Here is a 203,183-nt window from a genome sequence, read left to right as displayed (position 1 = left end):
CCAACTTAATATGAAGCAATGTCGCTTTGGAGCCAAGCAACTCGGACACATGGTTTTCAACGACAGCATTTTATGCAATGCTGTGAAACTTCGCGCCGTCACCGATTTCCCGTAACCCACGTCCCTGAAGGACATTTGAAGCTTCATCGGGCTCTGCTCATACTGTCATAGTTTTTTCAATAATGTCGCTTCTATCATTGTTCTTGTTCAGTTGACCCAGCTCCTGCGAGGTGACACTGGCCTTTCTACCTTGTCCCCATCTTGCGACGACGCGTTTACAAATTGCGCCGTCTGCTCACATCTCCGCCCGGACTATGCCATTTCGATGCCATGGCTCCGACGGAACTCCACACGGACGCCAGTGGCCTAGGACTTGATGCTGTGCTCGCACAACGCATAAGTGGACACGGCGAATACGTAGTACCCTGCGTGAGTCGCGACAGTAATCAAGGCTGTATCTAATTACTTCGTCACACAAAAGGGGTGCTTATATATCATTTGGACCCTTAGAAAATTCCGACATAGTTGTGCGGCCGTCCCTATGTTGTTGTTACTGACAATACCGCCCTATGTTGGCTGTCAACATTGAAAGACCCATCAGGCCACCTTGTCCGCTGGGCCCTCAGAATACAAGACTTTGACGTGCGCGTTTTCTATCGGTCTGGCCGTAAACATACCGGCGCGGACGCTCTGTCTCGCACTCCCACATCAACTGACACGACTTGCCTTTCTGTCGGCAACTCAGTGTTTTCGTCACCAGCGCTCGTCGATACTGCGAAGCAGCTCAAAGATCCGTGGATTGCGGATCTCTTGGACAACCTTTCTGACTCAGCGGCGATTCGCCCTTCCCGTGCCCTCCGCCGTCAAGCTTCTCACTTTGCGGTATGCGATAGACTGCTCTACCGTCGCAACTACGGTTCCAACGGTAGCAAGTAGTTTCTCATCATCGCTCGCCACCGCCGCGCAGATGTTTCCTCCGATTTCCATGCAGACCCACAATGCGCCCACGCTGGCCTCTTCAACAGTTACACCAGACTCCTCTTGTGCTTTTATTGGCATTGGATGTACACTTTTCTCCAGAAGTACATCCGCTCATGTTCAGCATGTCAGTACCGCAAGTCTTCCGCCCGCCGCCCTTGTGGTCCCTTGCCGCTAATTCCGTGCCCCTCTAGGTCTTTCGAGCACATCAGCATCGACCTCTATGGTCCTCTACCCTGCACACCTTCTGGAAATTGCTGGATTGTTGTTGCCGTGGATCACCTGACGCAATATGCAGAGGCAGCTGCGATACCAGCTGCCACAGCCCGAGACATTGCGTCTTTCCTCTTGCAACACTTCGTACTTCGCCATCGTGTTCCCCGGGAACTTCTGAGTGACAGAGGACTTGCCTTCCTTTCCAAGGTAGGTAACGTGCTCCTTACTACATTCCGTACTGTCCATAGCACCACTGCTACCTATAAACCGCAGACTAACTGCATGACTGAGAGATTCAATCGCACATTGGGGGACATGTACATTGCATCCGGCCACACCAACTGGGACTTCGTTTTACTATATGTGACCGACGCCTACAACACCGCCTCACAGGTCACGACGGGTTTTTCCCCATTCTTCATCGTATATGGCCGGCAACCTTCCTGTACACTCGACACGATTCTCCATTAGCGACCTGACCCATCCGAGTTCACGCCGCTGTCGGAAACTTCCCGATACGCCGAGGAATGCCGCCAGCACGCCCCCTCTTTTACGACTAAAAACCAATGGCAGCAGAAGCTCCGTCGCGATGACGACCGACCCACCTAGGCCTATCGTCCGGACTCTTCTGGCTCTGGATACTTTCGACCACTCGCGGTATTTCCTCTAAACTCCTCGAGAAATACCAAGGTCCCTACCGCGTCGTGCAACAGACCTTCCCTGTCAATTACCTCGTCGAGCCACTCACGCCGTCTGCTTACTTTAGGCGTCGTGTACGCGAGACGGTGCATGTGCAGCGACTCAAACCTTACTACGACCCGGTCGTTCTCTCCTTCCCTTGAGTCGCGAGGATGGCGCTCTCTTCTCCGGGGGAAGTTGTAGCGAAGAAGACAGCCATGTGCAGCGGGCGCATCGTCAACGCCCCGCTCTAGAAGAAAGCTCGCGCTCTCGGTGCCTTACGCTCGATCAACAAACCTGTCTGTGTATAGTTTTGGCTTGTTAAATAAACCGCGTTACAATTTGTTTATTCCTGTAGCACAGATATGGCGTAAGAAATTGTGGGTTTTTCACAGTGATGAAATGCACTGTTCTGAACTATCGTTGGGAATATAGTGATGTTAATGCCTTGACGCGTCCACTGTGACAAATGTAACCACAATAATTGCTTAAATTAGTTGAAAAGAATAGCCGCGATGCGCGAATATAACCTGCCGTGGTTGCTCAGTGGCTATGGTGTTGGGCTGCTGAGCACGAGGTCGCGGGATCAAATCCCGGCCACGGCGGCCGCATTTCAATGGGGGCGAAATGCGAATACACCCGTGTACTTAGATTTAGGTGCACGTTAAAGAACCCCAGGTGGTCCAAATTTCCGGAGTCCCCCACTTCGGCGTGCCTCATAATCAGATCGCGGTTTTGGCACGTGAAACCTCAGTATTTATTGCGCGAATAGAATTATTTGAGTTTATTGCTTCTTTTATTTGGCTCCAACAGTATAGATTCAGCTATGAACTGTCGATAGCGTGCAACGACGCTCAAGCAGAAGCAGCCACCGAAAAGTTTATTCCAAGCTTTATCTCTAAGATTTCCTACGCGTTTAACGCCACACTGCATTCGTTAAAAATTGACGAGAAGTTTAGAACAGTAAAAGTGGCAACAGTTACTCTCGAAGGCGGAAGCATGAAAATCCATAGAAAGCTATTACTTTGCGCGGAAGCTTCTTGGACAGTGTTCTAACAAGGCGAGGGAATGACAGGTTCGTGCGACGTAGCACGCCGCTTTACTGCTGCTGCACAGCAGAAACAATGCCAAGAGGGGGTATTCTGTAAGAGTCCACCTAGTAGACTTTCCATTTCGGCTGCCGCTGAGTGGCTCCAGCTGCACGAGCGGGAAGGAGACTGGCTGGCTCCTTCTAGCTGGTGCACCTGGAGCCAAGCACGGCAGCTAAAATGGACAGTCCACGAGCGGGGTATGAGCGGGGACAGTCCACGAGTGGGGGGAGGGGGGGGGGAGGAGGTGTACTCTTACAGAGTAACCCCCCCCCCCCCTATGCTCAAACTGCCATACACATGACCGCGTCCTGTGCCATTGCAGCACGCACTTCGATGTAATGCCCTTGCGCACAAAAGAATTCCGAAAGTCGTGTCCGTAGCGGAATCGAACCAGGGACCCCTCGCTTCCGAACGCGCGGCGCTAACCACTACGCCACGAAGCGCACATGGACACACGCACCACGATGGCAATAAATACCCAACATTAACGAAAGACTGCGCGTTTCTAACGCGTTTGTGCTAGCGCGTTACGGCCCGTGTAAGAAGCTGCTGTAAGACGCTGTGGCCTCTCCGCCTTACCCCCGTATTCATAAACGCTGATGGCATCGGCAAACGCGGTGCACGTTCCGGCATGTGTAAACGGCTGCGTAAGACGCTGTGGCCTCTCCCCCTTACTAGAGAGTACTGCACGTTTCTAACGCGTTTGTGCTAGCGTCCCCTTAAGCGGGAGATGGTGCAACTATAATGAAGGGCGCTGTTATAAAATAGGAATGACGTCACATATGGCGCGTGTCATTCGTGGAAGTCAATCGTTCGATTTAGTGCGGCGAGACTGTGCGAATTACACGGAAGATTCATGGTTTACCAATGATTTCCTCCGGAGCTTCGCCCACTCATCATCATTCACCCCGTGGATATGCGGTGTGTTTTTTTAGGTATGTGCATGCTATTTGCTTATCCATGGCATATATGCCGGTTATAATGCTACACTGTTCTATCACTAAGGTTGATACCATGTCTTACGTTCTTTATTAAACAGTTCCTTAGAATTTTGAGAACGGCAGCCCACAAGCAAATGTCATGATACATAACGTTCACAGAGCGTGCATTTTCTCTTAAGTCTTCTCAGGCTAATAAATATTAAATGTGCAAAACAATATCAGTGCTCAAACCTGACAGGGATGTAACTTTACAGGCGCGGCTCTTTACGGGCAGCGTAGTGGAGCCTGTGCAATATACCCGCGTATAGTTAGAACACCATCCGAGAAGTTCGAGCGCCACATGAATCCTTGCTATAGCAGTCAGTGCTTCGCTCTACAGGTGAAACTGCAATTTTTATTGTTGCATGTTAACGAGGACTGGGGTTGGATGTGGTACAATGCTAGAGCTGTCACTTCGATGGATGGCGCCAAATTCGTCGACGCCAAACTCTTGGGTCGAGTTTGGGTCGGAGCGTTATTTCTGGGAAATAGCGTCGCCCACGCAAACGCTAAACTCTCTTTACTGTCTAATGACACCGAAGAGAAAAAATGGAGCCAGTTCCACGAAGTGAAATCTGTTAAAACAGTCGAGCTGTGGTCGTTCTGTTTCTGTGATTGTTGAGTACGTTTCTTTTTTCGTTTTTTTTTTCGTTTTTTCGATTAGCCAAGGTTCCTTAACTATATCCACGTTGAAGTCCCCAACGAGGATGAATTGAGTGCTTCTATAGCACTTCGATTCAAACCAATTTATTTAGAGAGTTTTAGAATTGGGGCCCCAAGACCTTGGGGCCCCAAGCCGCGTTGCGTTGGTTGCTCTTGGGATCGGAGGAGCATCTAAGTTTTAAAATTGGGACAAGAGCAGCGTTCGGTTGCGAGCTCTGGACGCCGCAGTGGTGAAAATAAAAGGTGCTTGAAAGGGAAAAAAACAAACAAGAAGAGTCTTTTTGCAAGGCAAACCTAAAGGAATGCATCTTTAATTTTTAAAAAAGGCTTGGAAATGTGTGCAATAAAAGTAATGACTGTGCTGTTATTTGTGCCACTTGTTTCTGCCATATTTAAGGCAAAGGGAAGGGGGCGGGGGTCAAAAGACGCTCAGCTAGCGTCTTCCTGCGTCGCCCTGAGTCTCTTAATGCCTCTAAGAACGCCGAAAATCACCCAGAACACGGCAAGTTTTCTCTGCAACCAACTTGACTGAGCGATCCGAGCTCTCGATGGCTGCGGCTCGTATGTCTCGCTTGGCCATCACACGACTGCTAATCGCCCGCACGAGCCACCCAAGGCTGCTGGGAACCCGCGCTATTTCTCGAGTTTAGAGTCTTTGGGTTGATCCTAACGCAAAGACCCAAGGCTGCCTTGCGTTCTGCGTATGCTCAGTTGTGGCCCGCTATCTTCTTTGTGCCCCAAGGCGCTTCGGGCCCCAATTCCAAAACTCTCTATACATCAACTAAGAACTCTTTTGCGGTCTTTAACGCTAGACTGGGAGCCAGGCGGACGCCGAGCGGCGTCCATCGTGCAAATTGCGCGCGGCGGAAACAACTGCTATTGAACCCAACACCACCTAGACTAGGTGGCGTTGTTAAACCCCGGCGCCTCTCCTCCTCCACCTCCCCGGCGCGCGTTCCGATTAGTCCGCTACTCTCCTTCCGGCGAGCGGGTCACACACCTCTCAGGCTCACCTCCTGCGTGACGGCGCTGAACGGCGCACGCTCGACTAAGAACAGGTCCACTGATAAAAGCGTCCGCTCTTGCAGCTTGAAGCTTAATCTTCGTCAAGCTCATAGCTCTGTATACCCAACGGTTTGTTAAGCGCACGGCTTCACAGCAGGAACGCGCCAACATATTCAAAACGCTGCTTTGGCTCCACAGTAGAGCCGATTAGAGAGAGCGTAACGGCACCTCCAATTGCCTTCGGCGTTTTTATTGCGATAGAAATTATATGGACACTCAAAAGCAGATTTCTGCCGTCGGCGTCGCCGTCGCCGTCGCCGTGAGGTTCCGTATGACGTCATTTGGAGAAGAAATCGTCGCCGCGCGCCGAACGCTGTATGTGCGAGGGAAAGGGCGCGAGGGGCGCGTCTTTCACGGGGAGTGAACGCACGGCGGAGAACAAACGCGCGTTCTGCGCCGTGCTCGCTTAAGGGCTGCAGAAGTAGGCGTCTCTGTTCTCCTTCACAATCACCATGTATGCAGAGCAAACGCGCCTTCTTCCGACGAGCGAGATGCCGTGGGGGAGGGGGAGGGAAGGGAGGCGACGTTTAGCTGCGGCACGCAGTGCCTATTTATATCAGAGGCTCCGGCAACAGTCACCAACGCCGCACGCATTTTGAGCGAACGCGGGCAAAACGCCGATGGCGTCGACAACAGTTCTGCGTGTTGCCGATGCTGCTGCATGTCCAAGTTTATACAGCTGATAAAGCTAATATCATTACTCCATATAGCTCTCTACAAGTTTGCTATCGCAATTGATGCTTCGCCTTTCAGGTGAAACTGCGACAATTTTTTTGAAGTTAAACGCACTGCGCGTCTGTCGCGTTTCTGGAGACCTAAGGCGCCACTCGCGCGCCGTGCTTGTTCCCGTCGGTCGGTATTACGTGACGGCACGACATTGCCGCCGGGGACAGCGGCAGGAACACGCCTTCAGTTTCGCTGTAGGTGTAGACCTTACAGTGGCACTCGAGGCGTGTTCTGGTAGCCATGAACTGGATAAAAAGAACTCACTTGTTTTCACAGAGCACCAAGCGAACACAGCGAGCGCAGGAATGAGCTTTACTTCTTCTTCTACTACACGGAAAAAACGCGCATCTTGACCGTGAGAAGAACGAACATGGCGATGACAATGTGTTGTTGTAGGTGCCCACCAAAAAGAACACGACAATTATCGGATGACAGGAGGCAGAAGTACTCCTTGAGGGGACGTTTTCCACGGTGGACGGTACAAATTAGCTTGAAACGACGACGCATTGAAGCAATTAAAAAAGAAAGACTGGAAGATAAATATTACAAATGTGGATATTGGTTGTGTTCTGTAAAAAAAAAAGAGCCGCAGTTTTGCTCGAAAGCCGAAGCATCGATTGCGATAGCAAATTAGTAGACAGCTATATATATGAGTAAGGATTGCAGTTTTGTCGGCCGTGTAAACTTGTAAATATTCACTTTCTAACTAAATTAACAAGCAAGGTGTCAGCGCGCAGAGGTAAACATGAACACATCATACTCGATGACTGCGGACACTCGCATTCAAAGCGCTGGAGTGAGGACGCGCGGCAGCAGCAGAGAGCGAAGTGACCTTTGTGCTGTGTATCGCTTGCTGGGACTTGACGTAGCGTTTAGGCCGGTGATCCTTGAGCCATAGGGATAAGTATGTACAGCGGCTCCCAATATCGAAGCTCACATTCCATGTAGAAGCACTTTGACTGTCTGACTCACTACATGTCTCAGCACACATAAGAACACATCTGGACACGTGAGGACACCAAATGTGTCCGCTTATAAAGGAGCCGTCTTGCCTAGTTCCCTACACAAGGGAAGTAACGTCCAGCGGCATCAACACCGCTGGACGCCACTGCGCGTCGCGCTATGTGGATCGCTGAGGCTACAAGTGGCAGCGGATTTGACATTGATCTGGGGACTTGCACGGCCACCAATTTAGGACTATGCCCGCTACCGGATCAACGACCATGGGCCAATGCGGAAGGTTACAGCAGTTTATATAAGGAGCGCAACATCAGTCTCAATTTGGGGCGTGGAACCGACGCTACTATGGCTGCGTCGTTCACGAACTTCTTGCTTATGGTGCAGGTGTTTATCGGTCAAGCATCATGCAGCTCAACACCCGACTGTGTCTTTTCTCGTGGTGCCGCGCGATGAGCCCCGGAGTTCGCAATGGCCGATAATAAACGGCAAAAGGGCCAGAGAAACCGATGGTGTGCTCTATGCATTTCTCGCCCTCCAAATATGTATATAATCCTGCCCTCGGAAAGTCTCTTGGTGTGCCCCAGAGACCAGTCCTTTCTCGAGCAGCTGTTCCCTCAATGTCTCCTTCATCAAATCCCCTATTGGTGCCCCTGCAGCAGTAAACTGAAGGCTCGGTGAGGTCTGAATGTCATTAAAAAAACACGAAAAAACTATACCGAGTCCGCGCGTAACTTTCTACTCTTGTTCTGTCGGGAACATCGTAGGGAACATCGTTGCCTAGCGGACCGGACGCCTCGCCTTCCGTCGACGAAAACGAGGCTGCGCTTTCCGTCGGCGCGTGCGGCGGCTCACCACCATCGCGCGAACACGGAGGATCATTTCGCGCTCAGTTTCACTGAAGTCGCTGAAATACCGCCCTCCTTCCCAGGCAAGCTCTTCGTTGCAAGGTTCAGCGTCAGGAACGGTATCCATCGCGGCCACAGAACACCTAGATAAAAGTCGCAGTGAACGCAAACGCAGCGGCCATGCAGCCTATGATACAGCCAGTGCTATGGCCAGCACCTTGGGCATTTACGCAAGTGGTGACGTATCATGGCGCCTTCTGATTCGCTGAGAGCAATGAAATCCGTGATGACACTGCTTCAGCGCTGAATCTGGGGTGAGAGAAACTGAGGAAGAGATATTTGGTGTTTGTTTACGAATTTCTCCACTAATAACTCATATTTTTGCACTCTACAAAAACTGCATGCAGCTGAATTCCAGCTTTTATTCCAGCTGAAACCCACTAAAAATACGCCGGACTCAAATCTTATCGATTTGATAATAAAGTTTACGTTCTTCTTCATTCCAGCTGAAGTTCCTGTTTCTCTTTAGTGTCCCTTTAAGGCACAAATAGGGAGTATAGTATGGGATAGAATTAACCCTGAGGGTAGCCTTTTGCTCAGGTTGGCGCGTGGTTCTGGTGGGCGGACTGCCAGCATCTTACTTCCATAGTATTTTTTCCTTTCTTCTTAGTTGTGTTGATCTATTTCCTGTCCGTTCAGTGACAGAACAGTTGACATTCCCCTGCTCTCAACAGGTGTCCGTATGTGAAGTACTCATCGTCTAGGCACCTTGTATCTGCATCATGATATTATTTCAATGTATCTTTACTGAGGCAGCCTTGTCGAAATCCAAGTGGGCGACTGGAAGGATTTACGATCACTTTGAAATTTTGAGACAGTCCGTCTGACTTACCTGAAAAGACTGCTGGCGAGCTGCAGCTTCTGCCTTGACCGTAACTGACTCAAAGGCGGAACAGTTGTCAAGGTTATTTTCCGTACACTTACAGCAGAATCGCAAAAAAACTTAGTCTAATATTACAACCTTCTAGAAAGAAGTATCACATTTTGCTTGTAAAATACGTAATTCCGGAACGTCAGTTTATCTTCTAGCGTTCATCATATACAGTCGCTGATCGCGTTTACAAGCACGCTTTTTTATATAAAACAGTAATGCATGTTTCTGTGTAGACTTCCACATTTTTATAAAAATCCCATGTGGCAGATAGCACGACATATAGTGCTTGAATGGATCACTCCAACATGCAGACCTTATTTGAGCGAGAAATCGAAATGCACCGTTGACTAATGACTAAACATAACTTATCGTTTTTAACTAACCACTTGGACGTATTGCAAATTACAAATTGTAGACGGCGAGACCGCAAGGCATATCTACTTGGAAAGAACTCTGTATATGACTGTATTTTCGAGATATCAGTCATCAAGCTTGCGATAAAAATGCACTGTCATTCCACTTATCTTCTAATGAAACACCGTTTCATGCATTGAAGCAAAAACATGACTGGAGTGCCAATGCAGGCGTATTTCTTTGCAGTTTGTGAATTTATACTTCGAAACTGGTGTCATTCTGGGAATTCGTTCCAAGTGTCGCCTTGAAACTTCCCGGCTACAATTTGTAATTTGCATTATATGAGATAAGGTAATTAGGTAAACACGTCATTAACAAATTTTAATAATTAGTGAATTATGCATTTACAAATTTCGTGAAAATATCGTTCACGTCTTTGAGTAATCCAGTTAAAGAAGTAGAATTGTACATCTGCCCCAGGTGGTCGTTACAAATTCGTGGCGCTCTTCACAGAAACACCCACTGTAAAAACTTTACATTGGCGTAACAGGAAGATTGGCTTTGCATAAATGCTGGAATAATAAATGTACACATCCATCTGCCGAGATTGTAAGACAAAAAATTCAATATTTCCTAGCTACATTGCATGATAGCGAGAAGTAATCACAGCAGAATCGACAACACATCAATATTATTAACAGTATGTACAAAAATCATCTTCTTGCTTCTTTTTTCTCATTTCCTATCTACAAAACCATTGTGTCACTATTTAAGCAATCACTACTTTGGAGAAAAGAAACTGAAATCTTGTTTAGAACATGCTACAGAATCAAGAGGGAGTCTTCCCACACAGTTCTGGTGGCTTTGCCCGACTGCCCATGGGAAGGCTCAATGCATATGGTATTTCGGCAATGCACTTAATACTGGCTTCGTTTACGAACATAAATGCGCGGACTTATGCACGCTTGTGTACAATTTTCTATGTTGGCACATAAACAACTCTGAGTAGAAAAAAGCGCATTCTAACATTCAGTTGTGATCATGATGGCAAAGGTGTTTGAATCACACAACGTCTTCGTCACTTAAAAGCGTACGACTGAGCTACTTTCTAAATGTCATGGCTTGCTTAAGAGCAATCTGGCACAGAAGTGCTTCTGCTGTTCGCTTTATAATACAGATACTTGTTAACGCTCTCATGTACGGATAGAAATCCATGCTGCTGTTATTCACAGCAAGCGATTTGTAGCAGGTTCTTGCTAATAAAATTGTCTTAATAGGCATCATAATGAAAAAAAGAACGACTTTTGGTTGCAGAACACTGAAATGCATCGGAACTTTCGACTCTACTGTGTTGCACGTAGTACATGGACGTTCCCTTTTTTTGGAAACTCAGTTTTCATGCCAAGTTTCAGAAAACACATCTGGACCTCGATCACAGCTGTCGACTCTTCGTGGCCAGGCAGGGAAGCGATGCTCGCACCAGTGTGTTTCACGTGCTTTTTTGTGTACTTGCTGAAAGTTTCGTTGGCGGTTGGGAACTTCGTCTAGGTCATGCATTACAAACGTCTTTGACATCTACACTTATGGAACACTCTGTCAAAAATAGTTTATGTCCCTTCTCTTTCTTCACCTCAGAACAGTTCACAGCGCACAGTGCGCCGGCACGCTGGGAAAGTTGATACACAACACACCGCTTGGCTGTACGGTTCTTGCGTATGAGGAAGACCACGATGGCACCGCTGGGCTGTGTGGTGTTGCTTGCAAGGAAGACATAAGTTGTCGTCACATCTCAAGTGGAAGGCACTTGTAGCTTGGTATTTCACAGGCTTATCACAATGACTTGCGCGCATCGCAAGTTTGTGCGTCAGCTCCACAAATTCCTAAACCTGTGGTGACTTTGCTTGCATCCGAGCGGCTTGAGACCAGGTGTGTTTAAAAGACGATTGACCTAGAAGTACACTGTGAGTTCATTGTGGTTCGGAGACTCGTTGCCAGCTGTCAGTGGGGTTACACTGAAGTCCGGATCCAATGCCGTCTGAAAAAGCAAAAGGCAACTTTGAGTTATCTGTAATTTAAGGTGTCAACATCTTTCCGGTATTTATTAGGGCGAAAGCCTTAAGTGGCTCATACCCCGATGACATTGAAATACACGTTGTCCCGTTCAGTGGTGCAAAAATTGTCATCGTCAGAAATGGCTCTTACCCCCCCACCCCCCTATGTGAGCAAAAATTCAATGTCTTAGGATCCTCTCCTAATGGACAGGCAACAAGCGCTCAGTAAAGCGAAGCGCACAGTGCAGACATTCATTGGAATCGCGCATACAACTTCAGGCGAAAGCCTGAAGTGGCTCATAGCCCAATGGTCTGGAAAAAAAACGCATCGTCTGGTTTAGTGGTACAAAATAGTCCCTATCAGTAATGGCTCATACCTCATAAGCAAGCAAAAATCCAATGTCTCATCCCTCTCGTAATGCACAGGCTACAAGCACTCACCAAAGCGAAGTCAACAGGGCATACATTCATTGGAATCCCGCTAACAACGTACTGAAACGCGGCGTGTAATCGAGAGGTACAAAAATTCAGTGCCATTCCACTCTGTGAAGGTGGATGACCAGGGAAGCTGTATATCTGGTGATAAACTATATAGATTTAAATAAAGACTTACCGCATGAATTTTCATTTTCTACGGTCTTTATTATTTTGTCACTAAGGTGACTATAGCTTTGTGGTCGCTATGGCAGACGGCCACGAGTTCTGTAACGACTCTGGAAAAGTTCTTCTCGAACGTCGTCTATGCAGGACCGAGGACGTGTGGTAGTTCCACCGATGTTTGTATAGCACTGAATGCTGACCCTTTCCAACAGATACGCCAAGAACCACTTTCCGTCTGGCTGAGACAGGTCTACGCTGAAATCACACACAATTACGATGGGAGTCGAGTCGGCAGGGGTGATCCAACCAAAGGCGTCAATCATAACGTTCTCCAGGTCTCCTTTGGACGTCCCGGGAAGAACGTAGACTGTTGCGACAACGTCACGCGGCCTACCCATCAGGCGGCCGGAACGCAACTGAGAGAACGTGCCAATGCAGTGCGTGAAGTCACCAGCGAAAGAGATACACCCATTGGGTTTTCAGTATTTTGCACAACAGAGCCAACGAGCGCGCAAGCAGTGGCACAAGTACGTTCGCGCGGTTGGGCGGAGGGGCGCCAACCAGCCAGCTGTGGAAGAAGACGACGACGCTCTACCATTGCTGATGATGATAGTTTTTGGTCATGCGCTCGGTCTACGCACTCAGCAATCCGCTGGAAACTAGCGTATAACAACTCCGCTGTAAAAAAACACGTGACCTTCTCAATGGCTCATACCCCCGAAAGCAAGAGCGCATACCCCCATAAGCCAGCAAGAAATGCAATGGCTCATAGCCCCGTAAGGCTGAAGCGCTCAGCAAAGTGAAGCGAACAGTGCATACTTTCATTGAAATCACCCATACAAACACAGAACAGCATACGTTTCAATTCCCTGCTGAGAGGATGCGACTTAAAATCAAAGAGAAACGTCGCTGGCGCGAGTCTGACCCCGTTATACGAGTGCGCGAAGCCCCAGCTAAGCGTCGAAAATGAACCGAAGAAGCCAAACTGCGAAAGCAGCAACGCGACGATGCAAGACGGCGCATTACCAAGTGTGCAGCAGGCTTTCGCCTTCACGTGTTATAGGAGTATAGCATGCAGCCAAACTTTTTGCTTTTCTACCATTTTGAAAGAAACTCTAGGCAGGTAACTTCAGCAATAGCGGCCTCCTAGCTATAATAAATATTTTTGGGAATAAAAGAGATATCACGTCATCGACAATAAATAAAGTATTGCAAAAATTTTATTTAAAATGCTTGTAGTCGCAATTTGCAGCGTTACAGATGTGCGGTTTGAAAATATTATCATCATCACCAGCCTATTTGTATGTCCACTACAAAACGAAGGCCCCTCCCAGCGATCTACAATTACCCTATCTTGCGCTAGCTGATTCCAACGTGCCCCTGAAAACTTCCTAATTTCATCACCCCACCTAATTTTCTGCGGTCCTCGACTGCACTTCCCTTCCCTTGGCACACACTCTGGAACTCTAGTGGTCCACCGGTTTCTACACTACGCATTACATGGCATGCCAACCTCCATATTTTTTATCTTAGTGTCAACTATCGGCTATCCCCGTTTGCTCTCTGATCCACACCGCTCTATTCATGCCTCTTTAGCGTTACAAATATACGAGACCAATACGCGGAGAAGCAATGCACTGACATTTTAGTAGTAAACGCTGCACATATAAAGAGCTGATAGACGACTTCATAATTATACATTTTCACCATCCACCATCTATCATACTGACATGCATGGTCACAAGTGCAGGAGAATGCACTAGATGGCAGAGTGATCGGTATAACTGCTTTCTTCAAAGTGCATCAGTCTGTACAGCGAGTATGATGACATTTCACGGATAAAGTCAGCTGATCTGAGCATAGTATTTTTCCACGCATCCACTATGTCACAACCTTGTCACCAGCAAAGACAAAAATTTATGGTTAAGAAACAAAAGAGCGCGGGGCATGAGCTCTAGTGAAGTCATTTTTGTTTGCCTATATATCTGCAAAGAAGCTGTTTATGTGTAAAATAATACTACCAGCAGTGCCAGGACAGTATGTAGCGTAGTCAGGCACAGACGCTACCATGATTTAAAGGGCAGTAAGATTTTTCAGAGCTCTGGAAAGGCTACTGCTTTGCTGTAATTTCTCATAGCTATTAGATGCCCTTGAACAATAACCACCACCTGCCCCTTCAAATGTCCATAAATCAGCGCGCAAGAGTACATGTGAGTGCCAGTCGAATATTGGCCTCCAATTGTCGCGTTCAACAAACGCTTATTGTCACTGCTAAACTTGCATACATCCCACAAACTCGCTCCAGTTTCTGCCAGCAGTAGCACCAAACACAGGTGTTAACGGGTGAAGAAGATAGCACAGTACTTTCCGATCGCGAACACAGCAAGGACATAGCGAGGTACTACAGACAAAGGACCGCCCAACAGGCATCATTTAGAGCATCACTTAAAGCGTCGTTTGGACATTAAAAACTAGCGAGTCGTACCTTGTTAGGCTGGTCATCCTCCCAGTTGAGTTCCTTGACTTTCATTGGTATGGAGCCAATGGGCCACTGGACGCTGAGCAGTTTGCCATTGCACCGCAATGAAGGGCCGCCCAGAGGTGCCACCATTCCGTTCCGAAGTGGCTCCAATCTACCGTTGGGCAGCACCCTACCATTTTGCTGCAGTCCGTTATTGTTTTTTATGCTTCCATTTGAGACAGGGGTGTCCAGACAGTCCGGTAGAGTCTCTCGCTCACTCATGTCCTCGGTCATGTCGTCCGACTTGGCATCCGACAGGTTGAAGATGGGATTTTCGACACCCGCAAGTGGCCTTGGCGGGTTGATAAGCCTGCTGGTGGCACTGCGAGGCGCCTTTATTGTCGCCACCTGCATTTAGAATTTACGTTTCGTATGCATTAATGCCATTTAGAAACAAGCGAGTTGTATTGCAGAGAAGGCACAAGGCGACGAGAAGGTACACATAGAATGCACACACGCAGCGCTACTCTATGTGTGCTTTCTCGTGTCCTTGTGTCTGTTCGTCTCAAGATGAACCTCCGAAGAGCCAACATGCCACGCGCATGATTTCAACCTCCTGCCAATATTCTGGAGCAAGGTGCTCCATGAGGGATCTGATAAAACATGTTTCATGCACAGCTGTTTTGTTTGTATGCAAAGTATTCAATAAGCTGGAACTCTAAGCAGGCTGATGTCCTTATAAAAAACAGCTGTAATTGCATTTAGGTCGACGCCTACGACAGGTTAGACATTTCTGCTGTGTTCATTTTTCTTCTATCCTAGAGATGGTTTGAAAGCGATATCTAGAGCCTTTTCCGGGACTAATTTTGCAGCTGTGACGCATTGCGAGTGACACTTGATATGTGGAGACAGATGTCCATCGGGATTGTGAACAAACTAAGTTTTGGCAATAAACTATATTACCAATTCAAGCAATTGTTTAGATTGCACTGTTGAAGCTATCGCTGTCATAAAGCAGCGCCATGTTATATATTATGACTGGAGGAATATTAGCACATCTGCCGTCAAGCCCATTCATCAGCCTATCTCGAGCTTGGAAGTCCCGCTTATAATCGCCTGTCATCTACGTGTCCTCCCAATGTGAATCGAAGTTGTCTGAAGCACCGAAGGTAACGACAGCATACAATTACAGCTCGACAAAATGCAATAAACTCTGGAAAATCATACCGCGGATAGCATCGCTGACACAGAAACTTGGGGCTGGTTTCATGCATTCGTGAAGAATGAGTGCTGAGTGTTCAAGTGTCCAATTGCGATTTGGAAACGCGCTCTTCTTCCAATAATTACACGACAACAGCTAATATAAGCTAGCGCTCAATTAGGGATTTGCAATTTGCCCGAGAGTGAGCCATTAAAGCTTTGTTTAGATTTTAGTTTTTATTGGTTTTGGGAAAATGCCCCACCACTCTTCGTGCTCAAGCCAAACAGCCGCGAAAGCACGCATTTTGCATTAGTTCATTATTTCGTCCCTAAGCCGTCGCCCGCTAACGACCGCTGGTCACTCAGTGAAGCGAAGGAGCTAATGCTCCACGAATAAAATTCATTTCGCATATTCTTGGAACATATCTCTCAAAAATACCATGTAAAAAATTCGCGCACACACGCACTGGTTGGTCGTCAGTGGTGCTCAGAAGTAAAATTATGCAGGAACGTTTTGAAGAAATGAGAAATACAAATGGGAAAAGTAAAGCATCCAGAGAAATACATTACTTTTTCCCATTTGTTCCCCTGGGAGCGGTTCGTCAGTCCAGTGCCCCCATACCACTGCGCTTTCGGTTTGGCCCGACATGGTGAGGCGGTGTAAAGATCGGTTTTCAGGCCGCTCTTGACTTGGTCGCGTTTTCTAATTGTGTCCTGAACATATTCAGCCATGTAGCACTGGTCCTAATGTCTGGAGGCTGTAGTCAGCCACCCCGTATGAGGGGGGGAGGGTAAGTCTGAAAGGAGGAACTAAAGTAATGCGTTTAGCTTGACACGTCCATAGGATGTGTTTGGTGTTTGCATGCCCTCCAGAGTGGAGGCATAGCGGTGGCTTGCACAAGAGGTGAAGTCGCGCCGGGGAGGTAATGTGTTCGCTTGTTCTTGTCGTATGAATTTTCCTTGCCGACTTGTGAGTTTGGGGAGAGGCGAGGGACGAGGGACAACGTGCCAAGACAGCCTGTAGGATTTTACAGTGGGGCAACAGTGCGCTGCAAATATAGTGCGGTTAGGCTCTGACATGCTGGGGTCCCGGAAGAGAGTTTGTCGGCCGATCTGGTCTACTCTTGATTGCCCAGTATCCCAGTATATCTGGGAATCCACAGTACGTCCACGGGAAAGTACAGTGCACCAGCGATTTGAAGGTTATTGCATAGCGAAAGAAATTCAACAAGAGGGGACACTCGGCAAGAACTGGCAACAGGAAATACGTCACGCTATAGTATTGATGCCGAACGTTAGCTGCCGCGACTATAAAAAAAAAGAAAGTAAAATTAAGTTAACAGACATTTCTTTTTTTTTTCGTTCTTTGCCGCGAAAACTAAAACGTTTTGCGTATAAATGAACTTAAACGTTGCGACTTATTTTTGTTGCGTTACCTAGCGACAGGCCAATGACGTACCAGATGCATGCGTCATCCGCCAGACACTCCACCGAAGCTAGCGAGGACGGCGGCGCGCGCGTTTGGGCGCTCGCCCACGGCGACCCGTCTGTCTCCTTTTTATTGCGATAGCAATTATATGGACACTTCAACCGGATTTCTGCCGTCGGCGTCGCCGTCGCCATCGCCGTGAGGTTCCGTATAGATTCCAAGGGCGATAAAATCATCGCCGCGCGCCGTATGCGCAAGCGAAAGCGCGCGGGGTACGCGCGCTATCACGGAGGGCGAACGCACGGCGGAAAGCAAACGCGACCGTCCCGCGAAAGGCCGTCGGGGTATGGGAGGGAGGGAGGCGGGGCAGCGCTGTGCTCCGGCGCCAAAGGCGTATCTTACCACTCAATCTCCCACGCGAAAGCAAGAAACGGGAAGAGGGAGGGAGGGGGGGGGGCAGCTTCTCTTCTGCCAACTACTTCTCTGCCCGGCGGTCGCCCGCACCGTCTCTTATCTCCACACGGCTCTGACCTTTGTATGGGCTGCGCATTTGCCGCTCAGTTTCCGTTGAAGTGATAGACCGCGCGAACTTGCGCTTGCTGCCAGCGTTTTGACAGTCGTTGGCTGCAGTCATTCAGTGTGATCTATTCATGTTTGCTTGTGCGCGCTGACACCACGATTGTTAATTCAGTTAGTAAGCCAATGTGTCCAAGTTTATGCAGCCGATAAAACTACTATCCCTACTCCGAATAGCGCTCTACTAATTTGCTATCGCAATCGATGCTTCGCCTTTCGGGCGAAACTGCGACATGTTTTTTTTTTTTTTTTTAATGTAGACTGGTTTCTTGGGCTCCCGGCGTATTCTTGCGTTCCTTCTGCATTGGGCCAAGACACCACTGCACTATTGGATTACGGCAAGGTGACAAATTTTGTTTCACAGTCTACGACGCAATTATAGGCCTACGGCACGGGACTGAGACTTAAGACGCAGTTAGCGAAAAACAGCTCGGCCGTCCTGGCACAGTTATTTGAGTTAATTAATCGTACTGGGACATGTTTCCGACGCTTCCTAGGGGATTATTGTTACTGATTTCGGTTCTGTTGAGGCAAACTGGCTGCACAGGGCGCTGTGACGCAGTTAGCCAGAACGAACTCGGCCGTGGTGCGTAGTCTAGTGCGTCTTGCTAGGAGAAGTTTGTGCCGCTTTCTCTGACGCCAGACATTACTGAAAAGTAATTTAGTTACTTTTTGGGGTACTATTAAGATACACTGGCCGCACAGGGCGCTGTGATGCAGTTGCTATAAGCAGCTCGACCGTGGTGACAAAGTTAGTTTGGCGTGTAATCAACCTTAGAGGGACAAGTTTGTGAGGTTTTTTTGTGGCCCCGCAACAACATATCCCTTCTTTCCTTACTCACGCCTGTCGAAAACGCGATGGGCGATTGCCAAGAGTGATAACATGGGAGTGTGTTGCCGGCGCCGGCAGAACGCGCAAAAGATAACGCCGAGGAACATATGAGAAACTTGTAATTCGAAAATTCCGTCTTCTAAAGGACTGAAAACAGGCTTTGCACCCACGCATTTGTCTTGAGCACGAGTGGAAGGTATTGGTCCGGCTGGGAGCCTCTCGCGTCGGTCTCTGTATATGTAGCGTACCGTCGCGCCGCCCGAGGCCAAGTTTTGGAAACGCGAAGGCGCCCGTGTACTTGTGCCGCTAAAGTGCATGAAATAATGCCCTGAACTGGAGGGAATTCTTCGAAATCAGATGTTTGCATATTTGATGGCATTGTTCTGGATGAGTCGGGTATTTTCTACGCCATGTAGGTATGTAAAAGCGAATTCCGTTTGTTTATATAATGCCACCCATTCATCGCTCTGGCACGTTTCGCCTCTACACGCAGTATTCCTATGTCGAAATACCAAAATGACACATGCTTGTAACATGCTGTTACATGCTTGTAAATGTAACATGCTTGTGATTTACTTTTTTTCAGCTGATGCCGTCCGGTGGAGCTGCATACGGGAACTACTGCTTACCTGGGGTCACAACGTTGGATGAACGCACAAAAAGCGTGGAACGAGCTTTAATATAGAGCAAAATAAATATTTCCTCATTTCACAAGGAGTCTTGCGTCTACTTTGTGAAATTGCACGTGGCACAGATTCGATGGGACTTAAGATCGTTCGCAATCATTTTTACCAAATAGTAAACCGATTCCGCACGAAGACCGTGCGCGGTCCAGCTGAAAAAAAAGGAGGAGGGAGGGGGGGGGGGTGCACCCGGCGTGCTAGCAAGCGTTCAAAATGCGCGCGCCCAAAACCGAAAACGGCAGTGATTGATGCCGACGGCTTGGCACGCTGCAGTCAATTCGGCCGCTGGGCTCTATGGGAGTGTCCGCTCTTGTTGAATTCCTTTCTCTATGGTTATCGCGCGAGCGTCGACCAAGAACAGCGCCACGGCCCATCCCCTTTTAGGCAGAGAGGGGTATCAGGCCAGCTTCCCTCACTCTTTTCGCTGTTCCGTAAGCTGCGATCACTCCCGTCCGAGGAAGGCGCCTTTTCCTTTTTTTTTTTTCTTCGGTAAACGGGCAGTGATGGTATTGCGCGTAACGTATTCTTCGGTATTATCAGGAATTGGACGCTCCGAATTGCACGCTTTTCTTATCATCCGCGAAGAGGCAGCCAAAAGTCGCTTGAATGCAACGAACGTAAAGCTTAAAATAGAGAGAGAGGGTGGCGGGATCGTCGTCTGAGTGATTGTTGTAACATGGAACAGCCAACGAGGGAGATAAGATTGCGAAATCTTGATTTTCACTGTTCGGAAACGGGCCTCTAGGCTTCCGGGACGCTAGGCCGGTCCACACTCGCGCGATAACCTCAAATTGCACTAGACTGTACAGGTGCGTACATATTTGTGCAGAAATAGAGCTGTGCGGCTCATAGCACAAAATTTCTCAGCACCTGTCCATGCAGTCGGTACAAATAATGGGTGTTTATAAGATATTTTTTTCAGTTCAGCTCTTCAAAACTCGTCTTAGCTATGGACCGAGTATTCCAGGTAAATACTACTCTGACTTTAATCCAGCACGCCATGTCATGTTTTTTTGTGTGTGTATGTGTGTCACCGATTTCTTACAGATTCACCCAATGAAACTTGTCTGGGAACCGGACGTGTTTTCTAAGTGACTGTGGTGTTGGGCTGCTAAATGCGAGGTCGCGGGATCAAATCCCGGCCACGGCGGCCGCATTTCGATAGGGGCGAAATGCGAAAACACTCGTGTGCTTATATTTAGGTACACGTGAAAGATTTAGGGTGCACGAAAGAGGTGCACGTGGTCCAAATTTCTGGAGTCCCCCATTACGGCGTGCCTCATAATCAGATCGTCTTTTCGGCACATAATATCCCATAATTAAATTTTTTAACAAGCATTATAATAGGCATCACACAAACCACAACCAGGAAACGGGCGTTTAAACATCACACTGCCCCTACCAAGGAATTCAGGTCACTGTGTGGAAAATGAAACCTGTAGCTTTTTTATGGAGGGTCAGAAAAAACGCGGAATATCACAGATGGTGTCACCAAAATACCTTATTCAGTGCTGTGTGGCCATTGCCAGTGAAGGAGACCGGCAATCTGTTGCGGAACTTCTTGCTGCAAAAATGAGATAAAGAAGCACACACTAGTTACAAGGCACAGCTATTCGGAGATAAGAGAAAATGGGCGGACTCAACTCCAGTTGCCATCTATGTAAAGCGAAGCATTCTTGGGGTGATTGGCTCATGAACCATGCGTGTGCATATGAAGTGTCATTTCCTAGGAATAACTATGAGCATTGATGAGCAGCACGTTACACAAAGAAATTATTTCATTTGCAGTGAACTATAGATGAGCTGGATATTATATGCACATATTTATATGCAGTAGATCATATATATACATATATATATATATATATATATATATATATATATATATATATATATATTATTTCGCAAAATTGCAGTTGTGATCCATAGTGTGCTGCGCTCGTGGTGTTTTTGGAGCGGCAGTTTCTTATAGTGCAACTGCGGATCGAAACGCGCCAAGCGTCTCAACACGCTGGCTTGCCTGTGAGAAAGGGTGTTCTATGCAGCTTGTCGAAACATGCGTCTATGGCGTTCGCCGTTAGAGGCCAGGTAGGTACGAAAAAGTGCGTAGAACTCAGCAAACCAGCTTCGCTTTAAAACACAGTGCGAGTGGTAGAGCAGTCAGTCAAGAAGAGCAGTAACGCAGGTGAGCTGGATGAGATATTTGGTAGTCATCATGGAACGAACAAAACCAATGACATGCAACAAAAAGCTGGAGACCCGCCGCGGTGGCTCAGTTGTCTAAGGCGTTGCGCTGCCGAGCACGAGGTCGCGGGATCGAATCCCGGCCGAGGTGGCTCAGAGATACAAAGTACATTCTACATTTATTCCAAGTTTACTTTATGTGTAGGTCGGGAAACAATTTATCAAATTCTTTAGTTAACTTGCACTTTTTTATCGGTATTATTCGACGTGCTTCCGCCACCCCAGCGTGACAAGTCAAGAGACATGAAGGCGGACGGCGTGGTCATTGCATTTTGGCGAGGCTACCGATTCGTTATCCAACGCACTCAAGAATAGCTCGTATAACGCGCTATTAAAATGCTTCCGAAAGCGAACCGTTCGCTTTTTCTCGAGTGATTGATCAGAAGGTCACTTTATTCAGAAAAAAAGGGGAACAAAAAACGCCGTTCAGACCAATCTATCAAGGTCAAGCGAACTGTTCGCTTTCCCAACCTTTAAAATATCGCACCGCCGTGCCACACTTTCCGCAGTTCTTCGCTTTTCTGGCTGCCTCTTGAGTGTTTTATAAAGTGGCGCCACCCCACCTGAGAAATTCAGCAGCGGATTCGGTACTATAAGGCTGGCATTTCGGGAAAACTAGACTTCTAGATATGCTAAAGCGGGACAGAACAATGTCCCCTACACAAGCCGTGGGACTGCAAGACCACGGCGGTCAATGCGGAATGTGTCCCGCCTAAATCTGGACGTCTGTTCACTTACGACAAAACATACACGGAGTAAGTAACCCTTTCCGCATACAAATCTAAATGCTTATCAGGAAACACTCGATAAGAAGGAACCACGAAGAAGATATCTGAAAGGGTGCGTCAGAAGTGCAAAGTGTGCCAGATGGCAAGTGTCCGCAAAATTTTGCGTAGTACGGTGCACAACAGCGGCGGAAGTATTATAGCAGACACAAGGAAAACACACTTATGTAGTACTTGTCTTACAGAAAACTTCCTTGCTTTTTCAAATGTGTGTGAAGCATGACACTAATTGTCATAAAAGTACTTGATAGGCTTGCAATTGCTTTTTTGTATCGTGGAGTGTAAGCTGCCAAAACTACAGAGTGGCTTTGAGAGACGCCGTGATGCGAGGCCCTGAATTGATTTTGACTACCTGGTGTTCTTTACCGTGCACCTAAATTTAAGTACAAAGGCGTTCTTTCTGGCTTCATTCGAAGTACTGCCGCTGCGGCCAAACAATCGAACCCACAACATCGGGCTCAGCTGCAAAACGCCATAGCCACTGAGCAACCACCCCATGTCAGAATTTCTTGCAAATGTGCAGGCATTCCGTAGGGGGTTATCTCTAAACATTCGTTTCATGCTTCACAAACCTGCTAAAGAAAGTCTTAATTATTAACCTAGGTTTTCCTACTTAGGCTGCATATAGTCGCTATACTCACTGCTTTTGCGCCAGCCCGTAGAGTAACATGCATAAATAATTAAACGAATGAATAAATAAATGAATAATGTCACAAAATTACCCGCCGTGGTTGCTCAGTGGCTATGGTGTTGGGCTGCTGAGCACGAGGTCGCGGGATCGGATCCCGGCCACGGCGGCCGCATTTCGATGGGGGCGAAATGCAAAAACACCCGTGTACTTAGATTTAGGTGCACGTTAAAGAACCCCAGGTGGTCCAAATTTCCGGAGTCCCCCACTACGGCGTGCCTCATAATCAGAACTGGTTTTGGCACGTAAAACCACATAATTTAATTTTTAATGCCACAAAATTTGATTTGTCGACCACTGCAAATGTAATGCCGAGTTATCACACTCTTTTATGTTCTGCACATGTATCTAGAGATAACTTATACTGCTAGGAATAAACTTTAATGTGTCAATATTACAAATTCCAGCAATGCAAATTTTACTGCAAGTGGACTGTAGGTACATGTGGTAAAAATGGCGCAGATCTTACGCTCTGTAGGAACCCATGTTATGCGAAGCATTGTGCAGGTTGCTGGCTATCGAGAGTTGTTTAAGGTTCCGCAAAGCGCTACCAAGTGAACCAACGGGTTTGTATAAATCGAGCAGCTGTGTGCATGGCGCGAGCACATGCACACATGCAAGTGGTATACGATCGTACGTACATTGTATATGTCATATGGTCTATATGGCCTATGTTAAATGACGACGGCATTTGTACTCCGGAGAATAAATGTTAAAACGTGATCAACCTGGTTCGATCATGAAGGCGGTATAGCATAGCATAGTTTATACAGTGCTGTGCTGCTACGAACTGCTATTTCGAGCTACTACGACAAAACTACTGGGGAAGGTGGGCCGATCCCGAGCACAGTGCAGTCTAACACAGCCTCTCAAAGCGGGAGCTCTCACGAGAAAACATGACGACATAGTGGCACGGGACGCCCTCGCCAAATGAAACACAGAGGTGGCGGGCTTAGGAACGAGAGACGTATGCCTGTAATCAATGGTGAGAGCACTGTGCTGCAGAGGTTTGATTCCACTACGTGGCATAGGTTCTATCCCACCATCGTTTCTACCATTATTCTATTCCACGTTCTATTCCGCCATTATTTGATTCTTAATAAAACTAGGCGAGACAGAAACCTGCCTACCAACTTACCGCAAAGAGCTTAGGCAAACAATGCTTCGCAATAAAAGGGAATTTCACAGCAAATCGACGAATAAGGACTGATGCAGCAATAGTTCACATATCACATATGCGTGAGATGTCAACATCATCATCATACTTTTTATGTTCACTGCAAGAGCTAAGGCCACTCCCAGCTACCTCCAACACCTGTATTGCGCTAGCTGATTCCAACTTACGCCTGCGAATTTCCCCGTTTCATCACACCACCTCAATTTCTGTCGTCCTTTACTGCGCTTCCTTTCCCTTGGCACCTATTTTGTAACTCGAATGGTCTACTGGTTACCTGCCCTACGCATTTCAGTACCTGCCCAGCTCTAATGTTTTATCTTAATGTCAACTAGAATATCAGCTATCCACGTTTGCTCTCTGATCCACACCGCTCTGCCCCTGTCTCTTAACGTTAGGCCTAACATTTTTTCACTCCATCGCTTTTTGCGCGGTCCTTAACCTGTTCTCCTGCGATGTAATGTCTACTAATTAAGGCTATCAGTTTATACGATATTCTATCATTGCAAGAATTCAAAGGAAGCGTTTATGAAGTGATTGGGTTTCTCCAATATTCGCCTGCAGCCACCATCTACGTACGAGCGCAGGAACAAGAATAACATACTTTCTATTCTGAAGAACACTCACTTCTTGAGTATGTACACAGTAAGTGTGATGATGATGAGCAGCAAAGAGCCCAGAAGAGCACCGAAGACGGTCATGAGCACGAAGCTGCCCTCATCCTGCCTCGGTGCCAGGACACCGCTGCGTAGCACGAGGGCCTCGGGGAACTGCACCTCGACCAGCGCCGTGGACTTGCGGGGAGGGACGCCGCTGTCGGTTGCAACCACCACCAGGTGCGACCGCGAGGAGTTCAGGTACTCGAGGTTCCGGATACGCACCTGAGAAGGAACGCGCATGGCTTGCTACTGAGACTAGCATGATACAACATGGACGGGCGTTCAGCCCGTCCTCTACATATTTAGTTAGTGTTTGGCCTTCTTTAGAGCAGCTGTCACCGTGTTTCATATCGCATGGAACGATATCATTTCACGGGAAGGTGCAACGAAACGCAATAATAAAATTAAAGAGAAATACGACAAAGGTGAAACACCTTTCCTCAAGAATCGCAGCACGCCCACCCATTAGAACACGAGGAAAGAAAGGAGAAAAAGATGGAAGAGGAAGGTTCAGAATAACACAATGAATGTCGCAAACAAGACGGACAATACGAGGGCCGAGTTTTGTTGCTTAAATATATTCTGCAACAATGTTAAGAAGTGTAACCGATAGGCGCGGTTTTTTTTTGTCACAACCGTATGAAACCAACAAATAACGAAGCCAAGGAAAGCACGCGACAAATTATTATTTCCTGTAATCGAAGTGTCTAAACGTTATCTATAGGGAAATGAAAGTGGTTGAAAAAGACATTTGCTACCGGTAGGAGCCAAACCTACACGCTATGGTGGGTTTGTATCCTACCGGAAGGAAGTTGTTTTCCATCCACTGTCAATTCCCATTAGCTTATCATCTAAGAATAATTTTCCTTATGCTTTACTTGACTTCATTATTTGTTCGCTTCATATTCATTGTATCTTAAACAGTATTGTCAGCTTAGTGCTGGACCATTTGTGAATCAGAAATGGGAACGCATATTCCTGATACCGCGACACACCAAGTGTACGGTGTACATTTGACATGGGTGGCCTCCGCCAGATACGAAATGGTTCGCAACATACAAGCTGAAAATGAGACAGATAGTTAACAAAAGTAATGTAGATAGGTCGGCCGTAGTAACCAAGGTAATTCCCACTATTCTGCTTTGGCCAAAAGCAGGCGGAAAGAAAAAAGGAAATAAAAGCGATGAAAATGATGATAAGCACAAAGGTACGCGTACTTTGAACACACACCAACATTGCAGCTAGTATTTGCATTATCCGGGCACTCTGTTCATTTCATATAGCACCAATGTACAATAAAAAAAAACATGTTATAGCATAGAGTAAAGGTCACTTATAAACACCACTTTACATGCACATAATGCATTTATGACTCACCGCCTTGCAATGCTGTGGCCGGCACTCACAGAATACTATAAGTCGATTGACGTATTGCCACTTTGCATGTGACTGCGCGTGTTTAGTGTCTAAATCAATATCTGTTTTCGGAAAATTGGCCATCCTTCTACGTTGCAGTGACGTTAACGGGAAATTTGCCGCAACCTGTCTGTAGGCTCTGGACCGTCGGCCAGCCTTTGGTTTGACCTGTGCCTTCTGTCCTGGCACAGCTGCTCCCTCGGGCCTACCGCATCTCCCGAGTACCTGTGCCAGTCTGCGCTCATCAAGGCGCTACTACATGTCTCAAGTTGAGCTACTTGCTAGCCGCCCATGTAACTACTATCTGGCAATTTACGGTTCATAGAGACTCCTGCTGAACACATTAGAAGAGAACAATTTCTATGTATACATTTAAGCTTCTTCGGCTGTTCTGTTTCAAGCCAAGGGGAAAACATTCCCATTAAAAAAAAGGTTGCTGGCACCATTTTCTGTATCTTAAAACACGGCACTCGCCTGTTCAATGACGCATCGACGCTTCATCAAAAAACCACGTCATGCCACCGGCATCTGTGAAAGTTGCAGATGTTAACTCGGCTCTATCTTTTGGGAAGCTATTTAGTCTCGTTTAGGGTTGAGTCAAGTACTGTAACAGATGGCACGACGTGTCTACGTGTCTGTGCCACGCCAGATGTTTTCTGAGACTGCGGCAAGAAGACTGCATGACGACGAGCAGACATCAATGACGATGGCCACGACGCATGATGATTATACGAAGGCGGCAGTGTCATGACGACTACAATTGTACGAAGACGACAACGGCAGAAGACAGCAATGGCGGGATAAAGACGACGGAATGACGGCAGTGGTTTCATGGCAACGATCATTGTCGTTGACAACGGACACGACGACGACAGTGACGTGTTGACAAAACCAACAACGACAGCACAACGACGGCGGTGTGACAACGTAAACGCCGTCTCAGTAAATGTATACCATGTTTAGAGGTGAATAGTGCACGCGTCGGCAAAAAAACCTTGCTTCATTTAGCATCACTTCCTGCAAAGCATATAATTCGCACAATTCGTTTACGCCTATCCAGTTATGGCTCGTCTGTGTCGTGAAACAAGATTGCTTCTATTTGGGTTGTTTGGCGTATAGACCCCGCAACTTACCTCCCCCTGGTTGTTGATGGTGAAGAGGCGCGCTGAGGGCCCGTCAATGGCCAGCTGCACTGAGTCACCGGCGTCCGCGTCCGATGCTTCAACTTGACCCACGAGCGCTCCTTGGCGCACGGCGTCCAGCTCGGTGAGCGCGAACGAGTAGCGCGGCTGACTGAACTGTGGGTCGTTGTCGTTGACGTTCAGTACGCTGATATTGACGTGCGCAACGTCGCTGTGCTTGCCGTCGGTAGCGAGAACCTGCGGGAGAAAATAACACAACAGGAATGACGCACGTTGTAGGCTTTCGCGGTCGGTTTGCGTTGTCGCAAAGCCCGCTATGCATGGCATGGGGCATTTGGAAGACGATAGCCTGTATGAACTATTGTCGACAATAACAAAGAGCTCCGTTTAGCTCAGGGCCGAGAAATCTACCACTGCAATAGAATACCCCGCTACAAACAAACAAACAAATGGCATGGGCCGGATGACTGGTTCTCGTGATTCTAAGAGTTGACTATATAGCACTGAAGACATCGTCAGGAAGCCAGTTACCTCTGTACGCTAAAAGCATATACACAAAATGGCTCCCCGACCAGTGTACGTAGCCAACTCTAGACATAGCAGTGTTTATTGCTGGAGAACCCAGTAAACCAGCAGCAGACACTAGCCGCTCCTCCGACTCTGAACTAATTTGCAGCTGCTGCAACTGGCGCTCACTGCAGATACCACCAACTTCTTATAGACTCCTTGTTTTTCTTTGCGATGCAGAAAACATCGCTCTCGCTCGCCACTATGTCACCTGCCGTGTTATTGAAATAAGTGCAGAGACATCATCATTCTCAGAGGGTTCCTGTCGCACGAGACTCCGCCTATTCTCCCCCACACTGCCATATCCGAGTGGTCAGTGCGTCCGTTTTGAAACTATACACTCATTGCTACCAGAACAACGTTCCAATCGCAGTGGTGCTCGTGGGAATGAATATAGCCTTGTTTTTTGTCGTCCCATGAAAATGCCGAATCTAAGAATGAGAAGTTGGGGTGACGACGACGTCATCCGTCATCGTCATCGCTGGAACGCGAAGAATTGACTGACATACGCAGCAGGGCCGAGCCCAGTTTTCAGCTTTTCACTGCTTCCGCAGGGAAATGGTGCAAGGCGGCAATGGTTTAAAGACACTACGCATCTATGCAAAAATTTAGTAGGCATACATCATGCACAACGTCACCTGCCAAGAGCGAATCCTTTAAGTTCAGCAAGGACCTCCAAAGACAAACTGTATCCTTTGCTTGGGTGCTCAGATAAATTATTCAGCTTCGTCGCGCACCCTCTACGCCAATGTTCGACTCAAGTTTTCTAACTATTTGCGGGCTTTATAATTTCCCCGTATCTGCGAAGCTGTCCGCAATGACAACACTGTCTCCGCTCACAATGTGCAGTTTTACAACAATACCTTTTACGACACTACCGTTTTTACAAAACGTAGCAAGTTTTATTCCAAGCCCAAGTGCTGCGCTGCGACTTTGCGTTCGCTTGCTTCAAATACGAGTCTTGTCGAATCAACGTCTTCGATAGGCAGGTCAGGATTATTCCACTCTGTAACACACTTCGGAAGGCCCGCCATCCTACAAGAGCATCTTGGCAAAGACTCCCAGGCTTCCACATTATGCTACCAGCTGCAATGCCCTAAAAATCCCGAAGTGGTGAATCACACATTTTTTTTTCTTTTTATATTTCGACGGTCGACCGGTGCGCTGTGAACGCATGGCGATGTCGTGGAGAAATGACAGAAGCTCAAAGCTGACACGAGTATGCGCATGCGTGAGAACGGAAAAATCATTTCATTAAAATAAGGCGAGAGCATGTAAACAAATGAGCAAGGCAGAAAGCGTGACAGGAAAAACTAAACAGAAACACTGGTGCCCAAATATACACTCTACACTAGACAAAAAAATATTCTAGGAGTTGGACAACAAATAATTATATGTTATCGCTGAAAAAACATGTGGCGATATAGGCGTCTAAGAACAGTTTATCCACACCACGTGTAGGAAAGCCGGACTACGCCTAACACATTGTTCAGCGTAGCGCCACTCTATTCCAACAGAAATTAAACATGAACAACAAAAAAAAGTTCTGTGCGGACAAATGAACACGGGCCAATTGTGACCAAAAAGTGCAGAACAAAAGTTCATTACATGTTACAACGATAACAACAACTTGCACACAGGAGTCGACTCGATGTTAAAGTGGTCTGGTAACATGGGTCGACGACGACGCTGATAATGCCGATGAAGCGGGTGGCCGCACTCCCTGCGAATACGAACCCGCTCACGTCGCCGCCGCGAACACATACCTCTTCAACGAGCGCGCCGATTTTGTTCAAAAGTAGACAGACTGCCCAACCAAAAACATTCTACATCCGACCGCACTGATGTCACCCACCAGCCTCTCATTGTATTCCCTTTAGGCGCCAGAAAGGAACCACTCATTTACCGCGCCACTGTCGCAGGCAGGAAGTGTCAGGAGAAAAAGTAGGGTGTAACCGACTGCAGCAAATTGGGGAAGAGATGCGTCTGAAAAATGGCCGTCGAACGCGCTTCTTAGCCGAAATGTCAGCCTCCCTGAAACTGGGCAAGTGAGAATGTAAGCTGTTTTTATGACCCATTCACATCAGACAAATGATGTAAGGAACCAACCTTCAGTGTATAAAATTGCTTGGTTTCGTAGTCCAGAGACTGGGCCAGGATCAGTTCCCCTGAGTCGTGGATGGTGAAAGCTGCTGCGTCTTCGTTGCCTTCATTAATGAATTCGAAGCGGATGCCTGCCTTGTCGGCAGCGCTGCGCGTCGTCTGCACCGTCAGTAGCGTCTGGCCAGGAGGGGTGCTCTCCATTACGCGGGCCTCGTACTCGTCCTGTGTTTCATGGGAACAATTGGTAAATAAACGCATGGCTTGCAAGCCTAGTCGCGAGCCCATATGTGCTAGAAATTGTGACCTTATAACGTCATGGCGAAAATAAAGCTTCGGTCGTCAGCAATTTTGACTTATGGGATGGATATTTGTCAGAGCCTGCAGCTGCCTCGCATGGGCTACGAGAAGGAGTTCGCGGATATGCGACCATGTGAATCCTTTATTATGCAGTTCCTGTAATGGCAACTTTTAGCCATCTACATCAGAACTACATACTTTTTTACAGTGCAGGCCCACTATGACCCACATCCCATACCCTCGTCATGTGGTGGCCATAACGTTGACCAGACTGGCCGTTACCTAAGTGATCGGTTGTAAGAGCAACGTTGCAATAGCAAAACATTGCTGGTCGTTTCCATGCGATGCTTCATAAATAGTGCGGCTGCCAGCCTTTGTTTCATATTTGCGGAATTGTCGCGCAAAGTAAAAATCAGTTTATCGGAGAGATTACTGAAGCAGAAGTAACAAAAAAACTCCGAACGTTTCTTGCTTATCTTGACTGCTGACCTGTTGATGTTTCCGTCCACTTGCCAAGCGCTTCTGGAAGGTGTACGTTACCTACGAGTCTTTATCGCTCTTTTATTGCGATAGCAATTATATAAACACCCCAGGCGGATTTCTACCGTTAGCGTCGCCATCACCGTGAGGTTCCGTATAAAGTCCAAGGGCGATAAAATCGTCGCCGCTCGCCGTATCCTGTATGTGCGAGTGAAAGCGTGCGAGCGTCAGCCGGCGATCGCGGCTTAATCTCGCCCACGATGTGAGCGAAGCTGGCAGGAAATGCGCCGTCTTCCGTCCTGCTAAAGACCGTGGGGGTATGGCAGGGAGAGTGGAGGGGGGGGGGGGGGCGTTGTTCACCGACAGCAACTGCGCATTTCGCGACCGTGCGCATGGGGAGCCGCCGATCACGGCTCAGTCTCGCGCGCGCAGGGAGGGAGGCAGCGCGGGGCAGAGGATGGGGCGGCGTTTGACTGCGGCACCAACTGCGTACTTTGCACGGCCGCGAGCCTTATCTTGAAAGCAACCTGCAGGCGGCTCATACCTTTATGCGTGCGGTGTTCTCGTCGCTCAGTTTGCGTTGAAGCGATACACATCATGGAGGTCACTGCGCTCGCTGCTGCTGCCGCGGCACTTCCTGACGCCAGCGCTTTGACAACGAGTGTACGCGGTCATCGAGTGTGATGTGTTCAATGTTTGCCTGTGCGCGCTGACACCATGCTTGTTATTTAGTTAGCAAGCGAATATTTCCAACTATATACGGCCGATAAAACTACTATCCTTACTTCGTATAGCTGTCTACTAATTTACTATCGCCATCGATGCTTCGCCTTTCGGGTGAATCTGCGGCTCTTTTTCTCTCCACGTGAGATATGCCTCACCTGGAGGAAGTGCAGTTCGTGGGGCGGGAACCGGTCGGCAGTAAGCGTGAGCGTGGTGAGCGCGAACCGATCCGGGTTGTCGTGCTGCGTGGCTCGCACCACCAGCGTCACTGGCAGAGCGAATCCCTCGGGCAGTGGCCGCACCAAGGACACGTGGCCCGTCTGAGGATGCAGGTCGAAGTATGAGTACTCGTTTCCGTCTGCAGGAAACGGGAAAAAATAATGAAACCAGTATAAACAGACTGCAAACATCACCAAAGGAAAAAAAAAAGGGGGGGGGGGATGTAGGGCAGGAACACGGGAGGAAATGATAGAAGGCAAGCATGATAACGAGGAAAGCGTTCGATTGGCTCCTCTGCGTTGGTGGACTGTAACGAGGACATATAGAAATGAAAAAGACAGGAAAGAACGCGAAGTATATGCTTATGCTTCTTTATATATTTTTAGGTGCGATTTTTGTAACTTTTGTAAAATATTCTACGGCCTAAATATTCGTCATGAGCCACCAGTCACTAAATTTTGATGATCATTTATAACATGAAATTTTGCAGAACTTCGTTGAGTGGCTACGTAATACGGGCTTTTTTTTGCCTGCCACGTGTACCTGTAAAAAGGGGCGCTTCCTTGCGACCTAAAGCTCCCCTTTTATTATTGTTGCAGTACAATTTGTACGGACACTCTAGGGGCCACGACTGTAGGCGCCGTCGTGCTGTGTAGGTTGTGATGACGCATGTCCAGCCAAGCACGTACACGGCCCCTGTGACATTGGAGGTCACATCATATGCCGTGGGCGCCATTGCGAAGGGCGAGCACAAAAGGCCGGTGGCTTGATTCGCGCTGCATTTTTGTGGGCCTCCTGTTGGAGGTCACGTTATTTCCCAAGTTTGGGACGTGCGACGCTGTACAAGAATGGTGAAGGCAGCGGCAGTACGGAACGGTCACTTTGAGATGAGCACGATTGCTACCCGCAGCCGGTACTCCTTTTCGCGCATGCGTTGCTGTCATTCGAGGGAAATCTTTTCATGTCTGTCGGTGGGCACGTAACACCACATTAGTTTAGTTACTAACCACTACAATATATACTGTTCATTGAAATACGATGCTTACGCTATGTAATGGTTAATTGCATTGCTATCACTGCCAGTGTTTCGGCTTTCGGGCGTAACTGCTACTCTTTAATGCGAAGCATTCTATCGCTCATCACAGGTTTTTTGTGCAAAATAGGTAAGCACGTTCGTGCCTCGCCTCGTTTCGGGCCTCTTCAAAAAATAAAATAAAATAAAATCAAGTGCATGACGGTGGCATCTAACCTCTGACTCCTTGCGCAGTAGCTGTGTGGCCGTAATCGTTATGGCCACAACCACGTTATTTATTTATTTATTTATTTATTTATTTATTTATTTATTTATTTATTTATTTATTTATTTATTTATTTATTTATTTATTTATTTCCTGCTTGTCCTATACATCTAAACAGACGCTCTTCTACGTGGGTTAAACCGCTGTCTTCTCTCTTACTTACTGTCTCGCTTGGCTACTTACGTAGAAGTGACCACCACCTGCTTTGTAGCAGGTCTAAAGTGGTCAGAACGGGGTTACTCCACGCAAAAGGAAGCTAAGGGGAAGAGTCAACGATAGCCAGGGCTCGTAAGTATGCAGTTGGAGTATCACGCCTAGATGGTGCGCAGTGGGTGGCAGGCAGCAGTCGAGATTATGTTCTTTACTCTGCACTTGAGTTGAATCATACAACCTATTTTGCGTCCCGCACTCGTCAAAGTAAGGCCGCGGGCGGTATTCGATCCAGTCACCTCGTCCTCAGCAGCATAACATGGTAGCTACTGGTAAACACTGTGACAGACATTCATTGTACGCAGAAGACGTCTGCGAGGCACTGGACACCTGCTTATTCACACAACTGCAGAGAATGTAAGAGAGAGTTGATACAGTGTATATCATAGCATACAATAAATGCTTATAGAAGTTTACTTCCCCATTTATATATGCGCGCTTTTGCTCTGATAGCCACTGCCTACTGAAAGATTTGCGTCCTTACGGCTTTTTGGTCACTTTACGCTAATCTGAGTTCCTGGGTGACAGTAACGAACATCATCGAGGAGGGTTCTAAATTACCGCTCTTTTGTGCGTATGAGAAGTAAGCGATGTATTTGGCAGCTATTCCACACACCTGACAAAGTTCAGTGTGGTTAACTCAAGAGCAGCCATTGTAATATCAACACCACGCTTGAAACGAAAGTAAAGGAATTCTTTGGTCTTTAAAAGCGTCTTAGAACAAAAGACCCTGTGCTGAGATTGGAAGTAAACAGTCAACTTGATTGGCATTGCATAATTCTGAATAACCGCGATGAATAGGTCATTCATTACCCGCTATCCACCGCTGTAGTTTAATGGCTATGGCGTCACGCTACTGTGTTCGAGGTCGCCGGCGACGTGATCCCGGCCGTGGCGGCTGCATTTCGGTCGGAGCGAAATGCAAAAAAAAAAAAAACACTCCGGTACTTCGATTTAGGTGCACGGTCAAATAATCCTAGACGGTCGTAATTATTCTAGAGTCTGGCACTACGACGTGCCTCATAATGAGATCGTGATTTTAGGACGTAAAACCCAAGAATTTATAGTGAATTTAATTTGGAATGAGCGGCCGGTAAATAAGTATGCTCCATTGAAATGGTTCGTGGTGTCACGCTTTGCGCCAGGACATGGTGACCAACGTTGTCAACGTGCAACCCGTGAAGACCATCTCAAATATGAATATTATCTATATTCGGACAATGTGCAAGTCATTTTCATGTCTTCACTTTTAACGCGACGGCGTTAATGGCCCCGTGTCGCAGAAAATCCGGCATCGGAGTCGGTGTCGGCGTTAAGCATCGGCGTCTGGCGAAAGTAATCATGCCGAACCACATCATACCCGACCATACAGGCCTTCGGCGTGGCGCAAGGCGTTAGCGAACAAAAATTGAATTTCTCAAAGTAAAATTCGTCGGAAGAATCGCAAAGTACGACTTAACCACAACGTACAGACGTGATAGCGTCGGATTGTAATTTGAATATACGAGAAAAAAGCCTGATAAGCAATAAATGCTATCGCGTTCCACTCTTAAAGGCGAAGCTTAAGGGTCCTCCAATTCTCATGGTGTTTCGCTGTACTTTGGTTGAAGGCAACATTGAGGGGAATGTTGAAAACCAAACCTTTCTAAATTTGGGACACGCGCGCGCCTCGGGGCAACAGCAAACAAACAAAGAAAACGAGGTCCTAGGGCCTTCACATTTTGATATATAGGACAGCTTAAATTGCTCTAGCAATGCATTTGTGTTTAAAAGTGAAGCCGACTTTAGGAGATGAGTGTAAGCTTGGTCTTTGTAAGCTGGCTTTCCCTCGTTGTGTGTTCCAGTGAGGCCTACTCATAAATAAAAATGTGATGCGAACGGAGCCCGATAACGCTATCGCGTCCCACTCTTAAAGGCGAAGCTTAAGCGTCCTCCAATTTTTAATGGAAGGCTGCCAGCGAGGTTGCCCTGCATGAACTCCGGCGTGGAGCTTGGAGAAGACAACAAGAGAGGACTAAATATTGCTACGGAACAGTATTTGCCATGATGAAGCGAGCAGTGTGAAGACGACGACGAAGATTAGAGGCTAGTGCGGGCTATTGCCTCTTGGCCAAGTGCGACGCATTTCCTTGTAAATATACTTGTATATAGCTTTTCGTCTGCGTCTTCCTACGTAACATATCTGGTGGAGGTGCTGGGTGGACGGGCAAACAGTTGGTCGATACGTCGGCTTTTAGCGAGTTCCACGCGGCGGCACTCTTTTATAACTGCATCCACCGTCACCACGTTGTTGAAAACGAGCAAGTTGAAGGCGTCATCGGCAATGCCTTTGAGGATGTGGGAAACCTTTTCTGGCTCAGTCATGTGTGCGTCAACTTTCCAGCACAGAGCCAAGACGTCCTGAATGTACGTGACGTAGGGCTCGGTTGACGTCTGCACACGGCCGGATAACGCCCTCTGCGCGGCAAGTTGGTGACCGTAGGGGTTGCCGAACAAGTCTCGGAGCTTTTGCTTATGCGAATCCCAACTGGTGAGCTCGTCTTCGTGTGTCCGAAACCAAACTCGAAGTGTGCCACCGAGGTAAAAGACTACGTTGGCGAGCATGATAGTAAGGTACCACCGGTTATTGCGGCTGACGTGTCCGTACAAGCTGATCCAGTCCTCGACGTCTTCCCCATCTTTGCCCGAGAATACGCCAGGATCACGGGGAGCGGGGTGAGCGATGTAGGTCGTCGAAGTGGCAGCAGGTATCGGAGCCGGCTGAGTCGAGCTGTCGTCGCCGGGAGCCATGACGGAAGGCTCGACGTACCGTCTACTGCGAAGCTCCGTGACGAGGTACAGGGAACGTCCACCTCCACCAGATATGTTACGTAGGAAGACTGCAGACGAAAAGCTATATACAAGTATATGTACAAGGAAATGCGCCGCACTTAGCCAAGAGGCAACAGCCCGCACTAGCCTCTAATCTTCGTCGTCGTCTTCACACTTGCTCGCTTCATTATGGCAAATACTGTTCCGTAGCAATATATTGATACTGCCTGCCTTGGAGGCTACGAAAAAAATATCGCGTTTGGTCTGACCAGCTGCAAACACAGTGTAGTCTCTCTTACAGGAAATGAATTTTTTTAAATAGAGAGTTACAAACATGAGTGTTAAGCTGAAGATTTAGTTTTTCTAATACCCTGGCGTGCTACTGCAGGGTATTGCGACTGAGGATCGAGGACGAGAGACGGACTCATGGAGCAAACGAAGAACAAACGAAAAGCTTTAGTAAACACTATGTACAGATATAGCAGGTAATGACATGCAATAGCTGGTAATAACATACAAGTAGCAGTAAGAGTGCACCAGACCGACGGGGAGGCTGGTGGCGACTCTCTCTCCCAACAATGAGCCGGTTATGCCTTAAATCGCTTTTTCGGTTCTTCGTCGGCACGGACGAGGCGAGGCGGTTGCTGACCCCACCCGGGTCGCATTCTAAATTCGTCGTGGCAGAATTCTTGCGCTGCATGACGTCACCCGTGTCGCATTCCTGTTTCGTCGTGGGATTAGTCTCGGTTCTCAGAAGAACGCAGGTGGGAGCGCTCGTCACCGCGGTGATAGGCACCCGGTGCAGGCACAAGGGGTAGGGTGAATTTATTAATAATCATCGCATTTATTAGCATAGCATCTCATTTAGTTGCATAGCATTTTATTGACCGCTTTACTAAAGCTTCGCGTCACATACAGGTGGCAAGTGGGTGATATTTTTAAAGATAAGTTAATTTAGTTGTATAGCAGTCAAATAACTATTTCATGAAACCTTCGCTTCATATGCATTGCAACGCTTGCGTTGCACCTGCACATATATTTGTTTCTTTTGTACTGATGTATTCACGCGAGGGAGTCCCCGTGAAAGGAAAGGGCGCCGCATAGCGACATCAAGGTTTCGTCAGGTGGCGTGTCACCACAACGCTTACCGAATTTGGACGGAATAATTTGTTTCAAAGCAACAAACGATGCTTTACAGCAATAAAGGGACGACCACCATGACATTGCACGCTGATAGGCTGGGCGGCGGCGCGTGAACTTTCTGTTCGCGGGGCATATTAAAGTAGCTAGCAAGGAACGATGTCATGAATGATCCCCCCTGTGATTATCGCGAGAAATCATCCGTGGGGATGCCCTTAACGCGTCGTGTAGCACAATGACAGGAATTCATTGACAACGTTGTCCAATTGTCGAAGTCGTACCTGAATTAAAGGTGTACTTGATGGGGGCCTTTATCTCTTCGTCAGGATCTTCCGCTTCTATCTTGCTTGGCTTCACGTCCAGCGGTGCGCCCTAGAAGAAAGCACTTCGTTTTGCATTTGACGACGGCAGCTCTAAGGCTGCACCAACTCTTTTTCGAAACATACGGCGAGAGTTTCATACTGCGTGGACCAAATGCAAACTTACCAAGAACTGTTAGCACATATCTACTGGCTACACGATATTATAACACCCAAGCTGGACATTCTAGAGCGACAGTAAAATCACACAAGACCACTGACCTCTCAGCCCTATTCACCCTCCCCCCCCCCCCCCCCAAAAAAAAAGCAACTCATAAATATAGAACTCTTTGACTGCTTGGATGCTTGATTTCAATGTGGTTGCCACATGTTTGGTTTCGCTCTTTTCAATCACCTGCACTTTGCGCGTAATCCAGGCATCCACACGCCAGTGGCTTATATTGGTAGTGAGCGCTGATCCACTTTTTCCTATGTCTCCGTTTCGCGTTGTTTCGCCTTACCCTTGTGTCCTGGAGTTCACGTGAACGTGATCTACCAACTGATTGTTGAAGCCGCCGTCAGTATTCAGAACTTGAAAGTAACGTCAGCTTACCACTCGGGTGTTGTTGTGCAGCTGGACAAAGTAGCTCTCTGCCTTGAACCTGGGGTTCTGGTCGTCAGCGTCGTGTACCACCACCACCAGGGTGGTGTGCGAGCTCTGTGGAGGGATTCCTTGGTCCTATGCATCAAAACAAAATAGGTCAAAACAACGTATGATCACACGCCTTGCTACTTTACCAAATCATTATCATTCAAGCCTGAATGGACTCAGGCGACACACTTTTCTGCCTAATTACGGGACTTCGTTCTTAAGCGAGAAACACCACGAAGCCTCACCTTCAACGGGAGTGCAAGGCACAGCGGTTCTTCGTTATTTTAAGATGCAAGTACAAATCAATCTAGGTGTGTTGTTAGTCTGCGAGTAACCTATGTCTTGCAACGCAGCTATCTAACTTTGCGTTTTCTCCCAATGACACCATCGAGGCCGTAGCTTTCGAAAACATGAGATCTACGGGGTGCGTTTGTCAGAAAGCAAAGAGCGTGCGATAGTGGAGTGCTGCAGTGGTTTTTCTCGAGCCTACGTTCACTGAAGCGCGATGACGCCCATTTGTTTTATTCTCGGGTAGACTTTTTCACATCAAGAGAACAGGGAAACGCAGGCTTCAGTTGTGATGGGGTATCGTTGTGTTCTGATTTCTCTCTCTTTCTCTCTCTCTCTCTCTTTTTTGTAATGCTGCACGCGCTTGTGCTTTCAGTAAAGTAAAAAACAAGATCGCGTATGAGTAGAGATACTGTATATGCTCGCGACGGGAGGAGAGTTGCGCATAGGTCCGCCATCTTGCCCGCCGATGCATCCGCCACTCCTTTTGAATGCAGGTTACGGCGCGGCTCAGCTGCCGAGTGCGCTTGCTCCTTCATTCTGCAAAGGCCAGGTGGCGCGGCAGGCGACAGCGCACATAGGCTCGCAACGAAGGTTGCACGGCAGGCGGCAGTGTACAGGCCATAGGAACTATGGTGCAGGCGCAGCCGTGAAGTTGGCTTTCCCACAAAAGGATGCCTTTTGCGCATGTGACCGGATTTGGCGAATAGGGGCGCGAGCGGCGCGTTCAATGAGATGCGCAACTCAGCTCCCCAAAGCGAGCATATGCAGTAACTCTACGTATGACAGCTCACCTGCGCCCTTAGAGTGATGGTGAACTTTGGCAGGGTCTCATGGTCTAGCTTGTCCATCAGTAGCAGTGAACCTTCCCACCTGTTCTCGAAGGCCAACAGGTGCTGTGCGCGGCGTTGGGAAAAGTTTTGCATCAGACACACTCGCACATGTCACCCCACAGGCAATATTTTCAACGACACGGCAAAATAATGATGTGTTCGAAGCTTAAACATCTGTGGGAACATTTAGGCATGACCTTATCACGAGGTAATCGCAATAAATCAAAGAATCAGTAACAAGGTTAATCGAAGCACTATTTAATTATCGATGGGAAGGAAAGGCCACAATGGAGCGCGTCTGAAACATAAAGACTGACTTCAAATTAAGATATATTGGTGAATTTCATTACATAAGAAAAACAAAGAACTCTGTCGACTCCCCTAACGCGTCGGTCACCTCACGAACAAGTGTTCCTCTCGCAGGCATATATATATACTGTAAAGGGGTGTACTGAACAGTTCAGATGGTAGCGTCTGTTCGTAATGGAAAAGGCAGGTGACGCAGAGCAGGAACAGCTGGTTGCACGAACGGCTCCCACTCGTGCTACGCACTGGCGATCCGGCTGGCCTAGTGGTTGCACTGCAGGCATTGAACAGTCGATCTGGCTGGCCTTGTCCGTGTGCTCTTCTTCTTCATTACAATACATATTTAGTTGCTTCACTACTGATTTTCGTTTAAAGTGGGACTGCCCACCACTTGGTCATTATGTACAAAAAGCAAACCACGCTAACACCGGCTCAGCGTAGCCTGGAAACGTTAGCAGTTTTAGATTTATAAAAAAAAATACTCTCATGATGTAGCGCTAAGCCAGTTGGAGCGTGATTAAATTGCATGAAACAACCCATTAGTATGGCGGTAAGGTGAGCACAGTAAAGAAGCAAAAATACGATAGTACAACCTGTCCCGTCAAAATTCCGAGTCCTTGCTTATAGCATTCACCAATGCTTTCTTCTAATCAATCAAATACTGACATGAAAAGAGCAGATGAAACCAAAGAACAATAAAAACCAGTAAGGAGAAACAAAGCAATTTGAGAAAGCATGACAGTTAGCTGCTGAAAGCAGGGTGCTCAACAAGTGCTGAACACGGATAATGCAAAGTGATTGCCCGTAATGCATGAAATTTGGAAATGCAGTCTTTCAGAATCGTCAGGCACGTTACTCTTCATCTCGCAACGAGTGTTCTGGCTAGGCATGGCCTTTGCAGGGATAGTTATAAAGCTGGTGGACGGGTAAAGTATAAACGATGCACAATTAGGAGGTGGGGTGACATTTCATGTTTACAGAGTACACAGTCTTGTAATCGATACGTGTTTTGCGCTCGATGAATACCGCAACTGCCGGTCGGGTGGGCTGTACAAATCTCGTGCCACTAAGCACTGCGAAGGACGTATAAACTTACAGACTGGAGATGTTAACATAATTACAGAGAAATATTGTTATTCTTGCAATTGGGCTCGACATTGGACTTACCTGCAAACGCCTGCCAGTAAAAAAAAAAAAAATTTGCTGAACGTGCTATAAAGAGGCTTGATATATTTATTTTTAATGTCGCACTCGCGTGTGTATAAAGACGGCGGTGTTTATTTTCTTGTTCTCTCGCGCTCAATGAAGCAAAGCATTCGCACAAGTCTCTGCAGAACTTTACGGCGTTGCAGCTAAGTTATTTAAAGTTAAAACATATAACGAGTACTACTGCCAAAAGAAACAAGTATAAAAAGTAACTAAGTATAAAGTACGCGATGCATGACGAATGCATAATCAGGCCAGGCACTACAGGCCAAGGACACATTGTCACGCTCGCTACATACTTTGGTGTAACTAATACAGCTTTTTGGTTCTTGCTTGCCAAGAAAGGCCTCTTTGTGTGAGGGTTATTATCTTTTTTTTAACAGATTTTCCTGTAGTATCTTATACGACTTCTGGTGTTAACCGCCAATCATATGGTATATGCTGGCGCTTTCTAACAGCCGTCATTCGTAAAACTTTAGACGCAGTTAAACTTCCGTCGATTGTACCAACCTGTTACATTCTCCACTACCGGCTTCCTTCTTTGTTTATGAGTAATAATTTTGGCCCAGTAAGTTTGCTTTACTTGGCACCACTTCGCCATGAACGTCGTTATAATTTGTCTTGATTGCTTCGGTATAAAAGGCGTAAACATTGTTAAAATACCAATTGAAATACAGTATCACAATCACAGTCTGCGACAACAAAACAAAACATGTGCAGCGTACTGAGTGTGGTCCCTCATCGACGAAGTACTCGACAGTGCTGAAGAGACCAGGTTGGTCCTTGTCCACGGCTCGGATGCCTTGCATGACCGTCGTACCGGGCACGGTACTCTGCAGAACGAAAAGATAAAACACATGAATAGATGCAAAAAGCACAAAAATATATATTTTTTATTTATTTATTTATTCAAAATACCTTACAGGCCCATTGAAGGGCATTGAGTAAGGGGGGCAACAGTAATTACAAGTCAAGAAAATAAAAATAAAGATACAGACGAAAAAAAGGTAACAATGCAAAATATTACAAAAAGCAAAGCACAACATCTTTATACAATATTAATACGCAACGAATTCAAGTTATCACGGAATGTTTCGCGATTAGAGATGGATGCAATGTGATCCGGAAGACTATTCCAATGTGCAATAGCTCAAGGTAGTGGTGATGAGTTAAATGCCTTTGTTTGGCCATGAATGCGTGCAAAACTAAGTGCATTGTGAATGCGTCGAGATGTGCGCACAGGTACATGAAGCGGGAAACAGTGAAATTTATTACTATAAATGTACCTGTGAAAAAGACAAAAGAGCGATGACACGGCGATCTTCCAATGACTGAAATGCAAGGTCTTGCTTTATTCGGGTAACACTTGAATGATAGTCGTAGTTGCCAGATATGAATCTGGCTGCCCTATTTTGAACACTTTCCAACATACGGATTAGATAATCTTGATATGGTGACCATATGGATAAAGCGTAATAAAGCGTATTCCAATTGTGGGCGAACATAAGTAAGGTATGCTAATTTACGTACATCATAAGGTGCGTAGCGCAAGTTTCTGCTCAGATAGCCGAGAGACTGAGAAGCTTTCGATGCGACAGCTGCTATATGCGTTGTCCAGGATAAATCCGATGAAAGGTGAACGCCGAGATATTTGTACGATGGGGTAGCCGAAATTATGGTATCATCAATTGAATAGTAAAATACCGAGTTAGTGCGCTTTCTACTAAACGAAATTAGCTTGCATTTTGAGGCGTTAAGGGACATCTGCCAAGTTACGCACCATCTATTGGTTAGGTCAAGGTCATTTTGCAGTTTAGAATGATCGCCGAAACATTTAATATTGCGGTAGATGACGCAGTCGTCAGCGAACAACCTAACGGAGGATGAAAGGTTAGCGGGCAAGTCGTTGATGTATATTAAAAAAATTTATGGACCTAGCACACTGCCTTGGGGGACACCGGACGTGACGTCGCAATGTTAGACGAAATGTTATTGACCACCGTAAATTGTTTACGTGAAGACAGGAAGTTATGAAGCCAAGACAGTGTTAAAGAATCTATACAAAGGGCAGACAACTTGGAGATTAAACGGCAATGAGGTACAGTATCGAACGCCTTAGCGAAATCGAGGAAGAGGCAATCGGTTTGATCGTTAGTGTTCATGTTGAAGTGGAGGTCAGTTGTGAATTCGAATAACTGAGTGTCGCATGCATAGCCTTTTCTGAAGCCATGTTGACTAGGGGAAATAAAGTTATTTGATTCAAGGTGATCGTAGATATGAGAAGCTATAATGTGTTCAAGAAATTTGCAGCATATGCAAGTTAGTGAAATTGGACGATAATTACGGGGTGAGTGTCTGTCACCAGATTTAAGTCGATTCCCTTACCAATTTTCCAATCCACAGGCAGCTCGCCTGATGATAAAGACTGGTTAAATAGAGTATGCAGAAAACGACTGGAAATACCAGTAGTATTCTTGAGTATTTTAGAGTTGATCTTGTCAATGCCAGATGATGTGGAAACTATGACTTGTGATGAGGTTCGCGATACCTTCAGCAGTCAAGCTGATTGGAGCCATGGAAGCGAAGGGTTTATCTGGAACAAATGGCACATTGGAACAGTCTTCCTGTGTGAAAACAAACGCGAAATATGCATTGAAGGCTACCGCAGAATCTTCGTTAGAAAGCGGAGTTTCTTTTGCATCGTGTATTGCAATGGGATCAGAAGACTTACAGGGAGAAATTATTTGTCAGATTTTTTTTTATTATTTATCAGGGGCACGACATCGCACCAGACAAGATGCCTTCATGCTGCTTGATGTTTCAGGCCGCTATCACCTGGACTATCTGGTCATGGCTCATCAATCCAGACCACCTTCCGTCAACGTGCTTGCCGCTGACAATGCCGAATTCGACACATCATGCGTCAGTTCTGGATGGAGCCTGCCCGTCCGTCTGGCAACCCGGATCAAGGACAGCTGCGTTCGAGGCGGCCGGCGCACAGTATAAAAAGCACCCAACAAGCCTACACTTCGGGCACGACATCGCACCAGACAAGATGCCTTCATGCTGCTTGATGCTTCAGGTTAGTTACCTAAACAACGCGGCTTGTGTTAAGAGTAGCAACTGCTGTCTTCTCGCGGTGTCGTGCCCACATGCTCTTGAAGACATATTGAAGCGAACGCATGTTTTTTCAGCTGGCTTTTGTTCTTGCTTGCGTAACCTTTTGCTCTTGATTGCTGGTGATGTCGAGTCAAACCCAGGTCCCATGTCAAAAAGCGAGGCTGACATTTTTGCCGTGGCGCTAGAAACCATCCGAAAGCTTGAGGAAGCACAAGGTTCTTTACTAGAAGAGCTAGAAAGCGTCAGAGAAAAGCAGGAAACCTATGAAAACACTGTTCGAATATTTAATGCTAAAATGGCGACCTTGGAAGCAGCTGTTGCTTCGCGTAGCACAGCAGAGGAAGCCAAAAATAATGAAAATATGTGCGTCTCGGATCAACTGACGGCTATTGCGTCAAGATGTGAGCATGTAGAAAATAGGATGCGGCGCTCGAATCTTCTATTTTTTGGCATAGAAGATGAGTCAGGTGAAGACTGGGCAATGTCCGAACAAAAAATAGGTAAATTCTGCTCGGAACAATTGCAGATGACCGCTAACAGCGTTCAATTTGAGCGCGTTCACCGTTTAGGAAAATATAGCCCAGAAAAGCGAAGGCCAATAATTGCCAAGTTGACCCATTTCAAGGACAAAGCACTCATACTGTCATCGGGGCCTAAACTTAAGGGAACAAATTTTGCGATACGCGAAGATTTCTCGCCTGCAACTCGCAAAGCCAGGGCAAAACTGATAAATTTCGCGAAATCGCAGAAAAAGAAGTATAAGTTGTCAGTTGACAAACTGCGCATCGACTCAAAAACCTATATTTACAATGTGACGACTGATACTGTCATGCAGTTTAATCAATAGCTCATGCGCAGTGAACGTGCGCACATCTTGAAACAGCGAAACCAGTCATCATGTCTTCCCCCTTGTCAATATCATTCACTAATATTCGAAGTATATTATCTAAGTGTGATGAAGCCTCGTCTTTCCTCGAAGACTGTGATCCCAATATCATCGATTTCACTGAAACGTGGCTACACCCAGACATTCTTAATTGCGAAGTTCTTTCAGGCTCCAGCTCATTTAACATATACAGGCGCGATCGCATTCATAGGCGAGGGGGAGGCGTTCTGCTTGGCATTAAGAAATCGCTAACATCATTTGTTATCAATACAGATTCTGATCTGGAAATCATATGGGCGGCCTGCATTACATCTTCCACCAAACTATTGAAAGGCAACTGTTACCGAGCACCGAACTCCGATCACTCCTTCTCAGACAAGCTGCGTGAAAGCATTGCGAGAGCACTTGAGCTCTTCCACGCAGATATCACTTATCTGTTCGGTGACTTCAATTTTCCGCAGATTGACTGGACACTGCTATCATCCCCATGTACTGTTTCATCAGGCCTCATTGATCTTGACTTTAGATTTTAACCTATTTCAAGTAGTTACCCAACCTACCCGCGGTCCGAATATACTAGACCTCATCTTTACAACAGCTCCTGATACAGTCAGTAACATAACTTACTTAGATGGACTGAGCGACGATAAATTACTTCAAATCACCATTAACACTCCGCTTCCTTTCACTGGTGTAACGAGAAAACATATTCGCGACTATAACCGAGCTAATTACGATTGCATTAATGCCGAACTGCAAGTCTTTTAGATAACATCTTGATGCCCCATTTTCATAACAGGTCTGTTGAAAGTAACTGGGTTTTTTTTAGAGACAAGCTCAAAGAATTAGTATCTAAGCACGTACCACTTATCACAATATCTAACGATAAAAATAGCCCGTGGTTTACGAGAAAACATCAGCATATGAGAAAAAAGAAAAGGCGACTGTACGATGCCGCGAAGCGTGAGTGTACGCCAGATGCATGGGTTAATTATAAAAACTACCTGAAATCATACTGTTCTGCCCTTTGTGAAGCCAAAGATAAGTATTTTTCAGAAGACCTGCCCGCACTACTAAAAAATAATCCTAGTAAATTCTGGAAAACGATGGGTCAACGTAGCCTGGGAAACGATATCTCGATACATAATGCTTACAACACCTCATATTCGGATGCTGACATTCCCATTGCTTCAAACACATTTTTAACATCTGTTTTTACCAAAGAAGATAATTCTAGCATCCCTTACGTCAATTATTTTGATTACCACTACATGGCACCTGTCGACGTTACACTTAATGGCATTGTGCACCTGATCAATAACCTTAAAGTGTCTTCGTCCTCCGGTGTCGACGAAATAAATTCAAAAATACTAAAAAATACCACTTCAGTTTCCAGCATCATCCTACTTCACATCTACAAACAGTCATTATCAACAAGTGAACTGCCCACTGATTGGAAAATAGGAAAGGTAGTACCCGTTTTAAAAAGTGGTAATAAACATTCGCACGAAAATTATCGCCCCATCTCACTAACATGCATTTGCTGCAAGATGCTCGAACACATTATCGCATCGCATATCTACGATCACCTAGAATCAAATCATTTCTTCTTCCCAAATCAGCATGGATTTCGAAAAGGCTTCTCCTGTGAGTCACAGTTATTTGAATTCACTACTGACCTTCATTACAACATGAACGATAACTTACAAATAGATTGCATCTTCCTAGACTTTTCTAAAGCATTCGATCGCGTAGCGCATTGCCGACTAATATCAAAACTTTCTGCGCTTAGATTAGATTCGCTAACCTTGTCATGGTTCCGTAACTTTCTTTCTAACCGCCGGCAGTTCACCGTTGTCAATAATTACTTCTCTCCGCTTTCCGATGTTACATCCAGGGTGCCGCAAGGTAGCGTCCTTGGTCCTCTACTATTCTTAATCTACATTAATGACCTGCCAAATAACATATCATCCTGTATACGTATATTTGCTGACGACTGCATTGTTTACCGTTCCATAAAAAGTGCTGATGATCACCAATCCCTCCAAAGTGACCTGGATCGCATTAACAACTGGTGTAAAACATGGCTAATGACTCTTAACATTTCAAAATGTACAATTCTCTCATTTACCCGTAAATCAGTTTGTTCGCTCTTTCATTACAACATCAATAACAACACATTGGCTAGAACCACATGGTATAAATATCTAGGCGTTCACCTCACACAAAATCTTTCCTGGGTCGACCATGTAACTACCATTTCTGCTAATGCTTCTAGATCATTGGGGTATCTTCGTCGCAACCTACAATCCACTACTCCTCACGTACGTAAACAGGCCTACCAAACATTTGTCCGACCCCAGTTAGAGTACGCATCATCCATTTGGTCACCTCACCAAAAATATTTAATACAGAAGTTAGAAGCTATTCAGAACAGGGCTTGTCGTTTTATCACGCGGAATTATAACAACTTGTCCAGTGTAACCCAGCTAAAGCTCGAACTTTCACTCTATCCATTAACATTACGTCGTGACATTGCGCTTTTGTCTCTCTTTCATAAATATGTCACTGGCACTCGATCACCGCTAGCACAATTACAACGTTCCTCTCACTTATCCATGACTTATCCATGATTACACCATGACTTCAGCTACGCCCGTGTCTACGGCACCACTAATGCTTTTAACTACTCGTCACTCCCGCGTGCCATACGACTGTGGAATGATCTTCCAAACAGTATCGCCCTTCAGCGTAATCACAATAAATTTCGCGAGCTTCTGATCAACGATTTCACTGATAATGCTTAGATGGTCCATTTGTTCCCATGTTCCATGCATCCCCCCCCCTTTTTTTTTCAAAGTGATGCTGTTGCATTAGGTTCTGTTTGTTATCCCAACTAGTACCGGTAAACTGCGTAGTCTGTTTCACTACGCTTGATTCGATCTGTCCAACACGCTGTTGAATTTTTGTGTTTATAACTTGCCCATTCATGTGACATACATATCACTAGTTTTTTACTTGGACATTTTTTCTGCTGTTGTTCATTTTGTTCTGCTTGTTCTTACTGGCTTTGATGTTAACTCAATTTGTTCCTACTTGTTCTTACTTTGTATCACCCCCCCTTACACAATGCCTCTGCGAGGCCTGTAAGGTACTTGTAAATAAATAAATAAATAAGTGAGGGTCAGTCTTGTGAATAATATTTCTTTTTGGCTGCTCCTAATGCTTTACAGTACGCTTGTAAGCAGTGCTTGTACTTATCCCAGTAGGACGCGGAATTATTACGTCTCGCAGTATTGTACAAACGTTTCTTTTTATTTCGCAGTGTTCGAAGTTGCTTATTAAACCAAGGGTTGGTTTTGTCGTTCGATATAGAGATTAGCGGCACATACTTATCAACTAACTCTAGTATTTTTTGTTTAAAGAGAATCCAGTTATCATTCACGCTCCGTGAGGCAAACAACGGCAGAAAAAGCTCGTTATAAAAAACTTCTAGTTCGGTGTTGAACCGATCGTAATTACCACGGTTATAATCCCGAATATTTTTAGTCGCTGAACCTGAAAAATCTAAAGGTAGATTAATTTGGAAGTTAAGAAGCCTGTGGTCGCTAAATCCTTCAATGTAAGAAATCGGACCGGTAGTATCTGGTAGTTAGAACCAGGTCCAAAATGTTACTACCACGGGTGCATTGGTTTACAACTTGCGATAAGTTGAAATCAAGAGTTAAATCAAGAAAATCTGATGAGGCGCGACATGTGGAAGATATGGCAGACCAATCAATGAGTGGATAATTAAAATCGCCAAAAATGTATATTACATCCGCTGAAAATAGCATGCTCCTAGAAGTATTCTAGCACAAGACCTGACGCAAGCAGCCCAAGTAATTTCTATAGTAGGGTTAGTATAAAGGGGAAATGATAAGACTGTCTTTTTCACCGCTATTAACACGCCGCCTCCTCTTTTTTCAACACGGTCACACCGATATATGTTATAATAGTCCTTATCTGGGAAGAGTTCATTGGTTGCCCTTAGAAAGCCGTGTAACTCTTAGGGTCAAACTACACGTGAGCTTGCCGGCGCGCGAGAACTCGTGCCCACGCGCCTAGCGTTTGCCGCGCCTCGCGAGGAATGGCCGCTTGAAACTAGAAGACGCGCGCCAGCGAACTCCCACTTAGCCATAGAATTAATACAACCAACTCTAGAGAAAAGCTCCCCATAGCGCCTAAGTATTGAAATCGGGAACGACAAGGGCGTAGCCATGTTGCTACCTTATGCACGCGCGCAGGCGCAGACGACAAGATGCGATTCAGACCGAGCGGCGCAATCAACGCATCCCGAGCCTCCGTCTGTATGTTAGCGCCATCTGCTAAGGCGCCTGCTAACGCAGCCTTTTATACACCGTAAATTTTACATCAGAATTTTCTAAATAGCCATCTGATCTTTCAGAAAAATAAACGGAATGAACTTCAAACGTTGTCCGTGCCTACGTGCTTCGTGTAAGTGCTTGCTTTTGCATAATATTTTGAATATGTTTTAGTGCTACAACAATGAGTCGTAGCAACATGGCGGCGCCTTTGCGATTCCCGCATTTTTCGCCCAGCTTTTCCTCTAGTCCTATAAGAGCGTTGACGGAAAGAGCGACGGCGGCACTGGGGAGGGGGAGACAAATTTCAATGGTGGTGCGAAAGGGCGTTGACGGAATGGGCGACAGTAGCGCTGGGGAGGAGGAGGGAAATGTCAGCGGTGGCTCGGGATGGCGTTGACGGAAAGGCGGCAGCACATTCGCAGCGCGCTCGCGCGCCTTGTATACATCTTCGCGTGGGCTCAGAGCTTCATTCCACATCGTTATGGGTCCAACTATGCTTTCGCCTTCATATTCTTAGAAAGTTCTAGACATCCCCCGTAATTTTTCTGTGAGGCAGCCAGAACACCGATATATGTCTGGAGAAGATATCTGTGTTCGCGCCGCGCTTCGACGGGTACGATCTGTCCCGCACCATCTGCGCATGTGTAGGGCGCGCGGTCGCGAGCTTTCGCACACCGGATTGCGTACGTATAGTTCGGCCTAGTTCGATCCCCACTGCAGTCTCCACAGGGTGGGGATCCAGAAACTGTTTCATTAGCGGCACGCGAGAGCCGAACGCTGAACAGGCAGTCACGCGGCAACGAGCTAACCTTGATTTTTGGCGGAAACTTTTCGGCGCCACTGAGATTGGCGCTGTTCTGTTGTATTTTTTTTTCGTTATATTAGGAAGCGCCTGTATTGCCCAGTGCATTTTCTAAAGCGAATAGCCTTCTTTGGCTCTTTCGCCTACTTTCGAGGTCGGTGGTGGTCGAACTAATTGCACCACTAATACAAAGGGTGCCTTTTCTCTTCTATCCGGTTTGCGGGGCGTGCTCATTGCCGTACGTCAACAGTAAACATATGAGATTTACAAAAAAAAACAAAAGAAAGACGTCTGTACGAACGTTCACTGAAGAGTTCTGGATTTGACATTTGTAGAGGAGCAATAAAGATTTTGTAAAATTTCATTAGAGCTATTGCGGGGATTGTGTGTATATAGGCAATGGGCGACGATGCGAAGCTAGACTTCGGTCGGCTGAAGAAATGCCTTCCTAACATCGCATGTTGACCATAACAGCATTGTGCGTGTAAGCCAATAGTTGGGCCTGCTGGCACGTATACTGTTGCGCGAGAGCTTTTAGGCGTCTGAAAGATTTAGATGCACCGATGGAGTGCTCAGCCCTCCTCGTCTGCCACCATCCTCCCCCCTGTGGCGGATGCAAGAGATGGCTGCGGCACCTCTACAGATGGACTGGTTGACGGTTCTGTTCTCTAGGCAATCACGCAATGAAACAACAAATGGTACCTAAATGTCCTCGTTGGAACTTCAAACGCGTCAATTCATTAATAAAGCGGATAGCTTCCTAAAAGCGATCGGCTGTCTGTCTATCGAGCTATCTATCTCGATTCCTTTCGCCGCGCGTCTATGAAAAATTGAATCATTTAAACTGATTCCGTTGCTGGGAAGAATCCAACCCGCATCACACGGATTCATCCAGCACAGCAGCCAAAATCTCTAGCGCTGCACCGCGAATGCCCACGGGCATCGAGGAAATATTTCCCAGCGTGAGCACGCAGTAGCATCTCACGGATCTCGGAGGCCACACAAAAAGAAAGGAAGGAGGGGAGCTCGCGCGGACGTCACCGGGGCGCCGCCAGACGGCGCAGCGTGTCCAGGGACAAGCGCGAGAGAGGCGCCCGGCTGCACAGTACATGGCTCTTACGTGACGTGTTTCGGCTGTGGCTATATGTTTGTCGCTACAGTGCCCATATGCTAATCGTATCAACATCGACAGTCGTCGAGAGATGGTTTCTACAAGAATTTTTTTTTCTATGCACACACGACGTTTGTCTACTTTGACTGTCACATTTTTCACTATGCAAGACACCTGTAGCGATACGCCAGTATTACTAATTTTCTTGTTTTACATTGCAACGCTGCTTTGGCAAGTAAAGGAATATACTCGGGTTCATTAAATACAGACGTCTGACTGACAACGTCATCTGATCGCGCGGCCTGAGAAGGTTTTCACATGTGATGGAAGGAAGGGCGTGCAGCACAGCTGCATCCTTGTAGTTGTAGCAATGCTACTATGGGAAATTCCGCAGTGGGCTCGTTCGTTCGACATGGTTAACACTGTTGCGCCAAGCGACGAAGGGACCAGACTTGGGCGAGAAAAACAACACACAGCACCTGAGCGCAACATTTTGCGACGCGCGACTCCTTTTGCGTTCAGGTGTCGCGTGTGTTGTTTTGCTCGCCCAAGTCCTGATCCTTCGATGCTTTGCGCGACAGTGTTAATAATGCTACTATGTTCTTTCTACAACAAGTCGCTTTGCAACGATTGTTGCTCGCGTCCTCGAGATCAGCAACAGAATATCATAATCTTTGAGAAAACGCAGCGGGTGAACATCGGTGCGCTTACCTCGCTGATGTTGAGGAAGTAAGGGGTGCCTTGGAATTCTGGAGCGTTGTCGTTGGCATCCGTCACGATTATTCGAACAGGCACAGTGATGCTCTGCACATAAACAGAAAATCGCCAATGTTGATAATACAACTACCTCAATGTATGCATTTCAAGCACATAACATTGTCCGAGTCAATTCATTTGTATAACTTTAAGTTGTTACAAAAAAATGTATTTTTCGACGGCATCCATTGCCGATTTTTATTCTACTCTGGCATCTTTGGACATGCGTCGTGCTAACATAAACTCAAGAACTACTAATACATGGAATATACCACGTTTTCGCACTAATTATAACTTACAAATGTTGTCTTATAACCTGCCCCATGTTCTAAACACGTATAATCATACAATAGGATATAGACCTACACCATGTTTGTAAACAACGGTAGGCGCCGTCGATATATTTTAGGCCCTATAGCGACGTCGCGTAGGCTCCGCCCAACGTTTGGTTCCGCCCACGTTCGCCGCCACCGCTTGCACGCGCGGTTGGCGCATTTTCTTTAATGGGGTGGTGGAGTTAAAAGCACGATTTCATTATGAAGCACACAGTAATGGGGGCGCCTGATTAAGTTTGACTGCGTGAGATTCTTTAATGTGCACCCAGTGCACGTTCTTGCATCTCGCCCCCATCGGGATACGGCCGAACGAGACTCTAGGCCTAGCTCGTTGACCGCCGCAGTCACGGCCGACAGCGCTTGCGACCTGGCCTGCTGCTCATCATTGTGCGCTTATTTTTGACAACACGATTAAGGTGGGCTTAAATGAATCGGTTTTGTCGGTGTCGTTGGTGCGAATAACAAACGAAACGTAGTACTTGCAAGCCAGCCGATCCACCTCGCTGAGACGGCCGGTGCTTCGGTTTCCGTCTGCGAGGCGAAATGCCGTCGGGTCGTTGCTCCGGATGGCGCCAGTGGTTTAGTACTGGGCGCTGCTTTAATTACGAAACACGCGCAAATTCGACATAGCTTTTCTATTAGGAACTATTTTATGTTAAAAGAAAGCTGTAGCCGATTTCTACGTCGCCGTGAGCGGCGATAGAAGCGATCGCCTCAGTGATGGGACCGGCAAGGTGGTACCGGCCCTACGGCGACGCCGCCTGTGTAGGCCCGCGCAATGTGAGCTAGCTGCTGTACGCGGCCGTCCGACCGCTCCGACTCTGTACTAACACTGTACATTTTGTTTCGCACTCGAAATTTAACTGACACGTTTAGGCGCGTTTATGACTTCCACACTGCAATAAACGCAGCTGTGACCCTGCTGCCTGCGTATGTGAACGTGTGACAGGATACTTACACTGCTGGTGGCTCAATTCTTTGAGATGAAAACAAATTCGAATGTGACGTGTTTTGTGGGGCATCTGCTCGCTCGACCTACATTCAAGGCTAATCCTAATCTAGCTTTCCCACAGTGCGGCAAGCAATTATAATGGCACGCTAATAACGATCCTAAGATCGTATATGATCCTAAGATCGTAATGATCCTAAGATCGGCTAATGCATGCCAATCAAAATAAAAGAGAAGCTTAATGGTTACCAAATGTTTTGCGCATAATGGATGATCTGGTATCATAATCCAACTTTCGCTTTTTACCGCGGCGGCCCATTGCTTGCGACGGTTTTCATCAACAGGAAACCTATGAAAACTTTAGTCTCTTGCGTATTTCGACGCAACTCAGCTCATCCACATACTGCGTTTCTTTCATTGTAAAATCGTAGAATAAATACCTCACAGATGGAACCGCACAACCACCCGCGAAACCCAGCGGCTGCTGTGGTAGGCGCGACACGGGCGGCGGCTCGGCGGCGGAGTGCCTACCAAGCGAAACTAAACTCCGACGACAGCGCCACCGCATTTTCGTGACGTAGCGCCGTGGTGTAGGTCTATACCAAAGCTGAACTGCGGAAATATTTTGTTGAAATGTGATTTTATGTCCTCGCTTGTAGATGCCGCATGTCTTGCTTGATAATTACTATTATTATTTCTGAACGTATGTATGACCATTTCAGCGTTTCGATTTTCGATTTTATTGTTTGAATTTTGTGCAAAGATTATTAGACTCTCTAGGCATAAATGGTGAATTTTCTGTTTATTGAATGTGACTATTGTATGTGTGTTTGTTGAAGATTTCCTGTACCGCTTGTGTGCTACTGCTTGTAGGGGTTTTCTGGACACAGTCAAGCTACGCATGCAGCTTTTTGCCAGAAAACCCTCCATGTTGAACCTGGAAAATAAACCAATACTTATACTTATACTTATAAAATAAGTACAGTGATGACAAATTTAATTATACTGCGAATGCCTCTAATGCCCTTCAGAGCATGTTCGTTTAACGTTCGCTTAATCAGTTCATACAACACGCCAGAGTGATACCGTCAAAGAGTGCCGCTGAAAACAAAGATAGCCGACTACGAAGAGACACAACTACGAGACAAAATACCACAATTACCGAACCCCATTATTGCAATCATCATTGTTGGCCTACTGCACACACCGAGTGACCGAAGTTGTCTACTACCCTGAGACACAAGCTTGTGATGCCGCCGTGGGCGTTCTGTTGTCACGACTCCTGGTTCATCATCCAACTTTAATCATGCCGTCGTTATCATGCCATACAGTTGCCGTCATTCCACTTTGGCCGCGTTATCTTCGTGCGATCGTCATCATTTCATAAACGTCATGCAATGGTCATTATGCCGTCGTCGACATAATGTCTTCTTCGTTCCATCGACGTCATTCCTTCTTCATTCCATCGTCGTCATAGATTCGTCATCATGCATTTGTTATCATACCATCATTACGTGCCGTTATGGTCGTTCTATCCGTCGTCGTCATTCTAGCTTCGTCTTTGGATTCTCGCCAGACCGTTGTCCTCATGCCTTCGTCGTCATAGAGTCATCGTCATCCCATTGACGAATATACAGGGTTTTACTCTGACCTATCTTTCGCTCAAGGAAATTCGCAGGTATACTTTAAATGAAAACTTTCCATTCTGCTTAATGTCAATGTGCTATGAACCCGTATGAAACAGTTCAAGCCGCTTAGAACATTGATATTTCTGCTCCGGAGGCGAACCTGAACCGAAACGGTAAATATTCATGTTTAAAGCTGGACCTGAACCAAACCAATGAGTTCTTCTCCAAATAAGTAACCAACTGCAGGTTGGTGACCGACCTTGCAAGTAAGCCTGTGCTCTGACACAAGCTATAACGCTTTTGGCACGTTTTCTTAATTTACGGGTAACATTCGTGCCCTGCGAAGCAAGCCACAAGGTTTTATTATCCCCGATGATTGTTCAGGATATATCAAAGTTCGGTCTCATGTTGCATACTCAGCGTATGCGCGTTATATCATATGATGAGTTTTCACGCTTTTCCTGACCGTGTAAATTTTCAACAATCGTGGAGATTGCAGAAACGGAATAGAAAACTTTGGAATAGCTTTGAGTTATATCGCCCACACTTCGACCAAAACAATAGCGCCGGTGCTTATCTCGCCTGTAATTGGCGTGCGCGTGCAGCTGTGGTCAAAGGAATGATAGCAGCCACGACCATTTAAGACATTTAGCGGTTTAAGACATTTAAGACGTACCAACTCAGTTTGCTGTGCTTCGGGGAGTTGCTGATAAGTTTGGCTTCACACCAGCAAGCTCGTCGCAAACGAAGCCCGATTCCGTACTAAATTACGCACTGTCGCTTACTCACAGATGCATGACTAATTCTGATGCAATAATGAAACTTAGATCCGTATAACGGCAGAGTATAATTCATAGGGAGATTGAGATTTTGCGTACACCAAGCGCTACGCCCGGCTTGCGTTCTATTGTACTCCTTTAGGGTTCTTTTGTACGGCCGATTGTTTGTGTCCCCTAACTGTGCATGCGCAAAATCTAAAGCACCCTAGTAATTGAAACGCTAAACGCAAAACGGAAATGGTCATCATGTGCAAACAACTCGGCGAGGAAGGTGAAGGCTCAAGCCCCGGAAAAGAACAATCGTCGAACCAAGACATAAAAAAATCCTGCAAGCTAGAAACTTCAGTGTCCCGCCGAGCAGCCAGATAGCCAGCGAGTGTCTATTCATTAGTCGGAGCACGCACTGCAACGACTCGCTCGCTCTGTTTTCCGCATAAGCGTCAGAGGTCAGAGGGCAAGCCGCGTCGAAAATAATTGCCTCGACGCCGCAGACGACGTCAAAAGAAGGACAGAAAAACTTGAAACGCGGCGTGAGGGTCACAGGGCGTCGGAGCGCGAGAAGCAGCGGCGCGTGGAGGGAGAACAGCCCAGAGGGCCATGCAGATTTGTGGACGGCGCAGGACACGTCCGTGCGAAAGGGCAGCACGAGTGCGTGCGGTTTCGTGTTTCTTTTACTTTCGATGGGACTGAGGCACTCAAATGCACCCCCTCATTATAATATCAAGTCGCTGTCTTGCACAGCACGTAAAGCCTCGCACTCGGCTCTAGAGTATTAAGAGAGGGCTCGACGAACACAAAGTTGAATCACAAGAAAACTGAAAGCCAGCCATGTTTACCGCCACCAATCAAACTGACCCACGGTGGCACCACCGCGTAAATTTCAAGGCTAGACAGGCACGTCCTCGCAGTCGTTACTGTCCACGTCACTCCTTGAGTTTCAGTTGTTTACGCTTGAAAATATTTAAAGAAAAGTTAGGCGTTGCAATTCGTAAATTGTAAGCAGCTGTGCTGTAAGCAACTGCCTCTCGCATGGTAAAGTTCTGCGCCAACTTACAATATTTTTTTTTCCTCCGGAAGTTCGTTCTAGCATTATGTAATTGTCGGATGACCACCCACAGCTTGTCTTCGCCACTCTGACTGCAGTCTCTACGCAAGCAGCTCAGGCAGCATGCACAAACTTCAACAAGTTGAAAAATACACTAGCGCATAATGGGATGTTCTTTTTTTGTTCTCCCTCGCTCTCTCCAAGAAGCAAGATTCTGCAGAATTAAATAGGGTCGGGTGCAGGTGGGAGAGTCGGGGGAGGGAGGAAGAAACGGGCGCTGATTGCAGCGTACAATACACCCGGAAATGTCTCCAGGCGTCCAAGGAAGGCATCGTTAGCGCAAGCGCCTTATCACCGTTATTATCGGCGTCTACCATTGTGCACAGTCTACTTTAGCGAACGAAGGTACACAACACGCGAAGCTCTTCACATCCACGTGATCTCGCACCGTGATTGGCCGGTGGGGCACGCGTCGCCAAGAAGAGCTTAGGCCTAATTAACGTGCGCATGCTTCACCGGGGGGGGGGGGGGGGGGGGGGGGGGGCGTTTTCCTACTTTCATCGCGTGAGGCGAGCCCGTGTTTACGACGCCGAGCGAAGCGCAACTTGACGGGGCGCGGCGGCCTATAGAGGGCAGGTATGGCGTGCGCTACAGCTTCCACGAGCGTATGCGTGAGTGCAGTGTGCTCGCGACTTGCTCGTCAGTGATTGTGCTAGCTTACGTGTGGGAAACATTGGCGATATTTGCCACGGCTTTGTTTATGACTGTTCAAGACGCGGCGTGTCGTGCGGCACGCACACTTTTCGCAGGCGACCGTCTTGCAACCATCGAGGCGACAATCGTATGCAGCGCCTCGAACACCTCGGGCGCCTCTAACATCACTAGAATAATTTTCCTGGTGACTCTACAATGTAAAACAATTTACACCTTCAAGGGTTCTCGAGAGCACAAATTGATCCATAAACGACACCCTTTCAGCCTTACGGTTGTAAGGATAAGAGGCAGCTTCAGCTCGGGGGCTCCTATCTAAAATACATGGGAAAAGAGAAATCGTTTTTCTCGGCAACCACAGCATCACATTTGATAAGATTTCTTGCATTTAAAAGAAAAAGATAAAATCTAGTGATTTTTAGCAGCAAAATTGTTATTTAGGCCGTCAATTTATTTATAAAAATTGTTGAAAATCGCTCATTTTCAGAAAACGAAACTATCAAGTTTACAACTCTGTAATTCAGCAATCAAAAATGATACCACAGTTCTGTGAACTGCAACTAATAGTACATCTAGAGCGGACACAACTGATGTATTATACATGGCTCTTAAGTAGAGCACTTATTTCTCAGTAGAACTTTTGCAAAACCCTATGTGAACATTGTAACAAATTCACGTAAGATGTAAATTGATACGTCAAATGTGTCCGCTTTGGATGCTCTAACGGATGCAGTTTACGGAACTGCGATATCTACTCTTCGAGTAGAAGTACAAACTTATAAACTTCGTGCTTCCATTTTTTTCAGGCTTACAAATTTTTGAAAGCTACTTTTAAAATCTTCAGGCCCTAAATCAAGATTCCGCTTTGAACAGCCACTAGAATTTAACATTCTCTCTCAAGTGCAACAAATTTCATTAAATTCCGACAAGTGGTTGTATCATAAAAGTGTTTCTCTGTTTTACAGGTATTTGAATGAGCGGCATCGGCGTTATGCACGAGCTACAGCTTACTTTTAAGAGAGTATGCGGGAAAAGAAAGAAATGGACAAGGACGCTGCGAATGTCCGTTGTTCAACCGCTGTCATCCAAAAGTAAATAGTTCATTTCTGCGACAAGTTTACCAAATAGCTTTTCTTCAAGAAACAGTGATGCTGTGGAGAGACGCTGATTTATATACGTACAAGCCGAGCAGTGAGTTTTCTTTTTTCTCTTGACAAGCTGTCTCGGGGACACTTGTTGAACGATGTTGGTGGACAACGTTCGCTCGACGTTTGTGATGTTAGCTTATGCAAAACGTGGTTTATATTCTATGGTCAGCCTTACCATGTTCGCGCCGCTGGAAGAATGCGTTCTTTTCTTCTATTTTGTACGTGAAAGATGCTCGCCATTCAAGTTCATTACAGTAAGTGTTTTCCCCTAAACTCCGATCCATACATTACCCTATCAGAATACCCCTAACATCGGTGAGGCCTGGTCAGACACAAAAAGGAATGAGAGAAGAATTAACGAAACTGAAGATCAAGAATGAGTAAAAGTAGAAGCCCAGAAGAATTACGATGACTGAACTTAAATAATAATCGCGTCAGATATAGAAAATGTAATGTAGCTGAGTTGTTCGCCTTCCGGAAGATCAGTGCATGGTTGAGTCTCTGATACAAGAAATGTTGTGGTAGCACCGAGAACCAAGTGTATGAGGACATCAGCACGACAGCATTAGTGTAAGCAGCAAAACGAATCATTTACTTCATTCAGCTTAGCTAGTTATAGCTTCATCTCTCCCCAACAATAGATCATGTTAAAACGAAATCCCCTTGGCACACACATAACGGATGACGATGAAATGCTAAGCCGAGTGTAACCTCTCCCGTTGCAGTTTGGCGTTAATTCTAACAACGTGCTTCCATAAAACGTCCTTTGCATACCGTACCGTCTAATCCAGAAAAGTGTAGCCGGGCCTTACGAGGAAGCTTTACATCGAGGACAACTTCGATTGAGCCTATTCAAATACCTGTAAACGAAGAAATGCTATTATGAGACTACCACAAGTCCGACATGAGCGTGATTCGCTGAATTTGGGGGCAGAAGTTAAATTCTAGTGACTGTAGGAAGAAGAACCTTAATTTAGGGCCTGAAATGTGTTAAAAAATTACCGTAGTCAGTAAGCTAAAGAAAATGGAAGAGCGTAATTTACAAATCTGTAACTGTGCACCAGAAAGAGATATCGCTGTTGTGTTAACTGCATTCACTAGACCATCTAATACGGACACGCTTGGTTTATGAACAACCGCATACGTGAAATTGTTACAATTCTCACATAGGATTTTCAAAAGTATTACTCTTAAATTAATGGTATATTTGTAAGCGGTGCATACTACATCAATTTTGTTAGCTTCAGATGTCTAGAGCCGTTTACAGAATGGTGATGCCATTTATAATTGCTGAGTAACATAGTTGTAAACGTGGTCGCTTCGTTTTTTGAAATATGGCAATTTTAAATAATTTTTAATTTAGAAATATCGGCTTAAACAAAAATGTAGTTCCTACAGTCACTAGATGTTAACATCTTCCTTTTAAATACCACGAATCTCAGCAAATGTGGTGCAGTGGTAGCCAAGAAAAATTATTTCTTTGTTCTCGTGTATTTAGATAACAGCACCCAAGCTGAGGCATCGTCTTAAATGGTTGCAACGGTTATTGGTGGAGGCTTGTCTTGAAAATGTGGTAATTAAAGGATGTTCTGAAAGCGGTTATACTCCAGATTCCAGCTAGCAACCAGCAACCAACAAGAGTGCGCTACGCTGGTGTTGAAACAAAGGACCCACGTTGTTTACCCGCGGTGTATACAGCGCTATCCCATTCGAACGCTGCATGACTTTGACAAGACAGCCTATTTAGAAAGTTTAGCGACAATAAGTTTGGAATTGGGTATAGTTACAGCTAAACGTTTCACAAAAAGAGACTCCCACATCATAGCATAATAATAGATACAACGATCACGCCAGGATTTTAAAGGGGTATAATAAAGATAAAAACAAGTTTACCGCGAGAAATTATGGTATATGTGGTAAATAAAATATAATTGAGAATGTAATAAGTGTTTTTTTTTGAAGGGCTCGCTTCCCCAAAGCTGTGAGAAACAGTGCCATGTGAACGACAGTACTGCACAAACACACATGTTCCTGAAGACCTCGCCGTGTCCATGATACAAAAATCATTACCTGTAAAGGATAATGCATGGCAATGCCAGAAAATGAGTGAGCGATGTACCACGCCAATACAGGTGTCGCTGTTTTGTTTTCTATCAATTGGAGAATTTTCATATTTTTGCCAGATCAAACACGGCCTTAAGAAGCGCACGTGGTTCGCGCAGGCGTCCTTTGCATATAGTAAAAAATTATTTATATAGTTAATAAAACGACGTCTATACGTAGCAAAGGTTGCGAGGATGGACCTCTGGGCGCGCTCTCTCATTTCGGACGCAATTTCGCCGAACAGTTTAACGACTGTGTCCTACTAATTTTCTGCGAGAACACAGCATAGCCGTACTTAATTAAGAGGTTACAATGGCTTGACTGGCGTCATCTCTAGCGGTAACCAAACAATTTAGCGGGAGATAGCATACTGTAAACAAAAAACTATGCGTACGTTTTAAGCTAGCAACCAGCAACCAACGAGAGTGCGCTACGCTGGTGTTGCAACAAAGTGATCTATTCATGCGTCGATATCACACAGCGCGATCGTCAAGTTAGGCTTGCAGCCAAACCATCCGCAAGTAGTCACATTGTGTAAAGATGGACAGATGGCTGGACTAAACGCTCGGGCTAGTAAGCGCAAACCATGGAAATAGCTATTGTACAAAGTACAAAAAAATCCTTCTCACGCTGTCAATAATTTCTAAGAAAGCTTAAAATAAGCGTACTTTCGAAAGTGTATGGGTAATCTTCCGCGGCACTTTGTAAGTGCAACATGAAGTGTAGCCTATTGTGAAGATCGAATTTTCGAGTTGTGTGAATAGCGAATATTTTAGGTAAGCTGCCTGCAAAGTATTCATAGCGACACTTACATTTGTTATGCATACGCGGTCCGTTGTACACAAAATAATGCAGGTGAGCGCCTCCCAGCCGAAAGGGATCACCGAGGCAGGCTTCTCCTCATATACGCCCTCACTGCAACGAAGCCTACTTTAGGCGACAATCTGCACGGGAGCTACGCATCCTCATCGCGTGAAGCGTGTCGCAAGGGTTATTACGCGCACGAATGCGTTTCTAAACAAAGCTAATAATTAAGCGTTTAATTAATGCACCTGCCTAAGTTCGCACCCGGGGTTCTAACGGAATGGCAGCGCACAGCACTCACCAAGTGGTCGTTGTTGCGCGTGTGCCTCGGAGAGCAGATGACGTCAGTGGTGACGGAGCGAAGTCCGTCGCGGCCTTCTTTGTCGAGCTTGCGCCGCAGGACGAGGCTCTTGGTTCCCGGCAAGATGGTCAGCGGCGAGCCCTCTGGGTCGGCCATGCGCAGCTCGATGTCACCTCCGGGCTCGCTGGCGTTGCCCACCACTTGGAGTCGGCCCACGATGCTCTCTGCGAAGCGGGAGTTGGAATTTCATCTTTCATCATCATCATCATCATTATCATCATCAGTCTATTTTAATGTCCACTGCAGGACTCGAATTACCCCTGTCTTGCGCTAGCTGAGTCCAAGTTGAGCCCGCAAATTTCCCAATTTTTTAAAGAAAACGTAGAGATTAAGATTACACGACGAACTAAAAGGGGCATAACCCCGTAAGGTCCAACGTATTACATATGCTATGACGCTTGACACCTAAAAAATTTGACTTAAGCACGGGAAACATGCATTGCTTATAGTAACGTTCTTTATATGCTGCAGAGAGCTTTCAGTGGGGTAGCTCAGCAAACCAATTACTAATTAAATAAGTACTATACCAGTTAGGTTATAACTCAAAAACACTTCACTGCTTTTTTTGTACAAGTTTACTCTCCGCACCCCAAAATAAAAGTCAGCAAGTTCTTATAATATTACTTTAGGTGGAACTGCGTTTGGTCATTACAGGAATAGAATGATTGTAATCTCTGGAAATGAAACCGAAATGCACCGCTACATTTTCTGCTCGCCTGTGATAATTTTTGCGAATTAAATTCACTTCCGAGGCGCGTGAACCCGATTTATTTCGTCAATTCACGCTTACCTGACACAACTTCCTTTCTTATATTTTTTAATTTTTTTACCATCCTTCGTTCACATAATTGTTGACATCTTCGTTGAACATTGTTAACGGATTCTTATTGTTGTTGATTCTCGCTTTTTTTAGTTTGCTCTGCTATTTATCTTAAGGTGGTGGCTATAAGTTTGGATTTTTTTTTGCGAAGCAAGAGTTCTCGCGGAACTTTCACAGCATTTTTCACATCATGTAATTTTCGGCCGTTCTATAATTTGGCGAAATGCACTTGAGCTACTCCTACTTTAGCAGCTACAAGGTTACCAGCAGTATTTAATAAAATATATAATAATATCCGCGCACAGCAAAGCCTGGCGCTTTCTGCAAGACTGGGAAGGCCGCGCTTTCCGCCATTTATGACATGCAGAAAGGAGCGCGTTTGAGCTCTGACAAAGCGACATCACCGAGAACCAATTGGCCTGCTCTCACTGCGCGATTGAACGAGGACTGGTGTACTGCGAAGTGTCCTGAAGTTCCGTGCTACCGACCGCTGCTTGCGACGCCACAACAGTGGTGTTGTGAATTTATTGTTTACTCTTTTGCTTCTTTGTAGCGCAACTGTGCCACCGAAGTGCTTTCGGTGGCAAGCTTGTGCTTTGATCGCAGTTCCAGGTGATTCTACATCACTACCTTCAAGACTAACCTTTAGTACCTGTTTTTTTTTTTTTTTTACGTTGACACATAAGCCTCATTTTTTGCTACGTTTTACTGTATAGATCTCCCCGTATTTGTCCATACATGATTGTAATGGCGAGTGTCGATCTATATGGAGGGAGCCTCCTTTGGAACCGTCCTACATTTCTCAGGAAGAATACGGCATTCAGCAGCCAAGCCTTTTCTCATCATATTCAGTCTATTTTAAAGTCCACATCAGGACAATTGGAGTGATCTCCAATTGTCCCTGTCTCGCACTAGCTGATTCCAAGTTGTGCCTGCGAATTTCCTCATTTAATCACCCCACCTAATTTTGTCATTGGTGGTTATATTTATTTCTAAGTGGCACAGCTCTACGTACTGTGCACTGTAGCCTCTGATTCCTGTGGCAATCTGATTTCTGTGGTAGCCGCTGATTCCTGTGTCATATTTTAAGGCGAATAGCTTTCTTTGGTTATTTCACCCGCTCTCGTGGTGTTCGTAGTTTCACTGCCGAAAAGCAAAAGGCACGCGCTCGCGAAACTGAGTTGAACAACACCTATTACGGGTCTTCGAGGCACACGTGCTGCCGCTCGAGAGCTTTTTTGGCCGTGTAAAAGTTTAGATACTGTTTTGAATCGCTCGCTAACGACAGCTAGCCCTCCTCTTTTACCGGCACCCGCTACTGGCAGAAGAGGAGGATGGTCGTAGCCTTCAACGCCGGTGTTCGCGCCGCTTGAGGCCGCACGCATATGACGAATCGGCTTACATGTACATATCCACCAAACAGAGCAGATGGGTTGATGAAACGAAAAAAAAAACGTTAGCTAAATATTCTTGCATACTTTCCTTAACACAGCGAAAATTTTCTATAAGCATTTCGCCATTCGCGTACAACGATAATAATCGTCGATCGTTACACCACATTTCTCTACGAGTAAGACGGCAATGTCAAGGTCATGTCAAGGCAATGTCAAACTTACCAACTGGAAAGGCTTCGTTGACCGTGAACGTCTCGGATGACCCACCATGCGTCAGGTAGCATAGGTTATCTGTGGGAAAGAATGGTTAAAAAGTTACTTGTCTTGGGCCGGTCAATCACGCGTTCTGAGCTCAGAGCAATAGGTGGGCTGCACCTTTGTGATTTCTTTTTCTTTTTTCTTTTTGGTGAAGCTAGGCGATAAGCCTTGACGGACGCTCGCGCTGTGCCTAGCGCGCTATCCAAATTATTTGCGTCCTGTGAATGACAAAAGCAGTGTTTGCATGCAACATAACAACACGTGTTCAAGCTTTGCTTCAAGCATCACTTTGCTTAGTGATGATTATATCATGGTGCCCGATGCTACACTAAACACGACAGTCTGTCTCACTCTGTCTCTCACCGTCGCAGTGGGTTGTGTTCCTTCCGATAAACTTTTTTTCTGCTTTTTTTTAAGTCCGTCAATTACATGCTGGCGCCTTTTGTACTTCTAAAGACTCCATAAGTTCGGAATGTGAATACCAATCACGTACACTGCTCGCTCGTTGCGTTTCCTCAAAAACAAATATGTTTAGCACGACATCGCTAAACGGCTAGCAACTGGGTTTTTTGTAACTTTTCTTTCCGTTACACAGTAGTTGTAACGCCGCTACGCGTCGTCAGGCTACCTCATCATTCTACACTTCAAGTTCATTACATGGCGAAGCTAAACAATGCTACGCCCTGCATCGGTGATCGAATTCAAGTTTCTGCAGCGATGCCCACTTGGGATCCGTACGCACAAACCAGTCCTATAGCTGTTGCAGCCAGAATGGGATGAGCGAAACGGCCAGACGAGGAGTTACATAACCACACGTTTAATGGTTTCTCAGACGTGTTCTATCTGAAGAAGAGAAGCACGCGCTGCCAGATTACCAACCACGAGCCGTCACGAGAATCTATCTCGCCCCGCTTTCACTAGATGGCAGCATCTACAATACCTCCCTAGGGAGCCTACATGCAACGCTGCGTTGCATCTACAATACCTCCCTAGGGAGCCTACATGCAACGCTGCGTTGCATGCAGGCTCCGTATATCTTCCCAATAGAGCAAGCGAAGTTCGATGCAGCAGACGGCTTCACGCACCTCCCACTTCTAGTATGCATGTGTGAAGTGTCTTGGCAACACAAACGAGCATCTGCAGCACCGTAACTGACACAAGCACTTTCTGCGTTGGTGTTAGCAGGGAAATAGCGAACTAGCTGGGTCCTGTTCCTGCGTACAGCACCAGTGTCCGTGTTAACCCATCGGCTGCGGCTTGTACTGTCGCATTGCGTTTGAGGTCTGTCAACCAGACGTCGCCTCCGTAGAATAGGACCGGCAGGTCTTGGACTCCGTGACATCCGTCGAAGTCTTTCCCTTGACGTTTTCGGTATTTTTCTTCGAAGTTCCGAAAGCTCTCTTGATCCGGCAGCTGGGATGATCCGGAGCTTGGTGGAACTTGCAAGCGCAAGTTTGGTTCTTATCCGACGGCCCATCAGTAGTTGCGCAGAGCAATGCCCTTTCTTCGAAGGAGTCAACCTGTAAGCTAGAAGCGTCAGGTAAGGGTATTTCATCTTTGTCGTGGAAGTCTTGATGATTTTTACCACAACCTCAGCAAGTGCATAGCTCTGACGATAGTGAGGGCTAGATGTAATATGCTTGAAGCCGTAGTTTTGAGCGAAGAACGAAAACACAGTGGATGAAAACTCCGGACCATTGTTTTTCGTAGAGGCGCTCTGGAAAGAGTGTCTGTGGTTAGAAGGTCTTTGCCTGGAACTTATGCAATATCATACTGGTATCGCATCATTCTCATCTTTAGCCTCTGCAATCTGGGTGTGAGGTCGTCAAGGCACTTCGAAGTGAAGATGGGAACGAACGGCTTATGATCCATCCTCAGCTTGAACAGCTTACCGCCAGGGTAATCGCTGAACTTAACACATGCCTCAACTAAAGCAAGAGCCACTCCGTCTCATGAGGCCACCTCATTATTCTAAGCTTCAACCTCATACGACGCCCGCGTGGCCCAACCGTAAGCAGCCGCCGCCGGTGTCGAACGTCCCCCTCCCCCTTTCTCGCCTCCCCCCGTGCCTCGCGCGCGACAAATAACGCCCGCATCCACCCCGCCTTTCTCCCTCGCGCGCGGGAGATTGAGCCGGGATTGTCGGCTGATCTTCGCAAGCTTTCATTTGCACATACAATGTACGGCGCGCGGCGACGATGTTACCGTGTTTGGAGTTTATACGGAACCTCACAGCGACGTTATCAACCACAAGCGCGCCGACGGCAGAAATGCGCTTGGGGTGTCCATATAATTGCTATCGCAATAGCAACTTACACTAGAATTAAACATTACTGATGAGGGTACACCACCAGAGAAGGTTGCCAACCAAAGCTTTTCCGAAGTATGGCTACACGAAGAGCTGTCTTGGAAGACCTATGCTAATAATCGAGCTCTCCAAATCTTTCAGGATAGCGTAGAGAATAGCACACTTAATAACGAATTGGCTCAACGAACAACACTACAATGCACTTTACTCGAAGTTATTGGTACTCTGATATGGGGAGCGACAACGAAAAGAAATTATAAGAAGCTAATCATACAGAAAAGAATACTTCGAATTTATGCAAACTGTCGAGGACTCCTTTCAAACTTACGCACATCCACGTTGTAGTCTCAATACACTATGCTCAGGGCTGATTAAATATGCTACATGAAGGCACTCTGCTATATTTAACAAAGAAAAAATGAAATCTGCGGGAATGCGGAAACAACTTAGAATTACAGCTTACTACATAGCTCTTCGTCGCAGGTCCTGTGAACAACTCGTGTCGGAGATACGGAAAATCCACCACCATATGATCGCAAAAGGACACGACGTCGTGTTTCAGTGGCTGCCGGGTCATTGCGGTATCTCCGGCAACGACCTCGCCGACGAAGCCGCTAGGAAAGCACACCAAGGAGCAAACCTTGTTTCTGTGCCTTTGTCGAGGATTGACGCAGCCCAACACCTAAGAAACCTAGCGCACAGTATGACATTGGAGAAGTGGCACACACCTGAATTCACCCAGCATCGGTTGCATTCTATCGACCCATCTATGCAACTGCGGCTGTTACCTGGACTTACGCGAAGTGAGGAAACAATGCTGTGCCGCTTACGCTTGGGTGTTGCATTCACCAATCCATACACGTGTTTGATTGGAATGGCTGATAGCGCCGAGTGCAATGCCTGCGGTGTCGAGGAGACCATAGAACACCTTCTGTGCTACTGCCCATCATTTGAAAACGAAAGACATGACCTGTGCACAGCTCTCAATCAGCTGGATAAAAAAACATTGACCTTGAACAAGATCTTGGGACCGCGGCTTCGAATATCGCAGCTACAAAAGGCCACAAAAGCGTTGCTGCGATTTTTGAAAACTAGCAGGTTGAGCGACCGTCTGTGATCGGGACTGAGTGATCGTCAGTGATAGAGCAGAGATCTGTTGCTACGTCGGCGATATTCACAGTGGACTTCCTATTCTTCTCTTAATCTTTCTCTCCCATTTTCCCTTCCCCCAGTGTAGGGTAGCCAACAGGGCTCAGTCCTGGTTAACCGCCCTGCCTTTCATTAATCATTTTCTCTCTCTCTCAGAAGACACACCGAAAACAAGGACAAATTAAGGGGAACAAGCATTCATTTTTCATAACCGAAACCTTCATCAAGTTTAATTGCTCAAAATGTGCATTTAAAGAGAAATTAATGAAACATTAACGATACAGTGTATATTATTAGTATGATAAAGACAATGCATATTTTCTTTATACATATAGCTTTTGTTTCTATGGGAACGGTGATAATAAGTCAATCTTCTTTTTTTATATATTGCGACGTAGCGTTTACACGCCCTTTAATGCTCCCCGAAGACGCGGCGGACCGATCACACTCGAGGCACAGAAAGCGATGAAGACGACGAAGCCGATGAGATCATGAACATGTGCAGGCAACGAAGAAGTCACTAAGAAATGCCCAGAATATATATATATATATATATATATGCTTGTATTTGTTTGAGCATAGGAGATTAGAGAATATACTGACACATACTTTGTAACAGAGAAGTCTGGTGCATTATCACGTAAAAATGAATGCATGATCTTGCACTCTAATTCTGTATTGTGTCTTATATTGTGAAGTGATTCCTGCAAAATTAAGTCAAATTGTGGTTATTTTTCTTTGTTATGGTACTTACGGGTAAACAGGCTTGTGTTACCAACGTCGAACTGCATAGGGGTCAGTGACCTTCGTCAGGCAATTGTATGCCTTTAGCCCGTGTCTCCTCTCGATTGTTTGAGGACTCAATAAAGGTAATAAAAAATCAAGTAAACTAAAGAAACATATAACAATTCTGCTTTTTCCGTTGAATTGCTTGAAGAAGCATGAAATGAATGGCATTACATGCTCCATCGTCTTTTTATAACATTATTGACGATGCTCGAAGCAAGCCATTGATTCGAAGCAGTCCTGAAGTCATATGTTCATTAAGCTGATGTGCTGTGACTATAAAGGCGCAGTTTTCAGATGTCCGTCTCTTAATGTGCGCGGAAAGCACGTTGATGCACGCACAGATGTACTATTCCTATCATCATCATCATCATCATCGTCCTATATTTATGTCCACTGCAGGACGAAGGCCTCTCCCTGCGATCTCCCATTACCCCTGTCTTGCGCTAGCGTATTCCAACTTGCGCCTGCGAATTTCCTAACCTCATCATCCCACCTGACTTTCTGCCGTCCTCGACTGCGCTTACCTTCTCTTGGTATCCATTCTGTAACCCTAATGGTCCACCGGTTATCCATCCTGCGCATTACATGGCCTGCCCAGCTCCATTTCTTCCGCTTAATGTCAACTAGAATATCGTCTACCCCCGTTTGTTCTCTGATCCACACCGCTCTCTTCCTCTCTCTTAACGTTACTCCTAAGATTTTTCGTTCCATCGCTCTTTGTGCGGTCCTTAACTTGTTCTCGAGCTTCTTTGTTAACCTCCAAGTTTCTGCCCCATATGTTAGCACCGGTAGAATGCAATGATTGTACACTTTTCTTTTCAACGACAGTGGTAAGCTCCCAGTCAGGATTTGGCAATGCCTGCCGTATGCACTCCAACCCAATTTTATTCTTCTGTAAATTTCTTTCTCATGATCAGGGTCCCCTGTGAGTAATTGACCAAGATAAACATATTCCTTTACAGACTCTAGAGGCTGACTGGTGATCCTGAATTCTTGTTCCCTTGCCAGGCTATTGAACATTATCTTTGTCTTCTGCATATTCATCCTCAACCCAATTCTTGCACTTTCTCGATGAAGGTCCTCAATCATTTGTTGTAATTCCTCTCCATTGTTGCTCAATAGGACAATGTCATCTGCAAACCGAAGGTTGCTGAGATATTCGCCGTCGATCCTCACTCCTAATCCTTCCCAGTCTAAGAGCTTGAATACTTCTTCTAAGCATGCAGTGAATAGCATTGGAGAGATCGTGTCTCCTTGCCTGACCCCTTTCTTGATAGGTATCTTTCTACTTTTCTTGTGCAGAACCAAGGTAGCTGTGGAATCCTTGTAGATATTTGCTAAGATATTCACGTATGCCTCCTCTACTCCTTGATTACGCAATGCCTCTATGACTGCTGGTATCTCTACTGAATCGAATGCCTTTTCATAATCTATGAAAGCCATATAGAGAGGTTGATTGTACTCCGCAGATTTCTCGATTACCTGATTGATGGCATGGATATGGTCCATCGTAGAATATCCCTTCCTGAAGCCAGCCTGTTCTCCTGGTTGACTGAAGTCAAGTGTTGTCCTGATTCTATTGGAAATTATCTTGGCGAATATTTTATACAATACTGAAAGCAAGCTAATAGGTCTGTAATTCTTCAATTCTTTAACGTCTCCCTTCTTATGGATAAGTATAATGTTGGCGTTCTTCCAGCTCTCTGGTACACTTGAAGTTGTGAGGCATTGCGTATAAAGGGCCGCAAGCTTTTCAAGCATGATACCTCCTCCATCTTTGATTAAATCTACTGTTATTCCATCTTCTCTAGGCGCTTTTCCCCTGGTCATGTCTTTCAAGGCCCTTCTAACTTCATCGCTAGTTATAGAAAGAGCTTCTGTATCCGGTTCATCACTATTTCGAATGAAAGTAGCTTGGCTGTTTTGGCTACTGTACAGGTCAGTATAGAATTCTTTTGCTGCTTTTACTATGTCATCGAAATTGCTGATGATATTACCATGCTTATCTTTCAGTGCATACATCTTGCCTTGTCCTATGCCTAGTTTTCTTACTGATTTCATGCTGCGTCCATATTTTACGGCTTCCTCAATTTTTCCCACGTTATAATTTCGAATATCCCTTACTTTCTTCTTGTTGATCAGTTTTGACAGTTCAGCGAATTCTATCTGATCTCTTGAGTTGGACACTTTCATGTTTTGTCGTTTCTTTATTAGGTCCTTTGTTTCTTGGGAGAGCTTCCCTACAGGTTGCTTTGGTGCCTTACCTCCCACTTCAATTGCTGCTTCTGAGATCGGCCTAGTTATGGTTTCATTCATTAGCTCTATGTTATCTTCATCTTCCTGTTCTAAAGCTGCATATTTGTTTGCGAGCACCAGCCTGAATTGGTCTGCTTTCACCCTTACTGCGTCTAGGTTGGCCTGTTTCCTCTTGACTAATTTCACTCTTTCTCTCTTCAAATTGAGAGAAATCCTAGACCTCGTTAACCTATGGTCACTGCACTTTACGTTACCTAACACTTCTACATTCTGCACTATGCTTGGATCGGCAGAGAGTATGAAATCTATTTCATTCCTTGTTTCTCCATTAGGGCTTTTCCAGGCCCTATACCATTCCTACTAAAGCCACACCCATGCTGCTAGGGGAGAATATGACATTGAAAAGTCAGTATATCTGCAGCACAGTTTCATAACAAGCATTTCAAAACTGGTACTATAGTTCCAGCATTCAGCATGTCCTCTTTACTGACCACTTTCGATTTCGTAATTAGCACACCTGCTCTGATGGATTTCTTCAAAGCATGCTTAGTCGTCCAATCTTAGTTGGGAAATTTCGCATTCTTATTTATCACGCAAGCGATATTGCTATCTTGCAACTGAGCTGAAAAGCCAGCATTTTGCTGCCACTAGTGACCTGTAAAACTATGGTCTAAACAAAAGAAAGTATAAGTAAATCGGACGTTAGTTATGCGTCTCCGGTGCTTTTTTGGCAAGAAATCTCAAGCAACAACCTATTTCGGAAATAGAAGTTCCAGCGCACGTTATTTTCTACATTTTACCTTGGCACTGAACTCCACTCTACTTTTTACCAACAAACAAGAGAACTGTTGAGCTGTCTATTTATCACAAATGCTTAGACGCTCTTTCTAGCAATCTTTACATACGGTTACCGTAGTGGGCACTTTCCTTTGTCATTTTTCTATCTGTGTCTCCACGAAGCAAACAAGGATACTAAACAGGAAATAAGAAGAAGCTGTGCTCCAATGCCTCATTCACCGATAATTACAGAGGTGCCAAGCACGGGCAGCGACAAACTCAGTCGCTAGCAAACCAACTAACGCCTTCTTTCTTTTTCTGCGGCACCAGGTTTAATACCGCGCTCTGCTGCCGCTTGCGCGTACAGTCGATTTGTAAGAGTCGCGTCGCAACAGGCAGCGCCATCGGCAAAAAAGGCACGACTGCTCCATCAGAGGCTGTGATTCCAGCTGCGTGCTCGCGTTCTCGTTTCGAGCGAAACGGGCTGGTAGTGACCACCCGCGCACGGCGCGCTGTCTTTCGTTTCTTGTTTCCTTTTTTTTCCTTCTATTTTTCACTTGCCGGGGGCCGATCGAGCGGCAGCCACTTCGGGAGCAATGGCACCAATTAGCGAAATGAACGCCCGTCGCCCGGCGTGCGACCGCGCATAGTGGCCCGAGAGGCGTGCGACGAGAAAGCGGAGTGGACCGGTAGAATGGAGGGCGTGATTTCGTCATCGCCGCTTTCGCGGCGAAGGCCAGGAAGTGACAACCCTCGAAGCACATATAATAAAAGCATAATAATATCCCAGATAAAGCGGGGCGGAAGCACATCGAAACAGGTGTGACAACGAAGTTGGAGATATGTTTACGGTCGGGTCAGGCAGGTAGAAACGGCCGTGGTGCTGTGACACCGCCGATATCGGTCAGTGAAGGGTCACGTGCACCTGTTCGGATGCGCACGCACGACGTGTCCTATCGGAGCATTCTGGATTGCGGGCGTGGCACTGTTCCCGTTTCACTCAGTGCGCAGTCCGTATAACCGAAAAGGGCACGGGTGTGTCTCAGAGTCAGTGGGCACGTTTGAGGTGTGCGAACATCTCGGGGTTAATTACACACATGTTGCGTCAGTGCAATGGCGCAGGTGAAAAAAAAAACACATCAGAACTACTAGATGAAGTCGAGAAACGAAGGCAAGGGGACGGCGTTATGTAGGGCTGCAAAATCGTTTGCGCTTCAAAAGGACGGTGCATTGGGCGTGTTGGTATTTCATACTTAAACCATTCACAGCGCGAAACGACAAGAACATATAGAAAGGATACACGGACAAGCGCTATCCGCAGCCTGCGGATATTATTTTCCTTCCCGAAGACAGGCTATTTACAGGTGTCGTTTATTATATCTCAACAAAATTCGCCTGTTAGTTTGTGAGATTCTATAAAATAGAATCGTATTGCTGAATTCGTATCGGGTTCTCCGATAGTCGTGTTGCCTGCAAGTTCAAACAAATAACGCCGAATGGTGGTGAACGCAGCATTCACGCAACCATACAAAATATTAATTCAAAGCGTACTTTACAGAATCCCAGGTGGCAAGAATTATTGCGGAGTCCCCCACTGCTTGCATGCTTCACAAACATACGTAGTTGTTACACCTAGAACCCCCAAGCTTATTTAATAATTCAAACCCAACTTTTCAGAAAAGATACAGTCTTGCGTGTGGGCTATATTGAAATTGTGTGAATTATTTCTGTAACTAGCGGGTAAGTGGCTTTCTAAATGCACCTCCCCCCTTATCCGATCAGTGATAGACACGCGGCAGATCAATGTCAAATCAGAATTTGGAGAGTAGTGATTGTAATTGCAGCTTTAACGAACAGCCCAGTGTGTGCAGATGACAGTTCACGACACTCAGAGATTGTCAGTAAGCAGTGGTCTCGGTGCGCAGTAGCAAGTTAAATTCTGCTGCGGCATCTATTCTTGTCAGAGGAAACAGAACCATACAGAATGCTTTACGGGTGGACCGAGCTGCGATGTCCACTGTACAATGGACATGCGACGTAGCAGCTACTCACTGATTATGCGTTGCCCTTTATCGAGAATTCGGTGCCGATACTATCTTATCTCGCTCATTATTTGATTATGAGCTATATGACGTATGGCTGACAGCCGAAAATGCAGAGTCACCTATAGGCAACGGCCGGTCTATAGTTCATACTTCCAATGTAGTCGAGTCCTTTGCTTTCTGTGCCCCCTCGTTTAGCGCTAATTATGAGTTTCGTCCACCTCGGAGGCGCAGAAACACCGATGCGTCCTTGACGGAGCTCTGCGCGCCGCCAGAGCCACCAAGAAAATGGGTCGCACGTTGTTAAAAGCTATGCATTCAAACGAGCGCGCTCACCTCTCCTGTCGTTCGCTTCGGCGGCGGTTCCGCTGTAACACGGCGAAACGAATGCCGACCCCTCCGCGAGTGCGTAGTTCTCGTCCGGACTACGCTGCCAGCGTTTACGTATGCCGTGCGCGTACATATGCTTTACAGAAAGTTGCAGCAGACACCCTTAGCAGACGTGGCGACGGAAGGTCGTCGTGTGGACTCCTGTGGTGCTTTCCGGCCTGTATATTAGCCCTCCTGCACGTGGTCGTGCGCGTGCTGGTATTCCGTATCAGCCATACCGATCGCCTATGATTCACAGTGGACCTTTCGCGGAAACAAATTTTCATTTTTTTCTACCAAGACGGTGACGTTTCAACAAGTCCGATGTTCGAGTTATCGTGTGGGTCATCTGAACACTTCCGCCGCGTCGATAGGACGGGTCCTGAAAAGCGTGAGAATCGGGTCTCCTGTCTTAGAGACAGGGGCAAAGTCCTATCCCCTCTCACCTTCAGCATATTTTCTTGCAATGCTGCGTGTGCACAGCTGCTGCTGTGCATTTGTAATTGTTCCTGCTAATGCGCCAACGCCATGGGAAGTTCTTCGGAACTGTGCTGCTTCGGCTGCAGTTTCAAATTTTCAAATCAGGTTAACCGGTCTATAACACCTCAACCGTCATGTCCTTGTTCTTGTGGTTATTATTATTATTATTATTATTATTATTATTATTATTATTATTATTATTATTATTATTATTATTATTATTATTATTATTATTATTATTATTATTATGTTGGCTACGGAACCCCTCCAAGGAGAATAACTAAACCATGCGTTTTCCGGAGGCGGGGTTACGCATGCTTCTGACACGCTCGTTTTACCTTTCGCTCCGGAAATAAGTCGAATCTCTTCGGGCCTACGTGGTTTGAGTAGAGTACTTTCATTCATTCAAATAACTTTATTGAGTGCCCTGCGATTTGATGGGGTGGGCCTAGACCCCGCCTAGGCTTCGGTCAAGAGTTGTTGGCCCTTGGCGGCTTCCTCGGCTCGCTGGACGGCCTAGAGTTGGTGCTGCAAGTCCGAGCTGAGCAACGCAGACTCCCAGCGCGCGCGGAGGCTATCGCTGTTTGAGGCTGCATCACTGTTATCGTGTGTTATATCCACACATTCCCATAGGATACGCTCTAGGGGGGGCTCTAGAGAGAGAGAGAGAATTAACTTAATTAAAGGTCCTGAAGGGGCCTGTGGCTCCGCCCATGTGGGGACTGGGAGTCGGAGCTCGAAAGCCACCTGTTGTGCCTTCTGGGCGGCCTGGTGTTGAAGGGCCCCTGAGGTGGTTGATCCAGTCTAGAGTCGCAATGTCTGCACTTGTCCGTCGTGTATAAATCTGGGTGTGTTATGCGCATGATAGCTGGACTCGGATAGGATCTGGTTTGTAACTGCCGCCATTCGACAGACTGTTTTTTGTTTAATTTTGGGTGAGGTGGCGGGAATGTGCGCCTCTGCAATCTATGGTGTAGTGTAATTTCATGAAATTTGGTCATTCGATCTTCCCACTCCCACTCGTCGGTAATCGCTGAAGCGGGACTAACCGAGGCTCGGTCCGTAAGCTCTCGAGCCATGCGGTGCGCCACCTCATTGCTACCGTCTGGTAGTGTGTGTGCGGGTGTCCAGATGAGATGGACACTTCTGTCGTGGTTGTTACCTAATTTTAGGTGTCGTGGTGCCTCTGGGGAGATTCGACCATTGGCTAAGATTTCGTATTGCGGTCTGGGAATCACTGATGATTATATCTGCTTGTGTTTGTGCTATGGCTAACGCGATAGCTATTTCCTCTGCGGTTTCTACGTGTGGCGTGTTGACTGTAGCGGTCGTCGTGCATTTTCCCTCGTAATTTATCACCACTGCTGTGTAGGCACGCTTGTGTCTGTATCTAGCCGCGTCTACAAATATGGTGTCCTTGCTGTTACCGAATTTCTTTTGTATATCGCGTGCTCTGCTTTCCCGCCTACCCTGATGGTGGGTGGGATGCATATTCTTGGGTATTGGAGGGACGGTTATCATGCCTCTGATGTGTCTGGGCATATCTACTTTGACACCATGTTGGGTATGATACCCAGGAGATCCAATATTTGCCTACCTGTTTTAGTTTTGGACAGGCGTTCATATTGTGCTATGCGTTGTGCCTCGATTAGCTCATCCAGTGTATTGTGTAGACCTAGCTGCAGTAGTTTGTCGTTGCTGGTGGTGATGGAGAGTCCGATTGCTTGCTTGTAGATTTGTCTGATTAAGCAGTGTAATTTGTATATGTAGTAGAGTAATTTCATTCATTTTAATTTACTATTTAATATAACCCTGCCATTAGCTAGAATTTTCGAATTGGCATTGACGGCCTGAAGGTGAGACTTGGAAAGTCAATTAGTGAATCTTAATTATGGCGCTTTACATGCCAAAACCACCATCTGATTATGAGGCACACCGTTGTAGGGGCGTGCCTCATAACACGACTCCGGATAAATTTTGACCACCTGGGGTTCTTCAACGTGCACCTAAATCTAAGTACACGGGTGTCTTCTGCATTCCGCCCTTATCGAAATACGGCCGCCGTGGCCGGGATTTGATCCCGCGACCTTGTGCTTAGCAGCCCAATACCATAACCACTAAGCAACCACATAGTTAATGAGGATGTTAAGTGATACGGCAGACAGCTTTCTGCTGTCGGCGGTTGTTTTGAATTTCTTCTCGCAAAATGTACTATTGTGTCTCTAAATCTATATTTTTAACGAATAGAGACAGCTGTCGCTGAAACACTCGTACCAATTCTTTTTTTTTTTTTATTTCATCATCTCGTTCACTCCATCAATGTTGCTACCTGCGTTTGTATACCTATTATTGTTGGATAGAGAGACTAAAGAATATTGTTATCCCCCGGAAGATCTTAGTGTGTATGCTATATTGACCTTAGCTTTGAATAATTTTCGAACTTCAATTACCATCTTGCCATTGACGGCCAACGCCTGCTTGTACAAACCACTCTCGCGTTACGAACATCGCGAATTGAAGCTCTATATAGGTGAGAAGTCACATGGGTATTCGTAATAGCGATGTAGTTAATGCGGATAGCGAACGACGCGACCGGCCAGGCCGTGGCTTATAGAATATGGTTGCCAATAACAAATATTGTCAATACAACCCCTGCTGCTTGATCCCGGAAAACTTCCGAACCGGACCCGTCAAACATAAGCGCTTGCTTTGCAGCTCGTCGCATGCAGCCGCCCTTATTCTCCTCTCAACACCTGCGCTCTGTTTTTCTACGTCTTGACACGGCATACACGTCTCGAAGCCATATATGCTTGCGTGTACGCATCATTCCTCTTGTTGTAGCGACGGAAGCACTGCATGTGGAGGTGTTCTCGCCGTCCCCCCCCCCCCCCTTCCCCCCCGCCAAGCCTTGTTTGTCGTGACACGAGCGGCGAGCAACTGAGCATTCGTGACGCCACCGGCAGCACAGTGCAAGCGGATGATGATGGATCCGGCTGTGCGAGGCACGCAGTTATGCGGAGTGCGGGTTTTCACCGGGCGTCGTGCAAACATGTCCTATTTCTCTCCTCCATGAGTCGTTTTGTTCTGGAACCTTGCTCCTCTGTTAACCTTTTAGTTACGAGGGTGCTTTGTTTTACCATTGAGGCCTCGCTTTGCGACAAAATATAATGAACACTGAAATGACGTTTTTCGGATATGCGAGATGGTGAACAGAGAGCAGACAAACGACTGTTTCCCGTGAGTGCACAGGTTGGGGCAGGTTAGACTCGACTTGTTTAACGGCACAAAACCACAATGCAACTCATACAGTTAGTGGCCAATATATATATATATATATATATATATATATATATATGAACGAGAAGAAAGGAAACCGAGGGGCCCGATTTTCATTAATCATATCATAAGAAGCCAGGAAGCTTCTGGTTCATTACATAACGAGGGCTCGAATCCGGCAACATTGATGCCTCCAGGTAGCATATGTGAGTTTATTGAACAGTTGCCATCACCCAAAAAGATCACGTGTTCGTGACGCCTGCGGCAGAAAGGCATCCGCCCACAGGTTTGTGAGTGGTGGCGCTAACACTCCCAGGGTTGATTGTAGCTGTAAAAAACATAAATAGCCCAGAAAGTGGATGGGAAAACGGCTCCGTGGTAGCTCAATGGTGACAGCATCGCACGCGTAATGCAAAGACGTGGGTTCGTTCCCCACCTGCGGACAGTTGTTTTTTCATCCATTTTCATTTCCATTAATTTATCATTTCTTTAATTCCATTAGTAAGTACAGGTAATTTCCCCTATTTTGTCCGTGGTGTCAATGTTTGTTGGCTTCTTATCATATATATATATATATATATATATATATATATATGCGTGTGTGTGTGTGTGTGTGTGTGTGTGTGTGTGCGTGTGTGTTTGTAAAATAACTACGCAAGAAGGTCCCAGAGGTCTGGGCTCTCACGAGATTTCTTGTGCACAATGACCCACAAGCCCCACACCTCGCGTAAGCACACCAATCTTCCGATTGTACTACCTTGTTTTATGGTTTGCGCAACCATCGGGGCAATGGAAATTTCGCAGAAAGCTTCTTCTGCACCACGTTTATAGTAATCAATTGCATGGCGCGTGCTTCTCGCTCCGAACAATGTTAGCCTGTAAGTTAATATTACACGGCTCGGCGATGTTTATTGTTAAGAGCAACAACTTGCTTGATAACGAGAGAAGAATGTTTCTTCAGGCGCAGGGCAGAGAGATGATAATTTTCCCGGAAGGACCGGTGACACTATAGGCACGAAGGGCTCGCGCCTTTCGCTCACATTTCTACAGGAGACTTAATTGGTGGACGCGTGGTAGCACGTCTTCGTGACTAGCAAATGGACGCTCAGGTGGAGGTCTTTTGCCTGTCCAGACATCCAGGCTAACGGCGCCTGTTACAACACCAGCACCACAACCTATAGAGTTCGGATGGGTGTAAGTAAAATTTTGTGCATATTCTACGACGAACACTTCGGCTCACCACTATTGTACAGTTTAAGAAATGATGCTAGCGTTGAAGGAAAGGCACACCAAAGAACCCTCCCCTATCCTACAAACCTTAATAAATAAACCACACCGACTAATAAATTAAGAAAGAAATCCAAAGGCGGAACGAAAAATGAACGGGATAAGACGCTACGGGGTAAATTTAGGACTGCAGCAAACAACACACACTTGACAGGCAGAAAACTCTAACGCTGTCGGCCTAAGATGCCTTGCAACCAACTCGGCCAAATATTGCGGTTATATAATACCCTGTGTATGCAGAAAGCAAATTCGTCGGACCGGTCGCCATTGATCCAACTGCGCATTGAAGCATGAAGGGGGAGGGGGCGGCCAGTTTGGTTAAACTAACGCGAGTTGCCGAACAATGGCTAGGAAGGTCAGGCTGACTATGGAGTCTCCGCCCAATGTGCCCCCCCCCCCCCTTTTTTTTTTTCAGTTGGGTGGAACTGTTATTACGTTGTCGAAGAACGACAATCTGATCGATGTGACACGGTTGGATGCCGCCGATCAGAAGAGCGCGTGAGGCGAAGGCGCCGGCGTAAACTTCACCGTGACGTCGTTTCGCGCGAAGAGTATAAAAAAACACAATATACGCCGGGCGGCAACGCCCCCAAACTCCGCTGACTTGGCATTTCAAATGGCGCGAACCCTTAATGGTTGTTTTGATCGGTTTAGAAAGAAAAAAGGGATTATTCTTGTTCCGCGATTCCCGGATGGCTTGAAATTTAAGCTTCGCGCAGTGAGTGCTTGCCGTCAAACCAAACCCGCTGCCCTCCTTTCTTTTATCGCAGCGTGCATTTTCGCCTCCACCCGAACCAGAGCGTGTGTCCGGTTAGGTCGTTGTTCTGTACGCAAGGAATTTAGGCAAACGCGTAAAATAAATAAAAAAAGGTGAATAGTTCGGAGCAAGTGGTACTTGAAGCCGCAACTGCCAATGCCCTTACCTTAGGAAGCCATTGACTCATGCGCGCCACTCAGCTGGACAAGCCTTATTCTTTAAATACTACGCATTTATGAAGATGTGCGTGTTGGTTAACCTATACCCGATAACTCAACATTTATTATGTTTCATGATTGGCCTACGAAGCATAACAATTAAAGTACTTAGGAAAGCAACGGTGGCGGAGGGAAGACTAAAGATGCAAAAAACATAGTTCAGAGCCCGTCGACGTTGTTTGTCATTGTAAGCTAATAGCCCGAAGGGAAGAACCAAGGAACGAGCAAGCGTGTGAGCGACCGAGCGAGTAAATGCGAAAGAACGAGCGACGCCCCCTCCCTGTCGCCCCTCCCCACAACTCGATTGCGCGAGAGCACACGCACTTTCCCTCAAAAGTCCGACCACCAATGACCAAACACGATAATGGGCGAAAATGCCAAATAAAGTCATCCGCTATAAAATAGTGCATTGGATAGAGGTTAAATCCCAGTAGTACATTCACATTGTCGAGGAACTTCATTTAAGTGTTGAAAATACAAGGGTTCCGTGGAGGAAATGCACACAATAAATTTATCTTTACTGTAGCTTGTCACTTCATGGGCAAGCGATCAATTCACAGTAAATGCGCCTACTCTCGGGGGATTACCGAAGCTATAGGGATCACTGACATCTGCAATTGGTTCTGAACCTGGGAATGCTGCGTGCTGGTGGCTTCCCTCCTGCCGCGGAATAGCCCAGCCGACCACTTTAAGCGAGCGAGCTACGAGGTACGCACTATACCCAGCAGTATACCGTAGACGGCCACGCAGGCTTCGCCGTCATAGTTACCAACCTCACCTGATATGTACGCAGTGTCACGGCGGGACTTGATGAGATAGCCCAGCCCGGCCGTGATAGTATGAAGCAGTGTGAGGTCACCTATGTGGTCGAGAGATTTTTACCACATTGTAGGGAGGTGAGGTGCCCTCGCATTAAGGGGATTGAGAAGTGAAAGGTCCTAGAGAGAGACAGAGATAGAAGAGAAGAAAGGCAGGGAGGTCTTAACTATTCTACAAATATAAAGAGCATCAAGAACGAGACGCGAAGAAAGAATTACTGAAAAGCTAATGTCATTATGACTGTCGGCGGTGATGCTACTAGCATTCGGCTAATGCAGCGGCACACCGTATTCCTGATCTAACGTTTATTGAACACCTGCAGCGCTCGTTCTGTGACTTCTGCTGTCTGACGATAACACAATGACGATGATGGCTTGAGTATGACACATAATCACGATTGAATGGCTACGATAGAATGACAAAGAGGGAATGCAGTCGATGGATCAACGAATGCGTTTTGATGACGACAGCATATTCACGATGGGATGACGTCACTGAAGCGATGACGATGGTAAAACGACGACGACGGCATGACGGCAACGGTATGACGACGACTGTATATTCAAACCTGCATGAGGATGATGGCGTGATAAAGACAGCATGAGGACAGTCGGATGACAAAGCTGGAATGACAACGATACAACGACCCCGACTCTCGGGCTACTGAGTCGGCGTAGGAGGATGTATAGACTGTATAGATAATTATCATTCACTTGAGGCCTGCCACCCGGCACTAGCCTTAGAAATGTTGAGCAAACACACAAGATTCCAGTATGCCTACAACCACACTAAGTTGAATAAAACATTAACATAAAGTGCGAAAAAGTTCAAAGGAGTCCCCCACTACGGCGTGCCTCATGATCAGATCGTGGTTCTGGCACGTAAATCCCCATAATTTAAAAAGAATGAAGCCCAGAAAAAACCATCAACATAAGTTTAACGGATGTTTCTACAAGGGCAGAAGACATTCAGCTCTCGTCCAAGGTGTCCGCAATCACATGATCGTCCCTGAAGCAAATTCTTTCCGGCTCATTACGAACCAAATTGCAGAAGCCAAACCGTGTCTAACGGCTGTTGCTTTTATATTACAGTCACGCGCCCTTTCACTCTTGTATAATTCATAGGCTGCGGTGAGATCACCGACAGTACAGGCCCAACATCAAGTACGTTCCCATAGGTTACGGCGCGTCATAGACTCCTTACCATTATCGGCTTCGACTATCGCGGTCCATATTAGATGCGCGGTGCAAAGATTTACCGGCGATCTAACTGCAACGGCGCTCTATACGCACAGTTCTGCTAATAGCGCTGGCCCGCATTTACACGAGAAACGATATGCTGCCACGCCCACGTGCTAGCTGGGAAGACAGCTTTCCGGCTCCGTCGAGCACGCTAGATTCGGGCGTATTAAGCCTGATTCGCACAACCGTCTTCCGCCCCACCTCTCACGGCACCGGGATCCGTCAGGGGAGAGCGTTTCCTAACTGCTTTCTCTTCGAAAACGGAACGCCGGTGACGTTGGCTCAGGGTCCAAAACTTGCCGGGTTCCCAGTTCTGAGGAGAAACCAGCAAAGACACCATCTCTTTTGGCGGGCATTGGTGCCGCGACGGTGACAGGACCGGACGAGATGGGTGATGGCTGTATGAATGAGGGGCAGAATTCACTAAGCGAACTTACGAACAAATTTTCGCGTAAGTCTTACGAAAAAATTGTATTCACCAAACTAAAGCTCCTCTTAAGATAACCAAGCTTGCGGTGCCTACCGCTGCAAATACGAGCGCTGTAGTCGAAAAAAGGTGTATATCTAAAGGTAGCACAGGTGCGAACTGCAGTACTTGCGCCACTAGTAAGCGTGAGTCAATTCACAAAATTTAAACAGCAGTTGCCGCTGCCGACAAAAGAAGGAATTTCTGTGATAAGGGGGTATTAAGTCTTATGTCTATCTTCGCCGCTCGAGCTGACACGGGGGTAAGCGTGGGCACGCGCTATTGCGGCTGATTGGCCAGAGGCCACAACTGATAGCCAGGATGGCGCATGCTTTTATCTTTATGGCACGCTCTTATTTGTCATCTTAAAGTGCATTTAGCAGTTTAGGGCACAATTGTATTGGGTGCGCACTGCTGTGGAAGGCAGTGACGTTATAATAATGCTGTGCTGCGAACATCTCTTTAATGTCTGATAGGCTGTGTTTCTCGATGCGCGCAATAGCCTGATTTTTATACTCGTCATGACACTGTAGTGGTTGGTAGCAAATATAAGTGTCCGTCCCCGATAACCGTCACTTTTGTCATTCATACGTTTTGAGCGTTTCTATCGTTTTATTTTTCATTTTTGTAGTTGAAGCTTTTCCTTGATCATAGGTCTGTAGATGAATGTTTTTCCAGAAGCTTTCGAGGATGCAATTCTCCATGTGAGGTGGAACAACGAAAAAACGCCTGAACGTTTGTAATTATCAAAACTTGTTGCTATCAGACAATTTGTTGTCGTGTTCCGTGCCGTTTGCCCCAGCCTTATATTATACTATTACTCATAGTTTCAATTCAGCGCTAAGTCGAAGCACGTAGTGCCCACAGTTTTGCTCGTACTGTAGCCTATGGTGTGAGAGAACGTACGCGTACAACGGATGGCAACGTTGTGTATGATATGAGGATTTGATGTCAATACGATGACATATAAAAAAGGACAACAAAATCACGCACCAACAATAATACGAAAATCACATAGACTAATTGAGCAAGCATGATGCGTGAAATAATGTACACCTCATCAACGGAGCGAATAGTAGTCGCATGAGTCCCCCTGAAGGCAATAGTGTCAAAGGAAAGTGTACGAAAACTCTTCTCTGTGGGTAACAACTACTGTGCGAACACCCGTCAGTTTGGTCTATACCTCGTGGTTCTAATGGAATGCAACGATTCATGCCTCCCTGAAGCATCGTGTAATAGGTCAAGATGCGTCGAAAGCGGTCTGCGATCCAATATACAGCAGAAAGATTTTTTTTCTTTTTACTTTTATTCACTATATACAGATTTTATTATGAAAAAAGGAATGACAACAGCGAACATGGTGTTTTTGTAGACGAGTTTCAAGGTGAGGCGAACATAGTTTGCCGCTAATAACGTCTTCAGAAGAATAATTGACAAAAATTATTTATTTACCTATTTTATAAGTGCCTTCGGGAAATTGTCTAAATGGGCAGTTTGGAGGCAGTGACATTTTTAAATCTGACATTTAAAATTTTTAATATATTTTCGAGATTTAAAAAATCTTAAAAATCACACCTAATTCGAAATATTAATAATCAAGTTCCAAAGCTCGATCGAGGCAATATAGGGAATGAGCGCGTCCCGCTGCGCGTCAGATGGATGTACGCCGCCCCGTAAGCGTGTTTCTATTTGCGCCCAAGCCCAGTGCTCGACCGCTGGCGCCGCCATGCGCCGCTCGCGCGTACCATGTTTCTAGGTGGTTTCTTTCGCCGAGGGCGCTTGCACGCAGTCACATAGTTCGCATGAATGCCAACTGTAGAAACGGGGCTGTATGGCCTAGTGGTTACAACGCTCGCTTCGGGAGCAGGCGTAAGCGTGTTCGAATCCCGCTTTTCCTAGAAACATATTATGATTTTTTTCGTGATATCACGCTTTTCCTTTTTTCCCCTCTCTGTTTGCCAGCGCGGTCGGTTGAACCCCGGTGCCGTGGCGGAAGCCACGGTGCCGGGCGCCGACGCGAAGCAGCGGTCGTTGGGGTGTTGAGGAGCGCAGCGTAGCAACACCCCAAATAAAAAAAATACTGCTCCGGTCAGATAGACTTCTCCCTACCTTATAGTGAGATTATATTTGAATCATCAAAACAGTGATGCGTTTATTTAGGAATGGCATCGATCCCTTAGCAGCAGCCACAGTCGTGCCTAGTCACCACCAGCCCAGCGTGTTCTCCGTTTCAACAAACATGGTACGCGCGAGCGGCGCATGGCGGCGCCAGCGGTCGAGCACTGGGCATGGGCGCAAATAGAAATACGCGCCCCTAAAGAAGTCTAGGGCGAAGTTTGAATGATAGCACATAGAGAAAGAAATTCAACAAGATGGGACACTCGGCAAAAACTGGCAACAGGAAACACGTCACCATACGTCACGCTATACTTTTGACGCCGAACGTTAGCTGCCGCGAGCATCGAAAAAAGAAAGAAAGTGAAATTAAGTTAACAGGCATTGATTTATTTTTTAAATTCTTTCCCGCGAAAACTAAAACCTTTTGCGCATAAATGAACTTAAGCTTTGCGACTTATTTTCCTTGCCTTACCTAGCCACAGGTGCCGCGCCAGATACTTGCGTCAAGGTCGATCCACATAGGTCGCGAAGCTTCGGGCGAAAAGCGGTTCAGAACCTATTGTTACCGACATCAGCAAGGGTGGTTATCGGAGCAGCGATTGAAGCGCGACTATGTTTGGAGGGAATAAACACTGGGAAAGAAAAAAAATGTTTTTTTAATTTACGCGACACGCAGTTAGAATCACTCAACGAAAATAAAATTCCTAATCCATTTTATATACGCATGGCGAGAAAAAAAGAAGATACAACTCTATTTTAGTTGATAATTATCAACAAATACCTTTTTTCAGCGCCCACCGTGAGAGCGCCCGTCGATAGCGGCGGACGTTGACGCCGCTATCACTTGCAATGCAATTCAGCTCTTGGAGTGCGTGGGAAGGCGCGCTCGTAAAGTTCACCTGTTACAATACGCCCCCCTCACATGTTGTGTTGTTTTGCATGTTGACGTTTGTCGGAATTATGTGACGCGGGTAGTTTTATTGTTTCTTAACCTGTGCAGTCAAAAGTAGTGAGTTGCGACCGTCAGATACTTGTTTACTTCAGTTGTTCTCGTGCGACAGCGCTGGCCCCACGGGTTGGCGTCCGACGAAAGGACGAGCACTCTACGTAATCTACGCCCAAAGCGTTCGTCGGCCTCCAAAGAAAGAATGTTCTGTGCAGTGATGCGATTTCGACACCCGTACGGCTGAATTTTTCCTGTATCGCTTTCCGTGCAGTAAGCTCGGAACGCCCACTAAGTCGAATGGCGGGGCATTTGCATATACAGCTCTAATGACAGGCTTCCGAAAACAAATTTCGCGCCTATGAATAAAAATGACGTCACTTCTGTTTTTAACGGATATGACGTCAAATTATGTTTTCTTCCGCCGGAAGTGTTCCCTCCTCACACAGATGGCGCTAAGCCCCATGAACCGCCGATAAGGCGCCATGTTTTGAACTCATGGGCTTCTATGGAAGCTTCGCTACCAGTTATATTTACCTTGCTTGCGTCATCCGCCAGACACTCCCCCGAAGCCAGCGAGGATGGCTGTGCGCGCGTTTGTGCGCTCGCGCGCGGCGACCCGTCTGTCTCTTTCTTTTTTTTTTTAATGTAACCTGGTTTATTGGGCTCTCGGCGTATTCTTGCGTTCCTTCTGCACTGGGACAAGACACCACTGCACTATTGGACTACGGCAAGGTGAGAAATCTTGTTTCACAGTCTACGACGCAATTAGGCTTACGGCACGGGACCGAGACTTAAGACGCAGTTAGCGAAAAACAGCTCGGCCATCCTGGCGCAGTTAATTTGAGTTAATGAATCGTGCTGAGACATGTTTCCGACGCTTCCTAGGGGATTATGGTAACTTATTTCGGTTTTTGAGCCACACTGGCCGCACAGGGCGCCGTGTCGCAGTTAGCGAGAACTAACTCGGCCGTGGTGCGTAGTCTAGTGCATCTTGCTAGGAGAAGGTTGTGCCGCTTTCTCTGACGCCACACATTACTGAAAAGTAATATCGGGACTTTCTGAGGTACTTTTGAGGCACGCTGGCCGCACAGCGCGCTGTGATGCAGTTAGCGATAAGCAGCTCGGCCGTGTTTATAAAGTTAGTTTAGCGTATAATGAATCTTAGAGGGACAAGTCTGTGACGTTTTTTGTGGCTCCGTAACAACATATACCTTGTTTCGGTACTCACGCCTGTTGAAAACGCGATGGGCGATTGCCAAGAGTGATAACATGGGATGTGCTGCTGGCGCCGGCAGAATGCGTGAAAGATAACGCCAACGAACATATCAGAAACTTGTAATTCGAAAATTACGTCTTCTAAAGGACTAAAGAAGGGCATTGCAACCCACACATTTGTCTTGAGTGCCTGTTGCGTCCGTCTCTATGTATGTAGTGTACCGTCGCGTCGCACGAGGCCAAGGTTTCGAAGCGCGAAGTCGCGCGTGTATTTGTGCTGCCAAACTGCAGGAAATAATGCCCGGAAATGGGGGAACGCTTGGAAATCATGGCTTCAGAACGGCGCAACAAGGAAGAAGAAAAGACGAAGGATCACACGAACACAAGCGCCGACTCACAACTAAAGTTTATTCCATATCACAGAGCAGATTTATACACACACATGGCCACAAACAACGCAAAAAGAACAACCAAAAACCAGAACACGTTAACCATTCAGGTACAGGATTTCTTTATCCTGTAGCGCAATAGAGGGACAGCTGATACAAGACTGTTTTTTATTTTGAATGTTCCATGCTTCGATTATTTCCCGAGTCGTCTTATTATGATGCCTTGAAATAATGCTTGTGAGGTTAAACTGAGGCGCGCAGCCGCACTTCTGACAGTGCTGAGAAATGTGCGAAAAACTATCACAACGTAGGCGCGTGGGCGCTTGTGTTCGTGTGATCCTTCGTCTTTTCGTCTTCCTTGTTGCGCCGTTCTGAAGCCATGCATCCGTACCAACTCGCCCAATTGTCAGTGCTTGGAAATCAGATGTTTTCATATTTTATGGTATTGTTTGGGATGAGTCGCGCATTTTCTACGCCATGTAAGTAAAAGCGAATTGCTTTTGTTTGTAATGCCGCCCATTCACCGCTTTCACACGTTTCGCCTCTAGGCGCAGTATTCCTATGTCTAAATACCAAAATGACACATGCTTGTAACATGCTGTTACGTGTTTGTAAATGTAACATGCTTGTAATTTACTTTTTTTTCAGCTGGTGCCGTCCGGTGGAGCTTCATACAGGAACTACTGCGTTACCTGCTGGGGTCACAACGTTGGATGAACGCACAAAAAGCGCGGAACGAGCTTTTATATAGAATAAATGAATAAACCTTTATTTGAAGCAGTGAGTTGGCAGTCGAGGTGGGAGGGTCCCTTATAGAGCAAAATAAATATTTCCTCATTGCACAAAAGGTCTTGCGTCTACTTTGTGAAATTGCACGTGGCACAGATTCGATGGTACTTTACGAGATCGTTCGCAATCATTTTTACTAAATAATAAACCGATTCTGCACGAAGAGAAAAAAAAGAGAGAGAGAGAGGGGGGGCGCAGCCGGTGCGCTAGCTTGCGTTCAAAATACGCGCGCCCAAAACCGAAACCGGAAGTGATTGACGCCGACCGCTTGGCACGCTGCAGTCAATTCGGCCGCTGGGCCCTATGGGAGTGTCCCCTGTTGTTGAATTTCTTTCTCTATGGATAGCAGGTCGCGGCAAATCGTGACCCGACACACAGCCGCACACGCTTGCCAAACAAAGCGTGCCATATCAGTAGCTGCCGCGACTGGCAGAGATGTTAAGTTTGCAACTTTCTCGCTATAGTCGTCACGGGGCGTTTCGGCCGCCTTTAATGCGCTCCTGCGGCTCTCGGTTTCGATATTAGCGCAATAGCATTAAGGGCCCCGTGTCGCAAAAAATACGGTGTCGGCGTAAGCATCGGCGTCTGGCGAAAATAATCATCCCGAACCACCACGACCGGGCGGGCCCTTCGCGTGGCGCAAGGCGTTAGTGAACAAAAATTTAATTTCTCAAAGCAAAATCCGTCAGAAAAAGCGTAAAGTAGAATTAACCACTACCTACGGACGTGATAGCGTCGGATTGTAATTTGAATATACGAGAAAAAAGCCTGATAAGCAGCCAGCGATCTTTGAATGCTATCGCGTTCCACTCTTAAAGGCGAAGCTTAAGCGTCCTCCAATTCTGATGGTGTTTCGCTGTATTTTGGTTCTAGGCAACATTGAGGGGAATGTTGAAAACCGAGCCTTTCTAAGTTTTATTTGTACGCAGCGACTTTCCGCCACGCAGAGTTGGCGTTTCAAGCATAATTAACTCCACCAATGCTCTCAGTTCGAAAAGTTTGAGGCACGTAATATTGTTCTACCTTCGCAGTTCTGGCATGTTTTGTCTGCCTTTACCGCCGAAATTCGATGATAAATATCTTGAATGAGGTGCAACTTTCAAGATAATTAAAAAAATGAGGATACATTAAAATATGACTGCCTTGAAGGTCGCCATTTAATTGCCCCTAAGGCACCAATAAAAAGTTAGTTAATAAATGGTTATTAACTGTTCTTCTGAAGCTCACCTTATTAGCGACAAAGTATGTGCGCCTTGCCTGGGTACTCCTCTGCAAAAACCCCGTGTTCGCTGCTCTTACAGCCTTTTTATAAAAAAACCTGTATGCTCTAAATAAAAAAAAGATTTAAAAAAGAAGACACCCTGTATTTGCAGTGACGGCTCCGAACAAAGTCCTTGAGTGTAGCAAGCTCCACGATTTGCAACAATTTGATCGCAATGAGCTAGAATGTTGAACCGTTATGTGCTTCGCGTACGGGGCTGCGAGTACTGTGACGTGCACCTGAACGTGTGTTCTTATAGAGCTCCTAAATTTGTGAAAACGTTGGCGCTGATTATTGTGCTTATCTTGACTGACCAGCCTTGATTTCTATGAGGTTCCACTTGGGCTATGACAGACACCGTAGTTAGGGGCTCCAGACCTTCACGTCACCGAGCTATGATTTATCAACCCGGCTCCAAAACTAAAGCGTACGTGCCTTCGTACATTTAGTCTCTGTCGGAATGCGGCCGCCTGAACCTGCAGAATGAACTCTTCGCTTGGCGCTTAGCATCATCGTGTTTTATCAGCTGAGGATAAGCCAAGCAGAAGCGATGAACGCTGATATGACGTGAAAATGCCACAGGCATAGAAACTTGCGCTGTAACTGTCTCGACTGTGCACACTTGCATACTCACTGTCCTTGCTCACATTTTCCTTTTTTACTTCGACGTCCGTTGGCGCGAGTCTTGGCCGAGCGTGTATGACGCCTGGCGGTCATTCTGTGTTTCGAGATAAACGGTCAAACGGCATGCGTACGCGAGCCGTTTTCACGATGGTCACATGCAGGCCCGAGCGTACTACATATGCGCGAGGCCCCACTTTATGCATGGACCCAGTGCACTTGCCGGCACATAATGAGCGGGACGCACGCGCATTGCGGTATGCGGGTCCAAGGTCTGGGCGGAGAAGTCGCGTGCGCGCCACCAGTCGCTGCTTTGTAAGTGTACGTGTGGAACGGAGTGAGCCAGGCTATACAATACGCGCGAGCCAGCCGTGCGTACTGGTGTGGCTGATTATGTGCAAGTACCTTGTGAGTGAGCTCATATTCGTTGGTATTTCCGTCCGCGCTGCGTCTTTGAGCGCGATGCATTCGACCGGTTTCTTTGAACGACCACTACTGCGATTCGTCATGAATTCGAGGGCAATACACTTCATGCCTGCACTGCGCACTCTTTTTTTTTAGTATTGCGATAAAGACTTGCTGTTAAGGCATACTTATTGATGTGTATATGTGTATTATATGTGTGCGGTGAGCCCTGCCTTATCGCTCGTGCGTGTATGCGCCGTTTTAGCCTGTATTGCGCGTTCACGTCCCTTTTATTTGTTTAATACGGGCTTGGCTATGTGGTTTTCCTACGTGGCTTTCCTTCTCCCTTACATATATTGTAGCTTCCTTCAGTCACGTATCTGCAACTTCCACCTCCGGTAGTCGGTACGAAGTGTCGATACCGAACATGACGCACGCCCGCCGCACACATGAAGCATGACGCCAACGGTAGTTGTCAGCGTCGATCTTGCGGTACAGATGGCCAGTACCCGATGTTTAAAAACACATTTATGAAAGGTGTGTGTACTTTGCCTTTCAAACAACAAGTGCCACATGCACTTTCGAACCCCGCGGGAAAGTGGTCGGCATTACCATGGACACTAACTAAAAGGCATCTTTTATTTTGAGGTGAGTAACACAAAAAGAATTTAAACTCAACCGGAACAGCATAAGCGACACAACAAAATGGGGGGGGGGGGGGGGGGGGATATATATGTGTCTACTCGCGCCGCCTCCTCAAGGGCGCTTATACCTGGCAGGACATGTTTCTCCGGGCGGCTGCGCTGCGTTCGCACGATTGCAGCCCAGCCTAACGGGCAGTGCACGCAGCAACAAACATCGCTAATTGGAGCCTCTGGGTTAAGCAAGCGGGTGCACAAGCGTTCGTCTATGCCTTAGCAGCACAGGCCAGCAACCCCTGCCGCTGACACAGATTCCGGTATGCGGTGTCGATGGCCTGCCACGTCTGCGTCGATGCAGAGAGACATACAGCTCTTTAATCAAAGGCAGGCTTTCGATCTGCGTGGATACAAGCACCCTAATCAGAAAGACACAGGAAGTTAATCGCAACGCTTACTATCCCAGTGTGTCACTTCCTACAAGTCCCCAGACATGTCGACAGCATACTTTTGGCACTGTCAACAAATCTATACTTTTCTCACTTCCATTCGTTATTAACGACGATAGCGTTAAGTGTCCCATGTCGCAGAAAATCCAGTGTCATCGTCGGCGTCATTGTGGCTGACATTGTGGCATTAACGGAAACCTAGTTACATTCCTAAAGTTCGCGACACTGAAATCTTACCATTTATCGACCGTTTTAACGCGATAGCGTTAAGGGCCCCGTGTCGCAGAAAATCTGATGTCGGCGTGCGGCGCCCGCGGCTGTGAAAAGCATCCCGAAGCACCCCGACCACGCAGGCCTCTCCGCGAGGTGCAGAGCTGTTAGTGAGCTAATTGAATTCCTCAAAGTAGGAATAAACACAACCTACAGACATGACAGCGTCGGATTGTAATTTGAATGTACGAGATAACATAATTCTGTTAAGAGAAAACATAATTCTGTTACGAGGAAACTCACACGCAGACCCTTTTCCAGCATTTCTGTCATACAACAGCGGCGCGCCCAGGTAGCTTACTTGCAGAAACACCATCCAGATGGTGCTCGCCTCCTTGGTGGGTCGAGCGCCATAAAGAAAAATAATGAGAGGTATACAAAAATGCTAGATAAAGAGCATGTATGGTATACCTGATTAAATCAAGCAGGCTAGGTGACTATTTGTCGCCGCCCCGTTTCAAAGGGGATGCCAATAAATCATCATCATCATCATAGGTCAAACGGAATGGCGGGAACGAAATGGCCCACCGTGCTGCCCGAGAATTAATTAACCGGGAGGTGGAAGCATGTCCGGGACCGCTACCAGGTGGAAAGACACCCAGTCACAGCTACAATGAAATTGTCACCGCTTACAGGGAGGACCGGTGGATATATCCACTACCGGATTCTTATCTTAGTAGAATGCAAGCCACGGATCTCTGCAGGGCGCAAACAGGAACTGTTATGTATCTTATATACCCAAGGTCGACTATAATTCAAGATGTAAATATTGCGATACAGATCGAGCCGATCAGCATCATATTCTATGGGGTTGCGGGAATAATCCTCCTCAAAGAAATCGCTTGCGGCAAGCTCCCTCAAAGGAGGCGTGGGACTCCATACTAAAATCTACTAACCCTCAAACCCCAGCCGGGCTGGCTGACTGGGTGGCGAAAGTCGCGGCCAGCTGAACGCCACTCTAGCCACCTCTGCCTGATCTCGGCTCCCCCCTCCCCCTTCCCTTGTCTTCAATAAAGTTTACTTCCTCCTCCTAGAACTTGGCCTGCCTAATGCGTTTTGGACACGCGCGCGCATCGGGGAAAGACCAAAAAATTAAAGAAAGTAATAAATAAACGTGCTACGGCCTTCACATTTTGATATAAGACGGCCTATATTACCCCTTGAAAAATGGTTTCCCATCAATGCATTTGTGTAAAAGTGAAGCCAACTTTAAGGGGATCGGTGTAAGCTTGGTCTTTGTAAGCTGGCTTTCCCACGTTGTGTATTGCCGTGAAGCCTTCTCATAAAGAAAAATGCGATGCGAACGGGGCCCGATAACGCTATCGCGTTCTAATCTTAAAGGCGAAGCTTAAGCGTCCTCCAATTTTAACAGCGGAGCTGGTTAAGCTGGCCGTTATTCCGTTGGTCATCCACAAAAAATCTGGGCCGTTCCTGGTGGTTATGCAGAAAGGGTACAAGCGCAATGGCACATACCCATGTGAACTAGCGAAGCTGAGCCTGGCTAAGTCTAGATAAGCATGGTTGGGGCTAATTAAGCTTAGTCCGGCATTGATAGCCAATCGATAGCCAATCAATAGCTAATAGATAATCGATAACTAGTCAATAAATTCTGGAAAATGCTTGGGATGACTTGGTAGTGGTTGAATAGTTCATTGTTGGGCTTGTTGGTTTTCCATACCTACCGCTTGTCTTTGTCTGCCTTTCTTGTGTTCGTGTTTTTTTTTTGCGCCAAGTTACTTCTTCAGTTATGGTAGTGGTCAGCCTAGCCGAAAAGCCTGGCATGCTAGATGCCCATAAGCTCCGCTGTCTCTTCAGCATTGAGCCTCCACTGCAAGCTACGCTAGCTTTTTTTATGATTAAAGTGTATTGCTGCAGTGGTTTTGTTTACTTTATTACCATTCGCTGCACTTCAGTTTTCTTTGCTATTGGTTAATTTTGCTGATGTGACGCTGCTGCTGACTTAAAGCAATTAGTTTTTCTGTAAATTCTAATTGAGGGTCCCGCTTTCAGCATATATAACTACTCTGGGACCGTGAACTGTACACACGTATTTTGTTATTTATGACTTATGCATAAAATCTCATGCTCTCTCTCTCTATCACTAGGAGGCATACAGCTGCGAGGTCTGCATCTACGGTGACGTGCCAACCGGGTGGTCTGTTTTGGAGCTCTGCCTCATTAGTCTCATAAAGCAAACCAAGACCAGGAAACTACAAGAATGAGCAAGACAAATATATTTTAAAAATTGACGAAGCCGTTTAAAATTGCTCATTATTCCATTAAAAGGTATTCTGGCTCATAAGGAAGGAAAAAGTGGAGAAGGAAAGGCAGGGAGGTTAACCAGTTCAGCACAACCTGTTTGCTACCCTACACATGGGAGCGGGACGAGGGGCAATGAAAGATGGAGAGGAGAGAGAGAGAGCACACAGCACAGCACACACATCGTCAGTCACAGTCCGTCACTCTTGCGTGGTACGTGACTCATGGTTGGTGGCTCATAGGTTTCTGAGAAATCTATGAGCCAGCATTATGGATATAGATTATGTTGGCAATTTGTTGTTTGATTACACGGAACAAAGCTGCGCTCACTCATATATTTCCTGTTAATTCCGTGTTATATAGGCTGGAGTATCCGGTGGCACATATAAGGGGGGAGCCGAAATAAATAAAATGAATAAAACCCATTCAAGCAAATGCGGTGTTGTCGTCGCCATCTCCACTATTATCGCAGTGTTCAACAATGGAGCGTCCACGGTCCATGGTATCATAGGTTCTGCGCGTACCTTTGGCTTTCTCCTTGCAAAGTCGGAGAGGCCAGAGATGAAGTTAACTTCCCATAGCCGTCATCGCTGCTGGTAATCAAGGAACGAAAAGAGGCTCGAAAAAAAAAACGAAGCTTCTTTTCCCGCGGTAGCGATCACGGTAGCGCCAGCTGTGTGCGGCCGCAATGTCGGTACTCGAGGACGTGGTGTGCATTTAAATCGTGAAACCATATATCAGGGTTTTTTTTTCGCACAAATTAAAAAGAACCTGCCTTTTACAGGTAGCACAATTTTAACACGAAGAAAATTACTCCACGAGGCGGACATTACGTCCATGATAAATTCGAAAAATTCATTGAACGATTAACTTCACTGCACTAATTAACTTATCAATTGTTTACTTTACGGTACATATAGCAATTTACAAGTTGTAGCCGATGAGTTGGCTATGCGTATTCCACTTGGAAAGAATTCTGAGGATGACACGAGTTTCGATATATTCATTTTCAAAGTGGACTGGTGTTCCAGTTACTTTAGTACTTCGATGCATAAAGTTGCAGTGGCGGTTTTCCACAGCATCGCTGGACATCGATCGCTGGGCATTGACCAGCACAGCGATCATGCAAATCCCCCACCTTATGTCGCAAACTCTGTAAGACTCGTAATCACGTTTCCAAGAGTGCCCGTCCGGCGCCCCGCATACTCACTCGCCACTCTTAACTACAACTGTGCGTCACGAGCCTCCTGCCCAACGACTGTTCCTACGTGAAATAAAACTGAGAGCAGCGGCAGCCATAGTGCGTGTTGGGAGTGGTCCGTTTCGTTCGCTTCCTAGCTTCACGGGCCGAGAAACAATGGACGCGACGCGCATTCAAGCAGAAGGCTGCAAGAAAGTGGCGGACCGAAAGGCTATGGACGCAGCACGCTGGTGCTGCTTCTACGACCGCGTTAAACGTTTTCGTCTTTTGCTTCGTGAACCAATGGTCCCGCGGAACGGCCGTCCGCTTCTGACGCATTCACAAGCGGTTGTGTCTGCTTCCCCCCTCCAAGGGCGCTGCTTCGCTTCCGTGCTCCGAGGCTGGTCACGAAGACACGCCGCCGGCTCCCGTAGTCAACGGTTGCGAGGAAACCGAGCGAGTTGCTGGCTCACTGGTAGAAGACCGGCTCCACTGAGAAATACTGTAGCCCGGCTCACCTCGTGCCCACTCGTGCGATTGCTCCTGCACCGTTTGCACGCGGCGGGCTCATTGCGAGCGGGAGAACGAGCGGGCGACGTTGAGGTTTTGCTTTTCTACTGCTTTCAACCTGCCCACTGCGCAGGTTGGCCCGCTCTTTCAGGCAGTGTAGTTTGCTGGCAGTTGATTTTGTGGTTGCTCCTTTTCCTATCGTTATGCGCATTCCTCCCATCAGTCCAGGAACAACAAGTAGTAATTGCTGCTCGCGTAAACAAATAAATACCGTCGTGGTGCCGACGGAACAGAGGGAGATTTATGTTGTCTTTGTAGATCGTTCCGTGGGCTCATAATGCATTAGCTACCGAATGTTGTCCATACTGCTTCGTGACTAGCGTTAACCAGTTCGTAATTGACGGCGTTCCTTGTGGTGCTGGCCGAATTTTTAGTACCATGAGCAGAAGCTATTGAGGCGCGCGTGAGTTATGAACCCTTTGTTAATCTCCGTAGAAATACGGGTAAATACAGCTCATTGTTGAATGCGTACGCGTCTCTGCACCCTTCCGTGATACCTGCCGTAGAAAGGGGAATCCGGGTCAGAAAGCGCCATAGGAAACAGAAGCAGGAAAGAGAGATAGTGAGAGGGAGAGAAGAGGTGAACATGGTGTTCGCAGTCAAGAAGATGCCACAAATGAATATCAGACCTTACTAACTGTAAAGCAAACATTTTAGAGCGCCTCATGGATGAGGAAATGAAATAGTCACAGCCGAACATTGCATCGCTCGACAAAGCGTGATATCTGAAGTGTTGCTCAGCGCGAGCGGCGACTCGGTAACTACGCCCATGTGGTTCAAATTAATGTTTTATCTCTTATAAGCTGGGCTTTCCAATAAAACCACCTCTGCGACAGCTTTCGACTAACGTTGCGCCAGGGGTTGGAGATCTGTTCGGAGTGGCGGATAGCTCCGTGTGTTTAACTGACGATAGGGCTTTTATCAAAGTTGAGGCCAACCATATCCTGAACGAGATGATGGTCTAATACTAATGCCATGAATGCAAAAAAAAATCTGCGCTCGAGTAATTTCTGCCCACTCTGACGCACACTATTTTTAGGGTTTTTTTTAGATGTTGGTCGGGGCTATGTCACTCCCTCCCTCCATCCATCCGCCGTGCGGCGACCACCCCCCTACTGCGCATGCGCATCCTCCTCCCCCTCCTCTCCTTGTCTCATCTCCTCTCCTCTCGGCATTTCTCCTCTCCGACGCTCCTCTCCTCTTCGGGTTGCGCAACGAATGGCAACACCTGCGGCTCCGCGCGCGATAATGCGAAGCAGCTTAGGTTAGAGGCGCGACTGTAGGCGCTGCATAATCCGCTGGGGGGCGCCACTGTAGCTCGCGGTATTTACCCTTTTCGCGGAGCAGTTTGTTTTAGAGAAACGAGATGGCGCTCACCGCGGCGCGCCATACCTCTCCTCAGCGACCGCGCACGAATACGAAACCATTACCGCTTCTACCTTGCTTCTGTGCGATCAGCTGTCGGAAATGCAACTGAGTTTTCGCTAACACACTGTGCTCCAATCATGCTAGATTGAATCATGTGGATTGAAGACGTGTGCAGTAGTTGGCTGCAAAAATAGTGACTGACATGTTAAGGAATAGAATGAATCTGTGTGGCCAAGTTCGCGGACGGCTGCTGCAACTGTCCGAACGTGTTACCGGCACTTCGTGATGTACGGCTTTCCTCGAGGATACAAAAATTTGCTTATCCGCCAGCCTTGTATCGCTAACCTCCAATGAAAGGGTTTCATCCCCAGACCGTCGGCAAGAGTGAGTACCACTCGTTAAACAATGACAAAGGGAGTAGCGCCGCTTCCTGTCATAGTAAGTTTCGCGCACGTTATCTATACACATCTGTCCCAAATGGCAGGAAAACGTACCCCCACTCTATCGCCAACGTATCAAAAATAAGTGAATGGGCGCACACTTGAATATATGCGTACTGTATACGCACAATAAATGACGGACTACACCTATGGCGCACGAATGGTCGAAGCTGAATGTTTCGTGACGGTCCACAAGAGTAAGCGAGTTACTAGCTGTAATATATATTTGCTACAAGCCACCCAATGTACAAAACAGCTACGTTTCAAGCCTTGTGCGCAGCAAGAACAAATATATCGGAACTGAGCACACCCGTGAGCGATTAGGCAGAAAATAATCAGGCAGTGGCGGCACCGAGGAACTTCACTGAGTCAGAAACTGACAAGCCACTGCTTCAAAATATTTGCCGAATAAAGAACAAAGAGCAAAACACACTAATCCTGAATAAATTCATAATCAGAAAGCTTGGATAGCTTGGAATACATATTTAGCCCCGCTTTTAAAACAAGCACCATATACGCTGCTTGCGCCGTTTGGACATAGCTTAATCAGCTCCGAAAGCACTTTTGCATGTTCTATGAAGCTGTGATCAAAGCTTCGCGTCGTTCACCTAGTCACCGTCTACGATATCTCCGAAAACAGAGGATTTCTAAGCCGCACCGGCGTCATACACTTCCATTGTAAACAAGGAGGCAACAGAGGCAGTTGAGGCAAGCAATGAACGCGTCACCACGTGATCAAACATGGCAGCGCCCACGGGATCGCCGCGAAAATGGTCAATAATGACGCGCGCGCTGCGCTCCGCTCCTCTCGTTCTCCTCCCGCAAAGCACGGTAAATATAACGGTAGCTACGTACCTCAACCTAACGGAAACGACGAACTGAAAACTAATGGGAACTTGAGTCGACCCCATGGCTGCTTCGCATACTACTCAGGGTTCCCCTACAGGAATATGGGGTCATATTTTTTTCTTAATTATTCCAGAGAATGATCTCAAGTGCGGGAATCGTGGTGTAAGAGGGTAGCGTCATGGACTTGTGTCCTAAGTGATTATGTCCTAAAAATATTGTGGGCACATAAGACCAGGTAGTAACGGTCTCAAACAACAAGCGGTTTTCAATTCTCCCCTGTGAGAACCTGGCCAACGTGCGAGGAACCAGACACAAAACCTCGTGCAGAGCACGAGAAAGCCATAGCTGCTTAATCACCGCGACATATTTGAATACATTTTCGCCTAAAGAAATGAACAACAAAAACCACTTGGCTACTAAGACTTTCTTCCTTTGCCAGCATTGCAACAGTGGTGAGGCCAGTAACCGCTGAGTGAGAAAGGTAAGGTATTTATAACAAGACGCTGCAATAAAAAATATATCATGTCACCTACCATGAACGGCTGATTTCATTATTATTTAAGAAATTCGAGACCAAATTATCAGCAAGATAAGCTGTCCTTGCAAACTATAACAATATTAATTTAATATGTATGAAGAGGCGCAGCCAGTGAACAAACTTCATTTGTGCCGAGCTGCCTTATTTTATAACTCTTTGTTACAATATTGCAAAACATTCAACCAAAGCGTTTTGGAACGTCTCTCGGTATCAAAAATTAAGAAATAAAATATAAAGCAGTTGCCCAAATGACAAATTATTTCGCAAGCCAATAGCTCCACTGCACACTCGTTCCCATCCTTGGTATCAGCATTATGACGTCCGTGGTCGCTCATTCCACTCACAGAAGCTTTTGCTGTTGGTTTTGACCGACGCATAACACGTGGGAAAAGACGCGTAGTTGGGCGTGCACTGTGCACGGAGTGGAAATGAAACAATGGGCTAGTCCCTGCACGAGTGAGCCCTCGATCACAAATTAATGATATGTACCGTACACATGCGTGTTTTGTCAGCGTGACCGTGGCATGTTTATCTGTGAAGCACGAAAGTTTTGCATCGCTCAAGGACTAGGTTTGGGAAAGTCGGCCTCTTCGTTCGTAGAGGGCTTTACGTTGAATAGACGGCTGAATCAGACCATTCACATCCGTGGCTAGGGCAGCTGGAAATGCTGCCATCGCACAATGAAATGCTAACGACTTTCCTCGCTCTCTTTCTCTCTCTCTCTCGTGCTTGCCGGGTAAGAGCACAGCGCGCAAAAGCTGTCGCTGCGCAATGAAAATATGCGTGATGCACACTCGCTGGATTGAGATATGGCTTAGGCTTTGCGAACAATACCACACCGGCTGCTGTTGCTGCCGCTTATGCCGAAAGCGCGCTTCTCAGGTAAAAGGAAGATGACGCCATAAATGACAACGCATAGGCCTTCCACGTTGCTATCGTTTATGGTGTCATGGACAACGCGCCCGCACTATTCGCAGGCAAATCGAAATGCTGGAACACAGCTACGAACGGCTGTGCACCGCTACATACGCAAGTACGGGTAACATCAATCAAACCTGTGTTTGTGTCATCATCATATGATGTTATGTAACTCGAGCCAAATGGGTTGTCTGCCTAATTATGCTGCCCTTCGCAAGTGATTTAGGCATTAGACGTCATCACTATACTTAAGATGAAACGCGCATACCGGACTCACGAAGTGCGTTTTGATAATGACTCTTCTTAGTGTTTCTGGCCTCCATTAAAGCCAGTATCATTCGCGCTCGCGAAGCGGGAGCCAACGGCGACAGCCGAAGCGGACAGTCCACTAAGTGAGCACTGGTAAACTCTCATAGGCTAGTCCGTCGTGTGAACATGTGCAAAGTGAAGTCAATAACTATCACCTTGGTCCTACCTTATCTGAAGTCCATGAGGCGTTGCGCTTGCAATAACAACGAATTGTGGCTGTAACCGCGTGCTGCACCGTGCGTAGGCTCAAACTGTCTGTAAGCTGTATAGGCAGCAGCGTCAGCGTAGCCCGACGCACAACTAGTGCGCACTATACTCCCATCACAGGCAGCATGTGTGGCTGAGGTTAGCGGGAACGGCCGGACAAACTGAATATCGTTTTTTTTTTATATACTGTATATTAGGGCAGGCTACGCGTGCATCCATTACAACGCTAACGACGCAGCAACCACTGAGCGGCCGCTTGCGTACTGCGAAATGCCCTGCGTGGCTTTTTTGCATGCTGTCATGACGCGTGCCGCCCCATCCTCCACACAGTGAGTACTCCATCAAGCACGCGACCAATGACGGCAATGCAATGCAATCACGAGATGTAATACGCGCGTGAGGCAGCATTGCGCTGCGCGGTTGAACTGGTCCACCGACCCGGGGGCTGCGTCTTTCTCCTGGTGGAACGTGCCAGCAAGTAGTAACGGGAATGAACTCACGCATTCCTATTACATCTCCCGCGTGACTCGTTGGCGCACGCGATTATGCCCTGGAGGAAATGCAGCAGTGCCTTTTGACCAGCCCTTCCAAAAAAAAAAAAAAGAATGAATAGATGAATGAATGTAGTGGTTTGCTTTCGATGCTAACGTAAGGTCTCGCTTAGCAGTCGTGTCTGGAGCCTTTGGTTGCCTTTCAAGCGTTTTCTCTCTCTAAAGCGTGTGGGAAAATTATTTTAGCTCCCGGAACTCTCTCTAAAGCCATTGGGTAACAGAGCATATAGAAATAAGTTCGCCGATGCAAGCATGTGCCAAATCTGGGGCCAAATTCACGAAGCTTTTCATTCGTGTTCGTTGCCACTGGCGGCCCACTTACGCAAATAGTTTGTCCAGCATCAGGATGATTTGTAATTTTCTATGACGAACAACTATAGGCGCAAGAGGTCGTCGTGAATACGGGCCCCGTCTGTATGACGATGACTGTATGACGCCAACGCAATGACTACGGCATGACAACGTTGCATGAAAATGGCGGCATGATCACGATTTATTGACGACCGCCTAATTACGGAAGGCGTGATGACGGTGGGAAGACTTCAAATGTTTTCTTTTTTTTAGAAATTCGAGCCAAACGGTTATAGGCAAGCACGGACTATATAAATAGATACTAGAAAGTTTGTAAAGCATCCTAAGAATGATAATTTCATTAAACATCAGGAGACTTCAGCTGTTTGTGCAGCTCTGGACTCGTTTACCCGGCGAGCAGCGCTCTTCCGCTTTAAATACCGCCATCTTATTTTTGTTATTGTCCCGAGAACATGTGGATCTTTAGGAAACCACTGCGATTAGGTGGTTATTGTATGTACGCATGTTCATTTTTTTTCTTGCGGTCCTCTTTATCATTTTTGTCACTATCCTTCGACTCATCTCCTCCTTCCACAGTGGAGAGTACCAGGTACTAGCTCAAGCCAGCATCTCTGCTTTTCCGCCTCCTAAGACACCTTATAATAAATATTGCATATTGTCTTCAATTCAATTCCAATTCAAGTTTATTCCATTTTTCTTGAGATGTAATATTTTTTTAACTCACTTGGAAGTGGTTATTCCAAATATTCATCCTAAATATGAAGTCCAGTGAATGTGGAACTCTACAGAAGTAGTTCACTCATATTTTTGTCATCCGCTTTCGAGAAATATTTTGACTCAAAATTGATTGAGACCTCTGTATTTTCACAGACGGAGGAAAGAAAGCTTGCAGTATGATTTTAATTCTATAAATCCAGGATGCCGCAGCAACATGGCAATATTTACACATAGTTCGATGTTCATCTCTGCGTTTAGGCAACGAAAAGCAGTTTTTACCCTAGCAAACATGACGAGATGGTTACTTCTTCCAAGTGCATGGAGTTACAGCTTTTGAAATTTAGCTTTTCGAAGTCAGCTTTATGTCCGTAACTTGCCAGTAGACAATAAAAACCTGCTCGAAGAGCTATTCTGTATTCGGATCTCAGGAGGATGTAATTAAGTTCTCGCTCTCCACTCGCCTCTTGGCTTCGTATGATCAGTAGTTCAGGGAAATCCACAAAAGTTTTCTTGGAATTGTCAGAAATGACACATATCTACGCGGGGGAATGGCTGTTATGGGCAAGGGGTACCGAGAAAAGACAAAAAAAAACAACCTGTAAATGAATACACTCTTGTTGTTGTTGTTGCTGTTGCCTCGAAACATGGCTCGCACCCACTTCGCCGATTGGTCACACTGGGTTGTTTGAAAAGTGTACCCAGCAAAATACCAGAAGGCGTAAAGGCAAACATTCAAAACGATGCATTCGGGACCTAAATACTAACAAAAATTTTGAGAGGGCCTATACATAAACTTAGAAAAAAAATAAAATAAAGTGTCCCACGGTCCTTCACTAGCAGCGTAACTTTCCCGACGCTTCATTTAACTTGTGTAGAGCAGTAATCATCGACCCATGGTTTGTGCCTAATTAACAGACACCAAAGGACAAAATGTTTGGTGTTGTAAGATCCTGATTACCAGTTGGATGTATGAGGAACAGTCTGCGGAGGGAGGAGAAGCGGCGACAAGAAATAAATGGTCCGTAGTTTCTGGTTCATTACAAGAAAGTTTCACTACGAGGCTAGAATATTTCTTCACGTCTTCTTCCTCTACCGGGAACAAACATAGACTCTCGCGCTCCCAACTGCGCTGCAGCGGTGGAAGACGAAGCTCCCGATTCGCGCGCTCTCGTTCCCGCGCACACAATTAGCGCTTCTGTAAATTCTTGAAACTTTTCGCGTCCGCATAACTCAATATATTCTTGTTATCCACGTTTTCATCGTTCGCTACGTAAAAGCGCTCTTGCGCATTTAGGCGCTGAGGTGCCTGTTCGATTCCGCGAGTTTGCACGTTTCGATAGAGCGGCTGGGTCAGCCAGAGTTGTTTGCGGCACACCGGCAATAGAAACCACGTGTGCCAGCATGGCCTCTGCCTTTCGCGCAGTGGCAGGGTGTGAAGAAGATTTTACCCCCCGGAAGCTTCCGTCCTCGCGGAGCTTCCGGGGTAAGGGCGCGTTGTGGGCCACGCCGGTCACGGCGCAAGCAGCTCTGCCACGTGGCTCCACAACGCGCCCTGTAATACAACAAAGAACAGATTTATCAATGTAGTGAAAGGCCATGCAGCTTGGTCAAAGGGGCGTGTTTATCGTGGCCTATGCACGCCGAATTTATAAGTGCGGACGATACGCCACTGCGGTTCGGTTTATTGGTGTGCAGGTCTCCGTTGCTCTTCGAAAGATTTACGCCTTAACAATTCGGAGCATGCACGAGGTATTGTCACGGCCGCGGATTTTTGTGCGGGTACTTCGGTTTGAAAGCAGGCATACAGTGTGTATACGCGACAGCTCGGAAGCTAGAAAACATCAAAGCATCCGACATAGCGTTGTCGTAAATCTCGGAAGCCGTGAATTTGCCTAAGATATTTATGAACCCTCGGCTTGGTGGTGTAGAACATTTGCGTATTTCGCAGCACTTTCCAAGTATGAAGCAATCACAAAATCGGTTTCATATTTTCGATGCTACCTCAAATGTGACCTGTTGAAACTATTTTGTGATCTAGGAAAGTAAAATGAGAATGAAACTTCCCCCCTCCCCTACCTTTATTACTCTTGTTATTTGCGGCCATTTTAATGCACTGGTGGAGTACGATGGTTGTGCATTTATTAGTTGGAACTCGAATTATGTGAGGTGAGAAGCGAAGAAAACTTTTAGCAGACTGAATCAACTCTAGTTGACAACTACGTAATGCAAAGCATTCACGGTTTCGTAGACAGCGCTTCTTATCAATCATAAAACTGTTCGGCAGCGAACTGCTCATGCTTGTGAGACGTGTTGCGAACTCATGAGGCGTACAATACGTGGTGTCGCTTGCAGTTGTGGTTGTTGTGATATCTAGTGACCCAAGCAATACTTCTTTTTGGGCGAGTTGATACATCTTGAAACTTTGGGTAACAGCGCAAAATAGACGACCACAAGGAGGGAGACATGCCAGAAGAACCACCAGCTGCCATTCGTTAAATGTTCCACTGGAGTGGTGTATTTCATTCCGATGTCTTGTGGGATGTTTTACATCGGCGAAACTGGTCGCTATGTCAATGACGGTTTAGGGGAACACGCTCTAAAACTGAAAACACGAGATGATAAATACGCACATATAGTGGCGCACGTTAGCAAGTGTGCTAACGTGTGGCCCGGTTAAATTGTGTGACCCGGTTAAAAGAGACGACTCTTTCTACGAAAGAGTAGTGACAAGACCGCGCGCATCAGTTTGGAAGCCTACCACATTAGGAAGTTCGGTAGCAAGTGCTTCAGCACCCCTTCCCTTGCTCTCTTTGATGCTTAATTTTATCTTCTGGATGCGGCTATCGGGGGGTTCAGATTGGAAAGAAAAATAATTGTTTGCGTATTGTTGCGCTTGGCTGGCTGCATTGCGCTTGCGTGTTGGCATGAGTTTACCCTTGTTATGCTTTTTCCCCTTTCCCTTGCTTTACTCTGGCGTATATAAGGTGTGCTATCCTTGCCAATAAAACCAGTTGTTAGTCAGCGCTTGTGTGTACGTGTCTCCCTCCTTGTAGTCGTCTATTTTGCGCTGTTACCCAAAGTTTCTAGTGACCCAAGTTGTCATCAAAGAGTTTCACTGAAACGCGGCACATGCCCAGTGGCCACAGGGGCGCATGCGCAGTGCACTTCGGGATAGGCCAACATTTTTAAACCACACTATCTTCGGCATGCGTAATCCGGAGAGCAACTTATCCTATGTCCGCGCTGACAGCAGTTGGTCCCTCTGGGGAACCGTAATACGTGCGATGGCAACATGGCGTAGACTCCTACGCTGCTTTGATGCCACACACCGAATGCTGGGCCAGTCTCCGGTTTGAACAGAGCGAGCAGCAAAACTGTGCGCCCTCACTCTTTCTGTTGCTTTTTCCCAGCCACCAGAAACACACACCTGCTCGGGGAGAGAGCTTCGAAGCCAGGAGGCCTTCGTGTTAAGCGCCGAAACTTACGCAGACTTGATTCCCAGCCTTATTCGACCACGCGGGAATTTGCGCCAGAGAGGTTAATTGAAGAAAATGTTTGTTGTTGTGACACATAGTGCCATTCGCGGTCAGTCCTCATTTATAGAGTACACGATCTTCAAGATCGGCCCACTATCTTCATAATTGGGTCATTAAAGCGGCCAGTTAGTCGCAAGATAGTCCTTGCCGAAAACCATTTAAAATCGCCAACTACTTAGAAATAATAATCTTGAAGATTGATTAGATAATATAGAGGTGTAAATAAATTTCCAATACAGTCAACATTACTGAAAAGGATCCAGTTTCATGTGTGGTGTGCCTTTTTTGTCCAACCTCGCTGACCTGGCATTGATGCTATCTTTAACCAGGGATGACTACGTGGTTGAAAACGGCAAAGAGCGCTGTTCATTGTTTAAACTGCCCTTGTGCACTTTAGCGTAGATTAAGAAGAATTGCCGGCATGACAAAAGATTGGTTAATATCTTGGTAAGCTATATATTGCGCATTGTGACATGACACGTCCTGCTGGTTTCATCAACGAACGCGTCCTTCAGCCACCATGATGAACATTGCAGAGAAAGCAGTATTAGTGTGTTGAATCCCACGACACAACGTGCTTGACCTAGTGAAAACGCGCCAAAGTATCCCACTACTATGCAAAAGACGAAGCTCTTGTTGTTCTTGCTGTTCTCGTCGTTGTTGTTTCCTCTGCATTAGCGGCACCTTCATACCGTGGCGGATCGGCCAGGAATTGGGTAGTTTGCTGGGAATGAGGAGACACTGTTTAAAAAATAATTTTTGTGTGCTGGCCAAAGACGTATTACTACACGGTTTTCGTACGGGAACGGTCCTCATACTAGAATGAACGAAACAATGAATAAAAAATAAATTTACTTTTTTAGGAAGGAATGCGATATGCGTCATGGAGAAAGTCTTTCATCGCATTGCAAATGTTCCGGTGGCTTCAACAAACATGGCAACTCCAAAGGAAAGCAATTCTGCAACATTTACGCTGAGGCTAAGCTTGCTTAGAAGGACCTCGATACACCTTTTCCTTAATGAGAGAAATCAGCTGCAAGCAAGCAGAATGTTGTCAATTGTTTGCGGTTGACCGCACTCTTGCAGAAAGGAGATACCACCAATACGGACCTGTGCAGGTAGAAATTTAGTTCCTTGACGTGTCATCCTACCCTCGGTAATGTAATCTCTAATTTTCGTGTCGGGCAGAATTTGTAGCTCCAGAGGAATAGTAGGTGGCAGTTGTCAAAGTGTGAAGTCAAACTAAATTTGCAAAACTCATTCGTCATCGTTGATGTCCGAAATTTAGCAGCAGTGACAGAGGCGGTCGAGGGAAAAGTAGAAATTAAAGGACCATCGAGACAAGCCTTTGCCAATGAGTCGGCACACGCATTCAAAGGCAAACCTTTGTGTCCAGGAACCCATATGAAATGTCGGAAACGCAAATGAGAAGCAGCCAAAAGGGTTAATGCTCGCAAGATGGTAATGCTTCACGCGCTCTAAGAGGTGAGCATAGAGACAGTGAGTCGGTCATAAAAGCTACTGACTGAAGATAGTGGTTTAATTTGAACTGTGCTAGAACTACCGCCATGTATTCTTCTAGATAGATGTACGAGTAAATTAAGTAGTCTAATTGGAAAGAAAGGACAGATAATTAGACAAAATTCTTACACTCGCCTTTTCATTACTCTGTGCGGCATCTGTTACTATCACAGCGTTGGTCTGAACACGCTTCCTGTGATCATCGAGCAAGTCACTCATAATTCGAGAAGATACAAGCATGTCATTGTTTGCGCCGATATCAAAAATAATTTCGAGGGAGACGGAAGCATCAAGTGCTCGTGTTACCTCGTAACGCCACTCAAAGACTCGTATTCGCGCTTGAGCAAGAACCACTTGTGACCTATGAAAGTGGGGCGAATGGACATTCAAAAATGAGGTCATCTTTCCTACGCTTTCTGGTGTCTTCAAACCGAGATTCATGCAATCGCAAAAAAGGTTTCGACTATTGTCGAAATCTCGCCATTAACGAAAGAACTCGCCCTTCTAGGTATCTCGGGGACGAACGCGTGACGTAACTTCTTTCTTCATCGTCAGCTAGTAAAAACGCGCGCTCACATTTTGTAAGTAAATTGCTACCCACCTAGCACGCTCAAGCGTCACTAGAACTGGCTTGCGCGAGGGCATTTTATTCTCTTTTGAGTCATGCGTCCGTGTTTCAATGGTTACAGCACCGGGCTTGTGTGCTGAAGGACCAGATCGAGTTTCACACCAACAAGGTAACAATTTTATATGTTCGATATTTTTATACATTCCGATAATGTACCTAATGGCACCTAGTGTCCTGAGTTCACTAAACACCGCGAAACATGCAAACCGCAAAGTGTGGGAAGAGTCAAAGAAAGCTATCGCCATCAAAATGCGACTGAAGCCACCTGAAAATGGCTGCCGACTGAAAGTACTTTCTTCCCTCTCTCTCCTTTCTTTTCATCCCTTTAAACCCCTTTCTCCCGTGTAGGGTAGCAAACCGGACGCGCATCTGGTTAACCTCCCTGCCTTTCCTTCCTTCTTTCTCCTCCTACTCCTCCTCCTCCAAGCAATGTAGCAACCATGGAGCAAGGAAAAGATAGGAGGCCTACCGCAACGCGATTGACGCCGACTCTGGTGGCCCAACACGTGGTGAAAACGTCAGAGCACGGAGGAAACGTGAGAGTGCGCGGTAGGTTTTAGTACTCCCGCTTGATTTTTTAATAGCCATTCGAAACCATTTGAAACTTGAAATAAACAAAAACAACATCAAGGGGAAAAAACAAAACAAGGATAAATCTTTTTCTTTCCTGCATGTGAGCAGCTGCCGGCCGAGCGCGCACTGAATAAAAACTACCGGTAACCTAACGTTTCGGGAAATCTCTATTCTGCGTGATTTCAACGCAAAAGGTCACGTGTTAGGCTACCACTGCTGGCTACACGAAGCGTTCGCTTGCCAAGGCTGGCTGCGTGACGTAATGCTCTCTCCTATATTTTCCTTCCTCCGTGGTAGCGACACACCGTATTGCCAAATACACTTTTATTTACAATCGGTAGGGGTCATTCTTATATTTCCATTCCTTCGGCTAATGCGACATGGCCCACTTTAGTAAGACAGGCGCTTGCCAGGGTCGGCCATGATTACGACAGTTCGACGATGACAGGGCTGTCGATGATAAAATGACGTAGTATGAACGACCACGACGTCATCACGACGGTTACTATGACAACGAATCCGTGACGATGAGTGTACGGCGACGACGCAATTACGTCGATGCTATGACAACGGCGTTATAACCTTGTCTGAATTATGACAGCATGATTAGATCGATGTGATGGCGGCTTAGTCGGGGAAAACGGTTAGAGGCAGATTAGTTACAGGTTACAGATAGATATGCAGGTGTACATATGCACTGGACAGTGCGTCAAGTATCCTAAGAATGCCAATCAAATTATTACTAAATAAGAACGCAGCTGTAAAACCTCCAGCGTGTCCACGTAGATACAAGCCTCTGTTTGGTATTGAGAACAAGATGGCGGTGTCCGCTGTAATAGCCTGCTGCTGTCGCGGTAAATGAGCTCCCAGCTGGAAGAATCGCTGGGGTTTTATGACGGCTTCCATCGTATTTGTGCTGTGTTTAACGCATTTTGCCTTCTCCGGCTTGAGCCCTCAAAGTAGCACGTGCGTATCCAACCTCCTCTTTATTCCTCCACTTGCTATTTTGCTATTTCGTTGAGGTTGCCTGACAGCCACCCTCAACGTGACTGGCGCGTGGTGCCACTTTCTGCCGCAGCCATTCCATCACCGTCGTGACACTGGCGACACCTCTCCACAACGGCTGTGTGCGCGAGCGGGGCCAGCAAAGGAGACAGGGTGGGCCGCACCACGACTATACGGCGAAGGCGAAAAACGCCCCCGTCTTGCCGCGCAGTATACGTGAATGTCTAAATGCAAGAATATTTATAACTTACTCACCCTTTTATACACATATAGAGTCGGTACACGCCAAAGGCGGTCGTTTATGTATATATAGACCGCTAAAAGCAGCCATGCCGCTACAGGCAACAATGGTTCGGTGGAACGGAGTGACTCCCCGGAGATCACGACCGACGGATCATTTGGTGTGCCGTATAGGCTATCAGTAGCTCTGTCGCGTTGTATTTGAGTCATGCGCCCCTTTATTATGGTGTAGATATGCGGGGGATAATTTTTAGGTTGCCCGGTATCTTTAGAAATCCGCTGTTGCAAATAACATAATTCTATTCCTTGACTTTGATTATTTCGAGAAGCGGACATTACTTGCACAGAAAATCGAAACACATATTCAACTAAATGAAAAAAAAATGACTGACTTCTTAATTAATTACTTTACGGCTCATATTGCAATTTACGAATTGTATCCGGTGAATTTGCAAGCCGTATCCACTTGAAATTTATTCCCGAGCTTGACAGCGCGCCTTCGCACTCCACGCTTTCAATTTGGCCAATCATTAACTTACTTGTACAGCCCTCTTGGCACCTCCGTGTTCGCACCATCAGTTTCCGTCCGATAGATGAACTCTCCGACACTGATGTTGAAATATCACTTAGTTGTAGGCATATAATAAAAAACGCCGATTCATAAGCGACTTCTGGGCTGTTATAATTTAGGGATTCCTTTTGCGCCATTCTATCCCTCTTCTATCGTCCGCCGTTTGTACACTGACGAAACGAGAGAAAGAACAGCGTTAGAATGGAATCATTACTGTATCCCTGTCCCCTTCGTTTCTACGCTCCACGCGTCGGGTTAAAGGAATAACACGAAAAAGTGGGTCCGTGATGCACTTTCCTTTCACCTCTCTTTCCGTAACCTCTCCTTCCAGAGCCTCTGCTTCCAGAAAACCAGCCCTTATTCGTGCCAGCGGAGATGGGACAGTCACTTCTTTTCACAGACCTTTCGCGACCTCATCGCCCAGTACCTTTATCTTTGTCAGTGTACTTCACGAGGGGGCGGGTTCCTACGACATCCTGGCTTTCTCCCTGTCCGCCACAGCTTCAGCAATGATCGTGTTCTTTAGCTCTTTTTTTATTAAAGGAGCCGTCGCTAGCTATTTCCAACATTCCCCGCTGCCCCTGCCTTCATAATTCCATTTGCTGCAAGCAGGGAGCTGTCTTTCCATCCGTGTGGTGCTGGTAGGGATAGTGTGTTGTAGTTACAAGCGGATTTAGCCTGACGATTGAAGTAAAAAAATCTTCCGCCTGAGCGTTTCTTTCGGTCTTGAAGTCTCACTTCGGTATCTGTCATGCATCCAGCAAATTAGTGCCTCTTGAAATGGTAAAAGGGAGCGAAGCTTACATGCGGGCTATAGCGCGGACTCGTCTGGAAACACAACCGGCTGAATGAACTCACAAAGCTTTTTCTTTTCAAGTGTTTTCGACCACTGGGTAACCGCTTCCACCAGTCATATGTCCCGCATCACGATTCGTTTGAATTTACTCTAACAAACAAGTTTTTCGTGATAAAAATTTTCAATCTGAGAATTTACGTGCCGAAACAGCAATCTGATTATGAGGCTCGCCGTACTGGGGGACTCTGTATTAATCTTGACCTCCTGGCCTTAACATGCACCTAAATATAAGTACACTAGCGCCTCACTGAAATGCAGCCGCCACGGCTGGGATCGACCCTTTGATCTCGAGCTCCGCAGCGTAACTCCATAGCCACTGGTTTGCCGCGCGGAGTTTCTAGAATTAGAGTTTCCTGTGAATACAAAACAAAGGTATAGCAGACACGCATGCGCAAGGCCTTTCTTTTGCAGTCCCTCAAGAACAACGTCCCCTTCCCCACGGTATCATGGGGAACGACCACCGAAAGTGCTCGACGTCTCCTGTCTCATCGCATGGAGTGCAGAGGGGAGAATCTGTGCGTCCCGCATTGAATAACCATGTAGGCGTATTGGCCGATGCTGGCCTGAATTCACAAAGCTATTCCTTCGTAAGCGCTCTTCACCATTAGCCGGCCGCCTTGGCTAGTAATATGTCCAGCATGAGGATTGGTTGAAATTTTCTCTTACGAACGATTCTAGCGTATAGGATGTTTTTGCGAATACGGGCTTATCCGATAAAATAGTGAGGTGTCCTCTCGACGACGCAGGGCGCTTGTGACTGAGCAAGCGCCAGTGCAATGAGCAAGCACTGCATTGACCTCGACAACGTGTTTCTCAAGTGGTTCAAAAGTCTGGCCTCATTTAGGTTGTTTGTTTGTTAGTTCTTTCCCTGTTTTTTATTCTTCTTTCTGGCTTCGTGATGAGTGGACCTACATCACTTTGCTTAAGCGCGGGTTTCTCGATGAACGGGTAAACCCGACCACAGGTATTTCTGGTGCCTTTTACTACGCTCAGCAGATTTTCTACTAAAGCTGAACGTGTTTCTGCCTCGAAAAAAGGCTCTGTATATTTAATTATTGCTTTCAGTTTCTTTATTTCGTCGTGCAGATATTACTAGTTGGGTTAGGGGTTATTGTGAAAGCCCCGCCTGGTTTCACAATGAGCGCGACGATATGAATAACCCTCCGCACTGCGAGGCCTACATCCATTCGTGGCGCTCCATCCCACCTCTTTTTCTTTTTTTCCCCTGTTCTCGTAGGAAAATGGTGGGTAGCGGGGAGGGTGTTGTTATCTGTTGCGGTGTAGAGATATCTCCAATAAGTGGTTAAGTCAGTAAAATAAGCTTTGGTATTAGGACGCTTGCTCGTCTCTTCAATCAATGATATTGTTTTTTAACAGCGAAGCTGTTTAAGCCAGCCGTAATTTGTGGTGCGTATCAAGAATCCACCAAGAAAGAAAAGAAACCTTCTTGCCGAGGCGGTATTCGAACCCGCGTACCCCGGTCCCAAAACCAGCGTCGTAACCACGAGGCTATACAGCCTCTTTTTTTTTTTCTTCATTTCCAGCTTGGCTACAAGCCTGAACAGAGGTTGGTCAGATCACACTCGTATTATATGTGCTGAAGCATCCAATATTGATATCACATCTTCATCCCAGTCAGTCGTTTTGTACACATCACGTACTTTCACAACCATTTCCATAAATATTCATGCACAGATCGGCCTTTAACATCACAGTGTCTATATGCTACTAGGCTATACAGCCATGCGTGCAGAACATGCATTTATACGGACCATATGATAGCGTTCGAGCGTCGCCGTCCACAGCTGGCGCGTTCGTACGCTCGTTCTCTGTGAGGTGAAGAGGTTTTGCGTGCTATGAGACGAATTCACGGAACGGGTCTCCTGGAAAGTGGTGTCGGCATTGGAACGCGGTGTTGGCGTTGCAAGCTGCGCTATGCAACGCGCAGCTTGCAACACCAACCGTAAGGCCGTAAGTCCGAGATGCGCGAATAGAAATTATCATCATCATGAGTAATAAGATGAAAAGCTCGCGCACACTTTGGGAAAATGATGGGCTACGATCGCCCAGCTTCGCTGTTTCAAGCGTTGTGCGGCCGAGTGCAAGGTTTTTCGACCCCTTCCCTGCTCCCATGGCCACAGTAGAAAGCTAGAGCATACTGCCAAGGGTCAACGTGTGACTTCCCGCTTAATAACTACATCTCTCTCTTTTTTTTCGTTTAAGTACATAAGAAACGCTCGTGCAATTAGATCTATGTGCGTGTTAAAGAGTACCACTTGCTCAAGCTTATCCGGAGCCCTTCACTCCGATGTTCCTCATGGCCTTATTGTTTCTTTTGGACGTTAGACCACGTGAATCAGTCAACGAACCCATTTACATGTGAAGATCTCGTAGGTGTGTCTTTGTGAAACAAGCGAGTTGTATTGCGGACAAGCAACACGAACCAGGAGAAGGCGTATAAATAGCACACACACGCAGCGCTTTTCGTGCCTTTTCGTGTCCTTGTTGCTTGTCCGCGTTACAATTCTCTCATTTGAACTTGAACAACCAACAAGCCCACATCGCCACTCTCAGTGCTTCGTTGAACAACAGTGGGTAAATGTGTATATTTGGGAATCTCTTAAACAGCGAGATGCCTGCGACTTCGCCATGCGAAAACTGGTTTATCGCAAGTGTAACATTATCACATTATTCTCGCACAATGCAGCAGGCGCGAACGAAGCGCAATGCAGCACTGTAAAAAATAAACGCAACACGGCGCTGATCGTCCGACAGTTTCGCATCGAAAAGTTTCACAAAACGGACTGAGCCCACGACTGAATAGTATCCCACTTGTTCAGAGATCCCTAAGGAGCAATACAACCATTCTCTATAGGAGCCTCGTCTCTTCAACTGTACACGTCAATAGCGCTTTCTGTAACCTCTATAGGTTCTGTCCAAATCCACGCCCTAACGCCGGCTCATATGGGTAACAGAAACCGATCTCGAAGGCCATGCTTTTCCTCGCTCCATGTGCCGGAAGCTATTGCGGAGCTGGAACCACATCACAGACGTCATATTATGGACATCACCTATTATTATTACTCAATGCGTGACCCGAAGCCGCAAAGACGTGTTCCCTTTTCGAGCTGGCACGTAGTCATTATAGCTGGTCAGGGCGGCCACACACTGACACGACCTGGTTGTTCTTGGAGCAGTGGACGAATTATAACTGGTCCCTATACTGGTCCATTGTAACCTGGCCGGGCACAAAGATCGCACCTCCTGTGTATGCTCGAAAAGCAGCTTAGCCTTGGCAAACGCACGTCAGCTTCGGTCTGGTGACTTGCGAATTCCCCGAGCTGCTGCTCGGGGAATTCGATGACGTTTTTATTTTATTTTTCCAGCTACAAGGATCTGGTATTTTAGTGCAGCGCTTCTTACCTTTTCCTGTGTTTTTGTTTCAGTCCCGACATATAGTGCCTTTCTCTCCCGACTCATCAAAACTAATCCACTGAAGACCATTTTCATAGATGAATATTTTCTGGCCATGCCCGGTTAGGTCGCTGGCGCAAAGAAAAAAAAAAGGCAATGCTAGCGCTGTCACAATTCAAGAACTCGACAGGCCTCTTCGGCCTCATAGAATAAATGTGGAAATCCTCATGAGTTGCGCACGGAGCTACTTCTCGTTGCTCTACATAATTTTAAAAGATATTTTCATCCCTTGAACGCCTCTCAGTAAGCATCGCATGGACTCAAATAGTCAACAGTGGTAAAAGACAGCAGGAAACTTCCGTGCACAATAGTGTACCGAATCAACATACGCTACCACGCAGGCACGCAACCTAGAGGTTCTCAATTCTGAATTGAACCGAACATCAACATTTAAATTATGTAGCAGAAAAAAAAATAGAAGGTAGCGGTGCGGTCTCATAGCAGAACGATTTTCGCGCTTCCGCTAAAGCAAAAGGCAACATGCCTTTAGACGGATGCAGGGTCTCTTTTCTTTTTCTCTACTTTGCTTTTATTGACAGGAAATAGCCACAGACCAAGGACGTGAGCGAATTTCACATTGCTAACAGAGCTGGGCCCATTTCACGCCTCCTGCACACGGCCGAGATTGCAGCGCGTACGCAATTCCGTCGTGACTCTAATGAAGCACAAATCACGCGTTGTCGCTAATAGCTTCTCTGCTTCTTCCGTTGCCGCAGGAGCAGAGCGCGCGTTTCGGACGCTTTTCTCTGCAACGACTCGGAAAAATATTTCGCTTTCGTGGTCCGTTCATTCCGCCGCCTACCTCGAAAATGCATGACCAGAGTTGGCTGCGTGCAAGTTCATGAACACCAATTGGCCGTATAGCGCTTCGCGGCGGCTACACCGCCAGAGGCCGGCCTTATGTACCGCGTAACGAACGGGTCGTTGCCCAATGAAGCCGTGAAAGCGTGACCACATTACCGTCCATCAACTGGCCCACTCGACAAGCAGGTGTCCGGGGATCATAAATTACAACGCCGGGAGGACAGCCGTGAACAGCTATCGCATGATTATTTTCGTGTCTGCAGCCACGGTTGCCGGCAATCAGAACGCAGTGGAAGAGGAATGCGGGGTCGAATTCACAAAACTCTTCCTTCGTAAGTGTCCATTGTAAGTGGCCGGTCGTCCTCGCTAATAGTATGTTCAGCATCAGGATTATTTGGAATTTTCTCTTACGAGCCTTTCTATAGCGTCAGAGCTCTTTTGTGAATACGGGCCCTCGGGTATATATGAGTGACAACGCTATCCGTTACAAAGAAAATTCATGCTAAGTAAAGGATGAAATTGTAAGGAAGCTTCAACAGCACCACCAGCACTGTCGGAGTGAACGATGGAAAAGCAACAACTGCAAACACTCTCGCTAAGCCACAAAACGCCAACGCATCGACATCGGCGTTGTCGGCAATGGCAACGACAAACTACATTCACACATAGGGAGTCAATGTCATCGTGGTCACGTAGATGCGCAATGGACTGCTTCACGGATCATGCTGTACGTGTCACGCCTAAGTACACACAACACAAGCACACCCACCCACACGAACGCAGGCGCGTAATCAACCTCTTATCGCGAGGGCAACCCATATAGAGTTTTGGACAAATACTTTATTATTATACTGATTCGGTGTTTATTGTGAGTATTACTTTAACAGACGCAAATACACAGCATATGTTTCTGCCTTCTGTTTACCTGCTTGAACTGAGTACTGCGGCTTAAGGCACATTCACACTAGGCCGATACGACACCGATTTAGGACTGCCGACTGTTGGCGACAGCAGTTTACAGGACAGAAAACGTGGTGACCAACGGTGTAAGGAAATGAAGACGCTGTCGCCAACAGTCGGCAGATCAAAATCGGTGCAGTGTCGGCCTAGTGTGAATGAGCCTTCAGAAGGTGAGGTATGGTTGAGGGTTCGGGCATTCCTGTGGTTACCGCGTAGGAACGCAAGTCTTGATCTTAACTGCCACTGAAAAGACGCGCACAGACCACAGACACGAGTAAAAGTAATCACGATTAAACGGCCGCCTGTGGTCTGTGCGGGTCCCTTCAGTGGGAAATATATATCAGATGGAATATCGTCTAAGCCAACACCACATTTCTTTTTTTTTTCTTTTTTTTTTTTTTGGAAACGCAAGTTGCCGACCCGAAAACCTTAAAATTTGAACCGTCGATTAAAACAGGCCAAGTGAATACAGGGCATAAAACCTGCGTATTAGTTTTCGGCTGTGGAAACGAGGTAGCACCTAAACTCTCGTGTATCAGGCACAGATCACTGCATGCCTACGACGCTTCTGCGCGTTGCCTCCGCGCTCGGCTTTTCACCCTGTGACCTGAATATGCGCATGTCCAGCAGTAGCCTCGGCAGCTGTTATATGGTGAACAATATACTGGTCGCGGGGAGCTTCATTTGCAATTCCACCGCGCAGGTCCGCGCAGGGGGAGAGTGGTGTTACGTGACGGAACTCCCACCCACACGAGCTGGCCGAGCGGTCGAGCCTCTCTTTCACTGCTCCCCTGGCCGACGCTTGCTCGTAGCGACTTTTCGATTACCCCCTTGCACCAAGCAAGAATAAGGTCCTTGCGTTAGTTTAGAATTGCTTTATCTCCGATTGGCGCGGTTTTCCCAGTTTCCCGTCATTACTAAAACGACTACACAAAGCTGCGTTACCGTGTTTTAGCTTTACGAAATATCACTTCGAAATGTATCGACCCCGTGTGTCACAATTGTAAACGAATTTTCACACATTTTGTCCAGATTCACACGAAAAGCTCTGACTACGGCTGCGACGGAGAAAACGATGTCACTCACGGTATGCCCGCAGAGCGCCGTTATCGCTTGCGTTCGACGTCTCGAGTTTGCTCGGCAGCGTGGTTACAGCTCTAGTACACACTAGCGTGGTTAGCAGCGTTCGCCCGCCATTGCCGCTTGCGATTCTTCTAAATTAACCTGCTTCAAAATTGAATCTGTCCATCACCTAAGAAATTCAATGGCTCATAACCCCGTAAACGCGGCCTCCCCATTTCGACGACATAAGAGAAGTGAAATTCTACACTGGAATGATGAGCGGCAACGGAGCCAGTGCGGAAGAAGATGACTACGCTCGAGCCCTTGCTGATGATGATAGTTTTCGGCGTACAGGCGACAGACAGACGAATCGGCTAGCCACATACAGCTTCGCTATAAAAAAAATGAACGCAGAAAAGTCGCGCAGCACTCAGTTTGGATTCGAACTGCGGTATTACAGATTCCCAGTGCTGCAAATTACAAACATCTGGGAATGAAGGTCGTACGGATTTCTATACCTGCTTGGAATGTTGAAGTGCCAGAGCACCATTAAATTATGTTGTGTATGTTTCTTACACAACACCCTCGCAGCACCATGAAAAGAATGAGAGGGTGCAGTAAGGGTGTTTTGCGAACGAGTACACCCATTTTTGAAATTTTCCGTAAAAGTGAGGTGCTGAGGAAGTAGCGGTCTTTGAGCGGCGGCTACGCCTACCGGAACGTTCATTGCTATCTGACATAAATCCGGGCATCATAGGAACAAAAGGCAAGAACTCAATCGCTCTGTAATTATAAACGTATTTATGCTGCTAACGTTGCTAAAGACACAGACGAGACGAGCAAAAACAATACATGCACATAGCATTCGTGTAGTTAATTTTTCTCGCGTGCTTTAAGTAACCACCGCACAGCCAATAAGCGTATAGTCTGGCATACTAAATGGTAGCTAGAGCAGCACCACTGGACTACATCTCATAGCACGGCACTGCCACAACCAATTGCTGTGGTGCTACAACATGTATGGTTATGCACAGTTTCTCCGAATCAGTGAGCAGACTCCCATTCGACGCGCCATCGGGCGCACTTGTTTGCAGTAGTACTGACGTACTTTTCCACATTTTTCTACATTTATTAAGGACTATTCAATGTGTCCCTCGTAAACTTCTCCTCACTATTGGGCTCTCGTCTACTGCTTGTACGTACTCACTGGGTGTTGCAGAATTTTTTATCCAATAAGGATCGCGACTGAAGTGAGCATGAAGGCTTCTGGTGGAACTGTAGTCGCAGACAGCGGGTTGTTGTGGGCCCGTATTCACAAAAGAACCTTTTACACTATAATTGTTCGTAACGGCAAATTCGAGGCCAATATTGTCGTTGGGATATTATTAGCGAAACCGAGCGGCCTCTGGCAAAAAGCACTTACAAAATCATGCCGTGTTCTGCTTCTGGACCTGTATTCACAAGATGTTCTTACGCTAGAATCGCTGATCAGAAACAATTCCAGCCAATCGTGATGCCAGAGGTATTCTTAGAGAAGGCGGCTGGTCAATAGGAAAAAGCACTAACCAACTGGAAACTTTGTGAGTTAGACCTCATAACTGCTATCCCATAAATGATAAAGCTCTGTTAAGAGCGGCTCGTACAGTTTTAGCTAAAGACGGTGTATATCACAGGTATACAGACAGATTCTTGGAAATGAAGCACGAAATGTCTTACCTACTGAGCCACGTTTCTTTTTTTTTTTTATTCTTGCTTTTCAAGGTTGTCTGGTAGGTGTTCAGCTGGTGACCGCATCGGCTGTCTTTTTATATGTGGCATGGTGTATAGCGACAGCTGCAATAAGTTCTGTGACAATGACACGTCGGTATCATATACTATTCTGGTCGCCACTGATTGGTCGTCTCTTGTATAAAGAAACAGGTTCGAGTGAATCTTCAAAGACTCCCCTTGTCATTGACCTTATTTCATTGATCATTGACCCAATCTGAAGCAATGCACCAAAACTTTGATTAGTCCTTACTTCCCACGGCATCTGGAGCAGAGCCGGTTAGTGTAGTTTAAATGAAGTATGCGTACATGAACCGGCATGGGGTTTGCGTGGGAGCGTGAGTGCAACGGTCGCTTATAAAATATTGACACGAAGACGCCATGCAAATTGAGGCGACACGCTGTATGTACACGTGCGGCAACGTGCTTTCCCAGGATATAGCATCGGCGAAAAAAAAATAATTTGCATACTAGTCGATGGCTCTGAAGCGTACTGATCATTGCACAATTGAATCCCGCAGTGTCCCGTCCTAAGCGTTTGTTTGGTCAGTGAGAGCCTAGTTTCTCTACCGAATACAAGATGCTTCAATGAGGCACATGCTGCGCGATGTTGAACGCTACGTCCAGGATGGTTACTGCATGTTCGCAAGAGAGTTTCTGCACAAATCATAGATGCATTGAATCTCTAAGAGATATTTTCTATACTGTGAATACAATCAGAGTGTCGACAAAGATTATACCGCTCTAAATGCTAGCTGTATAATAATGCTCTGCACTACAACGACGGGAGGTCTGTGAACGATTTAGTGAAACGCATAGCACAACATAGTAAAGTCTCTGCGTAGCCAGTTCGAGCCCAGGATGTTCAATGCATTGAAAGCGGCCTCTAGAAAACATCTTTCTAAGTCGCGGTTAATACCTCTGCATCACTGTACGAAATTAGCCTGAATAGCTATAACTAAGATGCATCCAAATGTTACTCTTACGCTCTGATGTGCGGGAACGCAATTAAGCGTTTAATAGCTTAGCTTTCAGAGGACCTCATCAAATGAAATGCTCGTCGCTCTCGGGTCAATTAAATAATTTATTTAATAATTAGCTCCAACAGGGATAAAAAGAACTAAAAGCACTGGATTTGGAAAGCAGCGTTTTTTTTTTCGCCGGAAGGCTGGCGCAATAGTAACAGGCGGTATTACAATTCACATAGCTACTAAGGGGAAAGTGTTGGTTTGGGCTAGTTGATAGCTCATGTTAAGAAGATTAGCAGAACAGGTAAAATACGCGTTCTCACTTTCTCTGTACTTGTATTTTATTTCTAATGGTAATCTTTTGCTACTATAGCCATTCGTGCGGCCTGAGCGGAGCTCGAAAGTTCAATGATCCATCGTGACTGAGAAATGCTGCCCGTGCGCGTCAGAAATAAGCATCAGGTATGAAAGGGTTTGCTACACTGTTTACTGACAAGCCTTAGATTCATCTAATGTAGTCGATGATCTGCGGGTCATAAATACATTTTGTCAATTGTCAAGTTCTTTTTTTCTTTTCATTACTCGGCCGTGTTTATCGCAGTAGACAGTATGTATAAAGTTTTGTTTTGAACCTACATTAGACAAATAAGTGACGATCATGTGACTATCTCTGCCGATGAGGAAAGGAACAAAAATCAGTAATGAAATTGTCGCCCACAGTAGACTTACGTGCTCTGAAAGTGTTCGCGTGTGCGAGAAACCATGCATCCTTGGACTGCGTACTCACCTGCGCAAAAAGAGAGGGGGAAAAACTGTTAAGTATCTTGCACACTTTCTTAACTCTACCAAGGATGAGTTGCAACAGAATGCGTGAAACAAAAACTTTTATGTGCGTTATTCAGCCACTCTGGTTGCTAAACACCTCGTTCTCACGAAGTTATTGCTAATGACGTACAATTATCAGATCCAGATCTAGCGCTTCAGCAGAAGCATTACGATAGAAAGGCGTGCTTTCTACAAGAAATCACACCCTTCATTTTCATTACGCTGATTACGGTGCCAATGTATAAACAAACCAAATATTAACTTACTCCATGTATACGTTGTACAAATTAAGAAGGCTGTAAGATGGCGTTGCTGGTAAAACATGATTTAAGGTTTGATTAACAGAGCAAGGACATCAGAGGGGGCCGAGGAGAGAGCAGAGCGTTCACTTCCAACCGTTTATTTTCTTGCCAGAAAGCATCGCTACATATACAGTCCCACAGAAGGACAACAGCCATGCGCAGAACGCAGCAGAGGAGCACAGAAACATTCAACGTAGTGATAGCCCGAGGTATCTCATATCTTTGCCAGTGAGAGCGACAGACGGGGTACTGACGAAACCATGTTTTAAACATAAATTTTGTTCCGCCTCAATTACCTCGCGCGTGACACGATCTCTGTGTTTTGCTATGATACTACACTCATTGAATCTAAGGTTACATCCCCACGCGCTGCAGTGGGCAGAAAGGCATCCCTGTTTTGCGTGGTTTCGACGAAATTGTACAATGTAGCTATGTTTACACTTCCCTGAGGCAGCACCATTGTTTTACCGACAGAGCAGGTAAAATTGTGGTGCTAAAGTTAAATACAGTATAACGAATAAAAGCTACAAATTACGCGCGTAGTTAAGCTTCCTGTGCATTAGATGGAGCGTCTGTACAAAAGGGCTTTCCCAAAGATTGCGCGCAGCGCAATCCCGCATAGTCATTACCTCTCACGAACATCAGTTGCTTTTGCAGCAAAGAGACATCCTCGAATTCACGTGTGGGCACCCATGGCTCGTGCCGGAATGCTCTGTTTATCCCGTCTCGCCGGATAGGAGCATCGGACACGATTCACTCGAGAGAAGACCCGCCCGCCCGACTCGTGACAGCCCCGAGCGGTGCTGATTGCCTCGACGATCGAGGCACCAAGCAGATGGAACGATTTACCGCCCGAGGCTTGTTACAGCTACCATAGTACTGCTGCTTCGAAAGCCTTCGTAGATTTTGTTATTGTTCAACAGCATAGCTTTCTTTTACTACTGCGTTGGTTAGCTCTCGATGAATGCAGAGCTCCGTCCCGTCAGCGATGCGGAAACGCAGAAACTGCACGCAATAAATTGCGATAACATGCATGCGCTATCGTTGCGCCATGCATTTCGTGAGCACGATAAGCGACAGTAGCTCTCGCGAGCATTTAATATGGTAGCAGACTCTTCGCCTGTCAAGGGGGACGGCTTCCGCCGACGAGGAAACGATCTTCTCATTTTTCAACCTGTTCTCCCCTCTTTACCACTGTGCATTGTGGTCAATCTGGCATCCACTTCTTGCGATTCCTCTTGCTTTTTTGCTTCAATATCTCCCGCATCCATCATCCTGCATCAGGAGAACTTGTCAGTGCGTTTATTGCGCAACCCACAACGTGAATCTGTTCTGTGTCACTATAAGAGCTACCGCCTACCACTCCCCCAAGGTTGTGCCACTGAGATGCGGGCAACATAAGAAATATCTGCATTGCCGTGCCAGATTGCTACCTGCTCGAGTTTTCATAAAATATGAAATAAACTTTCATAGCTGTCGGTGTAAATATTCCGTGCCAAATATTTCGGTGCGATCAAGGTAGTCAGAATTACTACACAATTTTCAACTACGCCGTTTCTCATCGCATCTCTAGTTAGAGCTCGCCGTCTGTGCAATATTTTTTATTGCCATAAAGTAAAGAGATAATATCAGAGAAATGTGTCAGAGTTCAGCGTGGTTGTCGATCCTGCGCCGTCACAAAACACCTTCCACAGCTACTGAGGTGGCTGCAGTGCCCAAAGCTTGCGCATGAATTTTGCAACAGCCACCTCGCAAGTCAGGGGGAGGGGGGGGGGGGGATTCAGTGAACCGCAGGCGGCTCTGCAAAGGCTCCAATCAACGTGCCTGCAATATCAGCTAATTACATTTCTTGCTTCTTTTTATGTATCTCTCTAAAGATATTAGCTTATTAAATGCAGTTGCACTGTAGTGTTGTAAAAAATGGTTGCCCACCCACTGTCCGCGCTGTCAGACCTGCTCAGGGTGATTTATCTGAGCTAAGCATTTTACCACACTCATGAAGTGATGCAGTGTCTCTTGTGCCAGCTGTTGCATGGCGCTGACGCTGGCTCTCAGTAGATTTTCGTGAGGTTTTCTAAGCCTTCTCCGATCACCAACAGTTTTGTAGTAAAGTGCCGGTGGGCCAATATTTACTTAACGAAACCTTAACGAAAGCCCGGTGGTTTCGCCATTATGAGTCTGCATGGTCTGGAGCACGGCGGAAGAAGATAGGTGATCCGACGGCGGCGCGAGGCGCGGCCACTTAGTGTGACTCTACGCACGCTGCTGCCGCAAGGGGCAGCACCTGTTCTGGGGGCCAGTTTTTCGCTTGCTCCTCTGGCGCTTTTATGGGCACGCGCGGCAGAGGTGCTTTATTTCGATGCATATATGTCGTTAGCCTGCTTAAAACGACTCTATTTGGTTGGAGGAACGTCGCTTTATATTTCTGCTGACATTCCGATTGACTCCGATGCGGCGAGTAGCGGCAAGCGCAGCGCGCCGTCTGCTCGAGCAGACGACGTGTCTCTCTCGTGTTGGAAATGACGGTATTTTGAGAGTAAGTGGCACGAAAGCTTCTACCTGCTCAGGATTTGGCGTCTGAATAACAAAAATTTGCACATGTTTAGGTATGGGTGTTTAAATGCTGACGGAGGTCCTAAATTATCCACTCTTGTGCCGCTGCTGCAAGGCCTCCTGAACACGTGCTGCCCCTAGCGGCTTCGCTCACTTCCGGTCACATGAAGTGGCCGCTCTCTCGCCCCAGCGCGGACGCGCCGTAGGAGCACCTATCTTCTTACACCGTGGTCTGGAGCGGAACCGTTCGCGAATTCGGCTGCATCCCCAAGTGACAGCGGCACGTGGTATTCCTCATGATTACATGGGAAAATTTGCAGAATTGAAAGCGATGAGTAACTTCCCAAAATGTGTACACCACAAGATGAGAAGCGAATGTTTATTTCGATCATCGATCTGACACTGGTCGTTGACGACGTCAGTAAATGATTTGCTTTGAGAATGCAGCGTTTTTTTTTTTTTCAACAGAAAATGCATCCTAGAACGCAAGAGCTGCCATGAGGATGGAGGAAGTAACAACGTATACATGAAAGTTCTTTTTTTTTTCGACGTGAGCTCAAATCCACGGCCACGCAAGCACACATTACGCACGCCCACGTGTATGCGGGAGCGGGGCAGCTCACATTTTGCATCAAGGTCTGTCGCCACCAGACAACATCTGCGTACATTCCTCTCACGAGTCCTCCTTCATTGAGAGGTCATACAAACGCACGCTGCTGGAATTCTTTCCTGGATTCTCTCGTTGTCTCCGCTGCTGCGTCCATTTTACTTCCTCGTGGGGATGCATAGGTGGTCACATTCCCATAGAGAAATCAAAGCCTTGTTCGGTCTATAGTGAGAACGACTTTCGGGGCAGCATCCCACACTGTGTACCTGACGAGCGTACGGGATACTCCGAACCGGTCGTGGTTGCTTCCGGTGAAGCTTGGTCAGTGGCCGCGGCGGCGCCATTGTGATGGCACCCTGTGGCATACTCTTCCGCTTGCATGTGTGTGTGTGAGAGGGAGAGAGAGATAATGTTATGTCTAGGAAAACAAGGAGTGTCCTGAGCTTGGGCGTCCTGCGCTGGGAAGGGGAAAGGGCTAACGAAAGTGCGATAATCATGACAAGAATGCGGCGCAGTGAGCGCTGGTCGCCAGCACAGCAGCATACTTATGAGTCGCGTCCGGTCCTGTGCGCCGCAGAAATTTTATCATGGCCCGTGCAGCTTTTGTAGCGCACCTCGGATGCGGCCAGGGGCCCAAAATGAACTGTTGGATAATGGCCTGGTATATATGGTTACCAGAGAAGAGGCTCTGCCGCTTCTATTGGTTTGCTAGGCAGAAGAAAAAATATGTGCACTAGTTGTATATGGCACAACATTCGCGCTGACTTCCACGTCCGAGAACGGCATGTCCATGACGCACACGACCGAGCCTGCTGGTTGCTAATCGCCAAGACGCAGCGGGGGGGCCAAGCAATGTGTATTTGACACATCTAATTGCAATTCGGTCTGATAGCCTGTCATGAGCTTAGCTGCTTAGCATGAAAGTGGGACGCGCATTTCATTAGAACGTGTTGTCTGGCCTAACCTTTATCTGTTTGTCAGTTCGCGGTTGTCATCTAAGTAGCACCGCTTCGCTAACTAGCTGAACAAGAAATGCCTCGTCGGTTTATCAATGTGACGTAGAAACTTCTAACAGTTCCAGCGTCACAGTTCCATAGCATCAGGTATACCCACTGATGGCTTATATTCGCACATGGCTTTCTTATCTGTCTCTGTGTTCTTGCCCTATGCAAGCCTAGCTCACTTGAGCGCTTTAGGTACTGTTGCATCCCGAATCGGCCGGGCGCATTCTTTGATTGTTTCCCATCGAGGCAGGCCCTTTCATGAGCGTCACCGAGACGGCGACAGTGCCAGACACCGACGAGACAGGCAAACAAGCGCCCCAACTAGGCAGTGCGCATTCTTTAGGTGCTTCCCCCGATGCCACCCCCTTCATCAGCAGCCGCCTACTTGGCGACGCGGCGCAACACCAGCTGGGACGCGATGACAAAGAAGCTCACGAAGCTTGCCCCCCTTCGTTAGACGCGGGGATTAGTGCAAAGGCCATTCTCCCGACCGGGGCAAGCTGACCGTCGGAGGGCAAGAAACAGGTCACCGACTTTCGTGGAAGGAGTGTCAACCCCCTGTTTCCGGATTGCCTCGTCCTTGCTTCGAAGGTGCAATATTAGAGGCGGAGTTCAGCGAACAAGACGGCCTTTCTGATTGGCCGCATCAAGGTCATCTGATTCCCTAGTCGGGTCAACTAGGGAAGACCGATGTTTTATAAGGAGACACCTTGCGTGCAGTGGTGTGTCCTGACGAGTTCTGACATGTGCTCAGACATGTAGTGAGCTTAGACTTTCAAAGTGCTCCCCCATGGAGTGGGCTTCGATATTTGGAGCCACTGTAAATATGTAAAATAAACCCTTTTTTCTCTCGCTCTTACTCCCGGACGTACTCATCCCTTTGACTGAAGGATCACCGGCCTAAACGCTACCCGAGTCTCAACAACCCGTTCCCAACAAACTGGCAGCAGCGGCGGGATAAATCTCCGACCCGCAACAACGGATGGCAGCGCTGAGATGAAACGCCAGCTCGACCCATAACAACTGGATGGCAGCTATGGGATGAATCCTAGCCCCGAGCCGCGAGCAACTGGATGGCCATGGTGAGATCGACCCTTCAGCCAACGCCAGTCGCCGGCATCTCGTTCGCGACCAACTGGATGGCCGCAGTGAGATGGACCCTGCAGCCAACGCCAGTCGCCGGCAACTGATTCACGAGCAACTGGATGACAGCGACAAGATGGAGCCTGCAGCCAACGCCAATCGCCAACTGGTTCGCGAGCGGCTGGATGCACGCAGTGCATCATGACTGCACGGTACAGGGTGAGTGCCTGGCTTTGCGCTTGAGTCATCGGATCTTTTAGCCTAGACTTTCTAAAAACCGATGAAGTGTGTACAACTGCCCATTTGATACTGTGGTTGTTGCGCATCCAAGCAGAAAGCAGCTTTCAGCATAGATCTGAACCAGCTACTAAAGCCAGACCTCATACTTGTGTGGGAGTAATTGGGACGTAGAGACCTACCGGAATTGTAATCAATTAAAGGCGGCCCAGGATTTTCGTCTCCTTTCAATTGATTCGGTGCGGTGGAGCAGTACTTGGGGACTTGGTGCTACTTCTGTGCATAGGCGTTTGGTTTCTGCTATATTTTCCAGGCTTCAAATTCTCTTGGGAAAACAGAATTGAACCACTGGTAGTTTTTTTACTTGCATTGTGATTCGTGCGGGTTTCGCCGCAAGTATTGTGGAATAGCTGAGCCAAAGCCTAAAGTAGTGACCATGGACCTCATGAGTTTGACTAGAGCTAGCTTGTTGCGGTTGTGTGAAGAGATCGATGTAGAGGTAGAGGATGATAAATCAGAAGCCGAAATTAGAGCAATTTTAGAAAGCAACAGTGATCAGGAATACTTTGAATACTTCGGCAACTCAATTCTAAAAGAGCAGGAACAGGAAGCAACTGAGAATGAGGAAGAGTTGAAAAGACAGGATTGGATTAGGCAACAATACGAAGAGATAGAAGCTCTCAGTCAAGAGGTTGAAAGATTGGAACAGGGTTTTGAAGTGGGGGAACAGAAATTTCAGGCACCCGTAGAAGTAGAGCACGGAAAGTGCAAACAAGTAGCACGCACGGTTCTACCGATGGTAGAAAGCAAGGCTGATCCCCGTGAGCCTAATGGTCCGTTCACAGGTGGGGACAGATCCGTAGACCGTGACGTAGTTCTTGAGGAGCCCGTTAATGGGGACCGTATTGAGCGCGACGAGATACTGTGCCAATGGAATGCTAGAGAAGCAGCTAGGCCAGCTGTGGACGATTTGGCACAGTTATCCAGGGAGTACGTCGCGAAGGTAGCTCTTGCAGAAGCCCGAAGTGGCCCCGAGTCGTCAGACAAGAGCACCTGTGCAGAGTCCAATCGGTCAGGAAAGTGCGCTAAAGCACACTGTAGGCAGGGCAGTGCAGTTGTGGACAACTCCCAGGAATACGAGCTCTGTTTCGCAAAAGATAATAGCTGCATTGTCCCTGAGTGTTTGAAGCTCTCCGCCAGTCCAGGTAGCATTGAAAAGAATGATTTACCCGCAAATCATTCGGACTGTGCCTGTGCGGTTGAGACGGAAATCATGACCGATGATATAAGTGCCGGTCAACAGGAGATTCAAGCGGAAGGCTTGAAAATTAGCACTACAAAGCGTGCTAGGATGAAGCGGCGTCGTAAGGTCGGGAATGCGGCAGACAGGGCAACGCGGCCGAATAAAGGCGCTAAACCCAGTGGGGAGCGCAGTCAAAGAGTTCGAACGGCGCGTTTGTTCCTTGGAATGTTTGCAGACAGAGCGCGTCCGAACCGCCGGACGAGAAAGAAAAGAAAGGGCCGTTCGGCGCGAAAGTTGACAAAAGCGAAGGTGGCGCGAAGGGGGCAATTATGTTCCCCCTCGTTCGGTTCTTTTCGAAGTGTGTTAGGCATGACACTGGAGAGCGAGCCGGTACGGCGACGCGAATCGGTCACGCGCGGCAGCGGAATCGTCGCACGGCGCTCAGAAGGCATGATGCCTGCTTGTGCAGTGTCGAGGGTGGGCAGTGAGGAGATTAACCTACGTGCCCTTTGTACAACCTCGTTAACACGAAGAGCCCTCAGACCGCGCCCGCCTCGAGTACGGCTTAAAGATTTGACGCAACCGTAGGCTACTCGGAACAAAAAGCGGCAATACAGGGTTTGTGGAAACGATCATTTTGTGTGTTTCTTTCTTTAAATTTAGTGTTTGGCTAAATGTTTTGAGATCTCCGAAACTAGAGATTTCTATTTGCATGTTTTGAGCTTTGTTTAAATTGTTTGTTTTATAAGCTCATCCATACTCTGAAAGAGATGGTTCTCGCGCGTTTAAAATTTTGAAACATTTTTCGACGTGTCGTTCTTTTTTAAGCCGACAGTCTTCTTTTATTTGTGTGTGTGAGCTACGCTTGCAGCGTCAGGTCCAGTCTATTGGTTTAAAGCCTGTAGTGCGCGCTTGATTATCACATCACTTTTTAGAAATGTTCGCGAGTCTTGTAGTGTTAGCGTGTAATTTACGCAAGATTTTTTCTTTGTTGTTTCTTTAGTGTATGTCCTATATGGACAAGAGAAAGAAATTGTTAGTGCGTGAGGCGCACGTTTTACATGTGAGTTTTCCGCAAAGTTGAAGCGACGCTGACAGTGCATCCGTGATGGTAATGTGGCTCTTCTGAGTGGCACTGGTACGTACGATGCTAGCGGATGTAAGGCAGTTCATCGCGTTTGTGCTGCGTAGGATATTTCATTTATCATTTATTTAGAGCATTTTCAAGTATTCTGCCTTTGCTCCCTGCAGCACAACGATCTGGTTTTGGTGAACTCAGAGGTTCATGAGAGCTCGCTTTGGCGGCACAAAATTTTGGGTCCAAATTATTGGGACAAGCGACAGTGGCGTAGCCAAGGGGGGGGTTGGGGGGGTTCAAACCCCCCCCGAAATTTTTTGCACCCCCCCCCCCCCCCCCACTAACCCACCCTTTTCTCTCGTCGCGTCGCGCTGACATATTTCAAGAAACCGGTGCTACTTTCACACGTTCATTCCTGGGCGCTTCCGTTTGGGTTGGTAATTTACAGCGAATCATGTCTGCATATGGAAAAAAAAACTGTCACGGTGTTTGTCAAGGCCTTGACACTCTGTGAGGTTTTGGGCGCGAATGTGGCGGCCGCATTCTGAAACAACAAATGCGCAACAAATGCGCAACAAATGAAGCAACAAATGCGGCAGCCGCATTTTAGATGAAGGCGAAAATGCTCGAGGCCCGTTTACTTAGATTTAGGTGCACGTTAAAGTCCCCAGGTGGTCGATATTTCCGGTATATATTTCCGCCGCTTCCCTTCAGGTGCCGGTTAGGCCGCGTTCGCGTAGGAACTTGGTCTCGAAGCTGTCGGAAGCGGCAAAATCTTGCAAAAATCCGCCCGCCTAGGCGGCAAAACAGGCAGAAAAACAGGCGGCGAGCCAAATTGGTCTTGGACCGATTTTTTCGCCATGGCGAAGCGGAAACGCGGCGGAAAGTCGTTCTGCTCGACCGGAAGCTACACTAGCATGTAAACTTCCGGTCGTAACATTGAACATGGCACCAAAAGTGTAGGCTGTAATGCTGATCGACGCGATCAAGAACCACCCCTTGCTCTACGACAAAACTGGCACTCAAACGTACTGTCAGCAATACTCGCGATAGTATTCAACGTCGCGCGACAGGAGGTGCGGCAACGAAGCCTTGGCATGACCCAACTTCTTACACTTTTGCAAAGCCAGGCGAACCCACCACTGCCGTTTCCGAGGTTTTCTTGTCTTCCGTTTATTCATTGTCCATTTCTAGAAAACAAGTAGGTAGAAGTATAAAAGCCATTTCTTCTTCCACTTCCATGGAAGACAATAGTTAGGCAGATTCCTCGTTGGCGCTCCATAATTCTCCTTGCACGTGCACGGTATGTTGCAGAAGTCACGGGGTGCTTTTCTCGTCGCGACGATAGATTGGGAGCGTAGGTCTCACGTAGGACGCGCAGGCTTCAGCGAGCCTCAACACAAGGGCCAGCCCGGGTTTTAGCTTTGGTGTTCCCGTTGCCGCTTTCGTGTCCTGGAGGCGCCGAAAATAATACGAAATGATGAAATGTTATTACAACTTGTAAATAAAAGCTATTAAAGAAATATAATCATGCCTATAGGCAGCAACCTGTGACACAGCGCTACCGCGCCCGTGTGAGGAGAATTACAGAACGCCAACGAGGAACTTACCGAAGGTCGCAGATGACACGCGAAATTGCGCAAGATGATCACTTTTGATGACGGGTGGGTCAGTGAATGAACATACCGCTCGAAATAATGCGATAATGAGCGCCACCACGCCGACAAACGTACGCAGACTAGATGGATGTGGACGAAAGCGGCAGCGCGGCCGCGGTGGTAGCAAAACAAATGTGAACTTGGACATGCGCGGAAAAGATTTTCCGGCCGCTTTGGCCTCTCCACCCGCTTGCCGCTTCCCAAATGTGAACGTAGCCATAGTCTGCAGCGCAAAACGTCTCACGTTTGCGATTGCGCTCCTACGGCAGGCTGGTAGTTGCTGTTGTGTTGCTGAATCCCAAACCAGCAATTACGAAAGGCTGGTAGTTGCTGTTGTGTTGTGGAATCCCAAACCAGCAATGTACACACGAAAGGGTTGATGCCAGCAGTGAAATTCCACCGACTCGCAACAGAATGCACGAAACAGACAGCCGACAAGCATGGATTACTGCTGTGCGCAGTACAGCGTAAGTAAACTCTTGTTGCAGGCGCTGACAGTTCTCGTCGGAGTTCACGCGTCCTGAGAAATTGATTATGTGCACTATGCACTGAACAAGACCGGAGTTCATTCCTGCATCACTAGTACACCAATCAGTCGAGATTCTGTGAGGTACGTACAAGGCCCCTTCCTGTTTGCACCGGCCTAAGTGAAGCAGAAATGACTTGCACGCACTACTTAAAATGCGTACACATGCCATAACTATGCAGTGCGGTGAAATATTCTGTACAATTCTGAATCTGTTGACGTAAAGGCAAATGACGGCTGCAGGCTCGCACACAGCGGAAGACACAGCGGCCCATGCACTTGCCGCAGGAAATGCAAGGCGACGAAAGCTTCGTAAAAAAAGCATTACTCGTTTTTGCGCGTATTTAAGTTTTCTAGCGCAAAGACGCAGCGAACAAGCTATTGCTATGGGAGTAGGTACAGCCTGGTAACACGTGCATTTTCACATGTATAGCTGTCCTTGACCTGTGAAACGCACTTCGCCCCGACGAGGACGACGCCATCTACGCTTAACGGAGATTAACAATTAATGATGTCTTCTCCGATCGGGCGGGTCGTCTCAATGATGCGTTTTCGAAGACTGGTCCATTCAGTGGCGCGATGAGAGACGGTTGTTCCAAACGCCCACTGTACCTGTCGTACTTACTGTATTTTACTGAGCTTACATTACTTTTTACTTAATTTCTTCACAAGCACACAGTGCCACACACACACGCGAAGGGGGGGGGGGGGGGGTCCCATGTCTTTGATATACATGAATTGAGTGTGCTTAAACTACCGATACTTATTATCGATCACGTCACGTAGTGGAAAGCAGACGCTTGCCCCCCCCGGTCGGGCCGATGAACCCCCCCCGACACAAATTTCTGGCTACGCCCCTGACAAGCGAGGCCTGGTGGATTTAAACGGATTTCGGGCGCTTGAGCGCTATGTGGTGCTTTGTCACCAGGACTGCTCTTCTCTGTCGGAGGTTGCGAGAAGATTGTGAATCCTGGTCTAATCTTAATATTGTGGGCTTCAGCGAAGGTTCAGTGATTTGATGGCTGCTTTGGTGCTATTATTAGATAAGGGCAGGCGCGTTGATTTGCTCGCTAGACCCGATGGCTCTCGGTGCGAGCACGGTGCTTTCCTGTGCCCTGTGGTCGTGTGTGTGCTTGTGTATTCCCAGGGAGAAGGCCACAACGAGATTAATACTGGGACCTCATGCTCGAGTGTGTCATCGGCCATCATTTCAAGAGGAAACCCCGAGCTCTCGACCAACCACCGACGCTTCGGGCAACCTGACAGCTGGTCACCCTCAGGTCGGATCTTCCGGCGGGGGAGGAGTCTGTTGCGTCCCGAATCGGCCGGGCGCATTCTTTGATTGTTTCCCATCGAGGCAGGCCCTTTCATGAGCGTCACCGAGACGGCGACATTGCCAGACACCGACGAGACAGGCAAACAAGCGCCCCAACTAGGCAGTGCGCATTCTTTAGGTGCTTCCCCCGATGCCACCCCCTTCATCAGCAGCCGCCTACTTGGCGACGCGGCGCAACACCAGCTGGGACGCGATGACAAAGAAGCTCACGAAGCTTGCCCCCCTTCGTTAGACGCGGGGATTAGTGCAAAGGCCATTCTCCCGACCGGGGCAAGCTGACCGTCGGAGGGCAAGAAACAGGTCACCGACTTTCGTGGAAGGAGTGTCAACCCCCTGTTTCCGGATTGCCTCGTCCTTGCTTCGAAGGTGCAATATTAGAGGCGGAGTTCAGCGAACAAGACGGCCTTTCTGATTGGCCGCATCAAGGTCATCTGATTCCCTAGTCGGGTCAACTAGGGAAGACCGATGTTTTATAAGGAGACACCTTGCGTGCAGTGGTGTGTCCTGACGAGTTCTGACATGTGCTCAGACATGTAGTGAGCTTAGACTTTCAAAGTGCTCCCCCATGGAGTGGGCTTCGATATTTGGAGCCACTGTAAATATGTAAAATAAACCCTTTTTTCTCTCGCTCTTACTCCCGGACGTACTCATCCCTTTGACTGAAGGATCACCGGCCTAAACGCTACCCGAGTCTCAACAACCCGTTCCCAACAAACCGGCAGCAGCGGCGGGATAAATCTCCGACCCGCAACAACGGATGGCAGCGCTGAGATGAAACGCCAGCCCGACCCATAACAGTACAGTGTTTCCAAAAGTTTTCAAACGGCTGAAGAAGTGACAAGAGCTGTCGGCAAACCTGAAGGAAACGATAAATGGAGGTTCTGTAGGGCTTTTGAGCGCCCAAAATTTCACGTGCGCAAAGAACGCAGCCAAGCTGCAGTTGAAAGCTACCAAGCTATGTCCTAGGGCAATATTTTCAAGAACCGGGCCCGCAAAATTAGGTACTAGAAAAAAGTTATTGTAAATCATAACATTTTTACAAACTGCTACTCCGCTGTAGCATTTGTGGACAGCATGAGCGAAGAAATGTAATCAAAGATCTAGCTTAAAAATGCACACGATGAAATTACCTTAGCTAGCTTTGAAGAAGACACGAATAAATAGCATCATTGTGATAACAGGAGCACCAGGCCCATAAAAATAGAAGTTATGACATGGTTTGTACTTAAAAACGCAAACATAATTTCTACATCCTCAAATGTCCTGCCGCTGACAAAACTAACCCATCACAGCGAAGCTGTATATGGCTAGGTTCTGACCAAAAGTGCGTGCGTCCACAGGGTGTGTAGAAAAAGCCGCGAGGACAAAATTGAATCCACGGTAGCTTGCTGCGCGCCGGCGGTGCTCCGTGGCTCCGGAGTGGATGGCAGGATAATAAAACGTCATTGTGTACCCACTAGTGTCTGTGCCTCGTTTTCTTGTGACGTCGACATCGCTCTAGCGACGTTGTCAGCAGTTGTACTTTGGTCTTGCTATGGCCAGGACTCACGTAGTCCGTGCTGAAGAAGAAGAACGTGCATGGAAAGAGCGCCGGCGTCAGCAACAGAGTGAAGAGAGAGTGCGGAGGCGACGGGAAGCCGCTGTAGCCGAACGCATGTCGTGCGAAGGATTCGTAACGTCGGATAGCCGCTGTGTGACCGATGAAGAACAACAGCGGGCCCGTGAGGATCGCCTTCGCGAACAAAAGCGGGAGTGGGCGCGAAAGCATCGGCAACCCATTGCAGTATAGCGCAGTGACCACGAAGCAATGGTTACCATGGTGACAAAGTAAAGAGAAAATAAAAGACGATAACAACAACAATTAACCACCTATTACTCAATATAGGTATCAACAAGTACAGCTTAGCTGGTCTTCCATCTTCACATAGTGGAAGGGCTTTGGGCCCGAATTCACAAAAGCTTCTTACGCTAAAATTGTTCGTAAGAAAGAATTTCACCCAAGAAAGAATTTCATGAAGGAATGTAGCAAGTGCTTTTATTCAAACAAGCATTTTTATTGCGAATAACCACGGACCATCCCGGAACTATGAAATCACAGTCTACGCAAGGTAAAATTTCACAAATTTCATGGCATACAGCGTCCTTCTACTCGGTGTTTCACTTCAAGAGATACAATAACTTTCAGGAGAGTCCACGCGGCGGGCAGGAAATGCGTCTACGGGCAGCATCATTCCTCGCGCAGGCCAAGCATTCCGTTTTCGCACAGTGTAAGGAACGATGTCGCTAATACATCGACGCGTTTGTTACTACAAGTGGAGCCTTGCAAGGTCGATTGCATCCCCGAAGTTGAACGCCGCAATCCCCAAGTGCCAGCCACGCTCTCTCCCCTAGACGCCTCCGGTGCTACACTGGTGTCCATGAAGTCTTTCGAAAGTAATCGCGGAAGCGAGCCTAGTATACCGACCATGTATGTCATGTAATTACTGAAAAGCAGTGCTTCTAAGTTGCGCACTCGCCGTATACGGACAGGTTGCCGCTGTCGTGATAGGCATCGCCTTCACATCGAACCTGTGACGCACTGGCAATGGTGGTGTTAGCCTCACGCAACACAGCTCCTTTCGTAGTCGTACGCAACCACCTAAACGCTCCTCAAAACGTGTCTTCGTTTGCTCCTGATGCGCTCAGATCAGCTTACTTACACTCGCTCACATTTGCTGCAACCCAGCATGTCGTCTTTGTTTACAGGACCAGATAAACGAGACATGGACAACACAATACCAGAAAAAAAGAAACAGCAAGAAGCGGAAATCATTTTCCTAAGCAAGCTTTTTATATGTTATGAAATAATTCGTTAACAAACAAATTAAAATAATAATATAACATTACGGTGCGTAGCTTCCAGTTGCGTACACTCGCGGACTACATGCAGACGCGCAGTAAAAAAAAGGGTGTGCTTCGGTCCTGTAGCTTTGGTTGGGCTGCGACAGAAAGTTGCCGCCGCGTAAAATCAAGCAAGCCTTGAGAGACATACTGTCTCAAGCCTTGTTCAACGGGACCGTCTTTAACCAAGTACTAGGATGGGTTGTGAAACGCTAGCAACTCGGGCTGTGTGTCAAGGCTTGTGGCTCTCTGAAATGGAATGGTCACGGTCCAGTTGCGAGAAAAATCGCACTACTCCACACGCCCCAAACGCCACGCCTTGCACGAAACAATACCCGCTTTGGCGCGCCACAGTTTTCACAAGCCAATTAAGGCGGTTGTAGAGCGGTGTTTATTGCCGGCTATCGGAGGGGGAACCACTTCAAAATGCCCAAAGCCATGAACGAAGCCGCTGATCTCTTGGCGGGCTGACACTCCACACTCCGCTGCCCTGCTGTCCAATTGTCAGTAAGATTGACAAAAGGGTGGATGTACCCACATTGCGGTTACAGTTGCGACTGAAGAAATATTAAAGCAACATTATGTGAGCAGGCGGAACAGTTACCGCGAATATATGAAATGTAACAGAGTCAACCGACGTGGGACCTATTTCTAACCCTGCACAGGGCAAAACTAGATGGAATTGATAATATTTATTTGAAAGTTTGTCTGCCAGGCCCCTTATGAGAAAGGCGTGGAGGGACAGAATAAGCAACATTCCTATAGCGGGGTACAACTTAAGAAGGCAGGAGAAGCCCCGCCCAGATAGCGTAAGCGCGGCAGCCCGTTGCCTCCGCGATTAAAGAAATAGTAGCGCAGACGCGACTTGGTCCAGCTCAAAGCGCGGGCTGCGATGTCCTCCGTCGGAGGGGTCGCCAGCCGTCCGGCCCATGGCGTCAGTCTAAAGTGCGCGTCCATTGGTAGAGGCTCGTGTGCATCCGCCTTTGAGGCGCAAATGCCGCTGCATTCTAAAGTTGTACCCGACGATAGATGAAGACTATAATGGTGTACAAACAACAAAGAAAGGTCTACGCCCTGTGCACACACAAACTAGACATAACGCGGAAGCGCCCAGCTCCTGTCGCAAAGAAATTCGAAAAACTTATCAACAATGAAATCGAAGCTCCTCTCGCAATTCATTTTGTGCTTGAGTTATCTTATTCATGTCCGTAGTTAATTGTTGTGGTAGGATATACGTCTAAAAAAATATGGCACGCAGTTCCTGGCGTGGGGGGCTTGTTTAATTTCAGCCATGTGCGGTTCGTTGCGGTAGTACACAATCTCTGTGCAGGGTAGATCTTGAACCTCAAGTCAGATAAATCTTTCCAGCGTTTACTAATTACGACGAAGAAACAAGTAAGCAACAACAATAGCCAAGCGAACATACGCACGAAGTCTCGACCGCGTGATTGCCACGTCTCTGCACCGCAGGCGCGTCGCTTCGCACTCAGCAAAAGCTCAATTTCAAGCAGATGTGTACCCATCGGCAGACCTGATATTGCCACAGTGTATGTACGAGAGCGAAGTGCCGAAACTGCCAGATTTCAATCGCATCTGCCTTCGTGCGGGAAGTACTAAACTAGAACCCCCCCCGGCCTGCTCTCCTCACAGCAATAGTGGTACACAAACACAACGCTCCAGTCACCCCTATACTTGAGCCCGCACAATAGGCGCGGTTGGTTCCCGAATATGAACACGCTAAGGAGGCCGCCCAAGCTTAGCGACCGCTCCTGAATACACATGCCGGCGTTGTCGATGCCTCCAAGTGCACTTAGAGGATTATTCGACCGCTGAGGTCTGCTCGTGGGCGGGCATCAAAATGGACAGCAAGTATTGGACACAACATGGACCCCAAAGGCGGTCTCAGATGTTTGCAACAACCCGTAAGCTGGACAATGTAGAAAAGAGCCTCTCTTGCTCAACACCAAGGCGGAAAAGCTAGAACAGAAAATGTAGGCTAATCGTAAGCGCCTGAGGATTGAAACAGGAGCTGCCGAGAGCTGCCGTATGGTAGCAACCAGGGGGCGCCCGCTGCGAAGCGCTCAACGAGCACCTTGCGCAACGCAGAAGTAAACGAAAACGAGAAATGCGCAGTGAGTACTACGGAATTCGGTCGTGTTTCGCCTCCTTGGCTTTCCGCTGAAAGTGATTCTTCGTTTCCAGCCCTCTCTTCTCTTTCCTTTTCCCCCGTTTGTCTTTTGATAAAGTGTATACCAGTACACTGTGGTGTGCTAGCGCAGCCAACGCGGAAGGCCTTTTCCATCTTGCTTTCTTTTTTTCCTTTTTTCGTCTCGCGGCAAGTACAAAAGACCCCCATTAATCATGGCCGAAACTGATGAAAGGCGATCGCTTCGCAAGTCAGCGCGTATACGCGAAGCATTGGCAAAACGCGGAAGCGAGCCCTTGAGGAACGAGATCGATACGTCTCGGACCTACCGGTCGTCCATTTGGGAAGCAGCCATACGACGCAGAGGCACTGAAAGTAAAATAGGAGAAATTGCGGTACGCGCGATAGTGGCAGGGGGGCAGCTTCATTCTTAACCGCTCTCTTTTCTAGCACATGTGCGCTTGCTCGCGCGTTTGCTTTCTTGCTCACTGGTCCGCTTGCGCGCAGCCTGCCCCATATTCTTTGGCGCTGAGGCACGCCGACTTGCGATGTTGTCCACTACCTCCCATATGTTTTAACCTCACTGCCAGTGCAGAACAGGACAGAGAAAAGCCACAAGCTTAAGCTGAAGAGTTCGCTCTAGTAAGTTTCTCGTTGTTGTTGCCTTTACACATGGCCCATACCTACGATTAAGTTTGTTGTTTGAAAGCTTGTTGCTCTTTCTGTCCTTCTTTCTCGATGAAGTCAGTTTTGTAGTTCGATCATCAATGTCTCAGAGCCAACACCCATTCTGTTCTGCTTATTTCCCCGACGCCACTCGTGGGAGCTGGCGACGTGATCGGGATCCTCTCTGCCGTTTAGTGCTCGCGATTGCACGCGGCTCGGCGAAATCGCTGTTACGGTATGTGATAATTCGAGCCCTCGTGAAACTGGCGACAAATGAGTACGTGGAAAAGGGGCGGAGTTGCGGACTAGCCGAGAGTGGAAGCAACTCACGACTTCCAAACACGTAAGGCCGTTCGAAATCCTGCGTGATTGCATATGTGTGGGTTGAGCGTGTGAGCCGCATATGTATATATACGTATGTAGGGGGCAAGAGCGGCCGCATTGTGTGATGATGAATGGTTTCGATACAAAGCCAAAGGGCTCTCCAAATTGCCTTGCCAGTTCTTTAACTTCCGACATTACGGTTTCGCAGTTGACCCCATGTCTATCATTATGGCGCCGCCTTCGTTCAACATAGACGACTTCTGTTCGCCTTGAAAGTGAGATCGTGATAGGGCGGTTGTTAGCAGAACAATTGCGCTCGGAGTTCGAAAACTCGCTGTCGGTGACCTTGCGTCCTGTTGAAAGAAGAGCTTTTATTTCGATGTTACGAAATCGTTAGCACATACAAATGTGTGAAAGAAAATCCGTGCAGCGGCTGCCTGCGAATAAGGTATATTGGTATTTCAAGGTAGCATGCATCGCGGTACTGCGTTCACGCGGCGCACGTGCTTTTTCAGTCTTGATGGTTCCTCCTCAACAAAGCAGAAATCACAGCAGTGCTCTAGTTTGTTGTTGTGAAAAAGAACTACGTTTCGAAGGATTTAGAGTAGAAAGTTGCCTCTATAGAGAGCGTTTCCGATGTTGTGTTGCCCTTTTCGTGGAGGAAATATACATATATATTTTTTTTTTAACGCGATATTAGTGGCGCTTTCGAGGAGCCACCATTGAATTTCAGCTTGAGCGCCTGCAGATACGGTTCCTCATTCCCATGTGGAGGCGGCACAGGCGAACCATACGTTTGACTGATAACTACAGTTAATAACGTAACTGCAACACAACTTCTATGGCACAATTAACTCAGCCAAAATAGTTATCAGGAGCCATGAAAAAAAATTGCATCCACGTTTTCGAGATGATTCGCGGCGTTAACTTTATTAGCAATCTTTCGTAATATTGGTGCGTAAATGATTCTAATATGTACGTTTTATATGTAATTGTCACACACCCCGTGAACGAGGCGCCAATGCCGAGCCAAATTCCAAAGCCGATTTGTCAGCTTCCGAAAATAGCCCAACGAAAGCAAGGACAATTAATAAGGGGCCCTCTGGTGCGCCAGCGAACGCCGGTTGTGGTCCAAAGACAAGTCAGAGCCCAGATTTGTCTAAACACAAGAAAATATATTCTTCAAACAAGGCAGTTACATATACACACGTACATTTCGCTTAGGTATATCACAATGCAATTCAGATGGGTGTTAACAAAAGACGGGAAAATAATTAACGACAAGCATTAAGAGTCCAACACGTACACTACAGAATGAATAGGCGCACAAAGTGTCCACTCGTATGCACCCGTGCTGGTCTTGAGCCGGACGATCTCGGCATAGCTCGAGGCAAATCCCGAAGAAGGAACTTCTTCCGGAAATGCAGACGCTCGACGAACTCGTCGACTAGCTCGCCGGGGAATCCCCTTCTTCCGCAGACAGTCAGTCATCTCGTCACATCATTATTGCACATTTACCTATGCACTGCGATTCCTACACATGTGAGGCAGACTTTTTCCACATCCGCATTCTTGGCAAAATCAAAGATTCCCTGGCACGGGAATTAATGGAGGCGTTTTTCATTGCTATGAAACGTGACATCTGTGTCAGCGATACGTCTGTGGCTTTACGCAGCACTGAACGCCAGTTTCTGCACTATGTGATTGGTTAATGACGCAAACTTTGAGTAGTGTACGCAAATGTACGTGCGCATAAGGCCCCTTCTATAAATGTGACTCCTATCTGCTTTCAATAGACTAGTTGCAAATGACGCTTTTTCCTGTCTTGATCCTTTTCCTTTCCGTCCTTGTTTACGTCTTGACACTACGGAATAATCACATCTCTTCACCGGCGCGGTATGATTTCCGTACTGATTCCCGCACGGCGCTTTTATTGCCTTCGCCGGCGTTTCTCATAGCATGATCGAAGCCTGGGAATCTTCTAGACATTTCTCTCGTTTTCGGCCGCGGCCGCCGAATTCTTCTAGGAGGGTGGTGACTGATCCGTTGGCGCACGCTCGCCCTCCCTCTCTCTCTCTGTTCACCGTTTGTCTGGGTCTGAGAGGGTGTTTCGGTGCGCACCCTCTCTCTCCTCTCTCTCGATACCGTAACCTTCGCGTATCTTGTCGAAGCTTCTAGTCTCCGTTGATCGCGTCAGCCATCTGTGGCGTATGCGCTCTCTCCCTGTGTCGACGCTGCCGCGTGGTCGACTTGCTCCATTGTGCGCTTGGGTTGTGCGCAGCGCGCGCTTTGATTATGCGCACTTTTGTGACAGTTATGATAATCATTATGATGTTTATCGTATCTTAAGCCCATGTCCCCATGCCATCCGTGAATCACAAAACCTTATAGGCACATCAGACACACGAAGTGGCAATCTCTCTGCCAGCCACAATGCCGAATGATACCATGACGCACTGTATCTTGTAACCACAGTACCCTAATTGAAACTCCGCAGCGACACCCCACAACCCCTTATCCTGTCTGTAACTTTGTTACAATGGCTGTTATTGCGATAGCAATTATATGGACACTCCAAGAGCATTTTTGCCGTCGTCGTCGTCGCCGCCGAGATGTTCCGTATAAAGTCCAACGATAATAAAATCGTCGCCGCGCGCCGTGCGTTGTGTGTGCGAGTGAAGGCGTGCGAGGGGGAGCCGGCAACCGCAGCTCAAACTCGCCCACGCGACAGAGGATGGCAGCCGGAAGCGCACGCTCTTCGTTCACGCGCGAGGAACGGGGAGGAGGCGACGGAGACGGGAGGAGGGGGGGGGGGGAGGGTGCGTTCTGCTTACGCGACTGCTACTCACGAAGCTATCTTGAAAGCGATCTACGACGCGGCTGAAGTGTGCGCCCGCGGCGGCGTCATCTTCAAAGCGATCTGTGATGGGCCAAAGAGCATTCGCCGAGTGCCGGCAGCTTCGTATGCGCTGCGCTTTCGACGTATAGTTCGCGTTGAAGCGAGAGCCAGTGCGAAGGTCGGCTTGCTGGCTGCCACTGGCGCGATTTCTCACTCCAGCGTTTTGACGAGCTCCCGCGGTCATCGAGCGAGATGTGTTCATGTTTTTTACCTGTGCGCGCGTGACACTGTGCTTGTTTATTTAGTTAGTAAGTGAATATTTACAACTTCATATGGCTAATAAAACTACTATCCTTACTTCGTATAGCTGTCTACGAATTTGCTATCGCAATCGATGCTTCGCCTTTCGGGCAAGAATGCGACTTTTTTTTATCAAGCGCCCACGCTCGACGTCACTTACCGTATTGAACGATGCAAGCAATATTCGGACAGGCACACAGCACGTATCGAACTGCAACCAATTAGGCTGCGGTCCTTATTGGCTTTTCAAGCCGATGTAGTATCTTTGATTAATTGCCGCCTTTACATGCACGCTCGCTTCTTCCATTCGGCAGCAAAGAATGTAGCGAACCGTACAAAGCACCCTCACTTACTATAAGGCATTTCAGGAAAAGATGGTTCGCAATAAAGCGCAGGCGTACGGCACGTGGTGTAATCCGGCCATGGAGTATACTTAAGAAGACACACCTGCAAGAAACAACATATAATGCCTTCCGTGTCATCTCTGGCCTCTTCTCACTCTGCCTTGAGCGCACATCTGCGAAGAGAGGCGATCACTTTCCTTAATTTGCAGTATGTCTCTCTTTGGGTACAGTTGAGTTGTGCGATTCAGAGGCCAGTGGTTCCAACTCCCTGCTTTCGCTCTATTTCTTCGTATACGAATGGACAAGCTTATTGGGTGTCATTCCAATAAGGAGGCTATGGTTCAGAGCTCGGCTTTCGCAACAAATGTTTATATATATATATATATATATATATATATATATATATATATATATATATATATACATGTGCACAAATATATAATACACATAGCTGTTACTTGAACTAGGCAAAATGTTTGCCGGCATTGGAGAGCACTTGCGGTGAAAAGCTTATAGAGGTAAGCTTTTGGAAGAGCTATTGGATGATCTCTGGAAAACTCTGATAGAACGAGAGCGGATAATTTAGCAGTGACAGATCACAAGCATGAAAGCTTGTGATCATGAAGCATGAAGTCTTGTGATCATGAAGCATGACGGCTTCTGAGCATAAAACAAGTCCTCTTTGACCAATGCACTCACGAGCAATAGACAGCGCAGTCACGGAAGGGCCTACCATGGCTGTGCCGTGTGAGCTGTACGCAGTAGTTTGTGTCATTCCACAACAGCAAAATTATTGCCCTGTCCCAGGACAGAGAATCCAAATCATTACGCAAACAAAAGTTTATTGCTTGCAATTAAGCAAGGTGCTTAGAAAGGATATTTCTGGCGGAACCCATCCTGTGATGAATGACGACGTTAACGCGATTAGCGATCAAGCAATCTGTGCACTCACCGTGTTGCTGAAAACAGCTTTATTTAAAATCTGCAGTGGTCATTTTTAGATTGCCATTGGTTCGACTATATGCGACGTTAATTGTTATTGGCGGCATTAGAGAGCTTTATTTTTGCTTGGTACACGATACGTTACAGCGATACGTTTCATGTTACGCCCTTTGCGCATGCACGTCGTATACCACGAATTACTGTGGCTGTTACCCCCGGTAACAGTAATAGCCGCCCTAACTGTGATTACGTAGCAACATGGCAGCGCCCATAGAGCCAAGAACACCCGCTTTGATCCTAATTAGTGCTTTCTGCTCGCTCTCCACCCCAACAGCCAAAACTAAATGGTGAAATCCGTCATCGCTTAGTTTCCTGAGAGTAAAACATTAGCTATGTTTTGTCGTTTTTGTTAAAATCAGCCGTTTGTTTGGACACCGCTAGGACTATAAAGGCGGGACCGAATAATAAAAATTGTTTGATTTCTAGTTAGGCGATGGCGCCAAAGTAATAGCAGTACTGATGCGTTGACGATGCGAAACGCTATGAGGACCTACTGCACTAATAATTTACTACTCAAATCTAGTATGCTACGTGGTGACGGTGGCGAGCAAACGCCAAATAGACGGCAGGCGAGCAGACGATGCGACGTGGTTTAACAATTATTTGGGCGTTCGTCCTCGCAACTCGTTAATGAGGCAGCAATGAATTGCTGAGAAAGCGTATAGATGAAGGGAAGCCCTGCTGTCACATTCATGTAAACGCATCTCATAGTTACAACGCCCAAACATTTGTTCCATCAATCCATAAACCGTGGAACACGTATCGAAAGTATGGCAAGCAGACGCTGAGCAGACGAGGCTACGCGGATGAACACATCTTGAGATGCATGCGCCCTTCCTATTCGCTAAAGAGTCCTGCAGCTTCCACAGTGCTGGAAGGAACTACAGAGTATTACACCGATCTGGGAGATGGTGTAATGGAAATTAGGTCGATCCCTAATATAGTGTAACCAGTGGCTGCATCGATTATAAATTTCCGGCGGTTTCATATCTAACAATCGTCGCCTTAGTCTATCGTCTGTGGCCTTCGGCAATCAAGCGTAGCCCTTTTTCGCAATCAATTAGAGCTGAGCTTTCAACACGTAAATGAACATAACAGTTCACAGAGTAAACAGTCCAGTAATAAGTACTTTAAAGCAGGTCGCTGTGCCCACAAGCGTTTTAGCCGTATGCTATTTTTGCCGCTCTGATCAGGGACGAGCAAACGGTAAAAATAAAAGAAGAGAACACCCCGTTCTAGACCGACGCTGTACGATTAACAATGGCTGTATGTGCAGCCAAATGAGCTAGTGGAATAAACGGCAGAGCAACTATTCAGAGCACGCCGGAAGCATATACGGGCACGCGATCGCACGAGGAAGTCATAGTAGTGTACGTGGTGGGAGGCGGAAGTGGGGCCTTATTAATAAACTCTTCAACGGGATTAATATTGCTTCGGCTGCAACTGCGGCCTTTATATTTGTGCTCGATCGTTTCACACCACACCCATCTCTTCCAGACCGTTCTCAACTCAAAAATGAAGCGCAAACGGCACAGGCGATGTTGCGAACTATGCGCTCGGCGGGAGCTCAACGCCCCACTTGTACTCGATTTTCCAGACCGAAGTATACCGTGACATCATGCATATGTAGTGCTGCATGCCACCCGAATTCGCCCCCCTTCTTGTTTCTTGTTGTTTTCGTGTGTTGGAACGCCTCGCCGTACTCCATGTATACTCACGGGCCTTCGAAAAGTGAGGCGCGGGCGCATTTGCACGCGTAGCGTCGTCCGCGTATACGAGCCATTGTTTGACCGCTTCCTCTTTACAGGCGCACAGCTCGGTCGAACCCGCGGAGCCAGCTTTGAGTGCTGTCGGTATACGCACCGTACACGTGCTGACCGAGAGCATGCAAAATCGCGTAGCTAGTGGAGCGGTAGGTGCCTTTCAATTGCCAGCCTCCCGCCGACACTCTCACGTCCTTTCGCTCACCGAGCAGGCAAGTGGGGTGTGGAGTTCGCGTGCGCTTCTTTTAACACACAGGGCACGACGCTCCGACTCACCCCCTCCCCGTAGCTGAGTGCAGTGCTGCTTCTCCGCACACCAACTATGCACCCACACAAGCAAACACAAAGGTATACTGCGCGGTCGATCGTCTACCTACCTGTGCGTGGCGCAGGCGTGTGCGACGCATCCGAAAGTGCCCGCGATGCGCATTCTGCAGCACGGTGCCCGTACCACCGCTGACGTTGCACGGCAGGCATACTACGTCTAGCCAGGCAGAGGACCCCTTAATCTGCCAACGACTAACTGCCACTCTTGCTGGCTGGACTGGCTTCCACTAAGGCGTCGGTCATCTGCATTTCACGCTGCCGAACCAACGCGGCGATTCCTCACAGCAAGCCTGTTTGGTCCACTTCTGTCAGATGTGCGCTCTTACATATTTAGTTACTGCATATGCGGGCATGCTTGGAGTAGCGCTAGCGCTCGAGTCCATCGCCCTACATCTGTGCGTTCTCGCAGTGGAATTTTTAAAGCACGCCTTGAAGTTTCAAGAAAGCAAGAAAGAAGTGTTTAACGACATGCACTGAGGGCTAGAGGCGAATACGTTGGACGTATTCGTCGCAGACGTGCAATTTAAGCTATTCTTGTCAGCGGTTGGCTTAATAGCCCTGCCACTGCTGCAGCAGCGTTTGTTTTACCGTGGTTAATGAGTGCCTTAGCACTGGTAAGTATATGACGCCCCCTCTTCGAAATTTGACCCTCTCCCGTTGTTCGAGTCGATGTATAGCTCCAAATACGCTCCACGAACTTCAACATGCGAGAAAGAAGCCTGCGAAGAGAAAGCAAGCCGGTGAGCCAGGATTACACTCGGTTCGGTATACGCTATACGGTGGATGATACAGCATCGGCAATTCACAACAGCTGTAGCCTGTGTGATCTTTTATCGGTATTAGCTGCGAAGGTAACTGCTCGGTTATGCTGCAGGCCAGGCGTTACACTCACCTACGAGTTCTGTGATCATTTTGTTCACGTTACGTTAACGTTAGTATAGACACAGATATGAACAGGCTTTGAGGCCCCCATTATTCAAAGTACGCAGACTCGCTAAGAAAGCTCCTCCTTTCCGAAGACAAGCGATGCCTTCGACAAAGTCATTGTCTTGGGCATCTTGTAGTCTCATACTATCCAGCTACTGATGGCGTGACAGGACACTCATTGTTCACAGTACTGACTGTACTTTAGCCATAACTGTCTGCCCACTGCTACTCTGAGAACCGAAAGTGCGTGCCTAGCCAACTCAGTACAGCCAATACTGTCGCAGGAAAGTTCGCAGATCTGTCAGTCAAGGGATCGCACGCGCGGGAAATCGAGCACATGTACAAATCACACTTTGCGACGATGCAGCACAAAGGAGAAAAAACTACACAAAACGAAACATAAAGAACACGAATGACTGATTCCATCTACTCTGGCAACAAGGCCACATTCAATGCCCGTGGAGGCGGATAAGTGGTATATATAGTACCGCGAAAGATGAGGCCTATAGTGGGACGCAGTCTTCAACCGCAGACGAAAAGGTGGGCTTGAGAGCCTTCGCACAGCCTAAGAGCTGTCAGCGCAAACACATCTTCATGTCGCACCACTTTATTATTAGGGAAGCTAAAATAATACTGGGAGCTTCCCCAGGAGGCTGCCAGCAACACACAGTAGATTTGATCAGCACGAATCCTTTTTTTTTTTTTTGTGCAGTGAAGTGTATATGGCAAAGGAAAATCTGTCGTTCGCGAGCAAAAATCACTCTCTTCCACAAGATAGAGCGTTTCCCTCATATCTGTTTCCCTCGCATCGAAGCGCGCTTTAGCTGCCAAAATCTGCTCGAATATACGACGTTGCGCCTAAGCGCGCGTGTGCTATAGGGGGAGAGAAAGGTGAAGTTGCGGTCCCATTTTAGCTCCGTCGTCGCCATGGGACGGCCGCGAGTGGTTCGTACGCACGAAGAACAGCGAATTTACGAGCAACGACTCCGACAGCAGCGGTGGGAATGTGACCGTCGTCTTCTTGCACAGCTGGCTCCGTTGCCGCTCTTCATTCCAGCGTAGAATTTCACTTCTCTTCTGACATCGTAATGGGGAGGCCGCGTTTACGGGGTATGAGCCATTGCTTAAGGGGGTATTAGCCATTAATTGTCTTACATGACGGACAGATTTATTAACAGAGGTGATACGCGAATAAGCGTGCGTACCTATCGTCACAATGACCACAAGGACAATAAATATGTTCGTGCCGTTGTTCAAAATTCTGTGTCACCTCTGTATCGTGCACTAAACAGTTTCGCTAATCATCCACCTTTACAGAGTGGAATGGCTCATGAACGCTTTAACATTGTCCATGTTACATGAGATGTAACACAAGCTTGTGTGTTCATTCAGCATAGTGAATGCTTTACCATCCTAGCCTTGCACCTTTAATGGAAGGGCAAGGTTGCACACAGGTAGTGGCAATGTTAGCACGTCTCTGATGGCATAACTCTTAAGCCGGATAAGGGTAAACATGTCTGGATTTTTGGCGTAACCTTAAGCCACCAAGATACAAACTTGGCCGTGGATGCAAGGTGTAAACTTACACCCCTCGTGTACTAAGCGAATAGCCTTTTGTTGTAGGTGTAAAACTGCGCTCGACGGGGTTGATCTTACCCCTTTCAAAAAGGCATAACTTAAGTCCAAGGACAAACATTTACCCCCCAGCAGTTAGCGTCCCCTCTGAGGAGACTAAGTGAGGGCCCAGTTCTGACTAAGTTCAGGGCCCACGTTAACAGAACCTTCTTACTCTAGAATTGTTCGTAATAGAAAATTTCAATCAATCCTGATGCTGGACATATTATTAACCCAGCCTGACGGTCAATGGTAAAGCGGACTTTCAAATGAAAAACTTCGTAAGTTTGGTCCCAGTTTTGTTTGCATTGGTGCACGTTTGATCCCCTTATTTCTTTTTTTTTCGTATATAGTGCAAGAACCGATTGAATATCCTTTTTTATTCCTGGATTGGGGTAAGGGTAAGTGGCTGATAGCTGTCGTGGCCGGTTATTGCTACTGCCAGCACATGGCGTTGCGGATGACTTCAAACCTGCAAAATAGCAGTCAAGGACAATGCTTATTCATATTCTTTATATATATATATATATATATATATATATATATATATATATCAGTCAGCCTACACTTTACATACATCGTGTCACTAAACGAGGAATAGATGACAGCACCCGAGATGCCAAACTCTCCTACGCAATGGTAGAAAGTTGGAGAGGGAGATAAACGCAAGCCAGCGATGTTAACTAGTTAGGAGTCTGGTTGGCCACCCTACGTGGTGGGAAGGGAGAAGGAGAATACAAAGAAGAGAGAGCGGGGTAGAGAGACGTGCAAGGACAGCATTACAGAGTCAAAGCCAATGATATCACAAGAAAATATCATGCAGGACAGTCTCATACAGATATTAATGAAAGGATTAAAGGAAACGTTCGTCAAAATATATTGCCGATAATGCAGCGCACAGTTATCAGGCTTCTGAGTTTGCAACTAGACATCCGTGATTGCAGCCTTGTGCGAATATGATGTATAGGTCACGTTCGAAGCAAATGATACGAATCTGCTGCAGTCATAGGAGTCGAACCCTGCGGACATTCGTCTCCTTCATTTCGCGCCGTCACTATAGGCACGGGAAAAATAGATATTTGCATTTAGCGGCGCATTCATGCCAAAATTTACATCAACACACTAACCATTCGGGAATAAGCAAACATAAGCGCGTCAAAAAAATAAAAAATAAAAAAACGACAACAGTCGCAGCACTTGGCGCGCTTGTTTTTTCTTCACGATAGAATATATCGCTTGAGGGATTACAGTTTCGTAACGGCGTTTCGCTTCTTCTTGTAGTATTATGCAGATCATTCAACCCTGTTCTATTAACCCGCATCTCACAGGTTTCAAACTCGACGTTCTTGCCAGATCAACGGAGGACTCGCAAACGGCAGCGGATAGCGTCCCTAAATATGATGACCCAGCGCTTTTCCTAGAATAGACGCTTTAATGTACATAGTCCCCGATACATATATATCCGCTACTGCATCGGCTTTGGCAAAGGTGCGCGCATGTGACGCGAAATGTGATGGATGCACATATTCAAGTCCCTATCTCTCGAGTTCATATGCACGCGAACTGCCGAAGCCTACAACACACCGGCAGAACCCCCGCCTCTTACCGATCGTGCCTCAAAACGTGAAATCCGCATGCGCGAATGCGCGCTAGATATAACTCACCTCACTCGATATAAGCGGCCCAACTGGCGATCTATGCTTCTTACTCCAAGCAATCACAGGAACCGATCGCTCTTGGTGCGAAACATATTTCCTTCAATCTTCTTTTTAATGCGTTAGGGCGGGAACCGCTCTGCATCGCACAGATGTGTGCTCAATCGCCTATGCGCCATCACCCATCAGCTATCAATATTAGACGTGTAGGAGTACTTTTTATCGCTCACGTCTTTGTTCATTGCCCTGAGTGCGGTGCGCCACGCATTATTTTCGGTCGTCGGTTTGGTCGTGCTCAATAAACGCGCCCTATCGGTTATCGTGGCTGCTTCGTGCGAGGTGTAGCGAACGCTCGTCGGTCGAGATCCTGTAGGAAGATAAACAAAAAATATCCGAGAGGGCGGAGCAGGTCATCCTCCGGACACTCCTGGCGGGTGTGGCGGTGACGCCGGCGAAAATAAGCCACTGGTGCCGTAAGCGCCTCACCACTTGCGTCCCAGGCGATTGTCTAGCATACAGAGGCAAGTATTTGATGTATGCACAGGGCGTAAGACTTGACAAGCGAATGCAAAGCAAGGGCGAGCAGCTGCAACAACGTCACTATAGCCGGGAAAGCATTGAGCCCTAGGTCTTAATGATGGTGACTGTAGGTGGCTGAAAACTTCTTAGGTGACGCCAATCTTGATTGTTTTATTTAGGTCGGCTCAATATTTAGATTCTTGAGGCCATTGTTAGCAAGAGCTCCCACACTCGATCAACTTGGCGGAACAGAAAAGAGCACGCTACGGACTGAATCTTTTGATCACCGAGTTAAGACGAGTTGCCACGAGGACACGGGGGTCCCGAAGTGGCACGTTCCCCTATTCACAATGTCCTCACATCCGGTAGGTTGCTTTTCGTCATGGCTGCATAAACACACGTTTCAATTATCTTGAGCTCACTGCAAGAAACAATATTTGCTCGAATGCTCGCAACAATAAAGAACGTCTGCCATTTCGCGCAATGTCAGTGAGCGCGAACACGTCACCCGAAATAACACTTCTCGTTCGTATATACGCCGTCGCGCATGCGCATATACCTGCTCTATACTATCGGAGTTAGCCGACGCGCAATTTCGGAGTTATCCACCGCACAAAAGAAAAATACTGAGGCGCTGTGAGGACGGCTGAGTGACGACAACAAATCCGCCTATTCTCCTGCGGTGCGCAAGTTCCGGAGTCGTCACAACTGCGGAGGCGAAGAAACACAATTCGTGTGGAATACGAAGCTCTTCCGCATCCATGCTGTTTTGTTTGTGTAGGAGCAAATAGGCAAAAGCCGAGCAGCGTCGGAAATGTATGTATCGTTGCCTCTCACATCGACGCTATCCGCCGTTCCATCTGATGAGGCGGCGATGAAAACCGATGGAACTGAATGGCCTCATTAGCTTCACTCATGTTTGAGTAACTGTTCGTGCACCCAAAAACGAAACATGTTTGTTCGCATATGGTTCCACGTGGTATTTAGACAACGCAAAACACTAGAAACGACGGGACATCAACCAACGTACAGTTGGCGCTGCACCTGCAGCGTCCGCGGCCTGGTCGTCACATGCCATTGCATTCGTGACGCCTCCGTGTGAAGGTGTCACAGGTCGAAACTCGTCCAGTGCCCGGTGACCCTACACAGTGCGCAAATTTTCGGCGATTCTGGCGTCTCCGGCGTGACGTATCCGACTTCGTCGGCCACTAAACGCCAGACCCTAAACTGCCCCTGATGAAGTCGTAACGGCAACTGCGGCCCCGTCGAAAGACAGCTGTCAACGCTGAACAAAGTTATTGGCCCGCCGAGGAGGCGCGCGTTCGGTGGGCCAATAGAGAGCTTTAGATTAGGGGACGCAAGCCGCTTGCGTCCCCTAATTTAAAAATCTCTAATGAGAGATTTCTAAATTAAAAATTGGCGTGTCTGGCGCGCTAAGTACGCGCCAGGCACGCCAAGAAGGCGGCTGAAGCTCCCGAGGCCCTTCTCGTCCAAATGCGTGATTCGTATCGTGCCCGCCAGGAGCCGCAGAGCGTCGAGCAGCGTTTAGGGCCCCTAGCGGAAGAGCAGCGTCCAACACCAATGGATGGCTGCCGAAACTTCTGAAAAACACAACGAGCTTCTCTTACTTTGCAGGATGGCCGAGAAGACCCGATGGGCATTATCGTAATTCCGCATAAAATACGATACGATTAAGATAGAATACAAATGTTACTCGAATTGCGTCACTACAGATGAATTACCTGCTCAAGCGGACATGAAAAACCAAAGCAATTCCTTTACTTACTAAACTAATTTCCTTCATTGACTTCCCAGTTACCAACATTCTGGCGCATGCATAAATTTGAATGTTGAAGCAAATCCTCATAAAGATCATAAAGAGGTAAAAGCATGGCGCAAAATGAAGCTGCGGTCGTACTTCCATATTCCCACCACCTTGTTCCGCATGGTCCTGTGCGCAACTCTCGACTGGATGCAGGGTCACTTAATTTATCGCGCCGTATTGCGAACCTTCATTTTACGTCACCCTGCTACGTCACAAGGGGGTGGCACTCTGAACCGCGCTTCGCAGTGCTGCGTGCGTAATCAGGTAAGTTAAGCGAATAATATGACGCCGATTATTTCGGTTCCCATGGCCGTTTTAAATGTACAAACACGAAACTAGATTTTCAGGGTGATTCCTTTCAACTTTCAAATGTAAACATGTGCAGTAAGGTTTGTAACTAAGAAGTTAATTACCGTAATTCATTTATCTGGCAAATAGAGTTATATTGCTTTTTTAGAGCGCAGCTCTTAGGCGCCTGTTCCTGCGGCGAGCGTCGGCGTTATCCCTCGGCGTAACCGAGGGAACGGGCACAGCGAAGGATTAAAGCGAACGCGGAGCGCAGCGGGAGATTAAAAACGGCTACAGCGAAGAGAGTGCGAGGAGGAAAGCGGAGGAGGATGGTATGGTGAAAGCGGGAGAAGAAAAGCGTAGTTCCGCGCAAGACGGGCTTTGCGACGACGATGGATGTAAGATGGCACCTGAGCAGCGCACGTCGTCTGTATGGAAACAAAGCGCTGCATGAGCGGAGGTCTGTCTGCGGCGGCTGCTGTGAATCGCGCACACGCGTCAACCACGCGCTGTCTGTCGTGGTCTCCCGATTAGCGACGCAGTCACGCCACACTTCGCTCCGTTTGCAACGTACCGCACGAGACAGATTGTCCGCGCCAACCAATCTATCGCGAAATGAGAACACGTATAGAGCTACGCTGAAATTTCGCATCAGGGAGTAAAGTAATCGTCGGTGTACTTTTTTTAAAGCGAAGCTTTATATGGCTTAGGCGAAACAAAAAAGCGTCTGTACGTCACCTGTGTACAGAGAACTATCATTATCAGCATTGGCTCGACCGTCGTCTTCTTCCGCAGCGTTCGCGCCCCTCGGGTTGCCCTCGTGCTCGTGCTCAGTACGCGATTGTGTCACTGCTCCCGCGTTCGTCGTCGTCGTTTTCTTCCACAGCTGGCTACGTTGCCGCTAATCATTCCAGCGTAGAATTTCACTTCTCTTCTGTCATCGTAATGGGGAGGCCGCGTTTATGGAGGTATGCGTCATTGCTTAAGGGGGTATGAGTCATTCATTGTCTTACATAACGGACAGATTTAATTTTGCAGCAATTCAATTTTGAAGAATCGCAAGCGGCAATGGCGGGAGAATGCTGCTAACCATGCCACCGAGCAAACTCGAGAAATCGAACGCAAGCGACAGCGGCGGTCTGCGGGCATACCGTCAGTGACGTCGTTTTTCCGTCGCAGCCGAACGTGTGTGTTACCTCATTAAGAAGCACAAAGACGTAACCAATAATTGAGAAATGCTGTAATGAACCGTCGAGATTAACCCACTCATAAACACCTGGGCCGCACGTTTCAGCTTCGCTGGTTAGCCATCTGTACGGAGTGCTTGGGCAGTGTTTTTTTCTTTTTTTTGGTGCTGTGGTGGTGCCCTCTGCAACCCCAGCAGTGGACGCTCCCCAGGTTCTCCACAAAGCTATGGAGTGCGAAATCTCCATCAGTATGGGCGCGAATGCAGGATGTAATGATTTTACTACGATCAACGCATGTAAATCACCGGTGTGACAGTAATGTAAGACGGCGCCCCTCAGGGACATTACAGAAAGATTGTCCGAAAAAGTACAAAAATATCAGTGGAATACATTTGTCTATTCTGTTTGTGGTCAGCGGTGTGAGCTGAATGCTTCACAGGACGAAAGTCAGGGAGCTTCTTTCTCGGATATTGCCCCGCTTGCCGTGGTGGCTGCATTGCTGCGTCCAAGCTGGACTGCTCATACTACTACTGTATGCGGCTAAAGCAAAGGATGAAAAACGGTGTGCCACGACTCTATAACATCTACGTTACACCACCTCGTTACAAGAAACAAAAAATGAAAGAACCACAGCGGATACCTTGTAGCATTAAAAGTCAGTGTCGGTTACCTGAGAACGAGTTAGGGTGCTGCTTCTTTGAATGGGTATAGAGCCAACACTGGAAAACGATATAACAGGTCTTGTTAAACGATAGAAAACACATTATTAAGACCTTGACTGCACACATACACAAACATACATGTGCATGTTTGTGAAGCAAGTTAGTGGAAAGGCGATGCTCTATTTCCTAAGTTTCCCATGGAATTTGCACTGAAAGCCTGGCATGGACTGAGTGATTTTTTTTAATTTTTTTTTCATCTGGGCTCTGTCTGTGCCAATCTGTGTGCACGTATTTGGCGGTTGTTTTTCCTTCTTCAGTGTGACCTTGAAGGGGAAAAAAATGTTAGGCACACCTAACCTATGCACGGTCCTCTTTTTCCAGCGATGACATTCCGGCTCTTTCTTATTGGCTACACAAACCTGACGAACCTTCGCCTACTAAGACGAGTACAGCGCAAGAATAATTGCGATGCCGTAGCTCTGTATAGCACGCAAATGACTCGCGTGTGGCACAGTATGCGTAAAACCGCGACGGGCCCGGCCATGAGGCAAGCGAAGAACGGCGGGGCGTTTCCGGTGCAGATTCCCCAACGCCAGGCACTGTAATTGCTGCAGAAACTGGGGCAAACTTAATGCCCCACCACTCCTGGCCCCCGCCCCGCATCGTCGAGGTTTAAAGAGTCCCTTCCGCCCCGTCCATTTCTACGACCCCTCGATCAACGTTAATCTGCCGTGATCGCCGCTTTCTCCGATATTGCGCGCGATAATGTAGGCTATGGAAGAGGACGAGTGGGAGCATGCGGAACGCGGTCATTCCACCGACACGGGTGGTCCGGATGCCGAGGCGAGCACTCAAGGTGCATCGTGTGCCATGCGGGCATGCACCCGCAAGTATCAGTAGTATGAGGCACATTCTACAGCTCGTCGACTATATTCACACGTCTCCCTCCCTCGCACTTTCACTCCTCAATAAAAAAAAAAAAACGACAACGAGAACAAACAAACAAACGCGCACTAAAGCAGCGGAAGACAAGTTTAACTAGGGCTACAATGCACTTCCTCGCACAATTTGCTACGGCATATCTAAATAAAACGTTATTTCCAATTTTTGTTAGAGGTGCGCGTGCCTTGCGACTCAGCGACTCTGAGTCGTCAGTTGCAATCTGCTACAAGGTGATTAGTTACGAATTTAACTATTGAGATTATCTGATATAGGTATTAAGAAATTCGATTTCTCGTGCTGGAAATGTCCACCAACGTGAGTAACCCACCTCATGGAACACAATTGCGCTATCTTAACCTACAATATTTAAACATGCGATAGAAGTCTAAAAAAAAGAGCGCATTAGGCACTCAAAAGCTTTGATTATTAACCTTGTTTAAGGAAAGTTATATATGTACAGGTGTCAACACTTAGCCCATGTATGTGTGTGTGTGTGTGCGTGTGCGTGCGTGTGTGTGTGTTTTCCCATTATTGGCTTGACTTGAATAATTTGCATGCGTTTATTCTCAGACATTGCTGCAAGTGCCGTTTTGTTGCTGCTTTTTCTTGGTGTCTGTTTGGCATGTTTGCAAAAAGTGCTTTATTTTTCGGCACGTTTTTTCATACCACCTCACGCCATCAATCTTTGGCCATACCCGCGGCGGGGTCGATTAGACACCGTTGATTTGCTCTACCGACCTCGAAGTCGCGGCTTCGATCCCAGCCAAGGCGGCCGGATTTTACACGTTAAAGAACCCCAGGTGGCCATAACTGTTGCGGAGTCCCCCACTACGGCGAGCCTCATAATCAAACCGCGTTTCTGGCTCGTAAAATCCGCGAAATATTTTATATAGCTTTAACCTTCAGTCATTGAATAATTTGCGGCTCGGGGAGAATCCGGCGACACAATAGTTGTCAACGTTTTCAATTTCATCCTACTAAATCAAAAGACAAGACGCCTTGTACGCATCCGCTCTGCGAGCGGTGGCTATGAAATCACTGGTGAAGCCGATCTGCGAAAACAAAACACATGTTAAAAAAATCAAAGTGGGTGAGCACTAAGATTCACGCCGTAGAAAGAGAGCGGTCACTTTTCGGGAGCAAACATCGCACGGCTGCAGCTGTCGGACCATCGTGCTTTGAACAGCGTAGACGCATTTCGCGGTCAATGCCTTAATTCTCGACGGCGGAGACACGTTCCGTATCAGACTCACGCCGACCACGTATACAAGCTGAGCGCCATAAAGTGTGGCATAGGAACGCCTCCTTTGTCTACTGCTTTATTGCAGCAATGCCATACGGCGATGGAGGTCCTCGGCCCGAATTCCATTTCTGACGCTGCCTTGTTGCTTCATGCTGCCGCCACCGAGACACATTTACGGCTTACGAAAAAAAAAAACAGCGCAAGAAGAAAAAAACGGAACGTAGAAAAGAAATAGACCATACAAGCGCTAAACCCGCAACAAGAGGTCTCTCCTGGAAACAACAGACATACATATCTACTCATCATAAGTGACGTCAAAAAGGAACTTGACCAGCGCATGGCTATAGTGCGAACATGGGTGTTTCAAAGTAGGATGGGGAAGCTGCGCAAACACCTCCCTCTCAACGTGCGTCAATTTTTGAACAATCCCGGAAACTACACATGCGCTGTTGAAATTATTTTTTTTACTTCAGGTAAAGCGCAAAAGGGCACGCAGGACGACAGGGGAGACGAAGAAATAGCACTGCTAACAATTTATGTTTATGGCGCGTGATCGCTTCAGATATACCACAGGACAACACGAAGAAAACAGGTGAACAAAACCACCGCCGCAATATACATTACTTTTGAGCGTAATCATCCGTCACACGCTGCAACCGCCGATAGGAACAGGATTTCTCTTTTTTAACAATGCGTGTGCTGCAAATCTGCTTCACTGTCGAAAAAATAAATGATGTTCCTGTCGCGAAAGCGGCCTGTGGCGGATGATTATGCCGAAAAGTAATCTATGTTGCGAACGGAGGTTTTGTTCCACTGTTTTCTTCCTGCTGTACGACGGTATATAGGCAGAGACCACGTGCAATAAACAATAAGTTGTTAGTAACGCTGTATCTTCGTCTCCGCTGTCATCCTGCGGGTCCTATTGCGCTGTATACCTCAAGTTACGCAGCATCAACTAGCATACCAGTCGGCGCTGTGAAACTTCGTGTCTTTTTTTCTTCTTTTTTTAATTCATTAATATTGTTACGGGGAGATTTACAGAAAAGGGGGTTTATTCACACTATGTACAAGAAGACTAAATGTTGGCCAACAACAACAAAGATGGCGAACCGCAGTTTCACCTCTTCCTCGTCTCTTCGGCTCTATGCTTCAGCATCTTCTTTGTCTGCCGGACAACTGGCTCATAACACTACCCTCCGGCGGCGAAAGCCCCGACTCGGTGCAGGTGAACGAAGGATACATGAAAAAAAACAAAAAACAAAAAAAACTAGCACACAAGGACAAGGTATTAAGGGGTGTCCGGGACACGATAGGGCTTGAGACGGACAACGTGTACAATGTCCTTGCGGAGAGGAGCAGAGGATGACGAAGGCAGCAGTGGAGCGATTTCATAAGTGACATCAGTCACTTGGCGGCACACGCGATATGGACCGGTGTACTGGAAGAGCAGTTTTTCGGATAAGCCAACGTGTCGTGCTGGGGACCACAGGAGAACGAGCGATCCAGGGACAAAGTGGGTGGTCCTGTGGTGGCTGTTGTAGCGAGACTGCTGGTGGATTTGGGACTCAGAAAATCGAATGCGAGCAACTTGACGTGCATGGTCGGCACGTGCAATGGTCTCTTGAGCATATTCAGTGGGTGGGCACCCAGAAGAAGACACCAGGGTGTCCATAGGCAATGTAGGGTTGCGACCGTATAAGAGGAAGAACGGCGAATAGCCAGCGGTCTCATGCCTGGAAGTGTTGTACGCGAATGTCACAAACGGTAGTGCAACGTCCCAGTCGTGGTGGTCAGCAGACACATACATGGCCAACATATCAGTAAGGGTGCGGTTCAGGCGTTCTGTCAAGCCATTCGTCTGTGGATGGTAGGCTGTAGTCAGTTTATGTTGCGTCGCGCAGGATCTTAGAATGTCATCGATCACCCTGGACAGGAACTGTCTCCCACGGTCAGTGAGCAGTTGCCGAGGAGCTCCGTGCTGGAGTATGACGTTATGCAGCAAGAAGTCGGCAACGTCGGTGGCACAGCTAGTGGGAAGTGCACGCGTAATGGCAAACCGCGTCGCATAATCTGTGGCAACGGCGATCCACTTGTTCCCAGAGGTGGATAGGGGAAACGGACCAAGTAAATCGAGACCGACGCGGTGAAAAGGCTCGTAAGGAATGTCCAGAGGCTGAAGATGTCCTGCAGGCGGCAGAGTCAACTTTTTGCGGCGCTGACAAAGGTCGCATGAGCCCACGTAACGGCGCACTGAGCGGGACATCCCAGGCCAATAGAAACGGCGGCGCGCGCGGTCGTATGTGCGTGACACGCCAAGATGTCCCGCCGTTGGTGCGTCGTAGAGCTGCTCCAGGACAGTGGAACGGAGGTGAGCCGGGATGACTAACAACAGGTCAGGACCGTCAGGGAGTCCTGACCTGTTGCGACGAACTGCGACGATATAGCGTGTCGTTTTGGAGTACAAAGAGGCGGAGGGAAGGATCAGGAGCGTGGGAGTGCAATTTGTCGATGATCTTGCGTAGAGACTCGTCAAGGCGTTGTTCGGCAGCGATGTTGAAGAGTTGAGAGATGGAAAGAACACACGGGCTGGAGTCGCTCAGGGCAGCGTCTGGTGGATCTACTGGGTATCTGGAGAGGCAGTCGGCATCCTGGTGTAAGCGGCCAGACTTGTAAACGACGGTATACGAGTATTCTTGAAGTCGCAGTGCCCATCGACCAAGGCGACCAGTGGGATCTTTGAGAGAGGACAGCCAGCATAGAGCATGGTGGTCAGTAATAACGGTGAAGGGTCGGCCGTAGAGGTAAGGGCGAAACTTGGCGATGGCCCAAACTAGAGCGAGACACTCTCGCTCTGTGATAGAATAGTTTCGCTCAGCCGAGGAAAGAACGCGACTGGCATAAGCAATAACGCAGTCCTGACCATGCTGACGTTGGGCGAGAACTGCGCCGATTCCATGGCCACTGGCGTCGGTACGGACTTCTGTGGGCGCAGATTCGTCGAAGTGAGCCAACACTGGTGGTGATGTCAGTATTCCTATCAGCTGTGAGAAGGCGAACGCTTGTGCAGGACCCCAAGAAAAGGTCACGTCTTTCTTAAGCAGGCAGGTGAGGGGCCGTGCTAGTGCTGCAAAATCTTTGACAAACCGCCGAAAATAAGAACACAGGCCGAAAAAGGAACGGACGTCCTGAGTAGAGCGAGGTGTCGGAAAGTTGGCAACGGCGCTAACTTTGGCAGGGTCAGGCCGTATACCTGTAGCATCGACAAGATGGCCAAGTACTGTGATCTCGCGGCGACCGAAGCGGCATTTGGCAGAGTTAAGTTGAAGACCTGCATTGCGAAGGATGCGCAGAATAGCTGAGAGTCTACTTAGATGACTGGAGAACGTAGGCGAGAAAATGACTACGTGATCGAGATAGCACATGCAAGTAGACCACTTGAAACCACGAAGAAGGGAGTCCATCATTCTTTCGAATGTTGCGGGGGCATTGGACAAGCCAAATGGCATAACTTTGAACTGGTAGAGCCCATCGGGTGTTATAAAGGCGGTCTTCTCCCTGTCTTTTTCGTCAACGGCGATTTGCCAATAGCCGGACCGAAGGTCTATAGAAGAAAAGTACTGTGCGCCATGCAAAGAGTCGAGGGCGTCGTCAATTCGCGGCAGAGGGTACACGTCCTTTTAGTAATCTTGTTCAGGTGGCGATAGTCGACGCAGAACCGCCAGGTGTCTTTTTTTCTGACAAGCACCACAGGGGACGCCCAAGGACTCGTAGATGGTTCGATGATGTCCTTTGTAAGCATTTTCTTGACTTCGGTTTGAATTACGCGCCGTTCAGTCGCAGACACTCTGTAAGGACGCCTGTGGATGGGACTGGCGTTGCCGGTGTCAATGCGATGAGTCACAACTTTTGTCTGGCTGAGATGGGGCGAAGCAAAATCGAAAACGTCGCTGTAAGCGGCTAGCAAACGATGAAGGTCGTCAGACTGAGCAGCCGAAAGGTCGGGGGCGATCATGGCGTCAAAATGTGCATCAAATGAAATACTAGTGTCAGGGCTTCCAGAAGACAGGGGCGCATCCATAGTAAGGGCCACAGGGTCGTGTGCGTCTAAAGGTGCTATATGTCCCAGCGTGATACCTTCGGGAAGAAACTGTGGAGTCCGTCCAAAGTTCATGAGTAGGGATACATGCCCGGTTTGCAGAAACAGTCACAACAGAGTGAGGGAGGGCTACCTGCCTTGTTAAAACAGCGTCTAGGGAAGGAGAGATGACGTAGTCACCGTCACAAATGGCGGAATCAGAGGTCAGTGTGACATACGTCGCGGCGGCTGGTCGAAGGCGAACAAACTCGGCGACACATAAACGCGGCTGTGACTCGGTGGGGAGATCGGGTACAAAAGGAAGTTCCAACTGGAGAAGGCCAGAAGAGCAGTCGATGAGGGCAGAATGGGTACTCAGGAAGTCGTGGCCGAGGATGACTTCATGTGGACACTGCTGCAGAACGGCGAATAGAACTGAGGTCTTGTGACTGGCGAAGCTCACACGCGCAGTGCACATCCAAACGACGCAAGATGTGCCGCCGTCGGCTACACGAACGACAGGCGACGCCGCGGGCGTCAGAACCTTGCGGAGACGACGAGAAAGGCGAGCGCTCATAACCGATAATTGCGCCCCCGTGTCTATGAGCGCCGAAACAGGCACGCCGTCCACTTCGATGTCCAAAAGGTTTTGTCGGGTGGTCAGGGTCAACAGAGGATTTCCGAGTTGGTTGGTCAATGCAGCATCACCTCCGGGAGCTGCACCGGTCAGTTTTCCGAAGAGGGACGGCGGGGTATGGCGACGGTGAGCGACGGGCAATCGGTGAGCGAGAACGCCGGTTCTGTGGGGACGGCGAGCGGCGATCGTAGTGTGGAGTCGGAGCAGCAACATCACAGTGCGGCAGGTCATTGCGGGCATGAAAAGGCGAGAACCGGCTGTCTTCTGGGCGGTAAGCGTACGCGGGACGAGGAGACGAAATTTGACGATAGCGACAATGGCGGGAAATATGAGCAACTCCATTGCAATTAAAGCATATGGGCTTGTCGTCATGTGTGCGCCACTGGTTTGGGTCACGGTACCGAAGGTAGGTCGATTGTGGGCGGGGAGGTCGAAAGAAATTGCCGACTGTAGGGCTACTTACAGAACAGATCGGACGGATGCCTGCGTTCGCCAGCTCTTCGCGTACGACAGCTTGAATCAGAGATACTGCCGGGCGGGACTCGTCGTAAGAACGTATCGGGGGAACCGACGGAGACGCAGCCTCAATCTGACGCCGGACAAGACGCAGCAAGTTTTCGGTACCAGGCGGCTGGACGTCTTCACACGATGAGCTAGCGGCGGTATTAGGGAGCCGAACGAATTGTTGTGAGACACGACGGCTCTTTGCTTCTTCAAAGCGTCGGCACTCTCTTATAATGTCGTCGACCGTCGAGCAGTCCTTGTACACGAGTAAATTAAAGGCGTCGTCTGCGATGCCTTTAAGAATGTAGCTGACCTTGTCAGCTTCGAGCATCCCGCCGACAGAGTGCTAATACATCTTGAATGTACACAACGTACGCTTCAGTCGATGTTTGGGCCCGGCACGAAAGTTCCTTCTTGGCGGCTCGCTGGCGGCCAAGTGGCTTCCCAAAGAGTTCCTGCAGTTTTTGCTTGCAAGTGTCCCAACTGGTCAATTCCTCCTCGTGTGTTCGGAACCAAACACGGGCCGTTCCCTCGAGGTAATAAATGATGTTCGCCAGCATTAGAGTCGGGTCCCAACGGTTGCTCTTGCTGGCGCATTCGTATTCAATTAGCCAGTCTTCAACGTCCTTGTTGTCAGTGCCCGAGAAGGCGCCTGGGTCCCGGAGTTGAGTCAAGACAATCGGCGCTGTGGTAGCCGAAGCTGAAGCAGCGGGCCTCTCAGTCGACATGGTCGGAGGGCCCACGAGGTTTCCGCTTCGAAGTTCCGTGATGTGCTGGTGATGTACCCCGCACTTCCACCAAGATGTTACGGGGAGATTTACAGAAAAGGGGGTTTATTCAGACTATGTACAAGAAGACTAAATGTTGGCCAACAACAACAAAGATGGCGAACCGCAATTTCACCTCTTCCTCGTCTCTTCGGCTCTATGCTTCAGCATCTTCTTTGTCTGCCGGACAACTGGCTCATAACAATATGATTCTCTATGTACGTCGGTCGTTTCCAGAACCAACCTTTTGTAGCCTGGTTTACCTTTATAAACACATACGGAATACGGACTACATTGTTTTCTGAAGAGCCAAGGATTGAACTTAGCAAGTATTTAAGAATTTCTACTGTGCCACAACTGGCGAAATACAATTTTCTACTTTTAAATACGTGACGTCGCGCAGGCGGGCCGATAAGAAGGTTTCGGCACAAAATTCCAAAATGGGAACTTCGACTTAAATATTCTTTCTTTTTCAACAATCAATACGTTATCGTCAATTTTACGAAAATGGAGCTTTGAAAAGATACTTGATCACTTTAAATCGATTTATTAGTACTTATTTAGTGTAGCGAGACTAACAGAAACCGGTTCTTGAATTGAAAGTAGGTCCGTCTTAAACTGTAACTTTGAAAAGAAGGGATTGATATGTATGCAAATAATGTAAAAAAAGACGTAGAAAAGCGCTAACGTAAAGCTTCCTGTAACATCGTGGAGCCCTGTGACGTCGTCGGGTGTCATAATTTCGGCACGGCAACTGAAAAAAGAATTTCGTCCTTCCTATTTTTCAGCAATAAGCAAACTCGAAGCTCCAAAGAAGTGCGGAAAATGTTTTGAAAAAATAATCTACAGGTGCACCGCCCGACCACTGAATAAGAAAAAGGATTTCATTGACATACACTGCGCATTTTGGGGGAATTAAAAGTGTTATTACATTCGCAATTTTTTTTTATGGTCTCGTTGTGCAAGAAGTGGTGCTGCTACTGCGCTGTACTGTCTATAAATGCCGGAGTAACAGCGCGCCTGCCTGAAGATTACTTTGCTGCGTCAATGCATGCAACGCCTTCAAACCCTACAGCCGTTAACCAGCGCCTATTAATAAAGTCAACGCCTGTTAACCAAACGCGCGGCTACTCCACTGCTATGAGACTAAGCACGTGTACAGGAGCTCGAATCCAGAGCTCACCTTCTGATGCATACGGGTTGCTGAAGATAGCTCATACACTGGTATTTCGCGTCAGGCTTGCAAGAATACAAGTGAAAATTACTGTCGATGTTTCCGCAACTGCGCTTCTCCTAGCCAAGGTTCTGGCTTCGAAGCAAAGGAAACATTCAATTATCTACTACAGCACACCAAACACTGCACACAGAAGTGAAGAACGGAGGCACTGTGCCAATCACAACCGACGAAGCATACAATCAACGCCTGCTGCCGGCGCTCCATCACTTCACAACTCACGGCAATCAAGCACGCGCACGTCTGCGGTCTCCCGTTTCGCGGCACACTTGAACGCTCAAAGACCTAAGCGCCTCCGGTGGGGGAAAATCATCGCTGCTATCTTGTGGTGGTCGTGAAAACAGCGTCGTTTTGCGCCGTCTTGTAACCTAAACACACCGCTCCGCTTTTCACGCTCTTGCAACAAAGAAAGAAAGAAAGGAAGGAAGAAAGAAAGAGAGAAAGAAAGAAGAAAGACGTCGAACTTCGCACTTATAAATCTCTGCCGGCTGCACTCACTGCACGGTTGAACGAGTTTGATAAGTGACTGAGACACGTGAGCCGTGCCGCTTGCTCGCCATCATCAAGATGAGCAGGGATGGTTGCCTCCGCTAGCAACCGTAGCATTCGCCGACATCCGTGCTTGGCATGAACGAGGCTGCACTGACGAGATAGATGGGCTCGGAATACGGATACGCGGTCGGTACCTCTTCTTGAACCGCTTTTCGCGATATTACGAGCGGTTAGAGTCAGTAGCCGTGAAAATGGCGGAGGGTGCTAAAGGGAGAAGGGCGTGATATCGCAAGTACATAATTTCAGGCAGTCACCGCCAAATGCAATGCAGTTTGAGTTTTTTAAGCTCCCAGCTGTGGAATAAAATAATTACCGAAAGAATGGATCCTAAATATACAGCCGTGTGAAAATGCGGCTTCCGCATCATCTGCTTAGGGTGTCAAAGAAGTGATATTTTTCCTTCCTTCAAGGTCTGCATTCACTGAGTAACCAATTTAGGGAAAGACACAATGGTAATGGAAGCCAAACACCCACCAAACCGAAAAAAGCGTGAATGAATTCAATTGTTTTGCCTGTAGGTGGATATTTATATTGTATTTTCCTTTAGATCGCACACGCAAATGTAGAATACATGACAACACGGAGCTAGTGGCGATTTGTGCGTGTCGCATGTTGTGCTATGTCAGCTACCTTACGTATTAAAGATGTAAGAAGTTGCCTATGCATACATCCGGTACCGGTAAGCGCTTATCTGCGCAACCTTTTTCTATGCCATTCTATGCCATCAATCTTATTCTTCGCAGTTACATCCAACCGCTCTGTAGCCAGAAGATCATTAGTGATACAAGCACAGCGCCAAGACATGCTTTTTTTTGGTTGGAGGTATAACGTCTCTGGGCGAGTTATTCATAACAGGACCTCAAGTCTGAACCCATTTGCTTCATAAGAGATTATTTGCCGGGGCCTGTCAGCTTCCTGAATGGCCACCACATATATTAACCGCGGAGTTGTTTATGCGGGCCGTAATTTGTAGCGCCTTAACAGAAAGAAAGTGGGATGTGAGTCGATCGTGGAGGTTGTGCAGAAAGCGTCGAAACGCAATGGCATATACCCCTGTGAACCAGCGAAGCTGAGCCTGGATAAGTCTAGGTAAGCATGGTTGGCCCAACTTAAGCTGAGTCAGTCATCGATAGCCAATCGACAGCCAATCAATAGCTAATCGATAATCGACAAATAATCTATAAATTCTGAGAAGTGCTGGGGATGACTTGGTAGTGCTTAGCCTAGCCCACATACGTGGCCAATACCTTGCGATAGCCAAACGATAGCCAATCAATAGGTAATCAATAATCAACAATTAATCAATAAATTTCAGGAAATGCTGCGGTGACTTGGTAGTGCTTAGCCTAGCCCAAATACGTGACCAATACCTTGCGATAGCCAATCGATTGACGCTCAATAGCTAATTGATCATCGATCATCGATGAATAATCAATAAAATTTTAGAAATTGCTCGGGATGACTTGGTAGTGCTTAGCCTAGCCCAAAGGCAAGAACTAGCTAGGTGCCCATCAGCTCCGCTGTGTCTTTAGCATTTCGCCTCCAGTGCAATTAAGCTACGCAATTTTTTAAGTTCACTAGCCTACGTAGTATTTTGGGCTTAGCACATGAAGGAACAAACCTTGTTTCTGTACCTTAATCAATGACTGACGCAGCCCAACACTTGAGCAAGCTAGCGCACCATAACGTTGGAGAAGTGGCGCACACTTCAATTCACTCACCATCAGTTGCTTTCTCTCGACCCATCTATGCAACTTCGGCTGTTACATGGACTTCCGCCAAGTGAGGAAACAATGCTGTTTCGCTTACGCCGGGGCGTTGCATTCACCAATGCATATATATTTTTATTGGAATGGCCGATAGCACCAAGTGTCGAGGAAACTAGAACGCCTCCTGTGCTACTGTCCATCCTTCGAAAATGAACGACATTACTTCTGCGTAGCTCTAAATCAGTTGTACACAAAACCATTGACGTTGAACAAGATCTTGGGACCATGGCCTCACGTATCGTAGCTACCAAAGGTAACAAAAGCGATGCTGCGATTTCTTAAAGCTACCGCGGACTGAGTGGACGTCTGTGATACATAGCAGAGAACTGTTAATATGAGGGTGATATTCACAGCAGTCAATCTCTTCTCCTAATATTTACCTTCCCTTTTCCCTTTTCCCAATGCAGGGTAGCCAACCGGGCTCAGTCCTGGTTAGCCTCCCTGCCTTTCATTCATCTTCTTGCTCTTGTACTTAGTATGATACGACCACGTTTCTTACGGCTATCTCACTATATGTATTCAAATAGGACAATCTCAAGATACTCTCGAGGAGACTGCCATTTAATGAGCCACTCTTCTGCTTTTTCTTACTCAATTTACCGTTTCTTGGGGTACAGCGCAACTGTAGATACGTTATCGCCGCGTGACAATTCGTTCCCCAGCATCGGTAATTCCTTTCTCGCAAGGTAAATGCCGCACGTAATTACGCCACAAGGCATGCATCCATGTAAATTACTCTGGCGATGCCACTAGCAAGTACCAGCTATTCAGATTGTACTGTAGATACCCGGAATTAACGGACACATTGTCGTCGTTGGTACAAAAATAGACCGCCGGGCTAAGATTTGTTCTCTTTCCCACCCATGGAGCTCCAGTTCGTAAGTAAACCCCACTAAAGCATAAAGTTTTTTTTCATTGTACACTCCGAAGCGTGAATGAGTCACCGTATTCGACCAGCTCTTATATTACTGTAGGGCCCACACTCCGCAGTCAGAACAATAGCTTCTCCCTTGAAATATATGCTCAAGTTTCTGTGTTTCTTTCGCAGTGAGAATACAGCAATTAAGAATCTCCCTGCCAGCTGAGCTAGATTACTTGAAAAGGCGAACGTACTGGCACGAGTGATCTCCAATACGACCACCATAAATTAAGGAAATTTCACGGCTTAAATTTTATTTAAATAAGCTTTTTCGTTATTCACTTTAGGGGCGCCTCCCGATTATGCAACTAAACTCGAGTCATACCAATTTCGCAGCAATCCTGCGCTTAGCACCAGTTCAGAGAAGTATGCCTTCCACACACAATGATGTTCCTTTTAGCATTTGGATGCAGTGTGAAAAATTGCACTGCCGACAATTGTTAACCAACCAGCCCGGCACATCTGAATGTGCAACAATAGAGAAATCCCCAATACATTCATTTTTCCGTCGTCTACCTGCTCCTCGGTATGTTTATTATCACTCCACCTATATAATGTCACTCGAGTTATTTTTTTAATATCTCGCTTGTGCAATGGTTACCCTTGCTGCTAGAAAGATATGATGCTATAACTCGAACTTAGGCGCAGAAGTTCACTGCCGCCAGATAGTGCATACGAATGACTTCTCTTCATGCGTAAGAAAACGTTTAGAGTGCACACGCGTATTGGAACACGTACCTTAACGTACGCCATGTGGCCTTTTCTCTAACGCCTTATGGCGTTGAGGAAAGACCGTATTCCTTCAAAGTCATACAGTGGAATTCGCCTCTACAATAAGGAGAGATGGAAAAAGCATAATGCAGCTCGTGGTTCAAGGAAAAACAGTGCGTAATCACCCGACGGACCAACGCGCAAGACAAGCGCAGATCCATTACATGCGTCGTCCCATTTCGGTGATCATCGTCGAAGATACCCATCCTGTTTTGCCTCGGAAATGAATTACAACCAAACAACCGACACGCGCTTCCAACTAAAACAAGGAAACGAATGCACCGGGACGATGGCGCAGTGTGCGACTTGCTCGATTACTGCTGCGTCCTCGGGCAAGCTTGTCCTTATATTGCCATTTTCGAAAAGGTGAAGCAACGGCGCCAACTTCGCTGATGAGAACAAGCTGCTGGCAAACTGAAATCCGTTAGACGGCTGTTTAAGCACCACCTCCGCGATAAGCTAACGAATCACGGCTATGGAGGAAAAAAAATGACAGAACTAGAGCTTGTTTACCGGCAAGGCCTAAAGCCTGCGAATCGATTACTGGTAGCACGCACTGGCGTGTACTATCAGCATAGAAAAGTCAGCTCTGAAGTTGTCTGCGAGGCGAATAAATAAGCCAATTTCAGTTTTGTTTGTTTGTAAAGGTATCTCATATCTATAAAGACAAACCAATTACTGAAATTATTGAAAAACAAAAGGGTCAGATTGCACGCCAGTATAATTTTTTAGCGGGGTAAGAAACACAATAAAAGCAAGGAGGCTAGCGCATAAGCGTAGACGTAGCACGTGTTTATTATTAAAAAGAAAACCTGGACGAACCCCTTCGTGCACACTCTGTGCAGCGCTTCGAATTAATTTTGGTCCCCGGGCGTCTTTTTTTTAATATTTCAACAAAATCTCAGAAGGCACAGAATCTTGCAGCCCTTCCACGTCCGAACGAGGCTACTGTATAGCCTGCATTTGAGCCTCAATTTTGCGCTCAGCACGAGGCAAAGGAAACAAAGCATAGTTCAAATCGTAGCTTACACGAACAACCGTCCAATCAGGAAATAGGAGCGTGCACGATTACGGAAGCCCAAGCAACACGAATTAATTTATGCGCCAAGTGTGTGTTCGTGCTAACGTTTTAGCTACCACATACTTTATTCGGGGACATAGCCAAACGACGGTAGAAGGAGATAAGGTACTCAGGCGTTTATTCCCTATGCCGCGCCTATCTACCTATATTGTAAAATAATTTACACCCTTAAAAGTGCATAAGGCTGTGCTTATCGGCTTACAATTCACACCCTCGTTTACTTTTAAGGTGTACATTATTTAACACTGTATAGATTGCGTTTCGAAAATAAGTTTGCTGGCGTCAGTGCTTGTACAGTTTACAAAAATGCGCTGGTGAACTACAGGTTGGGGCAATGTGCGCTTCAACTACACGTAACACCTGTTTTCACCATTGCATTTCGTTCTCCCAGTTTCGAGTGCCGTTTTACTGAGGGACCGATGAAAGCGTAAAAAAGTATGAGTAGGCCGCATGCACTTTGTTGCAAGGTTACGGAGCACCATACTTTCAAAGTATGAGTCAGCTTTTACAGATTTTATTGCCACAGTTGTTCGCCTATATTGATGCCCAATATAATTAGAAGACGAGTACTGCGTTCCAGCTTAAGTAAAATAGGAAGCCTTGCCTTGAAAAAGCAGAAACATGTGAAGGTGGTGGCGATGCGTAACAACTGGTAGCTTTTACAATTAAATAATTTTTGCACAAACTAGAAGTACTTATAACGGCAACAGAACAGGCGGCACACGTGAAAGGAGAACGAAATGCTGCCCGATCAGTGAGCATTTCCAAACACCAATGCGAAGGAGTTCAAAACATCGCAGCCACATTGTATCTTTGACAAAACAGCCTTAGCTTTTTAAAGCGAAGAAACCGCACATCTCCGTACCACTAGCGTCATTAAGTGGTCAGTCTAGTTATTCATCCTAACGATAGAACGCAGCCACAGTGCCGAGTGACCTACTTCACGCCCAACAGAATTCAACGTCACAAGTACGACCACGACATTCGCTATTGGGCACTGCGGAGCCAACCCTGTAACCTCCGCCACGCACCTTTCGAAAAGATAGACCAAATAGCCGGCAGATCCCACGCCCTGTCAGAATTGATGTTATTCGAAGCAGTGTACGGGGAGCCTACCAAGTTAACGAAACGACCATGAGAGCACCAGGGCGTAGGCGGCTGTTTCATGACCTACATGACACACATGACATGACATTCGTTTCATGACCTATCATTCATGTGCGTCGGACACTCTTGTCATACTATGCTAACTTTGGTATCTACCAAGTTAACGAAACGAGTATAAGAGCTCCAAGACACATGCGGGAAGATAGATAGATAGATAGATAGATAGATAGATAGATAGATAGATAGATAGATAGATAGATAGATAGATAGATAGATAGATAGATAGATAGATAGATAGATAGATAGATAGATAGATAGATAGATAGATAGATAGATAGATAGATAGATAGATAGATAGATAGATAGATAGATAGATAGATAGATAGATAGATACTCTAAAAGTTGCCAATGTTCGCCAACAAATGCTTCGCATTTAAAACGGTCCAACCCGAAGCGAGCAGCGCAGAAGTAAGCGCTCGCGTGAGCGCGTTGCGAAAAGAGTGTTCGAACTCGTGGCCGGCATGGCCCGCCGCGAACACTGAAAGCTGCTGGCGCAGTCAAGACTCCAGCAGCTTTTGGAGCAGTCAAGACTACCCGCCGCGGTGGCTCAGTCAGCTAAGGCGTTGCGCTGCTGAGCACGAGATCGCGGGATCGAATCCCGGCCGCGGCGGCCGCATTCCGATGGAGGCGAAATGCAAAAACGCCCGTGTGCTTACGTTGTAGCGCACGTTAAAGAACCCCAGGTGGTCAAATTTAATCCGGAGCCCTCCACTACGGCGTGCCTCATAATCAGAACTGGTTTTGGGGCGTAAAACCCCAGAAAGAAGAAGAAGAAGCAGCAGTCAAGACTTGCGTCTACATGGCCACCGCATTCATTCTCAGGAAATTAATTACGCTCTCCAGTACCTCAGTCATAGGAGTGAACAATGGAAAGGTGCATAGTCCTTAACGGTCAGCGAACGCATGTCGGTGCAGCTTTCACTAATGCTTACACCGTGGAGGTCAGCGGCACGATTCAACAGGGGAGGTGAAAGCGAGGGCGGGAAAGGGGACACGGGGGCGTCAAGGCACAACCTGGAATGTCAAAAGGCATGGAAACGTAGTACCAACAACTGCCCCCTACAGTCATGCCCGCAGTCTCGATGTATCCTTCGTTATCTCAATCTTTCAGGCTCAGCTCGCAGCCTTAATAGCGAGCGCTGTTATTCCAGGTTTTCTCGGTCCCCGTAAGCGACGACACTCAGACGGTCAGCCGTGCGTCATTGTGGTCTACATGCGTGAAAGCTCGAAGCTTTGCCTGAGAGGTGTATCACAAAGAGAGCTGGCCAGATGGCGTGCGGGCCAAGCGAACCTCTCGAGAATGAACGGCGACAAGTGTTCACGCCTCAGATCGAGGTCGCGATCGGTCCGGGTGAGGAGTGGAAGAAGTGAGTCAGAGCAAAGGACCGGCAGTCACAAAAACGAAAGTTATTCTCCCTCTTCCCATCTTTCGCATTCTAGGAACAAGCAGTCATCTAAAGTCTAGACTTGGCCAAGCAGCGACCGACGCACGTTGGCTTTGGGTTGGTGTACTGCTTCTCTCGACCATTTCGAATGTGATATTACAATACGCACTGCAAGACGTCTCGCAAGCAGCCTTTTGAGGTCGCACATACATTTTCATCTGCATATCTTGCCGCTTATCCGCGGATATATTGCAGAAACCTCTTAATTAAGACACGATATGACAGCTTCAGGCCGTGTATTTGTCTCACCCAGTAATTCAAAAGTATAAACGGACAAAAGTAGAATAATAAACTGCACTCTGGACGCTTAAACGATTTCGTGTAGCCCGTTCCCACTGGAGGAGTTAACCTGTCTTTTTCTAAGCAAATGTAACACTGCTTAACGGTGATAACAAATGCTAAAATAAATCTCGGTTGACATATTGATGTCTATCATGTGTCACTGCTTGAAGTATTGTTCTGTTTGCATGGTGTACACTTTCTTAGCAAGCAGTGGCCATTAGATATGGAGCCATGCTTTTTTCCAGTTCAATCTCTTCAAAGCACTTTAGCGCGTATAGGCTCCTGACAACTGAAATATGAGAGTTTTTTGTGTTTTTATTTGTACTACTTTTGTTCCTAACATTTCCAGTGATTTATCTGTATTTTATTTAAAACGGTTCTTTTGAATATTATATTGTGTAATCATCTTGTTATGGTATTGCTTAAACAGTTTACCAGTTCTAATACTTTTCAGGTTGCTTGTTCAGTATACTTATACTTGCTGTTGAGAGTTCCGCAGCAATCTCTGGTGTTTTGGGTGCCTCTTCTGTGCGTGTATATTTCACTTTTGTGTGTTAACACAATTAAGCGATTTAATTTTATTGAACTTTATTCGTGTTGTTAAGGGCCTCCCTTCCATTCACTGCCTCACTTAGGGAAGCAAACGAGCTCGCAGACGCTCCCGGAGTGCGTCGCGTCAGATGGAGGTTGTGCACAAATTACATCACGCCACACTTTCAGTTTCTTTGTCCTTTATTGGTTATGCATCCTGTAATCACTGTGATACTAAACTATCTGACGTTCCAGATGCGTAATGGAAATGTAGAGCTTCACTTAATGTTTCACGTTTGTGTTCCTCTTAAAGAAGCCTTATAATTTCGGCACAATTTGACAGCTTGAGGCCTTGTAGTTTGCTCTGCATTTATACACTATTATACTATTATATTGAATCCAAATTAAAAGTATCGAACCGCATTTAAGCGTCTTCATCTCTTAGTTGAACTTCGTGCGCTGTTTGCACTGGCATCGCAGCCCCTTTAGCCTCGGCAATGTCTCCTGACGTTACACCCACGCAATAAATGCTTTGGTAAGCTCACCTTGATTTGATGTAGTGGTCTGCGCTTGACACTCTGATGCAGCTATCAGAAGCGCAAGCCATCCAACACCGGAGAAGTGGAACTGCGGCTTCCGTCGCTTTGTACGTGGATGGGAAGTCGGCGACACCGCCATGACGCCGCTCCAGTTCCACAAACCTGGGAATACGAAAAAGAGAGATAGAAAGAAAATGAAGGACGTGAGATCTTGCACGCATTTGAGTCAATATAAATGTACACGGCGGCAACAGCGACCCCCAGTGTGTTCTCGCACATTCGCACACCACCGGTGCACGGTTCATCGCATTTGCCCAAGTGCTGCATTAAGGGGCTTAATTTGTGGCTCTATGTCACTTCTCACTGATCCTCGCTTCATACACTCCCCCCCCCCCCCCTCCTCTTAATCGCCGTTGCCATTTCTTTAGGCATAGACCAAAAAGCGCTGTTTCTGCAGAGTGAATAATGCTAGCGACGCCAAAGCGCACTGGCATTGATGACGCAAACGTGGAAAGCAGCCTGCTCACAAGTAACTTTCACGGCGGCGGTTGTTGTAGCGTCCATGACAAAACCGAATGCTTAGGAGATCTCATCAGCAAGGTGGATGTTACACATTCACCCACGAAACACACAAGACACTGCTTTGCCCCGGAAAGAAGATACCGTTCCTTTTATGTTTTGTTTCTGCAGTCACGTATGTAAAAGTGAAAGCTGTATAGGATATGAAGAACGTCAGTTCTTTTTCTTTCTTTTTCCGCCAAGGGCGTGCGCTTAGCCCCATCTTGCCTGGCTTTAGATGCTGCAGTGAAACGCTTGACCACTTGCTTTTACAATGCACCTCATTCGGCAGTCGCCGGTACTAAGTTCGAGCAAATAAGCATTCCGCTATCTTTGTTCGATGTCTAATTCCCGACAAGGCGAAATTCGAACAGGTATTATCCCCACCACGCTGTTCTAGATGGAGTTCTTTCCTGGACTCCACTCCCATCTGCAGAGACCCTCCTCTCCCTTAGTGCGATGTGTTGTGCTGTGCCCTGTCGCTCCTCCCTTTTCTTTTCCATCTGTGTAGTAGGGCTGGAACTGTCTCACTTAAGAAAACAATTTCCGGTCGGCTTCTCATGATCTCTGTGCGCAATTGTATGCATCCACGATTTATAATAACAATTTACTTGGCTATAAAACGAATGGAAAGGAACTGTAGCGGCTATCTGAATCTGGCAACTGCGCTTCCCTCGTCACCTACAATACTCAGCCCTGGCGATACTCATCCATGACGCAGGCGTATATAGTTGGTATTGAGGTAGCATGAACAAAACTGACAAATGTTCGGATTTATGGCACTAATAACGCGCAGCAATAAGCACGTAGGCCCCCAGATGATTTAACGCATAACTGGTAACTAATTCTTCTAAAATACAGAAAACTGTCATATATGGCTCAGTAGAGATATACACATGTGGCTTGATACTGTAACGTATAAGCTCCCAATCCTGATATTTGTAATAATTCACCTTTCATGTGTACATCTACAGTCTCGGGCGTTGCCTACTTAATCTAAATCCCGCATCGCTGTCGTTGAAAGTACCGGTATGGAAGCCAACACCTAAGAGAAGGCATGCTGTCGCATGTGCAGCTCTATAGCATTAAAATTAGGGCAAAAGAGCTAAGCTAATTATTTGAACTTTCCACCGAAACGGGATAGCACCTTCACCTTATCATACTGTATGATAATTACAGGAACCACGTACGTATCTATAGTGATGGATTGACTAAATCGACCAGTTCTGGCGGTGTTTTGCTTACACTGACGCTAGGAGTAACACTACGATTCAAGACGTTGCATGTCATGATGTCTGCGGCTGCGGAACTCACGGCTCTGCGCAGTGCACCTCAATTTATTGACGCAGAGAGTCGTCGCAAATAGGCCGTGTTTTCCGACCCGAGGCCGGCTTTACACAGTGTGCAGTCAGTTCTCCAGCGAGGATCTCACGAACAGTTGACTTACGAAATCGTCAGACTTAACCACGACGTCGAACAAGAAGGTCACGAAATTATTTTCCAGTGGTTACCTGGCCATTGCGTGATTAGGGGAAATGATCTCGCAGAGAAAGCTGCCCGAACGTCACATCAAGAAGTACACAGCGTAACCATTCCCATTTCCAGCACAGACACGCATAATCGCTTTATCACAGTGGAATGCCCCAAATACAAGCTGCACCAGGTTACGTGAGCTAAACCCTTCGCTTCAGCTCCGATCTCCACCCGGGCTTCATCGACCTAAGGCATCGCTTCCGTACCGACTGTGGTTTGGAGTCGCCTTCACGAAGGCTGGCACGACATTGATTGAAATGGCCGACAGTGCTGCGTGCGATGTCTGCGGCAGCGAAGAGAACATCGAGCATTTATTGTGCCACTGTCATCAATTGCAGTCACAGCGAGAAACACTGTCTATCACATTGCTACGACAGGACGATTGGCCCATTGTTTGTGCAGGCACTACTCGAGTACCGTCCCCATGGCTAGTCGGCGCACAAGGCTATGAAGGCACTTTGGGGTTTCTTGAGGGCGACTGGCCTGTGTGAGCGCCTTCGACTTCCCCCAACGTCAGGTAGCCAACCAGACGCATTTCTGGTTAACATTCCTGCCTCCTCCTCCCTTTCCTCCTCCCTTTCCTTCTCCTCCTCCTCCCTCCATGTTTACCAAAGCATGCTTAACTCTTTCACGTTCTTCTTTCGGCAGTAAACGCTGCACGGAAAATACATCATAGTATTAGACGCATCTCCGGCTACGTGCATGCATGTATGTGTGGTTAGAACCCCACTACAGAAAACGAATAATAAGACAGAAGTAAGTTAGATAACACCAGACGCGTTGAAATCGGACAGTTGGTTCTATTTTTAATGTCTAGGACGCTAGAGAAAAACAATGTATACATTGGAGGGCTATAAAAATACCCACTCCGCATACACAGAACACAGAACAGACACATGTCCTGTTTGTATTTGAGATCGCAGGAGGCAAACTGCAAAACTAAATGAGCCAAGTAAGTGGGCGTAGTGGTGAAGCGGAACCGAAATGCAGATCCCGGCAGCGTCAATCTACAGTGCAGGCACGGTTGTGTTGTCAAACCCGATCACACAGCCGCGCGTTTAAGTGGGATTATTGTACAGGGGGATCTTCTAGTTAACATCAAAAGGGGGAAAAACTTTGTTGGGCAGGCCATGTAATGCCTTGGGTGGATAACCGGTGGCCTATTCATTCAACAGAAAAGGCGCCAAGACCAGGGAAGCGCAGTCGAGAACGGAAGCAAAGTAGGTGATGTGACGAAATCAGGAATTTTGCAGGCATATGCTAGAAGAGGGGGGAGGGGGGGGGGAATAGTGCATGGAGGTGGCTGTATATAAAATATGACGATGCAGGGAAGTACGCCCGCAAGATTTCATGCCATGGCTGGAGCACAAGGGCCGCTGATAGCCGGTGCAATATAGAACTACAATGCATCCACGCCATCTGCAGTCATAATATTCACTGGATACCTAACTAATTCGACGTGGCAACACTAACGCTCAGTCGTTCCGCTAGTTAGGCGCTATCGCGTCATGAACGATTGCCATCGGGTTCGTCATTACGCAAACTTCGGGAACACTCTGGAATCGAGTGTTCGAACACTCTGGAATCGAGTGGAGGAGACTGCTGCTAAATGTCGGACAAGAGCGGCAGCGGACTATCAGAGCGCGAAGCAAGTACAGTGGAAGATAAAAACAACATAATTTAGTTAACAAATGGCAATTTGATCGCCACCCTGTTCCTGGCAGATAGTACCAAACACACACACACGCATGCACGCACGCACCGCTAGTGTAGTATTGTACTCCATACGTTCATGATAAAGAAAATCACTGTGCATGACTGAATGCCTTTATCTTTAACTAGGCTTTTCTATTCCTCGCTACGAACCACGACCGCTGAATGCATACGAAAAACGTATGGAGTCTCTCTCTCTAGAGGGTGCTATGCAATCATAACGAGATAAAAAGGCAATGTACGTGAGGGTATTTCTGGAAACGATGCACGTCACGATACCCCGTAATCACGGATGCAGCCACCGTGGTAGGCAGACGGAGCAATTTTTCGTAGACTCTGGGGTGAAAAGAAGATGCGCCTCAGTTTTGGTGCGGCAGTTTATTTTAATGCAGCAGGCACGTGCCTGTCGCAGAGAGCTGGCCGGTATAATGGCTGTCTTTTTGCGTTGTTCGGCTTTGTTCCTTCGTGATAATAGTTTGGCGCTGGTCGTAGAACACGTAACAGCCCTCGGGGAACGGCTGTGTTCGTGCAAACGCAGCGAACACTCTGGCAGAGAGAGGGTGTTCTCGACCGCATAAAAGGGAAATAAATATATAAACGTCTTCGCAGAAGTAGACGCCTATTCTGAGGCAGAACGATTTTAGCTCATACATCATTAAACAAATGATCGATTTTGGGTGGCGGAGACGCGGTAGAGCTTTTAAAGGGAAATTGAAAGAAGGGAGAAAAGGGCTCATCAGATGAATATCGAAATAATAAGCCTCCTATATGAGCAGAAATGGTGCCGTTAGCGGCACAAGTCGTTGTGTGATTTCGAACGCGGTTTCTGAGGCATTATTTGAGACCAGACACTTAAATAATTTCATCGTCGTCGTCATCATCATTTATTTAACGCTTAAGGGCGCTTGACAGGGCATTACATAAGGGACGATGAGAAATAACAAAAAGGTCATGCCATAAACGAATGCAATAACTAACAGAACAGCAGCCGTTTTCAAATAAATAAATACCAGCGAGTAAAACAAAGATAAAAATTTCTGTCATTATTGTGCAAAGCAATAGCAGTAGTACTAAAACAAGGTACACAGGAACAACCAATACATAGGGGAACAGTGCTAAACACGGAAAGAAAATAACAATATTCAAAACGAAAACAATGGTTAACAGTAATTAACAGATTGAAAATCAACCGCACAATGAAACGCGAAGCGCCAGAACAAAAAGAAAAATGCAATCGTTATTTTCAACCAGAAATGTGTACACCTATAACAATAGCAACAAAACAGAATAGAAAACGTACTAGACCTAAATGAATCATTTCTTAAGGATCAAACAAGAAGTGCTGCTAAAGATTATCCACATTTTGACGGGTCACGCTCAAGAACGGCAGCTTCGGGAATACTATAAAAATTATTCGATGCCTGTAAGAAGGAATGATTTACTGAATGCAAGTGGTCGTGCCATAAAAACGTTGAATTCCGTTGGAACTGATTAGGTAATTTGAATTCCGACAAGCGGAAATGGCAGTGCATTTGAGAAAAGTTGAGGTGTAAGTTACTGAGTCGCGAGATTCTAAAGTAATTAGTTCAAGAGATTATTTAATATGAGAATAACTCAGATATCTATCATACTTTGATTATATAAACCGGGCAGCACGACTTTGATCTGACTCAAGAGAGCTAATTAGGTAATCATGGTAGGGTCTTCAAATGGGCGAGGCATATTCAAGTTTGCTGCTAACGAACATCTGATATGCTGTTTTTCTAATTGCAGGAGAGGAAAGGGGTGTTCTTTTTTTTAGGTAATCAAGCAACCTTGGGGCATTAAAGGGTTATGTATGTAGATTTAACATAACACTGACAGGCGAGGTCAGTTCTTCTGCGTGAGACAGCCGTGCATGGCACTCCGAAACATTGGACTTCGCAAGTCAGCGTGAGCACCATGCTTTGATGAAGTCTAGACCATGTTGCAGTAAAGTCTGATTCATGACGTTTGAGATTCGGCGGGAGACAACGCAATCGGCTGCGAAGAGGCGAATAAACGATGTTTTTCTAAGTAATCATGTGGGTAACACTAGAAGTAATTTATATAGATATATTTCTAAGTAATTTATATGGAATAGAAGCGAGCCAAGAATCTATCTTTGAGGATCCCCTGAAATCCCGTTTGTTTCCGTGGGCACCTGACTACCAACAGTGGTAAATTGAGCGGGTGCTGCTAAATAATATTTGTCCATGATAATATAAGCGTGTCGAGGTTAAGACAGCAGAGTTCAGCCATGATACGTCGTTGAGCTATGCGAATGCCTTTGAAGAATCAAGGTTGATGACATCAGTCTCAAAAGAGGAATCTCAGTCAAGCTGCTATTGTAGAGATTTTACTCCCGCCATCCCTCATGCACGGTACATGAAATTCAATTCAAGTGAAGGCTAGCGGTGAATTCGGACAACTGTGTTTCCCATGATAAAACAGTGTGAAATCCGCGCTGCTTGCTGAAAAAGAAAGAATTTTTTTTCGCGAGAGTCTTCTTCGCCTTGCGCGTAAAAGTAAATCTTTTTTCTTGTCTACAGGCGCACACTTGCAGAATAACCTTCACGTATAGCAAAGCATCTGTCTTTAAGCTTACCGCCGCAGGAGATAATTTTCTACGTATCTATAAACTGTGCAAGCTTCACGATTCATGGACGTTCTTTCTTTGCTTCGAGACGACCTAGCCGGTGGGCCTGGCCGTTATTGTTGGTATCAAACGACACGCCATATTTCTCGGAGCAAAAAGAATAATATGAGCCTTGTACTGTGCCAAGGATTCGCCATCCACGTCAGGTATTAAAAAAACTCTTCATTTTAATTTACTTTTCTTATTTCTAAATCCAACTTCGGCGGCTGCGGCTTACGGCGTGGCCGCGCGGCCGCCGTATGTTGAAAGCGATCTGCGACATGAACAAAGTGCGCGCCCGCGTGAGCCTCATCTTCAAAGCGATCTGCGATGTGGACAAAGTGCGCGGAGTGCCGGTAGCTTCGTATGCGCTGTGCTTTCGACGTTCAGTTCGCGTTGAAGCGAGAGACAGCACGAAGGTCAGTTCGATCGCCGCTGCCGCCGCGCTTCCTCACTCCAGCGTATGAGAGCGAGTTTCAGCAGTCTTCGAGCGAGATGGGTTCATGTTTACCTGTGGGCACGTGACACCGTGCTTGTTAATTTAGTTAGTAAGGGAATGCTTGCAAGTTTATACGGCCAATAAACTAATATCCTTACTTGGTAAAGATGTCTACTAATTCGCTATCGCAATCGATGCTGCGGCTTTCGGGCGAAACTGCCAATTTTTTTTTTTTTTGCTCGCAACGTTGAGCTTCCTTACAATGTTGTACTCTTCTGACTATTTTGTTGTAATGTTATTGCGAATTCAATGACAGGAACAAAGCCGCTTTCATGCTCAAGCTATATGCATAAGTGTATAAGAGTAGTATATGGGCAAAACGTTAGTTTCTTTATTTGACAAGGAATAGCCAGCGTCGCAATCGCTCGCCGACATCTCATGCTTATCACCTTAGTAAAAACACGATTGAATTATAGAATGAATAAATGGTAGAGCCGTTCGTGTGGAAAACAACGGATGAGGTGGAAAAAAAAGTACTGGCGCATGGATAAGTCCGGACATGGTAGTTCAGACGGTCCCACAAAATGAAACAAGTAATCAGTTATGTTCACGAAAATGTTCGAAACTTGGCATACTTTAAAAAGCGTGGGCATGTATACGTGTCAATATGTAGAGCCAAGGATACTAGATCATATATAGTGCAATGTTACAAGCCAAGCAAGACAACCTGCTTCTGTAATGCGCGCCGCCAGCCACACCTGAAAGGGACATTCTTGAAAGCTACGTGGTGAACGAAAAACATTACAAAGCAACAAAACACATGTCAAGAGTTTTTACAGGGCATGTCAAAGGGTACAGGGCATGTTAGCTACAAGTTCCCATACAGGATTCTTACTGAACAACCATGAAACATTTATGGCTTTCATAGCTACGCCTACAGCTGGCTACACGTGTATGCTAGCTAACAAGTTTATCTCCGCAATTTGCGATGGTCCCGCACTTACTGCGGGTAGTGCCAAGAATGACCGGTTTTGTTAGTTTGCTGTTGGGATTCACGCCTATAGAGAGCCCGTAAGTTCCATCTCTCCTAGCATCTCGCTCTGTATGCGGTTGGACGGCGTGCTCTTTCGGGCGAAACTGCAACTTTTGCACCGTCACAGCACCGTCATCCCGAAGCATCTTATAGGGATTTCAATAACACGGATACGTGCTCCAGACATCGTTCACGGGCTAGCACTGTTATTGACCCTCTTAGGTTGCTTTAAAAAAAGATAAAAAACCACGCGCCACAGTGAACCATTCATTTTCTTGGTATACATTGGCGTGGCACTGAGGTACAAAGCATTGACTGGAGGCTTGATAACAAAGCAGAGCAGAACGCGAGAAGAAAAGGCAACTACGAATTTCTTTATATTTAAACGCATCTAAAGCGTAAAGGTTGGAGCGCTGGTTGCGTATCTGGGGCAGCTTGCACGAACATTTAATAGCTAAAATAATAGCAAATTTATGAACGCGTTCTAGTGCGGACTAGGAGCTGTCGAAAGAGCATTTGAGAACGCTTTCTTACATTCGTTATTATTTTGGTTAATAAATGTTCTTGCAAGCTGCCCCTGGTTTCTGATAGCTGCACGAACCGGCATTCCTCGGTTCTGGCGTGCAAGTTCTGAATTTACCGTAAGCGCACGGAAGCACCCGGCGCTTATAATCACAGCCTAAACGAGAAATCGAGAAGTATTTATAGAGCAACGTAATACGACGCTGTGCGTGCAAAGCTGGATGCATGAAGGTCATCTAAGTGCTTCTCACTTTACCCTATGCATCAGCGCCTGCTGGAGAAAAGCAGGTCACCCGCATAACTCTGCCACATCGATTTTGCTTCAACTTAAGGAAAGCTTATCTCACAATACACTCCGCACATGAATCTTTCCCCAATTGTGCTCTTGGTTTTTACACGATAGCACGAAAGGGAAGTAAGCTGCGACAGCCCACAAATTCACTCAGCTTCTCAGACAAGATAGAGAGATAAAAGAATCTTTTATTGACGATGATGGCGCCAAATATTCGGGACATGTGAATATATATATATATATATATAGTAACACAAGCACCCTGCTTCGCAAACTACGGAACAGCGCGAAAGATAACGACGCAGAAGAGGCACATAACAACCACACGCAGCGCTCCTTCACGCGCAATAGTAAGTCACTTTCAGAACCAGTAAAAAATCTCGCGCACGCAAGACACCGCCTACATACAGATGTCACAAGTTTCTCAAACGCTTCGTGTATATACCATCATTACAAAAGCAATCATGTCGTGTGCTGCATGCAAAATCACGCGATCGATCATACGCGCGCGCTCTCGTGGTCTGTATATTGCGCTGCTGCTGAGATGCAAGCTCATGCGGCTCATACCGTTCTATTTTTCAACGAGCCGTCGCTTCAATTTTGCACCGCATCTGCCAACAACGATCGGCCCCGGCCCCGTTCGGCACAAAGGGAGACCCCTAATTACCCTCGACGCCATATGCCCGTCGAAGAAGAGCAACAACGCGCAGAAGGACCCAATTCCTCGCCGCAAGAACTACCGCTCCGAAAACGCGGTGTGCCGAGCCACCTCGTTAACTTTGAACGCAGTTCGAAAAACAAAAGTTTGCGCCACGGACGTACACACCGCTTGCCGCGCTTCTTGCCGCTTGGTGTTGCAGCGGTGGCGAAGCGATCCCGACCGAGATTATGAGGGTTTTCAGCGCACAGTACGTGCGTACGGTACCGACCCATAGACGGCAAACCGTGGCCGAACAGCAAGCCGCATATTGCGCAGTCTGTCCGCCCTTCCGCCCGAGTGACCTGCTCTGCATATTTCGCGCCTCGGAGCCCTTGTGTCCTTTGTTTCGTGCCCCGCCCCGACGGACCTAACGGAGGCGTCGTTACTGCCAACCATTTCTCACTGGGACACCGTCTAGCACGGCGCGAATTGGCACTGTGGCCCTGGAGACAATGAAAACCTCTGGGGCGTACACGCCAGAAAGATGAGAGAGCAAGGACGCTCTTCTGCCAACTTTACTTCAAGGAGATGAGCCGTGCCCTATTTAGACGGCGATCTTGACAAGTCCTAACTACGGACCTTTGCTGGCCCCTCCGGTCAAAATTTAGTGTGCGGCAGTTGTTCTTTCGGAACTGTTATACTTTGGTCCCCGTATTGCACCACGTCTTTTTGTTCCAGGAAAGGAGCGCAAGTAAAGGAGGGCGAAAAATATGACACAATTTGCAGTGCGGCGGAGCAGTACTATGATGTCTTGAGTGCCGCTCTCTATGCTTTTGAAAGATGTATCTCTGTATATTTACAGAACGCCGTGTGACATAGCACATGCCAGAAATGGTCCAAATGTTAATTGTGCTTGTATTGATCCCGCGCACCCTAACCAGTGGGCTCAGCGCTCACTCTCTTCCTCTTTCTATTTCCCCTTTCCCATCCCCCATTGAAGGGTAGCAAACCAGGTCCTTGTCTGGTCGACCTCCCTGCCTTTCCCCTGTTTGTTTCTTTCTTTCCATCAACTGCGCTTTACGCTCATGCTGTCACACAGTGTCATCAGAAAGATAACTAGCGAATCCACTGTTTACAGAGTTCTGGTAACTAAATGTATTTGTTGGAAAAAGACGGGAAACATAAGTAACCGCGGCCACGCGTCCCCACCTCTCAACCATACTTTCTAACAAGCTTACATCTAATATGCTACATGAAAGGAATCTCTGAACATATTTTCTTGACGCTCTCTTTTCTCTTCCCACGAAACAACAACAAAAAGTTTTTGGGCGCTCTTTAGTCAAAACTGGCCATTGCGCCATGAAAACTCATTATTATTACTTGGTATATACACATATACACACAAGGACACGAAGGACATAGGGACGGAGCAAGCTGACAACTGCCACCGAGAGGGACACAACGCTTGCCTACTCTTTCAGGAGGAGGGAATAAAGAAAAGGAAAATGGGAGGAAAGAAAACAGGAAATAAAGGAGTGACGGAGACACAGACAGAACAAAACAAAAACACAAATAATGTCGATAAACGGCAGGCCAAGTCAGTATCCTTCAGAAATGTTAGCAGGGCTCAATGGACCTGGTCACATCGAGCAGGGCACCCCCTTGGAAAGAGGAAAACTCATCAATCTATCAACAAACATACATGCTATAACATTTGAATGAATTGAATCAAATGTGTTTCGTGAAACTTTTTCATGGTCAAGTGGGTTGGAGATACTTAAGAAGGCATCGCGAAAAGACATATTCGCAAGGCAGAGTACTAAGGAATAAATACTAAGGGCAGAGTACTAATAGCACATATTCTCTTTGTGTCATGTATTTTCTACTTATTTAGCGCTTGTTGCCGGTGAAATGAGCTCATTTTGCCTCCATGTGCAGCTAATACTGATAATACGACTGCAAGCACTAGTTGCCCCTATGCAGCTCGACTTGCTCGCAGCCTCTTTTGAATACTTCTAACTATATTTTAACAGCAAGTCCTTAAATTAAAGTTCTACCGTAAAGTTTCTCAATAAAAGATAGGCATGTAAGGAGTTGGGAAAGTACTTTGGCACGGGTTACCGCGCTTTTACTTGTAAATAGGGTGAACTTCCGATCAAGAAAAAAAAATGCTGGCTCTCCCAAAACCTGGTTCCAAAACCTGGCAAGCCATCTAGCCTTGCCAATCTCCGCCCCATCTCGTTAACCTCGTTTGTCGATAAGGTTATGGAGCATGCACTCCTTACCCGCATAAACTCTCACCTCGAAGATACGTCCGCATACCCGTACTCAATCATCGGCTTTAGAGCTCATCTCTCAGCCCAGGACGCCATGCTCCAACTCAAGCATCAAATCCTCGACGACAAATCCCGACACACGAAGGCGATCTTGGGCCTCGATATCGAGCGCGCCTTCGATAGTGTCGCGCACTCTACTATCCTCGAACGCATCTCCCTACTAAACCTTGGCGAGCGCACCTACAACTACGTACGAGACTTTCTATCCAACCGAAGGGCGTTCCTCTCGGTTGGAGATATTCAATCGGAGAAATTCACTCTCGGATGCGCGGGAACCCCACAAGGCTCTGTCATTTCCCCAATGCTGTTCAATTTGGTCATGCTCGGATTAGCACAGGAACTACAGAAGCTCGACGGCATAGAACACACCATCTATGCCGACGACATTACCATCTGGACCACTACGGGCAGCGATGGACAAATTGAAACCGCTCTGCAAGACGCCATCGATGCCGTCGAAAATTATCTCGAAGGCACGGGACTCCGATGTTCCCCCGACAAGTCAGAGCTCCTCTTATACCGCCCCGCGTTCCGTGGACGCCCACCACTACGATCTACGCATAAACGCCGCTACGAGGAAATCCAACTCCACATGAGGGATGGTGGAACCATACCCGTGGTCTCCACTATCCGGGTTCTCGGCATGACCATCGAAGCCAACGGCGCAAATTCAACGGCTATATCCAAGATCCTCCGACAGACGGCCAATACATCGCGGCTGCTAAAACGGGTGACCAACCGGCGACAGGGCATGAAGGAAGAAAGCGTCATTCGCCTTGTTCAGTCGTTCGTCATCTGTCACATCACATACGTCGCCGCCTTCCATAATTGGTACAAAGCAGAAAAGACTAAATTGGACATCATTATACGCGGCGCCTACAAGCTAGCCTTAGGACTGCCAAACAACACCAGCACTGAATTTCTACTCCAATTAGGACTCCATAACACCCTAGACGAATTAATCGAAGCACAGCGTCGGTCTCATCTGGAGCGTCTCACCCTCACAGAAACGGGCCGGCACATTCTAACTAAACTCGGCATCACCTACCACCGTCAACATGGAGACAAATACCCAATTCCACGCGACGTACAGACTTGGCTACATGCCGACCCTATTCCCAAAAACATGCATCCGGACTACAATAAAGAACGTCGGAAGGCAAGGGCTGCCTCTCTCATTAAAGCCTATGGCGACACCACGGGCGTCACCTTCGTCGACGCAGCTGAATATCAAGACGGGCACCGCTTCGCCGCGGCTACCACAGTAAGCGGCTCGCTCAAACATGCCGCCAGCATCGTAACCCAAAACGCCGAGACGGCCGAGGAAGTGGCCATCGCCCTGGCCACCCTTGATCCGGACTGCCATACCATCGTGAGCGATTCCCGCACGGCAATCAGCAATTACATCAAAGGTCGTATTTCAAAACAAGCGCTACGCATCCTAAACCAAGCCCCTCACTCACTTGAGAAGCAAATCACTTTCGTCTGGTTCCCAGCGCACGCTGGCGACGTACATCCGCACCTCACCAACCTCAACGAGGTCGCTCACTCTGTAGCACGAGGCCTTGTCAACCGTGCCGGAGACAGCGCAGGTGCACCCGCAGAACGCGATCACCTCACCAGCTACAACGGCCTCACGAAATCATTCTATCTCAACAGAAGAACCTTCCCCATCCCTCATCACAAGCTAAACAGAGCACAGGCAACCACCCTTCGCCTGTTACAGACAAACACGTACCCCTCACTAACACGTTACCACAGGATCTACCCGGACACCTACCCTAGTAACATTTGCAAGGTCTGTAAGACTGAGGCAGCATCGCTTCCCCACATGCTATGGGAATGTAAAAACCAATATCCGACAAATAATACCGTGACCCTCTCGTCGAGATGGCACGCCGCCCTGCGCAGCTCCCAACTCGACGACCAACTCTGGGCTACCCAGCAAGCCTGCGAGGCGGCGAAGAGGCAAGACCTCGATGTCCCCACGTGGGAGGCCTAGGCCCTGCCAGCTAAACTGCTGGTTTAAATAAAAGTTTGTTCCTCCTCCTCCTCTCCCGTAATCGAGAGTATATGTAAGCATGGCTACGGCAAAGCACATTTATGCCGCGACGCCGGCCTGAAGGCTTACTTAACCGAAATGAACCTGTTATGAACTGAACCTCGTTGCAAATCTCGTCTTGGCCAAGGAGCCAACCTCGCCGCACCGGACGCTGGCGGAATGGTCACGCAGCGTATAGCGCCATCTCTCGAACGAGGCGGCGCAAAACCCGCGCCGCGGATCTGACGGACCGCTGACGTTGAAAAGGGAACAGTCAACGATGTCAGAGCCAAAGGATGTCAGTGAAGAGTATACTACACTGCATCTGCCTATTGAACGCCGCTACCGGAAATCGCAAATGAAAGTTCAGCGTACAAGAAGTTACAGCTTGAGTGGCATTGTGAACAAACATTAGGAAGAAATCGGAAGCAATATTTTTTTGTAACGCGTTTGAGCAGTAACTAGTGTATGTAATACAGTCCTGTACAAGGGGTTGGGGGCCAGAGACCGCATTTTCTTGAATTTTGAATGGCTACCCGAATGATCTCGTTTTGTTCTCGCAACGATGCCCGGATGTTCTCCTTTGAGGGCCCGGCTAACGGCTCTAGATTTTGGCTCAAGGTCACTTGAAGGTCGCCGACAACGGGAGGTAAAAGCATTTCATCCTTAAAAGATTCCTTTCTTTCATTTACTTCAACGTGGTAAACAAATGGGACGTAAACGCGATGTACTTTTGTGTGTGTTTCGCTACGTGTTATTTGCACACTCCAGTAACATATATGAAGAGAGAGAGGGAATGCATAGAATCGCCGGGAGGTAAACCAAAGGCCCTTCCGGTTGGCCACCCTGCGCATGGGGGAAAGGATCGGGGGATACAAATAAAGAGAGAGTGGAAGAGGAGAGAGAGAGAGATAAACAGCACAAAGAAGGTAACCGCGTGCAACCATATAGAGTGGTAGCGGGTGGTGCTATTCATGTCCACCGGCCAACAGACCGCAGGAACCTCAGTTGCGCGAACAAAGTCTTCTGCGCGGAGTAGTAATCAGTTCAAATATTATTGGGCCATGGGATTTCCGCTATACAAAATGCACGTGATGCTGCTTTTTAGGCGTGCTTTTTAAATATGTCTCATCTTCTCAACAGGCTGCTTCTATATGCTATATACACGCTAGCGCGCTCGCTAAAGTCGTGTCTGAAACGGGTTGGGTCAACCTACCTCTAACCTGCATTGCAGTAATTTTTTTTCTGACAGGGCTTAAAGTTTGTGCAAAAGAGAACGACACCCGCGGAGATGAGTGACACCAATAAAAAAAAACAACGGGCCCAAAGAAAAACGAGAAGTAGATGTGCTGTATGAATTATCCTGAGGTGTCAATATAACCCTTGTTTTCTGTCGCAAGGCCTAATCACGGCACGTAAGTGATCTTCTTACCGCTAAAAGAGCGGACGAGGATCAATACTAAAGGCTGTCTGCTTTAAACACCCTCTGAACATAATTCAGATAACAAGTTCGCGTTTCTCTTGCGCATGGCGCCACTGATGTATGCATGTAAGGTGTCTCAGCTAACATTAGCCAAGTTGATAAAACAATAATAATAAAGATAATAATCGCGCAGAACACCGTTCAAGATACCATCTTAGAGCTAGTGTTCAGTCGTCAGCGTTCTGACGACAGAACAGCATACGTTTTATAATTGTATCTTATACCATATTGTACCTTGTTTCACTGTACAGCTTGGATAACGTTAGCCGGGACACATGGTACACGTGCCCTTGCTTTTCAATTGCCATTTTATTTGCACATTGACAAAGTTGCGCTAACAAGTTGTTGATGAATAGTGCTTTAATAAACCCTGAATGCTTGCTGAGGCTCGGCAATGTGGTGCTATTTAGCATGTAGTCGACGAATGAAGGCCAGCACCAACGAGATATCGGTGCACACCACGACTTCTCTTTCCGCCTTTTTATGCGCCTATGTGCCCCCCCCCCCCCCCCCCTTGAAGATTCGCGATGTGGGTGTATGAAGCTCGGCGATAAAAAGCTGGCTCGGCGCCAAGAATGAGTTCTGCGGCGCAGCTCTCACGGCGGATGATGGATGACCCAGATAAGAATAGGCGAGCGGCGCTCTGGATGACGTCATCAGCACAGCTGGCATGGCGATAACTCGCACACGTAGCGGTTGCACAGGTAGCAGCTCGCAGAGCAGCGGTAGCGGGTTGGGGGAAATAGAAGTAGCCAGTGGCGTAGCCAAGGGGGGGGGGGGGGGGGGGTGGGGGGGGTTCAAACCCCCCCCCCCCGAAATTTTTTGCACCCCCCCCCCCCCCCCCACTAACCCACCCTTTTCTCTCGTCGCTTCGCGCTGACATATTTCAAGAAACCGGTGCTACTTTCACACTTTCATTCCTGGGCGCTTCCGTTTGGGTTGGTAATTTACAGCGAATCATGTCTGCATATGGAAAAAAACTGTCACGGTGTTTGTCAAGGCCTTGACACTCTGTGAGGTTTTGGGCGCGAATGTGGCGTGCGCATTCTGAAACAACAAATGCGCAACAAATGCGCAACAAATGAAGCAACAAATGCGGCAGCCGCATTTTAGATGAAGGCGAAAATGCTCGAGGCCCGTTTACTTAGATTAGGTTGCACGTTAAAGTCCCCAGGTGGTTCGAAATTTCCGTATACATTTCCGCCGCTTCCCTTCAGGTGCCGGTTAGGCCCGCGTCGCGTAGGAACTGGTCTCGAAGTGTCGGAAGCGGCAAAAATCTTGCAAAAATCCGCCCGCTAGGCGGCAAAACAGGCAGAAAAACAGGCGGCGAGCCAAATTGGTCTCGGACCGATTTTTTCGCCATGGCGAAGCGGAAACGCGGCGGAAAGTCGTTCTGCTCGACCGGAAGCTACACTAGCATATAAACTTACCGGTCGTAACATTGAACATGGCACAAAAGTGTAGGCTGTAATGCTGATCGACGCAATCAAGAACCACCCCTTCCTCTATACGACAAGAGTGGCACTCAAACGTACTGTCAGCAATACTCGCGATAGTATTCAACGTCGCGCGACAGGAGGTGCGGCAACGAAGCCTTGGCGTGACCCAACTTCTTACACTTTTGCAAAGCCAGGCGAACCCACCACTGCCGTTTCCGAGGTGTCCGCGTCTTCCGTTTATTCATTGTCCATTTCTAGAAAACAAGTAGGTAGAAGTATAAAATGCCATTCTTCTTCCACTTCCATGGAAGACAATAGTTGGCAGATTCCTCGTTGGCGCTCCATATTCTCCTCGCACGTGCACGGTATGTTGCAGAAGTCGCAGGGTGCTTTTCTCGTCGCGACGATAGATTGGCAGCGTAGGTCTCACGTAGGACGCGAGGCTTCGGCGAGCCTCAACACAAGGGCCAGCCGGGTTTTAGCTTTGGTCTTCCCGTTGCCGCTTTCGCGTCCTGGAGGCGCCCGAAAATAATACGAAATGATGAAATGTTATTACAACTTGTAAATAAAAGCTATTAAAGAAATATAATCACGGCCTATAGGCAGCAAACCTGTGCCACAGCGGTATACCGCGCCTGTGTGAGGAGAATTACAGAAACGCCAACGAGGAACTTACCGAGGTCGCAGATGACACGCGAAATTGCGCAAGATGATCACTTTTGATGACGGGTGGGTCAGTGAATGAACATACGCTCGAATAATGCGATATGAACGCCACCACGCCGCCAAACGTACGCAGACTAGATGGATGTGGACGAAAGCGGCAGCGCGGCCGCGGTGGTAGCAAAACAATGATGAACGTGGACACTGCGCGAAAGATTTTCCGGCCGCTTTGGCCTCTACACTCGCTTGCCGCTTCCCAATGTGAACGTAGCCATAGTCTGCAGCGCAAACGTCTCTGTCGTTTGCGAATTGCGTCCTAGGTAGTTACTGTTGTGTTGCTGAATCCCAAACCAGCAATTACGAAAGGCTGGTAGTTGCTGTTGTGTTGTGGAATCCCAAACCAGCAATGTACACACGAAAGGGTTGATGCCAGCAGTGAAATTCCACCGACTCGCAACAGAATGCACGAAACAGACAGCCGACAAGTATGGATTACTGCTGTGCGCAGTACAGCGTAAGTAAACTCTTGTTGCAGGCGCTGACAGTTCTCGTCGGAGTTCACGCGTCCTGAGAAATTGATTGTGTGCACTATGCACTGAACAAGACCGGAGTTCATTCCTGCATCACTAGTACACCAATCAGTCGAGATTCTGTGAGGTACAAGGCCACTTCCTGTTTGCACCGGCCTAAGTTAAGCAGAAATGACTCGCACGCACTACTTAAAATGCGTACACATGCCATAACTATGCAGTGTGGTGAAATATTCTGTACAATTCTGAATCTGTTGACGTAAAGGCAAATGACGGCTGCACACTCGCACACAGCGGAAGACACAGCGGCCCATGCACTTGCCGCAGGAAATGCAAGGCGACGAAAGCTTCGTAAAAAAAAAAAAAAGCATTACTCGTTTTTGCGCGTATTTAAGTTTTCTAGCGCAAAGACGCAGCGAACAAGCTATTGCTATGGGTGTAGGTATAGCCTGGTAACACGTGCATTTTCACATGTATAGCCGTCCTTGACCTGTGAAACGCACTTCGCCCCGACGAGGACGACGCCATCAGCACTTAACGGAGATTAACAATTAATGATGTCTTCTCCGATCGGGCGGGTCGTCTCAATGATGGGTTTTCGAAGACTGGTCCATTCAGTGGCGCGATGAGAGACGGTTGCTCCAAACGCCCACTGTACCTGTCGTACTTACTGTATTTTACTGAGCTTACATTACTTTTTACTTAATTTCTTCACAAGCACACAGTGCCACACACACACGCGAGGGGGGGGGGGGTCCCATGTCTTTGATATACATCCATAGAGTGTGCTTAAACTACCGATACTTATCGATCACGTCACGTAGTGGAAAGCAGACGCTTGCCCCCCCCCCCCCCCCCCCCGGTCGGGCTGATGAACCCCCCCCGAAAAAAATTTCTGGCTACGCCCCTGGAAGTAGCGGAGGAATGCGAGTCGCGAGGTGAGACGAATAGCGGGTCGGAAGAAGTAGAAGAAGAACAGGTGTCGACAGACGAAGGAGAATGCGGATCGGAAGTAGAGAAGAAGATGGGGGTGTGTGGGTCGGAAGAGGAAGAAACAACAACTGCAGCGGATCCTATACTGAATGGGATGTGAAGCAAAATAGTTAAGAATGTACGTAATTGTGCTGTCTTAAGTATAAGATATATAATTAGACAAACAATAAAGTAAACAATTCGATAAACAATAAGACAATAATTCGATAAACAATGACGGCAGAAATGAGGGAATGTACGCTCACGGGTTCACACTTCATGGAACGAGGGACGTTTTTTCTCGGTGATTGTACTGGACTGGAAAAACATTATTTGGGTCCTGCAGGACGCGCTTAGGGCGTAGCGGGCGTTTCCCACGTAGGGACCGACAGGGAATACCTGGCGGCTGCTTCATGGGCCTGCTGGATGGCCCATTGCTGGTCGGCGAGAAGCGAGCTTCTAAGGGACTTCTCCCACTTGTCCGAGGTACTGTCAGGATGCGCGTTTCTAAACTCCCAGAGCATGTGGGCGAGTGTCGCCGTGTATCCGCACGAGGGGCACATGTCACTGGGGTACGCGTCAGGGTAGATAGTGTGGAGTTTGGCGGGGTTTGGGTACGTGTGTGTTTGTAATAAGCGTAAGGTTAACGCCTGCGGTCTGTAATTAAGTTTGGGGTGTGGGGGCGGAAAGATGCGGCATCCGAGGTAGAAGTGTTTTGTGATTTCATTGTACGTAATAGATGCATCCTGGTTGGTCTGTATCTCGGCGAGGTGGGGTGGGGTTGCCCTGGGACGGCGCATTCATTAAGCGCATGCGCTGCGTCGTGGGCGATCTCGTTGAGGTTTGGCGGGGCACCCGGCACCCGGCCGAGATGGGCGGGGAACCAGATGATGGTGTGGTTCTTGAGGGTACTCTGATCCGCGCTGCGGAGGATGCGTAACGCCTGGTCCGAGACGACGCCGCGTTCTAAGGCTTTGATGGCCGGTCTGGACTCGCTGTAGATGACATCCCGTTTGCTGTCGAGCACAGCTAGGGCTATGGCTACTTGCTCCGCTACTTCGGGCTCTCGAGTGAGGATCCGCTGCGAGGATGAGACCGCGACCGCGGCGAAGGCTCGGTTGTTGCGATAGGCAGCGGCGTCCACGAACGAGACATCGTCCGTTTTTATGTCTATGCGCCTGAGAAGGGCGGTCGCTCGCGCAAGGCGCCTGCCTCTGTTTAGGTCGGGATGCATATTTCGCGGAATGGGAGCGATCGTGATAAGGTCTAGGATCTCGCGGGGGACCGGCGTCAAATCTGGGGGATCCCTGGTCATCGAGGAGAAAAAGCCGAGCTCGCGCAGAATGTGGTGGCCCGCCTTGGTGGTCGTGAGTCGGATCATCTGCGTTCGCTCCTGAGCCTCGGCGATCTCTTCTAGCATGTTGTGCACGCCGAGCTCGAGGAATTTATACGTGGAAGTGGTATTAGGGAGGCCGAAGGCTCGTTTCACAACCTTTCGAATAAGGACGTTGACTTGTGTATGGCGTACACAACTCCGCACGTAGCCAGTTGTGTATGGCGGTGACATAGGTAAAGTGGCTGAGAACAAACGCATGTACAAGACGCAGTAGGTTGTCTTCTTTCAGGCCGTGGTGCCGGTTGGCCACTCTATGTACGAGTCGTATGGCATTTTCAGTCTGAGTAATTAGTTTCTGCACCGTTAGGGTGTTTGTTCCGCGGGACTCGTTGATCATACCCAGGACCTACAACGTGCACTACAACGCAAGCACACGCGCGTCCATCGAAACGCGACCGCCGCGGCCAGGATTCGATCCCGCAACCTCGTGCTCAGCAGCGCAACGCCTTATCTAGCTGAGCTACCGCGACGGGTGTTGCATGGTCAAGCACTTCTGAGACACATATGACAAAAAAAGAAAGGCTTCAGCCAAAAAGCTTTAGGAACCGGAGTTGAGAGTAAGCGTAATATTTTATTACAAGTAAATCAAAATGTTCCGAAGCGAACGCACATTCTCAATGGCACATCTTACTATGGCAGCAAAAATGCGCGTTCATCACGCCATGTTTTCGTAGTCAGTTTGAACAATTTCCTCTTTAGCTTTACAGGATTTTTTTTTTCTTTTTTTTTTATTGCAGGCAGTTTCTCCAGCCTCATCAGACTACCAGACATACATGCAGTCCTTCCTGTGCGCAGTCCATCTTATAACCCGCTCACTAAACACGCTATTTATTGTTCGTGGACAGCGTACTAATGCCTTCGAGTACACTTTGTTTTCGATCATCATTTATCATTGGAGTGCATTTTTTTAAATTTATCATTGAAGTGCATTACCAGCGGACACGGTTCCTTGGCGCTGGACGGCCTTTTAGACATGATAAGCTTCATTTATTCTCCCATTTTATTAAGTGATTTGTATGCACATCATTCCATGTGCTTATTTCAGACGTGTTCAATTGCTACAATTACTATTATTTTTTCCCCTATTTCTATGGACTGCCCCCTGTGCGGTGGTTATGCGGACTTCGAGCATGTCCTGTGGGGCAGCGCATCTGCCGGTCCCCCTTTCACCAAGAGAAAATGATGATGCTTATTAAGGCCCAGGATCAGACCTCTCAAATCCTGGCAGTCCAGAGGGCCCGCAAGAGGGCCATCAGGTTTGACCTGATGGTCCCCGAGTGGGCCTAGCCAGGTGACGTCGAGTTTACTCGCGTCTATTGTGGACCCAATAGAGTTCACTCACTCACTCACTCACTCACTCACTACACTCACTCACTCACTCACTCCACTCACTCACTCACTCACTCACTCACTCACTCACTCACCATCACTCACTCACTCACTCACTCACTCACTCATCACTCACTCACTCACTCCTCTTTGTACGCATGTTCCGCACCTGCTATTTAGTCCCAAACTGGGTGGCAGCATATGTGAACAAAAGAAAAACAAGTAAAAGTTGTTCGCGCGGTGGAATGAACCACGCCATGTAATGACCAAAAAAAAAAAAGATTCTAAGCGCTGGGAAGCAAAAGACATTCGAAAAACATGCAAAACAAAAGTTCGAATCGCTCGTGTGTGTGAACAGGAATTTCGATATAACAACAGCATCTCTGCCCACCATAGGAGCTCAGTGTTCTTCCGGGAGAAGTACTTACATCGCGTATACGGGCAACCGAAAGCTTTGACAGGTCCAACGAAAGAAAGGAGGCGTGCTTTAAGCATCGGGTTAATCGCCATGCTGTCAACAGGCGCGCCGCGCCACCAGCATCGCGAATCCCGCGTGTTCTCGCGAGCAACGTGAACTGCGGGCTGTCCGCACTTTATGAATAACGTCCACACTTTCAGAGCTTCCGTCGCGTTTCCTCTGTATCTCTCTCTCTCTCTCTCGTTTTTTTCTTGCTTTCATGTTTCTAGCGCTCTGCGAAAGGCACACTCACGGCAACGCATTAAGTATTGCGAAACACTCGTGCAAGTAGCAAGCTGCTCGTGTAGCACGCAGAGCGCGCACTGCGTACTACACGACATCAGCCCGCCTACCCATCACGACTGACACACTTTGTGCGGTATACACGCAGAAGCCGCCACCGTTCTCAGCGGGCGACAGCGTACTTGGCCCTTTGTTTTTTACGCTGGCTTCATTTCTTGCTTGATTGCTTCATTCTTTCGTTGCTTCCTCCCTTCCTGACTTGCTTCCTTCCTTTGGCGCTTAAGTGAAAGCGCTATAAGGAGCGGTGATAAACGCGTCACCTTATATCCTCCAACCCCTGCTTGCAACGTATGTAATCGCGCGATGACCCCCCCCCCCCCCCCCCCTAGCGCGCGTAGCAATTAACCACCGCGAAAGACCGGAAGTCGCCGCGCAGCTATGCTGGAAAGGAAGAATATGTTGCGCTGCCGAAGGAGACAGGAAGAAACAAGTTTGTACCGGCTGTGGCTTCAAGAACCAGAAATCAATCTTCAGCACGCGCGCCCCCGGCTACCATATGATCACGTGCTCGGCAAGCGAGAAAGTTACCTCGTTACCGGTTTTTGTTGATCTGACTTATTATTTCACTTAAGAATATAAGGACAATATTTGCGTGTCAATTTCACATCAAAAAGCAATACATCTAGACCTATAGCCTCGCATGGCGTCCAGTGATTGCGCAGTTCAAAGACCCTCAAATGGGAGACGAAATTGAAGCCTTGCCACCTCGAGGACGTATGTAATAGCTGTGTCCAGCTCTTCTATGGTAAACGCGAGTTGCAGTTTTGACAACTCCTTAACCTTCGTTTCACATCCGGACAACACCACAAAGTTCAGCCTGGAACAAGTTGCTCAAGCTACGGTTGCTCTAATTTGAAAATACAGAGGAGCACCAAGGTGAGAAAGATATGGGTTCTTCGTGTGTGTGTGTGTGTGTGTGTGCGTGTGTGTGTGTGTGTGTGTGTGTGTGTGTGTGTGTGTGTGTGTGTGTGTGTGTGTGTGTGTGTGTGTGTGTGTGTGTGTGTGTGTGTGTCACTCAGCGACTATTATTCCCAATAAAATCACAATGAAACAGAACCCTGACTGTACAAAAGAAAATAAAAAAGGCTCTTGTACATCCACCAGTATGAAAACCAGACAACCGATGCTGAAAAAAAAAAAGAGAGAGAAAGCGGTCTTTCATGTTATCCCGTGGTTTACGAACATAACATTCACCATTCAGACAGTCGCACGCACTCAGTCACGGGATCCCAAGTTGCAATACATCCGGGAAACGGCAGCCAACCGAGCCTGTGCAATTCTTTCCCCTTGCCATTCACCCAGTGCAGGGTAGCAAACCAGAATCTTTTCGGTTAACCTCCCTGCCTTCCTCCCCCCCCCCCCCGTTCATCTCTCTCTCTCTCCTCACCTATGTGCATGTCACCCTTCCTCCGCGCTGGAACCCGCCTGCACGCGCGGCTCCCCCGCAATTCGCAAATACAGTGACGTAAGCGGTGCTTCTTCTTCTTTAATATCACGTGACCACTCTCTCCGCCGTTTACGTCTCAGTGTAGCCACCGCACCCGCTACGCGTCGAAGGACTCTCGAATGCGGCACATGCATGCAAGGCCGGCCGCTGCCGTAGTGTCAGCTCGTGCGAGGTATATACACCGGATGTTTCCCTTCTGATCGTGTGGGCGTCTCATGCATGTGCGGTGACCGGTCGGCGCAAACCCGGAACCGGACGATCGCCATTACCGTCATGCTTGTTCCGGTAAGGTCGCGGCCGATTTGTTCGCACGCAGCTGTAGCGGACGCCTTGTTATCCCCGCCCTATTCGTATTCAGACACAGCAGCGAGAAAGCAGGTCGCCATTCTCTTTGAAAGCGGCCGCGCCTCAGTATCGCCCCCTCACCGCAACCCCAACCTCTATTGAGGATTCAAAAAGAAAATGAAACAAGCAGTGGCTTTGTGATTCGGGACATTATACCGGCCCGATGCTCCGCATAACGCGCCGGCGAAATGCGATAGCGCAAGTGTCTTAGGCATGGTTCTCTTTCTGAAGAGAAGTTACGGAAGGAAAACGTGCCATTACATAGGTCGGAACACTCACTCGCGCCTACACTGACTCCTAGTCGCTGAAGATTCCTTTCATTGACGTGAAGTAGACAGTGAGTACGAAAGGAAGTGAGTGTATGAACAGGAGTAAAGGCGAGTAATGTGAGCGAGAACTAAATTCAGTCAAGGTGAGTTCGAGTGCACGTCAGTAGTAACTTGAGCGGCTGTTTGCTAATGAGAGTGGACATCGGAATGTATGTGAATGAGAGCCAGAGCTTAAACTTTATAACAGCGCGAAAAGCAGACAGCAGGCAGAGTGTCCCGCTTTTTTCATTACCTGATATTGCTTTGAATAATTGAACCCATGATCCGGCGTCTAACAAACATTTGTTGAAAGCAGCACTTGTGAGTGTCTCATCTGCAGTTAGTCTTTTTTTAACCTTTGTTGAAGTAGAATAGATGTACCAGCAAGGCTGAAGCTCAACGTTTGTACGGTACACTAAGCGCAAGACGCACACAACAGTGTTCTCTGCGTGTTGTCTGCATTTCGCGCCGTTTGAATGTCTAGTGAACCACACCAACTTGTCCAGCAACAAATACTTTTGCCTCGTGATCACGCGGAACGGACTATTCTTATCAATCTTATCATTTTATTTTGTGAGCAAAACTCGTCAATCAAAACACCAACAAATCGATGAGTTTCCACATTCTTGTAAAAATGAAACGTGATCCCCGCGAAATACTAAACCACGCTTCAATAAATTGCGGCAGAAAATTTCTTAAAAAAGACACAAAATGTGGACCAGGGAAGGCATACATTTTTGAGAGTGACATAGAGAACAAAACCTTATTACAGACATAGAGAAAGGTCTTGCTTAATTTTTTGTTTCGCTTTGCTTACTGAAATTTTGATCACGATCATGACAGTGGCATCGCGTCATTGCGAAAGCGGTTTTGCTTAGCCAGACTGTATTGCATGACATTCTTGACTACCTAACGTGTAAGAGAGTAGTATAAGACAACAGACAATTAAAAGAGACTTCATAGCTAGCTAGAAAAAAAAAGAAGAAAAAAGGTGGGAAATGTTGGCATTGACATCAGAACATACTTTGCACACTGAAAAAACAAAAAAAAAAGCGATTGAAAAAAAAAGTGATTGTGCGAAAAGCCGCAGCAACAAACCGAAAGCGTCCTTGTGTCAAAAACGTGCACCAAGCAGTTGTGCGTTTTCTTGAAATAAACACTTTAAGAACTCTAGCGTGGGCGACAAGATGCAGTACGATGGACAAACGCGCTAGTTGGTAAACATTCATCATCAGAACTTTTCAAATTGCAACTAAAAGACGAAATACAGAGGAACGACAGAACAAGACGCTTACTCGCAACTTACAATTTTATTGAACATGGTTCACAGAAAAACACAAAAAAAAACACGGTGAAAAATACGATTATACCATCTATGGTGTTTGGTCTAGGTCACCACAGAACACTCTAAGTCTTACAACCGTATCTTGCACCGTGTTTTTTTTTTTGTATGTGTGCTAATAGATTGGCTAACATTAGCTGATACACGCGGTCTAAACATATAAATGTAGTCGCGCATGTAGAAAAAAGCAGAGGTAATTAACAAATCAAAACGCGATGCTGATTAACTAAATCGTAAAGAAACCTGAAAGCTCTGAATTATTAGCACACGACACACGTGCACCGTTCGGCTTTAACTTTTAGGTTTTTTACGATTAACTGATTGGTATACCGTTTAGATTTGTTACCCCTGCTTTGTTCCTGCAGGCGCGATTACTTCAAGTGTTTATATGTGACGGTTGTTCAATAAATTACTCAGTTGCGAGTAAGCGCCGTGTCCTGTCCCTCCGCTGTCTCCGGTCTTTTCGTTGCGCTTTAAAGAAGTTCTGAAGGTAGACCGGGGCGGCGAGCACACTAAACCTCATTTTATTTTATTTATTTTCAAATACTATTGGCCGTCTTGGCCATAACAGGGTGGGTACAGCAAGCTTGCACTTAAAGGAGACAATATAAACACATTACAAAACGTAAATAGGACATGAAGCAATAAATGTTTGAAATACAATACAATAACCACTTAAACAAACAACCAAATAAAATATATTTGGCTAAGAAATACATGTTTGCAACATTGTGACAGCGATACCGCAAGCAGTATGAAAGAAAGACTACGGGATGTACAACAGCCTGACAACGTTTGCATGACACCACTAAGATTAAATTTCGGAAAAGGTGTTTAACCCGTTCCTCAAAGCCTTCAATGCTACTCGATTACAAAACAGCCACCGACAAACTGTTCCATCCTTTATTCGTTTTCGGAAAAAAATTAATAAGCGTTCATGTCCACATATGCTTTTGAAATTGAGAACATGCAATGATTGCTTGACCTGATGTTTCTATATCCTGCCAGGAAGCAAGATATGGTGTGGTTTCAATATTAAAGTTGCCTTTTGAGAACAAGACAATAAATTTAAGCGTAGCCAATTTCCGGCGTTGAGCCAGTGTTGGCAAATCAAGCAACCGAATGAGCATTTCGGAAACAGAGTCAGTACGACAATACCGGGAAAGAATGAGCCTTGCGGATTTTCTCTCTATCTTCTCAATGCGGCTTATTCTGATTGAAACGGATCCCACATGACACTGGCGTACTCTAACGTCGTTCTGATGTAAGTTAAATTTGCAGGTAGCTTAAGGGTGCGGTTGCTAGCTTTAATTTTCAGCGAAGGAACGATTACTTTTTTTTCTGTAGCTCCACAAAATCTATCTAGTGTTGTTTCCAAATTTAGTCTTTTTAAATTGTTAGACCTAGCTAATTTATCGTTAGCCTTCAGTTATAATTGCTGAATTCATCTCATAATTACAGTCAATAACATTATTTGCTCCGCTGGTAACTCTGAGCGTGACTGATTTTTCATTTTCCATTTCATTTTCATTTTCCATTTTGCGGCCCATACTTCTACAGCTATAAGGGCTTGGTTAAGTGACGTCTAATCGTTTTGGTTATTAATTTCACGATGTAATAAACAGTCGTCCGGACAATTATGTCGTTACTTAGTGATGAGCGATATTATTTGTCTAAACTATAGAAAAAGGAGACGTCCCAAATGGAATCGCTGTGGAACTCCTGAGGTATTTTAATTGGTTAGATTTGTTACCATTTATTTCAACGTATTGTGTACGACCTGTATTGGTATGAGCGGAGCCACATAGCTAACTTCATAATTTGCATCATTTCCTATCAGTATATAAATAATCGTTATATTGGTCTCGATCGGAAGCCTTCGAGAAATCTAAATGAATGACTGCAGACAACGACTGTCAAAACGCTGGCAGCAAGCGCATATATACGCCGCAGCAGTGGGCGAAGGTACGTGCGGTCTATCGCTTCAACGGAAACTGAGCGGCGAATGCACGGCGCATAAAGTCAGAGCCGTGTGAGATAAGAGACGGTGCGGACGAGCGACGAGCGCGGTTGTTGGCAGCGTAGAAGTGCGCCCCCCCCCCCCCCCCCCCCCCGCGCTCCCTCGGCGCTGGCTTCCCCCTTCCTTGCTTGCGCGTGGGTGATTGAGTGCGGTTGCTCTCCGTGATAGCGCGCGTCCCCGCACGCTTCCGCTCGGGCATACGGCGCGCGGCGAAGATTTTATCTATAGGGAACCTCATGGCGACGGCGACGACGACGGCGAAGGCAGAAATCCGGTAGAAGTGTCCATATAATTGCTATCGCAATAAAATATAGCGTCGACCTGTTTTGTATGGATCAAGGTAGCTGAAAAATCGAGACTTCAGGTTGTAGACGCCTGTGAGCTGAAGTGAAAAAACAAGGGACAGTTAAGTAGATTGCCTAATGGTCAAAGAGAAGGAGAGGTTTATGGAGTGTGTAAAAAAACGGAAATATAGAGAGGATATGCCACAACATAAATTGGCGCACACAGGAAAGAGGCAGCCCAAAGGCCAACACGCGCGCCCAAATGCCACACTGAAACGAGGTTACTACACGAGCACTTTTAGTGCAGACATCCGCTCTGACTGCTGTCCCAATACTTTATGTACAAATATTTGACAATCGTTCACGCTGTCAGTAACCTTCTATGACCTACAATACGCGGTACGCTGTCACAGTTGATCATAAGCATAATGGCCTTTGTTTTTCTGGCAGAGAGCGCCATCTGTGGCAACGCTAAAATTTTCACCGTTACATGTCGCTCATCTTACGGGGCCGCAAAACTTTCATACCGTCGCGCGTAAAAATAAAAGTAGTGCTTAGTGTTGTCTAGTCGAAAGTCCAACGGCTGGGAGCTTTCTTCGGCACTATTTCTTCGGCTAGGAACGCGGTGGTTATTCTGCGAAGCAGGCATGAAGTGAAGTTTTTTTCTGTCCCTGCGCCAGTGTGCCTGTCCAGGTCCTGCTCAGTAGCTATTACGTCAGGTGGAGCGTATGTGAGCAACCTATGTACGTACAAACGCCATTATGCAAGCTTATGTATGTAGGCAGCACACAGACAGGCGCACACGCATACACATGTAGATATACAGACGCGTGCGCAAACAAGCGAACAGGTACATCCATTAGTGCACGCCACGATGTCGCTTCGAGTTTGCATAAAGATATATAAAAAAAGAAGCGGCCCATTCCCGCTGGCAGTCATACTATCATCCACTAAACAAGAAAAGAGTGGAAACTCGTACAGCTCAAAAACACACACACAGACGTGTCTTCCTAGTATTTTACTCGCTCCAGCCGAGAGCATGCTTGCCGCCCGTAGCCCGCAGAAGCGCCCCCTTTGTTTGAAACGATGAGGTGCTGGCAGCACGACGCACGCGCCATGCGTATGCACCTTGCCGCGCTTGACATCACGTGCCAAAGCTCACGCGGGTAGCTTCCGTAGCGGGCGCCCTCCACCCTTCCCTTGTTTGCTTTAGACCGCGGTGTACTTTAGATGAACTCGATGCCGCAGCGCCTCCTGAAAAAAAAAAGTGGGGCGCCACTGGCGTGCTGCCGGTGCTTTGAATGCGAGCAGATGCCGGCTTTTTGTTCAAGTCATGAGCGTGTGAGAGCACAGTGGCCCCGGCGTGACGCCCACTTGATGGATCGTGCTGCACCCGCTTCAGTTATGTGAATGTATGTGCAAGCGTGTCGATGTAGGCATCCCCTATTTGCGCACCTTCTGCTTGCAATAGATAGGCTTAAAATGGCACCGAGGGCTTGCATGAGGGGCTGCATAGTACTGCTGGCCTGGCATCTGCCTTGTGGCTGCTTCGTGGGTATAAAAATTCTACGGCTCCTGCGTCATATTGAATATGCAACTGACCAACAAAGAGTCGCGAGCAAAGGCAAGAAAAGGACCTGGTAAGCGCTACACATCGCTGACAGTTCCTTCGCCACCGGACAGCCACTGAAAGAGGCTCAATCTGCCACCGCCGCGGTCAACTCCTTTGTTCCCTTACTCGCGACTGTTATCGATGATTGGACATTCTTCTTTTGCGCGTAGTGAGTTCATAGGAAACGCGTTGACGGCCTCGTCGTCCTTTGTGTTTTTTCTCTTCTCTGGCTTTTCGTTGCGCTGCTTGTTTGATCATAGGTTCGGCGTTGTGAAGACGTAAGCAATTACCATATCCTCGTATCATAGGACTCCGTCGGTCCCATAGTGCCCGATTCCGGTACGTGCTTTTTTTTTCTGGATTAGCTCAGCTGCAATAAGTAACATATCCAACTCCTGACTTAAAAGTCTGAAGCGTGTGGGACCAATGTGAAAGTGAGTTTTAACCACATTACTGCTGTAAGCTTTTGTGAACATTTACTACCCATTCGGCCGTAGGCTGTTGTGCCGTCACAGAAGACAAACAGAAACCATCAAGTACATCTCGATTACTGCGAATTGTCAAAAAAAAAAAATACAGGATGCAGCATCAATAAGCCAACGTTCCACGCGGTGTTAGATTTTCATTTGTGTCTTTTGGCCAATAAAAACGGTTTCATGAGATTAATCATAAGGAGACAGTTACTTTCTCCATTTATATCGAGTTGCTGCTTCCAGCATGTCACCGGGGTATTCAAATGAAAAATTGTGTTTTTCACGTTCATAATATACCATTCGGTAATAAGAACCGGCTTCCAAAGTTATTATGCCCTTAAGCGGGCTTTGGGACTGAGAAGGATAATGTTCAGTGAAATTTAAATGTCCCCGCATACTTTGATCGGAATGCATGTAGCTGTCAGCTTTCTGGCTCTGTGTGAGGCTCACAGACGTTGCTCCTCCATTTCCGCACACCCCAACATAGTTCACGGCCCAACTATGTTGGGCCGTGTTTTACAAATGATGGGTTTTTAACCCATCATTTGTAAAATGACAATGACACATAAGATGTGCGCTCAACAAAACATTCCCGTAATAATTCCATTCTTCGCTCGTAAGTGGAAAAAAATTATTTCTGGGAGATTTCAGTACGGGAAAAGTATGATTGAACTGCTTTAGAATGAAAAAATACGCGACGGGCTGTGTGGAGCATGGGTAATATATGCGGCATTTGCTAAACCTGTTTGGTTATGAAATAACGAGCAAAAACATTTCAGCCTGGCGACCTTACGGCGCCACGTGGAGCGGATCAAGTTCAAGTTGGCCTAACATGCCAGAAACTGATGATGGTGTTTTGTAAGCGGATCAAATAAACCGTGCACCCAGGCGCTGAATTCGTTCAAGTTTATCAATTTTCCTTATTACTAGTACGCTATCTTACTTCTAGTGAAAATAATATCCTGAAGGTAACGAATTCTCAGTGTGATCTGTGCGACCAGTCCGTTTAATAAACATAAAGTCACTAAACTGTTCCAAACGTGCCATGACAGCTGACTGCTGAAACCTGTGTAAACACATAA

General features: G+C 47.2%; 1 protein-coding gene across 1 annotated transcript; it reads right to left on the bottom strand.

The window, feature by feature from the left end:
* Positions 1-9,257: 9,257 nt before the first annotated feature.
* LOC119440075 (protocadherin-16-like) lies at positions 9,258-172,089 on the bottom strand. Its single transcript, XM_037705017.2, has 15 exons — positions 171,942-172,089; positions 64,204-64,272; positions 61,708-61,931; positions 51,860-51,952; positions 41,588-41,695; positions 39,312-39,413; positions 38,191-38,316; positions 37,560-37,650; positions 31,759-31,958; positions 30,107-30,322; positions 27,422-27,667; positions 24,841-25,094; positions 20,823-20,886; positions 14,627-15,010; positions 9,258-11,525 (listed from the first exon to the last, which is right to left on the bottom strand). Exons 1-15 carry the CDS (start codon positions 172,072-172,074, stop codon positions 11,439-11,441), a joined length of 2,397 nt encoding a protein of 798 aa, XP_037560945.1. The 5' UTR covers positions 172,075-172,089; the 3' UTR covers positions 9,258-11,438.
* Positions 172,090-203,183: the final 31,094 nt, after the last annotated feature.

This window comes from Dermacentor silvarum, chromosome 2, assembly GCF_013339745.2.
Source record: "Dermacentor silvarum isolate Dsil-2018 chromosome 2, BIME_Dsil_1.4, whole genome shotgun sequence".
Lineage (NCBI taxonomy): Eukaryota > Metazoa > Arthropoda > Arachnida > Ixodida > Ixodidae > Dermacentor > Dermacentor silvarum.
The sequence above is the reverse complement of the archived record's forward strand: the minus strand, read 5'-3'. Positions and strand labels throughout refer to the sequence as shown.

Coding starts and splice junctions, on each gene's coding strand:
- LOC119440075 (XM_037705017.2), bottom strand. CDS start 172,074: ATGGCGGTGTCGCCGACTTCCCATCCACGTACAAAGCGACGGAAGCCG. Junction 39,414..41,587: donor TCGATGAGGGACCACACTCA/GTACGCTGCACA, acceptor CGCCGCGCACAG/CACCTGTTGGCCTTCGAGAA. Junction 25,095..27,421: donor CCATCAACAACCAGGGGGAG/GTAAGTTGCGGG, acceptor GTTCCTTCTCAG/GTGCGTATCCGGAACCTCGA.